Below are 235727 nucleotides of genomic sequence, written 5' to 3' on the forward strand. Positions count from 1 at the left end.
GAACGGCATGAAACTGGTGACAGAGATGGAGGGGACCCAATGAAACTGGGGGGGCAAATGAAGGGGAGGGGGGGAACGGCATGACACTGGGGAAGATGAAGGGGTGGGGAGAGAACGGCATGAAACTGGGGACAGAGATGGAGGGGGCCCAATGAAACTGAGGGGGCAAATGAAGGGGAGGGGGGAACAGCATGACACTGGGGCAGAGACGGGGAACATGAAACTTTGGGCAGATGAAGGGGGAGAACGTGATGAAACTGGGGACAGAGATGGAGGGGGGGACATGAAACTGGGGGCAGAGGAAGGGTGTATATGAAACTGGGGGAGAGATGGAGGGGGGGCCTATAATTTACGGGTGACTGTAGGAGGATTATACTGTGTGGGAGCACATGATAAATGAATGAGAATGGGTGGAATCAACATAAAAGTGGGTGGAGCCAAATTTGCCGTGGCCGCACATTTTGCCCCTCTTTCTACTCTTTAAAAATTGGGAGGTATGGCGTTGGTGACGCCACACTCCTGCATGACGTCACTCGCTTCATCTGCGACGCACAGTGTCTCGACACCCCCGCCTCCTTTACAAGGGGGCCCACTGAGGCTCTGTCGCCCAAGGGCCCATAAAAACCTGGAGCCAGCCCTGCTTCTAAGCCTCGGGCAGCCGACTGGGCATGCCAATTTTTTCTAGCTGAGATTCCCTGTTCCCTGGAGCTCACTTGTCAGCTTTGCCGTACAGATTGGGACTGAATGCGCAGAGACTCACTGTAACTGAAAGGCGATATATAGGCCACACCACTTTTCCTACTAAGCCACGCCCCTTGAAGCTTAGGAACGGCCTAAAACACTCAGTGAATGCTGTATAAGACACGTGCACCAGTTTTTGGCACATTTACAGTAGATAGTTGGCGTCTTACACAGCCGACTACTCACCAGATGGATCATCTGGCATGAAATGATGGCACTTGTAGTTCCTCATGGGGTAAAAGTCGGATTATGACTAGACATATCCTTATACAGAAGTGCTGACAGTCTGTCTGTATAGGATATTTTGGTATTTTTATCCTCACCTGACCTTCGGATCACGCAGTCGTCACCCCACGTGACCCCCGTCCCCACCACAGGCTCCGGCCAGTCAATGGCTTTCCGTCTGTTCATTGTTTGATTGGGTTTTACAGGCAGATTAGTGTCTAATAATCCTGACTAGGATCCCACGGCCCGTCCTCCAGCAGGACAATATTGGACATTATTGCGGAGCAGCTTTTATCTGTTTGGCAGAACATCAGTGATCTCTGTACAGAAACTGGCAATGTGACCGGCATGGTGGGTCAGAGCGAGGTCTGGAGAGACCCCGGGCAAAACACCGCACAGGGGCCCGAATACTGGAGGAATAGAACTGGAAAATAGCTCAGAAAAATTGTAAAGACAAAATATGACATAAAATCTCAATGGCTGTGACCAGAAATACTGTACCGCCATAAGGTATCCACATAATATTGTTATACAGTGCCTCCATAAATCACCATATGATGTCCAAAGAGTAATGCTATATAGTATCTCTATAAGGGGCCCCATATAAAAATTCCTCCCCAAATCAACGGCAGGTTCCACCCAGATTCAGATTTCAATGGGTAGCAGAGATCGCAGCAGGACACTGAAAAAAGCGTGTATACCCTAATAATACTGCCATATAGTGCGGCTATAATACCACAATGTGATGCCCTAATAATACTGTCATACAGTGCCTCTACATTAAGACATGATACTACCCTAATAATAATGTCATACAGTGCCTCTATATTAAGACATGATACCCTAATAATACCGCCATACAGTGCCTCCATAACACCAGAATATTATAACTACATAATACCGTCATAATTATACATGTCAAAATATATATTTCCACTTCTTTAACAATTCCCATATTTTTTATTGTCTTTGCTTATATTCATAGCCTGAGAGCTCCTGCTTATTACTACAAACAGCTGCAGTTTGTTACAATGTGTCAGTCTCAAGATAATAGAGTGTTGTCATAGGGGTGTAACTACAGGGGTGCAGGGGTAGAAGGTGCAGCCGGGCCCTTATGTGCCAAATAAGAAGGTAAAGGTATTATAAATGGTAACACTGCAGTCTAGACTGATACACTGTAACAAACCCTCAGCTGTAAGGACTAGGTGCGGATAGTATTTAGTATGTGAATGGGAACCATCAAGCAGGAGGAGACAAGCTGAATGAATGTACATCAGAGAACACTTCATCATACACATGAATGTAACCGCTACCATCTCGTACCACTTGGCGGTCTTCGCGGCGTCCGATATCCTTCCATATCTTTATATAGTCTTTACAACGCTTTTAACGGTTCTGAGTCTGACCCCTGCCGAAAGGTGAAATTTACAGGAACTAAGTTTAGAAACCCAATCTGCAGTAATCAAATTCCAATTTAATGCAAGAGCGAGACAATTACCGTCCGGGTGACCCCGGGGTGAGAGGTGACCGTGCGGCCATCGGTGACATTCACACAATCAGTCTCTGTCATTACCGCACAGCCGGCGCTGTCTCTATGGAGGATCCGTGTACACCACAGACACATTCATATGCAGGTAGTGGTACGGGGCCGACTTATAACCCAAAAACTGCTCCAGGAAGGAATCAAAAACTACATTGGTATATATTCTTAAAGGGGATGTCTGTATTCATACAAACCTTCTCCATATTAAGGACAGGGGCGTATACATAAACGATAAAGGTTAATAGCAAAATTAGGATTAGGGTTTTTGGTGTTTTATGTAATTTTTTGACTCAATAAATGATGTAAATGTGGTTGCCAGAAGGCGCCACTAGAGGGAGCTGATGCCTATGGATAGGACAGCACACAATGACAGCCAGAGGGATTTTACCATTAAAATCAAATTTTTCTCACTAACACGCAGGAATAGCCTTAAGAAAGACTATTCTTCTCCTACCTTTAGATGTCTTCTCCGCTCGGTAGAAATGAGGGTTTTCATCTGTATGCAAATGAGTTCTCTCGCAGCACTGGGGGAGGTCTTCGGCGCTCAAACAGCACTGGGGGTGTCCCCAATGCCGCAAGAGAACTCTCCAGCGCCGCCTCCATCTTCTTCAGGAACGGCCTCTTCACGTGTCTTCTTCCGGTGCTGGCAGTCAAACTTCTAGGCCTCAGGAAGCAGGGGTGAACCATGGCTTTCTGCCGCCTGAGGCGGACGTCAGAAAGAAAGAAGCTGAAGGGGGCGGGGCCACGCGGAGGGGGCGGGGCCGAGTGGAGCAAACTTCATTAGAAGGCAGAGAGCAGGCAGGGAGAGGACCTGCTCTCTGCCTGAACGTGAGGGGCGGCCAATGGAGCAGCGCTGCTCCAGCGGCCTCCCCAATCCACCACTCAGTGACCCTAAGCCAGTCCAGGACAGCTTGTCCTGGACTGGCTTAGGTCAGCAAAAATGCCGCCCTCCCCGTGGCCCTGGCATAGCGCCGCCTGAAGCGGTTGCTTCAGGTCGCCTCATGGGAGGTGCGGCGCTGTCGGGCAGAGCCGACAACGCATGGCTGCCGGCGACAAGAAAATGGCCACTTATTTACTGATGCCTATGGCCTCATGGCCATAGGCAGCAATAGTCTAGAGTCAACTCATTGAGATCTATTGGATAGTCCTCTAGACATGGTCAGTGCCGGGAGGGGGAGGAGATAAGCTGTGACATCATCGATTGTGACTATTGATGTAATCATAGCTCAGTGGTTTTATCTATAGAGGTGTTATCTTCTATTGTAATCCTGTCTGTGGTGTAAATGAAGTGACTGCTACAAAGAAAACCTTTGCAGAATTGGTAAGAGTTAGTGTATGATTAGGCTTAGTGGCCAGAATGAAAATTGGAACATGTGAAAAGAAAATTATACTAAATTTTTAAAAAATAAGTTTAGCATAGAAAGTAGGTCATTTCTTGCTGACACCTTTCCTTTAAGCAAGCGCTTCAGACCGGCCTTTGCTTTGCTTTATTCCGGGAGCGGCACGAAGGCAGCGAGGACATTGACGCTATATATAGTAAACGGCTACGGAGACCGGAAATTAAATAATTGGCCGCCATTTTGAAACCAAAATTCTCTTTGTATTCATCAAGAATAAAGAGGACGAAAAACACAAAGGCACAAAGACAGATTTGTCAACAATGAGTCTTAGGGGATGCTCGTAATATGGATGGAAATCCGGTCAGATTGGCGCTTTCTATATATAGCCGTGCAGCGAGCGTCTCGTTGTATACAGAGCTCATTAGCGCGATCCATTATTATTTCCCGTCCCGGCCGCTGTCTGGGTAAACGCGCGGCCCGCAACCATTTACTCTATTGTTGTAGACTGGGGAGCAAATGTCATTCCGAGAGACGGATAGAGGCGAGAAAAAAAAATCTAATTAGGGCGCAGACCCCCCCACCGGCCTTTCCGATCCCTCACAAGATCCCTCGTCTTATTCATCTCTCTAGAATCAAACTAACAAGCCGAGACTGGATAAGATGCCGCAGGGTTCTCAGTACGTTATAATGACTGCGGCACGCTACTTACGGACACGTACGGCCGCCATTGTAGGAGGATGATTAGGACCGGGCCCCTAATCTGGACGGCAGAAGGTTGTCACCTGACATGAAGCCAGCTCAGATGGTGTGGACTAGAGACGGGCAAACGGGCGAACGCACTCGCCTCATTATAGTCTGATGGAGGCGACAAAATAAAAAAACCTCCTTGCGTTAACTCTTTTGGGCCTCCTCGCGGTGTCCGGTGCTCTCCTGGTGATGTCATGGGCTCAGGGTCACCACTGAGGCCTGTGATTGGGCCTGAAGGAAAGTGTTATGATGTCATGATGTTTGTCGTACCCATGTCACCACGTGACATCACCAGTAGCAGTGGCGTAACTACCGGGGTAGCAGGGGTAGCTGGGCCCGGGACATTAGGGGCCCGGCAACAGCCGCTACCGCTGCGTTATTGTTTTTTCTTAATAGGCCGGTAATGGGCCCTATTTACTTAGCCATCCTGGCAGGGGCCGGGATCGGTAAGTGACGCCGCGGGCCCCACAAACACTATTATTATACTCGGCGGTCTGTTCAGACCCCCGAGTATAATAATCGGAGGCCCGGGAGAGGTGTTACTTACCTTTCCGCACTCCGGGCAGGCTTCAGGCCTAGTTGTGTGACGTCCCTGACGTCACACGATGACCGGGGCCTGTGTCCCAGGTCATGTGACGTCCCGGACGTCATTGAAGATGGCCGATACCACTGAGGACTGCAGCGGAGCTGGGGATAGGTAAGTTATTATACTCTGAAAAGACCCCAGAGTATAACAATTGTTGATGGGTGTCCACAGTGGGGCAGAGGCCACTATGGGGTGTAGAGCGCGCAGGAATGTGGGAGGGTGGCGGTCGAGGTCTTTGGCATCAGTCGGGAGGGGGGGGGCCATGTCAAAAGTTCGCAACGGGGCACCGCCATTCCTATTTACGCGACGGACCAGGAGAGCAATGGACACCGCGGAGAGGCCCAAAAGAAGGAAGGTGACATGTGGCAGATTAAGGAAGATTGGCGTAGTCAACGCCAGCCGGTACGCACAGGAACCCCTCTCCTCATAAATGAGGAAAGTGACAACTATACCGATCCCGTATCTGGCTCAGAAAACTGGTTGTCACTTTTCAACCTTACGTCGCTAACTGGTATAACACTGCCCCCTACGGAGAGAATGAAGGAACAACAGTAAAGATGAAGATCTTATAAGAGACTTGAAGGGTGATCAGTGATTGGCGATGGACTACCGCGCTCAATATCCTCTCGCCTTTGATCGTGTACTTGCCCCGGAGTGGTTATTACGGTTCCCGTTTCCTGCTGTCTTTATTCTGCGGGATTTTACAGTACATTTAGAGGATTATTACGACGTAATGTTTAGAGTTAAATCTTTACAAGAAGATCTGTTTTCTCCTACTCGCTGTCTTTACGTTGCGCCTAGGGCAGAGCGGCTTCTATGGAGGAGCTTAATAATCCGGCCCGTACATAAGCACTTTTATTGACTGCGATATAGATCCTCTCCGCAGCCGCTTCCTTATCAAGCGTAAGGAAAAGGGTATTTATGAATAAAAATGACTCTCGGCCGAACGCTCCAGTGCGCCTTCAGTTAGGGAAGTGGAAGCAGCAAAAATTTTAGATAGTAGATATTAAGCAACTTTCAGAACAAGGGCGGTTGTTATGTTTTTTTTACTCTTTTCGGGCCTATTATTACTCCTGTCTTCCTGTTTCGGCGACTAATCCAACTAAATATCTGCATTCTCCAGAAAAAACAAAATCTGCATTGTGTTGTTCCTCTTTTATCCTTCCTGGAAATATATGACTAAATTTAGGTTCAGCTTATCGGTAGGGTGCGTCCCTATATATTCTGCTGCGGGGGCTTGATCTATTGCTAATCGGAATGGCAACACCCAGTCGTTAAACATTTCCAGGAAGTGTAACAGAGGGACAACACGTCATAAAATTCCAAATTCCAGAATTCCGCACATCTTGGTGATCTGGCTGCCACCAATTTCTCCCCTGAGACAACCTCTTTACCCATTGAGTGCCTTACTCAGTCCTTCGTCTGTCTCCTTTCTATGATGCTCTCTTCCCTTGGCTTGTTGCTCTGGTCTGATTGTTCCTCTGGATTTAGTTCTGGCTGACTACGACTACACTTGTTGATTTTAGTAATCCAAATCCAATTTCTGGCTTCATTTCAATCCAGCGCTTTATCATGTCATCTATCCTAATGTTGTATCAGGAAAGCCACCACCAGAGGTCATTCAGGGACTGTAAGCTGGTGACTCCATCGAAGCAAAGCCCTGTCCATCATTTTTTTTTTGAGGAGGGGCAAAGGCAAAAAGCGAAGCATTTCCAGAAATTTTCTCTGATCTTCACCATGATATAGAGGTTCCATACCACATACTAAAATAACCATTTTCCATTCTTTGGTACCCTCATCTATTATCCAGAGTGGTGAGCAGCTACAAAGAGTGTCTCTCGCTCTGGAAGACCCAGCATAACCATATATTACATGAGCTCAATGGACACTGGGCAATGCTTTATCTCCCCTGTGGTGGCGCTGCAGGGTAATTGAACATACTCTACAAGGTCCCTCTATAATGTACAGCTGATCACCGAGGGGTCCAAAAGTAGAACACCCTCTGGTCAGGTTAACAACAAGAAGTTCTCAGTCTCAAGTGACCACTGGAGAGGAACATACGCCACCAATTTCTTGCCAGAAACCATTGATTTACCAGTCACTAGGGTTGAGCGATCGGGATCGGAAAAGATCGGATCCCGATCGGTGATCGAGCAAATTTCACGATTGGGGTCAGCTGGAAAATGATCGGAAATCGGATTTTAAAATCTCAAGATCGGCTCAACCCCAAAAGTGACTTTTCCCATAGAGAAGCATTGACTAAGGTTGAAAGATCAGGATCGGAAAAGATTAGATTCCGATCGGCGATCGAGCAAATTTCACAATCGGGATCGGCTGGAAAATGATCGGAAATCGGATTTTAAAATCCATCCTGAAATCTCAAGATTGGCTCAACCCCACCAGTCACATGAGGCCGAGGACTTCCGGCATCAATGCTCAGGCATGGGACCAAATGGACACTGGTGGCGGACAAGTGAGTAGGCTTTATTTTTTTTATTTTATACCTCCCCCGACCTCCACTGACGTTGCTCAAATTCTTGGACAGTCCCTTTAAGGAGCAATTTGAGAAAAGAAGGCGATGAGTATCTGTATATACAAAAACATAAAACTACGGTTGAGTGATCGTTCCGATCCCGATCTTTTCCGGCAGGATCGAGGTCGGAGGTTATTTCCCTCAATGCTTGGCTACTGGCCAATCATTGTGGGAAAAGCTAACATTAGGGTTGAGCGATCGGGAAAGATCGGATCCCGATCGGCGATTCGAGCAAATTTCACAATCGCGATCGGCTGGAAAATGATCGAAAATCGGATTTTAAAAACGATCCTGAAATCTCAAGATCGGCTCAACCCCACATAAAACATGAAGGCTATAGGATATACATTGATGGGCCATAGGTGGTGTGTCCAGACAAAAGTATGGTGGCCCAAGACCTTAAAGGGGTGTTCTGGTTACTAACGGTTATCCCTAAAAGTTATTCAAGAACTTGTCAGAGCAATTTTACGGGTTAATATTTTATATCCCCAGTATCGGGGAAGCACTCCCGTATTCTGACACAACAATCCATTATTTGTGAGATGTTGATCTGCCGCTAAGAGCGAGAGCGAATTAAGCCCATCCATCGCCGACTTTCTTATTTTTTTCCTGTCCGTCACTGCAGCGTTTTCACAACTTCTCACCTATCTCCATTTGTCGCCGCTCGGGATTACATATTATAAGATATTTACATACAAATTGTACTTTATCGCTGAATCTTAATGATGTTTTGTGGCCCCATCATTAGTCAGTATCCGTATACAGATATCTAAGCGTGATGGATACCTGCCTGTCAGTGACTCCCGATCCCCGCGTTTATAGACGCCACAGTAAGGATTTTATCCATAGACATCACTCAGAATCTCCATTATAAATCAACGCGTGGTGGGGGTGTCACCGCAGAGTCCAAATCTAAAGGGATGTTGCAATTCTGGGGCATTGAACATGGTGTCATTTAGAACTCAAGTATCTATAAGTACGTCATTATAATTCCGTAATTTCATGACATTGAATATTACTTTTTGCTACTATTTTCTGGAGCGTTCACTGTATGCATGGCACCGGAGTCCTCCCGCTGTCAGCGACACGTTTACGGACGGAATCTGCATTGCTCTCAAGCTGTGACGAGTGGAGATCCCGCAGATCTGTGAGAGCGGAGACTTCACCACCCACCAGTTTCTGTCCTACAATGACTTTCAAGTTGCAATTTTTGAGAATTTCGCCGTACAGAGAACCTTTCACTTGACCTAATCCATCTATGGGCAGAGTGGTGTGGAAACCTCCCGACATGTCTGACCAGATCACTCATACGTCAATTAGAAATGTACAATAACATCAATTCTCTCAAATTTTCCTCCTGCCGGGAAGAATCAAATAATGGAGGAGCCTGCTGGGTCCGGGAACAAAATCTGCATTAGTAAAATGTAAGAACTGGGCAGGACATTGAGCCGCAGCACAGGAAGGTTCAACGACCATTAGCAAGGAAAGACAAGTAGGAAAAAGTCACAGTAAATATCAAATGATCTATATGTAGATGTGCCCTTGCTTCTGTTCTCTTTTGGCTGGACATCATCAACCTCCAAGGAATCAGCCCTGGACCTTCCCACCAGCCAAAAAAATCTGCATAGGAACACACTACTAATCCATGTGCAAAAATTCCAGAGATGGAAACACCCCAAGTGGAGATGCCTGATACCTGGAGACAGCACAACATGAACCAGCTGTCTCCAGAGCACTATCCTGAGAAGTACAGGAGAAGACAGAATGCTGGATGAGGACATCATCAACAAAGCCCAGAAGATCCTACAACGCCAATATGAGGACTTCGATGGCCTCCATTCTACTCTTGCCAGGCTACAGCATACTAAAAAAAAGCGGTACAAATCCACTACGATGATGACAGGGTGCAATGGATGACCACCTGCTTCAGAGATGGCAAAATCCAAGTGGCTGACAGCATCAACACCAACAATCTGTCTCCATCAATCCGGGAGCAGATCATTAATATCTACAGTGACGTGGTCCACGAGCCCCTGAAGAACCTGAAATTTCTGAATGTGGGGTATTTGCTATAGCGTTTGCCTATGAGCTCCTGGCAGAAGATAGTGACCCCACAGTCATGTATGACCACAAGAAAATGAGAAACCATCTTATATCCTGCCTGCAGAATGGCAAGATAACAGGATTCCCCAGAATGGTCAATCAGTGACTCCATGTCAGACAACATGTAGAGTCCATGATGGGCCAAGTGATCGCCTTGACCTTCAGCGTGTTAAATATTTGGTATTTGCGGTGAAACTTGTGACCACATGTTGTGAGGCCTTATCGTGATAGGAGGAGTCAGCTTGTTATGGAAACATGTAGAGTTTAATTAAAATCTTGAAGAAAAACACAGGAACAGGGAAAATGTCCAAAATAACAGAAATATCAGTCAATGTCTCAATAGCTTACATCTTCAGAGAAGTTAAAGTTCTTCATCTGGATATCCTGTAGTTACAGCTTGGTTCATGCTTGTCATCTGGTTGGTGAGCTTGGGCTGGTCACGACGTCCTTCATGACTGACCACCTGCCAGGGTCACCCACTCTGGTCTTCCCAAAGAGACCTAGACATGTGTATTTCTTACTCATTTATATTCATGAGAGGGGGTGTAGCCTTCCATCTTGTTGCCATGTAAGAAGATTTCTAAAATTGTGTACTGTAACCGCACCCATGTACCCAGAATATAGAAGTGTGATGTCAGTAGAGTATTGACCCTTTGTGTGCTAGAGAATATTGTAATTTTATAATGTTTAACACAGCGGGATCTGAGAAAAGACCCGGATCCTCCCCAGAGCTGGGTCACTGCCGAACCCTGAGAATTGCTAGTGACTCTGGTACTGGACCACCGCCTAAAGACTTGTTGTCTCTGGTAAGTAACCATTGACTTATCTAAGTTGATTCCATTAATGTGTTGATTGTAATAAATGACGGGGAGGATCAATGTTATTTCTTTCAGAATGAATATAAAGCAAGTGTTGGTGTCGCTGTCTACACCATGGAGCCAAGTCGGTGTCCAGTGGTCACTGTTCTTCTAGAAGATCATCCTGGGGTTTTGGAGAACATTACAGTAGATTGGATCCTCCAGGTCACCAGAGGTCTGTAATAAAGAAACTGAGGTGCAGAGTCCAAAATCTCCTGATCCTACCAATGACCCCTACAAGAAAGGATTGGCCTTCAGCACCATGGACCAAGTATATAATCCAGGTACGAGGACTATAATGACCAGCAGTGACCGGGTATATATTGTATGTCACTTATATCTAATATTTTGCTGTTCCATGTTCAGTCATCTCTATTCCAGAGCGGGGGTCTCCATCTGTCCACCATAAATATAGGGCACAGCCAGAGGAGACCACTCTACCATCGGTCAATGACATGGTGACCACCTCCTCAGGATCACATGAGTGTCTCTCACTTCAGAGACATGTTCACTGGACTTGACCCTCACCAGACCTTCTGCAGTCAGACGCGTTCACTGAATAAGTGGATTTCCTGCTGCAGCATGAGACGGATTGCGGGCTCGGTCTCTGTTCTCAACTCAACAAATTGTTAGAGCTTGATGTCTGGCCCTAGACTCCATCCCAGGACCACACATTACATTCAGAGTCCTGTTTGCAGTAGAGAAGTGACCACATGAGACACATGACACATATCTGATATATACACAAGGGGAGCGCCTTCCCTTGGCTTGTTGCTCTGGTCTGATCGCTCCTCTGGATTTAGTTCTGGCTGACTACGACTACACTTGTTGATTTTAGTAATCCAAATCCAATTCCTGGCTTCATTTCAACCATTTCTCATATCTTATATATACACAAGGGGTGCGTCTACGTCAATCACAGGCCTCAGTGATGACCCTGGGGTGAGGGAGCGCCGGACGCTGGATGACCAGGAGAGGTGAGAGAAAGTGGGAAAATTAATGAATGTTCATTTTGTTTCCGCACCTCCCCTGGGCCTCCACCTATTATTCTTTGGGGTCTGAAGAGACCCCAGAGTATAACTTCACTTCCAGATTGTGGGTGAAAAACTTGGAAAAAATGATTCTATATTCTCTAATCACTAAGATTGCCAGTCCAAGACTGTACAACCACTGTCAACCCAATGGCCAGCCAGATGTCAAGCTTTGGCCATGAACGTGGAAGAACTCATTGCTTAGCTCATGCAAGATTAGTATAAAACGTGAATTTCCAAAACTATTTGACATGGTATGTAGGGGTTAGGGGTATGGGATGTAGCCTCATGGTATGTAAGGGTTAGGGTATGGGATGTAGCCTCATGGTATGTAAGGGTTAGGGTATAGGATGTAATCTCATGGTACGTAAGGGTTAGGGTATAGGATGTAGTTTTATGGTAGTAAGGGTTAGGGTATAGGATGTAGCCTCATGGTATGTAAGTATTAGGTTATAGGATGTAGTCTCATGGTAGTAAGGGTTAGGGTATGGGATGTAGTCTCATGGTAGTAAGGGTTAGGGTATGGGATGTAGTCTCATGGTATGTAAGGGTTAGGGTATAGGATGTAGCCTCATGGTATGTAGGGGTTAGGCTATAGGATGTAGTCTCATGGTAGTAAGGGTTAGGGTATGGGATGTAGTCTCATGATATGTAAGGGTTAGGGTATAGGATGTAGTCTCATGGTAGTAAGGGTTAGGGTATAGGTTGTAGTCTCATGGTAGTAAGGGTTAGGGTATAGGATGTAGCCTCATATGGTATGTAAGGGTTAGGGTATAGGGTGTAGTCTCATGGTAGTAAGGGTTAGGGTATAGGATGTAGCCTCATGGTATGTAAGGGTTAGGGTATAGGATGTAGTTCCATGGTATGTAAGGGTTAGGGTATAGGATGTAGCCTCATGGTATGTAAGGGTTAGGGTATAGGATGTAGTCTCATGGTATGTAAGGGTTAGGGTATAGGATGTAGTTCCATGGTATGTAAGGGTTAGGGTATAGGATGTAGCCTCATGGTATGTAAGGGTTAGGGTATAGGATGTAGTCTCATGGTATGTAAGGGTTAGGGTATAGGATGTAGCCTCATGGTATGTAAGGGTTAGGGTATAGGATGTAGTTCCATGGTATGTAAGGGTTTGGGTATAGGATGAAGTCTCATGGTGTGTAAGTATTAGGCTATAGGATGAAGTCTCGTGGTAGTAAGGGTTAGGATATAGGATGTACTGTAGTCTCATGATATATAAAGGTTAGGGTATAGGATGAAGTCTCAGTGGGTTAGCTGCTATGGACTTACTGATGGTTAATCTTCTGTAATGTACATTACTACGATAGTAGACTGTATCAGAGTTTCAAGCTTAAACACCACTGCCAAAAAAATCCAACTCGGGCGCTATTTGAGGCAGCAGTTTTCACAGAGTCTCCCCATCAGGAATAAAGTCATACCATGTGTCCATACCTATAAGGGATTTGTAGGATTTTGCATTAGTCTATCAGTAGGATGTACGAGTGTTGATGGTCCAACCTCAACAGATCTGGCAGAATGAAGGTGCCCATTGACCTGAAATCCTGGAAACCGACCAGGCCGCCATGTTAAGTGCCGGCCTCAGAGACATGCTCGTATACACCAGCAACGGGAAGCTGGTCCCCTATTGATTTTTCCTATGGAACTCAGTCTCCTGCAATGCACCGCCATGTAGTGAAATCGCTCTCGTCTTTCCATTTACAGGTTAAAATGATAGTTTGGCGTCCAGAATATATCTCATCCCTGTTAGGGGCTGACTGCTCTATTTCAGAGTTAATATGACACAGCAGGCAGCTGTAATGGAGACAGACACAAGCTGCAGGTAATATAATCAGCATTTGCCTGGCTTGCTCCTGGCCCTACATCAGTCCGGAACCAGACACTGATCCTTGCTCTCCTTTGACACTTTTGCTGCCTTCGGGCCCAGTGCCAGGTCTCGCTGGCAGCTAGGTCAGGAAGCCTTGCATGGGTACACAAATCTCAATACTTTAACCTTACTTTAAGCACAAGGCAGGAAGAGGAAATAAGGAACGGTGCAGGGAATATGTTCTGTCCGCGGGGTCTGTAAAGATAGTCCAGGCGCTGGCGGATTTCAAGGGTAGCAAAAGAAACAACAGTGCTGAAAATGGAAGCCACACATTTGCCAACAATGTTTGCCAGAGGGTTCAAAATGGGTCCAGTACCCTCTTACCAAAAATAGTAGTTATATGTCATACGTGTAACATGCAGAACTTATAGACGCCAACCGGGTTGTAGATAACTGGTGATGGTGGAATGGGAGTCCCTCTGTCCTTTCCCCTATCAATATGTCTTTGGATTGTGGAAGTACTTGGAGGAAACCCACGCAAACACGGGGAGAACATAAAAACTCCTTGCAGATGTTGTCCCTGGTTGGATTCGAACCCAGGACTTCAGTGCTGCAAAGCTAACCACTGAGCCACCGTGGCAAAGGGTTTGTAGAGGTGTTGTTTGGACTGTTCTCCTGTTGATGCCTCCATTGACCGGTCACTGGGACTCCTTGGGTCTGGATCGTTCTCTTACGGACTGTGCGCCAAAACCTGGGTCTTCAACCTCCTACGGTTCTGCTTTCCACGGTCTCCTGTATTTAATCAGCCGGGCATTTCAGTAGGACCATTGTCCTCGAAGGCACTTTGTCTTCACTCTCCACATAGACCCCACTATTAAACTGAACTTATTGTAGTATCCTGTACTGTTGCTATAGGTTGCAGTGGAGACATCACCTGATCACTTTGTTGTGTTTTTGTTCTGTTTTACAAATGAATCTAAGGCCTACTCCAGAGGCGTTACTGTTAGTGGGTACCATAGCGCCCCCTGTTCGTGTTTTTAGAGCATTTGTCAGATCGGTGACCTATCTTACTGTTATGCACCCTTTAAAGATAGCTTGTCACCCCAGCCCCACCTATAGATAGGTTAGGGTCACCTGAATCAAAGGGTGTTTTCCCCTTGTGAATCGCTGAGATATCACTCTTTTTTGTCAGTATGCAAATCAGTTCTTTGAGCAACGACAGTACCCTTGTTGCTCCAAACAGTCCATTTTACATATTAGCAAAAACGGTGAAACTTCGTCAAGGTTTCACAAGGGGAAACCAGTTTGAGTCAGGTGACCCTAACCTATCTATCTGCAGGGCTGGGGTGATATGCTGGTTCTGGTGACAGTAACCTATCTATCTGCAGGGCTGGGGTGATATACTGGGGTCTGGTGACACTAACCTATCTATCTGCAGGGCTGGGGTGATATACTGGTTCTGGTGAGACTAACCTATCTATCTGCAGGGCTGGGGTGATATGCTGGTTCTGGTGAGACTAACCTATCTATCTGCAGGGCTGGGGTGATATGCTGGTTTTGGTAACCTCTTAACCTACCTACCTGCAGTGCAGGGGTGATAGGCTGGGGTCTGCTAACACTCCCTTTAAAGTCTACCTACCTCCATCACTTCGTAGTTGTGTCCTCCAGCTTTCACCAGTGAGGAAATAGTTAACCCATCCTATGACCTGAAGCGTTATTGAGATCTATCGATTCCTCGGGAAGGATTTATCAGCTAGATATTTTCACTAATGGACGTTAGAAGGCTCAGCGCTATGTTTAAAGCGAGAGGGGCGATTCACGAGGCCGGCCATTTATTGATCTCATAAGCATCCATTCAGCTCCTCCGAAACGTCTGCCTGATTGCCTCTCCGCAATTGTTCTGGGAGAGACTTCACAAATAACAAGCGATTTGCTGGGTGCTTCAGCCCCATTAGACTCCAAGAAAACTGCTGAGACAGAACTCACAGAGAGAAATAAACACGGGGGCCGCGGAGGTGAGATTAAATGAGAATATTGTCATTTCTCCAAAGAGATTGCGCCGTCCCAAAGACCCATGAATCTTGTTTACAGCACGAGCAAGGACTCCATAATGGCTTTGTGCAGAAGATCTGCAATCTTATAGATATGTATATGTGCGTGTATATACATATATAACACGGGATCGGTAAGTGACGGCGCGGGCTCCACAAGCACCATTATACTCGGGGGTCTTTTCGGACCCCCGAGTATAATGATCGGAGGCCCAGGAGAGGTAACGGAACATAAAAAACAGTGTTACTTACCTCTCCGCGCATGCTTGGGGCCTACTTGTGTGACATCACATGACCCGGGCCCTTCGTCCTTATGCGTCCCGACGCAGGCTCCCCGGTCACATGACGTCCCGGCCGTCATTGAAAATGGCCAACAGTGGCAGAAAATGCAGGTATGGGTGAATTCACACTGAGTAAACGCTAGCTTATTCTGAACGTAAAACACGTTCAGAATAAGCGGCGTCTAAAGCAGCTCCATTCATTTCTATGGGAGCGGGGATACGAGCGCTCCCCATAGAAATGAATGGGCTGCTTCTTTCACTCCGTGCAGTCCCATTGAAGTGAATGGGGAGTGCCGGCGTGTACGCTCCGGCATGAGTAGAGCTTGCCGTATACGCCGGCACTCCCCATTCACTTCAATGGGACTGCACGGAGTGAAAGAAGCAGCCCATTCATTTCTATGGGGAGCGCTCGTATCCCCGCTCCCATAGAAATGAATGGAGCTGCTTTAGACGCCGCTTATTCTGAACGTGTTTTACGTTCAGAATAAGCTAGCGTTTACTCAGTGTGAATTCACCCTAAGGTAGGTAAGTAACAGTGGTTTTTTATGTTTTTATACCGCCTGGGTCTCCGATTATTATACTCTGGGGTAAGGGTCAATTCATCAAGATCTTTGGCGTCGGTCGGGGAGGGCCCATGTCAAAAGTTCGCCACGGGGCCCCGCCATTCCTAGTGACGCCACTGGCTGCCTGTGCTGTAAAGCATATCACTAAATGCTGTTAGCACATCAGACAACCGACCCTACACGGATCACCTCTTACGGTGTCCGATCCCTATACTATACAGTGTGCAGGACCAGTAGCAGATAGCTCTGTACACTGTATAGTGGCCAAGCACTGATCTTGCAGGTACCATTAACATCGCTATATAGGGCACAGAGCAACCCGCTTCTGGCACCGTGTACTGTGTAGTACACAAACCTGACGCACCTCTGAACTGCTGATCCATAAAACAAGCTCCTGGACAACCCCTTAAAGGGTATGTTCACACTGAGTTTTTGCAGGTAGATTTTGATGTGGAATCTGCCTCAAAATCCACCTTTAAAAACGGCTCCCATTGACTTCAATGGGAGTCGCTCGCTTTTTTTTCTGCTAGCTGGTGACCTATGTTGCCGTGAATTCCACAACTGAGTCAACCAAGGCGTCCGCAGCTTCAGACACGCTCCTGTTTAGGCCCATTCATTCGGGCCTAAACAGGAGCGGGATGCCAATGCTGCATCGGCATCCCTTCGCGGCTAGCCGCGTGAAATGTTCACAAGGCAGAGGTTTCCGCCACCTTTTCCGCCCTAAATCTCACATCTTACACCGTTCTTAACTAGCAAGATGTAGCAGAATACTAGATGCAGCTTTAGATGTGAACAGAGAATGAAACATCACAAGACTGTTACCGAGATTCCTGCTCAGACATTTCGAGACATCAATGACTTCACTTACGGAAAATCTTAAATATGACATTTAGCCCAAAGTAACGAAATTCAGCTCCCAGATAAAAACCCTCCAGACGCTCATTATCTTGTTACCTATGTCAGATGTCTCATAACGTCCACTTCAACCCGGCTCCTTCTGCCAAAAAGCGCAATCAACTCGAAAATAAACAGCTTCCGAAAACATCGCCAGGACGCGATCCCAGACGTTGCAAGCAAATAAAGTGTTGATGTTCTGTTTCGCAGAGTAAAACGCGGGTCGGCTCGTACACAAATAATTTTAATTGGAAAATAAAACAAAAAAAAAAAGATGAAAAATAAATTGGATTTTATCATCTTAGATCCTTAAAGGGGTGGTACCATGAACAGCCCTAATCTCTTGATGACAGGAATAGGAATTAAAGGGGTCCTTGGCGCATTTTTTATTAACCATTTCGTTCAGGTCCCATGGCGGATACCAATGACGGAATGCACAGTGCAATTGTCAACCTAGCCTATGGGGACGTTCGCACAAAGGAATTTGTCATGGATTTAGGGGCGTATTCCATATCCGAATCCTAGGCAGATTCCATCCAGATTCTGCCTCCCACGTTTTTCAACATGAGGCAGAGATCGCAGCAAGATCTGCGCGCCGCTCAATCTTGCCGCGGATTCTATGGATCAAGAATCCTTGCTGATTAAGCCCGTTCATTTGAACCTAGTCAGCAGGGGAAAGTCGCAACAGAACAAGGTTGTCCTGCATCAGACCACGGCCGAATTCGGTCTTTTCTCTGACCCCAGTGTAACTTTTAAACAGTGTAAATCTAGACTAGACAGTCTTGGGGTAGGTTCACACTGCCACAATTTAAAGGGATCCTATCATTTAAACTAGTTTTTTTTCTGCCTATCACGTAGGAATAGCCTTAAAGAGGACCTTTCACCACTTTTGGGCACATGCCCCGCTCCACAGTACAGCACGATTGGCGCCGCGAGGCATTAGGACGTCTCTGGCTAATGGTCAGAAACGCCCTTCTGACCATAGAGCACTACGGTACCGGCACCATAAGCTCTTTACACCGGGCACAGATCGGGAAAGCCGACAGTGCACTGAATTCAGCGCAGTCAGCTTTCCAGCAGTATATAACACTGCATGTGCCCAAAAGTGGTGAAAGGTCCTCTTTAAGAAAGGTTATTCTTCTCCTACCTTTAGATGTCTTCTCCGGACAGCCATTCGGTTAAAATCCCGTTTTTCGCCGGTATGCAAATGAGTTCTTTCGCAGCACTGGGGGCAGGCCCCAGCATTCAAACAGCACTGGGGACGTTCCCAATGCTGCGAGAGAACTCTCCAATGCCGCCTCCATCTTCTTCAGGAACAGGGTCTTCTTCCGGGGGTTGGCTTCAAACTTCTATACCTCGGGCCTAGGGCAAAGCCAACTGCGCATGCTCGCCGGCCTCAAGAAAATGGCCGCTTACACAGTATTGTAAGTGGCCATTTTCTTGTGGCCGGCGGGCATGTGCAGTCGTCTCCGCCCGAGGCCTAGAAGTGTGACTACCTGCGCCAGAAGAAGACGCGTGAAGAGGCCGTTCCTGAAGAAGATGGAGGCGGCGCTGGAGAGTTCTCTCGCAGCATTGGGAACGCCCCCAGTGCTGTTTGAGCGTTTGGGACCACCCCCAGCGCTGCAAAAGATCTCATCTGCAAATTGAAGAAAACCGGGATTTCTACCGAACGGCGGCGCGGAGAAGACATCTAAAGGTAGAAGAAGAATAGTCTTTCTTAAGGCTATTCCTACGTGTGATAGAGAGAAAGAAATCAAGTTTAAAGGCTAGGATCCCTTTAATGTCTGTTGCTCTTATCCATCGTAGGTAGATGATGCAGATGGCGCCCCCTGTGCCATGTAGTGATCTGCATTCAGCCCCATGTAAAAAACATGATAGAAGTTTTCTTATGTCATTTTTTTTACTTTTCTGATGGAAGGAAATTACAGAGAAGCGTCCGCCATGTTGGTTACATTGGAGTCAATGGGATAACAGCAACGCACATTAAGGCTGTATTCACACTGAGTAACGCTGGCGTTTTTTGTGCTTATTTTTGCACATAGCGCTGTGTTAACGCCGCGTGTATGCCGCGTTATTTTGCGGTGGCGTTGCCCCGCGTTAACGTGGCGCTATGTGCAAGAATAAGCACAAAAAACGCCAGCGTTACTCAGTGTGAATACAGCCTAACAACTGTGTGAACATAGCCTTAGACTATAATTTCAGTATAAAACCGGTGTTACTTGCCATAGTTTACACCAAAAAATGTGCTAAACTTTGGCGCACCCACTTTTTGAGACCCTGCCCCCCCTTTTTCGTACAAGTGTCTGGGAAAGACTCTGACGCAGGTGTGAACATCGCCTTAGGGGTCAGAGCTCCCCTTTAACATTGTGAACTACATTCCATGGCCTATAGGTGCCAGTGAAGCCTGTGTGTCGGTATCCATGTCTAGGGCTCATGGCAACCAATCAAAAGTCATATTTCATTTTTTCAACGCTGATTTGAAAATGAAAGCAGCGTGCTGATTGGTTGCTAGGGGCAACTGTGCGTCCGCTAGGTAGCAGGAGGCCGGCGCGTTCCTATACAGGGGGCAGCACTGAGCACACAGCCGGCTACATCACACGGCACGGCGCTGTGGACTGTGTGGGAGCTCAGTGCGCATGTCAGGCTCTCTCCTGGCCGTGTCACACTCACACTACGGGTGATCTGCTTCCAGAGGACGGGTACGATGAGTCCGGGGCTGCGGGGATACTGAATGGCTAGAGCGGTGCCCGGGCAGTGTGCGCCCCCCCGGAGAGGCCGGGCCGCCCCGGTACTACGGGACATGTGGCTGCTGTGTCTCGTGTTGGGCTCTGTAGGTGAGTAAACATTATATGGGGGGGAAAGGGGGGGGGGGCACTGACTTTTTGCGGCTCTCCCCTCCCACCTGTGTCACGTGCAAGGCCCCTCCTACACTGGAGACCCCACAACATCATGTTATTGTTCACTGTGGCCCTAAGTGTACCCGGGGCCCCTGCAGAGGGTTACATGGCATCTCTATGCCAATGGTGGGGGTCTGCGGAGGGGCTGCGCTGCCTGTGTTTACATCTCTGGATACTTGATCCTACAGGGATTTCGCTTTTCTGTCCGCTTCTATGTCTGTATTCCGGTGGGTGCTGGGGGGTCCTCTTGTCCCCAGGGCAGTTTTGGGGGTACGGGTATTGTAAGGTGTCTGGATCACCTGTGGGCTGTGTTTTGGGGTGTCTGGATCACCCACGGTCTGTGTTTTGGAGTACCTGGACCACCCACGGGCTGTGTTTTGGAGTACCTGGACCACCCATGGGCAATGTTTTGGGGTGTCTGGTTCACCCACGGTCTGTGTTTTGGAGTACCTGGACCACCCATGGGCAATGTTTTGGGGTGTCTGGATCACCCGTGGGCTGTGTTTTGGGGTGTCTGGATCATGCAAGGTTTGTATGTTTCGTGCAGCCTGCTGTACCCCAGCCTGAGCATGCTGGGAGTTGTAGTTTCACAACAGCTGGAGTCGTGTAGGTTCCAGATCTCTCCTATGGGGCATTCTCTGGGGTGTTTGTATCTTGCTCTCTAGCCCCAGTTGTCCTGCATTGGGTCTTATGGGTATATTTTGGGGTGTCTGTATCATTCAGGTACTTTTTATTGCAACCTGTTGTTCTTCAGCCTATAGCGTGCAGGGTGCTGACCCCTTGTAGTCAGGGATTGATTTGATGTTTGTAGGGCCCTAAGCAATGTTATGTCTAGTGGCACCCCTAAAATGTATTTGCATGGTGGGTAACACTGCCCTTGCTCATATAGCGCATATTTAGGGGTGTTTGCATGCTCTCTACTCCCTGTTGCACTGCTCTGAGTTACCTATCTGTACCATGCTCTGTATTTTGGGGTGCCTGTCTAATATAGGGTTTGTCATGTGACCTATTGAGCACGCTGGGGGTTGCAGTTCCACAACAGTCAAGGTTCTGCACTTTACTGACGCCTCACATAGGACATGTATTGGGTGTTGTGTTATTGCCCTGCATTGGGTTGTCTGTTTGCACAACGCTCTTTATTTTGGGGTGCCTGTCCTATGCGGCGTTTGTACGTTTTAGTGCAGCCTCTGGTGCTGTAGAATACAGACCCCTCATATGGTGCATATTTTGGGGTGTTTGCATCCTGACGTCTACCCCCTGTTATCTGTCTGCACCATGCTTTGTATTTTTGGGGTGTCTACTTTAGGATATTATAAAGAGGGTCCATGGTGCAGGGCTTATTAACACGACAAGGGGCTTATTCACACGTCCACGTTTTTCACGACTGTCAAAAAAAATCAGACTTACTGTATCAACATAAAAATCGGTGTGTATAGACCTGTGGGCATTATTTACTGTCGTGTGAATACGTCCATCAACGGACCGGCCCCGGACATTTGCTCTGTTAAAATCTGACCCTGACGTATGTATATAAGACCTTAGGCGAAGTTCACACGGAGGAGTTCGGATTTGATTTTCAGCTAAATTCCACCTCAATATCCCCTCTAAATTCCACCTGAAATCTGCCAGTGATGGACAAACCTTCCTGAGATCCGCCAAATGAAACTTGTGCTTGGCTTTCCCTCTTGTATAGGAGACTGATCCAATTGCAACCCTAAAGCTCGGCTTCCGTTTTCGGCCTATCGGGTCTCTCCTTTAGGATAGGGCTACACAATAATTTTGGCTGTGACCAATGATTGCCGGGTCGTCCCGCGACTCCTTCACTATAGTTACTGAATAGTCGCATCGCGGCCCTGACTTCTAGTTGCAAAAATGTTGAACGTTGCTCCACTTTTTTGTGACCCTGATAGAGTCTCAGGGGCGGCGCGATGTCCTTTGGCCGCATGACGGGAGTCTTTGCCAAAATCTTAGTGTAGCCCTAGCCTTGTTATTTTCAGTTCTTTGGGTGTCTGCTCCTTTTCCAGTCCTTACGTTGGGACGTCTGCTTTATAATATTTGGGGGCTGTCGTACCCTCATAGTACATTATACGCGTCTCCTTTATTATTTGGGATTTTTGTTTGCTCCATGATCTTACCCCCTACATTGGAGTGTCTGCTTTATAATATTTGGGGCTGTCGGACCCTCATACTACATTATATGCGTCTCCTTTATTATTTTGGATTGTCTGTTCGCTCCAAGGATCTCGATCCTGCTCTTTCCCAGGGCCCTACATTGGGGTGTCTTCTTGTCCCCCCCTCTGTGCATTAGTATATGAAGCCTGTCTCCATATAGTGAGGCCTTTGTACATCTCCCCCCTCCTCCCAGGTGGTGGTTGTCACCAGGACCCCTGTGTTATTAGATTATTAGCACATCTGGCCGGGGTGGGGTCCGGGCCTGGAGGAATCCTTTCATCTCCTATACAATCCATATCATATGGAAAGTTCCTTATACGTACAGGGAGGCGGCGGACGGTGACGGCAGCGGGGTGAAGCTTTATAAATGTCAGGCTATAATCTAATCAGCCTTTTGAATAACTTTATTAGGTATTTCTGCGTTGGGTACAAAACCATTTTGCAGGATACGCCGGCGGCATTGCCTGGACGCTCAGGACAAAAGAATAAAGAATTGCACAACTTATGCTGATGTCGGACTACAACTCCCAGCATGCAGTCTTTCTCCTCTGTTCTTGGAACGCACATAGAAGTGAATGGAGCTGGAGTGCTGACCCCTGATAATGGAATCCCATCCTAGAGAGATTTAAAGGTGGCGTCCCAAAATCTTACTTTATCACCTGTCCTTGGGTATCTGTTGATCTCCATGGACATGTCCTCCTTTGAATGGAGCAGTCGGATATACTCCGCTGTCGCCGAATGTTTGCTCCCTTCACATGGGACCCCCTCCTTCTACACAGTTGGGCCCCCGGCTATCGTGTGAGTAGGCGATATGTAAGGGTTAAGTCACACAGTGCAAACAATAGGCTCTCATTCACCCTGCCGCAGGAAAAACCACCCGAAACCTGTGGGTTGAAATCTGCAGCAGAGCCCAAATGCTGCTCACAGCTGATGGTTTGTTACAATTGCATCAGGCCAAGACAATCCTCCGATATACCTGCTCTTGCCACAAGGTACGAGTGCGGGTATCATTGTGAAATCCAGGCTTGTATAGATAGAATACATTGTAACAAACTCTCAGCTGTGAGAAGCATGTGTTCTGTCTAGGTATCCAGCTTCTGAATATAACATATAATCCTATACTTGGCCCCAGTTCAGGTTTCCATTCAGGGAGTCCACTTGGGGACCCCCGAACAGAAACCTATCCGCATAAAAAAAGTGGAAACCGGCGGACCCCATAGACTATAATGGGGTCCGTGTGGTTTCCGCAAGATAAGTGCTGCTTGCATTTCTTTTCTCTCCTTATATTTCATGCAGATAGGGGAACGCAACGGCCTGAACTTAGATGTGAACCGGGCCTGACTACTGTGTGTGCGCGACCATTTAGCCCAAAAAATCTGACGTGTGTGGATATACCCTGCATCCACCTCACTCTCCGATATCCCACCGATCCTCCGATGTCCCTCTAAATGTTCCCATTGCTTTGCATTACCTTGTATTACGGCAGCTACCTAGGCTTCATTCACTCCATGTTAATGGCGGACATTTTGGCGTATACGTTGGGAAAGCTTTAGTCGCCACATACGTAAAGCGGGTGAGGTACGGTGTCACTATTAGGAAATCCTCCTGTAGGTCGGGATTATCCGGGGCTGCCCTGTGACGCAGTTTGTGTTAATCCCGGAGATTATTTGCTGTTCCCTTCTGTCCTACAGATTCTCCTTCTGCTTTTTGTTGTCGTATTTTTTTTTTTATTTTTTAATATGGATTATCGATCAATCTGCAACCAAAGATCTATCCTCGCCCGATCCTCGAGACTCCGGGGTCGTGAGACGGTAAACCGCGTCTATTGATATCGGTGAGGAGCGGCCAGTCATAAAGACTCGCTTTTGCACCCTTTGCTTGGCTCTATTTTACTTGCTCCCCTGCAATAAGATGAAATCACAGGTAATAAATCACCCCCTTATCCTGAGATAAGATAAGATAATCCTTTAATCTTCCCATCATGGGGAAATTCAGCATCGGTAATACAGTAATTGTACAAGAAACAGAAAATACATCCAAAGCTCAGAATAGAAGATTAAAAAAGATACCAGGAATCATAATAAAGAAAAACTTCAGGATCATTTAGTTCTCTGTGATGTTACATTTTCTGGCTGAACTGCTCACGGGGAAGGGTAGTGAGCTTGCAAACGAAACGTCACAACTGAGGTCAATGCCCTCAGAGTAAATCAGATCAATGGAGCAGGATATATATTAGTGTTTTGTGTTGATGGATCGTGTTATTTAGCCCATATTTTTGGGATCACCCCTTTGTTTGTATTTGTAGTCCGTGGCCTGGTCTTTTATCATGTAACTTTTTTGAGTTTTTTTGTCTGCAGCGGCGCTCTTTCTTTAGGACCACTACCACCTCGGAGGCCATGTGATGGTCACATGGCCTGTTCACAGCTAAAGTGAATGGGGCTGAGCTGCAATACCAAGCACAGCCACTACGACAATGGGCGGCGATGTGCTTGGTTTTCGGTGAAGTGGCCTCAGAGGTTTTTTACATGATGCGGTCTCTTGGAACAGTTGTTTCCTATACACTTTGGCCATGGCACTACCATGTGGGTTCCCCCGCCCTCAGGAATAGGAAACTAGGGGGACCAAGTCTAAAAAGACCCCTCCTCATACCCGGTGCAGTTGGTTCCTCTCCATTGGCAATGTGGGAACCAGTCCTGGCAGTCCAGGTGACGATGTCAGTGCAAGCCCCAGGCCTCTAGGAGGGCCGCACTAGATCAGGGTCCTCGTGCCGCCTTTTGTGGTCTTCTCCACTCCACTAGTAGTGGCAGTCCGGGGTTCTTTCTCTACGTCCCAATGCTGTTGAACGTCGGAGTGTCGGACCCTGCCGATCTTCAATGGAGGCTCTATCCTAAGAAAACTCTTTTAGGCCGGGGCCCCAAGTAGCAAATCTAATCCTCGAAAGCTTCTATAGGATTGAGGGGGCATCCTGTTCCCGAAAACCTTTGTAAATGGAAGCTCCTCAGATGCCCACTGGGGGGCCGACTTCTCTCCCAGGACCCAGCACTGTCCTACGTCCTCACTGACCTACGTTATTGGGCTCCTCCCTGCGGTCGCTGCGGAATAAGGAAACCATGTCAGGACTAATGAGGTTGCGGCCTATGAGGCCTTATAGACGTGGAGCCGTAAATTGCTTTTTTATTTTTAGAATGAATTCATTTTTACTAAATTAAGAATGTGAGGAGGGTTAGACGTCCTGGCGATAAGACCAGGGAGAATGGCTTATGGAGCCGACATAATCTGCCGCGCAGTACAGGGACGATCACGGATAGCAGATCCTATTAACTCATGAATGGACGCCGAGATCTTGAAGACTTTATTTTGTATTCTGTAATGATTGAACTTTATTTACAAAATGATGGACAATCCCTTTAAGGAGGTTGTACCACCATCACAACCAGTCACTGGGGCCACACTTCGTGAGAATTGGGGTCCCCAGCACATGTCCCAGTCGGTCACATTGGCGTCCATAGGGTATGTTGTATTTCAAGTCTAAGTGCTAGAAACTAAACTGAAATGTGAACGCGACCCGACCAACCCATACCACTGACTACGAGGGCTTGTGACGTTTTGCATGAACATAAGTGACAACCAGTGAGAAGCGTCAGGTGTCAGATGTCTCGTGTTCAGACATTACTTTACCTGCCGGGTGACATTCAGCGCGTCAGGTTATTGGAAAAGCCTTAAAACGCCCCCCCCCCCCCGACAACCATAATCTTGCTGCATAGACTGTACTGTGACCAGCATAGAGACGGAGATGACCGCCTGCCGGATGAACAGGACGCACAGATTATTTTAGACATTACCTGGCGCCAGTTCTTCAGGCAATAAGCATTAGCATAGACATTAATAGCAAGTAAATCCCGGAAAGTGAAGAGGAGCAAAACATGGCCAACCCCAGCGACTACTGAGCACCCGGGACCGGGCCAGAGCTGGATTAGGGACATGGGTGCGGCAGAAACTGGTAGTGAGTGGTGTCTCTGTATGAAACCAGATATAGCAGCACTACATGTATGTACACAGTGACTGCACCAGCAGTGAGCGCAGCTCTGGAGTATAATACAGGATAAGTAATGTAATGTATGTACACAGTGACTGTACCAGCAGAATAGTGAGTGCAGCTCTGGAGTATAATACAGGATAAGTAATGTAATGTATGTACACAGTGACTGTACCAGCAGAATAGTGAGTGCAGCTCTGGAGTATAATACAGGATAAGTAATGTAATGTATGTACACAGTGACTGCACCAGCAGAATAGTGAGCGCAGCTCTGGAGTATAATACAGGATAAGTAATGTAATGTATGTACACAGTGACTGTACCAGCAGAATAGTGAGCGCAGCTCTGGAGTATAATACAGGATAAGTAATGTAATGTATGTACACAGTGACTGCACCAGCAGAATAGTGAGCGCAGCTCTGGAGTATAATACAGGATAAGTAATGTATGTACACAGTGACTGCACCATCAGAATAGTGAGCGCAGCTCTGGAGTATAATACAGGATAAGTAATGTAATGTATGTACACAGTGACTGTACCAGCAGAATAGTGAGTGCAGCTCTGGAGTATAATACAGGATAAGTAATGTAATGTATGTACACAGTGACTGTACCAGCAGAATAGTGAGCGCAGCTCTGGATTATAATACAGGATAAGTAATGTAATGTATGTACACAGTGACTGCACCAGCAGAATAGTGAGCGCAGCTCTGGAGTATAATACAGGATAAGTAATGTAATGTATGTACAAACTGACTGCACCAGCAGAATAGTGAGCGCAGCTCTGGAGTATAATACAGGATAAGTAATGTATGTACACAGTGACTGTACCAGCAGAATAGTGAGCGCAGCTCTGGAGTATAATACAGGATAAGTAATGTAATGTATGTACACAGTGACTGCACCAGCAGAATAGTGAGCGCAGCTCTGGAGTATAATACAGGATAAGTAATGTATGTACACAGTGACTGCACCATCAGAATAGTGAGCGCAGCTCTGGAGTATAATACAGGATAAGTAATGTAATGTATGTACACAGTGACTGTACCAGCAGAATAGTGAGTGCAGCTCTGGAGTATAATACAGGATAAGTAATGTATGTACACAGTGACTGTACCAGCAGAATAGTGAGCGCAGCTCTGGAGTATAATACAGGATAAGTAATGTAATGTATGTACACAGTGACTGCACCAGCAGAATAGTGAGCGCAGCTCTGGAGTATAATACAGGATAAGTAATGTAATGTATGTACAAACTGACTGCACCAGCAGAATAGTGAGCGCAGCTCTGGAGTATAATACAGGATAAGTAATGTATGTACACAGTGACTGCACCAGCAGAATAGTGAGCGCAGCTCTGGAGTATAATACAGGATAAATAATGTAATGTATGTACACAGTGACTGTACCAGCAGAATAGTGAGCGCAGCTCTGGAGTATAATACAGGATAAGTAATGTAATGTATGTACACAGTGACTGCACCAGCAGAATAGTGAGCGCAGCTCTGGAGTATAATACAGGATAAGTAATGTAATGTATGTACAAACTGACTGCACCAGCAGAATAGTGAGCGCAGCTCTGGAGTATAATACAGGATAAGTAATGTAATGTATGTACACAGTGACTGTACCAGCAGAATAGTGAGCGCAGCTCTGGAGTATAATACAGGATAAGTAATGTAATGTATGTACACAGTGACTTATACCCATTATGTACATATATATAGTGTATATAGTGCAGTTTGTATATGGTTTATGCGTCGTACGTATAAGATATAACTTTGTACCACAAGCTAGTTACAATATTTCTCTCCATCTGGCTGCCATGACAATGAACAGAGGTTGGGTTGCTTGCTGAGACTTGTAGTCCCTCACTCCCACTCTTTTGCGGTGCAGGGGTTTTCCATTGCTACAACAGTCTTTCCCTTGCCTTGTCCCAGTCTCTTCTTGCTGTCATGTCCTGACATGTTCTCTGTAATAACACTATAATAACTCTCCGGCATCTTCACTTCGAGTTCCCTTAGACTTTCCTGACATCCAGTCCATGAATAAGTTGTCTTCGCTGCAGTTCCGTTTCTTCCGTGTAACCTGATTCTCGCATGGAAACTCTGTCTGACTCCCGTCCCTGCTGGGCAGGAAATAGCGCCGCATGCCAGGCTGCGAACAAAGCATCCTTCAGATATTGTCTCTTACACACGGTGGAGGCGGCCATCTTGACGTCTGAACCGTATGGCTTGGTCTGGTGACGTCACGGGGTTGTGCGGATGAAAATGTCCTTGATTTGATTGAAGCTTTTCATTTCGTTTCCTATAATTATCATTTCCTATAATTCAGTTTTTCCACTTCTGACACCTGTGTGCAAGACGAAACCGCCAACTGCGCCTTCTATACGTTGCAGCTGGTAAATATTATATTGTCCTTGCCTTAGAGGGGGAAATTTTGGAGTTGGTTGGAGTCATCGGAACGTATATAGCGATAGTTACAATATAAAGGTTTGTTTTGGCGCAGAGATATCATACAGGCTCTGATAACTTAAAGGGGTTGTCCAGGATTATCCTTAAATATTAGATAGGCTGGGGTCCGACAGGTGACAATGTGATAAGCATCAGGACTTGACATGCCTCGGCCATGAAGGGGTGTAGGAATACGGCCCAGAACCGTCTCCGGTGTTTTATAGACGTCTCCGCGTTCCTCATCATGTCTCTGTGTTTGTCTCGTGCGATGCCTCATGTGCTCACATTTCACGGCCCCTCCGGCGTCTCACTAGTGTCATTTTAATTAAACTCCTACCTATCGGATAGATTCACCTACTTAAGTGGATACACGGGACGAGTCTGTATCTGTAGGTAGATTGTGTGCGCCGAGTGGCGGAATAATAACTGTTATAATGTGTCTGTATAATCTCAGCGCAGATCCCTGATCATTATGTGTAATGAATTTGTGTTACGTTAATGACAATCTCCGTGTCCTACATTCAGAAATAACTAAAGACCGGGACGTGTGAAGCGCGGTGGCGCATTATAGCGACATAGCCGTGCTGATGCGGGCGGTAAGAAATACTGTTCCTCGGGAGAAGTCAGTTCAAGGGAACCTGAAATGAAGAGGGCTAAGGAGAGTTCTATGTCTTGACTTGATGTGTATGTTAAAGGGATGCTACCATTAAAATCACATTCCCCCCCCCCCCTCAATCGCACGTAGGAATAGCCTTAAGAAAGACTATTTTTCTCCTACCTTTAGATGTCTTCTCCGTGCCACCGTTCGGTAGAAATCTGGGTTTTCTTCAGTATGCAAATGAGTTCTCTCGCAGCACTGGGGGCATTCCCAATGCTGCGAGAGAACTCTCCAGCGACACCGCCATCTTCTTCTGGAACGCCCTCTCCTTGTGTCTTCTTCCGTCCTGGATTTCAATCTTCTGTGCTTCTTGTGGCATGCCCCAGCCACAAGAAAAATGGCCACTTACTCAGTAAGCTGTGTAAGTGGCCACAAGAAAATGGCCGCTTACACAACTTACTGAGTAAGCTGCCATTTTCTTGTGGTCTCTCTCATGCGCAGTCGGCTCTGCCCGAAGCCTAGGAGATTGAAACCCAGGACGAAAGAAGACACAAGGAGAGGGCGTTCCAGAAGAAGATGGAGGCGTCACTGGAGAGTTCTCTGGCAGCATTGGTGACGCCCCCAGTGCTGCGAGAGAATTCTTTTGAATACAGATGAAAACCAGGATTTCTACTGAACGGCGGCGCAGAGAAGAAATCTAAAGGTAGGAGACAAATAGCCTTTCTTAAGGCTATTCCTACTTGTTAGTCAGGAAAAAAAGGGTATCCAGTGATAGCATCCCTTTAAGCAGACTCTGTGGCAGTTTCCAATGCAGGTGTGAATACAGCCTGAGTCGCATATAAAATATCCCATTCACTTCCATTGAGTTCAGATGTTAGCGAATGTGGTTTTAGGTGTGGCAACCGCGACTAAATCCTCATCCGAGGCTGAACGTGGCTTAAGGGTAAGGTCACACGTATCGGAATTTTTCCTGCGGCGATTCTGCATTATTTACCTGCACTCAATGGTCGGATACTGACTTCCCCGTGCAGAAGTTTTCCACTGTGTTACTGTAATCTGCGACGGATCTACGTTGCGAACCCTAGATAGTAAATTGACAACAAATGCACAAATTCTCAATCTGCTATGTATAAATGAAGCCACTCACCCACACACTGTAAACCAGGATTTTTACCTTCCCTGTTCCTGCTATTTCCATATCACGTATCGCACCGTGTTGTCCAATGTTTCTTCTCCGTACAAGCCGCTTATTGCTCTGGCCGTGTATTAATGGCGCATTACCAGAATACATGAGAGTACTTGACACGGGGAAAGATGCCAAGTCTCATAGTTGGGCCGAAATGACTGCCTGATATCATTCTATTAGCTGTAACTACCGGAATACTGCCCCCTACGGGCTGGAACGTGGACCTGAATCCTCCGCTCTCATTTTTTCATCTCATTTTCTGCGTAACGTGGATATTGGCAGAAAGGAGTCATAAATTGGTGGCCGGCGGCCGTCCTTCACTACTGCCGCACTTACCGATGTTCCGTCCTTGCTTCCTCATCACATTCACAAAATCCAGGGTTTACGGCACGAAAATCCCGCGGCCGCGTTTTATTCCTTTATTGCTACTTATAAAGAACAGATCCTTATTAAAGAATATGGGAGCAGGTTATATAAGAGTCCTGCGAGGCGCTGTGTGAACACGGCTACAAAAACCTGCAGAGAAGAGAGAACCGAAAGCGGATTATTCAATAAGTGCCGCTGCACCTCCTGACCTTCAGCGGGATGAAGAGCGAGAAATTCTTCAGCTTCTTGGGGGTCAGAGTCTCGCAATTACAGCGGTGAACTTGTTTGTGTCGGGGTCGCCAATATATACCGCCATTAGCCGCAGCACAGGACTCGCAGTTCATGGCTATACCGGTTGTTTATTTCCTCTCAGAGAACAAAGATATCTCCAGTTAAAGGAAAAATCCTCGTCTGAAAAGCTTACGACGTTCGCAGGTGGAATGGATCTGGAAGTATTGCAATGTCCTCTGAAGGTAGAATTTTGCTGGTTGCCCTTGGAAACAGACTACGGTTTGTCTGCAGGTAGTCAGGTGACCTAAAGTCTTTACTCCATCTATGAACTGCTAACGTGCATTGCAGGGATCTATTCAAATGTTGCAATCTTGTTTCGTTTCACTATGAAGGAGCCAGAAGTCACAGAGTTCTCCTCAAGTGGAAATGAGAGGGATCATCGTCACCAACAACACAATGCATTATATGGCGTCCCGGTGAGCTGCTAAGATACCAGAACAATCACAGGCACGGTGCGAGGAACAACTTCAGTACCAGGCCAGCTTAAACGCTGGACCATGCGGATCAGCGACACCAGCAACACGCTCATTATATGATGTCCCAGCGAACTGCTGCGATGCCGGAACAATCACAGGCACGGTCCGAGGAACAACTTCAGTGCCAGACCAGCTTGAGAGCTGCCGAAACGCCGGAGCAGGCGGATCATCAATGCCAACAGCACGCTCATTATATGGCTTCCCAGCCAGCTGCTGAGATGCCGGAACAATTACAGGCACAGCGCGAGGAACAAGTTTAATGGCAGGCCAGCTTGACATCTGTTGAAACGCCGGAGCAGGCAAACAATCGACGGCAGCAATTTTCGAATATAGGCGGATCATCGACGCCAACAACATGCATGTCGTGGGCAGAGGCTAGTAACTTAATAAATCTCTTGAAATCGACTTTTCTGCCACAAGCAGTCAGTCGGTAGCAATGCAAGAGTTGCCGTGTAAACTTTGCTGAAAGTTTTCTGTGACGGAGAAGAGTTGCTGCACCCTCTATCGCTATGTGGGTTCTTGTTCTCTCTCACTCGGTTCCTGTTCTCTTTTCCACCTCCCCTATAATTTGATTCCTCTGTGCGCGGACAGTCCGTCTTGAGAGACCAGGCAGGAGGTTGTCACATTAGAGGAGTTGGGTAGGTGGATGGAGGAAAAAAAGCCAGATCGAAAGGGAAAGAGACTTATTCTGAGCATAGGAGTCCAGTGGGCTGTCCTACTCGGTGGTTGACCTTAGTGTGACCACTCACTGGTCTCCAAAGCAGAGAAACGGTGGAGATTTTAAAAGGGTTATCTAGGATTAGAAAACAGGGCTGCTTTATTCTTCACAGGAAGTGACATCACACTGCCTTGTGATCAATGGACGTGATGTCACTTCCTGAGAAGAAGGCGGCAGCCATGTTTTCTTATCCTATAGAAATGAATAAATGACAAGTTATACTGAATCTTTGTCCCATGAAACGTTATATCAATCTGCTCGGCTCTTCCTGTTCTATAACATGCTGTATATACCTTTTCCATGTGACGGGTCCCTTTTAAAGGGATCCTATCATTGGATACCCTTTTTTTTTTTTTTCTCCCTAACACGTAGGAATAACCTTAAGAAAGTCTATTCTTCTCCTACCTTTAGATGTCATCTCTGCGCCGCCGTTTTTCTTCGGTATGGAAAAGAGTTTTCTCGCAGCACTGGGGGCGGTCCCAATGCTGCGAGAGAACTCTCCAGCAACTCCTCCATTTTCTTCTGGAACGGTCTCTCCCTGTGTCGTCTTCCATCCTGGGTTTCAATCTTCTAGGCCTCAGGCAGAGCCAACTGCGCATGCCCGGGCCACAAGAAAATGGCCGCTTACACCAGCTTACTGTGTAAGCGGCCACAAGAAAACAAGTATCAATATCTCTGTTCCTTAAATTTTCCTACAGGATAGAGCCCTTGCTTATACGTCCATCTAGTATGTATACATATAGTGCCCAGGTAGTACAGCTGCAGCGACCATAGCGGAGGGGCCTGCTTTTTGGGGCCCCCAGCCCTCCATATGAATGACACCCGCCTTGATCACCAGATCCATTGATATGTTCTTTCTTCTTCTACCCCCTACGCCATTGCTCCATATTACCCCGACTCCCAGGATTACATATTTTATAAGCGACATAAAGTCCCCGTCCTGAGCTCCTCTTCAAACGCGATTTTTATTTTAACCAAATTAAAAATTGATGCGATGTGTTTACCAAGTTAAATCGCGGCGTCTGCATCCATAATGCGCCGAGGCACAGCCGGCAGTATCGCCGTACGGAGCAGACATCTGTTGCACAAACTGCCCACATCTAAGAAATATGCCCTCCTCGTCTGTGACTTTTTTTTTTTTTTCGAGGATGAAAGTGCTGATTTTTTTTAATGTCCCCGCCTGATGGCAGAAGATCCTTTATAGTCCGAGGCCTGCGAGATAGGGAATGCGCGCCCCGTGATTTACAGCTGCGCTTAATGCTTTTTATTTGGCGATAAAAATATAACGTTGCAAATTAAAAAGAAGAGCGAAACAGCTAATGTTTTAAGAGCGTTCCAAAAACCCTCCAGGCCCGGAGAGGGGGGGGGGGGGGTTCGACTCTGAAATATTAACCAAATCTTTGTCTGAGGCAGGAACATGTGAACGGATGACTGTGTCTTTGTTATTGCTTTTTTGCTACTCTGCCTGGAGGGCTCCGTTCGTAGGAAGGGCACGTGGCTGAGAGCGCTGGCAGGCGACGGGTTAAATCAGGTTATTTCCCGGGATATTTCGGAGGCCGAAAGTTCATCCTTGAATTCCAAAATAACCGGGACGGCTGGATGACAACCGGTGTGGCCAACACTATAGCGCAGGCAAAATATACCACCCGACTTTTTTAGAATCCTGAGTGGGACATCTGTCCGGGTTAGCAGACCTCTCCTGTTTTAAAGAGGAGAAAAAATTTCGGCCCCCCTGTTTGAAAACGAGCCTGTGTGTAGTGTTACTGAATAGCTTAGTTATGTGCTCCCTTCTGGAGCGTTGGCCTCTTCTCTGCTCCTTTGATCCACACTGTGGGAGGAGTTTACTAAAGGGATTGTCGGGCAACTGAAGGTAATACTGATGACCTATCCATAGCATAGATTGGTCAGGGTCTGACGCTTGGACCATGTCCCGTTCGTGCGTTTCGGTCATCGGAAGCCATATCCTAGTTGTATACAGCAAGAAGCACAAAACAGGACCGTGTGCCAGAGATCTGCATCTACTTGCCTCCTGTGCATTAGAGCAGAGAAGTAGATCAGTGCTCCGGAGCGGTGCACATAACTTCACTATACTGCTGTTGGTAAGTTATTCCTTATTTTGAGGTAGTGCTTTTTGCTGTGGGGAAGAAGTTGTGCGGCAATTGCAAAAATCATGACACGGTCTGTATTTTTAGGATTGTTACAAGTCTCTGATGGCCTATTCCTTTTATGGCAACCCTGAAATAACGTAACGGTCGCTGTAACCACAGTTTTATCACAACCGAAAATCCTGGAGGAGTGCTAGTCTTAAAGGGGTTGTGTTCAGATTACTGATTATTACCTATATACAGGATGGGTGGCGGGCCCAATAAGGAGACTGGCCATCAGTCTATAGGGTCTGGTCTATATGGAGTGCGTTGTTGCTTCTTTCAACTCTATGGGGTCTGTTGAAAAGAAAACGAGAACTGAGTTAAATGGAGTTCTCCAGGAATCACGTGGGGTTGGCCAGGTTGGGTGTAAAACAGAAAAAGGCAAACGCAACTTTCCCCGATGCTCTGTTGTATAGTCCTGGTGCTCTTGAGGACCTGAGCCAACAGGTCCTCAGCAGTCATGTGGGCCTCTCCATGTCCAGCCCTGTGAGTCCTAGGATAGAAAAGGGACAGGGGATGTACAGCGGAGTGACAGGAATAGGTGAGGCTAGGTTCACACCTACGTTTGTGTTTCAATTCGTCGGGTCCGCTTGGGACCAACAGGTCCTCAGCAGTCCTGTGGGCCACTCCATGTCCGGCCCTGCGAGTCCTGGGATAGAAAAGGGACAGGGGATGTACATCGGAGTGATGGGGATAGGTGAGGCTAGGTTCACACCTGCGTTCAGGTTTCGATTCATTGGGGCCGCTTAGGACCAACGGGTCCGCTTGGGACCACCAGGTCCTCAGCAGTCATGTTGGCCTCTCCATGTCCAGCCCTGCGGGTCCTAGGATAGAATAGGGACAGGGGATGTACAGCAGAGTGACAGGGATAGGTGAGGCTAGGTTCACACCTACGTTCGTGTTTCAATTCGTCGGGTCCGCTTGGGACCAACAGGTCCTCAGCAGTCATGTGGGCCACTCCATGTCCGGCCCTGCAAGTCCTAGGATATTAAAGGGACAGGGGATGTACAGTGGAGTGACAGGGATAGGTGAGGCTAGGGTCACACCTGCGTTCGGGTTTCGATTCATCGGGGCTGCTTAGGACCAACGAGTCCGTTTGGGACCACCAGGTCCTCAGCAGTCATGTGGGCTTCTTCATATTCGGCCCTGCGAGCCCTGTGCTATTAAAGGGACGGGATGTATAACGGAGTGACAGGGATAGGTGAGGCTAGGTTCACACCTGCGTTTGGGTTCTGATTCGTCGGGTCCACTTGAGGGTAAAAAGCGATAACTCCCGAAAAAGTCAGGGAAATGCGCATTGCAAATTCCATTTTGAACCCCTTTACATGGAGTAGATGCGTGTCTTCATTGAGACGGGGATACATGGGACCCAAAGGCGCTTGTCACCAAAACCTTGCCATTCACACGCACGATTTTTGGCCACTGAAGATGAACCAATACGATGTGTACGGTATGGTGACTAACTCAGCTCTGCTACATCTTCATAGGATTTTTGTGACCCATTTCTAGGCTGCCAATGTCGACCTTGTTTTCAGCAAGCAGGGGGTTAACCCCCTTCCGAAGTGCAATTCCATAACTTATGCAGACGCCGAGGCTGAAGCGATCGCCTCAGGTAACGCGTCGAGCGCGCTGTCAGATTTAATAAACCCGCGATTCCTCCGGTGAACTGTATTGCAGTTCTGTCTATTAAAATATTAAACGTATATTCACGATCGCTCCAGACTCTGAGGGGACGCGGACGCCGACAGAAGTCTGATATAATGTTCCTCATACTGCGCAAATTAGCATTTGTCTGCCTGCTGAGCAACGCCTCGCAACGCTGTCTGCTCCGAAATATTTCTAGGAATTGGCTTCTAGATGAAGGGAGAGGAGGGGTAACATGGCTTCCAGGCAGCTAATGTTTACTACGATCTCTATAGAAGTCGGAAACTTCACCTGCCCGGAAGCCATTTTGGGCCCCGTGTGTGAAAACTGACCAATCCCTGTTCAGGTTTATGGATTCTCGGTCATGTTAGAAAATGAAAGCTTCGGTGTGATTGGTTGCTTTGGTCAACATGGCCGCTTTGTGTATAAGAGACTACTGGGGGGCAACAAGGCCCAAAGAAAATGGCTGTTCAGGGCATAATAACGTTATGTTGGTAAAACCGGGGCATTTACGTCCCTCCCCCAAACTGGCTAGTATGGGTACTGAAAATTCGGGGCAACCTCTGCAAATTTAGGACTGTATCGGCAGACCGCATTATAGCCAATGGTGTAACAGCTGTGTTTAGCGGACCCAAACGACGGGCGGAACATTTATGTAAAAATTTGCCAAATTTTCAGCGCCATAAAACCTCTGCCTGAAAAAAATGCCCTCAGTGACACAAAATCTACCACAGAAATCCGAGGATCGGCCATCGGCCTTGAATTTTTACCTCAGAAACACGAGTCGTGTCATCATAGACTGTTTCCTGACAAAATGGAGGCTGACCGATGCCACCAGAAAAAAACATTGAAATCAATGGAGAAGTTAACTTAAAAAATCGCAGTGGGTGGAGCCAGATCCTATTCTAGATAGGTCATACCAATATACACGTCACCTGCCTGGCAGCCATTTTGTGCTCATTTCACATATCCCCTCTCTACAAATATAGGATCCGTACCAAAAATTAAAGGATTGCTTGAAATTTTATGCCATTTCAGGTCACCGCGCCTCGTCGCGGACTCCTTGGCACGCCGCGCTCTGACTCGATGCCCAGTCCTGAGGTATTTTTGGCTCGATCGACTCAACAAAATTCAGAGATTTTCGGTACGGACCGAAGATTATGTGAGGCTATAATCGACGTAGGGTGAAAAGTACAATTTATAATGGGCGCAACGGGAAGTGAAAAAACCCCCCTAAAATCGCGTTAACGAGTAAATTATCCGCACTCAGTCATAGCCGAGATAAGATGGTTAGTGGCCAGGATTAAAGGCTTCGAGGGTTCACCGCCAGGAAGATTAAACGTTGGCTCGCAACAAAGGGAAATTATTATTTTGATGAATTATGCAAATTTTTTCCGGTGTGGAGCTGAATAAACAGGAAGATTTTTATTTTTTAATATTTTTTTTTTTTCTTTTTGGATGCTTAATTGGTTTCTATTCTAGAAAACGACACAAAATAAAAACAAATTGATGTATTGTGGGCGTGCTCAGTAAAAGGCATTTTTATTGTAATTAAAAATGGGGAAAAAAGTAATATTTAGGGTATTTTTAGGATTCCAGAGACTTCAAGAAAAATTTTAAAAAATTTGCAGATTTTGCTGCAAATCTGTGACCGATTCTACTATGAATCCATAGCAGCATCTGCAGAGGTTACCATTTGTCACGCGTCATGTTGCGGTTTTTGCAGTTCCATGCACCCTGGGGATTAAATTTTGCAGCCCGGGGTGTTTTTGTGCAAATTTTTTTGTTCCAATTTGGTACGAATGTAAATGCAAATTTTCAAGTTGCTCAAAAATCTGCAGTGTGTCCGTTCCAGGTGGGGATAGCTCTGAAGATCATGTCAATACTTGTATTCTCTGGGGTATCTTTTCTTAGAACTTTGCATTGTTTTGTTCCTCTGTTGTCCCTCCTGGAAATTGATGAATAAGTCGACAGCTTGGTGTTACAATTCTTCTTGTTAATGAGGCACTTCCCTACAAACATATAACCCAGTGGAACACAGCCTGTGGATGATGGGGGACGGTAAATGCCCAATTGTTGGTTTAGTTCTATTCCAGGAGGAATAACAGAGGAATGGTACGATGCAAAATTTCTAAGAATTGTTAATTTAAAAAAAAAAAAAGGAAAATACAGATATTTACTTAAAAAAAAAAAGTCAGGAGAGGAGACCTGTTCTCAGTGTGTGTCCCTCTGTTATTCTTCCTGGAAATGTATGTGTAAATTTACACCTGGGTATCACCAATCTATGGCAGTGTGGCATGTCCATACAGACATGTCCAATTGGTGCATTGGACACATGCTATGGATAATTTATTATTTTACAGGAGGAATAATAGAGGGACGGCACTATGTCGAGTTATAAGAAAAGATGCTCCAGAACTTTTATTTCACAGGGAATACAGAGATTTAGCAAAACAGACATGTCAGGAGATGAAACCGATTCTCTTTCTATGTCCCTCTGTTATTCTTCCTGGACATTTAGGAGTAGCTTGACAGCTACGGGTTATGATTTTCCTTGTCAGTGAGGTTTGTCCATACAGATACGCTCTATGGATGAAACGGGATGGTAATGCTCTGTTACCAATGTAGCTAAATTGCAGGAGGAATAACAGAGGAACGACACAATACAGATACGTGAAAAGATGCCCCAGAATTTCAAGGATTTAGTAGACATGTCAGGAGAGAAGATCAGTTCCCTTTAAGAAATGGTGAAGATAAAGATGTCTTCTGAACATGTACACCGAGTAAACCTTCAAAAACATTCCAGTGCGATAATCTTTAAGTTTCGGAAATTCAGATCAATGGAAATGTAAAGGTATTTTTTTTTTTTTTTTTTGCCTTTGCCTTGACGTGGAGTCTTCTGGGGGTTTAGACTGTGAACCCGCTGCGACCTCATTGATCGGGAAGCAAATCTGACTGTAAGAAGACGCCTCCAGGAGGAGGAACGGAGGAGCTCAATGTCACTGTTTCCTTGATGGTCTCGGTTACATCTTTGAAGTGAATTTAAAAAAAAAAATTTTTTGTTACTTTTCTAAGTTTATAAAGTTAAAGGGATCCTATCATTGGATACCCTTTTCTTCTGACTAACACCTAGGGATAGCCTTAAGAAAGGCTATTCTTCTCCTACCTTTTAGATGTCTTCTCCGTGCTGCTGTTCGGTAGAAATCTCGTTTTCTTTAGTATGCAAATGAGTTCTCTCGCAGCACTGGGGGAGGTCCTCGGCGCTCAAACAGCACTGGGGGCGTTCCCAATGCTGTGAGAGAACTCTCCAGCGCCGCTTCCATCTTCTTCAGGAACAGCCTCTGACTGCATCTTCTTCTGGCTTGGGTTTCAATCTTCTAGGCCTCAGGCAGAGCCAACTGCACATGGCCAGGCCACAAGAAAATGGACGCTTACACAGTACACTGGTGTAAGCGGCCATTTTCTTGTGGCCCGGGCATGCGTGGTTGGCTCTGCCTGAGGCCTTGAAGATTGAAACCCAGGACGGAAGAAGACACAGAGAGAGGCCGTGCCAGAAGAAGATGGAGGCGTCGCTGGAGAGTTCTCTCGCAGCATTGGGGACGCCCCCAGTGCTGTTTGAGTGCCGAGGACCTCCCCCAGTGCTGCGAGAGAACTAATTTGCATACCGATGAAAACCGGGATTTCTACCGAACGGCGCCCTGGAGAAGACTTCTAAAGGTAGGAGAAGAATAGACTTTCTTAAGGCTATCCCTACGTGTTAGTCAGAAAAAATTCCATTTTAATGATAGGATCCCTTTAATGGTGATAATGGGAAAGTTTTAGAGGGGGGAAGGACTGGGATAAGAGGGTATGAGGATGCCGCCCGAGAGGGTTTACAATCTACACGGGAGTGTATATGAGGGTAGGAGCTGGTGGTGGCAGGGTTAGTGTAGGATTCCCTAAGGGTGCATGCACACTACGTAACGCCGGGCGTGTATGAGAGCCGTACACGCCGGCATTACAGCAGACTGCCGAACACTTCCCATTCACTTCAATGGGAGCGCTCGTAACAGCGGCGTTTACGAGCGCTCCCATTGAAGTGAATGGGAAGTGTTCGGCAGCCCTACTGTAACGCCGGCGTGTACGGCTCTCATACACGCCCGGCGTTACGTAGTGTGCATGCACCCTAAGGCTGTATTCACACAACTGCACTGATCAGCACCAGTGGGGCAGAGGTTTTTTTGGTCACAGACTTGCGGATTGTTGGGTGTGGGGGAGGGGAGGGGCGGGGGCAGAATCTATCCATCTTCTTTACTGATTAGGATTTTCCGCACACTGTCAGACTATCTCTATAATTTCACTACACGGTATATACTTAGCGTATGTTATTACGTACTTGTATAAATAATGGCGGCGTTCCCCGTATTACGGTAAATTGATTTAGCTCGGAGAACGTTGCGATGTCTTTCTATGTGACAAGTCATTCTCGTAATTGGCCCTTATTAGTTTTCTGCAGGTTACGAACACGCTGGGAAAATATGATGTTTGCCTAAAGTATGAAATTGTCATATTACATTAAGTAGAAGGTAAGGAAGCAATAACCCCGCGATAATAACAGCGGTGCCGCGTACCTGGCGGATTTCTCCGAAAAGACGAGGATTCTAGAGATCTCAGCCTGTACAGAAGGAGCGGGAGAGGGGGGGCATGTTCTTAAAAAAATTCTGTCCAGCTGCTTGTAAGTCATATCTGCTCCTGGGGAAGCTTGGCGACAATATGACCACCATACCGCTCCCGTGGAGGATGTTGCCATGTTTTTCCGTACTCCCTCAATATGTTATATGTACCACACTAGACAGATGTGCTCTACAGGGTGAAAGGAAAGCTGGGTGAGGGGCATAACTAAAAGCTCCTGGGCCTGTTTTTCCTCCTTTATATAAAACTAAATTGACAAGTGGGTGTTGCCCAATTAACTAGGGAAGGGAAATGCCCTTTATTAGTCATACATTTCCAGGAGGAATAACAGAGGAACAGCACAGTGCTGACTTCTAAGGAAAAATACTCCAGCATTGTCATTGAGTTCAGGAGTGATGACTGAGGAGAACAGGAATTATATTTATGGGTTGTTATTTGTTTGGGCAGGAAGGGGTTAAGAGGATGTTGTTTTTTTTTGGGGGGAAGGGGGGTTGATATCTAACCTATAATGTCTGTTTCAGTAAATGCTTGTATTCCATGTGATAGTTTGGGAGCATCTTTTCGTGTGCTGTTCCTTTGTTACTCCTCCTGGAATTTTTGGAATACATTATCAATCGAGTGTCATCAGCTGGGGGGTGTCTGACACTGTCCAATCAGCACTGAGTAGGGACACGCCCCTTTGAGAGGCTTACCAATGTATTCATAAATTTCCAGGAGGGATAACAGAGGGGCAACAGAACTAGAGTTGTATTAAAGATGTTCCAGAATTGGTATTTTGTGGGGAAGTAAAAGAATTTACTAAAATAGGCGCTCCTGTTTGGATAGAGCTTACATGTCGCCTGATTGGCTAGGAGGGGGATCACATGACCATTAGTGGGTATGAGGACACCCACTACCCTCATACATGTCAACTCTTCCGAAACGTCCAGGAGGCTTCAGAAAAATGGGTGAGCTCCTGGAAGAGTTGGCAAATCTCTTTGGCTGCTGTATACGTGGTATGGCCACCTTATGTGCCAAAGTAATCGACTTATCATGTGCCCCAAATGAGCCGAGGTCATGACCTCCACAACACACCAGATGTCCGAGATGACAAAATTGACTGACTATAGCCCGGTATTCGGGACTTACACTGAGTAGGACAGTATGACCTACGTATTACTCCCATCTTTATGTGACGCTCTACCTGTGCTGTGTCCTCCTGATGGAGGCGCCGGCATTTGGATTGAGGCATTTCAAGCCGGTGTTTAGAGAAGTAATGGCGCCATTTATTTTAACTGAGCGCTTAATGGTTCCTCTGTGTGCGGAAGAATCACTAGAATGGAAGGGAAAGACGAGGAGAAGAAAGTTCACCACCTTCCGCTTACAATTTGCCGGCTGCCCCGTAGGTCACGTCTAACTCACCGGAGGGCCCACCGACTCTCTTCAAGCCTGGCAAGCGAAATTCAATTTGCTGTCTTATCTGATATCCTGGTGTTATTAATGTGCAGCGATAATGAGGCAATGAGGCGTGCACATCACCGTTTAAGCTTCATTTGCTTTCAATGTGTCATCCTTTCACTCGACTCCCTAGAAAAGCCAAGAAGAAAAAAAAAAAATCTTATTTCACCAAGAAGCCTTCTATTCTTGATGACAGTAAGTCTCGTATCCTGTGGACCATGAGGAATCTTTACTCTTATCGTTTTCGGAAAAGTTTCAAGAACTTTGCCTTGTATGGCTGCCAGACTCGAGAATCGGGGCAGCCGAGGGACCATTGTTCTCGGGGTGGGCATCGTTGTATGAAGTCTGCCGAGCCTGAGTTTTTGTAAACTTTATCCCTTGGGCAGTCAAGTTGGAAAGTGGTCAGGTCTTGGCAAGCGTTGTATCTCCTGGATGTAGTCGGAAACAGGTGAATGCCAAGAAGGTGCCAATGATGTAGCAAGTCCATCCAAGTGTAATGGGTTGACGGAGATGGCGCCCATACATCTCGAACAGATCTTTCCTCCCGATACCCTCATACATTCCAAGCGTGGTGTTGTCAGAAGGAATGGGGAAAAAGCCGACGGTGACGCCTATGACGACTTTCGTTGTCCCAACCAGTAGGCCGATTGAAGGGGCCTCTCCACTCAGGTGGGCATTGCAACTTTTCCATTTCTTATCATACATTGTGGCTGTTCCTTGGTATCTCCACTCAGTCCGATTCTCTTAAATGGGAGTGAGCTACAGTAGTCTGGTGTACATGACGTCAAGAAGAGGTTGCAGTCAAGTTCCGTCACTTCATTCATCGACTGGATGAGAATCAGAATACATCGAGAGTGGTTTTTTGGCTTCCAACCAGACCGAGCATTGGATACTGAATGGTGGATGGTGACCCATCTTCTGGTGGACTTTGAGATGTCTTCAATGGTCCACAGCAACTTCGTGGACACTGTTTGGCCATCCTACCGACCATGAGTATTGGTTAAGTTCACTCATCTTTGTTGTCCATAAATTCTATAGGAACAGAAACCCGAATTCGCGCATGTGGCCTCTAACAAGGTCACCACTCTCAAGCGTAGAGTAGTTGGAGCTACCAGCTGCCTGTATACGACAGAGACTGCCATTACCCAGCCTCGTCTGCAGTAATAAGAGCCTTTTAGTTCATTGATGGTTGCTGACATCATCACGGATCGAAGCACAAAGTGCACTTTACAAGGAGGGAGTCTGGTGACCTGAAACTTTGCCTTGCCCCGTGAGGAAATATAAATCCTAAGGAAGATAGTCTTTCAGGCTGGCTCCTAGCCCAAAATCTCACCCTGCGGTTTCAGAAATCCTGGAAGCGAATCAAACTCGATCGGCCAAGAGAGTCTGCATTCGTTTAATGGAAGGGGCCAGCAAAGACCGTTAATGGTCACTTTTTTGGAAAGGATCGGGAGATAAACCAGTGATATCTTACACACAGAGTAACATGGCATCGTAGGAAAGGTCTGAAGGCTGCCTAGAAACAAACAGTTTTTTCCAACTCAACCCAAAATTGGTCGAGACTCCACATTCCTACGAGAATATCAAAGATCCCATCGCAAATTTGGTTAATTTGCCCAACGAGGGAATTTTTTATTTTTTATTTTTTTTGGATAAATGGCTGAGTGGGTTAAAAAAAAAAAAGTCTTGCCCCGCCACTCCTGTTCTGATACTGGATCCTTTCCAGTCTCTACTTTTTGGTTTCCTCTCGAAACAGGAAATGCCTGCTCCGACAATCACAGACTTCAATGGAGACTTATCTTAGCATTTTGTTGCATTTTTTTGTGTGTAGATGGGACCACTTAGTAGAGACCAGCAGTGCCCTTCACTTTTTTTTTTTTTTTTTTTTGTCTTTTTAACCCATTCTGAGCCGGTTATAAAACTTTTTTTTTTTTCCCTCACTCGAAAGCCCCATGACCGTGAAGCCAAAGATTTTTTCCAAAGTAAGGCCAATCTACCAGAATTTTACTTGGGTTCTTGCGCTCTGAGGTTGTACTTGCGGCGCACTCATTGTCTCACGTGGACCATTTTGATAGTGGATTCTGCCTAGATATTACAGGACCGGGCCATGGCGTGTTTATTTGTGCATAAGAAAAGATGGAGGCAAAATATGGATGATTTTGGACTTACCGTTCGGAGGTTGTTGTTTTGGACAGCAACGTCATAAGTTGAAATGACAAGTGTACAAACACTCATTTGTTTGCCATGGTCTGTGGCCTGGTCTTGGCCTCCAATGAAGGACTGCGGACCAGTCATTTGGCATTAATGACCAAAAAAACCCAACATGGCAGATCAGCTCTTCGACACAGGTCTTTGCCATCGGTCAGCAACCGTCACGCTTGTTCTGCTAGTACTTGGAAGAAACTGGTCTAAGGCTAAGGGTACAGAACCACGGTGCACTGCGGGAAGCCCATTGTGGACATCCTGTAGTCAGTGGATCCAGCCATGGTTCTTGGTCACCATTCTCGGGAAGATTTCCCAGTCTTATAACTTAACACTGCCAACGTTGAAAAACTGGTCCAATCCCACAGCAATGTTTAAACATGTTGCGGGTTCGGAATCTGCAGTGGGGGGAAAAAAATGTCTGCAGTGTTTGGATGGGTCCCGGCCATAAATTGAACTTTGGGTCATCCATAACTTTAATGTATGGTCAGTTTAAGATGATGTGACACTAGATATGGTGTGAGTTGACCCTACCATCAATTTGACACCCATATGTTTCCATGTCCTTCATTGGTTTCATCGGGAAGATGGCCACACATTCATGTCCTCTCCGTTCCAGGGGGCTTCCAGTTCCCTGGTCTTATGGAAAAGCCTTGAGTTATGGTTTTCGATGTGTTCGGGTACGCTATTTTCACCCACCAGGGTAGTCTTCATGTGTTGCCTTATGATCAGTAATAGGTCCGTGTGCTCAGACAATGTGACTATACGATGTCCTACACCAGTTGGCATCTCTCTGGTTGGCGAGGACATTTATGGCGTTCTTCAGATGTGCGGAAGGTGCCAGCAGCTCACAGCGATCCAAGTTTACATAACACGACCTACTTACAAGGAGCCGCGTATCTGTCTGGTTGCATAGCCGCTCTTCTCTAGAAGTAGGTAAAAGCCTCGGGGAACTTTGTAGTAGGCCATCCTAGGACAGGAGCTGTCACTACGAAATTATTATGGAAATATGCCGTGTGAATCTGAGGGTCTGTTGTTGGCGATCATTGTATTGAGGTCATCGATCATTGATCATAAAGGATGGCCTTCCCTCTATGAAACATTTTATTAACAGCGCCCTCTACTGGTCGGAGTTGATAATAAGCCTATTGAGAGAGCTGCAGATTTTATAGGCTGGGTTGTATGGGATCCATTTTTATGAGTTAGATTCCAACTTTTTGCATTTTTCTTTAACCCCTTGTTGGGTCAGTGTTGTCTGTTGTGCTGGACATCGATATTGAAGGCTCTATTTGGGTCCCATAGAGCCCCGATCCCCTCCAGCGGGTCATGTGCTCTTAAGCGTCTGACCATGAAAGTCTTTGTAAGCGCTGCTTTCCCGGAAAGTCTGCTCCGCCACCAGATACAATCTGTGACAAGCCCTGAAGCAATTCGCCGACTTCTTCCGAAGGTTCCCAGGTCGCCAGAAGTGACGGGAAGATTCATTAACAATGTATAGTAATGAGCTCTGGAGAGCTGGTATAATGTCTGCTGGTGACAAAAGAGGAGAAGGTGCGATCCAGGCAATGTCTCAAGATCCAGGGGGTGTCCTCTAAGACACAAGGGGGTGTAGCCGTCATCTCGTGGTGTGTTGTTTAATTCTCTTGCAGCGCCACTGCTGGCAAAATTAAGCATTGCAAGTACCTATTGAAATAAATGGGCTGTCTGTCTGTAATGCACTGATGTGTTGGGTCTAGTTGGGTAGTTTTCTACAAAAATTTTACAAAATTTCCTTAAAGTGATGGATCCTTTTCTGGTGCCGGTGTCCGTCACAGCATGGTGGCCTGTTTAGTCATGACCTATCCGTATGAACAATGGAGTCTGACACCCAGGACCCCCACTGGGCACCACCCAGCACTTTGGCCTCTTCCATGGGCACCAAACACAGAGTCGGGCTTGATATTGCAGCTCAGCCCCATTCACTTGAATAGGACTGAGCTGCTGCTGTATCATGTAACTGATGAATGTGATGACACCAGCACCAAGCAGCTGATCATCAGGGGTCCCGGGTGTCAGACCACCACCAACCACATATTGATGAACTATCCTAAGATCCCAGAAAAGACAACAACACAGATGTGAACAGTGTCTAAGGCTTTCATGTTCAGATGGTCAGTTTGTTGCACCTTTGTTGTTTTGCCCCGAACCATTACAGAGGGCCACCATTAAAGCTCTTATTACAGATGTCATCCAGCTTTCCTAGACCTCTGACTGGCCAGTATACCTAGTTATTCAGTCATTCCAGCACGGTTTGCTCTGATCTCAGCTTCTCGCTGGTGACACACTTGTCTGATGCGTTTATCTCCCCTCTGGTCTTACAGAAGGACAGCTGATACCTGGGAGCAACGGAACAAGATGTAACATCCCCGGGAACTTCATGTGCAGCAGCGGGGACTGTATCCCGGGGAGCTGGCAGTGCGATGGCGTACCCGACTGCTACGACGAGAGCGATGAGAAAGAGTGTCGTAAGTTCTGCTGCCTTGTCTTTACTTTATTTCCACCAATTAGGAGATGATTTGTGGGGTCTATGTCAGCACAGTCCTTACGAGGCAACCACCCTGTAAGAGTATATACCATGAAGACTATATATACACAGTTTACCACTGTCTGGTGGGCGGTCCTGGGCTGGGGTTGATGACCTGGGACCACCCACCTGACAGCATGGAGCCTAATTAGCATATTTGATGGGAATCAACACTGATTACTCAGGAACGGCGAGGTCTAGAGAAAAAGTTCCAACTGCATCGGAATCATTGGAGGGGCACTTACTGAACGATGGGGTGAGGACAGGTCCTTTTTACATGAACTCCGCCACCAGGTCTCATGTGCTGTTCAGTAAGTGTTTTAGCGCTCCTCAATGTACTTTTTTTTTTTAACTTAAAGGGGTTGTACCAATACCTATTTAAAGGGGATAGTCTTGTTGAATGAATTCTGAATGGGACGTGATGATTGTATTCAATTCAAAGGGGAGATATATAAATGTGTATACAGAAAGCGCCCTCTAGTGGTGACAGCTGGCGGGAATATGTTTATTATTAAACTCTCAGACCTAATGTGGATATTCTGTATTGTCAGATCACCTTCATGTGAACCCTATGCCTAATCTTCAAGTACAATCACTGTGTTTGGAGTAATAGTAGCAAAGGGTTAATAGTATAACGTGTCCGTTCTCTCATCCACAATGGCGGCCACGGACGCTCTTAAAGTCCAGTAAGAAGGGGCAGATCATGCAGTTTGTGTTTTTTATGTCTTCTATCATCCTTAGACTACCAGGGGTAAAATCCAGACACCGCTTCTAGGTTTTTATCATAGAAGATCATTGCATTGATTATGTAATTCACTCTCCTTAAAGCACCATGCGGAGTGTGAACAGGGTCTAACTGCATAGCCGAGACCCGTGATATGAGACATCTCCAATTTCATTAGGCAGGTGCCAGAGAGGAAACCTGTTTTAGACTGGAAATCGTTCCACCTGGTAGAAGAAGAAATATTTCCATGGAGAGATTGCAAGACCCGGAGAGCAGAGGTGGCGTTACATTGTTATTAAACGTCACATTGTATCTGTGAAAATCACATCCTGTTGATGCGCCGTACGTTGTTCTGTACATAAGGGCAATGGAAGGGGAGATAATCCCGTTACTGGTGTCATTGGTGTACAGGAGCTTCAATTTACAGCCGCTTGGCAGGAAATATTTGGAAAAATTGCATAAATGACAGTCTCGGTAAGTATAATAGTATAATAGGGGCTTGTTTCTTAAAGTGTACCTCCGATAATAAAACCACTTTTTAGAAATGAATAGTGCAGGTGACTATAAGAAACTTTGTAATAGATCTTATTAAAGAAATCTGTTTCCTTCTCAATTTATCAGACTGAATTACTTTTTTTTTTACATAGACGTCTGTGGAGAGGTTGGGGGAGAAGGCTGCTGAAAAGACACACTAATAATTGCAGCTGTAATTCTGCTACACTGTGAGGGAGAGACCTCTGCTAACACTGCCATGTTTCAAGATATGGCGTTACCACTGCATAAAATGAGGTAATAAATCGATTAGTCCCCTCCTCTCCCTTCCCGTCTCCATAAACTTCTGTATGTCAGCTGAGAAATGTGTTTCCTTCACTTATTTTCACTCTGATTCTCTCAGAGATAATAGACTATCTCTGTACTCAGCCCACAACAGAAGTCTATGGAGAGAGGAGGAGGAGGCTGTTAATTGATTTGTTGCCTGTTTCTATGTATTGGCAGAGCTTTATCTTGAAATATAGCAGTGTCAGAAGAGCACTGTCACAGGGTAGCAGTTTTGCAGTTATTTGTGTCTTTTCCAGCAGCCTGCTCCTCCCCTCTCCATAGACTTCTATGTAGCAAAGTTACTCCACCTGATAAAATGAGAAGGAAACAGATTTCCTAAATAAGATATATTATATTCCTCTGTGCTATTCATTTATGAAAAGTGGTTTTATATTCGAGGGCACTTTAAGTAGTTCCCTGATGGCAAACTGGCCAATTTCTGCAGGATCATTGCTAATAGTAACATTGAGTGGAATGTTTGGTGCAAGAACCTTTCTTGCACCAAACATGCCACAAGCCCCAATTGCTTCCTTGCTTGCCACACTGTCCGAGTGAGGGCAAGCGGGGTGGGGATGGAGGTGAACGAGTTTTGCGGTGTGAGTTAAAAGGCAAATCTGCTGAAACGATACGCCAGTCTTAATAAATTTGCCACCTTATGTTTCATAAGATAAGATATTCCTTTAATAGTCCCACAATGGGGAAATTTCAGTGATACAGTTTCATAGATGGTACAGTAGTATATAACAAGAGAGAAACACATAGAAGCTCATGGCAGATAGAGAAATCCTAGGAATCATAACAACCAAGACAATACAAGTTTCCCATTCAAACACTTTAGTGTTGCTTTGTACATTTCTGAACTAAATCTGAGGGTTTTTTATTTTTCTACACTTCAGGTCAAAAATGGTCAAAAAACATCTTGTGAGCGTCTCCGCACCAAGCTCAAGTATTTAGAAATCCTTATCATGTGCCTTTGCTGCTTCTGCTGGTCAAGGGCGGTACTGCAGCCTTGTCCCCGGATTGCACATCCCATTGCTTTAAACCTTTGGTCCTATTAATGAACTAGAATACGTGTCAGTGTGTGCGTGTGGGGCCACCGCTGGCTTGGACTCTCCTCGGCAGAGGCTTCTAATCTCTTCTTTTATCATTTTATCTAAATCCCCGATGCAGTGTGTGCGATCCTGATAGACGGGGCCCAGAAGATGCTTCCTCGACGGCTCCTTTCACAAATAATATTTCTTGATGGCAAATAATCTGCTGCAGCTCGGGGACCTTGCATAATGACAGTTCTGTAGACAGACCTTGTTCTCTCCAGTCCCGAGCCTATTAAATAGATGGCGCTCTGGAAAATGGAGATTTTTTTACACCCAAAATTGTCAACTGGGGGCCGGCAGCAAAATCCTACATGGTTCAGTACAGCCCTATGATGAGCACAGGATTGGCTTGTGAGGCTGCACCTTACTAGTCAGGTAGGTTAAGGTGAAGCTCTGCGTATACACAGGCTGTGCTTCTATATGGTAATGGTTTCACTAAGTGTTAGTCTGTACGCTTCATTCCTCCATTGATTTCATATGGACCTTCACTTCTTTCATGTGGGTGTCCCTTCCACTATTACCTGCTGGATGTGAGATTGTGAGAATGTGATTGCCCCCTACCTACCCCTGCAGAGTCTGTTGTAGGTGTTCTCTTTTTTTTTTTTCTACACTGATCCACATCCTGTCTGATCTTTCCCTTCCCCTGCAGAGTCTGCTATAGCTTCTCTCTTCTCATCCTGTCTGATCTCTCCCTTCCCCTGCAGAGTCTGCTATAGGTTATGTTTTTACACTCATTCACATGCTACCTGATCTCTCCCTTCCCCGGAAGAGCCTGCTTTCCGTGCTTCCGAAGCAGCAGCACAGCCAGCTATCAACAGGAGATGAACAGACCCTACATGAAGGCTTATCACTCCCTTCACGCCGATCTCCCATTAAAACTCTCCTCTCCATCTCTGCAATTGTCTCTTATACTGAGAGAAGGGAGGAGAGACCAAAGAGCCAACAGCCAATATCCGAAACAGCAGCACAGCCAGCTATCAACAGAAGATGCAACGTCCCTACATCATTTCTTACCTTCATACTTACTGATCTCCCCTTTTAAAACTTCTCCCCCCTCCCTGCTATTATCTCTAACACAGAGAGAAGGGAGGGGGACAGGAAAAGAGCCAGGATCTGGATCAGAAGCAGCAGGACATCCAGTTATCAACAGTGGTTGCACAGATCCTACAGTAGAAAAATGACAGGAAAACCACCACCACGAACCACAAAAAAAAAACTGTTTGAGGTTTTGCAGTACTTGTATTTGTCATAGAATTACAGTTTTGGGACTCTTCCTCAAAATTGTGTTGTCATGCTCCTCTGCTACTCTTCCTGGAAATGTATACAAGAATCCATGGGCAAAGGAGAAATTAAGAAATCCAAAGGGATATTACCATCCCTCTTTTCAATAGCACCCGTGCAGACCCAATGTGACACCGTGAGCACTGATTGGATTGTATCCATTAGCAAGGTCGTGGCAACACCCAGCATTTCCAGGAGGAACAATAGAGGAACGTAGCAACAAAGTTCTAAGAAAAGCTGCTCCAGACTTGTTATTTCATAGAGCACTTTGTAAAACATGTCAGAAGAGGCGACACCTTCTCTGTAAAACCTGCGCCGCACCGAATCCAACCCCTGATATTATGATAGGCGTCAGTTTATTTTCCAAAAAATTTAGAGGTTTTTTTTTTTTTTTCCTTTTTCTAAAACTGCAGCGGAAATTCATCTCCAGTATAAATCGCTAGAAATGTTTTTCTTCCATTAGTAAGAGGTAAAACGTAGTAGCAATTTAGAGGGAATTATATACCTAGCCCTCCATATTCTCTGCACTCCGCATGTATCCAAGGGTTAGGATTTGTGACTCCCCGGTGGGCACGGCCATTGACTCTACATTACACATACCCACACCGCGCGCCTAATCTGACCGTACAATGTACTCGCTCCACAATTACCGGGAAATTGCCTTAGTGGGTCGATACGGAGACCAGTCCTATAAGCGGTATGTGATAATTGGGGGTCTTGCTACAGATTTCGCATTGGGGGGCCAAGAAACTGAGCATACATGTGCTTAGGGGTGGCGAGAGGAATAGCTGTTGACAGACCACTATGGTTAGCCATAGACATATGGCCTTGATGAAAGTCCTTCTGTTATTACCCAACTTTTCCAGATTCCTGAATGGTACGTTACATTGTGGTGGTGCCTGATATTACAGCTCAGTCCCATTCACTTGAATAGGACTGAACTGCGAACACTGGAGACTGTGGTGAAACTAAGGCCGTGTTTGCTCATTAAGGTTTTTGTTGTGATTTAGTCGCACATTTTGACGCTGAATCGTGACAGCATATACCACAGTAGTGCGACTCGAGTATATGTCCACATGACCGGGAAATGAGCATGCATATATATGCGTATGTGCGATACTTTCATTGTATTCCAGCGAATACTATGGCCAATCCGTGCTCTTTGGGGGGTTGTAGTTGTCGCAGCTGGAAGTCGCATATGACACGCCATCGTACGTCGGACGTATTCCGTAACGCCAATTGTAAGATGTTAATAGTCCTTGTCATCGCTGTGACTTGTTTCTCTGTCTCCTTCTTTTTCTTTCCCACTTTACATCAGACAAATACGTAAAACTAAGAAGACCTGCGTCCCTGCGGACAGGTAACTCGCCTCCCTGGATGTATACCTCACCTGCATGCCGTACATTCATCTGTAATTTGGTGTGATCACCGTAGGAGGCAGCCATTTTATCATGCGCACCATAAGTTCCGATCCTTTCATTTACAGAGCTATATTATACAAAAAGAAAATTGACTCCAACAAAATGGCTGTCTCTGAATGTGCCCTTCATGGCCTCCTGCCTGCACCCGTGACCTTATTGTCTTTGTGATTTGTGATATATGAGTTTCCCAAGTCCACACCATATTGAAGAAAGTCTGTGGGTCAAGAGGTTGTCCTGCTCTGGAGGATTTATTAGGGGGTTACATTTACTCTCAGGGGGGTCCTGTCTCAGGGGAGGTGATTTATGGCTGTTCCCAGACCTTGGTGGTGCTGAATAACATGACCCCCTTACCAACATGTCTGTGTTGTCCACGTCCTCGAGGGTTTAAATATAACTTTCGGCCTAGTAAGAAAGTTATATTTATCCCCTACTAAGACCATTGAAAAACGCATCTCATCCTGCTAAATACAAGCCCTTGTACAGGTTAGGACTGTGTGAATGAGAAGGGATCTGGTGGGTCTTGTTTTTTGTGGGGTGTTCTTATTTTATTTTATTTTTTGTAATCAAATTGCAAAAATTGGTCCAAGACCATCACTTTTTTGTGTTAATGCACCCACGATAACCTTCCAGCTCGCCTTCCCCCGATCGCTTTAAAAGAAAGTTAAAAAGTCGAAGTCTCCTAAGATTTTATTGGATTCAGACAAGTAAGTTCTCTGGGATGGAGTGCGGGCGCTCATCACATTTGTGAGATGCGCGCTCGGCACCCCTGTCATTCCTGATTCTCTTCACTGAGCGCCTTCCCCGCATTCGACCCGTTCCGTAACATGATGGGACTGACAGGTTAGGATTTGCCTCAGTAAGTGCGCTACCTTGTACTAGCGCAAATTATATCTAGAGAACAACCTGCAGGCGGTCGCCGGTTTCTTATTCATTGGTAATACCCTCTTGAAAATATTAAAGGAACTCAAAACCTGTAGTCAGATGCTTAGAGGAGCATACAAGATGATGACAAGCGCCAGGATCCCTCATACATATATGTATGGGAACGTTCTCAGAACTAGGAATACGTGCCGGAAAGTCGTGATTGTGGGGGCAGGGTAAAGAGTTGTACGGGATTGCAAAAAAAAAAGTCTTTTTTGACGAAACGGCGCCACCCCTCTCTACAGTTGGTGTGCGGTATTATAGATCAGCTCTGTTATGAATAGAGCTCGACTGCAATACCACACTTGACCTGTGGACAGGTGTGGCGCTGTTTTTTTTAAAGAAAGCAGCTATGGTTTTGCAATCCGGAACCTACATCCTATTCTTAAGATAGGTTATCAATATGCGATTGGTTGCATATTGTTTGAACATTACCAAACACAGAGCCGTATATTTTGGAGGGGTTGTGCCTGTTCACTTGAATGGGACTGAGCGGCTGCATGTGAACAACGAACATGACATTATCAGTACTGGGAAGGGGTGCTGCAACCTCTTCAAACATCTGATCGGCAGGGGTTCTTGGTGTTGGACCCCAACAATGGGATATTGATACCCATCCTAAGGATACATCATCAATACGTAAAACCCGTTAATGGAGGATAAGTGTCGTATGACTCAGGGCGAGGCGCTAGGACCCCATTCATCCCCAGATCAGGGGTCTGTGAGTCCCACTTATTGGGCACCAGTCTTGTGATTTCTGGGGGTCTTAGCAGTCGGACCCTCAGTGATCCCTTATACTGTGGGTAGGTTTTTAGGGTTTTTAGTGTCTAAACCCCCTGCCGAGACCCCTACAGCTTATGAGATCAGGTGTAGCTGTGAGTGGTAGTGAGCACGTCCATCTCTGCTGTGTTCACATGGAGCATTCAGCGCCTCCGGTTCTTGTATTGTGGCTGCGTCAAGGCTCGGTCTGTGCGATCTGTATCCAGTGACTGCCCTGTCTCTCTCCATTCCTCCCGTATACCCTGACATCTCCTGCTCTGACACATTGCTGTGCGGGGCTGAGGTCTGTGCCAGTTCCCCGGCTGTGCTTTTATGCGAGCAGTCAGTAACTCTCATCCCTTTATGACCCTCTATTGCCTCTTCTGATGACATTTCGGCTCTTTTTCAGGCTCCTGCTGTTTGTCGGGATCATTGTCCTTGTAAAGAGTAATGTCTGACGTTAGAGTTTATGATGTGAACGATCTGTAGGACGCGGGGAAAATCGACCGAGCCCGTTATGAGTTTATTTTTACTCTTTGGATTCTTAGTCTAGGGTTGTCACCCAGCTTTCCAAGCAGCCTGAGTGACCTTTTATATCTGCAACGTGATATGACTATATCCCTCTTGTGTCCTGCAGGCCGGACAGTTCTAGTGAAACAGGAGGAACTGGATGAACAATAGTTAAAGCCCCCACAGGGACTCAGATTAACTCTCATCTATATCCTGCTAACTGCTGGATTGCTGTTAAAGGGGTACTCCGATTGTAGGACAATTTGTGGCCATTCATGAGGTGTTCTCAGCAACTTCCTGCAGTGCCGGTACAGGAACAGGAAATAGACTGTCTGCAACAGGACCTGGGCAAGATGGCAACACCCATTACTTATTAATTGAGAGTCTGTCCTTTAGGATGGGGGTTTGACACCTAGAACCCCTGCTGATCAGTTATTTCAAGCAGCAGTCATGATCCCTCAATGTCGCTTCCATTTCACAGGCCACACGTAACAGTTTAGTCCCATACAAGTGTGATTTGTCCAATTTCTGGACAATCCCTTTAAAGATATTCTATCATTAAAATCACATTTTTTTATCGATCACACGTAGGAATAGCCTTAAGAAAGACTATTCTTCTCCTACCTTTAGATGTCTTCTCCGGTCCGCCGGTCGGTGGAAATCTGGGTTTCCGTCTGTATGCAAATGAGTTCTCTCGCAGCACTGGGGGCGGTCCTCCACGCTCAAACAGCACTGGGGGCGTCCCCAATGCTGCGGGAGAACTTTCCAGCCCCGCCTCCATCTTCTTAGGGAACGGCTTCTTCACGCGTCTTCTTCCGGAGCTGGGTTCAAACTTCTAGGCCTCGGGCAGAGCCGACTGCGCATGCCCACAGGCCACAAGAAAATGTCCGCTTACTTACTGTGTAAGCAGCCATTTTTCTTGTGGCCGCGGGCATGCACAGTCGGTTCTGCCCGAGGCCTAGAAGTTTGAACCCAGCTCCGGAAGAAGACGCGTGAAGAGGACGTTCCTGAAGAAGATGGAGGCGGGGCTGGAGATTTCTTTTGCAGCATTGGGGAAGCCTCCAGTGCTGTTTGAGCGTGGAGGACCGCCCCCAGTGCTGTGAGAACTCATTTGCATACAGACGGAAACCGGGATTTCTACCGAACGGTGGCGCGGAGAAGACATCTAAAGGAAGGAGAAGAATAGCCTTACTTAAGGCTATTCCTACGTATGATCGACAAAAAAAATTGATTTTAATGGTAGAATCCCTTTAATGGGGTTTCCTCAATATGGACATATAACTGCCTGGTCACTGGGGGTCCAACCTCTGGAACCCACAGCGATCAGAATGGGGTTCTGCAAGTTCTATGGATCAGTCCCTACACAAGCAGAGGTCTCCTACATGGTCATGGCCATGATGGCCGCCTCTCCTGCCCGGGCCATGTGTCTTCCGTTGGTCCCAGGACCTCGTCCTTGACTTTACCGCAGTGACCCGCTCATAACAATGCAGAGACATACATTAATTGACTTTCCGCTCTGACTACATTTTTGGTCTGCTTTACTAAGTCGGGATCAGTCGGCAGTCTATAATTCACAGAAGCCGGTGCGTATTATTCACCAGAGGAGCGATGACATTGAAATGGAGATATGATAATTCCTCTCGGCGCTCCTTCACTATTGTGCCATATAATTGCTCTTGTTTAATCTGCGAGCTTCGTCTTCCTCGCCACCGTCTTCCTTTCTGCTAGGTATAATAATTCAGACATTTTTCTCATGCTGACTTTAGCTTCTCATTTCCTTGAATTTATTCTGCATGCATTAAAGAAGTCCTCCTAATACCGTAATAACCCGCAGAAGATTATAATGTCGTAATTGCTGAATAATCACATCGCCCGACGCAATTATACTCGGATGGGGCGCCATTATGAAAATTGTATGTGGTTTAAATAGTTAAAGGGGGTACCGTAGCGTATAATAAATAAGGGTCACGTAGGGGGAAGAGACTGCTAAAACCACGGCGGGAGGAGGGGGTATACTACGTACTTGTGCGACGAATGGCGTCTTCTAAGAAGGAAGCGCACCTAGCTGTTGCCCATTGGATTTAAAGGGGTTTTCCACCCCCGAATGATTTTATTTTTTGACAGTATCCAGTTTCCATTGTCTTGATCTCACCAGTGTAAGTTGTCGATGACTTTATCCAACCAGATCTGTGCTTGTCCCCAAATAAGAGTCTGGTCCCATCGTTTCATGATCACATATTTGTCCTCCATTTTTTAGACCCAGTCAACATGATGTTCTCATATGGTCACCACAGCCATCGATGTTCCCATTGAGTAGTGATTTCTGTAAAATATTGTGATAACATGGATTATTAAAAAGCTGTTTAAAAATGTGAAAGTGGAACCAGACACATCGTAACGGTATTTTTTCCACCGTTTACTTCTAGTTTGGCATTCTATAGAATTTAGAAGAGGAAGCTGAATGTGTTCTCCTTTATTGTTACAGCTAAAGCCAAATCCAAATGTGGCCCAAAGTTCTTCCCCTGCGCTAGTGGGATCCACTGCATCATCGGCCGATTCCAGTGCAATGGGTTCGAGGACTGTCCTGATGGAAGCGACGAGGAGAATTGCAGTAAGTGATTCTGAGGTTACATGAAGTGATGGGCTATCAGGCCTTCTGTAATTCTGCCTATATACAAGAATAGAACTACTATAATACTGCTCCTATGTACAAGAATATAACTACTATAATACTACTCCTATGTACAAGAATATAACTGCTATAATACTGCCCCTATGTACAAGACTATATAACTACTATAATACTACCCCCTATGTACAAGAATATAACTCCTATAATACTACTTCTATGTACAAGAATATAACTACTATAATACTACCTCCTATGTACAAGAATATAATTACTATAATACTACTCCTGTGTACAAGAATATAACTACTATAATACTACCTCCTATGTACAAGAATATAACTACTATAATACTACTCCTATGTACAAGAATATAACTACTATAATACTACCTCCTATGTACAAGAATATAACTACTATAATACTACTCCTATGTACAAGAATATAACTACTATAATACTGCTCCTATGTACAAGAATATCGTATGTGGGTTTGTGTGTTTGGATGTTTGTTCCTCAATCACGCAAAACCTGCTCCACCGATTTGGCTGAAATTTTCCACAAACATAGTTACTACACTCGATTGCGCAATAGGCTACTTTTCGTCACAATAGCGCACATACGTTTTTCCCAGGACCCCCACAAAACCCAAACTCGCATCACTATCTCTGCAATCTCACACACTTTGGACCATAGCAAGCCACAAAATTCATATTACCCTCTACAGCAGAGGTCAGCAACCCCTGGCACACGTGCCAAGAGTGGCACTCCTGCCATGTTTCACTGGCACACCAGCAGCACAGGACCTGCAAGAGTTAAATGAAGTCCGAGGTCCCTTCAGTACTCTGCTAGAGCTGAGGCATACGGACACTCCCCTTTGAGAGGGGTGCAGGAAACCCAGGGGGTGGAGCTTAATCGCTCAGGTCTGTGCCTGCTATAGTGGTCTGCATCCTGCAAAAATTCCCCGAGGAGGAGAGGAAGCTGCTAGCAAAGTGAAACTGAAAAACACACAGGTACATAGGATTACTGTTCTCATTAATGTCAGGCATTTGGGGTTATTAGTTTAGTGTTAGTAACTCCATGTGCCTCACATTAATAGGAATAAACCCCATCATGTCCCTCATATTAACCCCTGTGTGCCTCATATAAAGGTTACTAATATGTGAGACATATGGAGGTACTAATAAAAGACCTCAATAATGAAGATACTTAATTATTACCTCCAAGTCTCTCACATATCAGTAACTCTTACACAAGGGTTAATGTGAGGGACATGATGGGGTTAATTGCTATTAATAAGAGGCGCATGGAGTTACTAAATTGTCATGCACAGGGACAGACTTTATGTTGCTTGCTCAAGAGTATCCTGTGCCCAAAACTTACATGTACTGGCGGAAAATAACAAATCATACAATGTTGTATATTCACTTGAAATACCACTGTCCCAAAGACACTATGTACAGTTTCTCAGAACACCGTATAGCAGCTGAAATACAAATTACATTCATCACAAAAGTCTCACGTATTCTCTGAATTACAGCAACAACAAGATACAGTTACATTTCATATCCCATACCTTATACACAGTACGAAAACCTTACCCGCACCTGTATATACCCACTTCTACAATCACCGCAGACAAAGTCGCGGGTACCAGCTAGTAACTGCTATAATATTACTCCTATGTACAAGAATATAACTACTATAATACTACTCCTATGTACAAGAATATAACTACTATAACACTACCTCCTATGTACAAGAATATAACTACTATAATACTACCTCCTATGTACAAGAATATAACTACTATAATACTGCTCCTATGTACAAGAATATAACTACTATAATACAGCTCCTATATACAAGAATATAACTACTATAATACTGCTCCTATGTACAAGAATATAACTACTATAATACTACTCCTATGTACAAGAATATAACTACTATAATACTGCTCCTATGTACAAGAATATAACTACTATAATACTACTCCTATGTACAAGAATATAACTACTATAATACTGCTCCTATGTACAAGAATATAACTACTATAATACTACTCCTATGTACAAGAATATAACTGCTATAATACTGCCCCTATGTACAAGACTATATAACTACTATAATACTACCCCCTATGTACAAGAATATAACTCCTATAATACTACTTCTATGTACAAGAATATAACTACTATAATACTACCTCCTATGTACAAGAATATAATTACTATAATACTACTCCTGTGTACAAGAATATAACTACTATAATACTACCTCCTATGTACAAGAATATAACTACTATAATACTACTCCTATGTACAAGAATATAACTACTATAATACTACCTCCTATGTACAAGAATATAACTACTATAATACTACTCCTATGTACAAGAATATAACTACTATAATACTGCTCCTATGTACAAGAATATCGTATGTGGGTTTGTGTGTTTGGATGTTTGTTCCTCAATCACGCAAAACCTGCTCCACCGATTTGGCTGAAATTTTCCACAAACATAGTTACTACACTCGATTGCGCAATAGGCTACTTTTCGTCACAATAGCGCACATACGTTTTTCCCAGGACCCCCACAAAACCCAAACTCGCATCACTATCTCTGCAATCTCACACACTTTGGACCATAGCAAGCCACAAAATTCATATTACCCTCTACAGCAGAGGTCAGCAACCCCTGGCACACGTGCCAAGAGTGGCACTCCTGCCATGTTTCACTGGCACACCAGCAGCACAGGACCTGCAAGAGTTAAATGAAGTCCGAGGTCCCTTCAGTACTCTGCTAGAGCTGAGGCATACGGACACTCCCCTTTGAGAGGGGTGCAGGAAACCCAGGGGGTGGAGCTTAATCGCTCAGGTCTGTGCCTGCTATAGTGGTCTGCATCCTGCAAAAATTCCCCGAGGAGGAGAGGAAGCTGCTAGCAAAGTGAAACTGAAAAACACACAGGTACATAGGATTACTGTTCTCATTAATGTCAGGCATTTGGGGTTATTAGTTTAGTGTTAGTAACTCCATGTGCCTCACATTAATAGGAATAAACCCCATCATGTCCCTCATATTAACCCCTGTGTGCCTCATATAAAGGTTACTAATATGTGAGACATATGGAGGTACTAATAAAAGACCTCAATAATGAAGATACTTAATTATTACCTCCAAGTCTCTCACATATCAGTAACTCTTACACAAGGGTTAATGTGAGGGACATGATGGGGTTAATTGCTATTAATAAGAGGCGCATGGAGTTACTAAATTGTCATGCACAGGGACAGACTTTATGTTGCTTGCTCAAGAGTATCCTGTGCCCAAAACTTACATGTACTGGCGGAAAATAACAAATCATACAATGTTGTATATTCACTTGAAATACCACTGTCCCAAAGACACTATGTACAGTTTCTCAGAACACCGTATAGCAGCTGAAATACAAATTACATTCATCACAAAAGTCTCACGTATTCTCTGAATTACAGCAACAACAAGATACAGTTACATTTCATATCCCATACCTTATACACAGTACGAAAACCTTACCCGCACCTGTATATACCCACTTCTACAATCACCGCAGACAAAGTCGCGGGTACCAGCTAGTAACTGCTATAATATTACTCCTATGTACAAGAATATAACTACTATAATACTACTCCTATGTACAAGAATATAACTACTATAACACTACCTCCTATGTACAAGAATATAACTACTATAATACTACCTCCTATGTACAAGAATATAACTACTATAATACTGCTCCTATGTACAAGAATATAACTACTATAATACAGCTCCTATATACAAGAATATAACTACTATAATACTGCTCCTATGTACAAGAATATAACTACTATAATACTACTCCTATGTACAAGAATATAACTACTATAATACTGCTCCTATGTACAAGAATATAACTACTATAATACTACTCCTATGTACAAGAATATAACTACTATAATACTGCTCCTATGTACAAGAATATAACTACTATAATACTACCTCCTACGTACAAGAATATAACTACTATAATACTACTCCTATGTACAAGAATATAACTACTATAATACTGCTCCTATGTACAAGAATATAACTACTATAATACTACTCCTATGTACAAGAATATAACTACTATAATACTGCTCCTATGTACAAGAATATAACTACTATAATACTGCTCCTATGTACAAGAATATAACTACTGTAATACTACCTCCTACGTACAAGAATATAACTACTATAATACTACTCCTATGTACAAGAATATAACTACTATAATACTGCTCCTATGTACAAGAATATAACTACTATAATACTGCTCCTATGTACAAGAATATAACTACTATAATACTGCTCCTATGTACAAGAATATAACTACTATAATACTGCTCCTATGTATAAGAATATAACTACTATAATACTACCTCCTACGTACAAGAATATAACTACTATAATACTACTCCTATGTACAAGAATATAACTACTATAATACTGCTCCTATGTACAAGAATATAACTACTATAATACTGCTCCTATGTACAAGAATATAACTACTGTAATACTACCTCCTATGTACAAGAATATAACTACTATAATACTGCTCCTATGTACAAGAATATAACTACTATAATACTACTCCTATGTACTAGAATATAACTACTATAATACTGCTCCTATGTACAAGAATATAACTACTATAATACTGCCCTATGTACAAGAATATAACTACTATAATACTACCTCCTATGTACAAGAATATAACTACTATAATACTACTCCTATGTACAAGAATATAACTACTATAATACTACTCCTATGTACAAGAATATAACTACTATAATACTACTCCTATGTACAAGAATATAACTACTATAATACTGCTCCTATGTACAAGAATATAACTACTATAATACTGCTCCTATGTACAAGAATATAACTACTATAATACTGCCCCTATGTACAAGAATATAACTACTATAATACTGCTCCTATGTACAAGAATATAACTACTATAATACTGCTCCTATGTACAAGAATATAACTACTATAATACTGCTCCTATGTACAAGAATATAACTACTATAATACTGCTCCTATGTACAAGAATATAACTACTATAATACTGCTCCTATGTACAAGAATATAACTACTATAATACTGCTCTTATACAGTTGAATGTGCTGTAAGTATTTTGCTATTTCTAGATGTTCTGATACATTTGTGGCGCTGACATTTCTGTTATTTCCGGCTGACTGTCCTCGCTCTTGTCTTTCAGCCGCTCACCCCTTGCTCTGCTCCGGTTCTCGCTTCCACTGTAATAACAAGATGTGCATAGACACAAGTTTTGTCTGCAACGGCAAGAACAACTGTCGAGACAACAGCGACGAGAAGCATTGCCCGAACTCACAAGGTAAAACGAACCGCCATCCATATTCCTTATCATAAGGATAGTTCTGTGTTCGGCCATGTGATACTGTGCAGTAGCAGGTGCACCGCCTGTAGCCACGCCCCTGTTTACTATAGTCATGGGGTCATATGCCAGGTGGTCATTGAAGGTGTTTGGATCCAATGGAGATCCCTTGGTATAAACTTCACAATCCTTGTACCTGCGCCTGGACCTCTGCCAGCTCCGGCACTGCCCCATACTGCACCGCGCAGCCGTCGGTCAGGGTTTTGCACCTGTTCATGTCAATAAGTTTACAGGAATATCTTATTTTTAGCACCGTTTATTGTAATTATCCATCTCGCAGGCTATTATAAGCCTATAACGTATAGCCGCCGAGCGCAGGGTAAGTGACAACATATCATTTGTACGCAGCGAAACATCTGATATAATGGGCAGATTAAGAAAGAATGAGAGGTTGCAGCCTACGTTCCGTCACAGCAAGGCAGCAATTGTGTCTCCCCGCTACCGCGCCACTTGGGATAATTCCCGATTTGTCAGAATCAGTCGACACCCCCCTCCCCCTCCTCCTCCTCAGTGCTTTGATATATCACTTTCTGAGGGCTTCGCTCCCCTGAGGATCTACCTTCCCTACTGCACCCCCACCCCCCCACCATGCCCCCAAGTCTCAGGAGTCTGACGGAGGACATGAAAGGATCAGGGTTGTGTTGTGCGTCTCCTTTCATAGACTCTGATCAGAAGCCGCTTGCTTTCTGCTAGTAAATAAGGGCCGCAAAGGGTTAAGAAGGAAGCGGACTCCATTTTTTTAACCCTTACAGTGCTGCAGTCATCACATCATCTCAGTCGTCACATCATTTTACACTGGGGTTGCTGCACCAATTGGGCCCAGGTACGGGTTTCATCACTACCCATTGCCGTTATCTGCCCATTTCTAGGGTCGTATTATAGGAAAGAAAATATAAAATTTTGTGCAGCCCCGGCTGTCCCTGACGCTGGGGGTCTTTGGCTCCTGAGACTCCTGGGCATCGCTGTAGTAAGTGTCCACTTAAAGGAGTGCTTCGGGGCTTACAAGTTCATGACCTGACTTGTGTGATCGCTAGGGCTGTTTGCAAGGCTTGGAGAGCAGTATGACCTCTTCAGTGATGTCTCAGTGATTGGTCACATGGTGCAGTAGCAGCTCAGTCCCATTCAAGTGCATGGACTGCACTTAACTGCAATACCAGACACAGCCACTATACAATGTATGGCGCTGTTCTTGGTATTCAATAAAGAGCCTGTGATTCTCACCAGAACACTGCAGTCTCTATGATCTACCGTATGACAGTTCCAGGTGTCTGTCCCACCCATCACCTATTGATAACTGGTCTTAAAGAGGACCTTTCACCACTTTGCAACCTGTGCAGCTTTCTGCCCCGTGTTATAGATGCAGCTGCATAGACTGTAGTGCACTTTGAATTACCTCCCTAGCCCCCCTCGTTTTGGAGCTGTGAGCCCCGTAAATTTTGGCGCCCTGTATGGTAATTAAGGCTTTAGTGTCAGAAGGGCGTTTCTGACGATAAAAAGAAAAGCTACGTCAGTCTGACACTGTCCAATTAGCAGTGGACAGTGTCGGCGCTGCTTCTCCTGCCTAATCTCGTGAGTTCTCGTGAGATCAGGCAAACGTCTCTTCACAGGGCTGCACAGAAGACCCGGAGAAGCGATCCAGGCTGAGCACTGAAGTGGATGAAGGAGAACTTCAGTGACATCTTCACAGGTAAGTGAAGAAACCCCTAAGCAATGAGCATAACTGCCCTGTACACCCTGTGGTCCTAGGTCTAGCCCCTATACAACGAGCATTAACCCCTATAGCCCCTATACAACGAGCATTAACCCCTATAGCCCCTATACAACGAGCATTAACCCCTATAGCCCCTATACAACGAGCATTAACCCCTATAGCCCCCTAGGCAATGAGCATTAACCCCTATAGCCCCCTAGCAATGAGCATTAACCCCTATAGCCCCTAGGCAATGAGCATTAACCCCTATAGCCCCCTAGGGGTTAATACTCATTGCCTAGGGGCTATAGGGGTTAATGCTCATTGCCTAGGGGCTATAGGGGTTAATGCTCATTGCCTAGGGGCTATAGGGGTTAATGCTCGTTGTATAGGGGCTATAGGGGTTAATGCTCATTGCCTAGGGGCTATAGGGGTTAATGCTCATTGCTAGGGGGCTATAGGGGTTAATGCTCATTGCCTAGGGGGCTATAGGGGTTAATGCTCGTTGTATAGGGGCTAGACCTAGGACCACAGGGTGTACAGGGCAGTTATGCTCATTGCTTAGGGGTTTCTTCACTTACCTGTGAAGATGTCACTGAAGTTCTCCTTCATCCACTTCAGTGCTCAGCCTGGATCGCTTCTCCGGGTCTTCTGTGCAGCCCTGTGAAGAGACGTTTGCCTGATCTCACGAGAACTCACGAGATTAGGCAGGAGAAGCAGCGCCGACACTGTCCACTGCTAATTGGACAGTGTCAGACTGACGTAGCTTTTCTTTTTATCGTCAGAAACGCCCTTCTGACACTAAAGCCTTAATTACCATACAGGGCGCCAAAATTTACGGGGCTCACAGCTCCAAAACGAGGGGGGCTAGGGAGGTAATTCAAAGTGCACTACAGTCTATGCAGCTGCATCTATAACACGGGGCAGAAAGCTGCACAGGTTGCAAAGTGGTGAAAGGTCCTCTTTAAGGGTAGTCTTTCAATCCCTGTCAACCCCTTTAATGGACAGTCCATGGAAGACATTGTAGAAAGTGCTGAGAATACAGGGTAAAGTCACACACGTATTGCATGCAGATTGTGTCACAGAATTTGGTGTACCAAAGGCATTGCAAAGGGGTGAAACCCCTGTCAAAATCTGCATCTTATTCGATACATGTGAACATGCCCTTACAGCTATGGCGGCCTCAGACTGGGGTTTAGCATTACGGCAAATTTCAACCTTTTATCACGTGTCGTTTTTAGGTCTCGCCTTGTGTTTGCTGATTTTTTTTTTTTTTAATGGGGTTGTCCAGGATCTGAAGGGATATATAGAGAATACAGCACTGATATCAATACACAGTATACAGTGAGCTCCCCCTAGTGGTGGCTGCAGGTAGGATGAAATATATTCTCTCACTCTACATGTATGCATTTAGAATTGTGTAATGAGGAAGAAAACCCAAAACCCAAAACACTATAACTGATCAAACCCCACCCGATACAGAGCACATAGAGTGAGATGACATAATGCAGTCTGCCTGCTGTCACCACTAGGGGGAGCTCACTGTATATTGAGTTCAATACATTACTCTCTATAGCTCCCTCTTGTGGTGACCATTTTTTTTATTTATGTGTCTATATGGGCGATTTGACAAAACATGATATCCTTCACACTCGAGGAAGGGGTGTTACAATACATCGGGCCTGGACTATAACCGAAGTCCGTTCTATAAAGTCACCCGTTCCGATTGCCATCATCTTTTGCGATGCCACCCACAGTGCCAGTCTCCAGTGCGGCACGTGCTATGTCGTCCCTCTGTACCTTTGCGAGCGCTTTATACGGTAGCCCGTCCTCCCATTTCCATATCTGACACACGGGGCCGCGTTCCCGGCCACAGAGAGCCTTTTCTACTCCGCTGGATCGTTTCCAAATTGCCCTCGTTGCTATGGAAATGAAATTTTGCAGCTTGTGTGAAGTCAGGCTCTTTTCATCGGGTCTCCTTTCATATCGCCAGGTCGTCCTATAAAAGCCGCAGGACCGCGTCGCTTTGAAAAAGGAACCCAAAGCCGCCAAAATCGATCGCGGTGTAGCCAGCGCTGCAGCGACCCTTCGCTTCAATTCAGAAGCCGCAGATTCGCGGGGTGGATTCTGCAGCACAAGTCTACACTCACCGGCCACTTTATTAGGTACACCATGCTAGTAACGGGTTGGACCCCCTTTTGCCTTCAGAACTGCCTCAATTCTTCGTGGCATAGATACAACAAGGTGCTGGAAGCATTCCTCAGAGATTTTGCTCCATATTGACATGATGGCATCACACAGTTGCCGCAGATTTGTCGGCTGCACATCCATGATGCGAATCTCCCGTTCCACCACATCCCAAAGATGCTCCTCTATTGGATTGAGATCTGGTGACTGTGGAGGCCATTGGAGTACAGTGAACTCATTGTCATGTTCAAGAAACCAGTCTGAGATGATTCCAGCTTTATGACATGGCATTGCATTATCCTGCTGAAAGTAGCCATCAGATGTTGGGTACATTGTGGTCATAAAGGGATGGACATGGTCAGCAACAATACTCAGGTAGGCTTTGGCGTTGCAACGATGCTCAATTGGTACCAAGGGGCCCAAAGAGTGCCAAGAAAATATTCCCCACACCATGACACCACCACCACCAGCCTGAACCGTTACCGATACAAGGCAGGATGGATCCATGCTTTCATGTTGTTGACGCCAAATTCTGACCCTACCATCCGAATGTCGCAGCAGAAACCGAGACTCATCAGACCAGGCAACGTTTTTCCAATCTTCAATTGTCCAATTTTGATGAGCTTGTGCAAATTGTAGCCTCAGTTTCCTGTTCTTAGCTGAAAGGAGTGGCACCCGGTGTGGTCTTCTGCTGCTGTAGCCCATCTGCCTCAAAGTTCGACGTACTGTGCGGCGTTCAGAGATGTTCTTCTGGCTACCTTGGTTGTAACGGGTGGCTATTTGAGTCACTGTTGCCTTTCTATCAGCTCGAACCAGTCTGGCCATTCTCCTCTGACCTCTGGCATCAACAACGCATTTCCGCCCACAGAACTGCCGCTCACTGGATGTTTTTTCTTTTTCGGACCATTCTCTGTAAACCCTAGAGATGGTTGTGCGTGAAAATCCCAGTAGATCAGCAGTTTCTGAAATACTCAGACCAGCCCTTCTGGCACCAACAACCATGCCACGTTCAAAGGCACTCAAATCACCTTTCTTCCCCATACTGATGCTCGGTTTGAACTGCAGGAGATTGTCTTGACCATGTCTACATGCCTAAATGCACTGAGTTGCCGCCATGTGATTGGCTGATTAGAAATTAAGTGTTAACGAGCAGTTGGACAGGTGTACCTAATAAAGTGGCCGATGAGTGTACATTGAGACAATATCCATAAGAATCATTTGTTCTATCCGGCCCCTTTAAGACGGAGTAGGTCGTTTTTTTTTCCGTGCGACAGGAGTCCACACAATGTAAGGTTTCATCGCCGCCCAGCGAATCCCCCCCCGCGGTGCGAATCTATTTTATTTCGACCCTAATGGACTCTTCCTAAGCGTTCCGTAAACAATCGCCGATCTCTCATCGAAATACATTTTATCCGTCGTGTCCCGTAGAGTTAAAAGCCTTTCAGGTCCGGTTTTAGCGAAGGACTTCGGCGAGCGGCGGCTCCGGATAGGTGGTCTCCGCTCTCGAGCCAAACCAGACAGCGAGCATGCTGGGGATACGGAAGATATTAAAAGGATTAATCATTGCGCAGCCACTCTCTACTCCCTGGCGGCCGGAGGAAAAATCGCCGGGAGGTATTAATGCATTTGCGCTAATTGTATGGTTTCCCGCCGTCCGTATTAAAATGATTTTAAAAAATTGTAATTTTTATTAGGCGCGCGCGGGGAATAATCAAAATATGGCCGAATTAAGTAAACAAAAAATTTAATTAAAAAATTATTTTTTTTGCCAATTTTTTTGGGGGTTTCGTTTTAAAGCGACGTGACCCAAGCATTAGTTAATGAGGGTCTCGGAGGAAGTGCCCCCTCCCCTTCCCCCCTTCCTCATTTCCCAGAAAGCAATTAATCACATGCGAGCCCGGATGACAGCAGCCGATTGTTTATTATGTGACCACGAGACCGAAATGTAATTTGGTTGAAACGGTTGTGAATCCTCCACGGATGTTTCTGGAAACCTTAGAGTCCTGATCTCCCCCAGGACCAGATCTCCTGGACAAGGAGTTAGGATAATTTGGCTTGTTCACGGGGGTGCCTGCACTTATTGAGGAGAGTCCTGTACAGGCAATGCTTCATGGGAATCACTGTATGCAAATGAAGTCATGAGGATCCGCCTCTGGACTGGTGAAGAGCTAGGACACCATAACGGTGACATCTAGACGTGGGTTTGGTTGATATGAGGCAATTGGCACGTTTTTCCCATGAAGCATTACCTGGAGATAGGTCTCTGTACACCACAGGGTGAGCTCTGGTTAAAGGGATTCTTAAAGGACGGTTTAAACCCACTTCTAGATGAGCTGAACTTTTCTGGGCCGGTTCCGACCCTGGGTCACGTGATCAGAAGCGGCAGCCCCAATTGCCCCTCCTCCTCTCCGATGTTCACAGATATTACTTGTACTATACAGACTGGCTTACTTTAATAACCTAGTGTACCAGATCCCTAGAGGAGGGGAAAGCGGATCGATTCAGATGCTGGTACCAGTCACATGACCCAGGATCGAAACCAACCCAGAAACCCGAGGTTCAGCAGAACTAGAAATGAGTTTTAAGCAGTCCCTGGAGAACCCTTGTAAGGCATGTCACTTAATATGGTTGCTTTCTTCCATTAACAGCACCACTCTTGTGTTCAGGCTGTGTGTGGTATTGCGGCCTACCTCAATATTTAAAGATCATGACCCGTCCACTGGTAAGGGTGAGTTCATATCTGCGCCCGATCTCCGCTTTGTGGGTTTCCATCTTCTGCCCGAGATTGGACAGGAGATTGGACAGGAGACGGGACCCCGGCATCAGTGTCCGCCTGTGAGCGTCTTCTGGTCTCCGCGGCGAAACAGGTTTTTTTTTTTTTCTTTTTTTTCTTTTTAAACTGGACACACAATCCTGCATGTCCGACTTTGTATCCGGTTAAAAAAATCCGGTTTCGCCGCAGACACGGGCGGACACTGATGCCGGGTTTCCGTCTCTTGTCCAGTTTTTCGGGCAGAAGACGGAAACGCACAAAGCGAAGACCGGTGCGCAGGTGCGAATCCGCCCTAACCTTGCTACAAGGTGACTCCGTATTGTCTATCGTGATGGGGTTGTCCACGTTTAGAAGAACATGGCTGCTCTTTTCAAAAAAAAATGGCGCCACACCTAGACTAAACTGAAGGGGATACTCCATAGACACTGCCAAGGCTAAGCAACACTGTGTACATCACCTAGTGCCGATTTCCTCCTCACGTTTCGCAACGTATTGGGTCATGTACAGCAGACTCCCGCCTCCTCCTCATGTCATGTACATGTGTACGGAAAGCTCTGGAACATTTCGTCACCGTTGACCTGTTCTTACTAGGCGATGTCACCTATTACCGACTCCCCGCGGTTGTGTAAGCGGCCGCACGCGCTGATTTTTTATTTTTTCGTCTCCCCTATCATTTGTAAACGTTGCGTTTCGTCCCAGTCAGCGCTATGTGGCGGCAGAACAAACAGCGGGCAGGCGTCTCCGGCAATGTGATCATTTTTAATCACACCATTCATCACTGATTGCTCCGCACAGCTCGCCATTGAGGGAAGCGGAAAGACATTTCCATTGCAGGCACAATCTATAATTACAATACACGCGGGGTCAATCCGATCGCATTTGGATGAAACGTTTCCGCCAAGGACGGTCGCGTGTTTGATTAATTTGGCTTCCGATATGAAATTCGATAGGGATAAACGATCGGCGGGGTAGGACGTGAACCAGCTGTCCCGGAGAGAAGTCACCTGTGTATCAAAGCAGTGTTGTGCGGGTAGAGGGACAGGTTTATCAAAGGGGTTGCCCAACTTCCTGACACTGCCTGGGTCCTACACCAATCTCTGTCAAGGACCACACTCAGCCAATCGGTGGGTGACGTATAATCCCTGTGGCCAACAAGTGGTGTTTCGGGTGTATCAAGAGGGGCAGGAAGCAGAAAACGGTTGCGATCAGCAGATCGATTTGCAATAGGGGTGTGAGGATTGTACTACGCACCCCCTGTCCATATTAGTCTATGATCAGAACGAAGAGCCTAGAGGGTGACCACTATTAGGGTAAGTTCACACTGGGTTTTTTGGACCGGAATCTGAGGCAGAGGCCGCCTCAGGTTCCGGTCCAAAATACGGGTAGCTGTGACTGAATGCAGCGGCATCGAGTCGCGCACCCCTCTCCGGATTAGGCCCAATGAATGGGCCTAGTCGGGAGGAGGGAGTGTCTTCAGGCCGAATCGCGAGGTGAATCGTCTGAAGAATGAGCATGTCACTTCTTCGGTTTGTCCGGCTCCCGGAAAAAAAACTGACTGGCTCCCATTGAGATCAGGCTTCAAAATCCTGATCAAAAAACCCCGTGTGACCTTGCCCTGTCATGTTTACACAGAGTTCTTTGGAGGGAATTTTGACGCGGAATCTGCCTCCAAAAATGGTTCCCATTCAATTCAATGGGAGCCGCTCACTTCTTTTTACCGCTAGCTAGTAGCGGAAAACAGAAGCGAGCTGCCCTATCTTGCCACGGTTTCCGCGGCTGACTCAAGGACTTGTGATGCTAGACCTGGGCCTTAGATACTACACTCAGCTCTGCTACATCTCTACACCTAGTTCTGATCTGTTATTGGTGACCCTTAAAGGGATTCTATCACTAAAATCACACTTTTTTCTCAATCACAAGTAGGAATAGCCTTAAGAAAGGCTATTCTTCTCCTACCTTTAGATGTCTTCTCCGCGCCGCTGTTTGGTAGAAATCCCAGTTTTCGCCGGTATGCAAATGAGTTCTCTCGCAGCACTGGGGGCGTTCCCAGAGCTCAAACAGCACTGGGGGCGGCCCCAATGCTATGAGAGAACTTTCCAGCACCGCCTCCATTTTTCTTCACGCATCTTCTTCCGGAGCTGGGTTCAAACTTCTAGGCCTCGGGCAGAGCCAACTGCACGTGTAAGCGGCCATTTTCTTGTGGCCTGTGGCTCTGCCTGAGGCCTAGAAGATTGAACCCAGCTCCGGAAGAAGATGCGTGAAGAGCCCGTTCCTGAAGAAGATGGAGACGGCGCTGGAGAGTTCTCTCGCAGCATTGGGGATGCCCCCAGTGCTGTTTGGATGCTAGGGACTGCCCCCAGTGCTGCGAGAGAACTCATTTGCATACCGACGACAACCGGGATTTCTACTGAACGGCGATGCAGAGAAGACATCTAAAGGTAGGAGAAGAATAGTCTTCCTTAAGGCTATTCCTATGTGTGATCGAGGAATAAAATGTGATTTTAATGATAGAATCCCTTTAAGCATCCCCTTTTAGTGAACGATCCCGCCGCTTATGCCGCACATCACTATGAGGTTTCATCTGGATTCAGCTGACAGGGTGAAGATTTCACGCCGCACATGGATAACATAGGCGCTGAGCTGCCGCCCACACGCGTCCTATTATCTCCATCTCAATAGTCAAATGTTGGGATTTTTTCTCCTCTCTTGTTTGCTTGGTGTAATTTAGGCCGCGATACAGGATTTTCAATAAGGCTCGGATGATGGAGGATGAAGCCTCGCAACGTGGTGAGATATGGAAGACGACATGATTAAAAGGGGCCGCGCCTGTAAATCTAAGGTGGGGGAGGGTAATAATACAACAGTTTTTTTCCCCCCTTTTTTTGTCATTTCTAATTATGGCGGCTGCGGACGCTTAATATTTTATGAGCTCAATGAGACACATCCTCATGGCAAGTAATTGCACCTTGCCCCATGTGACGGCGCCACGCTTTGTGTCTCGTAACGCGCTCGAGCTGATGTGATTACTCAGGCGTAATTACACATCGCTGCAAACGGGTCACGTCTCCAGCGATCCCCGCGAGGATTCACATTTGCACGCAACCGTTGCTGCTGCGGCTTCTGCCCTGTGACTTATTAATGGCGGCGTTTCCGCCACCCGATCCCCCTGCTATAAAGACTGTCAACAAACTGTCTCCCAAGCAATATTATATTGTGTATCATGTCAGCATCTCCCTAACCAGATAATAAGATGTGCTCGTGCATCTCATCTCCTGTGTGTGCAGGGCTTTATTTAGTGAAGGAGCGGTTTGTACTTCAGAGCTGCGCTCCCCACAAGGCATTGCACCCGTAGTCAGTCCGTATGCAGTTTTGGAAGCCTGACAAAAATACTAAACCCTCCTCTCCTCGCACATCTCTGTAATGTTAGCGCCCATTGGGTGTACTATCTCTCCCAGCAGACACCGATGCAGTTTCTGCTCCTACATATTGCCATGTACTTAATTCTGCTATAGCTGAGTATGCCTATAGTGCGGACGCACCCTTCATCCACGAAATTTAAAGGACTGACTAGTGCACAGCATTGATCCTTCCCTAGCCAGTTTGTTGGCCTGACTGTAAGAGGTCTGCTTCACCCATCACACCATGCCTGAGCAATATAGGTTCACAGTGTTGGGTTTTCAATTCCATATTTTCATGCTCAACCTGATCTTCCTGAAGCCAGACAGATATTGGCATACTTGTCTGCTCATCCTGATCTACCTGATACCTTTTATTGTCTATATCCTGTCCTGATTTCGTACCTCTCTGCTCATCCTGATCTACCTGATACCTTTTATTGTCTATATCCTGTCCTGATTTCGTACCTCTCTGCTCATCCTGATCTGCCTGATACCCGTTACTGACTTTGCTTTATCCTGACTCTGCACATCCTGATCTACCTTCTCCTAGGTCTGTATATAACCACGTATCACCCGACTCTTTTGTTCTCCTCGACATCGATCTAGTCACTGACCAGCTGCCATCTATACTAGGACCTGTCCTGGACGAAACGACCTGATAAGAGTCCACGCGGCGAAGTCCAGATTCAGTTTCCAATTTTTATAATCCGCTTCTTGTCGATTTTGTACAGTAGATGTTTTGCAAAAGTAAGAGACGCCGGGTAGCTCGATGCAATTAAAAAAAGAAAAAAAGCAACAACAAAAATACCTTTTATAGTGTTTTGTACCGAAGAATGACTGCCTGCAATATACTAAAAATCCATCTAAACTGTTCTGTAAATTTCCATCAGTTGATTTTTTTATTTTCCTTCCATATTACCTTTGATGTCTGTATTGATAGTAATATAGGGGCCTAATACCACAGTGACACCTGCTGGCCCAAAGATGGAACTGCACCTTGTCTAAAGAGATTGTTCTGGGTCGTTTTACCCCCCTTAAACCTTGGCCATTCTCTAATAATTGACCCAGATCTACTATATTAGTATACTGTTGACCCATAAAGAGAGACAACATGGTGGCGTCATATTTAAAGGGAACTTGTAACCAGGTTTGTAGCCCCTGACCTGCCAGAATGTCCTTATACTGCTTTGTTTTGGGGCCCCAAACCTGGCCCGGCCCTCTGTTGATGAGATTAAGGTGCCTTCAGAAGAAATGTAAATTTTCTCAGCAAGCACAGCGCCATCCGTTGTATAGTGGCTGTGCTTGGTATTGCAGCTCAGCCCTATTCATTTGTACAGTTTATGTGCCCAATGGACGTGACGTGATTGGCCTGTGACCTCGAAACAGAGCTCACCGAAAATCTGATCTGTGGGAGTCCTGGGTGTCAGGCCCAATGCTGATCTGATTATACTGACGGAAAACCTCTTTAATAAGTTAGTGGTCTTCCACTAGCTCCAGAAATGAGTCCCGGACCCCTAATTTATTAATCTCTTTAATGGCCCTATGGTTGTGGCCCATTCTGAGGATATTGTGATGGTTTAGGGGCCCAAACCCAGTGTCAGGTTCCCTTGAAAGTGGTCGTCCTGGACTATACTATTGAGTCCACTTCTTCTCGAGCCAGTGACATCCCGACCATCAACCTTGCTATAGTTTAGTACAATATAAATGTATGGGGCCAAGCTACAATACCAAGGACAGCCACTATATGATATACAGCGCTGTGTTTGGGAAGTAGTGAAGAGGTTACAGTAGTCAACGTCATAGTCCTGGAAACCCATTTAGGGCCGGGCCGCACACTGCATGTTCACAGCGGGTTAGCTACTAGCAGAATTGCCGGTCGCTGCGCCGCTTCCAATTACATTAGCAGCAAAGTGGACAGGATTTCAATGAATCCCATTCACAGACTGAAAAAAACCCCCAAAAAAGACCTTTGTGTACCAAATCCAACTCGTTTCATCCTTTAACTGATGCCTTTCCACTGATCCCGGAACAGTTGGAATTTCTTTTCTAGCCCCCACCATTACTGAGCAATCATTGCAGTTAGTTTTGGTGACCAATATCCTAACTAGACTCTCTAATGTCCAGTGGGTGACATCAGAGAAGGGGCGTGACTAATAACTGATACTGTCTGCCCCTGATTGGAGATCTGAGCCGCGCCCCCTTCCCGACACCACCCACTTGTTATTAGAGAGTCTAGTTAGGATATCGGACACCAAAAGTAACTGCACTGATTACTCAGGAGGGGTGGGGGCTAGAGAAAAAATTCCAACTGTGCTGGAATCAGTGGGGAGGAGCCTATTAAAGGATGAAAAGAGGTGGAGGTGGTGAAAATTCCTCTTTAAACCTTCAGCCAACGTCCGTAGCCTAAGCGGAGGATACGCCATCACATTGGCAGCTCATTACAAGCGCTACAAGAAACGCGCAAATAGTTTTCGTAAGCTGTCAGCACCCCCGTGAATTCATTCTCGCACACATAGATATCCGCATGAGGCCTAAATCGAAGCGTGCTGCGTCTTGCAGGGGTGTTCTCGCGACCCGTATGTTTATTCTTCCTCGGAGCCTTAACATTTACATATAAACATTTCCTCGGAATGACATCTACATGGTAAAATAAAGGCGTCCCCTCCATCTTTGTATCAGCAATCAAACCGCATTGAGGTTGTTAGCGCAGCATCAGCGGGGATAAAGGAGGAAGAATGGCGGTAATGAACCGTGATGGAAATAAACTTCCTCCGTACACTTCAGGCTCCAGATCTGGGTGATTTTTTTCACATTCGGCTTTCTCCTTGGAAGTGATTGCTAAATGACAAGCCGGAGCGTGTTTAATGCCGGGAGCCGGCTGATTGCCGAGATGTGACATTCTGTCTATCGAAAGACAAACGCTCCGGGTCCGCAGGTGGAGGGATTCATAAATCCATTATTTGCATTCAGAACAACTTGACTCTACAATCCCGGCCTGTTTATGTGTCTGGGTTCTTCTACTTGCACGCGCTGCATTGATTTATGTGAGAATATCAAGTGAAGCCTGCCAAAGGAAATCTTGCTGGGCGGTAGGATTCCCAGGCGCACTTAAAGGGACACGCTGCAGCATTGTTCCACGAAGTGACTACCTTAAAGGGAGTGTACTGCCTCCCCCAAAACATACTCCATTGTCACCACTATGTTACAGCGTGATGCAAATGAGGCAGTGGGTGCACTGGGGGCGGGTCTATGGTTTCCTAAATCACTGCCCTTCCCATTCAGACCCCTACTATCTCTTGCCCGCACCACCCTGCGTTTTAGGAGTTGATCCTCCTGTTATAACATCACTCTTCCTATTTGAGCAGCAGGGACAGTGCTCAGGGGAGCTGAAGCCCCGCCCCAAGTGCACCAATTCTCTCATTTGCATAAGACTTCAAACTCTTCTCCCCAATTTTACAAAAATGGTATACATAACAAAGGTATACTGTTTATCAATGTAATGTGCTCTGTAACATGGTGGCAGTAGCTCAGTATGGCGCCACCTGGTGTTCAAAGTTTTTACCAATATGCATGTCCACTGAGTGAGCTGAGTGCTGGTGTACGCACATGCTCAGTTGCTCCTCACAGCCAGGTCTCTCCAGTGCTCAGTGCAGGGCAACCAAATGTATTCCCTATCCCATCCGTGCAAATCCCTTTAATATGTCTAGTACTAGAGGGTCTTTATGTGCCAATCTACTGGCCCTGGCCTTGAGTCAGTATATGACGATCTGCATTAAACCCCCCGCCATATATTCCGCAATATTGTGCTCCTCACATTCCTACCTGCGAGATTTAATATTCTTCTTGATTTCCTTACAAAATGCAGGAAATTAAATGCGATAACAGATCTATGAAATTGATGAGTAGGATGCGGCGCGGTTCTTAATCTGGTGACGGGGCCTCTTCTTACAAAGAAGAGACTGCTGAGAATGCGGAATAAGGGTAGGGGTTATGTCAGCGAGAATATCCATTATCCTGTATTTATACGGCACCGGTCTAGTCTGCAGCGCTCGGGGCACGCACTGAGGACCCTGCTAATAGTAATGCAGAATCCTGAGATGACGACACATTCGGGAAACTTCTCCAATATTTGTCGTACAGTTTTCACCATTCTATGTTAGCTGTTAGTAAATCGAAACAGGTCGTTGTGCACATTTGGAGATCCTAAACTAGTGTACGATTGTAGGAAGGGATCCTAAACTAGTGTACGATTGTAGGAAGGGATCCTAAACTAGTGTACGATTGTAGGTTCTGGGGATATTCTCACTCCTTAAGGAGAGATCACCTTCACAGGCGTATGGAGACTTAAAAAAGCGTTTTTGACTCCACTGGGGGAATTATGGGAAAAATATGCAAATCTGTTTCCTAGGATTGTACGATTGTAGGAAGGGATTCTAAACTACTGTACGGTTGTCGGAAGAAATCCTAAACTAGTATACAATTGTAGGCAGGGATCTTTAAATTAGTGTACGAGTGTAGGAAGGGATCCTAAACTAGTATATGATTGTAGGAAGAGATCCTAAACTAGTATTTGATTGTAGACGGAGATCCTAAACTAGTGTATGATTGTTGGCGGACATTCTAAACTGGTATATGTTTGTAGGAAGGATCCTAAACTAGTATATGATTGTAGGCGGAGATTCTAAACCAGTATACGATTGTAGGAAGGGATCCTAAACTAATGTACGATTGCAGGCGGAGATCCTAAACCAGTGTATGATTGTAGGAAGAGACCCTAAACTAGTGTATGATTGTAGGAAGAGATCCTAAACTAATGTACGTTTGTAGGAAGAGATCCTAAACTAGTGTACGATTGTAGGATGGGATCCTAAACCAGTGTATGATTGTAGGAAGAGATCCTAAACTAGTGTATGATTGTAGGAAGAGACCCTAAACTAGTGTACGATTGTAGGAAGAGATCCTAAACTAGTGTACGGTTGTAGGAAGAGATCCTAAACTAGTGTATGATTGTAGGATGGGATCCTAAACCAGTGTATGATTGTAGGAAGAGACCCTAAACTAGTGTACGATTGTAGGAAGAGATCCTAAACTAGTGTACAATTGTAGGAAGAGACCCTAAACTAGTGTACGATTGTAGGAAGAGATCCTAAACTAGTGTACGATTGTAGGATGGGATCCTAAACTAGTGTACGATTGTAGGAAGAGATCCTAAACTAGTATATTATTTTAGGCGGAGATTCTAAACCAGTGTACGATTGTAGGAAGAGATCCTAATCTAGTCTACGATTGTAGGAAGAGATCCTAAACTAGTGTACAATTGTAGGAAGGGATCCTAAACTAGTGTACGATTGTAGGAAGAGATCCTAAACTAGTGTACAATTGTAGGATGGGATCCTAAACTAGTGTACGATTGTAGGAAGGGATCCTAAACTAGTGTACAATTGTAGGAAGAGACCCTAAACTAGTGTACGATTGTAGGAAGAGACCCTAAACTAGTGTACGATTGTAGGATGGGATCCTAAACTAGTGTACGATTGTAGGAAGGGATCCTAAACTAGTGTACAATTGTAGGAAGAGACCCTAAACTAGTGTACGATTGTAGGAAGAGACCCTAAACTAGTGTACGATTGTAGGAAGAGATCCTAAACTAGTGTACGATTGTAGGAAGGGATCCTAAACTAGTGTACGATTGTAGGTCGAGCTTATAAACCAGTGTACGATTGTAGGAGGAGATCCTAAACTAGTGTACGATTGTAGGAGGAGATCCTAAACTAGTGTACGATTGTAGGAAGAGATCCTAAACTAGTGTATGATTGTAGGATGGGATCCTAAACCAGTGTATGATTGTAGGAAGAGACCCTAAACTAGTGTACGATTGTAGGAAGAGATCCTAAACTAGTGTACGATTGTAGGAAGAGATCCTAAACTAGTGTACAATTGTAGGATGGGATCCTAAACTAGTGTACGATTGTAGGAAGAGATCCTAAACTAGTATATTATTTTAGGCGGAGATTCTAAACCAGTGTACGATTGTAGGAAGAGATCCTAATCTAGTCTACGATTGTAGGAAGAGATCCTAAACTAGTGTACAATTGTAGGAAGAGATCCTAAACTAGTGTACGATTGTAGGATGGGATCCTAAACTAGTGTACAATTGTAGGATGGGATCCTAAACTAGTGTACGATTGTAGGAAGAGATCCTAAACTAGTGTACAATTGTAGGATGGGATCCTAAACTAGTGTACGATTGTAGGAAGGGATCCTAAACTAGTGTACAATTGTAGGAAGAGACCCTAAACTAGTGTACGATTGTAGGAAGAGACCCTAAACTAGTGTACGATTGTAGGAAGAGATCCTAAACTAGTGTACGATTGTAGGAAGAGATCCTAAACTAGTGTACGATTGTAGGATGGGATCCTAAACTAGTGTACGATTGTAGGAAGAGATCCTAAACTAGTATATTATTTTAGGCGGAGATTCTAAACCAGTGTACGATTGTAGGAAGAGATCCTAATCTAGTCTACGATTGTAGGAAGAGATCCTAAACTAGTGTACAATTGTAGGAAGGGATCCTAAACTAGTGTACGATTGTAGGAAGAGATCCTAAACTAGTGTACAATTGTAGGAAGAGACCCTAAACTAGTGTACGATTGTAGGAAGAGATCCTAAACTAGTGTACGATTGTAGGAAGGGATCCTAAACTAGTGTACGATTGTAGGAAGAGACCCTAAACTAGTGTACGATTGTAGGAAGAGATCCTAAACTAGTGTACGATTGTAGGTCGAGCTTATAAACCAGTGTACGATTGTAGGAGGAGATTGTAATCTGCTATACCATTGTAGGAGGAGAGCGTAAACCAGTAAGCAATTGTAGTCAGAGTGTAAACCTTTACATAATTGTAAGAGGAATGTGTAAACCAGTGTACGACTGTAGGAGGAGCGTGTGTACCAGTGTATGACTGTAGTAGTACCGTCCCACAAGGTCTGCCATCTTGCATGCTATGACCTTAGTCTTCCACAATTCGTCCTTCTCACAGTCTCTCTTGTTTATTTTTCCAGCTTTGAACACTTGACCTTCGAGTACTGACTGTTCATTTTCTGCCTAGTATATCCCACCCCTGAGGGGCGCCATTGTCCTGTTGTCACCAGATAATGTGTTCTTCCCTTTAACATTATCATTTCTGTAAATGTCAATTCTGTAAAACCTACGAGAATTTTCTTCAACATCCAGATTTGCATTTTACTTGTGCGTTTTTTGTGTATCGTATATTGAGATCCTTTACTGATCTGCTTTCTATAATGACTCGGGTACGTGACGCTTGCAGACGTTCCCCTGACCGCACCGAACAGTTTTGTCTTTGTTGTGTTAAACAAATTCCTAAACCTTCAGGATCCCGACAGTCTTCAAAGCCATTACTCTTCTTCATCGTTCGCGATTTTGCCCATTAATTTCACAATATTTTCCTTCTAAATCCACATTGTTCTGTTTGCCGAACAGCAGGAGATTTCACTGAATATCCGAGCTCCATGTAATGTACCCAATAAATTAGCCGCTAGTTATGTCCAAAGACATCTGCCGGCAACGCGAGCGAAGAGACCTCCGACGGATGCAAAGAATTCTTCCACCAAACCTCGAGACGCAAGAACGCATGTGGTTGTATTGTATAAATTATCTTTATAGATGCGGGTGGTCTGAAATTCATTAGTGTGGAGTGAGGGGTTCCAAAGGGTTAATGGGTATGTTCACCGGTTTCGTTTTATTTATGGACATGAATGGGAAAGAAAAGTTGAGCGGTTTTGCTAATACGCAGCGTCGTGGTCTAGACCGCTGAATTCACAATCTGCTGGAGGTTTAGCAGAGGTTCCTCGGCATCCCCTACTTGTTTAGTATCTATCCATGAAGTATAGGAAACCATCGAAATGTATGCAAATTGGCTTACATTGGCCAAAACGGAGGCTCCTCCGAAAAATGACTGACCCATCTGTAGACAGCTGTTTTGAGGATACTGGATAAGATCCCATTAGGCACAGTGTCTATAACCAATGCCCTGCTTGTTCAGTATCTGTACAGAGAATGTATTCTGGGAATTATAGACACAAACATATGCAAATTAGTTAGTCTCCCAAAGCAGAGACGTCTCCAAAAGTAACAGTGACCCATCTGTAGACGGCTGTTTTGGGGATACTGGATAAGATCCCATTAGGCACAGTGTCTGTAACCAGTGTCTGAACCCGAAACAGCGGTCAACAAACTGGTTGCTCTTCCATTTGGATGAGTCTCTGGTTTGGCTGACATGTACTCATTTGCATACTTTTCCTATGAACCCTTGCCTAAAGATAAGTTTCCAAACTCCCATTGAGCTTCTTCAATGAGCCCCAGTACCCCTCTAGATCAGTCCAAAGATGTTCTTCTGGATACAGATGTATCTCCAGTCTTGGAAACCTTAAGTATGTTCTCATCGATCTCTTGAAGGACACTCTCGGGATAGACTAGTGCCGTTCTGGCAGATTCAGTCCTTACCTTTACATTTCAGATGCAAGGTGGGTGAAGTACACAATAAATCTTTGATTTCCTTCAGGGGGTTAAAGTTACATTTTATAGTTTTTCTACTTTTTGCAGTCGGTTGTGCTGCGTTCAGCACTTCTGCGCGGGAATAGACAACGGGAAAGATTCAGAGATTGGGGAATAATAAGTTCTAGGTAATGACCACAATTATTCATGAGGAATAAGAGGGCTTTGGAATGACGAATACCTGTGGCCGCTCCCTACAGGGCGCCGCTACGTGTACACAAGGCAATATAGGGGTTCTCCCTGTGGCTGTTCTTCAGTGTCAGTGTTGCAGTGTGGATAGTCTTTTTGTGCAATGTATGTGATACCTGGTGGTATGTAGGGAGAGATCTGTCTATCAGCCAAGCAGGGCGGAGAGAAGCTGCACCGCAGACTCCTCTCCCCAGTCCTGGTCCGTAAAGTGAAACCTAGACCTTTGGCATGAAATCACTATAGGCGTCACCATGAAATCACAATAGGCTTCGCTCAATTTCAGGCAGTGTGATCCTAATAACAGGTCTCCTTTTAACCTACTTTCAAGAACCTCCAACATCAGAGAGTGGACCTGGTGAAGTTCAACATGTCCACTCCTTCACCAACATCTGTCATCAGAGAGTCTGACGCCTCCATACACATTACATAGTCATCTGGTCATGTTAAATTCACCCAATATTAAAAGGGTTGTCCAGGGAGTTTTGCTTAACTTGCCTCCTCCTGGATTTATTCAGTCTAGACCTGGGGGTTCCAACCCAGGGTTACGTGATCTGAGCTAGCAACGCTTCCCCCCTCTCCTGCTTTTACAAGTAGTTACCCCCATAGCACGGGTAACTGGTGGTGAAACCTGGAGAGGAAAGAAGGGCAGAGCAACCGAGGGTCAGGTGCTGGTTGCAATCACGTGACTTGAGGTTGGACCAAGGAGTTTCATCAGAGTCTTGCTGCCGATACCTGTGAATTGTTCAGTGAAGACAGGGGAGTACAGCTTCACATCATAAGCCATGGCGCATGCGCACTGAAGCTAAGCTAGATTGCTCCAACTACGGTGAAGAATAGGGTTGAGCGATCGAGATTGGGAAAGATCGGATCCCGATTGGCGATCCAGAAAATTTCGCATTTGGGATTGGCTGGAAATTTATCGAAAATCTGATTTTAAAAACGATCCTGAAATCTCAAGATCGTCTCAACCCCAAAAGTGACTTTTTTCCCATAGAGAAGCATTGACTATGGTTGAGCGATTGGGAAAGATCAGATCCCGATTGGCGATTGAGCAAATTTCACGATCGGGATCGGCTGGAAAATGATCGAAAATCAGATTTTAAAAACAATTCTGAAATTTCAAGATCGGTTCAACCAGGGGTGAACCATGGCTTTCTGCTGCCTGAGGCGGAGGAGGGGGCAGAGCGGAGGGGGCGGGGCCGAGTGGAGGAAGCAGGACCGAGCGTCTTTAGCAGACTGAGAGCAGGCAGGGAGAGGACCTGCTCTCTGCCTGAGTGTGAGGGGCGGCCGCTGGAGCAGCGCTGCTCCAGCGGCCTCCCCAATCCACCGCTCAGTGACGGTGACCCTAAGCCAGTCCAGGACAGCTTGTCCTGGACTGGCTTAGGTCAGCAAAAATGCCGCCCTCCCCGTGGCCCTGGCATAGCGCCGCCTGAAGCGGTCGCTTCAGGTCGCCTCATGGGAGGTGCGGCGCTGGGCTCAACCCTACTGAAGAACTGTGCCAAACAAGTCTGGCGGGTAGAAGATGCACCACATGAACCACAGTGGCTCAGACGGTGTAGTAAATTTGGGGCATCTTACTTCATTAGGCCACTTCTTGGTTGGCTTATTTTAGACCAAAATTTTGGCCAAATTTGACATATTAAGCCACATCCCTTCTCTGCACCTTCTAAAACCATCTCTCAAGGTGCAACAAGTATCTAAAACGCATAATAAATCTGGTGCAAGGCGTGTACGACAGTCTTTGGTGCAAATTGGGTCATAATTCCGGCACAGTTAGCTTAGTAAATTTCCTTCTAATGTCTGTAAGAGGACGTGTACTTTAATCTTGTGGGCAGTCAGCAGTAATAAGGAAATACAAGGGAGTGACATATTTCACGGTCCTTTTATGTGCACAAAAAAACTAAAATTTCCATGGATTATGAGACGCCAGCAATGCTGAGTACATCGTAGCCACGCGCTCGCTGCGCCCGGTAGGAGGTATTTTAATTAAGACAGTTTGTTCAAAGAAAACGCGGTTTGACTCTCGGCTGTCACCCAGGTGTAAGAACCTCGAGCTGGAAGAGAGATGTTCTTGAGCTCCCAGCACGGGTCCAGGCACACTGGGAAATCACTCATCTGTTAGAACAGTATATGTTGGCGAACGGGAGGGTATTCATGGGAAACAAAACACATATCTCATGGGGGAGACCATTCTGCAGCTGTCAGGCTCCTAAATAAGAAGCCACGGAGGAGATTTCAAGGAAAATTAAAACCAGGAGAACGTTTCGGTACAGGCAGTTTGTATGGAAACAGACAATTCCATCCCAAATGGCTGCACAGTTTAAAGCGTACCTAAAACTTTACACAAATTTTGCATAAATCAGTAGGGCAGTGTGTGCACGTGGGGGAATAACACTATATATGGCCATTATGTGACTTGGATTCTGTATTATTTTGCAGTTTTCCCTTCTGCCGGCTCTATTTTTTTATTTTCAGTTCTCCCTGAGCTGGCGGTTGGAGTCTGGCTACGATGATGTCTCCCATACGTTGCACACAGAAAGTAGAGAGCGTTCTGTTCCATGTCTAATACATGTGAAACCCATCTCTAAAATCTGCATCTACTGTATCTCTATAGTTTGCCCCTCTGCAGGTGTCCTCTCTTATTTTCAGTTCTCCCTGAACTGGTGGGAAGAGATTAACTGACTGCTATGGTGACTCCCATGCTCGGCACACAGAATATGGCCATTATATGGCTTTTATTTTGAAATATTTCAGTTTTCCCCTCTGCAGGTGCCCTCTGTTATTCTCAGTTTTCCCTGAACTGGTAGGCAAAGATAAGCTGCTATGAAATATGGGCACAATACCACTTGTATTCTGCATTATTAGCAGTTTTCCCCTCTGCAGGCTCTTTCTCTAGCCATGTTTTTTCTAATTTTGAAAAACCCCTTTAACTACTTTTTTCTTTTAAAGGGGATGTTGTCCTTTTAAATTAGTCCTTTTCCAAAAACAGAGATACTCTCCTCCTCTTCTCCATGATCTTTCATTGGTATTACTACTGGAAGAATATGCAAATCTGTCTTCCATGATGTAATTAGGAAGTCAGCTGCTGCTGCCTCAGTGTTGCAAACCAATAGAGGGCGCTCACTGGAATGTGCAAGCCTGTCTTCCCTGATGTAGTTAGGAAGACAGAACTCCAGTGAAATAACCCAATAAAGGCTGCTCCCTTTCGCCTTTATTGGGTTATTTCACTGGAGTTCTGTCTTCCTAACTACATCAGGGAAGACAGGCTTGCACATTCCAGTGAGCGCCCTCTATTGGTTTGCAACAGAGGCAGCAGCTGACTTCCTAATTACATCATGGAAGACAGATTTGCATATTCTTCCCATGGTCCTTTGCGAAGTGGAGTGCTAAAGGCTTAATAAGTCTCCACACACCTATATGGTGGTCTCTCCCTAAGGAGTGACAATATCCCCTTAACCCTGGTATTACTACTTAAACCTTTTCACTTTAATGCCGATGAGCTGCAATACCAAACACAACCTATGGGCAGTAGAGGTGCTGTTTTTTGAGGGGGGATGAGGAGCTTGCTTTCATTGGGACTTGGTCGGTTTTCAATCTTTGCATCGCGACTACGACACAAACCTCCAGCCTTAATCTCACTAACACCAGTGAGAAATTTTATCAACCTTCCTAACACGTAACCCTGTCTCCTCCAGACATTATCACAATAATATCGGTACAGAATAAGCCAAAATTTCCATTCTACCCTCCCTGGTCAATCCGTGATCGTCACGTGTTGCCCGTTGCCTGCCGTGCCACAAGTCTTTGTCAGTTTTATTATAACACAGCGGAAGTCAATGTTTTCATTTCATATCGGTGTTCACTTTTTGATCCTTCCAAGAGCTGCTAACTACGACATGACCCGGGCAGACAGCCAGCGCTCGGCTTCTCACAGCTCTGCATTCAGTATAATTGTCGAGAATGTAAAAGGTGTATGCGGCAAGATCCCCCCGGGCTGAACCCGTCTTTCACACATCACTCTGTTTGAGTTGTGTTGTTGCGTGGGCGCTGACTAATGAATACTCCGTTTGCCACCACTCGCTTTGTCTTTCAAAGATTCAGCCGGGAAGAGTGGGTAAGGTCCGGGTTCATTCCTCTCCACTGTCGCCCGCATTCTCCACCAATTTGTTTTGTAGCAACAAAGACAGATAGACGCCCGTATCACTCTGCTTTGTGCTTAAACAATGTCCTCTGCGGGATCGGGTGCATGGATATTTTTTGAAAGGACCTTCTAAGAACTTCGGATTCCCTGCCACCGAGATTATCTCTCTTTCATTATCATGCAAGTGACATTTGAGGTTGGTGACTGCAGCACAGAACCATTTATCTCTTGGTAACCAGCCTTCAATGCCCTCTTTATGTGGGAAATCTTACAAATGGACCTGTGTTGTGCATCGCGAACTCCGGCACACCATGGCGAGCAATTAGAATGACGAGCCAAAGAGCTATTCCTGGAAGACCTCATATGTTGCAGCTATAGATTCTGCATCACTTTCCCATGATAAGTGCAGCTTTTAGATGTTCGGTGTGTTTGTCAAAGTGAAATTACAGAAAATGAGGAAAATCGAGAACATTTTGACACTTGCAAATGGAGGAACAAAAGATATATTCATTCAACTTTTAAACACATGTTGCAAGCTGTTTACAGACTAAGGCTGACTGAGTATGGGCTTCGGATTCTTTAAAGAAGACCTTTCACCTCCTCCAACTCTGTCTCATTCAATAGGCGCTGCTCCATTGATTCCAACACAATTGGAATTTTTCCTGTGGCCCCCACCATTCCTGAGCAATCAGCATTGTTCGTTATAATACCCATTATACTAACTTGGCTCCTTACTGTCAAGTGGCTAGTGTTTGACTGCCTCGGACCACCCACGTGACAGTAGAGAACCTAACTAGAATATCGGGTGCAGAAATTACCAGCACTCTTTGCCCAGGAATGGCGGGGGCTAGACAAAAAATTCTAATTGCGTTGGAAAGGAATTGATAAAGCTGCACCTATTAAAGGATGCAAAGTGGAGGTAGTGAAAGGTCTACTTTAAGGATACCTGCCTATACTCCTTGAATGTATGGATATAGGGTTCAAGGTCGGTTTTAAAAGGGGTTCTCCGCTTTGAACATTCCCGATTCGGACCCATTCAGGCGGCCAATTCATAAATCATCTTTGGTGTCTTTTGCTGATGTGGGGCCGATATTTCGGACTCTACATTGACTGTCCTTTTTGGATCTGGTAAAAACTGGACATTACCAGGGCTAAGAATCTACGAGAAAAAACTGTGTATATGGCTGCATTTATTCAATCGTGCTAGTGTCCACTCTGTTAGATTCAGAAAACACAGGGACTGTTGCATTTGGGAGACTGTGTTATCTGAATGGGTTCCATGCCAAAAAACTGACCCCAAAACATCTCCTGGCTGGGACCTTCAGTGATCAGCCTTAAGGAAACCTGGCAATAAGAGTCTATTTCCCTGCAGCGCCTCCACAGGGAAATCAAAGTATTGCACAATGTCCATTCAAATCAGTGTGTTGTCCGTGTAGTGCAGAACAGGTCGGGTCCTCCAGAAAGAGATCCATTATAATAGTATCGGAGGAGAATCAAAAATGTGATGCTTTGTGCCACCCTACTTTTAAGGACCCTTCTCAATAAAACTTTTTAAAAATTCAAGCTCCTTTTTTTTTCTTGTTTTTCCCGTCCTCTGCCCGAATTAGAACACGTAATATGTGCCAAGAGCTCTTTTCTTGCCCTTAGCAAATGTCAGAGTCTTCTATAATTGGCAAGAAAGATTATTTGGATAAAGCGGGAAAAGGTTGAATTAACCCTTGGTGAGACGTTCTCCTTAGACTCCCATTTGGGATGTTCCACCTTCGACAGGGGTATTAATTATTGCGGCGCCGCATTGTTTCCTGGACAGAAGATTTATGGTATGGATCTGGATATAGAGGTCGGCAATGCAAATCTGAATGTAATTGTTCCCCTGGAATAGACAAAGAGATTTGCCTTTTGTATCGCTTCCCCCAGAAACAGCGTTGCCATTAAGTGCTGTGCGTAATACCGCAATTCTGCTCCATTTGAGTGAATGGAGGTGCACCCTGCAATTTTCTTACTGGCTGCTTTATTGCTGAGATACCAGCTGTGTTCAGGTCCTTTGTTGCATCACATGACTTACACTCAGATCCTACAGTTTTGGCTGCAAAGTGACTTCCTTACCAGCTTTAAAGGGTTTTTTTCCAATAAATTTCTGATAGATGCTGAACCTATCCCTCGACTGCCACTGGACAGCCAAATCCAGTCTACCAGCCATGGTTGGGTTATGGAATCCATTGAACTCGCTGTTCCGTGTTGTTCCCGTAGAACAACACTCTTTCCTGGGCAAGTACCCTATACTTAACAATTTTCTAGAATATCCAGGAGGCTCCCAAAACGTGGAGTGGCGACCTAGAGTCCGAGAAGAGTGGGCAATAGGGTTGAGCCGATCTTGAGATTTCAGGATCGTTTTTAAAATCTGATTTTCGATCATTTTCCGTCCAATCCCGATCGCTGATCGGGATCCGATCTTTCACGATCCCGAACGCTCAACCCTAGTTACTTTATGTTTATGGTGTAGGGTTGAGCTGATCTTGAGATTTCAGGATCGTTTTTAAAATCTGATTTTTGATCATTTTCCAGCCGATCGTGAAATTTGCTCGATTGCCGATTGGGATCCGATCTTTCCCGATCGCTCAACCCTAATGGGTAACTCTGAGCCCAGCAGAATGTTCCTACATTGGCCAAAAAAGGGAGCTTGGCCAGCACATTGTCTTGCTCGTGACATAAATCCAAATTTTGGCAAGTATGAGCCATCTCCATGGTAGAAGCCAAAATTGGAAGAGATCTTTTTATTTTATAACCTTCGATAGAAGAGAGTTCTTACAGTCTGGATGAATTTCTTCCATCAACGACTGAGCCCTCCCCATCATTCTCCTTCCATGATGGTTGACACATTTTTGAAGGCCAGGTGATGGCAGAAGACGACTGACTTCCTACGTTGCAATCTCCATGATTGTTTTTCTGATCCTTAATTCTTCTTTGCACAAAAGCCAAACATTTTTGCCGACAACTACCCGTGTTGACCGACCAGATTGTACCCTATGTGGTAGGCATCACCATACCACCGACATGTGCTTAAGTAGGCCAAGCAATCTGTTTTCCTCTTCGAATAACAGAAGACATAGCAAAGCAAACAAGTCTGGGATCCCAGCCAAAGATTCCTGATTAAGAAGAGGCTTGGGGCAGCGTCACCGCTTAATTATAGCAGTGCCCGATCCAGAGCAAGGAGCTCACCGGGATGTCACCGGCACAATTAAGGACTTTGTCAATATTGAGGGACGGCGTGACTACAGGGGAGATTTCTAGTCAGAGTTCAAGAACGGTGACAGTGGGTTTATGCAGAGGTATAATGGACCTGTCATTAACACATTAGCCACAATGTTGTCACCGAGCACAGATGGGGCCCCTATGAATGTACCGTAAGTTCGCATAGACGGGAACGGCAGCCATAACCTTTCTGTGTAGCGGGATCTGCGGTAATGGGGCTGTATTCTTACGATTGTAATTATCTGCTGTTCTCTTCTAATTGCACAGAATACCACCGCCATTAGGTAGGAATAAATGAGACTGTCTTGAATAGATGGCAACCTGAGGTGGCTTCATTATAAATCAGAAAGGTTACGGCCAACCTGTCCCCAAAATAATGACTTAATTACACGGTGCTTTCTTAGCTGTGCAGTTAATCAAAAAAGCTAAAAAGATTTTGTCAGCGGGACCCTGGAGTGAAGCGCCTGCATTGTAGTCTGCGAACAGTGCCCTCTCCTGGACGACACATCTCCAGCTAGTAGATGAAGTTAAAACGGCCCTCTGAATAACCCAAAAAGTTTATAATTGTGTAATGTAAAGTACAATACCTGGGGACTCCTTTATAAAGCAACACTCCGGGTGTACCAGACCATAGTAGTCGAGGGTTAAGCCAAGAGCAGAGTTGGCATAGTGTTCAAGGGCCAAGCCAAAAACAATGAAGTGTTATCTTTCCTTCTAGAAAACCTGTTTAGAACAGTTAGTGCAAACTCCTATTACAGTTACTGCTGATGGTTAGACAGTTTCCCGTCACACAGTTATAATGAAGGAAATGACCAAGATATACTTATGATCTCTCAGAGTATGTAGGAGAATATAGAAGGAAGGACAATTACACTACCCTCCACCCCAGCAGGCAAAGATGGTACTGACTTTAGCTGAACATGAGGTATTGTGGGTTTGAAAGCATAGCACGGGGAAAGCTGTTGGGGAATTGAACATTTTCAACAGCTAGGGGTCCCCGCAACAGGGCATTTATTGTCATCAGAGCCATCTATCAAAAGAGACCACATTAATTGTGTATGACTAACTGTAGTCAGAACATTTGACTGGTATGGCCACCACCTTGGTCCACACTCAAGTACCGAAGAAGTTTTTCCTGGTAGGATCTAGAACTTCCCTCTGGTAGAAGGGCTTAGACTCATATCTGGTACGACTTCTGCCCATATGTAGAACCGGCGTGTGGTACAGTACAACACTGAGTAAAGCCAAGGAGATTGTCTAAGATGATGGGTTGTCCAAGTCCTCAATGTCTCCCCAGGGGTCACCATATCATCCACCAGATCTTCTTGTTTGATAAATTTGCATGGACCGTTAAACAGAGGTTCACTACAGGGAAGGGACACAAACTCCTACCACAGTTTTTGCGGATGATTTGACGGGCTCGTGTCACACCGTTACAAAAAAGGAGATCGCATTGCAGCCCCCAGACTATATACTTCTGATGCCACTGTGTATACACTGACTGGTCCATGTGATCATTTTCTTCCATGTAGGGGCTTATTCTTGGCCCATGGGTCACCATATCACTCACCAGATCTTCTTGTATGGGCCGTTCCACAGAAGTTCTCAAGAAGGAAAGGACACAATCTCCTATCACAGTTACTGCTGATGATAAGACAGGCTCCGGCCACTTAGATATAATGAGGAAGATGAGTAACACTTTGTATACTTTAGGTGGTCCGAACTCTCGCTATCTCAACATTTAGGGGGTTATTCTTGGCTCATGTCTCTTTGTTCTCCCCAGGGGTCACCATATCAGTCACCGTATGTTCCTGTACAATGATATCCCATGGGAAAAAAGTTCTGTACAGGCAAGGGACACAAACTCCTACTACAGTTACTGCCGATGACTAGACAGGCTCCCGTCACACAGTTATAAGGAGGAAGATGACTAACACGGTGTATACTTTGTGTGACCCCATTTGGGGCCTTATTCTTGGTCATGCCATCCAGTCCAGGAAAGAAGAGTCATGCAAGACCATCTTGACCATAATGACATTTTCTAGTAGCTGAAGACGCCGGAGCGCATTGTCACACTGTTCACAACACCGCATATCCTCGAGTGATGGAGGAACGGCGCCCGTTTCAGATTGCGTCAGGAATATTTGCTTTCTAAATTACAGGGAGGTAAAGAAAACGTCTCCTGGGTCACGCCGACCGCACAGACTTGAAACATTGTCACCTTCTTTTCAGTCTCGGAAATTGCAGTGCGTGACTTTTCGTGACATTGTTAAGCTTTTAAAAATAGCAGCGACGCAGCAGGGGATGCGTGTTATCAGACCGGCAGCTGGATACGGCACGGTGGGAAGGAGAAATAATTCAGCCTTTAACCAGTGCTCGGCTACACTGTTACGTATGGCGTGTTTATCGGGATGCAAAAAAGATTTAGCCACTGGTTTGTTCCTGACTGCGGGAGGCCCTTAGGTGCCAGGGCGTTAATGCCGGTGACTTCAGGCATCTGAAAGCCTTCTGTATCACGTCTCGTAATTGAAGGGGGGGGGGGGGTTGTCTGCGTGCCTGTAGGGATGCAAGGCTCGATCTGTCACCTTTCCTGACATCCCCCAGGTCATTGACTTCTATGGGAGAGTGTTGTGGGCATGCTCTGTGACCCAATGGTTGCGACGTGAGCATTTTTTATTTTAATGCATTGTGCATTTCCTCCTGTTATTCCTCCTGGCAATGTACGTATATGTTGACCATTTGATTTTACTGTTCCCCAATCCAATGAGTCTATCCATTGAGTGACCTCCATACAGTAGGGACACCCCTTAACAAGGAGAAAGGTCATTTATAATGTAGTGTAGTCTTCCATTTCCAGGAGGAGTAACAGAGGAAAGGAACAATGCAAAGTTCTAAGAAAACGTGTGTGTTTAATGCAAGTATTTGCCAGTACCTCCATAATGGGCATAGCCACACCATCCCCATATAGGCGGCCCAAGTGTCCTTGACAAAACTAGGAGACATACAGTGGGTCTGCCTACCTGTATCTTCAGATGTGCCCCCCCCCCCTAACTAGTTAAAAGGGTAAGCGCGTTTGGATGAGCGCCGTATATTGTAATGTGGCCGTGCTTGGTAATGCACATCAGCCCATTCACTTGAATGAGACTGAGCTGAGAACAACCAAGGATAAGTTACCAATGAACAAGGCTCGGACAACCCCTTTAAAAACCTCAGTTCGTTATTAATTCAATACCGTACAATATAGCAACTTACTAGCAGCCCCCCCTATAGGCTGCAGCTCACATCACACCCATTGGGTCACCGAGCACGCCCACAACACTCTCCCATAGAAGTCAACAAGCTATTTCCAGTGACTGCCATAAAGCAATTCTTTGGACAGGTAAGATGGCCGCCCCCTATAATCAAGTGCAGAAATTATAATAAGTATATAAAATTAAAATGAGACGAGAGATGTTCCCTTTAAGGTTCATATTTGCACATTTATTTTTTAAATATTTTTTTTAGCATTTTTACTTGTTTTTTTTTAATGACCGTGTATCATAATGATAATGACGGGGCGCCGCGCAGTGATGTGTAAACCTCGTGGCTTTGTATTTCCCATTAATGAGTAGTTTATTAGCTCGCAGATAAATTTGTTATATTTAATGTATTTTTTTTTTTTTATTTTCGGTGGCCTTAGCGGTTCCTTCCGGATCGCTCCTTAGTCCTCGCCTCGCCTTGCAGCGCTCCATAGTCCTCGCCTCGCTCCGTAGCGCTCCGTGCTTTACACCTTCCCGCCAATGCTCTGCAGACGTGTAAGTTGTTATTTCCCCTTTGTGCCCTGCAGAGCTCAATACACAGAATTTTTGCTTGTTTTTGCTCGGCGGAGTCCTGCAGACAGATTGTTGCCTTTTTAATGCTCTGCAAAGCTCAGTACATTAATTTTATTGCCATGCAAAGCTCAATATACCAATTATTTCCCGTTCTGCTCGGCAAAGCTTAGTGCACTTACCCCGACCGTCCATTGTCATGTTCTGCAAACACGGATTTATGTTTTTTTTTTTTTTTTTTTCTTCCCTTGCCCAGCAGTGCTTACTCCATTTATTCTTACATATTACACTCCGCGCACTCCGGACCACTGAGGTGTACGGGTAATGCTCCAAGCAAGGCAGCTTTCACGTCTATTTTTTCGCAAGTCATTTTATGCACGAAGCGCTCGGTGGTTTTGTCTTGGTGTCTCTATCCATAGTGAGCAGCGTAATACGGGTTTATTATCCACAGTGCTCTGCCCTCCTTATGTCACATTGTTTTCTGCAAAAGTTCTTCAAATATCTTCGCCGTAATCCAACTTTTTTTTAAAAATTGATGACCTGTCCTTAAAGGGAGTGTCCCCAAACCCCAGCAAGATATCAACCCCGTCCTGCAGATAGATAGGTTAGGGCCGTGATGGCAAAGCGATGGCCCGGGTGCCAGAGGTGGCACTCAGAGCCCTCTCTTTGGGCACCCATCCGTGGAACAGATTATACTGTGTGGGGGCCACTGTGCCGCAGATTATACTGTGTGGGGGCCATGTGGAGCAGATTATACTGTGTGGGGGCCATTGTGTAGCAGATTATACTGTGGGGGGGCCATTGTGGAGCAGATTATACTGTGTGGGGACCACTGTGGAGCAGATTATACTGTGTGGGGACCACTGTGGAGCAGATTATACTGTGTGGGGACCACTGTGGAGCAGATTATACTGTGTGGGGACCACTGTGGAGCAGATTATACTGTGTGGGAGGCATTGACATAGTAAAGGGGGGCCCTTCATTTTGTCAACAACGCAATGAGTGTTAATCATAAGTCACAGAAGTTCTAAAAAGGCGATTGCATTGGGACAACTTCTGTGTCCTGCTCAACCACCATCAGATACATGAACATCAGGATGTGGGAAGGAACTCTTCTTACGACATAAATACATATTATAATGTGGGAAGAGGCTTAAAGGGGTTGTCTTATGCCTACTGATGTGCCACAGCTACATGGCACAAGGATCCGCTCTGGTATTTTGTTTAAAGGAGACCTTTCACCTCCACCATCAATTTCCTCCTTCCATTGGCGCCTCTTCACTGTTTTCGGTGCAGTTGGAATTTTTTCTCTAGCCCCCACCATTCCCAAGTAATCAGTGCTGCTAGTTTCAGCACCTGATATACTAATTAGGGCGGTCCTAGGATGGAGCAGGTAGTCGGGGACCGCCCACATTATAGTATAGAACCTAAGTAGTACCTTGGGTGCTGAAACTTAATAAAGGATTGCACAAGAATGGATAGAGAAAAAATTCCAACTGTGCCGGAATCAGCAGAGCGGAGACTATTGAAGGGTGTGAAAAGTTTGAGGTGGTGAAGAGTCCTTTTTAAACCTTGTACAATACTCTGCCCTCCCAAGAGTTAGAATTTACAATTTCCATGTGCTGTAGAGCACTGCAGAGGTTACATAATGTCCCTCACATCACAACGGCCTCCACTTTCGGTTCAAGATTGCTCTAAATACTGCTAGCTAGATACTAAATGGCAAGCTAAGCCAGCTTGTCCTGCAAAGACCTATCTGTTTTGTATGCTTCATCATGTCTCTCTCCTCATGTTGGTCCCTTTCTGATGTTCTTCAAAAGCTTGGCTTCTCTACCACAAATATCTGCAGAGCTGGCGTCTCCTCGTGCTCTCGATGCTTTCTCGCTTCTCCATTTACTATGCTCTTTGGAGATGCCATACTGTGCCTGGCACGGAGGTGCCACTAGCTAACATTTGCTTTGCAGTATCACCCGGAGAGGGCTGTTTTTTATGAGGCGTGGTGGGATCTGCGCTCTACACAGAAAGCCTCTCCGAGATAATTAATAGTGTAATTAAATACAGCCGTAAAAGCAGGGGAGCTGTTTGGAGCCGCCGCGTTCTCGACAGGCTTAATTTCCATTGTCTGACGTTCCGCGGTTTCTGGGTAGAAGACGCCGTGTAACTCCTTCGTCTCCTCCAGAGTCGAGGCCATCTCGCGCTCTGGGCTCCTCTTCCCATTGTCACATTGGAGAAGGACGTTCGGTGGCGGTCTACGCTCGAAGAATTTCAACGATCCTTTTAAAACCAATTAGGTAAATTATAGTGTCAAGAGTTCGCCACCGAAAGCGAATCCGGCTGACCTCCTAATGGTAATCCAGGGAAGGCGCGAAAGTTTTTGACACCGGGGCTTCGCTTAATTTAGAAATACGATCAATTTATGAGACAGATTTAGAAAAATGGAATACTATGGTTTTGACTGGTTTATAAACGGAGGTCATCGCGGCCTTATCGGCTCATTCACTGGATGAGTATATTGATATAGATTTGTAGTTGGAGCACGTCTGTCGCTGTGCAAGGAACGCGCCTTGTTATGTGCGCTGTGCCTTTCCCATGTCGCTTACGGTACTTTTATTTTCTCCCTTAAAATTACTTCCAGGACCAGACCCAAAGACTTAAGCCCTGGTGCAAAAACTTAGCTTGGGTTCCCCTGCACAACTTCTTCTCACACCCATCATTCGCGTCTCATTTGTACATTTTAGCTGCATTTTCATCTCCGTTCGGCCCAGACCTCCATCACGACTTCTCCCCACATAGTAACCATACCCTGTTTTGTGCTACAGAATCCCTTTTCGTCTATATGTTGCTGATTCACTGCTATTTTTCACACAAAATACTCCTTTTCTCCTTTCTGAGGCTGAAGGCTGTGTATCGGGTCAGGGGGAATACATTTACGATGCACAGACGACCATAAAGACTATTAAAGGGGATCAGAAAGTAGATCAAAGAAGTTTGTCCAGCCCTAGTCTGGTGAGCGGGACCTGCGTGCAATGTGTTTTTAGGGAAAGGAAACTGAGCAAGAGTTAGAGCAACTTTACTTCTATTTGTGAGAAATTAAAGCGTGGCGTGGAGAATTTTCTAGAGTATTAGATGCCGGCGAATGTAATTACCGCCTTGATGGAGCTGACGGTGGCGCTGCAGTGTGGGGGGGCCGTGCAAATGAGCCCATTAAAAAAGATAATTGGCTTCATGAAATTACATTGTGCTCCTTCGCTCGCTCCCCCCCCAGCCCTCCCGTGTACTCGTGCGCTTGCCTCCCCCGCAGCCCTCTCGTGTTCTCCTGTGCTCGCTTCCCCCCAGCCATCCCATGTGTTCCTGTGCTCGCTTCCCCCCAGCCCTCCCGTGTGCTCCTGTGCTCGCTTCCCCCCAGCCCTCCCGTGTTCTCCTGTGCTCGTTTTCCCCAGCCCTCCCGTGTTGTCCTGTGCTCGCTTCCCCCCCAGCCCTCCCGTGTTGTCCTGTGCTCGCTTCCCCCCCAGCCCTCCCGTGTTGTCTTGTGCTCGCTTCCCCCCAGCCCTCCCGTGTTCTCCTGTGCTCAATTCCCCCAGCCCTCCCGTGTTCTCCTGTGCTCGCTTCCCCCCAGCCCTCCCGTGTTCTCCTGTGCTCGCTTCCCCCCCAGCCCTCCCGTGTTGTTCTGTGCTCGCTTCCCCCAGCCCTCCCGTGTGCTCCTGTGCTCGCTTCCCCCCAGCCCTCCCGTGTTCTCCTGTGCTCGTTTTCCCCAGCCCTCCCGTGTTGTCCTGTGCTCGCTTCCCCCCCAGCCCTCCCGTGTTGTCCTGTGCTCGCTTCCCCCCCAGCCCTCCCGTGTTCTCCTGTGCTCGCTTCCCCCCAGCCCTCTCGTGTTCTCCTGTGCTCAATTCCCCCAGCCCTCCCGTGTTCTCCTGTGCTCGCTTCCCCCCAGCCCTCCCGTGTTCTCCTGTGCTCGCTTCCCCCCCAGCCCTCCCGTGTTGTTCTGTGCTCGCTTCCCCCAGCCCTCCCGTGTTCTCCTGTGCTCAATTCCCCCAGCCCTCCCGTGTTCTCCTGTGCTCGCTTCCCCCCAGCCATCCCGTGTGCTCCTTTGCTCAATTCCCCCAGCCCTCCCGTGTTCTCCTGTGCTCGCTTCCCCCCAGACCTCCCGTGTTCTCCTGTGCTCGCTTCCCCCCAGCCATCCCGTGTGCTCCTTTGCTCAATTCCCCCAGCCCTCCCGTGTTCTCCTGTGCTCGCTTCCCCCCCAGCCCTCCCGTGTTGTCCTGTGCTCGCTTCCCCCCCAGCCCTCCCGTGTTCTCCTGTGCTCGCTTCCCCCCAGCCCTCTCGTGTTCTCCTGTGCTCAATTCCCCCAGCCCTCCCGTGTTCTCCTGTGCTCGCTTCCCCCCAGCCCTCCCGTGTTCTCCTGTGCTCGCTTCCCCCCCAGCCCTCCCGTGTTGTTCTGTGCTCGCTTCCCCCAGCCCTCCCGTGTTCTCCTGTGCTCAATTCCCCCAGCCCTCCCGTGTTCTCCTGTGCTCGCTTCCCCCCAGCCATCCCGTGTGCTCCTTTGCTCAATTCCCCCAGCCCTCCCGTGTTCTCCTGTGCTCGCTTCCCCCCAGCCCTCCCGTGTTCTCCTGTGCTCGCTTCCCCCCAGCCATCCCGTGTGCTCCTTTGCTCAATTCCCCCAGCCCTCCCGTGTTCTCCTGTGCTCGCTTCCCCCCAGACCTCCCGTGTTCTCCTGTGCTCGCTTTCCCCCAGCCCTCCCGTGTTCTCCTGTGCTCGCTTCCCCCCAGCCCTCCCGTGTTCTCCTGTGCTCAATTCCCCCAGCCCTCCCGTGTTCTCCTGTGCTCGCTTCCCCCCAGCCATCCCGTGTGCTCCTTTGCTCAATTCCCCCAGCCCTCCCGTGTTCTCCTGTGCTCGCTTCCCCCCAGACCTCCCGTGTTCTCCTGTGCTCGCTTCCCCCAGCCCTCCCGTGTTCTCCTGTGCTCAATTCCCCCAGCCCTCCCGTGTTCTCCTGTGCTCGCTTCCCCCAGCCCTCCCGTGTTCTCCTGTGCTCAATTCCCCCAGCCCTCCCGTGTTCTCCTGTGCTCGCTTCCCCCCAGCCATCCCGTGTGCTCCTTTGCTCAATTCCCCCAGCCCTCCCGTGTTCTCCTGTGCTCGCTTCCCCCCAGACCTCCCGTGTTCTCCTGTGCTCGCTTTCCCCCAGCCCTCCCGTGTTCTCCTGTGCTCGCTTCCCCCCAGCCCTCCCGTGTTCTCCTGTGCTTGCTTCCCCCCAGCCCTCCCGTGTTGTCCTGTGCTCGCTTCCCCCCATCCCTCCCGTGTTCTTCTGTGCTTGCTTCCCCCCAGCCCTCCCGTGTTCTCCTGTGCTCCCTCCCCCCAGCCACCCTATGTGCTCCTGTGCTCGCTCCCCCCAGCCCCCCTATATGCTCATGTGCTCGCTTCCCCCCAGCCCCCCCATGTGCTCCTGTGCTCACTCCCCCCAGCCCTCCCGTGTTCTCCTGTGCTCGCTTCCCCCCAGCCCTCCCGTGTTCTCCTGTGCTCGCTTCCCCCCCAGCCCTCCCGTGTTCTCCTGTGCTCGCTTCCCCCCCAGCCCTCCCGTGTTCTCCTGTGCTCGCTTCCCCCCAGCCCTCCCATGTTCTCCTGTGCTCGCTTCCCCCAGCCCCCCTATGTGCTCCTGTGCTCGCTTCCCCCAGCCCCCCTATGTACTCCTGTGCTCGCTTCCCCCACCCCCCCTATATGCTCCTATGCTCGCTCCCCCCAGCCCCCCTATATGCTCCTGCGCTCACTTCCCTCCAGCCCCCCCATGTGCAGCCTCCGCCTTGTCCCATTTTACATGAACTTAAACCATTGTTTTCTGAAATATAAGTGCAGTTTATTAGAGCTGCAGATTAATATTTGATGTAGATTCCCGCATGATGGAGCACGTCTATATCCGGCCGCCATATTTATAACTGTGCAAAAAGTTCATTCGGTTTTTTTACATTTTTACAAGCAAATATATCTTATACATAAGGGCAAGTAGTTTTTCTTTACTGGCCTGGGGTTGTGCTGTGACATATACTTTAGTCACCGCTAGAGCTGAAATCTGAATTCTTCTGGCTGCTTCTTAAATGGATTGTCTGGCAAATGGGTCCTCTGTTCTGGCGTTGGATTACTTGTTTCATCCTATACAGGGATTGCCTGGGCTGGAAGTGAAGTCACAGGTCTCGGTGGTCACAAGTCTGGTGATACATTAGCGGTGATGTCATCAGTACACAACATGTGACGGCCGAGGTCAGTGATTGGTCACAGTGGTCACCTGAGCTCCTTCACTCTCGACATAGCCAGTCCCCGCAAAACATAAAATGGTGGAACCCGAAACCGGACCCTTTTCCAGTTTACCTGAACTCGATCATGCTGAAAGTTTTAGCTGTTGACAATGTCAAGACGACAACCTTCACCGACCAATCATCATCGACAAATTGCATAAGATATGGCGCCAGACATCCCTACTGTGTGGCAAGCTTTATATCATCGTACCTGCGGTCCCAGCATCCTATACCCCCCCGTGAGCAGCACCTATTAGCTTATTTCTCTGGCGCACCCTGCTCCAAGCAGGCTTGCTCTCCTCTGCTGCTTCTGGCGTCCATGCATGCACAAGTCCTCTGCCTCTTAAATGGCGAGCACACCCACAATTCAATCCCCAGCTAATCACTACTGGACTGTTGCGATATAAGTGCGCACAGCCTCTCACCCCACACCTGAGAAATAAGGTTCCTAGCTATCTAGACCCGTGGTAAGGTGTTCCTTTTTCTTATCTGTTTTGATCTGTGGTCTGACCCTTGCCTTGTTCCTGATCTTTCACCACTCTGAAGCACCAGCCCTGCCTCTAAGCAGTGATCTGACTCTTGGCTTGTTCCTGATCTTGCACCAGCCTGCCATACCACTCAGCTTATGATCTGTGACCTGACTTTTGGCTTGTTATAAAACCTCTGAACTTTGCCCTGCCCTGACGACAAGTTTGGCCCTGACCTGTGAGTTTTGCTGCCAGCCACGATTACTTGCCTGTACCTGACCATCCTATTACCTGACCTCTGGTGCTTAGCACTGACATCTCTTGCTTCTCTTAGCTAGCTGGTACCAGCATCGGGACCACCTCCGGAGGTAGTAACCTGACGGCTTCCCTGCTTAACACTGGCGTCACTTAGTCCTTTTGGCTAGCTGCTACCAGCATCAGGACCACCTCCGGAGGTAGTAACCTGATGGCTTCCCTGCTTAACACTGGCGTCACTTAGTCCTTTTGGCTAGCTGCTACCAGCATCAGGACCACCTCCGGAGGTAGTAACCTGACGGCTTTCCTGTCTCAAAGTCCACATTTCTGTACTGAAGTTAAAGGCTTAGGTCGTATCCGTAGAGGAGGCCTAGAATCAAACCATTTTGGTATTACAGTGGATCCACAACCCACTGACCATGATAATCCCATAGAGGTGTAGAGCATGCTAGGCTGATGGAGGAACCCATAAAAAAATCTACTTTTTGGGATCTCCTACATCTATCCAGTCCTTACTGTTAAAGCAACCAGGAGCCAAGAGGAAACGCTACCCTAACAACTAGAGTAGCAAACAGCACCACTCCTGTTTTCAGGATATGTCTGGTATTGCAGCTCAGCGATGTTCAAGGTGCAATACCAGCCTATGAACAAAGGTGGCACTGTTACAAGGGAAAAAAATAAATGAAATAAAAAAGTTTGCAACCAATTTCACTATCTGGGAGATATTGTACTGACTCCATGGCCGGGAACCATTCCCGCTGTCAGCAGCATCAAGCGATAACAGAATTACGAGTCGCTTCTTCGTGTTATTTTAATTAAGTCGCCTTCTTCACGACAAAGCGGGTGCAAGGCGTATCAGTGTTGGTTGTTTTCAGTCTTGTGTTTTTTTGTTTTTTTTCCTTTCATGACACACAATTTCCAATTACCAAGAACGCCGCGCTCTCTGGAGTGGACATTAATGGCTGAAATGTTACGTTTCGCCTCAGACGGGGGAGGAGGACACCTATCCGACGTGGAATAAAGGCAGATGGATTAGTTCCTGTGATAATAACGCTCTCGGCTTACAGGCTGACATCACACATCGTGCAGAATAATCGTACTAGTCATACGGGGGAGAGTTCTGTTCTTCCGGAAATTGAGGGGCTCAATATCTGACCACGTCCCGTTGCCTGCCTATTTCATTATGTGTCATGGCCGAGGCGGTTTGTGTCTGGTCGGCAGGACATCAATACGGTTTTATAGTGCTGTCTTCACCCTGCCAGGCATTAAGATGAAGCACGATGTTATATTCGCTCTTCTCATCGCCGCACGGATAGGAACAGATATTTTTTTTCACTTTTGATTGTGAGGATTGACAGGATCTCTATGAACGTGAGGGCTGAGCTTCAATCACCTATCAAGGGTTACACGACGCTCCTGTAATGCTGACTTTTAAGGATGAGTAGGAAAACACGGTAGAATTATCTGACAGATTTTTCATTTTTCTGCCTCTGTATATTACAGCCATGCCGGCTTTGGCTTGTATAGCACCGAGAAACTAATGGTTTTTATTTGTGTGACGCGTCCGACATCAGGCCCGGACACTTCTGTATTCTGTAGACAGAAATCTTTCCTATATATCATTCCTACAAGAATATATCTATTATAATACTGCTCCTATGTGCAAGAATATAACTACTACAATACTATTCCTATGTACAAGATTATAACTACTATAATACTGCTCCTATGTACAAGAATATAACTACGATAATACTACCCCCTATGTACAAGAATATAACTACTATAATACTGCTCCTATGTACAAGAATATAACTACTATAATACTACCTCCTATGTACAAGAATATAACTACTATAATACTACTCCTATGTACAAGAATATAACTACTATAATACTGCTCCTATGTACAAGAATATAACTACTATAATACTATTCCTATGTACAAGATTATAACTACTATAATACTGCTCCTATGTACAAGAATATAACTACTATAATACTACTCCTATGTGCAAGAATATAACTACTATAATACTACTCCTATGTACAAGATTATAACTACTATAATACTGCTCCTATGTACAAGAATATAACTACTATAATACTACTCCTATGTACAAGATTATAACTACTATAATACTGCTCCTATGTACAAGAATATAACTACTATAATACTGCCTCCTATGTACAAGAATATAACTACTATAATACTGCCCCCTATGTACAAGAATATAACTACTATAATACTGCTCCTATGTACAAGAATATAACTACTACTATAATACTACTATGTACAAGAATATAACTACTATAATACTGCCTCCTATGTACAAGAATATAACTACTGTAATACTGCTCCTATGTACAAGAATATAACTACTATAATACTGCCTCCTATGTACAAGAATATAACTACTATAATACTGCCCCCTATGTACAAGAATATAACTACTATAATACTACTCCTATGTACAAGAATATAACTACTATAATACTGCTCCATATATACATAAATATAACTACTATAATACTGCTCCTATGTACAAGAATATAACTACTATAATACTACTCCTATGTGCAAGAATATTACTACTATAATACTATTCCTATGTACAAGATTATAACTACTATAATACTGCTCCTATGTACAAGAATATAACTACGATAATACTACCCCCTATGTACAAGAATATAACTACTATAATACTGCTCCTATGTACAAGAATATAACTACTACAATACTATTCCTATGTACAAGATTATAACTACTATAATACTACTCCTATGTACAAGAATATAACTACTATAATACTGCTCCTATGTACAAGAATATAACTACTATAATACTGCCCCCTATGTACAAGAATATAACTACTATAATACTACTCCTATGTACAAGAATATAACTACTATAATACTGCTGCTATGTACAAGAATATAACTACTATAATACTACTCCTATGTACAAGAATATAACTACTATAATACTGCTGCTATGTACAAGAATATAACTACTATAATACTGCCTCCTATGTACAAGAATATAACTACTATAATACTGCCCCCTATGTACAAGAATATGACTACTATAATACTGCTCCATATATACATAAATATAACTACTATAATACCGCCACCTATGTAACTGTACCCCTAGTACATAGTGGGATTTTCCCTACAATTTCTTATTTGCCTTCTGGGTGTAACAATACTTTTATTAGGACATTCATGATGGGGAATGAAACGTAGAAACCCAAAGACAACGTTTTTTCCGCGTCTCTGCTGAGATCCTTAATACCGGCTTAGTGACGGCGTATACCACCCATACGTGGAGAGACTTTCCGGCGTGTAAGATTTTCTTCATTTGGAACAATAATCCTTAAGTGCTTATCTGAAGAACATCGATAAACAAACGCTTTGTGAAATGTTGCATGAAGGCAGGAAAATGTACAAGCGTTCCCGAGCGGCTTCATCTCTTGGCGGTGCTTGGCAGCCATATCTATTGGGCAGTCTTCTGAGTGGTGTTGTGTAGACGCCTGCCTATGTGGATTGCTGCAAACTGAATAATCTTAAGAAGATTTGTGTTACATCGCTGCCGTCTAGATCAACCTCATCTTTTATTTAGGCGAAGCTTTATGTCGGAAGTATTCTCCAATTCATCCTTTTGGCAGAAGACTACGATAGATGCTACAATACGGGACCCCTGACACCTATATATGGTCTACCGGTGTCCTAATCCCATGGCAAAGGGAACGCTAGTCACTAGAACAATGGAACGAGAAGTCAAGTAGGGATCGCCAAGTGCCAGGGGTAATGCCTGTGTGTTGTCAAAGGGTCATGCTTTAATTCCACCATGTTCTTGGTGTTTTGTGGAGCTACTGGTCCTCATATCAGGCTCCACTTTTTTTTTTACGTGCTCAGATGACCGTTTGCATGACCGTTGTCATTGTCCGTCATTGTCTGGTGCACATGCTACTATACCACCGTCTACTATATGGGTCAGATACAAGATTTACTATAACACAGTTTCCAGTGCACATACAACTGTGGGTTATATGACCTTTTAAAAGATGGTTGAGACCTGAGTTTAGAAGTAGGTTCTCCCTGGTGTGTTATGGATCCAGTAGGGGGCGCTGCCTTGGCTATGGGAGTGTTAGTTGTCTGGTAGGTTCCTCCTTCTCGGCTGCAACGCCCTCATCTCATCATTTTTTGTTGCAGCCTGATCGGGGTAGAAACTAAATGTACCTGTCCTAAATGAAACTGTAATCTGCTCGGTTTGATGTGGACATGGGGTGGTGCCTAATGCTAAATCACATCAACAAGGTGGGGATGGGGGCTGGTGCCTAATACTAAGCCACATCAACAAGGTGGACACGGGGGCTGGTGCCTAATACTAAGCCACATCAACAAGGTGGACACGGGGGCTGGTGCCTAATACTAAGCCACATCAATAAGCTGGACACGGGGGCTGGTGCCTAATACTAAGCCACATCAACAAGGTGGACACGGGGGCTGGTGCCTAATACTAAGCCACATCAACAAGGTGGACACGGGGGGGTGGTACCTAATACTAAGCCACATCAACAAGGTGGACACGGAGTCTGGTGCCTAATACTAAGCCACATCAGCAAGGTGGACGCGGGGGCTGGTGCCTAATACTAAGCCACATCAGCAAGGTGGACGCGGGGGCTGGTGCCTAATACTAAGCCACATCAGCAAGGTGGACGCGGGGGCTGGTGCCTAATACTAAGCCACATCAGCAAGGTGGACGCGGGGGCTGGTGCCTAATACTAAGCCACATCAGCAAGGTGGACGCGGGGGCTGGTGCCTAATACTAAGCCACATCAGCAAGGTGGACGCGGGGGCTGGTGCCTAATACTAAGCCACATCAACAAGGTGGACACGGGGGCTGGTTCCTAATACTAAGCCACATCAACAAGGTGGACACGGGGGCTGGTTCCTAATACTAAGCCACATCAACAAGATGGACGCGGGGGGTGGTACCTAATACTAAGCCACATCAGCAAGGTGGACGCGGGGGCTGGTGCCTAATACTAAGCCACATCAGCAAGGTGGACGCGGGGGCTGGTGCCTAATACTAAGCCACATCAGCAAGGTGGACGCGGGGGCTGGTGCCTAATACTAAGCCACATCAACAAGGTGGACACGGGGGCTGGTTCCTAATACTAAGCCACATCAACAAGGTGGACACGGGGGCTGGTTCCTAATACTAAGCCACATCAACAAGATGGACACGGGGGGTGGTACCTAATACTAAGCCACATCAACAAGGTGGACGCGGGGGCTGGTTCCTAATACTAAGCCACATCAACAAGGTGGACACGGGGGCTGGTGCCTAATACTAAGCCACATCAATAAGGTGGACACAGGGCGGTGCCCAATACTAACAGCCACAGAAGGTTTTGTAGGCACTGGAGCCGAGACAGCATCACCTAATGGATCCAGGCCTCACTCCATTCCAGTATCTACCATGACATGTCCATGGCTGAAGGTTCTCTCCAGAATTTAGTATCCACTGAGCATGCTCCAAACCCGCCCTCTCGCTTATTACAAACCATGTGTTTTATGGTTTCTCTTGTGCACGCTACAGGCAGTGGGTTGAGGGGATGCGTACTGGAAAAAGTGAGCGCACACTCAGCCGTGGACATGTCACTTGATGGGTTTCTGATCCCACAGGGCTTGAATCGTATGGACAGGAGGTAGCAAATGAGAAGTGCGAAGAAGACTGTTTATGGGTGTCGCGGCGCCAGGATATGGCAGAACGCCAGCTACACTTAGGCGTATTAGCAAGTGTAATTACTTTATATTCTATCTTTAATTAAATACATTTATGCCAACCACTTTAAAGGAAACCACAGGGCAAGTGTGAACAGGGTGTAGCCCTGGAACATCCATCTCTAAATCTGGATTAGGCGTCCTCGTGTATTCAGATTAGCAGACAAACATCTGTATTTAAGAAAATGACTAGTAGCAATACCTAAAATGGCCTGTAAAAAAGAGTGGCGCTGTTTCAGAAAAAAAAAAAAATCACCCTTTAACTTTCCAGTTCCCCATCTTGTTCCCTCTGCGCTGTCCAAATCCATTGTACACATATCAAGCCAAGTGAGCTAAAATTTTAATGAAGCCCAATTACTTGCAGTGTCCTGCCCGCCTCATGAATATTCATCGTCATTATGCGAGTCCCGGTAATTACCCCGCGCTTACGCCGATCCCTGCGCCGACGGAGCTTTTAGACAATTACCATTGAAATTAATTGAAGTTGTTTTTGTTTTGTTACCTTTTATTATGCGCTTTATTTTTTTGGGGGGATGGGGGGGCAGTTTTCTCCTTCAAGAACAATTTAACCCATTCATCTCGGAGTTCTAAAATTTGGATGGAGGCGATATCCACAGGCTTATAGAAGAAAGTATATATTGCAAGGACATTTTAGAAGGCAGTTGTAGACCGATATAAAAATTCAGAACCATAGGGGGGCAGTATAGAACATAAGAGCCTATAAGAGCCTCATTTAGCAGTAGTACTAACCTGTGTGCGTGTGAATAAAGCACCTGTGGTGAAAGAAAACTTACTAGTAGCTGCAGCACCATGTCTGTGCGGGTCTCTGCTTCCTTCATTCAACTGCTTTTTACCCCCCTCCCCATTAATATTATGTACTCATGTAATTTGATGCTAACAGTCCGTCTTGGAAGGCCAAGACAAATTCAGCAGAGGAGAAATGGAGTCTGATAAGTGGAGAAGGAAGCATTTTTCTCTTATATAAAATAGCAAAATTTTATATTGACTTGTAGTGTCCTTAGGATAGGTCATCAAGTGAAGATTGTCTGTCCGATTCCTGAGACCTCCGCAGATCAGTTGTTTGATGCAGCAGCTGCACCACCCGAGTGCTGCTTACACTTTACAGGCCATATGACGTCTCCTTTGTCAGTCACATGACCTGTTAGTGGCTCAGTCCAATTCAAGTGATACCAAACACAACCTGTATGGTGGACATTGTGCGGCACTATATGTGGTAAGTAGTGAAGAGACTGTAGCCCTGTACCCAAACACTGCAGGTTCTTCATACTGCTGATCGGCCGAGGTCCTGGGCATCAGCACCCATGATAGAACCTAAAGCATTGGGTGGATTATACCACCTTGTACTCGCTGCAGCATAGATGTCCCTGGTATGGCAACACTACAAGCTCTTTATACAGCTGATCGGCCAGGGTCCTGGGTGTCTAAGCATTGGGTGGATTGTACCACCTTGTGCTCACTGCAGCATGGATGCCCCTGGTATGGCGACACTATATAGCCTGAAGCTAGCCATAGTTTGCCACTGTGAATGATTGAAGTCTTGTCGAACATTTTGACAATTGGTCAACTTTGGAGTCGATTTTGGCATCACAATGTAAAAAGTCCCCCCCCCCCCCCCCCCTACAACGCCTGACCCCGCACAAACAAATCTCCCGGAGACTTTACAGTCGACATTGTCAGCCCCAAACAAGCGGTTTATTCTCTCCCTCTTCTTTTGATAACTAATCTCGCATTCTCCACCGCCGACATTTCCCGCAGCTTCAGAGCCGACAGAAAAACATCCAAGGCACAAAGTGCTGAGCTCGCGGTTCTGCGTTCTACAATTACAGAATCGGCATTGTGCGCGGGGCTTAGCGCCGGCTCGCCAGCTATAGACAAATCACTGCGCTGCAGAAAACATGCGCTCATTGTTCTATATATATTTGGTTTTTTCCTTATTGCTCGCGTTCTGCCTCGAGCATCCCAAATGCAGATTACTGAAGTTCTCCGAATGCTGATGTTCACCATTTCATCGCCGGCGGTGGCCTAGACGTCTGCTGATAGATCGCACATCACTAATATAAAAGCCTCTCCAAAACTGTCCCCAATAATGAACATTTATCCCTGCAGCAGAACACGTTGTGGACTGATCCACAGATTGTGACATCCCTGCAGGCCTCAAGGGGCAGGAGTACACGTGGAAACCAATGGGGTGCAAGACTAACTCTGAGTTTCGGAGATGACCATCAAATCAGAGGACCTCTGTCGGGAGTTCTGTGTGCCCTATATCTCCTTGGCTGACCCTTCTTAGTTATAGGTTCATCTCCCGGTCTTACCCGACTGCACCTTACAAATGCATCTCAGCTAAGGGGTGCATGTGTACTGAACTTGCAGAGGGGAGACGGCCATTACCAGACACCTCTTGGCCTCTAATACATATGGGTGGGATTCAGCAGGTTCTGCAGGGGAAGGTAAGGGGATAAATCATGCTGCAAATTTTTTTTTTAGGCCGCACAACCTTTAATACAGAGCGGTGCCCCCTATTGAGCCCCCCCGTTCCATCTCTCCCCTACATTGTTCCTCTTGGATAATATGTTTGCCCTTTTATAATAATAATAATCCCCCACTGCCCCTCCTAATGTCCACTTATGCCCTCTGATGCCCCCTATATTATTATTCACCCCAGTGCCCATTGATGCCCTCTTTAATGTCCTATATTATTATTCTCCAGTATCCTCTGGTACCCCACAATGTCCCCAATCCACCTCATCTAAAGCCCACTGGTGCTCCTCCATACTGTTATTCCCCTCATTTTCCTCTGAACCCCCCTGTGTACCCTGATGCTCCCTCTTATATTCATATTGTCCCCTAATAGCAGAAAATTAAAAATTATACTCTTATCTCCAATTTCCTGCAGCTCACATGGATCAGTAATGTGGTAGAGCAGGAAGCCATGGCTTTCTGCTCTACCCAGGGTCCAGGATTAGGTTGGGGCTCCCCCTCTCCTTGGCAGTATTTTTAACAACTGGGTCAGCAGAAGTGGGGAGAACCCGCTGTAGCTTCACCACACTGGAATGGCCCCCCATTGGTGGTTAGTTTGAATAGTCCACAATGTCATGTGATACAAATAGGTGGGGCTTATCTAGCACTGGTTATAACTAAGCAGAATCGATTGTACACAAATCTGTGAAGACAGTTGAGGTGATGGGTAAGATCGGCGGATGCAGTTTTTCCCTAAATTGACGAATCTTTTGTACTCTGGTAACACGCCGTTTTGGCAGACAGAAGGCTGTAATTAGCAGAGAACGTTCCCCGGAGACCGCCCTAGCAACGCAGATGACAGAAAAGAGATATCGGAAAGTAGATCACATCGTACTCCGCACTCTCCACGGTCTCTGCTAGCACCAATGTATATGGAAAGAAGAAGGTGCCTCTCCCTGCATTGCAATACCTTAGACAGCCTGTGGAGGCGCCACGTTCTTACATTGGTCACCTGTCAGTAAATATAACCATTTGGGAATTTACTTTGCTATTACAATTGAAGTTTCTGCTGTTTACAGTTGTATTTCCTTCCTCCGCGGCGTACTACAAGCGACTCTGCTCTATCGTCAGATTATATTCGCCTGCACCAATTGCACTAATGGATGATAAAACTTTTATGTGCGCTGACGGCGGAGAACGCTCCTTTTATAAATCATGTTCCTCTGTAATTATGGAGATGTATCCCGGGGATTTGTTTTTGGCTGGCTATAGTAGTTGACACACATAGATAAATATATCCTCTGTCCCCTCTAGATCTCTCTGTCTTCCTTCCAGATCCCCTTGTCTCCCTTTCAGATTCCCTTTGTCTCCTTTCCAGATCCCCCCTCTCTCCCTTCTAGATCCCCTGTTCGCTCTTTGTCCCCTGCCAGATCCCCTGGTCGCTCTTTGTCCCCTTTCAGATCCCCGGTCACTCTGTGTCCCCTGCCAGATCCCCTGATCCCTCTTTGTCCCCTTTCAGATCCCCGGTCGCTCTTTGTCCCCTGCCAGATCCCCGGTCGCTCTTTGTCCCCTGCCAGATCCCCTGGTCGCTCTTTGTCCCCTTTCAGATCCCCTGGTCGCTCTTTGTCCCCTTTCAGATCCCCTGGTCGCTCTTTATTCCCTGCCAGATTCCCGGTCGCTCTCTGTCCCCTGCCAGATCCCCAGTCGCTCTTTGTCCTCTGCCAGATCTCCTGGTCGCTCTTTGTCCCCTGCCAGATCCCCTGGTCGCTCTTTGTCCCCTGCTAGATCCCTTGATGATTCTCTATCCCCTGCCAGATCACTTGGTCACTCTCTCTCTTCTACCAGATCTGCTGGTCGCTCCCTGTCCTCTTTCAGATCTCCCTGTCTTTCTCTCCCCTTCCAGATCTCTTGCATCCCTGCCTATCCCCTTCCATACACCCCTGCTCGCAGCTCATCTTACCTGTGAACAAACAGAAATCAAACATGCCCAACTCTTAGAGAATTAGGAGACCCCTTACACATTGGGTGGCCGACAGGCTTGGCCTACATTTGTCTTGCGAGCTTTAGCGTCATATAGACCAGATCCTGCTCTCCTCCCGCCCTACACCATTGACTGTAGAATTCAGGCCAACAAATGTTGGACTTCTTGAGATTGCCAGGTTTTTTTTTGTTGTTGTTGTTGTTGTCGTCTTCTGAGGAGTCTTTCAAGAGCGGTGGCAGATGCTGCATGCCGGTATCGGAGCACAATGACAGCAGTCTTATCTGTCCACACAAGTCCCTCAATGTTGCGGTTTTATCTCGCAATGCAGTTGAGATCCAGCTGTTTCCTGCGCGGCTCGCCACTGACACCGCCACGCTCCCATTCTCCACAGAGCACAGGCGTCGTGTTTGTTTACGGCGACGTCTCTTTCTCACTTCATATTGCAGGCGGCACAATGGAAGGAGCCGTTCTGCCGTAATTCCTTTCCCAAAAAGAAAAGGATTGAGCATCTGCCGCCGGTTTCTTTCACAGGAAATTAGAACGATGAAACAGACGCTTGTTATTGGCGGCAAATTGACATTCTGTCTGGTGGGCGCAGACGATTAAACAAATGTAATCTCACTTTAATTAGTGGAAAGAATCATATTTATTTACAGCCCCGATCCTGCGGAGATTTAAAGGGAACCATCACCCAAAGAAGGGGGCTGGGGAAACGAAGTGAGGCCAATTTATTCTATTTCCTGTCCATGATTATGGGGGCGGCCATCTTGCCTGAGCTTCTCCTCTGGTACTAATGTGATGATCTATGGAAGTGATGACAATGTCACAGCCAAAGGAGAAGGTTAATGGGGAAACTGTACAATTGGGCGGAGGCTCTAGGACCTTGTTAGCACCTCTAGCCTGGATACAAGATGAAATATGGCAAGACGTAGGGATATACAGGTTCTATCCTGCAGTATATTTTACCCACAAATGTAGATCCTGCACACTCGTAGATTGGTGATGTAAGGATGGGGAGACATTCCTGGGGAACCCTTGTGTGTTTGGGTGCGCACTATCGTACTGGTACCAGTTGGCCACTCTGCCATGAAAGACAACACTTGGCAGTGGCACGATGTCCTGTATATATCACTGAGCTGTTAGGACAGTTGGACACCCCTGGTAGTGATACACGGACACTATATGATGGCTCCCACATAATCACACCAACAGGGGGCAGTGTGTTGCTCCATAGCAAAGGGAGGATTTAAGCCCTTGCCATGTGGTCTCCATACTCCAACTTGACTGTCATTGGATCCCAAACAGATCCTGACTATCGTTATCCAGTCTGTACAGTCCAGGTTTTTCGTTTGCCACACCAATGCAAATTAACAGGAATGACCTAAATTGGGCTCTGTGACACCAAATTCCCTTTGGTGCCCCCTATGTCCGGATGGTGGACAAGGAAACTGTGGGACTTGTGCTTGTCAATGGATCAAAGTATCCTCTCTACTGGTGATCTGTCTGGGCCGCCGGATCCTGTTCACCGTGTGTGTGCACGGGATCTATCCCTAAGAGGTACACTACCCAAAAGTAGCCTCTGAGAGCCTTGTTATAGGGCAGTACGTGAAGCAGTTTTGTGCCCTCTTGTGGCAAAACCTAGTATGTCATCAAGACCGCACCTATACTCATGTACATATCTTCCTGAGACAGAACTATAGGACCAGTATTACACCAATCCAACATTTCTATCTGGTGGCGGTATCTTTTTTTTGTCATTGAGCGTATATCAACTTTCTGCCGCTCCTCATCTTCGCCTTTCCATATTATTTTCTTTTGTTTTGGAAGCCCAGATGTTATAAAATCCAGCAATTCTCTCATGAAAGCAATAAAGATTCATTATCGGCTGCGGTTATTGTCGTCTTGTGGCGCTGCTTTAAGTACAACTTACAAGCTGTGATTAAGCAGATGCATGGAGATGGCGGTGTAAATATATTGCGCGTCGTTGGAATGATTGCAGCCGTGAAGACCCATCAGGTGTCGGTAACTTCCCAGAAGAGCGAGCATGGGCGTCGCGTCCTAACCGCGACACATGTGACTAGTCAGGGGAGGCCGATGGCGGGATTACTACCTGTCAGGGAGAAAATAATCGGAGTAAATTGCAAGAAAGGTACAATGATAGAAAATGGCATAAATGGAGGTTTTGTGTCACTGCGACCCCTTTATACGGGAGCATGCGCCTTGTCGCTCTGACATAAGAAAATGCATAAACCGTAAGGACGTATTCACACATAGCAGTAAAGGTGCAGCTAAAGTCGCATAAAAACTGTATGGGAAAAAATGCATGTAGTTTGGCTGAGTGATTGTACAGGGGACACGTGTTTAATGAATGTTTCATCTGCAAAAACTGCAACCGTAGACTGCAGTTTTTACACCCCCTAAACTGCTATGTATGAATAAGTCCTAACACATGACGTTGTATAAAGCAGCGGTTCCCAAAGTTTGTGAAAGTGGGGGTGACCTTTTGGGAGAGACTTTGATTCAGAACCCCTATTATTGACATACTTAGTCCCTACTGGCTCTACTCTGCTTCTTTCTCTTTCACAAATGACTAGTCCATACACAAAGCTCTGCCACCTGCACACTGCTCTACCTCAACATGCACACTGCTCTGCCACCTGCACATGCACACTGCTCTGCCTCAACATGCACACTGCTCTGCCACCTGCACATGCACACTGCTCTGCCTCAACATGCACACTGCTCTGCCACCTCCACATGCACACAGCTCTGCCACCTGCAACCGAACACTGCTCTGAGAACTGCACACTGCTCTGCCATCTGCACCCGCACACCGCTCTGCCAGCTGCACATGCACACCGCTCTGCCCACCTCCACATGCACACAGCTCTGCCACCTGCAACCGAACACTGCTCTGAGAACTGCACACTGCTCTGCCATCTGCACCCGCACACCGCTCTGCCAGCTGCACACGCACACCGCTCTGCCACCTGCACATGCACACAGCTCTGCCACCTGCAACTGCTGTGACAACTGCACCCTGCTCTGCCACCTGCACCCACACACTGCTCTGCCACCTGCACGCTGCTCTGCCACCTGCACCCCGCTCTGCCGCCTGCACATGCACACCGCTCTGCCACCTGCACACGCACACCGCTCTGCCACCTGCACACGCACACAGCTCTGCCACCTCTACACGCACACAGCTCTGCCCCCTGCACACGCACATGCTCTTCCACCAGCACATGCACACAGCTCAGCTACCTCCATATTTCCTCCCTGCTAACTACATACTCCCTCTATACACTCAGATCTGCTGCCTTCATGTCCCCTCCACAGCTCTACTACCTCCACATTTCCCCATCTTATTCAACCACATTCGCACAGGCACCCCCATATACACACACTCGGAGGGCTCTGAGACTTCATAGCAGATGAGGTTGGATAACACAGGTCCATCAAGTCCAACCTATAATCCTACAGTGTTGATCCAGAGGAAAGCAAGAATCCCCATGTACCTGGTGCCATTGCCCCATGTTAAGGGAAACCTCTGGCAATTCAGATATAGGTTTGGTTAATCTGTAGCAGGGCTGTGTTTTTGCCGGGATACAGCAACATTTGTAACTCCAGAGCTGCATTCATAGCTCTGCTATTTGTTGTTGGAAACGGAGTACAAGCTTGTTGACGGGCACAACAACCCTAACCCCTGAGCCAAGCGTAAAGAGTTAAACACATTGGTCTTGTAAATGTTGGTGAATTTGTGAGGATCGGTCACTGTCATGGTCATGGACATTTCGTAAATCTGATAATTGCAAGATTCCTTGCATCGTTTCTTTGGTTGCGAATATTAGGAGCGCAGCGCCGCACGTTGAAGCCTTTTTTTTTTTTTTTTTTTTTTCTGAAGTCCTGGGTAAGCATACAACAAATCCAATTGTCAGCGTCAATATTCCGGCGTAAAGCAGCATTTTATTAGGTGACAGGAATTAGACACCTCTCTAATCTCTTTAATCATCGCCGCCTCATTCTCCGTGTCATTCAAAGGAAGGGCATAGTCTGGATGTAATGAATCCCGACATCGCCCCCTGCCCCAACGGTGCAATGCCTAGTTGCTTTAGGAACCATCAAAGCGTGGTTTTTAACTTTCACCGGGGAGCGAACCGGTTGCCTGCAGCCTTCAGTCAGCTGATCCAAATCTAGAGGGAAGATGAATAGAATTCAATTACTGCCGTTATCGAAGGGACCGGCTCTTATTTCCTCTCGCACGCTCATCATCACAGTCTTAAAGAGAAAATATACCTTGTTGAGAAAAAGCAATTATTGTGTTTTAGAAGAATATGAGACTGAAGGGAAAGGTATCATCTATGAATTACACATCACTTAAATTGGGTTTTTATTACGCTTTTTTTTTCCGTATGTTTCTTTTTAATGTGACTCTCCATATAACAAATCTTGAAATATTCCAGTTTATACAGCAGTTATTGGAAAATGACTGAAGCTGATGTCATCCATTTCCTGCAGCTGCTATTTCAGCTTTGCTGTATACACTGGGACAAGATCAGCAGAGTCCTTTCATTACCATTACATTGTGGGGGATTTAGTAGTAGATGATAGGCTATCCATACAGGAAAAGCTTGAAATATTTCAGTTTTCACGCTTCGCTGCTATTGTAACCTGTCTCCTGAAGTTTATTTTTCAGTTGTGCAGTGTAGAATGGGACAGAGCAGCAGAGTCATTTCATTCAATAAGCTGTAGGGAATTTAACGGCAGGTGATAGCAGATTTCAAGATTTTTTTTTTTTTATTATTATATATATATATATGGGTAGGCTATTAATACAAGCCAGAGGCTGTAATAATCTATCTCCGGCAACTCACATTTCAGCTTTACTGTATAGGCTAAGACCAAATCAGCCATTGCATTACCATTGGATTGGGGGGGGATGGGATTTAATGGCAGGTAATAGACTATTAAGATAAGGAATCTTGAAATATTTCAGTTTTCACGCTTCGCTGCTATTATAACCTGTCTCCTGAAGCTTACTTTTCAGTTGTGCAGTGTAGAATGGGACAAACGCAGCAGAGTCATTTCATTCAATGGCATTAACAGCAGGTGATAGCAGATTTCAAGATTTGTTTAATGGATAGTCTATTAATACAAGCCAGAGGCTGAAATAACTTGTCTCCTGCAGCTCACATTTCAGCTTTACTGTATAGGCTAAGACCGAATCAGCCATTGCATTACCATTGGATTGGGGGGGATTTAATGGCAGGTAGTAGACTATTAATATTAATTTAATTTTAATAAATATATATTAATATTAATCTTGAAATATTTCAGTTTTCACACTGGTGCCTCAGGCATATGCTTTCTCCTGCAGCTTAAATTATAGCTTTGCTGTACAGCCTGGGACAAGGTCAGAGTCATTTCATTACATTACACTAGACATCTCATTCACATTAGACTGTGGGAGACTTAAAGGGGATGTCCAAGAATTGGAGAAACTCATGGGCAGCAAGGGCTAGGTTAAAAATGTGAAAAAAACAAACATATCCCATCAGTACCCAGCACTCCATTGTCCGCTGCCGGTGTCCGTATAGGGGTTTCCTACTGCAACAATTTATCACCTATGTAACTCCCATTTTTTGCAGCAGCCATAAAGCAAACCTACCTTGCTTTTGGTGCAAAAATTCTGAAGTATTTTGGACTTGCATACCGTGACTATATCACGCCAAGCTGAGGTTTGTTAGAGAATTGTAGGTTGTTGAGTTGGAGCGGAGACTAGTAATAATGGGTATAGATAGAAAAGCTCTTATCTCATATAGCGGCCCCGTTGCACAGCGTCCACCTCATCTATTCATTATGTTCCCGGCTCTCCAATCATCACATCTGTCTTCATCTTGATTACTGCTCTGCAGAACTGTCTGAGGTCCTAGTCATCCTTGTCAGGGCTCCATCACACACAGCGTTTTTTGTGAATTTTTTTGGAATGCATTTTTTTGACAACCAGAACAAAGATCGAATCCAAAAGGGAAGTTTTTTTTTACTTTCTATGATTCGTGCGTTCGTGATATATTGTGGTATTCGGTGGCAAAAAAAATGTGACTGTTGCAGTAACTTGTCAATGAAAGGAGTCAGGTGACTTGTCCCTGTAGACCTCTGGGTGGTGGTGGGGAGAACGTTTCATCCTGCAGAATCCAACTACTGACCTAGGGAACTTTACATGAAAAGGGGCAAGTGCCTGATCACTGGGGGGTCACACTGCTAGGACCCTGACTAATCAGGGGACAAGTGTATAACTTCTGAGGGTCGCACTACTGTGATTTCGACCAATATCAGGGGGACAAGTATATAATTTCTGGAGTTTGCTCAACTGGGATTCTGACCAATCAGGGATAAGTGTCTGACTGCTTGGGGCCGCACTGCTTCGACCCCGACCAATCACTGGATAATTGTCTGACTGATGGGTGTTGCACCACTGGTATCCCAACAAGTCAGGGGACAAGTGTATAATTTCTGGGGGTTGCGCTGCTGTGATTTCGACCAATATCAGAGGGACAAGTATATAATTTCTGGGGTTTGCTCAACTGGGATTCTGACCAATCAGGGATAAGTGTCTGACTGCTTGGGACCGCACTGCTTCGACCCTGACCAATCACTGGATAAGTGTCTGACTGATGGGTTTGCACCACTGGTATCCCAACAAGTCGGGGGACAAGTGTATAATTTCTGGGGGTTGCATTACTGTGATTCTGACCAATCAGGGAACAATTGTCCAATTTCTGGGGGTCACACTGCTAGGATCCCAACCAATCACAGGATAAGTGTCTGACTAATAGGGAATGCACCACTGGCATCCCGACAAGTCACGGGACAAGTGTATAATTTCCAGGGTCACACTGCTAGGATCCCAACCAATCACAGATAAGTTTTACCCATTGATTGTCCATTTCTTGGCCACTATTTGGAGTTTTGCCCTAATACTGGATGCAGACGCACAAATCATTTGCACGCGGAGGACCTCACACACTTCCCTGAACTAGTTTTACGTTGCAGGTTCTTGTCCCTTTAAGCCCAATTCTTCGTGGGAAGCCGGCTGCACGGTCTAAGCTCTGGCTACAGCAGGAATCTCCCGAAATCTCTTTTTACGCAGTGATTTTTATCTCTCCCCTCTGCCGCTGTGTGCTTTGTCTTTACCGCTCTTTTATTGGAGCCGGAGATCTGCAGGAGCAGAGAGCGGCGCCGTTCCAAGCCCTTGCTGAGCTTCACAGGCAGAGGATGGCGACGTTCCTGCGAGGAGGAGCGGGCCACCCGTTCACCTTCATTATATCTGTGTTTACACTTTCCCCAGAAGGCATTATCCTCCCAGACGCTGAGATTTTGGCAGATCCGATGTAGTTATTCAATTCCAAAGCCGTAATATTAAAGTCGTTCTCCTCTGCCGGTGCCGAGCTGCGCCAAGGAACGTGGGAGCGGGTGTCGGACGTCGGGCCATGCATCTCTTTAGTCTGCCGGGCACCTTACCAGACGCTTGTTAAAAAGCTTTCCTTGCTAAATCCGGAGGAGAAAAGTTTTATTAGTTTTACGTGTTTTATCCCCTTCTGGGAAAGCTGGGTGATATCCAGTATGGCACCATGGTAGGGCTAGCATAGACAAACTGCTAGCGATGCGGCAATATAGGAGCAGGGGGCAGAGCGACACATAATGCCTTATAGAAGAGTGACAGCGGCTAATAGCGGCCATGTTGGTTGTTACTCAGCTCTCTCAGGAACAGATCCATCTCAAAGATTGTCCATTGTGATATGTCCAGCGGTAGAGATTCTTCAGCGAGCGCTTAACTCATCATGGATTAGGAAACCCCTCTCACCGCGGTGCCCTTGTTCATGGGCATGAATCCACAACAGCCCCGAAGTTGCTACATCCATTGCTATCATCGATGCCATCGTCAGAAAAGCGGTGGAGCAAAAATGGCTTTAGTTGCAAATCACTAATTTTACACCACAAAGGTGACATAAGATATTTGATACATTTCCACCCAAAATCCCCCGGCCAAACTCTAGGCAAGGATTGTACTTGGTTATATTTGAGCCCCAGACCCCAGCAGTCTAGAAAAAACGTTCTAACCGCTGGCTAAGTGATCCACCGACTGTGCTAACTATTGAGCAACTGACAGTACTAACCACTGAGCCACTGTTGATTGATGAGTTGTTAGAACTAACTATTGAGCCACTGACAGTGCTAAACACTGAGCCGCCACTGACTGTGCTAACCACTGAGCCGCCACTGACCGTGCTAACCACTGAGCCGCCACTGACCGTGCTAACCACTGAACTGCCACCGACCGTGCTAACCACTGAGCCGCCACCGACCGCGCTAACCACTGAGCCGCCACCGACCGTCCTAACCACTGAGCCACCACCGACTGTCCTAACCACTGAGCTGCCACCGACCGCGCTAACCACTGAGCCGCCACCGACTGTACTAACCACTGAGCCGCCACCGACCGTCCTAACCACTGAGCCGCCACCGACCATATGCATCTTAAAGTGTTCCTCAGCTGTATGGACCAGGATGCACAACATGTTTATCACTTTAGCGTGTGAGAGCACATGGTATTCCTTAGAAATATCAGATATACTGATCTCATAGCTTGCAGCTATTCAGGATATGTAGTTCCACATTACATAGATGGTGCATCTACAAGGTGGCGAATGTCAATTCATGATTTGGACTTGGTAGTTCTCATGGCAGTGTTATCTGGATTTTTGTCTCCTCTTCCTCTGATCTCTCTCTTACCCCTTGTGAGTCGCTCTTCTGGGATCAGTGAATATTAGAAGTAAAACATTGTGGGTTCGCTTGCACAGAACATATTTTAGAATTTTGGTCTCTTGCTTTTGTGAAAATAATTTGGATGACAGTTGAGATATTGGCAGGAGGTTGAGCAGTGCGCCTCAGTCTGGCACGCCACTAATCATACAACTGGGAAAGCGATAGCGTTATTGATTCTCACTTCACAAAAGATCTGCTCAGATGTCAACACAGAGAATACAATCCAAGCAGTGAGGCAGTGATGGAGGAAAATGGGTCATTTCTGAGTTACCGTTCACAATACAGCTAAATTGGCTCCTCTACTGCTCTTCTTTCTCCTAGACAGTTCCTCAGGGGTGGAGCTTCCTGGTAATGCTTTGTTCCTATGCTAACCAGGTGGGGCGGAGTTTGTGTTTTTCTCATGTTTTTGTCAGTTAAATCTTATGAAAAATGTACATTGGCTCCACTACTGCTCTACTCCCTGAGCAGATCCTCGGGGGTGGGGCTTACTGGTAATGCTTCGTTCCTATGCATTAGCTAACCAGGTGGGGGCAGAGCATGTGTTTCTCTCATGTTTTCATCAGTTAAATCTTATTAAAAATGTACATTAAATTGGCTCCTCTACTGCTCTTCTGTCTTTTGGACAGTTCCTCGGGGGTGGAGCTTCCTGGTAATGCTTTATTCTAGTTCATAAAATGGGGGCAGTGCTTGCGTTTTTCACATGTTTTCGGCAGTTAAATCTTATGAAAAATATAGGGATTAAAGGTTTATGGGTTACCCAGCCAAATTTGGATTTGGGGTTTGATGATGTCATGAGACGCTAGACAAAACTGATGCAGGGGGAGAGCATAAATCTCCTTCCCATTCTTCTCTGCCCCCTTTGGGCCCACGTTTGACACTGAGTGCCAGCTTTCCCCGGAGTTTTCCTTTAATAATCTCTTAAAGGGACATTTAGTTGTTTCTTGTTTTCGGCCTCCACTAGTTCCCCCAGTAATTGTGACCGATTCTTCTAAAGCCGCATTTCATTGTCCGCCGTGTCGCGCTGTCACACCGCTCACCCATGTAAAGTCGTGTATGCCGCACCGGGACATGAAGATCTTCATTTTAATTTATGTTTTATTGCTTTGCAAATTTGGGACTACAAATCAGACCTCCGGAATTGCTGCAAAATGTCAGCAAGCAGATGGCAGGCACTCTACAGAGGAAACTTCAGAGCAGCATTTTTAAGTGACTGTCATGTCTGCCGCGGAGGAAGAATCATGGGACAGATATAAAAGAACAGACTGTCACCTTGTTTCGGGGGCTAAAACTTCCTCCTTAGTCCGGGATGAGGCCTTATATATACTTCAGAGCTGTATGCGGAGTGTATGTGCAGAGGAGGATTCCCTAATACGACGAGGCTGTATGCATTGTGTAGGCCGCCATATGGGGCACCTATATTGTACCGCGCTTATATTACGCCTTTATCTGTCTAGTTTTTTCTATTGGGCTTCATATGAACTTTTTTGTGATGGCCAAGGATTGGCGAACCTCTAAAGATTTGTTTCAGGTTCAGATCGTTCAGTCCAAATATTCGTTTCGGGTCAAAGAAGTTCAGATAGAACCAGAAGTGACATTATGATAGTCTTGGGTCTCCGAGTATAATAGGTGGAGGCCCAGAGGAGATGACAAAAATAAGTTGTACTCCCTTTCCCTCACCTCTTCTAGGTCTCCTCGCGGTGTCCTCGGTTCTCTCCAGGTCCTGCTGGGTGAAGTCGTATGCCCAGGCTCACCGCTAAGGTCCATGTGATCACCAAGACCTTTGCGATCTACAAAGCCAATAGGCTGATTAGTAGGCTGCAGCTCTTATTATGGAAACCGCCCACTTAACCTGTCTCTGTTTTGTCCACAGAGGGCACCAGCGAGCAGGAGTACGTCTCTTCTGAGATCCAGCTTCTCTATTACCCCAGTATTACATACACCATCATCGGCAGCTCGGTCATCTTCGTGTTGGTGGTGGCCCTTTTGGCCCTCGTCCTGCACCACCAGAGGAAACGTACAAACCTCATGAGTCTTCCCGTACATCGGCTTCAGCACCCACTGCTACTCTCCAGACTGGTGGTCCTGGACCACCCCCACAACTGCAGAGTCACCTACAACGTCAACAACGGGGTCCATTACGTGTCTAGTGAGGGCTATCAGCCGCCGGTGAACATCGAGTCTCCGCCATCTTATACCGAGGCAGTGCTGGACGACAAGTGAGTGTCTTTGCTTGTTATTAGCTGTGGTAGCAGAGTTGTGTAGCATCTCTAGGAGTAATCGTCCAATCTCTGTCTTCAGCTAGGACAAATTTATGTATGTTTGGCGGCCTCCATTTTATTTTTATTGTCTGTCCCAGGTCTCAAACCGAGGACATTGTGTAAGAGAGGCAGGCACCCTAATAGTTAGGCCCCAGACTCAACTATTGGCAGAACTGGGCAAGGAGGTTGTCCCCGCCGCCATCTTAGAAAACTAAGCACAGATCTCCTGTAGATGTAGGCTTGCTCCAATCCGTCTGTCTCTTCATGTCATCCCAGACAGACTGGATGATGTTGAGATTAGGTCCATATTATCACTTTCAGGACTCCTCCTCCAAAGGGCAAAGGTCACACCAAATATTGATGGGATTTACATTCATTAACAACCGTAAACTATTAACCCTTCCCAGTAGGATTCATGTAACTTACGGCTGCCATTATACAACAGCGGTGATAACGTCTCCTCCTCTTACAGCTCGTGTCCACCTTGGTTCTCCCTGCCGCCGCCACCTTACTCTTCAGACGTGGAAACTTCCAGCCAGACAGAACTTCCTCCGTACCGCTCTCGAACAGGCAGCGCCACAAGCATGGGTTCTACGGGCAACACCCTGGACACACCCAGCAGCTCCTGGGACTCGGCCAGCCCCTCGGACGCCCCAGAAATGGTGTCGTCCCCCAGCGATTCCCAGTTAAACAACCTGCCCTGGAGGTCTGAAGGCCAGGAGTCCCACCCGGAGTGAAGAAGGTTCTACAAGACACCTCTTTGAGGGGGGAACAAAAAGACAAAAAAAAAAAAAAAAGTTTCATGGGTTGGTCTGTGGCGTCTTGTTACCAGCAAATGTTCCTTCTATTTTTCTAGAGTGCAGAGGTATATTTTTTTAGATGTTTTTCTCTCCTTCCATTTGTATTGTTTAATGTTTTTTTTTTTCTTCTACGTCACCCTCTAAAAGCAATAAGGCACTCGTACCGGAGCGCGTTGTATATCCTGGGGTTGGTAAAGAGGTTTCCTCCTACAGAACCGAAACGACGATATTTGGGAAAACCCATTATCTCAAAAATGAGTCTTCTCCAAAATACACCTGTCCCTGTCAAACCATGAAGAAGCCATTTTGTAGGTAGAACCAATCTTAAAGGGAGTGTCACCAGATTCCAGCATATCACTCCAACCCCACAGATGGATAGATTAGGGTCACCTGAATCAAATGGTGTTTCCCCCTTGCGAATCGCTGCCCCCGTTTCTGAGATATCGCTGTCTTGTCAATAATGGCGGCGCCCTTGTTGCTCCATAGAGCTCATTTGCATATGAACAAAAACAGCGATATCTCAGCAATTGGAGGCTGCAAGGGGGAAACACCATCGGATTCAGATGACCCTAACTTATCTATCTGCAGGGATGGGATGATGCATAGGGTTCTGGTGACACTCCCTTTAAGGGGGTTTGTACAGGATAAGACAAAAAAACATGGCACCACACCTGACCACAGGTTATGTTTGGTACTGCAGCTTAGGCAATTCCACTTGAATAGATCAGAGCTGCAGCACCAGCCTGTGGCCAGATGTGGCGCTGTTTCTTCTAATCCTGTTATCGGTAATTAGTCGATAGTCTTACAAGGCACAGGGAAGGAGTCTTCCTATACAAAGGTTCTTTTAGAATGAATGAAAGGATCAGGCAGATTAATTCCAGCAGCCCAATCCTTATCTTCACCGACATCTACTGCCCATATAGGCTAATGTGGGCAACGTTTCTTGTTTTTTTTTTTTTGTTTTTTTTTTTATTATTGATTACGATTATATAAAAATGTTAAATTTGATGTCAAATTTCCTTCAAGTGCACCAGAGATTGAGTCAGCAGCCTTAAAGGGGTCATCTGAGGAAGGGGTTGGATGGCTAGTAAAGCCTTGCATAGCATACCCTGCACTGGTTGAGCTTTCTTACTATATACGCCCTGGAGCACCAAAGTTACTTTTAAGGAGGGCAGTTGGGGAGGCCGACACTCTTGTTTCTCTGCCTTCCCTGCAGCCTTTCACACTCTCGCTGACTAACCTCTGCACGGGCCGTAGACTTGTTTTGTGGAGAGTAGTCCGTTGCTCAACCGAAAGATGGAACCTAAGCAGGTCAGGCCGAAGAACAAGAGTTGTGGCCTCCATTGCTGCCCTCTTTAATGGGAACTTTGGGGCTCCAAGGGCCTGGGCTGTATAGCTTTCAGGTAAGCTTTATCACCCCCAGATGACCCTCTTTTGTTTAAAGGGCATCTTCTTAGTTGGTCAGTCTTCCTACATGTAGCAGTGGCGGTGCAGGGTATTGCAGTTTCACCTGACTCAAATGTATTGGATGAAGCTGTAATACCCTGCCCGGCCCTACCAACAAGCCTGGGTAAATAAAGAAGAGGCCACAGCATGCCCACCAATTTTTTTAAATTAAATTAAATTAAAGAATGGGTTATAAAATAAGATATTGCTTACTTCACCAATCCCGGGCCCCACTGGTCTCTACTTCCTGGTCTTTCTTGCCACACAGGAAGTGCCTGGAAATGCCTATTCAGCCAATCACTGCTCACTTCCTGTGTGGCAAGAAAGTCCAGCAGACACCCCGGGAAGCATTAAAATGGGCGTCGTGGGGGTTTGGTGAGGTATTACTTCTTCAATATTTTTAAGCCCTTCTGACCCCTTTGTCAAATTTTCCCCATCAGACAACCCCTTTAACGTAACCTTACATAGGATAACTCCTATGATGAGCCAGGTCTGGTGTCACTTATTTTACGAGAAACCAAGGATTGGCCAATCCAGTAGATCCTTGTGTTCCTCACCAGAAGATGTCAGGATCCATTGCTGGTGCATCTTCTCGCCTACAATGGTCTTTGTTTTTATAGCCGGGTTTGGAGTTGTGTAAAAGTATGGCAGCAGAAATGAATCTCGTACATCAAAAATGACCATACAACCCACCAAAGTCTTGGCTCTACATTGTCGTTGAGTCTGGAAGCCCCTTCCTCAACAACGTTCTGATAACTGAGGTGGATTGGCCACATCTACAAAAATGTCTTCCTTCTCTACCAAGGAGCCCGGCATCTTCTACCACCTCAGAACATTGCTTAGATTGCGCCGCCAGGAGATAAAGTTGCCGACAACCTGGAGAAATTTTTTTTTGTATTATCTCCGTTTTCTTCTGAAGCTTTAGACAGGCAATTATTTCGATAGAGACTCGAGCAGTGGAAATTATCATACAGGCAAAAACCTAAAGCGGCTTCGAGGAAAAAAAAAAACGTTACGATCGGAGGGGGGAAAAGAAAGCCAAATTAATATTAACGTCTCCGGCGCCATCACGCTGCATGAACAAATACAAATGTCAGCGCCTTGGAGCGTGGAGAACAATGGCAGACGCACAACGAGGCACCAAGCCTCATCTACTGCCCCCACTGCGTGGAAGCATCAGTAGATCTTCCCGTGATCCTCCGGGGCCGCGTCTTCAGTAACGACATAATGGAGACTTCATGAATAATTTATCGGGATGTATAAACTAGATACCGCTCCTGTATTGCCAGACAATCTCCGGACACGTTACGTTGTGTCGGAAAACCAGCACTGAACATGGATCTTCCCAGACGTGACCAAAGCAAGGGGTAGTCCAATGGTCTATAACAGTGGGGGTCTGGGTCGGCCATTCCCATCGGAGCCTTGACTGAATGGTTCCAGTACTGGGGTCAAGAGAAGGATGACCAGGAATGGACACAACGCTCTCTACTGAAGAGTAGACACCACCGGTGGACAATCATCCCAGACCCTCTCCGAATACCCCAACGTGAGCCCATGATGTCGTAGTAGCAGAATACCTCTGTTTGCACACCGTGCCTTTTGTAACTAATAAAGTTTGCCATGTTGTGGGCTGATGTCACCCCCAGTTTAGTGACATCATAAAGTTAAAGGGGCATTAAATCGAAAACTGAATCCTAAAATCCCCACATCGGAATGGAAAGGTGTAAGATAAACGTGGTGCTCATTGGCCGGAGAGTGTTTTTGGATTTTCTGTTGGTCATCCCATGAAGGAGGATTACAGTCACCCTCAAAATGGCCGATCATAGGGAACTGATTGTTAAATTTAAAGGGAATGTGTCATCAGAACATGGTCAAATTTTTTAAAATATTTACGAATTTTTAAATTTTCTATGACAATTTATTTAAAGAATGCTCCAATTTCCACTCTGGCCACTAAGTCTAGTGATATTGGTACAATTGCCAAAGCTGCAGGGGTTTTCTTTGCAGCAGTCACCTCATTTACATCACAGACAGAATTACAATAGAAGATAACACCTCCCATAGACCTCATTGAATCGGCTCCAGTCTATTACTGGCTATGTCCATGAGCTGTAAAGCAGGTCACTAAATGCTGTTAACAGAGAAGAGGAGAAGCTCAGGCAAGATGGCCGCCCCATAATCATGTGCAGGAAACGGTGACACATTCCTTTTATCAGTATAGCCAATGGAGATGATACAATTTTCAATTTGGTGGCCCTTTAAAGCCCAGGCAGCCATTTTGTACTCTTGAATATTTTCCTATACCTGTAACCCTCACCCCAGATTTGGAGGACTGTTCAGACACAGCCTGACCAGATGATGGCGCCACTTTCCTACAGACTACGGCGCCTCGCTCTGCCCACTTTTGGAGTATGGTAGACGGCTCGCCAACGGCGGCCATCGTGTCTGGTAACAAGCGGCTCAGGCCAACCTGTGCGAGAGATCTTGGTGCATTCTGGCACTGCTATTTACCGAAATTCGCAAGGACCTCCCAGCCGAGCAATATCTAGATTTTCCTTTAATTTGCTACTCTGCTCCTCTGACTTATCCTGCTGATGCTACTGGCCGTGACGGTCTCTCCATGTCAGTCTGGACAAGACCTTCCAAGATGGAGAGCGCCCCCTGTAGCTAACAAGCCTATGCAGTATTGAATTGCTGCCTCCATGTGAACTGGGCTCTATGTATCCGCTCCTGCTCACTCCTATTCTATACGCTTCATATTATGTCATTTCTTAGGCAGATGGAGGTGACGGATGTCTATTGTAAGCAGGAAATTAAGACATTTGTGCTATTGCCCGAGCGTGTATGTTCTTTCTATAGGGTGGCCTATATGGGGAGGGATTGCCTATGGCAGCTCAGGTTGGTACCATGCCCTTAACCCTTTCAGGGTGGGGTGAACTTATGCAGGACTGCACCATTCCTTTTCCTGTTTCCTATCCTAAAAACTGGCGATCGCCATGTCCCAGTATGGAGGGTAGAAAATGGTGGGATCCCTTTATTCATGTCAGCTCTGAGTGACTGTGGCCCCTGATGCTTCGGGCCCTGGCACCTGCCCAGGTTTGTGGACAGTCCTGTCTTCCCTCATATCTCAGTAATAATATGTACTGAAATATTGTGCCTTGATACATTGAAGGACGATCGTAATGGACCAGAAGTCTTGTGAAAAGAACCTTTTATTGCTATGGTGTTCGCATAAGTGTACATATAGATGGATGTATAGATGTAGTGGTGGAGAGCGGGGGAGGGGGAGAAATGGTGAGCGGCCCGAATATTATAAATAATGTAAAATAATAAAGATAATTTCCTCCTGAAGTCCTAAAATCATTTATTTCTCCTGTCAACTCTTTTAATATTCTATTCTTATCTACATGAGTAACGGGAATGGTTAACCTGAAATATTACACCACGGAGGTATCAGCCAGAAGAAAAATATGGCTAATATAACACTGCACAATATGTACAAGAATATAACTACCATAATACCGCTCCTATGTACAAGAATATAACTACCATAATACCGCTCCTATGTACAAGAATATAACTACCATAATACCGCTCCTATGTACAAGAATATAACTACCATAATACTACTCCTATGTACAAGACTATAACTACTATAATACTACCTCCTATGTACAAGAATATTACTACTATAATACTACCTCCTATGTACAAGAATATAACTACTATAATACTGCCCCTATGTACAGGAATATAACTACTATAATACTGCCTCCTATGTACAAGAATATAACTACTATAATACTGCCTCCTATGTACAAGAATATAACTACTATAATACTACCTCCTATGTACAAGAATATAACTACTATAATACTACTCCTATGTACAAGAATATAACTACTATAATACTACCTCCTATGTACAAGAATATAACTACTATAATACTGTCCCTATGTACAAGAATATAACTACTATAATACTGCTCCCATGTACAAGAATATAACTACTATAATACTGCTCCCATGTACAAGAATATAACTACTATAATACTACTCCCATGTACAAGAATATAACTACTATAATACTACTCCTATGTACAAGAATATAACTACTATAGTACTGCCCCTATGTACAAGAATATAACTACTATAATACTACTCCTATGTACAAGAATATAACTACTATAATACTGCCCCTATGTACAAGAATATAACTACTATAATACTACTCCCATGTACAAGAATATAACTACTATAATACTACCTCCTATGTACAGGAATATAACTACTATAATACTGACCCTATGTACAAGAATATAACTACTATAATACTGCTCCCATGTACAAGAATATAACTACTATAATACTACTCCTATGTACAAGAATATAACTACTATAATACTACTCCTATGTACAAGAATATAACTACTATAGTACTGCCCCATATGTACAAGAATATAACTACTATAGTACTGCCCCTATGTACAAGAATATAACTACTATAATACTACCTCCTATGTACAAGAATATAACTACTATAATACTACCTCCTATGTACAAGAATATAACTACTATAATACTGCCCCTATGTACAAGAATATAACTACTATAATACTACTCCCATGTACAAGAATATAACTACTATAATACTACCTCCTATGTACAAGAATATAACTACTATAATACTACTCCTATGTACAAGAATATAACTACTATAATACTGCCTCCTATGTACAAGAATATAACTACTATAATACTGCCTCCTATGTACAAGAATATAACTACTATAATACTGCCTCCTATGTACAAGAATATAACTACTATAATACTGCTCCAATGTACAAGAATATAACTACTATAATACTACCTATGTACAAGAATATAACTACTATAATACTACTATGTACAAGAATATAACTACTATAATACTACCTCCTATGTACAAGAATATAACTACTATAATACTGCTCCAATGTACAAGAATATAACTACTATAATACTGCTCCTATGTACAAGAATATAACTACTATAACACTACTCCTATGTACAAGAATATAACTACTATAATACTGCTCCTATGTACAAGAATATAACTACTATAATACTGCCACTATGTACAAGAATATAACTACTATAATACTGCTCCTATGTACAAGAATATAACTACTATAATACTACTCCTATGTACAAGAATATAACTACTATAATACTGCCCCTATGTACAAGAATATAACTACTATAATACTACCTCCTATGTACAAGAATATAACTACTATAATACTGCCTCCTATGTACAAGAATATAACTACTATAATACTGCCTCCTATGTACAAGAATATAACTACTATAATACTGCTCCTATGTACAAGAATATAACTACTATAATACTACTCCTATGTACAAGAATATAACTACTATAATACTGTCCCCTATGTACAAGAATATAACTACTATAATACTGTCCCTATGTACAAGAATATAACTACTATAATACTGCTCCCATGTACAAGAATATAACTACTATAATACTACTCCCATGTACAAGAATATAACTACTATAATACTACTCCTATGTACAAGAATATTACTACTATAGTACTGCCCCTATGTACAAGAATATAACTACTATAATACTACTCCTATGTACAAGAATATAACTACTATAATACTGCCCCTATGTACAAGAATATAACTACTATAATACCGCTCCTATGTACAAGAATATAACTACCATAATACCGCTCCTATGTACAAGAATATAACTACCATAATACCGCTCCTATGTACAAGAATATAACTACCATAATACTACTCCTATGTACAAGAATATAACTACTATAATACTACCTCCTATGTACAAGAATATTACTACTATAATACTACCTCCTATGTACAAGAATATAACTACTATAATACTGCCCCTATGTACAGGAATATAACTACTATAATACTGCCTCCTATGTACAAGAATATAACTACTATAATACTGCCTCCTATGTACAAGAATATAACTACTATAATACTACCTCCTATGTACAAGAATATAACTACTATAATACTACTCCTATGTACAAGAATATAACTACTATAATACTACCTCCTATGTACAAGAATATAACTACTATAATACTGTCCCTATGCACAAGAATATAACTACTATAATACTGCTCCCATGTACAAGAATATAACTACTATAATACTGCTCCCATGTACAAGAATATAACTACTATAATACTACTCCTATGTACAAGAATATAACTACTATAGTACTGCCCCTATGTACAAGAATATAACTACTATAATACTACTCCCATGTACAAGAACATAACTACTATAATACTACCTCCTATGTACAGGAATATAACTACTATAATACTGACCCTATGTACAAGAATATAACTACTATAATACTGCTCCCATGTACAAGAATATAACTACTATAATACTACTCCTATGTACAAGAATATAACTACTATAATACTGCCCCTATGTACAAGAATATAACTACTATAATACTACTCCCATGTACAAGAATATAACTACTATAATACTACCTCCTATGTACAGGAATATAACTACTATAATACTGACCCTATGTACAAGAATATAACTACTATAATACTGCTCCCATGTACAAGAATATAACTACTATAATACTACTCCTATGTACAAGAATATAACTACTATAATACTACTCCTATGTACAAGAATATAACTACTATAATACTGCCCCTATGTACAAGAATATAACTACTATAATACTACTCCCATGTACAAGAATATAACTACTATAATACTACCTCCTATGTACAAGAATATAACTACTATAATACTACTCCTATGTACAAGAATATAACTACTATAATACTGCCTCCTATGTACAAGAATATAACTACTATAATACTGCCTCCTATGTACAAGAATATAACTACTATAATACTGCTCCAATGTACAAGAATATAACTACTATAATACTACCTATGTACAAGAATATAACTACTATAATACTACTATGTACAAGAATATAACTACTATAATACTGCTCCCATGTACAAGAATATAACTACTATAATACTACTCCTATGTACAAGAATATAACTACTATAGTACTGCCCCTATGTACAAGAATATAACTACTATAATACTACTCCTATGTACAAGAATATAACTACTATAATACTGCCCCTATGTACAAGAATATAACTACTATAGTACTGCCCCATATGTACAAGAATATAACTACTATAGTACTGCCCCTATGTACAAGAATATAACTACTATAATACTACCTCCTATGTACAAGAATATAACTACTATAATACTACCTCCTATGTACAAGAATATAACTACTATAATACTGCCCCTATGTACAAGAATATAACTACTATAATACTACTCCCATGTACAAGAATATAACTACTATAATACTACCTCCTATGTACAAGAATATAACTACTATAATACTACTCCTATGTACAAGAATATAACTACTATAATACTGCCTCCTATGTACAAGAATATAACTACTATAATACTGCCTCCTATGTACAAGAATATAACTACTATAATACTGCTCCAATGTACAAGAATATAACTACTATAATACTACCTATGTACAAGAATATAACTACTATAATACTACTATGTACAAGAATATAACTACTATAATACTGCTCCCATGTACAAGAATATAACTACTATAATACTACTCCTATGTACAAGAATATAACTACTATAGTACTGCCCCTATGTACAAGAATATAACTACTATAATACTACTCCTATGTACAAGAATATAACTACTATAATACTGCCCCTATGTACAAGAATATAACTACTATAATACTACTCCCATGTACAAGAATATAACTACTATAATACTACCTCCTATGTACAGGAATATAACTACTATAATACTGACCCTATGTACAAGAATATAACTACTATAATACTGCTCCCATGTACAAGAATATAACTACTATAATACTACTCCTATGTACAAGAATATAACTACTATAATACTACTCCTATGTACAAGAATATAACTACTATAGTACTGCCCCATATGTACAAGAATATAACTACTATAGTACTGCCCCTATGTACAAGAATATAACTACTATAATACTGCCTCCTATGTACAAGAATATAACTACTATAATACTGCCTCCTATGTACAAGAATATAACTACTATAATACTGCTCCAATGTACAAGAATATAACTACTATAATACTACCTATGTACAAGAATATAACTACTATAATACTACTATGTACAAGAATATAACTACTATAATACTACCTCCTATGTACAAGAATATAACTACTATAATACTGCTCCAATGTACAAGAATATAACTACTATAATACTGCTCCTATGTACAAGAATATAACTACTATAACACTACTCCTATGTACAAGAATATAACTACTATAATACTGCTCCTATGTACAAGAATATAACTACTATAATACTGCCACTATGTACAAGAATATAACTACTATAATACTGCTCCTATGTACAAGAATATAACTACTATAATACTACTCCTATGTACAAGAATATAACTACTATAATACTGCCCCTATGTACAAGAATATAACTACTATAATACTACCTCCTATGTACAAGAATATAACTACTATAATACTGCCTCCTATGTACAAGAATATAACTACTATAATACTGCCTCCTATGTACAAGAATATAACTACTATAATACTGCTCCTATGTACAAGAATATAACTACTATAATACTACTCCTATGTACAAGAATATAACTACTATAATACTGTCCCCTATGTACAAGAATATAACTACTATAATACTACTCCCATGTACAAGAATATAACTACTATAATACTACCTCCTATGTACAAGAATATAACTACTATAATACTGACCCTATGTACAAGAATATAACTACTATAATACTGCTCCAATGTACAAGAATATAACTACTATAATACTACGATGTACAAGAATATAACTACTATAATACTACCTCCTATGTACAAGAATATAACTACTATAATACTACTCCTATGTACAAGAATATAACTACTATAATACTACCTCCTATGTACAGGAATATAACTACTATAATACTACCTCCTATGTACAGGAATATAACTACTATAATACTACCTCCTATGTACAAGAATATAACTACTATAATACTGCCCCTATGTACAAGAATATAACTACTATAATACTACTCCCATGTACAAGAATATAACTACTATAATACTACTCCCATGTACAAGAATATAACTACTATAATACTACCTCCTATGTACAAGAATATAACTACTATAATACTGCCTCCTATGTACAAGAATATAACTACTATAATACTGCCTCCTATGTACAAGAATATAACTACTATAATACTGCTCCTATGTACAAGAATATAACTACTATAATACTGCTCCAATGTACAAGAATATAACTACTATAATACTACCTCCTATGTACAAGAATATAACTACTATAATACTACTATGTACAAGAATATAACTACTATAATACTACCTCCTATGTACAAGAATATAACTACTATAATACTGCTCCAATGTACAAGAATATAACTACTATAATACTACTCCTATGTACAAGAATATAACTACTATAATACTGCCTCCTATGTACAAGAATATAACTACTATAATACTGCTCCTATGTACAAGAATATAACTACTATAATACTGCTCCTATGTACAAGAATATAACTACTATAATACTGCTCCTATGTACAAGAATATAACTACTATAATACTACTCCTATGTACAAGAATATAACTACTATAATACTACCTCCTATGTACAAGAATATAACTACTATAATACTACTCCTATGTACAAGAATATAACTACTATAATACTGCTCCTATGTATAAGAATATAACTACTATAATACTACCTCCTATGTACAAGAATATAACTACTATAATACTGCTCCTATGTACAAGAATATAACTACTATAATACTGCTATTATATACAAGAATATAACTACTATAATACTACTCCTATGTACAAGAATATAACTACTATAATACTGCTATTATATACAAGAATATAACTACTATAATACTGCCCCTATGTACAAGAATATAACTACTATAATACTGCTCCTATGTACAAGAATATAACTACTATAATACTGCTATTATATACAAGAATATAACTACTATAATACTACTCCTATGTACAAGAATATAACTACTATAATACTGCTATTATATACAAGAATATAACTACTATAATACTGCCCCTATGTACAAGAATATAACTACTATAATACTGCTCCTATGTACAAGAATATAACTACTATAATACTGCTATTATATACAAGAATATAACTACTATAATACTGTCCGCTACGGTTAGGAATATACTTTACAGGCGGCGTACTCCTCATGTTGTAGTATACATATATATATATATACATATATATGAGTTGCGGTACAATCACACGTATATCTCACATATTACACCCGCTCTGCAGTTATAATTATGGAGTGTTACAGGTGACTGGCGTAGGGAAAAAAAAAATATATATTTGCAAATCCATAACTAATTTTTGCACTGAGTCCCCTGAATGTGTTCAGTGTTTCGGTCTTTAAGCTGATATCTGAGCACATGGTGGCGGTGACGGAACGCATTATTAGCAGATGGGAGAAGCTTAATTTTCTTCCTTGAATGGAGATCGGCCTCATTCTGGGCATAAAAGGAAATCTTCCACACTCTTCTTATAATTGGTTCCCTTGAAACAGTAAATTGAGTCTCCGGTCTTGCGCTCCCCATATTATGTATATTTCTTATAAGAGCGCGAGCTTCAGGGGAGAAACTGCTCCAAGTCCTGGACCCACTTCCCCTATCGCACAGGCGCAGAACTGGGACTCATTGTAAGAGGACTCAGGTCATGTGGACAAAAGGCGAAATATCACATTCCTTTATGTGATTGATACTTAAATGATTCCCTGCAGCGCTTCAAGAGGAGAAATAAGGTATTACACAATGCACTTTAAAATCAATAGGCTGTCCAGGTAATGTATGTAGATGTTGGGTCCTCCAAAGCAGAAACTCCTCACTATGGACACTGTTAGATAGATAGATAGATAGATAGATAGATAGATAGATAGATAGATAGATAGATAGATAGATAGATAGGAGATAGATAGATAGATAGATAGATAGATATATAGATAGAAGGATAGATAGACAGATAGATAGATAGATAGATAGATAGATAGATAGATAGATAGATAGATAGATAGGAGAGAGAGAGAGAGATAGATAGGAGATAGATAGATAGATAGATAGATAGATAGATATGACAGATTTGTATTACTATAGATGGATAAGATGATGAATTTGTCGCCCGCTCTATAGATCTGAGCAGATACAGACAGATGATATATTTGCGGTTATTATATACATTATCTATATGGCAGGTTTTCTCTCAGCAGTTTTGCAGCAGTGACGGCTCAGTGGGGGGTCCAGGGTGGGGGGGTTTTGCCGCTACCTGGCAGATTGAACGCCTATGGTATTGGGTACACAATGGCGCGCGGTGTGAATAAGCTGCGGGCATATTTACTTCTGCATATTTTAGTGTGGAGAATTGTCGGCAGGTGCTGAGCGGAGATTAAAATATGCACAAATTAATGTGCTTTACTGCGGAATGAAAACCGAAAAATTAAACCCCCTCCGCAGAGGGCCCCTGTATGGGCCGGGGCGCGCCGCCTGATTAATTCGTTCCAGCCGATACCACGCGTGACCTGACCGATTACATGCGCAGCCCATCCACCCCCCTCCCCCACACGCACCTCCAGCTGTCAGGTACATCTTATAATGGGTATAGTCAGCTCAGAGGGGACAATAACCCCCATCATCTTCTCCACCAGCTGAACATCACTACCTATAGGTGATATCACTCCGCCATAGCGGTCACATGGCATACAAAGTGTCATGACATTATGATGTTCCGTGTGACCGCTGTGATCCAATCACAGCCCTCAGTGGTGACCCCAACACATGAGGTCACCAAGTGTGTGTGGGGGGGTGTCACTTCTATGAAGAGTCCACAGAGTATTATAATTTATTACAGTGCAGGTCATGGCCGCCATTTTAGTTCATCTGAGATGAATCCCCAAGTGTTCAGGATATTCAGGTCGAATCTGTCTCGTGCCGACGCAATTCGTCCATTTCTAGTAGAATCCATTGTGTCACCTAGTAATCCTGTGTAATGACTGATATGGGTCGCGGTTTCCTTTTAACCTCACAGTCAGACACCAATCCCACGACCATGACAGCAAGGAGAGATACTGAAAACTGTGAGGAACAAATCCACAATCTTCTAATATACTTTTTGTTAATCATTGTGCCACCACTAGGGGGAGCTCAGTGCGTAGGAATCAATACAGCTATCATGGAAGCTGTAAAAATCTCCCTCTAGTGGCAGCTACAGGAAAATGCAGTGAATTAGTGTGCAGGAGCAGAAGCCTATAACCATCGCCAGGCCCCCCTTCACCCACAGGGCCCACAGCAGATACCTATTCTGGCTCCACTGAATGAGTGTTACCATTGGCTGACAGCAAGCAGAGATCTTCTAAAGCAGAAGGCCTATTGCAACTATGTATAACAAAGATAATAGACTATTCCTTTAATTTTTGGTTTTCTTCCCGTACCGTCTCGAGACCCTTGTTTTCTCTTTCTCAATATACAGGAGTGCGGCGCCGTCCTCCCCTCTCGCACCGCGCCGGTTTTGATAAAGAAACAAAGAGGCAGATGTGAGAATCACCGGCGAGACTCTCTCAATCCTCGCATTTAATCAGAAGGCGAGCGGATGAGCGCGGCCCAGGGCGCGGGGCCTGGCTGCACACACTAACGCATTGTGGCCGCCGAGGCGCCTGCAAAATCATTTACATTTCAATTCTTGGCAGACAAAGAGAACGTTCTTGTAGAAGTCGCCATCGCTTGGAAATTCACCACCTGAGTCTATACAATGAGGACGATTGTTGGCGCGGAGATGCCGAAATTAGATTTCAGGACGGAGAATATGCAGATGAAAGTCGGATTCTGAGGGGCGCGCTTCGGGCGTGCGCCGTCCAGATGACGATTATTCGCATGTTCTGCAAATAGGACAAGTACCAAGAGGTCACATCCTAAAATGAAAGGGGGCAAGCTATGGCCTTGGATCTGCACCAGAGCTAATCTGGAAGAGCTGCAGTGTAAAGCATGGCGGAGACGGAAGGACAAGTGGCAGATTTAAGTCTACATAAGCATCTACGTTGTAGTCACCTCCCCTCAAGGGCTCAAACTAAAAAGTTGCAACAATGTGACAAGGCTTTGTATACCATAGAGGGAGCCCATGTATCTGATACAGGGCCCCTGGAGAAGTGGGGGGCCAACGACAGGTGCAGGTAATGAGCCTCTATGTGGCCCCCTATGTAGCAATATATAAATATAAACACATGGCTGTACAGCTGCATGCTGATGTTGTGTCAGTCTTCACTGCAGTTTCTATGATTCTATTCATATACTTCTGGATGAAATGATACATGATTATTATTTTTGCCTCTGTTCAGCCATCCCTGAATAATTGTCGTTCTTTATATTTATTCATCTATCTGGAATATTACGGTTTTTCTCAACTTTTTTTTTTTGCACAAAAATAAAAATTTTCCCTTTCTCACCTGAACATCATTAAAAGTAAAAAAAAAAAAAAAAAAAAAAACCCCTAAATGCTTCCATTTACATTTATCTCAATTACAGAAGGCGCCATTTATCCAGCTGTGCCGGCTCCATTCATCTATCTGAATAATCATCGTATTACTCAGCATGTGCGGCGTTGGCAGCGTACTGGAAACGGAACTCAACAAAACCGCGCAACGTGAAAGAAAAGACATCGGAACTACATAGAAGTCCTTGAGCTGTTCTCTATTTGTCACAAACTATGCGTCACCCGGCTTTCCCGGATTCCTGAAAGGCAGAACTGCAGTGATTTACCCTCCTGCTCCGTATGTAAGGGTGGCCATATTAGTGGTCACCCTGCTTTCCCAGGAACAGATATAACAACCATAGCATACCCTCATGAGAATGTCTGTAGTATGGCTGCAAGACCCAGTCCTGTGAAACCAAATTCACATTTGGCATAGACGTAGCAGAGGAGTAGACATAGCAGAGCCATAGATATAGCGGAGGAGTAGACGTCGCGGAGGAGCAGACGTAGCGGAGGACTAGATGTAGTGGAGTAGACGTGGCGGAGGAGCAGACGTAGCAGGGCCGTAGAAGTAGCGGAGGAGCAGACGTAGCAGAGCCATAGATGTAGCGGAGGAGCAGACGTTGCGGAGGAATAGACGTAGCAGGGCCATAGAGGTAGCGGAGGAGTAGACGTAGCAAAGGAGTAGACGTTGCGGAGGAATAGACGTAGCGGAGGAGTAGACGTAGCAGGGCCATAGAGGTAGCGGAGGAGTAGACGTAGCAAAGAAGTAGACGTAGCAAAGAAGTTGACGTAGCGGAGTAGACGTAGCGGAGGAGTAGACTTAGCAAAGGAGTAGACGTAGCAGGGCCGTAGACGTAACAAAGGAGTAGACGTTGCGGAGGAATAGACGTAGCGGAGGAGTAGACGTAGCAGGGCCATAGAGGTAGCGGAGGAGTAGACATAGCAGAGGAGTAGACGTAGCAAAGAAGTAGACGTAGCGGAGGAGTAGACGTAGCAGGGCCGTAGACGTAACAAAGGAGCAGACGTTGCGGAGGAATAGACGTAGCGGAGGAGTAGACGTAGCAGGGCCATAGAGGTAGCGGAGGAGTAGACATAGCAGAGGAGTAGACGTAGCAGGACCATAGACGTAGCGGAGGAGTAGACGTAGCAAAGAAGTAGACGTAGCGGAGGAGTAGACGTAGCGGGGCCGTAGACTTAGCAAAGGAGTAGACGTAGCAGGGCCGTAGACGTAACAAAGGAGCAGACGTTGCGGAGGAATAGACGTAGCGGAGGAGTAGACGTAGCAGGGCCATAGAGGTAGCGGAGGAGTAGACATAGCAGAGGAGTAGACGTAGCAGGACCATAGACGTAGCGGAGGAGTAGACGTAGCAAAGAAGTAGACGTAGCGGAGGAGTAGACGTAGCGGAGGAGTAGACGTAGCGGGGCCGTAGACTTAGCAAAGGAGTAGACGTAGCGGAGGTTTAGACGTAGCGGGGCCGTAGAGGTAGCGGAGGAGTAGACGTAGCGGAGGAGCAGACGTAGCAAGACCGTAGACGTAGCAGAGGAGTAGACGTAGCAGGGCCGTAGACGTAACAAAGGAGTAGACGTTGCGGAGGAATAGACGTAGCGGAGGAGTAGACGTAGCGGAGGAGTAGACGTAGCGGAGGAGTAGACGTAGCGGAGGAGTAGACGTAGCGGAGGAGTAGACGTAGCAGGGCCGTAGAGGTAGCGGAGGAGCAGACCTAGTGGAGGAGCAGATGTAGCGGAGGAGCAGACCTAGTGGAGGAGCAGATGTAGCGGAGGAGCAGACCTAGCAGAGGAGCAGATGTAGCGGAGGAGTAGACGCAGCGGAGGGCGGGGTTGTTGTTCTGCAGAGCACAGAAGTGACTGTCACACTCTTCACAGATCTGGAGAGGAGCTTCATGTACTAAGTAAATAACTCCCGAGCCTTAGGGGATCGCAACCGTTTTCTTCTTTTTTTTTTTTGCTGTTGTAAAGCAACGGTGCAGGAAATAAGCTGACACCGCCGCGCCGAACCGGAGACAATTACAGGAGACAATTACCTTCCCGCACCGACCTGATGTCACCGCTCATGCCGCAGACCAGACCCCAAATAATAGACATTGGGGGCAGATCCAATATCGGATACTAATAATATTTAATGGGCATGTCACCTCTGATGTTATCAGATGGAAACCATCAGCAAGCAGGCCGAAATTAGGAGTTTTTCTGACTCATGATACATTTGGCGCATCTTTAGCTCTTTATAGGTCTTGCAACGAGCCACAATTTTCCCAAAATTTTAGGTTAGACCGTAAGGCGACATAATAGGGCAAACGCCCTCTTTATATAGCCGGGCATCGGTAACAGGCTGTATGGATAACTGTACCCGTTACCGCAGCAGATTGGCGCCGTGCACACACGTACATAAATTACTCGCCCCTGGGGATTCGAGAAGACAGAATCCGCGCTCAGAGAAGAACAGTAAATGCAGAGCGAGATAAAAACAGAGTGGGTGCTCGTAACACAAAGCACTTACCCGCCGCTGCCGCGACCAAGACGTGAAATCTTCTACATCAGCCGTCACTTCATCTAACAACTCCGCAGGAACTTCACTGGAGACTGCCAGTCCTCAGGTGACCCCGCAGAAAGCCAAAAAATACCCCTACACCTGCCCCAGCATCACAAGGCCTGGAGGCGGCTCCCGAAACTTCCTAATATACTTTGTATTTCCATTCTCCAGACCTCGACTTGCTGAAGAATAAAGCCCAAGACTTCTCACAGGGAGACTTCGCTACAATTGTATCCCCTGTTATGAAGGTTTGATACAATGTATTAATATTTAAAGGGGAAGTCCACAGGTCATTTCCTGGGTGTCAAGATCGGACTAGGAATTAGATAGCATGGTCCTTCTGAATCTGTTAATATTAGGAACCACCACCTGTGTCTAGGCCTCGCCTCTCTACTGGACTTTTTGGATTAGGCACCGCCCCATATCCACACCCTGACTTGTGACTGTTAGTATACTGTAAGGCACCGCCCCCTGTATTCACGCCCTCACCTGTGACTGTTATTAAGCACCGCCCCCTGTGACCACACCCCTCATGTGTTAGTATTAGGCACCACCTCCTGTGACCACACCCCCTCATGTGTTAGTATTAGGCACCACCCCCTGTGACCACACCCCCTCATGTTAGTATTAGGCACCACCCCCTGTGACCACACCCCCTCATGTTAGTATTAGGCACCACCCCCTGTGACCACACCCCCTCATGTGTCCCCAGAGTACATGCAGAGGTTGTTATGAAAGAGCAAAATTTTGACTGGCCCCACTTCCTCAGTATAATGCCCTCTTTACCGATTCCCCCACAGTATATTGACCCTTTATCAGGCCCCATACAATATACTGTCCCTGTTGCAGACCCCAATACAATAAGGGCCCCCTTGACTGCCCCCCCCCCCCAACGATAACGATACTTTAGGACAGTACCTATTGGATTACTCCAGCAATTAACGCCAGATTTCCCCTTACCCATCCCCACAACCTCCTCAGCTTAGCCCTCCAGGGGGCGACACATATTACATCATGCCACTGAACAGCATCAGGGACGAGGAGTGATGAAAATATTCATCGCCCCCTGGAGGTCTAAGCGGTGGATGTGGAAGAGAGCGGGTATGGGTAAGTGCAAGTCTTGCAAGTAAAGGTCTATAAGGTGGCAGGCCCCATATCCAGTTGCAGGAGGTATCACACTCCCTCCCCTGAGAAGACGCAGGAGCTATCACACCCCCTCCCCTGAGAAGACGCAGGAGCTATCACACCCCCTTCCCTGAGAAGACGCAGGAGCTATCACACCCCCTCCCCTCAGAAGACTCAGGAGCTATCACACCCCCTCCCCTGAGAAGACTCAGGAGCTATCACACCCCCTCCCCTCAGAAGACTCAGGAGCTATCACACCCCCTCCCCTCTGTAAGTGACTATCTACTCGCACAGAGGTTCCTGCCTGGCCACGTATCCTCCGTCCGTCTATTCTTCTGGCTCTCATCATTTTTCTATTACATCTGTTGTATTTTTGGGCCCAAATCATCCGGATGCTGTGAAATGAGGTGGTGAGAAGCGTGACATGTGACAAGTATCAGTCCGCTTCCTGTCCCCGGCTGTATTATTTGTCAGGTAAGGCTCCATTGATTCTTCGTGTTTACCAATTTCACAGGTCAACAGCGGCGGCGACTTCTGAGTCCCGGGAGACTGGAGAGCAGCCATTGAATTACACGCACTGGTATACAGGTAAGAGCTAATCCAGCTCTAAAGGCCTGGGATTATAACTGTGGGTATACAGCGGCGAGGACCTAATGTATCGTAATTGGGGAGATCATATATATGGAGATTATTGCAGGAGTGCCTCCATATAATCTGTGCACTCTATGCAGGATTTGGGAAGGGTTAAAGAGTCCCCATCAACAATCTGAACAGGCCGTTGCACTCACTAGTGTGGCGGCCTCTTCCTTGTGCCAGTGACATCACATTTCTTGATCACATTTTGTGTCACTTTAATAACCACTTTATGGAATTGCATGATAAGCAATTGTCCCATACGTAACTTTTTTTTTTAATATCAACTCCTCTCTTGATAAGTTTTCCTTACTTCAGTCCAGTTGCAATCAAACCATAAACTGGAATTAATCCAACAACAGGTATTAGGCAAATACTCGTAATGCAGTTCCTTAAAGGGGGACCTTTCATCACCTCAAACAACTCCTGTTCTTTGTATTTTCTATAGGCTCCACTCCACTGATTCTGGGGCAGTTGGAATTTTTTCTCTAGCCTCAACCATTCCTGAGAAATCAGTGCAGACAGTTTCAACTGTTGGGTGGGCGTGTCTCAGACTACCTGCTGCAGCTGAGAACCGCCCACCTGACCCTAATTAGCCAATTGAGTGTTGAAACTAACAACATTGATAGTTCAAGAACGGTAGGGGCTAGAGAAAAAATTCCAACTGCACCGGAATCAGCCGAGCGGCGCCTATTGAAGGAAGCAGAGTTGGAGTAGGTAAAAAGTCTTCTTTAATCTAGTAAATGAATAGTCTTCTTCCTAAAGCTTAAATCTAAGAATCTATCCATAATAGGAGCATCAAAGGGGCTTAGAGCAGAAAATAACCCTTTCCTCCCCAGGTCAAGAGCTGTCTTTGTTGTTGGTTTAGAAATAAGAAGCTGGCGCCGAAAACTGTCGAAAATGGTCATTAAGCAAGAAACGGAGCAAACCTGACACACAGAGAAAGTACATGAAAGGGAGCGGATAATCCTCTGGAACATGTTTAGACACCGGATGCTTTTGACATCCATATGATCTGATGTCACGGAGACCCCAGTGACCCCGCAAGGTCAAAGACATCAATCTGCCCTGGGAAGAAGCCGGCTGTCACCAGAGGAGACAACTATCAAAGGCGACCGCTCCTGCTCAGGATGTGAATACATTCTGTGACAAGGCCCTGACTCAGCGCACATGGCAGCCATTGTATCAGTCTCGGCAGGTTGGCGCTCCGGTGCAGGTCATCCCTTTGAATAGACTCTCCGCACAAATCTAATGGCACCGGTTGTATTTACTGTCAATTATTTTCAGATTCAAGCTGAGCTGCGGCGGCCGAGGAGAACGTCCGATTCCTCAATTTTCTCTCTGAGACAAAACGGTTTTTATCTTTTAGTTTCTGCCTTGAAGAGCGGAGCAAAACTGAAAACGTGAATGGCGTTCAGCCAGCTGACAATACACAATGGCTGCGGAGAAGGAACCGGGAGAGGGACTGGAAGACTGTCAGCCATATTAGGTCGGATAGGGACAGGCCTCCCACCCAAGTACTTTAATTCCTGAACAATCCCTTTAAGTCTACATCTATTCACTTGAATGGGGCTGAGCTGCAATACCAGACACTGTCCATGCACAAGAGTGGCGCTGTTTCTGGGATCAAAATTAGACTATTATTATTTCTCTGTTACAATCATACTACCCCTTTAAGAGGAAGGTCTAGTTCAGACACCCCATTAGGGAATTTGGAGTTAGTCCTTGACCTGGGAACAAGACCCACACCTGATAGGTGGTGACCAGGCTGCAGGCCCTGACCTGGCAATGAGACCCAAACCTGACAGGTGCCGACCCCGACCTGGCAACGAGACCCAGACCTGACATGGCTTGACATACAATGTTACAATAAACACATTAATGGCCGCCATTAGTTATTAGACTGTTGCACCCCAAGGCTTGTTGAGTATGTTATATCACGCAACATTCACACTATGATGCCCCCTTGTGGACTGTATAAACATGTATAGTAACGCTGTGCCCTCTCATGCCCATACAAGTCTTACAGTAATTTTTTCCCCCCTATACAGCGCCATTGACAAAACTATCCCTTTAAATCACAGCTCGTTGCGATAGCGCCAGCGAAGGGTCAGACTCCCCGGCATTACTGACATTCCTTCTCACTTGCTGGGCCGGTCGCAGACGCCACCTGTGTCCCCCGAGTTGAGCGCGTGCACCAAAACACAGACAGGGGATTAGGGAGAGGATCAGTAAGCAGCTGACAGTCTCCGCCACCACCGTAGGGAGGGTAACTCTATCCAGCCACGAGCCCAGGCCTGTTCTGCAGCAGGATCTGTCTGTCCCCGCCTCGTGCATTGATTGTGACACCTTCTATAAAGCAGACCATCAATGCCGGGATTAATCAGCCGCCGTCGCTGCCGCCGCGCACTACAAAGCTTCGCCGTTTTACACACTGGCAGATTTGCATTTTTAACATTGACGAATAAATCAGAGGGAAAAAAAAGGAAAGACAATAAGAAAACAAGGCGGCTATTTATAGAAGGGCTTTGAAGTTCTGAATCATCTGCAGAAACTGCGATGGCGTCGGAACAAAACACGAAGATTAGGAGAGCTCCTGTATAACGGAGACCGGGGGCGACACCGACAAGGTCAAATGTCAAGGGGCAGGAGAGGACGGGAATATGAAGCAGATAGGGACCACCCCAGTCCTCAGAGGGGACACGTACTTGGTGGAAAGTGGGGTTCATGTGTGCGGTCAGTGGTTGAGCCAAGTGTGCATGTGTATGAGGTAGTCGGGCGAATGGCCACGAAAGGAATGTGAACTATATGGGAAGTTCGTCGCCCCTTCTTCTGGTTTTGGCTCAAAAAAAAAGCAGCAAAATCTGCAACAAACAAGTTGCATTTCGGCAAGCACATGCTTTATGGCTGTAATAGACAGTGACTGCGGCAGCCAGAGCAAAGAGCGACTCACATAATGGAATACTACTGTACAATATGGCGGCTCAGCCCCAATCATGCAGAGTAATGCATCACAAATGGGTCTTGTAGCTTACAACTCCACCATTGCTGCCAGGAGGTGTAACAGAGTAGTCAAGGCTCATTTCTAGACACTGCTTCTCGGTAAGGGGAAATTTGCTCTTGTAAAGCCTGTGCGCGAGTGATGTGGACAATGTGGCCTCTTCTAGCAGGGCCGCTCCACCTGCAGATAACTAGGGCTGCGAAACTCCAGAGAATTGTGGAGCCGGGATAGACGGCATTAAAGGAATGTTCACAGCTGGGTGGATCGCTGAAGCTGCACAAAGCACTTTCCTGACCCCATTGTCCTCAGAGACCAAACTCTTCCACTGAGAGAATGAAGCCAGCTGTCACCGCAGGCTGCACTACTGAAAGAATGACAGCACCACCTGCTGGAGGGAAGCGGGGTGGCATGTGCAGCACAATGTAGTGACAACCATCGTGTGTATTACTTATAGGAGACAACCTGGGACAGACTCACCTGCTCCAAGAACGGCCTAGATACATGAGACGCAGGTCGTGAGACCAGGGCTGCGTCATGACATGGAGGCGTCCCCTGCAATTTTGATAAACATCTAAATAGATCTAATCCGCTACACTATGGACGACCCGTACCTGACAGTGGCAGCACTGCTACATCGGTGGCGTAGTGATCCTAGACTGCAACTTATCTGTTGGTCTAAGCTGTAAAGAGAGTCTAAAGTGGTAAAACAAGTCTCCTGTCTCATAAATTCATCCTGGTCTTCTATCTCTCCTCCATGCTTTATACTGCAGCACAGTATAAACTATAATATAGATAAGGCTTTGGTGGAGAAGAGCCTCAAATACAGCCATAAAGGGGACGTGGCTATTGGTTGCTGAGGCCTCTTCACTATTTACCAAGCACAGCGCTGTACATTGTATTGAGGCCGTACCTGGTATTGCAGCTCAGCCTCATTCATTTGAAGGGGGACTGAGCTGCAGCATGGCCATGTGACTAATGTATGTGTGGGGGAAGTGCAGCTCAATATCATTGTCCCAGCAAACCCCTATGAAGCGGTTGTCCAAGGCCCTTGTGAAATAGGTCATCAGTATTACATTGGTGGGGATATGACACCCGGAACCCGCGCTGATCAGCTGATCTGGCAGCCAGAAGCTGTATACTAGGTATATGGATGAAAGTGAATGGGAACAGAGTTGCAATTCCCTGGTGCCACCACTACAATGTACGTCTCTCTACACTGTATACAGCTTTTGGCTCTGTATACTGTGGCGGTGGCAATGGGGTACTGCAGTTGTGGTTGTCTGACCCCTACCGATCCTGTAGATATCACATCTGTCCCCTTCCTCTTAAGAAGATCTGCTGCTTAGGGGTCTAGGAAAGCTGGGTGACAACTCAATGCCAGGAGAGGGCGCTCCAGCTCTTGTACTGACAGGAGATACACGGCCACTACAATAAGGAGTCCGCAGCCACGCAACGCTTTATAAAGTGTAATACTGGAAAAAAATATTTACAGGAAATGCAGTTTTATCGCCTGTGACGTCTGCAGCGATGGGCGGAACGTTCCGGACGTATCTCGTGGGGGTCATTCGCTACTTGTTGGCCACAGCAGACAGCTGGTCCCGTATCCGGCCCAGTCCATCCAACATGGTGTCCAGGGTTTCTTTACTTAGCTCCATGGTCAGGGTGGATGTTGCTGGTTCCAGTTCACACAGACCAGGGTCCTCCTGGATCTGGGGAATAAGTCGCACATATATAATGTCAGGCGCCAAAAAAACGGACAAACAATAAAAATTCTTCTATCTACGCAGCTCTGGATTTCTGTTGCCGCCACTTATATATAAAGCAGCTTCAGCCTGTCCTTCCTGCCGCGACTTCTTCATGGTCAGCTCTTACAAGCAGGAGGCATGGAAGTGAAATGTGATGCAGAATCTCATAGGATACACAGGAGATTCTGCACACAGAACACACAGCAAGTGCAAGGCTGTGTCCACACTGTTTTTTTTTTTTTTTTTTCAACACACTGTGGAACCCGCAGCACAAAACCAGAGGTGCTTTCTGATTCGTTTGTCAACGCTGATCAATCTCTTCTATACGGACGGCTCTCATAATCAGCTCCAAAAAACAGTGTGGACTCAACTGAAGTCACAAGCTGTATGACAGAGGATACACTGTAGATTCTGCACACGGTACACACAAATCATATAGATAGGCAGTGTGAGTCGTGGAGAGCTGTTTAAAGCTTATGGGATACACTGGAGTTTCTGCACACAGCAACCATAGATAGTACAGACAGGGGAATTTTAGAAATTTGCACCTAGTAAAGAACTGCCCTCCTGCTCCATAGATAAGGTACAAATAATGAGGAGGGGTCTGAGATCACAAGAAGATCTACACGAAGGAGAGGCTGACAACCCGGCTACACAGAAGGACAAGCTCTGGCCTGGTAGTCAGGCTGGAGGTCACATGACAAAACGACTTATAGTAAATGGAGATGTAACATCCATAGAGATCAGCTATTGAATCGTCCACTCACCTTCATCTTCAGCAGACAGGTAGGTACCGCCATTCTTGTGACAGAGTCTGATGAGGTCTTGATGTCCACTCTCCAGTCCATATCTACCAGGCGCGGCAAGGAGACTACAAGAGAGAGAAACGTCGGTATACGGAGTATATATACTGTATATGCTACATGCTCAGCAGCGCCAATACCAGTCATGTGGTGAGTCTGACTAATTACACCACTTGTCACAAGGCCTGGCTCTATAGAGGTTTCCTGCAGTGGCCTCTACAGGGGAAATTTAGTATTACATGATGACCAGCGTATCCACATGCAACGGCCACTTACTTACCCCCTCGTTCCTCTGATGTGATCTGGTATATTGTGAATTTTTTTGTTTTGCTATCAGTAGGGCTGAATACAATCTAGTGTTCCCTGTTATCAGCCAGTTTTCCTGGAATGGCAAGGAATAGTTTCACGGCAGCCATGTATACTTACTGCTTGTGTTCTGGGCGTCACTTCTCCAGGCAGATCTGCAGAGACACATACGGTAGAATTTACGAGCAGGTTATGGCCTCTGTTTATAGCATTGCTTAAAATAATGGATCATAAATGTCACCGCCCTACAGCGCCGTCAGCCATAGCTATGTGGCCGGGATCAATACTACTAAGAGGGATCTTTTAATGGCCTCTGACCTGGTGTAAAACCCTTCCATTTCACCTAAATATTAGAAACGTTCTGCAGCGCCCCCTACAGGAAGTCACAAAACTGCATCCGTTGTAACTCAATCAAATGTATAATATCAGATTTTGATACCTTTTTTGCTGTCACTGAATAGGAATCAGGACAGACATGTTCACGGCTGAGGGTGAATTTTGGGAAGGGGGGCAAAGCTGCTGCCAGTTGGGGAGGGGGTGTTGCTGTTCACAGAGTATATTAGCAGGTTGCAGAATCGGCCATAGAGCAGACACAAGGTCGGCGACTCACACATTCTCCAGGATGATTTTGGTCAGGAGATTCTTCAGGTTCTGGTGAAAGTCGTCTGGGAAGACGGCAAGAATCTGCTCCGCAGAGGTCAGGCCTTTGTATACCACATGGCGGGCGAGGGAGTGCAGCGCGTGTATCACCTATCACACAGGAGGAGAGATCAGGGGCTGCCACCGGCTTATCACACAGAATACACATCAGTAAGGGATTGTTCACACCAGGAATCTGCAAGGAACTTGACAGAGAGAAATCTGAACCAAATCAGCTCAGCTTTATCTTACAGATTTCAGTGATGGATCCCTTTAAATTTTTATATCCACCGACCTGCGCGGCCTCCTCTGCGGTGACGGACAGGTGGGAGGACACGCTGTCTATCAGCTGGATGGAGTCGGGGGCCGAGCGTGGGAAAGAGTCTCTGCAGAGCTTCTGGACCACGTCCTTGGAGGAGGCCTAAGAAAGTACAAGAGAGAGAAAGGATAAAAGTGTAACAAACCCTCAGCTGTGAAAAAAAGGGTTGGGTGTAATGACTCTCGGTGCATGCTGCGACTTGTAGTCCTCCTGCATGCAACATACAGGCTTTCCCTGTGTGCTGGTACTTGTAGTCCATCTCCCTGTAACACAGGCTGTCCCTACCTATTGGTACTTGTAGTCCTCCCCCTATAACACACGGGATTGCACTGCTTGCTGGTACTTGTAGTCCTCCCCCTATAACACACAGGATTGCACTGCTTGCTGGTACTTGTAGTCCTCCCCTATAACACACAGGATTGCATTGCTTGCTGGTACTTGTAGTCCTCCCCCTATAACACACAGGTTTGCACTGCTTGCTGGTACTTGTAGTCCTCCCCCTATAACACACAGGATTGCACTGCTTGCTGGTACTTGTAGTCCTCCCCCTATAACACACAGGATTGCACTGCTTGCTGGTACTTGTAGTCCTCCCCCTATAACACACAGGATTGCACTGCTTGCTGGTACTTGTAGTCCTCCCCCTATAACACACGGGATTGCACTGCTTGCTGGTACTTGTAGTCCTCCCCTATAACACACAGGATTGCACTGCTTGCTGGTACTTGTAGTCCTCCCCTATAACACACAGGATTGCACTGCTTGCTGGTACTTGTAGTCCTCCCCTATAACACACAGGATTGCACTGCTTGCTGGTACTTGTAGTCCTCCCCTATAACACACAGGATTGCACTGCTTGCTGGTACTTGTAGTCCTCCCCCTATAACACACAGGATTGCACTGCTTGCTGGTACTTGTAGTCCTCCCCCTATAACACACAGGTTTGCACTGCTTGCTGGTACTTGTAGTCCTCCCCTATAACACACAGGATTGCACTGCTTGCTGGTACTTGTAGTCCTCCCCCTATAACACACAGGATTGCACTGCTTGCTGGTACTTGTAGTCCTCCCCCTATAACACACGGGATTGCACTGCTTGCTGGTACTTGTAGTCCTCCCCCTATAACACACAGGATTGCACTGCTTGCTGGTACTTGTAGTCCTCCCCCTATAACACACAGGTTTGCACTGCTTGCTGGTACTTGTAGTCCTCCCCTATAACACACAGGATTGCACTGCTTGCTGGTACCTGTAGTCTTCCCCCTATAACACACAGGATTGCACTGCTTGCTGGTACTTGTAGTCCTCCCCTATAACACACAGGTTTGCACTGCTTGCTGGTACTTGTAGTCTTCCCCCTATAACACACAGGATTGCACTGCTTGCTGGTACTTGTAGTCCTCCCCCTATAACACACAGGTTTGCACTGCTTGCTGGTACTTGTAGTCCTCCCCTATAACACACAGGATTGCACTGCTTGCTGGTACCTGTAGTCTTCCCCCTATAACACACAGGATTGCACTGCTTGCTGGTACTTGTAGTCCTCCCCCTATAACACACAGGATTGCACTGCTTGCTGGTACTTGTAGTCCTCCCCCTATAACACACAGGATTGCACTGCTTGCTGGTACTTGTAGTCCTCCCCCTATAACACACAGGTTTGCACTGCTTGCTGGTACTTGTAGTCCTCCCCTATAACACACAGGATTGCACTGCTTGCTGGTACCTGTAGTCTTCCCCCTATAACACACAGGATTGCACTGCTTGCTGGTACTTGTAGTCCTCCCCTATAACACACAGGTTTGCACTGCTTGCTGGTACTTGTAGTCCTCCCCCTATAACACACAGGATTGCACTGCTTGCTGGTACTTGTAGTCCTCCCCCTATAACACACAGGTTTGCACTGCTTGCTGGTACTTGTAGTCCTCCCCTATAACACACAGGATTGCACTGCTTGCTGGTACTTGTAGTCCTCCCCCTATAACACACAGGATTGCACTGCTTGCTGGTACTTGTAGTCCTCCCCCTATAACACACAGGTTTGCACTGCTTGCTGGTACTTGTAGTCCTCCCCTATAACACACAGGATTGCACTGCTTGCTGGTACTTGTAGTCCTCCCCCTATAACACACAGGATTGCACTGCTTGCTGGTACCTGTAGTCTTCCCCCTATAACACACAGGATTGCACTGCTTGCTGGTACTTGTAGTCCTCCCCTATAACACACAGGTTTGCACTGCTTGCTGGTACTTGTAGTCCTCCCCTATAACACACAGGATTGCACTGCTTGCTGGTACTTGTAGTCCTCCCCCTATAACACACGGGATTGCACTGCTTGCTGGTACTTGTAGTCCTCCCCCTATAACACACAGGATTGCACTGCTTGCTGGTACTTGTAGTCCTCCCCCTATAACACACAGGATTGCACTGCTTGCTGGTACTTGTAGTCCTCCCCTATAACACACAGGATTGCACTGCTTGCTGGTACTTGTAGTCCTCCCCCTATAACACACGGGATTGCACTGCTTGCTGGTACTTGTAGTCCTCCCCTATAACACACAGGATTGCACTGCTTGCTGGTACTTGTAGTCCTCCCCCTATAACACACGGGATTGCACTGCTTGCTGGTACTTGTAGTCCTCCCCTATAACACACAGGTTTGCACTGCTTGCTGGTACTTGTAGTCCTCCCCTATAACACACAGGATTGCACTGCTTGCTGGTACTTGTAGTCCTCCCCCTATAACACACAGGATTGCACTGCTTGCTGGTACTTGTAGTCCTCCCCTATAACACACAGGATTGCACTGCTTGCTGGTACTTGTAGTCCTCCCCCTATAACACACAGGATTGCACTGCTTGCTGGTACTTGTAGTCCTCCCCCTATAACACACAGGATTGCACTGCTTGCTGGTACTTGTAGTCCTCCCCCTATAACACACAGGTTTGCACTGCTTGCTGGTACTTGTAGTCCTCCCCCTATAACACACAGGTTTGCACTGCTTGCTGGTACTTGTAGTCCTCCCCTATAACACACAGGATTGCACTGCTTGCTGGTACTTGTAGTCCTCCCCTATAACACACAGGATTGCACTGCTTGCTGGTACTTGTAGTCCTCCCCCTATAACACACAGGATTGCACTGCTTGCTGGTACTTGTAGTCCTCCCCTATAACACACAGGATTGCACTGCTTGCTGGTACTTGTAGTCCTCCCCCTATAACACACGGGATTGCACTGCTTGCTGGTACTTGTAGTCCTCCCCCTATAACACACAGGATTGCACTGCTTGCTGGTACTTGTAGTCCTCCCCCTATAACACACGGGATTGCACTGCTTGCTGGTACTTGTAGTCCTCCCCCTATAACACACGGGATTGCACTGCTTGCTGGTACTTGTAGTCCTCCCCCTATAACACACAGGATTGCACTGCTTGCTGGTACTTGTAGTCCTCCCCTATAACACACGGGATTGCACTGCTTGCTGGTACTTGTAGTCCTCCCCCTATAACACACAGGATTGCACTGCTTGCTGGTACTTGTAGTCCTCCCCCTATAACACACGGGATTGCACTGCTTGCTGGTACTTGTAGTCCTCCCCCTATAACACACAGGATTGCACTGCTTGCTGGTACTTGTAGTCCTCCCCCTATAACACACAGGATTGCACTGCTTGCTGGTACTTGTAGTCCTCCCCCTATAACACACGGGATTGCACTGCTTGCTGGTACTTGTAGTCCTCCCCCTATAACACACAGGATTGCACTGCTTGCTGGTACTTGTAGTCCTCCCCCTATAACACACAGGATTGCACTGCTTGCTGGTACTTGTAGTCCTCCCCCTATAACACACAGGTTTGCACTGCTTGCTGGTACTTGTAGTCCTCCCCCTATAACACACAGGATTGCACTGCTTGCTGGTACTTGTAGTCCTCCCCTATAACACACAGGATTGCACTGCTTGCTGGTACTTGTAGTCCTCCCCCTATAACACACAGGATTGCACTGCTTGCTGGTACTTGTAGTCCCCTCCATGTAACACCCAGGCTGTATTCACCTGATATACTGGACCTCTTCCCTCACACAACACCTCGCCGGCTCTTCTCTCACCTTTAGCAGGAGCTGCAGGCTTGGAAACACAGTCTCCGGCAGAGCCGCCATCTCTCCGGTCATGTGACTCTCATCACGTGTCCCTGTCAGGGCGAGTCCCGGCCGCGAAGCCTTCTGGGAGTTGTAGTTCTTCTCATCAGCACATCCGATGCCGGAGCCCTGCGGTGTACGGACAGGGTAAACCAATCACATCACTGCTTTCATGTTACCACAAAATAGAAGCTGTTACTTGATTGGTCGTTAAGGTTTGACTGGTTCCTCCCCATATCTTTACAGCAGCCAATCAGCTTCTAGGTCATCTACAGCAGTGAGGGCTGTGGTTGCTATGGCCAAAATAATGTGCGCGTTTTTTTTCATTGCGGTTTTGATGCCTTTTGTTCCGCAACGTGTAGACTTAGGGCTAGTTCACACAGGGCTAGTGACCGCGTATTTTGGTCCTGATTTTGGGCGGGAAGTCGCGTCAGAATAAAACCAAAGTGCGACTGTTACAGCTTCCAGTTCCGGAGTAGGCGCAAATGAGAATAGGCCTAGTCCGGAGGGGGCTGTCGCGAGGTGGACGCCGCGGCTAAATCAGGGGAAGCTTGCTTCTTTTTTTGCGCGAGCGAGAACACACCATAACGCAAAAAAGAACACGGTCTACATAGACTTCTATTGGGAGGGGGGCGGATTTTGAGGTGGATTCGGCGTCAAAATCCGCGTCCCTATGCTTAAACGCCGTCAGACACAGCGCCCCCTATTACTGACGCCAGACACTGAGGTACAAGGTCAGACGTGCAGATTGTCAGTGCATTCTCCATACACCTAACATCCATGAAAAATGGCGGTGTCCGTCCATCGAGGCCCTCTGAAGGGGCTTATTCACACGACAGTATATGACAGCCCTGTGTCCTGACTATTTTTCCAACAGCCATCACAGGACTGTTTTATAACCCATTGATATCTACGGCTCTGTTCACATGGCTATCCTTATGCGTTATTTTGACGCCCATGTGATGCCATTTTTTTAATATCCGTCACTCATCTGCATTAAAGGGATTGTCTAAGAATTACAGTTCGGGGCCTGGAACCCGGGAAAGTGAATCTTTTTAAAAAAAACACGTATTTTCCTGTCCCCAGCGCTCCAGTATCACCCGCCGTAGTCCGGTCTAGCGGTGTCTGTGTCTCGTTCAAGCAGAAGTCCTCACCACTCGTGACCCCTGAGGCCAATCATAGGAAAGGTCCCGGATGTCACTCACATGTGTCACTGGTGGTGTCCGGGGTCCTTTCCTTGTCCATTGATTGGCGTCTACGGTCACATGCGGTGAGGACTTACGGTACATCGGAACAAGTCCCCGGGTGTCGCTGGACCAGACCACGACAGTGTATAGATATGAGCGAGTACTGTTGGGATCAGCCGATCCGAACAGCACGCTCGCATAGAAATGAATGGACGTAGCCGGCACGCGGGGGGTTAAGCGGCCGGCCGCCGTCAAAGCGGAAGTACCAGGTGCATCCATTCATTTCTATGGAGCGTGCTGTTCGGATCGGCTGATCCCAACAGTACTCGCTCATCTCTAACAGCGTACACTGGACTACCAGCGACAGGTATGTATGGGATTTTTTTGATCTTCCACCTTCCCACGCCTCCTGGTCCAGAGCTGTAATTCCTGGACAAGCCCTTTAAATTCACTGTATGTGGTTGGGGGCTATTCACATTATAGTCTATGGGGTCCACGGGTTTCCACTTTTTAAGCGGATTGGGCTTCTATTTTTCGGGTCCCGAAGAACGTAAACCCAAGTGCAGGTGTGAACCTTGAGTTACTTGCAGATTGTTCGGACCATATTCATAACAATATGAAAAACAGCCGTCACGTGACCATTTTCGAAACAGGTTATTCACATGTAAGCGCTCCATAAGAAACAGCACATGTCCGTTTTTCATTGATCCCTTATCCCGTGGGTGATTCACCCATCACCCATGAAATCTGACTGCTTCATCCATTTGTTGCAGCTTGTGGTGTGACTATAGCCTTACGATCCTATCAATCAAGACACAGACATGGGTGTGATGTGATAGCTGGCGATCGCGCACATCCTCATCTGTAGTTCCACTTCCATCATCTTATATGTTGCAAAACTGAAGATGAACCCATCCATGAAGTGTTAGTAATGCAAATGTTCTGACTCATGAGGGTAAGACGTCAGCCATTCTCCGAGCTGACTGTAGGGGATACGTGCGGAGGGTTTCGCTCTGTGTATAGGATCATGTGATGGAGTCTTCTCATTCTCACTGACTCTCTCTCTCTGATTTTTGTAGGATTCGCTTCGCTCTACCCCTGGCGATCCGGCACAATTCACCGCTTATCTCTCCTACCCCTCATGACAGCGACTGCTCCGTACCTGATATTACCACATTATAAATCCGACGGCGCCGCTCATCGGGATCCAACGTGGTATGTTTGTAACAGGTGAGTGCTTTATAGATAGAGACAATGTGAAAAATTGGGCCATAAAACCGATACTGGGCATCGAAAGGTAAAAAAGTCACTAGCCACGGCTAGCAATGTGGAGCAGCTCCTTGTGGAACTCTGTGAATTAAAGGGGTTTTGTGGCCCAAAATCAGTGATCAGTGGTGGCCCACCACCCAGATACAGCACATTAATGTTCCCATAAGGATTATATAAAAAAAAATGTGTGTATATATATATATATGTATATATGAGTAGATAGATAGATAGACTGACAGACAGATTTATATTCCTCTCTCTGCATTATTCTACAGTAAGAGGCTTACACTATATATGATGCATTGCCATATGCCTACCTATAATTCCCAGGCACATTTTCTTTCTATTGGATTTGTACTGGAATTATTTCCTCATCAAAAAGAGAATAAAAGTAATGGTAATGTAATGACTAATTATATCCACCGGGTGGCAGCAAAGTAGAATGCAACTTTTTTTTTTTTTCTTAAATGAGATCCAAAAATGACAATCGCCTTGTCTCCCGCCGGCCTAGGGATTCATGGGCATGTCTTTGGCTGGGGGAACCATACATACATAGAGGCAGACAGCGGAGCTGCTCTGGGGCCCTGGAGGGGAGGGGCCCAGACCACCAGGATGGTTGATTTTTATTTGTATTGGTTGGTAAGAACTTTTACAGGACTCCCCTCGCTAGAGGATCATTAGGAAGTAAGTAAGGGGGTGGGAAAGGGGCCAGGAGGGAAAAACAAAAACTTCTATGGGACCCTTTTCCTCCCATGCACATCACTGCACATGGGGGCTGTCTTATGTCAGATGTGTCCGGTGCGATCCTTTCTGTTGGTGCCTCAATTATAATGTATGGTCATATAGTGGAGAAGTAAGACATCCATGTAGGTGAGGAAGCGGCCTGATTGTAATACTAAGGTGGGCACTCAGTGATGCCCCCTCCTGCTCATGGAGTGCCACACAAAAGAAATCGGGCGATTGGGAGTATACATGTAAGTGGAACTGGAGATATGTGGAGAGGCCGTTCCTGAAGAAGATGGAGGCGTCGCTAGAGAGTTCTCTCGCAGCATTGGGGACGCCCCCAGTGCTGTTTAACGCTGGGGCCCGCCCCCAGTGCTGCGAGAGAACTTATTTGCATACCGACGAAAACCGGGATTTCTACCGAACGGCGGTGCGGAGAAGACATCTAAAGGTAAGAGAAGAATAGTCTTTCTTAAAGCTATTCCTACGTGTCAACGACAAAAAAAATGATTTTAATGGTAGAATCCCTTTAAGAGGAGGGGTTTTCTCACACCATGTGACACGTAGTAAATACCACCAAATAGCGACCAAATATAAAGTCTAAGAACACCGAAATGATCGGCATTAGGATTTCTGATGGTTCCAGGTCTTGAGTGCCAGGCCACATCAGACGCCCCCTTCAGCAGGAGCAGCTGATTCCTCCTCTGCAGTTTCAATGATTAGGGAACCACAAGGGACCAGATGAATTTTTGGTATGGCGCCCTATGAAACTACAACCCCCAGCATGCCCTTGCAGCGTGCAGACTGTTCCTATCTCTGGAGGTCTTATAACCGGTGAGAAATGGATGTGCAGGGATATTAGGAAGCTGCAGAACTTTCCGCAGTAAGTAATGTCATGTAGCAGAGGTCGTGCCCTCCCATGTATGAAATAACCCCCATTTTGCAACATAGGAAGAAGATGTCAACGTGAAGAGGTGAATGTGACAGGAGATGAGGAAACATCTGCCGCCCCCTCCTCATCTTCTCCTGGAGAAATCACTGATTCATCTCTTTCCAGTCATCCACTCCCCCCCCCCCCATGCCCCTGGCACGTACAAGGTAGCGTGCACCCCCACCACCACCATCCGTCTGTCAGGGACTCAGGAGGGAAGACGGCGCTTCCTTCCTGAGGGGAAACAAACGCTAAAAACCTTCTTGGTCCCCAATAAACCTAGCACTGTTAACCCTTCCCCTGCTGTACGGGCTTCAAATACACCGCTGTGGCCTTTAGCAGTGCCAAGAGTCCGACATTTTCCACTTACCAGGGTAAGCCTGGTACGTGGCATCCCTCTAGGTCTAGGAGGTCCATTCTGCATTTTGGCAGAAAGGTTGACAACAACCCCTTTAAACCGGTTGCAGTTTTCATTTTCTCCTATAGGTGGCGCTGTTGTTATAGCTGACTATGGATCGGCCTTGGCCCTTCCGATCTCTGTTGGAAACTGCACAAGATTTCCGTCTGAACAGAATGAATTAAGGGAAAGTTTACGAGACGTTCCCGCTGCTGGGAATGTCGCCGGTGTATTTATGGAAATGGCAGTGATGCGGATCTTCGGTGATCAGATGATCGTCGCTGCGGGTACAACGTATATAATATAGTGTATAGTCTCCATGTACTAGAGAAATGGGATTGAGTCTTGGGCTGTGAATCTATGTAAGAGTCACCACAGGAGCTGTGTAGCTACAGAATAGCCTGCCAAAGGAAATGATTCTTTACTGTAATATGAGGAATAGTCACACCAGGAGATGGTTCTTTACTGTAAGAGCAGTAAGTCTATGTTATGCCCGGTTCACATCTTTGTTCGGGTTTCCAAACAACAAGCGAACTTCACGAAAGGATACCTGAACGCAGATGTGAATGGGGTCTAAGAGTCACCACAGGAGCTGTGGATCTATGAAATAACTTGCTGCAAGAGCTGATTCTTTGCTGTAAGAGTTGTAAATATGGGGAATTGTTACCCTAGGAACTGATTCTTTACGGTAGGAGCTGTGAATCCTATGAAAGAGTTACCACCGGAGCAGTGAATCTATGGAATACCTATACCAATATTCTTTGCTGTAAGACCTGTGATTAGGGGCAATAGCGGGAACTCAGGAGCTGGTTCTTTACTGTAAGACGTGCGAATCCTATGTAAAAGCTACCAAGGGAGCCGTGAACCTATGGAATACCGGGCGGAAGGAGCTGATTCTTTGCTGTAAGAGTCATAAATAAGGGGAATATTTACCCTAGGAAGAGTCCCCTGAGGAGCTGGTTCTTTACTGTAAGAGCTGTGAATCCTATGTAAAAGCTACTTTGGGAGCCGTGAATCTATGGAATACATATACCAATATTCTTTGCTGTAAGAGCTGTGAATATGGGAAATAGCGGGAACTCAGGAGCTGGTTCTTTACTGCAAGAGCTGATTCTTTGCTGTAAGAGTTGTAAATATGGGGAATCGTTACCCTAGGAGCTGGTTCTTTACGGTAGGAGCTATGAACCCTATGTAAAAGCTACTTCAGGAGCCGTGAATCTATGGAATACCTATACCAATATTCTTTGCTGTAAGAGCTGTGAGTATGGGAAATAGTGGGAACTCAGGAGCTGGTTCTTTACTGTAAGAGCTGTGAATATGAGGAATAGTTACCCTAGGAGCTGCTTCTTTATGGTAGGAGCTTTGAATCTATGGAAGAGTCCCCTGAGGAGTTGGTTCTTTACTGTAAGAGCAGTAAATAAGGGGAATAGTTACCCTAGGAGCTGGTTCTTCACTCTAAGAGCTGTGAATCCTACCGTATGTAAAAGCTACAATGGGAGCCGTGAATCTATGGAATACCTATACCAATATTCTTTGCTGTAAGAGCTGTGAATATGGGAAATAGCGGGAACTCAGGAGCTGGTTCTTTACTGTAAGAGCTGTGAATCCTATGTAGGAGTCACCCCTGAGCTGTGAATCTATGCAGTAGCCGGCGGCAGGAGCTGGTTCTTTACTGTAAAAGCTCTAAGTCTAAGAATCCGCACAGAATCCGGTCGCCTGGCACCTTCACAAACCTAGCATACCGAATAACATTAACTCTTGTGTTACTGCATGGATTTCTTGTTTCCTTTCCGCAGTATCACATCCCATAGATTATTCTATAGTTGTATGTGATGCACATATGTACTGTACCCTATAGGTTAGTATGAAGAGTTAGTGCTATGGCCTCATGCCTGGGTGTTGTGTATTAGCCATATCCTTCCTGTGACTACGAGCCCCGTGTCCTCTCTGTATGTGACATGAGATTTATCAGACACTTCCCTAATAAGATAAGGTCCTCAGGTATGCTATATATAACCGCGGCTCTCCCACTAATCCTACAAGCAGCTTTCCCAGGTACCTGGGGTTGCGGATTAGTCTGGTAGTCAGTCGCTGCGTCTTACAATGTGTCGGTACTTTACATATTTCAGCATTAAGTGCCTCTCGATTCCAAAACAGATGAAAACATATTTAACACATGTCCTGCCAAGTCGAAAACCACCTGACCGAATCCTGGCGGCACTTGTGAGAAATGGGATCTGATGATGCCACCCGTCTGCCCACTTGTGCTCCAAACATATACTTAGGCTGATTATACTTGGCAGAAACCGCTGCCACAGCACAAGTCGGAGTAAATCACAACACTTGGAAAAGTTCAAGCGTCTCCTGTATGTTTCGGGGTTACTAAGAGAGTGGGTATGATAGGGATGGAGCCCTACAGAGAAAATGGGGCCCTCTTCTTGTGGTTGGTCATAAAGAGGTGCAGCCAACCATGGCCAGTGTTGGCACGTGGGGCACACGGGCAAGTACTGGGGCCCAATGAGCATCTGCAATAATCCCCTCTGCGCATGCCCGTGGCCACAAGAGAAATGGCCACTGACACAGTAAGTAAGCGGCCATTTTCTTGTGGCCTGTGGGCATTCGCAGTCTGCTCTGCCCGAGGCCGGCGGCCTAGAAGTTTGAACCCAGACGTGCAGTGAGGCCGTTCCTGAAGAAGATGGAGGCGGCGCTGGAGAGTTCTCTCGCAGCATTGGGGATGCCCCCAGTGCTGTTTGAGTGCTGGGGCCCGCCCCCAGTGCTGTGAGAGAACTCATTTGCATACAGACGAAAACCGGGATTTCTACCGAACGGTGGTGCGGAGAAGACATCTAAAGGTAGGAGAAGAATAGCCTTTCTTAAGGCTATTCCTACGTGTGATCGACAAAAAAATGTGATTTTAATGGTAGAATCCCTTTAAGGGTAAATACATGCCCTAATAAACTAATTAAAGTGGATTTTTACCAATAACTTCAAAAATTTCCATATCTTAGCAGATCAAAAGTTGGAGCATTAGCGAAAATTTGGTCCTTATATTTTGTTTACTTACAGAGGTATTGGCATTTTTCTCTTTTGTCACGGCAGCCATTTTGCAAAAGTTCCAACAGGAAGTGCGGCCATATTTGTTTTCAACCTAACATTTGATGGTAAATCTACTCATTTGTTATGGTAACAGAATGACAGTGTATTATCAGCTTTTGAGAACTTAATTCAAAGGTAACACCTCCAATATGGCTGCACTTCCTGTTGGAACTTTTGCAAAATGGCTGCCGCAATAAAACCTAAAAAACGCCCATATCTCTTAAAGTAAACCACATATCAATATCAAACTTCGGCAGCTGCTCTAACTTCTCTCTTATTAATATATGGCACGGTTAAAGTTTTGGGTGAAGATCCACTTTAAGGAAGTGGAATTTTACCACCTCCAGGAATTGGAATAAAATTCGGGCGTTAATTATTGTGGCACCTTGAGATTCCCTTCCAATCTCCAGAACCTACAGCTGACTTTTAATGAGGGATTTTACATACAGGAGTGTAAAATAACTTGCCCCGAGGGTTTATGTTGATCAGGGTGACAGCGGGCACGGGGGGAGTCATAAACTTGGCTGCGCTGCCCGGTCACACACTGAGAACTCTGCTATGTTTGGCAGGGTCACCGAGGTGAACACAAACTCTGGTTTCCCAATAATTGCACAATGCCCATTTCTTGCAAATTTGTTTAAAACAGACTCTGGGCATTTCAATGTCGAAATGCCAATAATAGCCGTTGCCAATGAAGAATTCAGTCTTGTCTCATCTCACTCGTGACTACTATTTTTGGATATTTTTGTGGGTTATGTGACTCTCCGGTGCCCCCTGACACAGATCACCGACTGACCCGACTGTAATCAGATTCAGAGGGTTAAAGGGATTCTATCATTAAAATCACATTTTTTTTTTTTTTTTGATCACACGTAGGAATAGCCTTAAGAAATGCTAGTCTTCTCCATGTCGCCGTTCGGTAGAAATCTCGATTTCCGTCAGTATGCAAATGAGTTCTCTCGCAGCACTGGGGGCGTCCCCAATGCTGCGAGAGAACTCTCCAGCGCTGCCTCCATCTTCAGGAATGGCCTCTCTGCGCGTCTTCTTCCGGAGCTGGGTTTCAATCTTCTAGGCCTCGGGCACAGCAGACTGTGCATGCCCACAGGCCACAAGAAAATGGCCGCTTACACCAGCTTACTGTGTACACAGCCACAAGAAAATGGCCACTTACACAGCTTACTGTGTAAGCGGCCATTTTTGTTGTTGTCGTGGACATGCGCAGTCCTCTCTGCCCGAGGCCTAGAAGTTTGAACCCAGCTCTGGAAGAAGGCCTCATCCATCTGTTTCCCAAATGTGTAAACATGTCACACAAAATGTGCACAAGGTTATGGAAAGGAAAAGGGCTCAACATCTTGTAACTCACAACCACCAGCCAGAAGACCCAAAAGGGTCATGGAAAATTGACCACTAGTGGTGGACTAACCTCACAAGATTCGTTTCATGGACAGGACGTATGGACAGAGTACATGCAAGGAACCATCAAAACCTCCAGTTGTTGCATTGAAGAGACCCCAAAGTATAATAAATTGTGGTGGATTCCTCAGAGGTGAACCCCAAAATTTAAGGTTTGGCCTAACCCCAACTTTTTGGTTCACACATCTCTATTGGCCATTCCGCGATGACACTTAAAGGAGTTGTCCAAGACGTAGATTGATGGTGACGCAACACCTGGCACCCCCACCAAGGTATAGAGCCGGAAGCAGACAGCTCTTTACACTGCCTAGTGGCCATGTCATGTTATTACAGCTCAGCCCCTGGGTCCTAATGCTATACTGATCAGTCACCGTACATAGAAATCTTCTTATAGTCCCCCAGACCCAGCTGTAGCCATCCCCAGGTTGAGTCTAGGACCACCCAATCCATCATGACTCCCATCATTAACTCCTTCCAAGGCTAATACCAAGCTCAATCCACACTGCTTCAGCTATCTCAGGCCTATAAAGCGGCATCCATTCTGTCAAGCAGGTCACCCATCCCTAAGTCGATAGGCTATTGGCAAGTCTGCCAGGCGCCTCATTTGAATTGCCTTATAATAACTCCTGTCTGATAGGTGGCGTAATGTCAGTGGCAGGCAATAGTGACACAATGGGGCAGCACCAACAAGTACCATGGCCCTGAAGGTGACCAATGCACAGGTGACATCATCACAGTGTATATATATCCTTACATCGCATGTATGGGGCATTTACAACAAGGCCATAAAGCAACTTCTTAAAGTGAAACCCACAGTCTTACATCTCCTACGCCTTCCCTCCCTCTACCTCGGCAGGTCACAGTTATACAACATGTTGCATCACTAGCTGTATACTGTATTTATATTGTTGGGAGTTGCTGTTTAGGAAACAAGGCAACAATATCATTAGGAATCAATTAGATTGTAGACAGACGACACAAGAGTGACTTTTCTCAGCTTAGATGATAACAAATCACATATGTAGGTGAGAAGGGAGCCAAATGCCCGCTGGCCATAAAGGGTAAGTCCTTCAAAAATTGGATCAAAGGATCACAGCATGTAACAATGGAGACACATAGGTCAGCGTGAGAGCTGTGTACACAAAACAGCCAAGTGTATGAAATACTGTGTAATGTATCGGAGCAAAAAATGGTTGTAAAGGTGGAGGTGACACTCAGTATATCTATAGGGGGTATGGTGTAGTAACTATATAGGCTGGTGTTCACGTAGCTGCACTTCATAGCTATCTATCTATCTATCTATCTATCTATCTATCTATCCGTCTCTTATCTATCTATCTATCCGTCTCTTATCTATCTATCTATCTATCTATCTATCTATCTACCCGTCTCCTATCTATCTATCTCCTATCTATCTATCTATCTATCTATCATCTATCTATCTATCTATCTATCTCCTATCTATCTATCTATCTATCTATCTATCTATCTATCATCTATCTATCTATCTATCTATCTATCTATCTATCTCCTATCTATCTCCTATCTATCTATCTATCTATCTATCTATCTATCTATCTATCTCCTATCTATCTATCTATCTATCTATCTATCTATCTATCTATCTATCTATCTATCTCCTATCTATCTACCCGTCTCCTATCTATCTATCTATCTATCTATCTATCTATCTATCTATCTATCTCCTATCTATCTATCTATCTATCTATCTATCTATCTATCTATCTATCTATCTATCATCTATCTCCTATCTATCTATCTCCTATCTATCTATCTCCTATCTATCTATCTATCTATCTATCTATCTATCTATCTATCTATCTATCTATCTATATATCTATCTATCTCCTATCTATCTATCTCCTATCTATCTATCTATCTATCTATCTATCTATCTATCTCCTATCTATCTATCTATCTATCTATCTATCTATCTATCTATCTATCTATCTAGCTATCTATAAACATTCCGCCATTTAAAGACACAGTAACATAATTACACACAACCTCAGCAGACAGTATAGACACTTATATGACATATGTCCCGGGCACATGAGATATTATCACCCCCTTGTGATCAGGGAAGGGGTGTGTGGCACATATTTGGCCCTGGCACTTTAACCCTTGTAACCTATGCCATTCCTGTGACTTTTCCCTCTGATGACATCATCTCCTCCTCCTTACTTTACTACTAAGACGTGAAAATCAAGTTCCGCAGCGAGATAAAATCAGGATCCTCCGGGTCTACAAGGAGGAACCCAAATACAGCCCCGCCAGAAGCTCTTTCTTCAAGGGGGGCTCCTGAACTCTTGGCCCACCTATGACCCAGGGGCACAAGCTATTTTAGGATTGGTGCCAGGTGTTTGCTGGGAAACAATATCTCCTGGAGAGTCTGTGTCATTCCACAGTAGAAGATGGATTGTTTGCCCTCCAGTCCTGGAGACAAAAATGTAAGAAAAACCGTATGGCGTGTCTGACGTAGAGCATAAATTCCATAATATCATGTTATCAGCGTGGCCAGGCCCGCCAGATACAAGGAAAACTGGGGACCATTGGTGGTTAGACCGAAATAGAAGATCCTACTTTTTTTTTTTTTTTTTTTAGCTAAAAGAGGTTCTGCAGCAGCGAAGGGTTGTATGAATGGATCCCTATGATAGATTATTAGAAGTCACCTGCCTCACTATTGCCACCTATTGGACGTAGCAAGCCCAAGTCAATGTCCGGCACCTTTAATAGGCCTTGCCATGGATATACCATTGTGTTGTATATTATATAATATTAATAACTGTGTGATATTATCAGGGGCGTAACTATCGGGGTAGCAGCGGGCCCTGCCACAGGGCCCGGGACATTAGGGGGCCCGCCAACATATGCTACCACTGCGTTACCGGCGTCAGTCGGGGAGGGGGGCATGTCAAAAGTTCGCCATTCCTAGTTACGCCACCGGATATTATTTACAATAGTTAAAGGGGTTTCCATACTGATGGGTATAGACAGGATATATCCTCAGTATGTCATCTGTGGAAGTCCGACACGTGGACCCCACGCAGATCAGCAGGAAGCTATAGCAAGAAATAAGAACGGCACCGATGCTCCATCGACTACATAGCGGCAGCGGTCCTATTACTTTTGCCGCAACGTTCCCCGTCCACTGCTGTAATATCCGACACCCCCAGATACTGCCGAAACAGCTGATCTGTGTCGGACCCTGATGGATCACATCTATGAATAGATCATCAGTATTTGGTCGATAAAGGTTGAAAGGAAGTCGATAACTTTGTCCCCGACTCTGACTACGACTACGTATCTCTGGTTTGAGGCAGAAGATTTAATAAGAATGTTCTTCCCTCTACATTCCCAGGATGGCGCCGGCATACCCCAGCTTTCAGCAACGCCGCCGTGATGAATAAAACATGGCAGCCATGTGAGCTACACAGATAATACAAGACTCTGCCATGCATCATTCATGCCCCTTGTTCAGGTCGGTGCCCCCCACGGCCATGCCCAAGAGGATGGCGACACTTCTAGCGAGCGCAGGGCACATCCTCATGAAGGAAGGTCACCAGATGTAAACTTCCTGAGATAGCTACAAAGTGAGCAGATGAGAGGGAGTTAATAGTCACAGACAGGGGGGCGGAGAGATGTGCTCAGGGGGGTGGAGAAGAGGAGATCACACAGGACTAGAGCTGGGGCTGCACTAAAGTGTGAAATTCCTGCAGGGAGGCTGATGAGAAGCGCAGACCCCCTGGCAGGGCAGAGTCAGGGGTCTCCATGAGCATCTGCTCAGGGTGGGGGCAGGAGGCGGCAGCAGCAGCTCTGGGTGAGTACTGAGGCATCATGGTGCCTCCTAAATAATACAATGTTACTTTATAATAAATCCTAATCCTAGCAGTGATGTTTACTCATGTAGCAGAGCTGGCGGGGTAGCAGCGGTGAGGTGTAGTGGTCAGGGGATTGTCAGTATTGGGGAGCTCCGTTTGCAAGCTGTTGTCATGTGGCACGCTCATTGTCATACGTGCTGCCTGTAAGTATTACATAGGACTGCAGGATAACTTAGAACTGAGTGCACAAGGGGTTAAATGACCAATCCAGCTCTGCTACACCTGTGCAGTCACTTCGCTTGGCTTTATGTCCTGCAAACAGATCCATGTTACGTGTTTAGGTGAGGTTCACGTAAATGAATTTGCAGCTGACTTATAGGGTTGAGCGATCGGGATCGGCGATCGAGCAAATTTCGGAATCGGCTGGAAAATGATCGAAATTCGGATTTTAAAAATGATCCTGAAATCTCAAGATCGGCTCAACCCTACCGATTTAGGCGACGTCGGCCGCGACTCCTCGCGCAACCCAAAATCACTGGAACCCCCTTCGTCTCCTTCACTAATGGTAGTCAATGGCGTCGCTTTGAGATCACCACTGCGCTAAAATTTCGAGCAATGTTTGACTTGAAGTTGCGCAGTGCGACTTCTTTCACGATCTTTAGCGAAGGATTGACACCGAGCAGCCTTCAAGGTGGATTCCATCTCAATATCTGCTCCGAATCCTGTCCGATATCTGACTCTTATTCAGTTGAATATAAGATCTTCAGAATCCACAGCATGAGGCTCCTGCTGATCAGCCTCATTGGCGCCAGTTGGCGAGCAAAGCCATGGAAGGAGACGAATCCAAGGAGGAAACCGACTCAGATTCCTCTCCATGGGACCAAGCTTTAGGGGTTAATGATGGGTTTTATATAATTTTTGTGCCCCTTTTTTGGGGTTCTGCCCCCATTTTTACAATAAACTGTATCTTGCAGCCTAAAAGGTTTGTTGCACCTTCTTATATATATTAAGAATTGCGCTCTAAGTAATTCCCCAATATCCTGATCTGAGCCGGCGGGACTTTCATACCCAGAACTGGTTCGGATAGTATATAGCATGCACGACTGCAAGAGCGGCGAGCGCCTTGTCCTCTGGTCCTAAGCTCGATCACAACTCTTATGCCTCTCGCGTCTTGCAGATGTCGTCTCCATCTCCCTCACATGATGTGTAGGGTTGAGCGATCCGGATCGGAAAATATCGGATCCCATCGGCGAACAAGCAAATTTCACGATCGGGATCGGCTGGAAAAATGATCGAAAATCGGATTTTAAAAATCATCCTGAAATCTCAAGATCAGCTCAACCCCAATGATGTGTGATTTCTAAGACCGAAATTGTGGTCCATATGTTGTCACAGATCCCTAATAGGGTTATGGTATTCGGACCCATTCACTTCTTTGGCCTCATACACCCCTCCATGGTTTTTATGGATCTGTATGGGGATTGTGGGGCAGAGCCGTAAAGCGCGGCGCAGGTCCCATCCATGTCCGTTTTTGCTGCTTGGTCCGTCTACTCTGATCGCTGTCGCCATCCGTTCCATTTTTCACCGACCCCATGTTCATGTCCAGGAAGCCTCAGTCATGGGATAATCCTATAACATTATTCACACTGTGGTTGACCCCCAATTTCCTTCTCTCCACCGTAGGGAGTATATTAGTACAGATATGTTCCACTTCAGGGCGATGTATTGGGCAGTGCGGCTTTAGGCATTTGCCCCATCATCATAGGGTATAGACCAGACCCCCAAGTGTGGGTTTAGTCTACATTATTGCTAATCTTATAAGGCTGGGATCACGTATGTGGCGGAGACCCTGTCACAGTGTTCCTTGCAAGCCTGACTGTTTCGACTCAATGGACCCCATTAGTGTCTGTGTCTGCCACATTGCCAGCCAGTGATCTATAACAGTGGTCGACACTTCGTCCCCATAGCAGAGTCCAACAGAGTGCCCCCATAGCACTGACCCTATAACATTGCCCCATAACATCAGTCAGAGAACTCCGCCCTTGTTCCAGGAGTCTTTGGGACATGTATGACACACGTGATATGTAGGACGCCCGATAATCAGTGGCAAAACTGCAACTTCTACTCCAAGGTCCCCGATCCTCGCAGGTCACATGTCTGTGACAATTCTCCTTGTTTGCTGTCACCTCCTCCTGTGTTTTCTAGGTGTTACAAGTATTTACTGGACTTTACGGGTGAGTAATTTCACACGGGAACCTCAGAAAGAGGAAGAGCGGGACGAAAACAGGTAATAATAGAGAGTTATTGTAGGCGATAATAATCGGGGCGGGCGACATCGCACCCAATGTATAGTGAAGGCAGCAGGCAATAGTCTTAAAGGGCCCTTACCCCCCTCCAAAATAAATAAAAATCCACCAGTAACGAAAAGGATAACACAATACTGTATGTTATTGCTATGAAGGCATTGCGGTCACTTTTATGGGTGCACCATGTCTGGTGGTATTAGAGGCCCATGGTGGTGTCATTGTTATGGGGGCCCCATGTCTGGTGGTATTAGAGGCCCATGGTGGTGTCATTGTTATGGGGGCCCCATGGCTGGCAGTATTAGACATCCATGGTGGTGTCATTGTTATGGGGGCCCTATGGCTGGCAGTATTAGAGGTCCATGGTGGTGTCATTGTTATGGGGGCCCATGGCTGGCAGTATTAGAGGTCCATGGTGGTGTCATTGTTATGGGGGCCCATGGCTGGCAGTATTAGAGGCCCATGGTGGTGTCATTGTTATAGGGGCTCCATGGCTGGCGGTATTAGACGTCCATGGTGGTGTCATTGTTATGGGGGACCCATGGCTGGCAGTATTAGACATCCATGGTGGTGTCATTGTTATGGGGACACTGGATGGCAGTATTAGGCATCCATGGTGGTGTCATTGTTATGGGGACACTGGATGGCAGTATTAGGCATCCATGGTGGTGTCATTGTTATGGGGGACCCATGGCTGGCAGTATTAGGCATCCATGGTGGTGTCATTGTTATGGGGACACTGGATGGCAGTATTAGGCATCCATGGTGGTGTCATTGTTATGGGGGACCCATGGCTGGCAGTATTAGACATCCATGGTGGTGTCATTGTTATGGGGACACTGGATGGCAGTATTAGGCATCCATGGTGGTGTCATTGTTATGGGGGCCCATGGCTGGCAGTATTAGACGTCCATGGTGGTGTCATTGTTATGGGGGACCCATGGCTGGCAGTATTAGACATCCATGGTGGTGTCATTGTTATGGGGACACTGGATGGCAGTATTAGGCATCCATGGTGGTGTCATTGTTATGGGGACACTGGATGGCAGTATTAGGCATCCATGGTGGTGTCATTGTTATGGGGGACCCATGGCTGGCAGTATTAGGCATCCATGGTGGTGTCATTGTTATGGGGACACTGGATGGCAGTATTAGGCATCCATGGTGGTGTCATTGTTATGGGGGACCCATGGCTGGCAGTATTAGACATCCATGGTGGTGTCATTGTTATGGGGACACTGGATGGCAGTATTAGGCATCCATGGTGGTGTCATTGTTATGGGGGCCCATGGCTGGCAGTATTAGACGTCCATGGTGGTGTCATTGTTATGGGGGCCCATGGCTGGCAGTATTAGACGTCCATGGTGGTGTCATTGTTATGGGGGACCCATGGCTGGCAGTATTAGACATCCATGGTGGTGTCATTGTTATGGGGACACTGGATGGCAGTATTAGGCATCCATGGTGGTGTCATTGTTATGGGGACACTGGATGGCAGTATTAGGCATCCATGGTGGTGTCATTGTTATGGGGGACCCATGGCTGGCAGTATTAGGCATCCATGGTGGTGTCATTGTTATGGGGACACTGGATGGCAGTATTAGGCATCCATGGTGGTGTCATTGTTATGGGGGCCCATGGCTGGCAGTATTAGGCATCCATGGTGGTGTCATTGTTATGGGGACACTGGATGGCAGTATTAGGCATCCATGGTGGTGTCATTGTTATGGGGGCCCATGGCTGGCAGTATTAGACGTCCATGGTGGTGTCATTGTTATGGGGGACCCATGGCTGGCAGTATTAGACATCCATGGTGGTGTCATTGTTATGGGGACACTGGATGGCAGTATTAGGCATCCATGGTGGTGTCATTGTTATGGGGGACCCATGGCTGGCAGTATTAGGCATCCATGGTGGTGTCATTGTTATGGGGACACTGGATGGCAGTATTAGGCATCCATGGTGGTGTCATTGTTATGGGGGCCCATGGCTGGCAGTATTAGGCATCCATGGTGGTGTCATTGTTATGGGGACACTGGATGGCAGTATTAGGCATCCATGGTGGTGTCATTGTTATGGGGGCCCATGGCTGGCAGTATTAGACGTCCATGGTGGTGTCATTGTTATGGGGGACCCATGGCTGGCAGTATTAGACATCCATGGTGGTGTCATTGTTATGGGGACACTGGATGGCAGTATTAGGCATCCATGGTGGTGTCATTGTTATGGGGACACTGGATGGCAGTATTAGGCATCCATGGTGGTGTCATTGTTATGGGGGACCCATGGCTGGCAGTATTAGGCATCCATGGTGGTGTCATTGTTATGGGGACACTGGATGGCAGTATTAGGCATCCATGGTGGTGTCATTGTTATGGGGGCCCATGGCTGGCAGTATTAGACGTCCATGGTGGTGTCATTGTTATGGGGGCCCATGGCTGGCAGTATTAGACGTCCATGGTGGTGTCATTGTTATGGGGGACCCATGGCTGGCAGTATTAGACATCCATGGTGGTGTCATTGTTATGGGGACACTGGATGGCAGTATTAGGCATCCATGGTGGTGTCATTGTTATGGGGACACTGGATGGCAGTATTAGGCATCCATGGTGGTGTCATTGTTATGGGGGACCCATGGCTGGCAGTATTAGGCATCCATGGTGGTGTCATTGTTATGGGGACACTGGATGGCAGTATTAGGCATCCATGGTGGTGTCATTGTTATGGGGGACCCATGGCTGGCAGTATTAGACATCCATGGTGGTGTCATTGTTATGGGGACACTGGATGGCAGTATTAGGCATCCATGGTGGTGTCATTGTTATGGGGGCCCATGGCTGGCAGTATTAGACGTCCATGGTGGTGTCATTGTTATGGGGGCCCATGGCTGGCAGTATTAGATATACATGGTGGTGTCATTGTTATGGGGACACTGGATGGCAGTATTAGAGGCCCATGGTGGTGTCATTGTTATGGGGGCCTATGGCTGGCAGTATTAGACATCCATGGTGGTGTCATTGTTATGGGGGCCCTATGGCTGGCAGTATTAGACATCCATGGTGGTGTCATTGTTATGGGGACACTGGATGGCACTATGATGGGGCACTGCTGCTGTTGCAGTGTTAGTCATCCTATGGCAGTCACTTTTATGGATGCCAGTGGCGGGCAGTGCCATGTGGCCCCCTATAGTATCACTATTATGGGGGCACTCTGCCAGTCTTTTACATCTGCACCACGGCTCTCAATGTTATGGGGGGGGGACAGTAAAATCCGTAAAAATTTGTCCCGATTCAGTAAATTACTTCTATTATTTTCACAATGACTGGCTATGGCTGTTCTATTGAATTTGTGGGGGTCTCGTGGTGCCCGTACCTATCTGGGCCACACTTTTCACTTTCACTTGTAGTCTATTGCTCTCTGTTATCAGCCATGTGGATTTTGGGGTCTTATAACGATGCACGCGCTCGCCCCTTACGTGATTTCCAGCTGTATGCGAGTCCTGTCTCGAACAATCGTCCCTCTTTGATGTCACATATAACGTTAACTCCCGAGACATTGACATGTGACTTTAATGTATAGCGTGTAGAATACCATACATATCTTCTGGTATATTATAGCGGTGGAGTACGACCGTGTAGGGTGTAGAAATGAACGACCGCATAATCTGTGTGTACCCTATGGCGGCACATGGATGCAGTATATGGTAGCACACAGTGTCTAAGGTAAGTAGGCTCTGTATGACTCCATTAGGATACCCGTGATGTCACTGATGACATCACAAGTCTCTGCCATAATCCTGAATCCAGGTTGCTGCTAGTTGCCATTAACCTGCCATGCCGCACCTTGACTCACGTGACCCGTGTAGCCTTGTACACATGTATGGGGTGTATATACATTTTGGCGGTAGACCGGCACATGGCGACACGCTGGGACCTTTGGCTCTGTAATAGTTGGCAGACTCCTAGGCCTCAGTATGTAGGTCAGTGTGACAGAGGCCGCTATGGTATTTCTCAAACTAGAGAGGGGAGAGGGGATACTTTAAGGTTACCAGCTCTGACCCTAATTGTTAGGCTTCCTACACCCCTCCCCCAACCCTTGCAGGATCCTATTGCGACCTATTTGTTAACCCTTGAAGGTTTTTGCCGGGACATAGATACTGTTCACGTAGTCCTAGGATAGGTCATCCATGGGGTCAGTGGGGTCCGACACCTGAGACCCCACAAATCAGCATTTAGGTGATCGCTGCAGCCTCTTCACTGTATACCAAGCACAGCGCCGTACTTTGTATAGTGGTCGTGCTTGGCATTGCAGCTCAGTCCCATTCACTTGAACCAGATTGATCTGATGCCGCATCACGTGATTAATGACTATGACATCATAGGTTTATCAGCCTCTTAAAACAGCTGGTCAGTGGGGGTCCCGGGTGTCGGACCCCCATCCATCACATCTATATTGAAGAAATCCCTTTAAAGAGAACTTGTCCGCCCTCCATAGCAATAACTATAATTGGTCCCCTGACCGTTCATTCTATGGCAGCCAATGGTCTTAAAGGGACACAACTTGTCACCACCCCATGTGTTGTAGGAGAGCAGGCATGACTCTGGTGCCGTCACCTGTTGGGCCGTGGGAAAAGCCCACCTTTTTAGGGGACCCATAGCAGCTGGATGGACTGACTCTATAGTATATACGCCCTTGTGTGTGTGAACTTAAACCGCCCTCCGAATCCTAAATCCCCATAACTAAGTGAGGCCTCCTACAAGTCTCCTGGTGGTCACCCTGCGTGGGCCTCATGGACTCTCTAAGTCTTAGTTCTCTGTCTTGGGTCCATGAATGAGACCTAATGCTTAGAAACGTAGGTGGCCAAAATCATTATCGTCAAGGAGCCCGAGCGTAATCCTTTACTGGGCCAGACTATGGCCGCCATTGTTTCTGGCCGCCATATTGTATACAGAGCTGAAAATTGTCCCAGAGCCAAGACCAATAAAATCGTAAGGTCGTCTTGGTAGAGTACAATGTCTTATGAGGGTGAAGCTCTAGGATGACGACCTTCTTACATCTAGCAGAGGTGAGTTTCTTACTTAAAGGGGGTTTCTGGGATTAGTATATCAATGACCTAGTCTTAGGATCAGTATCAGATCGTGGGCAGCCGGGTACCTGATACACTCACAGATCAGCCAGAACGGCACAGTATACAGAGCCAGGAGAGGACTGCTCCATACACCATGTAGTGGCCATACCAGGTTACTGCAACTCAACTCCTAGTCTCTTAAAGGGACTAGAAAATTACTTTTTTTTTTTTTTTTTTTTTTTTTTAGAATTTTTGAGATATGATATATATATATATGTATATGTAAGTTTATATTATATAACTTTTTTTTATTTTCCAAAAAATTACTATACCCTGCAACTTTTTTGAATTTTTTTGAAAAAAAAAAAATTCATTGCGGCCTCTGCGCTGCATAACCCCTGAGGCACGGAGCGATCATGACATAATACGTTATATATTCTGCCCCGTACAGTAGCTGCCGCGATGGGTTTATGTCTGACCCCTGACCTTCTGCTATTGTTATAACCGGAGCGATTTATGGATTTCGCCCGTCACCGCGGTTAATGATTCACGGGCATAAAAGCTAATCAATAACTCCAAATTCTTCTTAAATGTGCAATGATGACAATCTGCGAGCGTTTATACGTCCTTGGGATTTTATATGTGGAGGTGTTATCTCGCCCCGTACGGCGTCTGCAAAGCTATAACTCCCAGCGTACGGGGTAGAGGCGAGTAATTTTGCAACAGCTATAGACATCAGGCATGTTTGTTATGTCTTAATGGACAAGGCTAATTCAGTAGGGGGGATAAGCGGCTACGGTATAAACTTGTTGCCGCTTATCCATAGAAAATAATGTTGAAAGTCTAACTGATCTGACTCCTATCATTGGCTTATGTGCGGCCAAATTAAAGGGATTGTCCAGGGTTTAGACATACTCTCCTATCCCCAGGACTTTGTTTCCAGGTCCATTTCCTTTTCCCTCCGGTATAGAGACTTGCCGGCTCGGAGCAGAGAGCCTCACATGATGCGGAGACCAATCATTGTCCTCCGAGGTCTCTGGAGAGGGATCGATGACATCACTCAAATATGTCATTGGTTCCGTACCAGCGACTGCTGAGGTCACTGCTTGGTTTCGGTGATCATGTGAGCCCCTCTACTCCTAGTATGGATGGGAAAGGGGACCAATGGCGTACTGGGCATGGGTGAGATGTCTTTCAAAGAGCCAATCATTTTGCTGTAAAACAGCATGTCAAATATGCCCCTCCCTCCTCTGTACCCAGAAGAGTCACATGACTCTCACCCCTGACTCCTGAAGAAGAGTCCTCATTTCTCCTGGTTCCCCAGTTGACCCTTAGGGGTATGGGTTTAGGAGGAATAATTGCACCCAGAATACAGACTCTGTAATCTTAAAGGATCCTGTCCTGGTTACAAATTCCCTTTAAGGCAGATTTTGGCACTTACGAGGCGGAAGTCTAAGCACACGCACTTCCATACATATGGCGTATACAGATAGGTATATAGGGTTTCACAAGTCTTTATGAGAAATTTTTCGCCTGGGTTGATGTAACTTGTAAAAGTTGCAGTATGGTGCGGTGTTTCCAAACCCTCGACTGCAGGCGCCCCATAGTGGGACACGAGCACTGTGAAAAAGCACTCCCAAATTTTGCAATCCTAATGCTGCCCTTGTATCATTCTATAGAATGTATGGCATATGTAGTTGCAGGGAAACTGTCAGCAAGCAGGTCATCTGCTTCTGATGGATCTTATTATGACCCTTTTAATAAACCATCGGCGGGACAGAATTTTGACCCCTTCGCAGTACAGACACAATTAGAACATAAGATCAGTCGACAGCAGATTGCTGACTGTTTCCTTCCAGCCACAAGATACTAATACTAAAAATAAATGCAAATACTAAAGGAAAAAAAAGATCAAAAAGACGTATCACAAAGGTGCAGGAATTTTTGGAACTTCACTTTCTCTCGTCGTGACTCACTTGTGGCCCATGAATAGAGCTGCATTGTGTTTTTGCGGAATAGCGTTACCCTGAAGGGTTAATTGTAGTCAACCTGTGACTAAAGGAAGTAATGAACAAAGACCAAAGTGACATCTGAAGTTCTCCAAAAACATCTCGTAGCGCGCCGCGCGCAGATCAGCCCGTAGACCACGCGGGTATTAGGAAATGTCTCCTCTAGAGCGACACTCTGCAAAGGTCAAGACCGTCTCACAAAAAGGGGAAGAAATTGGAGGGTAAAATGTTATTTATGGGAGGTTTACCAAAAATATCCGACCGGTAAGGGAGGAGGAGCTTGTCATCACAGCCAATCAGGTTACAGCTCCTTATTATTTTTAAAGTTGACCATAGACTTTTAGGTGTACACATGGGTTTTATCAGGATGGGCATCTTGTATGAATGGTGGCATAATAGTGTTGGGTGCACTACTAGAGTTCAACTATATCAGGACATGCTTGTAGTCTGTAACGCACTGGAGACGCACAAGTCTATTATACATGGCTCTGCTGTGTGATGCCCACGTCAGCAGCTGCCGCCACGCAGTCTCGTCCTGCGCCCCTCCGCTGCCGCGTCATGTGCCCCTCCTCCTCCACGCAGCCTCGTCATGTGCCCCTCCGCCGCTGCGCAGCCTCGTCCTGCGCCCCTCCGCTGCCGCGTCATGTGCCCCTCCTCCTCCACGCAGCCTCGTCATGTGCCCCTCCGCTGCCGCGCAGCCTCGTCATGTGCCCCTCCGCTGCCGCGTCATGTGCCCCTCCTCCTCCACGCAGCCTCGTCATGTGCCCCTCCGCCGCTGCGCAGCCTCGTCCTGTGCCCCTCCGCTGCCGCGTCATGTGCCCCTCCTCCTCCACGCAGCCTCGTCATGTGCCCCTCCTCCTCCACGCAGCCTCGTCATGTGCCCCTCCGCTGCCGCGCAGCCTCGTCATGTGCCCCTCCGCTGCCGCGCAGCCTCGTCATGTGTCCCTCCGCTGCCGCGCAGCCTCTCACTGCCGCGCCGCCTCATATCGCACACCTCTGCCGCTGAACGTTTTTAATGATAATTATGATGTTAATATATTTTTATTTTCTTTCCACAGTTTTATCTTTTCCTTCACCCTCTTCCCGCCATCCCTTTCACCACGTGCATCATAGACCAGGCCAGATCTGGCATTCACCCTCCCGCCCGCATGACTGGGAGTCAGACCCTCCTGCCGTACTTCACGGTGCAGTTCAACAAGATGGGGTCATTCCGGCGTCCTCGCCCTCGCTTCATGAGCTCCCCGGCGCTCAGCGACTTACCGCGGTTCTATGCCGGCAGACAGGCTGTGCAGCTCAACTCCAGTGCCATGTGGAACAGGTACCGTGTCATATATACCGTATATTACTGTTTCTGCTGATTGCTACCTAGACAGACATGGCTGTTACAGTTCCTCCAGCGGTTGTCATTCAGCTTTTCTAGAATCCTGCATGACAATGCTGCCTATAGTTATGATGGCCCATCTGTCTCGCCCATACTTACACAAGCGTAGGCATATTTCCTGTTGGGAAAGTTGGGTCACAATCAATATGGCTGCCACTACAGCTCATAATAATGTTCTAACCCAGCTTTCCCAAGCTCTTGATTGACACACCAGGCTATCTTTACAGGGTCCCATCCTTTTACTCCTATATTGCTGAAGTTTGCAGATGGCGGTACCCCCAAGTGATGGCTATAATGGCTGCCGCCATGCTGGCTGCCATCCAGCTTTCCCAGAATCGGATATACTGTGTGTTGCTATTACTATCTCCTCCTGCCAGCAGGTTCCCACGTTGTCCCTGTTTTATATTTGGGGCACTAGATCTAAGCTGTAATCCCGCATTAATCCTATAACTGACCTCGAAAGATCGCTTTCTTTTTTTAGCGAGATAAAGCCATAAAAGACAATGATGTGTTTCTGCCGAGTATCTGTGTAACACCCCGGGGTGTAGAGGTGACCGCCACACCCGCGCCCTGTGCCCGAGGGGGCTCGATGGCCTTAGTCACATAAGACGACCCATTGTCCATCTACATACAGACGGGGGGCTTGTGTTTCACCCTTCCTGCCCTTCAGATTGGCCTCTCCCCTTTTTGCTATTGTTATGGGGTCTTTGTAAAGATGAAGCCACTTGGGCTCGTCCCAGTGTAACAATGACAATGGATATATGGGGTGCCCACCTCGCTGCACCGCTCAGGTCCTCTCTTCCCCACGTATGATGCAACGCAGATTTAACACTCAGGTGGAAACGCTTTTTGACACATGACAATATAAAAGCCTGTTAACCTATCACTGACTTGGCTGCCCTGCAAATTTCTTAATAATATCTGGTTTTGGAACAGCTGGGTGACGAGCTATATAACCATTGCTCCATCTCCAACCAAGACCAGCTTGTCCATGCATTACCCTACAGCCCTGCTGTGTAATTCTTCATGTACCCTGTGGAGGCACTGCAGAAAAATTGAACACTTGTTTCCAGATTGAACTGCAATACTAGACACCGCCCATGGACAAAAACAGCGCTGTTTCTGGCATAAATATGCTCAGCGCCGCGTTTGGCCATGGCTGCTTGGTGCGCAGTCTCTTGTGTGGGTTTTGTCGCTTGTTTCTGTGTCACTCGGCTGTTCTGGGACAGATGTCACGTACTGAATATCTAGTGGTTTCCTTCCTCAGCGTGCAGAACGCCGTCATCAACGTGTTCAAAGGAGGAGGCCTGCAAGCCAACGAGCTGTATACCCTCAACGAGAACGTCAGGTACGGGACAGGGGAAGAGCGCAGCTGTCAGCAAGGTCACCAACGTGACCACAACATCGCACAGCCCACGTCTCTTACACCTTCACTATTCTCACACTGAACTGTTACATCACCCAGAACACCAGCATATCAAGGGTTAAGCTTTTCCTAATAATGTAGATTGATTTTAATTTTTTTATGGCTCCTTTTAATAGAGCAGATCAGTCATCAGCATCTTGCTGATTCTCTCCATTTCTTCAGCATAACGGAGAGATCAGTCAGAAGCTACTTGCTGATGATCTCCAGCTCTTTAGCATCAAAGCGGATCAGTCCTCAGCAATTTGCTAACTTTATTCGGGTTTTTCTTTTTCTATAGAACTATTCAGTCACAAAAGTTAGATCAGTCATCAGGAACTTGTTGATGGTCTCCAGACCTGGAAAAAAACGGTTGCTAATTTAGGTAGATCTATTTAATTTTTATATATATATATATATATATATATATATATATATATATATATATATATAATCTCCTTTAACTATCACAGATCAGTCATCAGCATCTTGGCGATTCTCTCCAGTTTTTCAGCACAATAGACAGATCAGTCAACAACAACTTAATGACGCTCTCCAGTTCTTTAGCATAAAAGGCAGTCAACAGCAATTTGCCAATGTTCTTTTTTTTTTTTTTTTTTTTTTTTTTTTTTTTTTTAATAAATTGCTCCTTTTAATAGAACGGAACAGTCAGCATCAACTTGTTGATGGTCTCCATTAGTGCAAAACAGGAAGCTTTTGCGAATTTAGGCTGCGCTTTTTTTTTCTCTCTTTTAAGGTTTCGCTCAGATCAATTTTGACATCCAGATGCAAACAGATGGCCATCCATTTCCTTAAAAAAATAAAAATAAAATAAAATAATAATAAAAAAAATTCTATAAAAATGTGGCTTTAAAATTAGGCTGTTTTTGGTGTCCCATTCCTTTTAAAGACTGCTTTGTTTTCAGGCCATGTCTACATTGCACCCTCTGTTCCATAGTAGCACAGCAATGCCTCACTTTACAGCACTGCATTGTAATGGCCACCATGTGACTATTCCAGAAATGTTTTTTTTTTATTTTAATTTTTAATATTAAAAATGCATTTCTAAGAAGCTCACTATCGTTCTGGTATCGAAAGTTGTTATTTGTTAAGAGTCTCAGGATCGCTATGACTGTCCCGGGTTAGAAATGAGCAAGACTGAAAGTAGGTGGGGAAAGTGCGGGCGGACAGAAGGTAAAAAAACCCAAAACTGCAATATACAATGTATACAAGGGGTTGAATCTCTATGTCAATGTGTGCAGTAGACTATACGGGAAGGAAAAGACAAAGCCTTAAAGGGGAACTCCATCCGAATGTATGCCGTAGCCATTTTTACTTGTGATCAGGAGTTCATAGATCCGGGAGAGGGACAAGACAATCTCGGAGACTAAACCAGATCTTGGGAGGGGGCATTTCATGTTTTGGGGTCGGCCGGCCTATAACTCATTGTTTCCTCTTAGACGCCGGCTATTTGACTAATACTTTGCCTTCGCGTTGAGCTCGCAGCTGGCTCAGCCCCCGTCCCGGCAGTCTGTGCAAAATCTGGACCTGTCTGAACGGGTTCAATCATCTTCAGACTCTCGGCCAAGTAAGATTATCTCCAGCAGACAGAATGCGATTGTGAAGCCCCGAGCTCGGTGCACCTGTCACCACGACTTAAAGTGCAACTCCCGCTGCAGACTGACTCTTGCTAAACAACATCCCCCTTATATAACGGTAATTAATTAGTTTTAATTAGACGTCTTATTATACACAGGACCTCAAGTGAAAAGGAAAGGCATCAGAACAAAAAAATAATAATACTAACTGTGACGTTAGGAGACATGGATGTAGGTGCGGGGCATAATACTAAGTGACAGAAGGAGGCATGGACATAGGGGCGGGGCATAATACTAACAGTGACAGAAGGAGGCATGGACATAGGGGCGGGGCATAATACTAACGGTGACAGGCGGAGGCATGGACATAGGGGCGGGGCATAATACTAACAGTGACAGAAGGAGGCATGGACATAGGGGCGGGGCATAATACTAACAGTGACAGAAGGAGGCATGGACATAGGGGCGGGGCATAATACTAACAGTGACAGAAGGAGGCATGGACATAGGGGCGGGGCATAATACTAACAGTGACAGAAGGAGGCATGGACATAGGGGCGGGGCATAATACTAACAGTGACAGGAGGAGGCATGGACATAGGGGCGGGGCATAATACTAACAGTGACAGGAGGAGGCATGGACATAGGGGCGGGGCATAATACTAACAGTAACAGGAGGAGGCATGTTCATGGGGTGGTGCATAATATTTTATTTTTTTTTGCCCCACTCCCTCCCCCATAGTCTAAGATTAGCATTATCGTTTATATATTCTTATATATTGACTCCCTGCTATTTTTGTCTTAGGGCTAGTTCACACGGGGGCAATGAGGTGGATTTTGACCGCGGATTTCGCCTCAAAACCCGCCTCCATACAATGGTGGTCTATGGAGACCGCTAGCGTTCGTCTTTCTGCTGGAATTTTTTTGCCGCTAGCAGAAAAAAGAAGCGACATGACCTTTCTTTAGGCGGATTCCACCTGAGGAAACCAATAGAAGTGAATGGAATGCGAAAACCGCGTTGCTTTTTTTGCAAAAAGAACGCAACGCGGTTTTTTATGGTCCATTCATTTTAGGGGAGGGGAAAACCGCCTGGCGTTTTCTGAAGCGGTTTTTGCCAGAAAATGCTCCAAAAAACGCGTCAAGGTCCAAAAACAGCTTCCTAATTTTTCCTGACCAAATTAAACCACACTTAATTTACATGTGAACTATGCCCTATAGGAGGTGTATTTTTCTTTTTTTTTTTTTTTTTTTTAAGGTGGAATTTCCTTGGGGGGGGGGGGGGGGGCAGGCAGTCGCCCCCAGGCAGTCGCCCCCAGGCAGTCGCCCCCATTAATCTTGTTATTTTTCTGCCTGACATGACGTATCCTATTCCTAGATACCGGAGATATTGGTTAATGGTGAAATCTTATTTCCTGTGGTCAGAGCCGGCAGCGCTGGGTCTCTATGCAAAGCGGAGAGATAACAAGGGAGGAAGATGGAAGGGACAATGAGACTTTGTTTCCTCTCAAAGAAAACATTGAGAATTTGGAAGCAGAATAGCATGGGACGGCTGCACGGGGCTAAAATCCTTAAAGGGACATGGCCCAGTGTGGCCTATAGATCTCCTTCATTAGCCAGGCAGAGAAGAGTGTCTGGAGGACCCGACATGTCCATGACTTCTATGGTCCTCCCATTGATTTCAGTGGAAACTGTGTAATGCTTCTTTTCTCCTGTGATGGCGCTACAGAAGAACTGACGCTTGTTAGAAATGGACGAAGTTTAGTTTTGTTCGCCACCAACCCTCTCTCCTCTTCTGGGCATGCTCACAGCGTTTGGTGCTCCCTCGGCCTCCTGGGTGATGTCACACTCCTCATGGAAGCACTGTGGCCTGTGATTGGACCTCAGTGCTCACATGGCGCCCACTGACCTCCCAATGTGCCATGTGACCTCTGAGGCCCAATCATTGGCCTCAGGAGTCTCTTGCCACATATGATGTCACCCAGGAGGCCGGAAGAGGACCCAGAGGGAGCACCGGGTTCCGAAGTCAGGGGACTATAACTGTTTCCGCATTTGTCCTGGGGTCTGGAGAAACCCCAAAATATAATTGTGTCTTGTGGGTGACGAAACCCCCAAGATTTGAGGTTCAAATCGGGCCCAAAATTTTTGGAAAATTTTTGTGAAATCCGCTTTAATCCCATCTCTACTGCTGATCTAAGAACGGGACATGTGATCCGCCGATTATCTGGGAACCCATCTAACAAAACGTAATTGCAGACCTAAGCCACTAAATTTGTGGGGGGAGGGGACCTTTACAAGCCACGCCCACAAAACCATAGACCTGGCGATCATAGATGCCCTATTTACTGCGCTCAAAGTATTGCCTGCACCGTTTTTTTTTTTTTTTTTTTTTCATGTAAATGATGTTTTTTTTTTCCTCTTGTTTTCCAGACATTTGCTAAAAAGTGAACTTGGCTCGTTCATCACGGACTACTTTCAGGTAAGTCATGAGATTGTCGAGTCCCCTGCTGGGGTTTTCCCTGACATTTCACAGCATCTTGCGTCTGTATACCGCCTGCTGTGAGTCACATGGAGAGACGAACACGTGTCTCGATTTCACGGTTACTCGAGATGCTAAACCTAAAGTCAGCAATATCTCCAAATGTGGCTTATGCATATCAGTCACATCTATGTGTTTGTGTCTGTACACCCTCAAAAGCCATCAGCCGAATGATCCTTCCCATCGCCTTACTCAGCATTTCCTCTAAATTAGTTCTAAAAGTAAAGTTCTATGTCCTGCAATTTACACTCTAACTACTAAGCCTAATAATAGCCTCACACCTGCCAATTCTATAGAGGTTTTCTTTTCCGCAGTCGTCTCCTTTACATCACAGTTAGCATTACAAAAGAAGATAACACCGCTAAGTCATCATAACATCACTACTGACGATGATGATGTCATAGCTTATCTCCTCCCCCTTATTGTACAGAACATGTCCCATAGACCTCAATGAGTTCACTCCAGGCGGGGTGACTACTGGATCCGTGAGTTCTACATGGTGCTGCGAAACGATTGGTAATTTGTGTATATTTTTATCTGTCCCTGAGAAAGTTGAGTGACAACCAAAGCAGCTTCCTAGACTCCCAGGCTTATCACAGCCAGGAAAAGTTGGGTGCAGCTGTAATTCCAGCCATATTGTCACCCAGCTTTCCAAGAAACAAGTTCCATTTGTTTTGTTTTTATGTAAAAAAAATGTCCGAATCGGACGCTGACGCCTAAACTGTCCTTTGTGTTTGCAGAACCAGCTGCTGTCTAAGGGATTAGCCTTCATGGAGGAGAAAGTCAAACTGTATGAAGGTGAGGGGTAGTGATACCACCAGGAGGGAGGGGGCGCTGTGAGGGGGCGGGAGGGCGTTCATACTGACATCTGCTCTGCCGCACCATGACCTGCAGGACCAGGGGGTCTAACGCTTACATTCTGGAAGGTTATATCTGCTGCAGTCAGTATATACTGTATATGGCACAGTATATATGAATAGATCAGCACAGACTGGGGATAGTATATACCACTGGGTCACCCTGTATTGATGATGGTATATACTTAGCTTACCTGGCACTCAGTATGGTATATGCTACTTCTATAACTTGAATTAAGTACAGTATATACTACAGAGGGTGTATGGATTGGGTACAGTATATACCACTGGGTCTCCAGGTGTTACAGCATACAGGTTAAGTACAGTGCAGTATATAACAATTGGACCAGGAATTACTTACAGTATACATCAGGTAAGGTACAGTATATACCACTGGGTCCAAAGACTGCTTACAGTATATACTACGGAGTGAGTATACATTGGGTACAGTATATACTAGTGGTTTTCTATGACCGTATAGGCTAGGTATATAACTCTAGATACTGTATATACATCTATGTTGCCATGATTGGATACGGCATATGTATACACCTATATAATGTGTGTGAATGTAGCAGAGCTGGGATGTTTAGAGGAGTAGAGTGGAGTTTGTCATATAGTTGGATACAGTATATACCACATCTTGGACCCTTGATATGTTTTTCTGCAGGTGAGAACCGCGTCTTGATTCTTTCCGAATTATGGGATCATTTCTTCACTGAGATCCTGCCGACGCTCCAGGCTATATTTTACCCGGTGCAGGTAAGGTAGTATGGGTTGTATAATAATCTATCCTATAGGCTCCCACATTAACCTATTACTGCCCTCACTGCAGGCGTCCTGGCTATTCATTAACATTCATCCTAATCCTCCTCATGGCTGCGCTCCTGTCCTCTAAAGAGTTAATGATTAGTTCCGCCATATACAGAAGCCGTATACTGCTGTAGCCCCAGTCATCGATGTCAAGACCCCAAATGAAAATATTCTGATCTGGCTGCTTCCTGTGTTGCAGGGCCAAGAACTTACCATCCGTCAGATTGCTCTCCTTGGTTTTAGGGACTCTGTTCTATTAAAGGTGAACCTGGACAGAACGTTACCCCTGCTGAAGTCTCCGATTCCACCTCCCATCTTACAGATGCTGCTGATCCTTCAGGTAGGACAAGGGCAGGAATTGTCTTTCTTGCCATATGGAGGGAGAAATGTCCTCATTGGATTCATGTATGGTGTGACTCTTGTGTATACAGCACCTATGTTTCTGTCCGCATAGGAGCTGTAGGTACAAAATTATAGAATTTTTTTGTTTTAATTTTTGCTTAATTACTTTAAATACCCTGGAGCAAGAATTGGGTGTAAAGGTATACACACCTCATATCTACCAGCATTGTATAGAGGGCCAGAGGAGTGTACTCGCCCAGTACAATACCTGCAGGGTATAATAGCCCCTGTCTGTAGGCAAATCCATCAACAAGCCATATAGAGCTTACTAAAACTTTCCAGCTGGATATCAGCAGTGATTCAACAGGATAAAAAAAAATGACCCACTGAGATCACCGCAGGTCCTGAGACAGACGTCTGCGTGCCTAGAATTCCAAATATGCCCCAATTAATGGTGCTTGTAAAATATTGTATATTCTGTCCTGAGTTACATCCTGTATTATACTCCAGAGCTGCGCTCACTATTCTGCTGGTGCAGTCACTGTGTATATACATTACATTACTTATCCTGTATTATACTCCAGAGCTGCGCTCACTATTCTGCTGGTACAGTCACTGTGTACATACATTACATTACTTATCCTGTATTATACTCCAGAGCTGCGCTCACTATTCTGCTGGTACAATCACTGTGTACATACATTACATTACTTATCCTGTATTATACTCCAGAGCTGCGCTCACTATTCTGCTGGTACAATCACTGTGTACATACATTACATTACTTATCCTGTATTACACTCCAGAGCTGCGCTCACTATTCTGCTGGTACAGTCACTGTGTATATACATTACATTACTTATCCTGTATTATACTCCAGAGCTGCGCTCACTATTCTGCTGGTGCAGTCACTGTGTACATACATTACATTACTTATCCTGTATTATACTCCAGAGCTGCGCTCACTATTCTGCTGGTGCAGTCACTGTGTACATACATTACATTACTTATCCTGTATTATACTCCAGAGCTGCGCTCACTATTCTGCTGGTGCAGTCACTGTGTACATACATTACATTACTTATCCTGTATTATACTCCAGAGCTGCGCTCACTATTCTGCTGGTGCAGTCACTGTGTACATACATTACATTACTTATCCTGTATTATACTCCAGAGCTGCGCTCACTATTCTGCTGGTGCAGTCACTGTGTACATACATTACATTACTTATCCTGTATTATACTCCAGAGCTGCGCTCACTATTCTGCTGGTGCAGTCACTGTGTACATACATTACATTACTTATCCTGTATTATACTCCAGAGCTGCGCTCACTATTCTGCTGGTGCAGTCACTGTGTACATACATTACATTACTTATCCTGTATTATACTCCAGAGCTGCGCTCACTATTCTGCTGGTACAGTCACTGTGTACATACATTACATTACTTATCCTGTACTATACTCCAGAGCTGCGCTCACTATTCTGCTGGTGCAGTCACTGTGTACATACATTACATTACTTATCCTGTATTATACTCCAGAGCTGCGCTCACTATTCTGCTGGTACAGTCACTGTGTACATACATTACATTACTTATCCTGTATTATACTCCAGAGCTGCGCTCACTATTCTGCTGGTGCAGTCACTGTGTACATACATTACATTACTTATCCTGTATTATACTCCAGAGCTGCGCTCACTATTCTGCTGGTACAGTCACTGTGTACATACATTACATTACTTATCCTGTATTATACTCCAGAGCTGCACTCACTATTCTGCTGGTACAGTCACTGTGTACATACATTACTGGCTTACATTCTTACATAACCTGTATCTTTGATCATATATCAGGGCTTTTCCATTCTTAGGTCTTTGTATCTTACTGACTTTTCATTTCTTCCTTTGATATTGATGAACTTGTAATTGTAGTTTTCTGTGTCGCTGATGTCACTTGGCTGCGGTTCGGTTGTCTTCTTGTTGTTACTGCTATGGATACGATTGTGTCTAGATCGCTCTGATATTAGTCACTGACTACGATATCAACAATATTTTTCTGTGGCATTTTAATAAACCTCTTATAAAATATCTACAATTTTAATCTTGTGATCTCTTCAGGTCACTAAAGGGTGTGTAAACTTTTGCAATCATTTTGTTGTATTGCTTTAGATGAAAATCCCAGTTAAGAGTTGTCCAGGATTAGAAAAACATGGCTGCTTTCTTTCCACAACACTGCCACGTCTGCCTACAGGTTGTATGTGGTATTGCAATTCCTCTCTGTGTCAGAACAGCCCCATTAAATTCATGTGTGGCACTGAATTAGTAGGTATAGGAGTCATGTTTTTCTAATCCTGGATAATCCCTTTTAAAAGGGGAGAACGGCATGACACTGGGGCAAATGAATGGGGGGGGAGAACAGCATGACACTGGGGTAGAGACGGGGGGACATGAAACTGGAGACAGAGATGGGGGGACATGAAACTAGAGGCAGATGAAGGGTGTATATGAAACTGGGGGAGAGATGGAGTGGGGACATAATTTTCGGGTGACTGTAGGAGGATTATACTTTGTGGGAGCACATGAAAAATGAATGAGAATGGGCGGAGTCACCATAAAAGTGGGTGGAGCCAAATTTGCCATGCACACTGCGCGCGCCGCACATTTTGTCCCTCTTTCTACTTTTCAAAAGTTGGGAGGTATGAGTAAACCTAAAAATATTTGACCAACAAAAAAAAGCAATATTTTTCCTAAAATTAAACAATCCAATGGGGAAATAGGATGCCAATCTCTTCCTCCTCGTCGCCATCTTTGACTGGGCCATAACTGAGAGGGTGGGGCTTAATAGGAGGGTTGGATTTAATCTGTCTGTGAAGAAACCGGGCAGCAAGTGTTTGATTGTTCTCTAGCACTCCCACAGGAGAAATTAAGTATTACACAACTCCCATTGAAACCAATGCTGTCCATGCAATATCTGGATACTCTGAGTCCTCCAGTGTGGCTGACCTGTTAGTGTGTTAATAGAGGGGTAAAGCCCATTTAGGATCCTAATCGGGTTAAATATCTCAGTATAAGCCTTATCAGCGGGATTGTAGCCGTGACCCCCTGGCCTGGTCACCTGTGGTCTATTTATAGGCCCGCACTTGGTTACCCATTAGTGGTGTATAACAGAATTGTTTGGTTTTCTGGGTCATGTAAATGCGTTGCTCAATCCTGTGATAGAAATTACATAAAGGGTCATAAGAAGCCGGAACGAATGAAGGCGACGCGGCGGGGCGGGAATAAAAGGCTCACTACAAGAACATCACAGCAGATCACAATGACAAAGAACCAGGCTCAAAAATAACGTATTATACGCAGTCTGTTCCCTTCTTGGCCTGGGAGCTGATAGACCGGTGCTTTATCTTTAGTTTACTGCCATATTATTTAAAGGGAACCCGTCCAAATCGCCAGATTACTGGAGCCGGACTAGTCGGTGCAATGGCATCAATTCAGTTCTAGCCCCCCACCCCTGTGCTGTGCGGCATTGGTATTACTAGGACCATCCATGACCTGGATGCAATGTCTACTTCTGTACCCCTATAGCATTTTGGGTTAAAAATCCTTTAAATCAAAGACCACCCTCCCAGTCATGTGACACTTTCCTGCCTCTTTGACCCCATAGTGACAAGGTCTAGGAGCCTACAATACATATACTTTGTTCGCAAGCCCCAATGGAACTTTTTATATAATTCCTCTAAGGAGGCCTCCATCTTGGAAATCCCCCCTCCCCTTCCACGAAGCAAGAATATCCAATAATGGTTCTAATCACATGACCCAGGGTCGGAACCAGCACATATAGAACCCCAGAAGAAGTAAGTGTTTCTTGGATTATCCCTTTAAGTCCATGGCCCTCTACCAGTCTCTCAGTGAAGATCGAGCTGAGAGGGTATTGACTCCTGTGCACAGGTCTTGCAAAATCTGTACCAGGGCGCCAACCCATACGAGGCTATTGAGAATTTTGGTGAATACTTCTTATGTGGCAGAGGGGACTTTGGCCCCATTAGGCACCAATACAAATACCTTTACAACCCCTAAAAGTACAAGTATCCTTGGAGGAGATCAAAGGTGAACTTGAGGTTCCGGATATTAATATGTGATATTGGTCTTTTTAGGGTATCCACGAGGCATCGGGACCCAGTGAAGGTTACCTGAAACTGGAAGAGCTGGTAAAAATGGCGGTATCTCCATATCTGGCGGCCTATGGGAACAGGAGCTACAACCATGGTAATGCTCCTTATATACATGGTAAGATCAGTGGTTCAGTCAGTCGGGCATGACCTCAAGAGTAGATGAAAATTCATGTGACGTAGTCTAGTCCATCATGGTGGACTCAAACCAATGGTCTCCAACCCATCGATCTCCACTTGTTGCAATGCTGTGTCCATCATGGTGGGTCTCAGAACAATGGTCTCCAACCCATCGATCTCCACTTGTTGCGATGCTGTGTCCATCATGGTGGACCTCAAACCAATGGTCTCCAACCCATCGATCTCCACTTGTTGCGATGCTGTGTCCATCATGGTGGATCTCAAACCAATGGTCTCCAACCCATTGATCTCCACTTGTTGCAATGCTGTGTCCATCATGGTGGGTCTCAGAACAATGGTCTCCAACCCATCGATCTCCACTTGTTGCAATGCTGTGTCCATCATGGTGGACCTCAAACCAATGGTCTCCAACCCATCGATCTCCACTTGTTGCAATGCTGTGTCCATCATGGTGGACCTCAAACCAATGGTCTCCAACCCATCGATCTCCACTTGTTGCAATGCTGTGTCCATCATGGTGGGTCTCAGAACAATGGTCTCCAAACCATCGATCTCCACTTGTTACAATGCTGTGTCCATCATGGTGGGTCTCAGAACAATGGTCTCCAAACCATCGATCTCCACTTGTTGCAATGCTGTGTCCATCATGGTGGGTCTCAGAACAATGGTCTCCAAACCATCGATCTCCACTTGTTGCAATGCTGTGTCCATCATGGTGGGTCTCAGAACAATGGTCTCCAACCCATCGATCTCCACTTGTTACAATGCTGTGTCCATCATGGTGGGTCTCAGAACAATGGTCTCCAACCCATCGATCTCCACTTGTTGCAGTGCTGTAACTCCTAGCATCTGCTTAGAACTGTAGGGTGTTGGGTATGCTGGGAGTTGTAGTTTCCGAACAGTTTGGAGGCAACGGTCTTAAAGGACCTTGAGATTATGGCATTAGCCTATTTTCTCAAGTTGCGATTATACTTGTTGCCTATAGTGGACATTTGATGCTTGAGGGGCTTTGAGGCAGACGTCTAAAAGAGGACATTAATGGGGTTGTCCCTCTGAGGGCAACCTCTGTTCATATGTCAAGTTAGGACCTATAGATAAATGGCCACCAAGCAATACCATATTTCTGGCCAGACCGTATTCTTTGGCTGCTAGCCAGGAGTTGATGAGACCATCCCTTTAAGTGCCACGTTGAAGAACTGACCCCCGGGAGTAATTTCTATATCCACCTCAACCACTAAACCAAATACAGGTGACTAATAATATTCCGAAACCTCAGAGATCTTTGAGCTTTGTGATCAGCTCGGAATAACCTCAGGCCATGTGTTGTGTTCTCAGCCTCCAGAGTGTGGGAATAAAGCCGTCTGGGTGACTTATGTTTCGCTAATGACCCCGTTTGCATACTAACATGTTTATGTTGCGGTATAATTGGTAATCCAAACCATTTAAGACGGGAACCCTAGTCACATATTAATTCCACATCCCCCGTCACGTCGGCTAGATAAGATCGGAGTGGTTCTGGATTTATAGAATTTCAAGGCCAAATCCACCTGAAAAAATGGAAGATCAGCTCAATGTCAATGGAGATTATGGACACGTGTAGGTAGTCTACCCTAGAAGCAACGCTTAGGAAGTGTCTGCTAGACGCCGCACGTACAGAGATATTCTACCCTAGAAGTGACACTTCTGTTGGCTGCTGTATGTACGGAGGTATTTTCCCCTTAAAGGGATCCTATCATTGGATCCCGGTTTTTTCTGACCAACATGCAGGAATAGCCTTAAGAAAGGTTAGTCTTCTCCTACCTTTAGATGTCTTCTCCGTGCCGCCGTTTGGTAGAAATCTGGGTTTTCTTCGGTATGCAAATGAGTTCTCTCGCAGCACTGGGGGCGTCCCCATTGCTGCCAGAGAACTCTCCAGCGCCGCCTCCATCTTCTTGTGGAACGGGCTCTATCTGTGTCTTTTTCCGTCCTGGCTTTCAATCTTCTAGGCAAACACATACCCATGACCACAAGAAAATGGCCGCTTACACAGTAAGACTGCGCATGCCTAGAAGAGTGAAACCCAGGACAGAAGACACAGGAAGATGGAGGCGGCACTGGAGAGTTCTCTCGCAGCATTGGGGGCGTCCCCAGTGCTGCAAAAGAACTCATTTGCATACTGAAGAAAACCCGGATTTCTACCGAACGGTGGGGCAGAGAAGACATCTAAAGGTAGGAGAAGAATAGTCAGAAAAAAAGGGTATCCAATGATAGGATCCCTTTAAATCAACTTTATGAATTCTCCATTCGATGTCGTATAGATGGCGGTATTCTACCCTAGAGGAAATGCTTACTGTATATACTGTGCCAACTGGGCCCATACAACAGCACATGGAGGCTGGGCAGCTCTATGTCAGAGAACTAGTCACAAAAATGGCTCCAAATCTACAATTTAAAGGGGTTTTACTGGACTTAAATTTTGATAATTTATCTTTGTCGTCATGATCAGATCGGTGGGGTCCGGCATCTGGCTCCTCCACCATTCAGTTGAGCGCCGCAGCCTCTTTATAGGTTATGAAGCACAGTGCCATACACTTTATAGTGGCTGTACCTGGTATTGCAGCTCAGTTAAATGGGACTGAGCTACGATCTGAGGAACTTCACCTCAATGGACTGACTAGCTCAGAATGACTGGCTTGTTGGCCTCCGTTCAGCCTCACGTAGACGTACAATGTTCTCTTTGGCTTCCGGCCTGCTGCGTTCCGTGAAGTGTTCGGAGCCGCGGCCGCACTGAATAGACACATGAAATTCATTGCAGCTGCTTGTATCCCCCGTGCCAAAAAAGTGACTCGAACACTAGACGCCATGGTCAAAGTATTCAGATGAGGTGCGAGGGGCTGCGGGGATCCCATTTGTTTGGTGGGTTTTCCCAGAATCCTTTGAGGTATTATTTCAGCCCACTCTTCTGGACAGCTGTGGAAACAAGTCACATGGGGTGAATAACAACGAGCTGCCATCACCAACACATCGGGGGGGGGGGGGGGGGGAACTCAACGCAGAAGGATCAGCGAATTTCACCATCATTATACCTTATGACTATGTAGAAGGATCTGGGCCTTGGCGATGCCTTAAAGGGACAGTGACCCCACAGTCCTCGTCACTCCATGGACTGTGCAATGATATACAGACTATATACCCTACAGCAATGATATACAGACTATATACTCTTAAAGGGGTTGCTGCAAAATTTCTAGAGCTTGACAAAGCTGTGGGGTCCTCCAAAGAGCTGACTTCTAGTAAGTCCAGAAACCCCCTGCCCCCATGACACGTCGCCAATCTCCAGTTCTGAGAACCTCTAGAATCGCTATACGGGTTATAATGTGTGAAGGTTTTAGGAGTTTACCACAACTGGGGATTTTTTTAGATAAAGCTGTGGGTTTTTTTGAAGAAGGGGGTTTGGGTGCGGACAAATGTTTTTTGTACACACAGCAGACTTCCTGCATTTTTTTTTTTGTTATCATTATTAGAGAGCTATGAAAATGCATTGAAAAAATCACAATTCAGGGCAAATTCTGTAAAAACTTAAAAAAAAGCTTGCCACTTAACCACCATGGGGTTACTTCACTCCTGTGTCTCAGTCCCCAAATATATAGTTACAATTAAATCAATAATGAAAAAAATCCAGAACATTGATTTTATGAACCACAGTGTAATACTTCATTTCTCCTGCGGTGGTGCTGTAGGGAAACTGAACACCTACTATTAGGTCCCTCCTGCCGATTGTAAATGATCGCTGGGGATCTCATCAATAGGACATTTTGTGATTAGTGGCTCATTGCAAAAACCCTTTAAGTCCCACCCTTTAGCTAAGCCCCACCCCAATAGTCACCCCCAGATGTAACTGGGAGAAGACAAATACTGGTTCAGAAGCTAGTCATGTAGACTTCAGTCTGAGAGGTCCATGCCACCCCTCTCCATTGTAGTACTGTATACAAAGAGAGTATGGTGGCCATTGACTGGTAAATGGGGGGGGGGGGGGGGTCACTAGACTCCCATTCTTCGGAGAGATGGAGGTCCCAGATTTGGTATTTATTGCATGTTCTTGGAATCTCCTGGTAGATGTTAAGTATTCGTGGAAGGTCTTCAAGACTGGTCCAGACACCAGTAAAAATGGCCACACATGGTAGAAAGCAGTTGACCGAACCCTTCCCTGGCTGACAGCTATTCCTCCCAAACTGTCATACACATGCACTCTGGGCTGAGTGTTCATGTTTTACTTCTGGTGGAAACTCTTCTACCATGAGAACGAAAGATCGAGCAAGTTAGACATCCAACATCTCCGGCCTTCTTAGACATAGACATTTGATGGTTGGACCAGTCTTTCCGGAATCGGCAGGTTTGGCTGATGTTTATGGACCCCTTGTGACATACCACTAAATTCATGCCTCACCCTCCGCCATCTCATGTCCATCTCATGGAGATGTCCATTGTCCTTGAAGTTGAGGTCTCCCGTAGCAGATGGTCTTCACATCATGTCCTTCCTTTTACTATCCCCGTATCCGAACACAACTTCCCACAGGCTCAACGTTGCGTTGAACAGTTCAGCAAGTTTAGAGATTTTGGTGCTCGGATGTCACAACAAGTCAGAACACGGCTCCGCCCAAGTGTCAGTTCTTGCATATCTTCCAGAGAGTCCCAAAAATGGGCCTTCTGAAACTTCTAGTGAACAGTATGAGCTTCTACTCTACTGGGACTGTAGTCATATGGCTAGCTAACTCCCGGCATGCCCCGACAATCGGGTGGAGCCGATCTTGAGATTTCAGGATCGATTTGAAAATCTGATCATTTTCCAGCCGATCTTGATCGTGAAATTTGCTTGATCGCCGATCGGAATCCGATCTTTTCCAATCCCAATTGCTCAACCCTAGTCAATGCTTCTCTATGGGAAAAGTCACTTTTAGGGTTGAGATTTCAAAATCTGATTTCCGATCATTTTCCAACCGATCCCGATCATGATATTTGATCGTTCGCCGATCGGAATCCGATCTTTTCCGATCTCTCAACCCTACTTGACAACTGTAGGTTAAATAAACTGTCACTTAGAAAACCCCTTGTCATATATTCTGAGTTATTAGACAGTCTTCTGCCTAAGTTCAGGTTCCTCCTCTTTTGGCCGGCGAGAAGAGCCGTTACGAATAGCACCTCTCTCTCTGGAGGACCTGTCCTGTCCTGTACTACACAGATAACCTATTCATCTGAATGGGTATAGTGTAATACCTCACTTCTCCTGTGGTGGTGCTACAAGGAAATCGAACTCAAAGAGCACCTCTCTCTCTCTGGAGGACCTGTTTTGTCTTGATCTGAATGGACACTGTGTAATGCTTCATTTCCCCTGTGGTGGCGCTGCAAGGAAAGTAAACCATTGCTACCAATTTTGATTGCAGAATAGAGTTGATCTCAGGAGATCGCAGCGGGCGACACTTGGTCATTTTTGGTCAAGATTTCCAGTTTTGCCACAGATGAGACCTCAAATATAACAAGAACTTGCAGACTTAATATGACAGGGAGGATAAACCCTTGTGATTGACTAGATTGATTCTTTTTAAAAGGATCCTATCATTAAAACTCAATTTTTTTCTGCCTTCTAGGCCTCGGGCAGCCGACTGTGCATGCCTGCTGGCCACAAGAAAATGGCTGCTTACAATACTATGTAAGCGGCCATTTTCTTGTGGCAGCGGGCATGCGCAGTCGGCTTTGCCCTAGTCCCGAGGCCTACAAGTTTGAAGCCAATGCCGGAAGAAGACTTGTTCCTGAAGAAGATGGAGGCGGCGCTGGAGAGTTCTTTCGCAGCATTGGGGACACCCCCAGTGCTGCGAGAGAACTCATTTGCATACCGACGAAAACCAGGTTATATACCGAACGGTGGCATGGAGAAGATATCTAAAGGTAGGAGAAGAATAGGCTTACATGGTAGGCAGAAAAAAATTAGTTTTAATGATAGAATCCTTTAAAGGTGAGATCTCAGTATTTTTGGATGTATAATAGTAGCTTTGGGGTCAAAAGCAAAATAGTGGCATCTACTGGCCATGAGGGGGACTACAGTCCTTACATTAAAACGTTCAGCTCGTAGCTTTTGCAAGTAGATAGTCCTGACAAAGACGACGTGATCCTTACTAAATTTTTCTATACTTTTTATCTCTGCAGAACACCGATTCCCTAAATGTCACCTCCGATCCGACGCCGTACCCTACATGCCACACAGTGGGACTTCCCTTCCGGCCGAGCGCTGCCTTTCCCCACTCACAGAGCAGGAGGGGGAGGCCTATTTGGAAAAATGTGGAAGCATCAGAAGGCACACCGTCGCCAACGCCCACACGGACATCCAACTATTGGCCATGGCATCCATCATGCACCCCCGATCCGAAGAGGCGGAGCTTTCCACCCAGTGTCTCCTGCTCCAGCCCAGTTTCACCCAGCGCCAGTTTAGCAGCGAGCCAAACATTGTGGACAATCCGTCAGAGCTGCTCAGCGCCGACCTCCATGACGGCTCCGAACACAGCTGCCCATCCCCCAGCTGACACACCCCAAAAACTTTGCTATAAGAATATTTTTGGATCCCTGTGAAGACCCCATCGACGTCTCGTCTGTGGGGCGACGGCCGACTAATCACGACATGTCTTACCAAGAGCCTAACACAATACGAAGGTAGAAATCGCTTTTTTACGGTACTCTAACTTTTTCACGGTAGATATTTTTGATAAGGTACAATTTTTTTTGGGACTTTTTTTGTATGTGGACCCTTCACCTCTCTGTCTCATTGGACGGGTGGAAACAGAAACGTCGTCAACCAGCCAGCGGCAAGGGACTGGACGGTTTTCGGCAGGACTACGCCCACGGACCCTGCCTAGAATGGTGCTTCCTAAAAAATTTTTGCAAAACTTGAAACCGTTTTTAGAGTTTTTCGCTCTTCCTGAAGTGCTTTTGGAATTGGGAGTCGCAGAAAGTGAAAGTAACTGGAAATAAATTATTTATTTTTAAAAAAAATTAATCTCCGCTGGTATTTTTTTGTAATTTTTTGAAACAAAATTGGTTTATGGAGGATTGGTCAACCGTATCAGGACCGTGGGGGGGAGGGTCTGGCACCAATCGGCCTCTGTATTGCGGCCATGTTGGAGCGTTCCAACTCTGCCCCTAGTGACTCGAAAATCCTGTGAGCTCCTTATGACAGCACACGTTATTGTAAACAAGCAGCGACGGCGCAGGCGGCGTGCGACCGTACGGGATCTGCCGGTTATACGACCTGTCACAGGAGTCTACGCTTTTAATAGACGGATTTAAGTGATTGACGTGTTGTTTGGGTTATTAAAGCGGTCGAGCAGATTGTGGGCGGGGCTTCCATTCATGTAAAGATCTAAAGGCGATCGCGACTGATCCGGCCGCTTCCCGTTTAGGAAAACCTGAAATTTTCTTTTCATCAGGAAAATAAAAAAAAAGCCGAAGCCATTAAGGCCGAGTCTGAGGGTGAGAATGTTGCGAGAGATGAAAGGCGAGACGTGCGCGCACATTTATGGATTCTCGGAAGATGCTCGCTGGGGTTTTCACTTGTTTGATCTCACAACACATCGTGCCTGGTTCTGGGAAGCCTCCGAGGTGCGGACTATTGGGGGTAGTGTACGAGGGTTTCGCCGCCTCCGGACACTGCGACACTTTACTAGTCCTATATGGTCGTCTTTGGTTGCATAGTTCTCCATAGCATGGCCGCCACCATGTGCTTGACTGTCCGGCCACACACCAAGAAGACCGCCATATCTAATGCTGGACCTCCCCTTCCCCTATACATGGCTACATGTATGTTCACATGACTGTCCGGCCACACACCAAGAAGACCGCCATATCTAATGCTGTGTGTTGGACCTCCCCTTCCCCTATACATGGCTACGTGTATGTTCATGTCACTGAAATATCGGACTGACCCTCATGAGGATCCGTAGCATGTCTAAGTAACAACTCCTTGTAAATTGTAAGACCAGCATGGTTGAACATACCCTTAAATTGCTGATCTTGGGTTAGGTTTGTGCCCTCTGGGCTCCCGTACTTGATTTTTTTTTTCTCTATTTTTGGCCTTTTCTGACATCCTTCTGACCTAGATAGCAGACTACAAGATATGTATTGTGACTGGTGACTTCTTGCTCCGTTGTTTTTTTTTTAATCCACTATTATGACAGAATTTTTAAGAATTTTTTTTTCCTGCAATTTTCACTCTGACAACTAAGCCAAATAATAAACACTTGCCAATTCTGCCTGGGCCTTCGTTATAGCAATTGCCTCATTTACGTCAGAAATGGGATTATAATAGAAGATAACACCTCTATAGATAACACCACTGACCCAACATGACATCACTACTGACAATAGATGATGTCACGGTTTATCTCCTCCCCCTACCTGTACATAGCATGTCTAGAAAACTTCATGATTCGGCTCCAGACTTGCAGCCTATGGCCATGACTGTGCAGTAAAGCATATCGCTAAATGCTGTTACAGGAGAAGCTCAGACAAGATGGCCGCCCCCATAAACATGGACATAAAATAGAATTAAAGAGAGGAATTTGTGAACAATACTGTATGTAGTGTTGTAGTGAGGATGCAGGTCTTCTGGAATAACTCCACTATGAGATGGTTACTCTTGTAGATCAGAACACTTTATTCCATGCTCCATCATGGCTCCCTGTCTAACAACTCCTCCCCCTAAGCTCAGCTCCTCCTCCATTACTACCTCACTGTTGCTAGGCAGACAAAGCAGAATAAGTAAGCAGAACAGAACACACAGAACTTACTTATAACAACATCACATCTCTCCCCTTCTTATAAAAAAATAAATAAAATGAAATGCAAACATTATAAATGAACAATAAATAAAAGGTCCGAACTGAAAAGAAAATTTTACTGCAGAACATAGTCCCTGAGGTGCGTTGGTGGCCTTCGACTCATCCTTGTCGGGTAGCGTTGAGACATCTCGTTATCAGAAACAGTCTGTGAATTTTCTGAGGTATCTCTTGTTGGTGTTGCTGAACCAGTTGTACCTGGTGAAATTTCCTCATCATCTGTCTCCTCTGCACTTGCTCCTGGGTTGTAGTCACGAAGCTTTTTAAAATGGGAGACATTTTGTGTCACTTGATGACCCTGGCGTTGAGCAGTAACCATGGTACCTTTGATGTGTGTGACTTGAAAGGGTTCTGGATGATAAGGGGATGATAACTTGTCACTGGGTCTCAGCCTTTTAACAAGGACCCAGTCTCCCACATCCAGCTGTTTGAAGCAACAACTTCTCTTATCTGCATATCTTTTCATCCTGCCTTTGGCAAGGGAATCATTGAGGACCAATGGAGTCTGGACGTGAACTACTGGGATGTTTGGAAGCTTAATGCGCAAAGGCCTGCTGAAAAGCGCAGTCGCTGGCGGAGTTCCTGTAGTAGAGTGCGGGGTGGCTCTGTACTGTCTAAGGAATCTGTACAATTCTTGCTGCAAATCCTTGTGTTCCATGGTAGCAATCCGAAGAGTTTTGTTGATTGATTGCATGAAGCGCTCCACTTCACCATTGGCTTGAGGCCAGTAAGGAGTTATTTTCCTGTGGTTAAAACCAAGATAAGTTGCAAAAGACTGAAAATCTGCACTATTGAAAGGTGGCCCATTGTCAGTCTTCACTGTTTTAGGTATGCCATATGCAGAGAAGATTTTGTCCAGTTTTGGTATGACAGCTCTTGCAGAGGTGGTGGAAATGGGTTCAATGACTGGAAACCTAGAAAAATCATCTATGACAACCAGTAAATAGGAATGATCTGGCAAAGTGCAGAAATCAACACTCACAGCAGTCCATGGATTGTCTGGCAGAGGTGTCATTTGTACTGGTGCTCGGCTATGGTCCACCGTAGTTGCTTGGCAAGGTATACATGTGGCAATAAGTGCTTCCACTTGTTTATCTAGTCCAGGAAACCATACTTTCTCCCTAAGTAATTGCTTTGTTTTAACTATACCTTGATGGGCCTCATGGGCCAGATCGATCACTCTACTCTGAAGTTTCTGAGGAATGACCAGGCGGTTGTCACGTAGTAGTATGTTTGAGTCAGATACAGAAAGAGAGTGTCTTGCATTAAAGAAGGCCTGCAAATATGCTGTTTGGCCCTGCGGTTGAAGACGAGTGTCAGCTAGAAAAGAGTTCCAGTTCTTAGACCGAACAGTGTCAATTACCAACTGAAGTTGGGGATCAGAATCCACCGCATGTTTAATTTCTTCGAGGGTCATTGCTCTTGGCACAGAGTGTGTAACAATGAAATTCACATGCTCCTCAGCTAAGACAGTGGCAGGCAAGTCATCTTTGGTAGACTGTGGTAAAGGGTGTCTTGAAAAATAGTCTGCAGGGTTCCCAGCTCCTGCCTCATATCTCAAGTGAAAGCGATAGTTCTGCAGGCGGAGTAGCCAGCGTTCAAGTCGTGGGGGTGGCTTTGATGAATGTTTATTGAAGATTGGAATGAGTGGTTTATGATCACTGACCACTGTGAATGGACAACCAAAGAGGTAAAGATGAAAATGAAGGCATCCCCATACAACTGCGAGAGCTTCCCTCTCAGTTTGAGAATAGCGCTGTTCCGTTTCTGTTAAAGCCTTGCTCGCATAGGAGACTGTGGAGATACTGCCAGTTTTGGACACCTGAGTTAAAATTGCACCAAGGCCTACAGGACTGGCATCCACAATGAGCTCAGTAGACTTTAGTGGGTCAAAATAGGCCATGACCGTGTCACTAGAAAGACTGGACTTTAGTGTGTCAAATGCTGATTGATGTTCAACTGTCCATGACCAAGGAGTATCCTTTTTAGTGAGTTGTCGTAGGGGTTCAGAAACAGTAGCCAGATCAGGTATGAATCGTCCACAGTATGTGACCAGACCAAGAAAACTTCGAACATCTGAGACATTTTGTGGCTGGCTAGCAGAGGTTATGGCTGCTACTTTCTCAGGGTCTGCAGAAACACCATTTTCAGAAAAAATGTAGCCAAAAAAATTCAATGACGTCTTGTTGAACTCGCATTTTGATGGATTAACAGTTAAATTGCAGGTTTGCAGTCTCTGAAAGACTTGTTCTAGGTGATTGTCATGTTCCTCTTGGGTTGTGCCAAAGATAAGGATGTCATCACTAACATTGAGGACTCCAGGTATTCCTGAAAGAACCTGCCTGATAACATTCTGAAAGATTTCTGCAGCCGATGAAATGCCAAAATTCAGCCTCTTGAACCTTCTTAGACCGACATGAGTGCTAAAAGTTGTGATATATCTGGAGTCTGGATGCAATTCAAGCTGATGATAACCAGATTTTAGATCAATTTTTGAGAATACTTTTGCACCATTTAGATCTGTGAGAATATCATCAATGGTAGGCGTAATGTGCCTTTCTCTTTGAATGGCTCGATTGGCATGTCGCATATCCACACATAACCTGATTTTACCAGGCTGCTTAGGTTTAGGCGCAACAACAATTGGTGAGACCCAGGGAGTTGGGCCCTCCACACGTTCAATAACATCATCTGTCTCAAGGTCTTGTAGCTCTTTCTCCACTAGCTTGCGGACATGGAATGGGATGCGCCTGTGAGGTTGAACTGACGGCTGGACTGACTGGTCAATGTGTAATTTCACTTGAAAGTCTTTCAGCTTTCCTATGCCTTGAAAGAGTTGAGGATATTTCTGCATAACATTTTGGACAGAAGAGTGTGTTACGCTGTTTGCCAGTTTCACTAGGCCCAGAGATACCGCACTATTGCAGCTAAGAAGAGTGTCTGCAGAACACTCCACTACATAGAAAGTGTCCGTGATGGATTTCCCTTCAGCCGTTAGTAATGCCTGAAATTTGCCACATAGGGGTAATGCAGTAGCTGAACCATAAGGATATATCTTCAGGTTAGTACATTGCAAAGCAGGTTTGTTCTTTAGCTGGTTATAAGTGGCATGACTAATAACATTGACAGACGCCCCTGTATCTACCAGTGTCTCCACCGGATTGCCATGTATTAAGATGACTTGTTTGGGATTAGACATTGCATGCACATTGCGAGACCCCTCAGTCACTGAGAATAAGTAGGTGCTACTGGGCTCATCCGCAGGGGACACTGACTGCACTGCCTGAACTTTCTGTGGCAAGGCTTGTTTAGCAGAGAGAGAAGATTGTGATTTTGATCTGCAGACTTTTGCAAAGTGATTTTGTTTCCCACAGTTATGACAAGTTACTCCATTTGCTGGGCATGGTTTCTGATGAGGATAAGGACCTCCACAGTTGTAGCAGGCTGCAGCCTGTGTGTGATGCACATGTGGCTTCTGAGTGAGCTTTGCTACAGAAGATGGCTGCTCTGGTATACAGTCTGTGTTCTCTATAAGTTTAGCTTGATTCTCTGCTGCATCATGAATACGTGCAATGTCCAGTAGCTTTGTTAAAGTCATGGTGGGATCTCTGAGTGCTTGTCTCCTTAACTTAGAGGACACACAACCTTGTATGATTTGCATCAGAATTTCCTTGTCTATATCTGCAAATTCACAGTAAGCTGCAAGTTGTCTTAAGCGGACATGATATTCATCAATGGTTTCTGTTGCTGACTGTTTTGACTGTCTAAACTTGAAAATTTCAAAAGCTGCATTTATGTATGGAGAGAAATGCTTAGTTAGTGCTGCTTTGCTTAGCTCATAGTCACTGCCCTCCCCTGTATTGGGCAGAGTTGTGAAGATATCATAGACTTGCTCCCCTGCATAGTGTAATAACATGGCTTTCTTTCTTGCATTGTCAGTAATGTTCATTGCTTGCAGGAATATCTCAAAGCGTTTCAGCCATTTATTCCAGCATGCTGCTAAGTTTGCTTGGGGCTGGTGCACATCAAATACAGCAAAGGAGGGTAAGCAGGCCATGGCTGGTGCTGGGATTGCAGTCTTGCAAACAGTTTTCTGTAGCAGTGAAATACCTTTAGCTGATGATTCTTAATCCTCGTCGCCAATTGTAGTGTTGTAGTGAGGATGCAGGTCTTCTGGAATAAGTCCACTATGAGATGGTTACTCTTGTAGATCAGAACACTTTATTCCAGGCTCCATCATGGCTCCCTGTCTAACAACTCCTCCCCCTAAGCTCAGCTCCTCCTCCATTACTACCTCACTGTTGCTAGGCAGACAAAGCAGAATAAGTAAGAAGAACAGAACATACAGAACTTACTTATAACAACATCACACTGTACAGTAAATGTTGGGTTTCGTGTCCAGTGCCCATAGCTATTAGGAGAGGGTCTTTTGCTTAAAACCGCCGGACATCAGTATAAAAAACTCGGCATATAATCTGTATAACAAGGGATTAGCGATGCCAAACACTAAAGTGCTTTATAAAGCAGGAATTTAACAGCTGGAGGAGGCGGCGGCCATGATGGCTCATACAATACAGACCGCTCGGCCTAATAATTTTCCCTCTGTTATGCGCACATCTGTCACCAGCCACGTCCTGACCTGACGTCCTACATTCTAAAAACCTCTTCTGTTCTGTCCTAGACATGTCAGCTCTGTAATACTGAGGTGTCAAATCTCTGGAACGACCCAATGTGCTGTAAGACACTTAAAGGGGATGTCTACTTGGTGTTAAAATTGATCACAGCTTGTTGTACGGTTAGACTCTCCAGTAATTGGCTGTATTTGCTGGAGTTCACTGGGTAGAAGTGTTCCCTACACTGCCCCCGCAGGGCAAATGAAGTACTGCACAGCTCTCATTGAAATATATGGCCTCTCCATGTAATGTATGGACACGTGGAGTCCTCCAGAGTAAGACTTTCTTTGTAGCTGCTCTCCATTGTGTTCGCTCACTATTGAAGGTGTGCACCAATTTTAGTAGAGGATACCTTCATGATCCGTGGTGGTCCGACTGCTGGGACCCCCGACGATCCTGAGAATAGAAGTCTCGTTCCTCCATCTTGGTAATGCTGGTGATAGCGGAGTACAGTGTTGGTTCTATAGTGAGTGAATAGTGGCGGGGTGCATGCTCGGCCAGACCCTCCATCAGGACGGGAGGACCGGACCCCGTTCTCATGGCAGTCTCAGAGGTCGGACCCTTACTAATCTGCCCCATAAGTCTCTCTCACCCTAGCTTTAGCAGGATCATATAAGACATTGCAGAAAATCACTGACTTGTATTGATTGTGAATAAAGAACTTGGGGTGAGATAGAAAACCTACCCTTAGCTGCAGCACCATGTTTGTATGTGTTCTGCTTCTCTCTCTCCATAGACTTCTATTAGTACATGTAATTTGATCCTTTAGTGAGCTGACAGTACGTCTTGGGAGGCCCAGGGGAGGTGACTATTCACAAGACCGGGGAACTGATTATGGCTCCATTTCGACTCCGTCCAGACCTGTCACCCAGCTTTCCCAGCGCTCAGAATGGTAAACAATCGCATGTATATACGTCTATAGATGCCCCGCTGGTAAAACCACAGCAGATTCTTCCGTTGTATAACAGGCTGGAGAGTTTCTTACGATTTTCTTTGTTCGTTCTGATTCCTTATAAGAGGCAGAATAATGGGAGAGCCCAGCAGGGGGGAATCTCTAGTTCTGCCTGGCAGTAAAATGCTACAGAGTTCCTCCCGGCAGGAGGCCGGCACATGAATCGGCGTTATGTAGCCGCCCTCCAGATTCGGCTTCTGATCTGCAACGTCGGCTGCTGTTTATATTTGTCATCAAAAATACTTTCCAAAAATCATTTTTTTCTTGGCGGAATGTTTGGAAAAATAACAATCTGAGCCAGAAATATACTGCGCTATAATGTATAGTACCCAGCAGAGGGCGGCGGTGAGCATGGGAGAAAGCTCCTCCCACAGGGAAGAGCATATGACAGTGATGGCGAACCGAGTGCCCAAACTGCAACCCAAAACCCAATAATCACAAAGTGCCAACACGGCAATTTAACCTTAATAATGTGCAGATCCACAACTGCACACAATTACAGACCTGCAAAATATGGTCATATGAATGGGACTTTATAGAGCTTTCTGCTTCACAGTGACCCCCACACAGTATAATCTGCTCCACAGTGGCCCCCACACAGTCCAATCTGCTGCACAGTGACCCCCACACAGTATAATCTGCTGCACAGTGGTCCCCACACAGTATAATCCGCTGCACAGTGACCCCCACACAGTATAATCTGCTGCACAGTGGTCCCCACACAGTATAATCCGCTGCACAGTGGTCCCCACACAGTATACTCTGCTCCACAGTGGCCCCCACACAGTATAATCTGCTGAACAGTGACTCCCACACAGTATAATCTGCTGCACAGTGGTCCCCACACAGTATAATCCGCTGCACAGTGGTCCCCACACAGTATACTCTGCTCCACAGTGGCCCCCACACTGTCCAATCTGCTTCACAGTGACTCCCACACAGTATAATCTGCGGCACAGTGGTCCCCACACAGTATAATCCGCTGCACAGTGGTCCCCACACAGTATAATCTGCTGCACAGTAGCCCCCACACAGTATAATCTGCTGCACAGTGGTCCCCACACAGTATAATCCGCTGCACAGTGGTCCCCACACAATATAATCCGCTCCACGGATGAGTGCCCAAAGCGCTCTGAGTGCCACCTCTGGCACCCGTGCCATAGGTTCGCCATCACAGGCATATGAGATCCCTGATCCTTCCTGAGGCATGATGGGAGTGATGGTCAGAGTAGAAAAAAAAAACGTATTTGGCAAAAAAAAAAAAAATCCTGTTCCAGGTAAGTCAATGAGGTTTATTGTACCAGGCGTGTTAATATGAAGAATGGATAGAATTGTATTTTAACCCTTGCAAACCCTTAAAAATGTCGCCTGTTTAGCAGCTGTCCGGTACGACATAGCAAGGACCTGGCTGCAGTGCCTGTGATCAGTGCGGTCTCTTCACCTCTTAGATGCTGCAATCAGATGCAGCTGCAGCATCTAAGAGGTTAACATATATATATTTCCAGATATTATCACGTCAGAATAGGACGACAAAATTTTTACTTTTTTAGAAATTTTTCCCGTTCTGATTCCCCCCCCCCATCTTGTCATTACATCATATCTTATAAATGGGGCCATTGGGAAATACGATTTGTCCTGCAAAAATCAAGCCCTCAGATTTTTCACCTCTTTTTAGGGGGATTTTGGGGCATTTTCTAAGAAATTTTTTACAAAAATCCGACTAATTGTATGTTTAATAATTTGTGTAGCCGGCAGCGAGCCGTCTGGTCTCGCATCCGCCCGTTCTACTTTGTATATGTGCCAGGGAGGAAGCCGGAGACTCCCTTATCTGATGCTGCATATACTGGGCACCGCAGAAGACTTCCTGTTATTAACCCCTTCTAATAACATTCTATTAGGATGGCCCTATAGACTCGAAATCGGGCCCCGGGTAGGTGGGGCCAATAGGTTGCCCTTCATTATAAAATCCTGGAAATTTCTGCTACTTATCCAAAGATGAAGATAATGGAAAGGTCTAAATTTATGGCAGTGATCAAACGTTGCCCTAATAAGGAGATCATAGGGTGTTCTTAGATAGGCACCCAACTTTCCCAGGTTACAGAATGGTATCCATAGATAACCCAACAGAGAAGTCACAGCCGATGGAGACATTATGGAACCGATCAGCTGCAATCACTCAGTAATGGTTCACTTTCCCTGCAGTGCCCCCGCAGGAGACCTGTGGTATTACACCATTGCCATTAACGGAATCAGGTTGGCCATATAATATAGAGACACACTGGGTCCTCCAAGGCGGAACTCACTGCCCGGGCTCGGAAGGTAACGCCCTTTATTAACCCTTTCTCGTAGGGGATTTCATAGCAGTTTTTTTAAACAAAACTTTATTGTCGATTTTGTAAATTTATTAAAACCACTTACTTGTAATCGATTATTCCTCTCTGATTGTAGATTTATTTCATTCTATTTTCTGTCCATGAATATGGGGGCGGCCATCTTGCCTGAGCTTGTCTGCGATACAGGACAGTCCTGACCATAGGCGGCCAACTTGTTGAGGTCTGTGGGAGAATCTAGTCATGCTCAGTGCAGAGAGGGGGAGGAGACAAGGTGTGACATCATCTATTGTCACTAGTGATGTCATGAGGAGTCAGTGGTGTTCTCTATAGAGGTGTTATCTTCTATTGTAATCCTGTCTGTGATGTAAATGAGACAACTTCTACAAAGAAAACCCCTTGAACTGGTGTCTGTCTATAATTCGGCTTAGTAGTCAGAGTGGACATTGTATGATAGTGACCTGGAAAATCAAAAATTTTATTTTTTAACATACACAATAGGCCGCTTTTGGCGACACATTCCCTTTAAGTAAACCTGATTCAGATGCTATGTAGCATGGCGTCGTTAACCCCTTGTGCCGGCCCTTGTGTCACGTTCCCTGTATTGTATGTGCAGTTATATTAGCGCCCATAAATTATTTATGGGGCGATATGTGAAACCTGGTGTCTGGTGACCCTATAAACCGTACACCACTGACTCAGCAGGATTGTTGGCCCGGGCGCGGACTCTCCGACTCAGCAAAGTGCAGCAGACTTGTCCTCATAAAGGCAGGTACCCTAGATGTGAGACTTACGGCAGATGTAGCAGAGCTGAACGCGTCGTGTAACCCTTTCTGGCCGTGAGTGTTCAGATCAGGAGTGCGGTTACCCTGCAGTCCCATGTAAACTCCTAAGGGGTCCAGATTCTGTGACGGAATATCCGGGGCTCAGATGGCAGCAGGCGGAAGAGTTTTACTGCTGCGTGTGGCTTTACCTTACACCATTTGTAGTCTATATCCTACTGCAAGTCCTCATATACCCCACAGCTGCTGCAGAACCTCTTTTTGCTGAACAATCATTTCCTCCAGGTCAATCATTACACAATTCTTCAAAAAAAAGAAGTCCGCAGCAGCTGCAGTATTATAGATCTGGTTTAGATGTCCCTACCGATACGTTTTTTGGGCACATGAACCCGTCTGTCTATATACTGCGCAGTGTAATACCAGGGAGATACAGACGGCTTATTGTCTACAGTCCCTGGATTGTGAGGCTCTGCTGCCACCTGCTGGACAGTTGTGGGATTGCAGTGTATCTAGATAATGTGCAGCTTCTGTCAAGAGGGTGAAGGAAATGCCCCTTAGACCTTAGTACGTTACCTATCGGGGTCCAACCCCCAGACCCTGCACCGATCAGCTGTTCCGGAAGACTCCAGAATACAGAACATACATGTAATAGGTGCTGCAAGTCCTTGGAACCACCACTATACAGAGGAGGGGGCTGCTGAGCTGCTCTTCCAGTGTCCGGTTGTCAGACCCTACAGGTGACCGACTGATGATCTATTTGGGATCGGTAAACCCCTTTAGACACAGATATTATACTGCACCAGTCTTAACAACTTTGCTGCACTTCACTCCAACATGGCCGCTCATTAAATACCGCACACCTCATCAGAAGTTTGGCATATCGCATACACCAGAAATGGAAATCTATGGCAGCTCGAGGCGGACAGACATCTTGTACTTTATTTGCAACGGTAAATTTGTTGGGGCGCCGATCCCTGCCCCCCACCTTTTACGAAATGTGTCAAGTATGGCGCAAACGGGGGAAAGCTGCATTTTTATGGCTACTATTTGACATGCCTTGTATGAATTTAAGATCAGACAACTGCTACAGTGATAAAGATCGTGTATAGAGCTGATAAATCACCACTAGGGGGAGCTCAGAGCATAGGAATGAATACAGACAAAATCTCCTTTCACAGTGCGCCACCTGGTGTTAGCTGCAGGAAACTGCAATGGATTAGGGTCGGGAAGCAGAGATCAGAGCTGGGCCCCTCTACCCACTGGCCCAATAACTGTTGCATAAATGTTAGGCACGCTTAATCTGAACGGTGTCTGCACCAGGCTCCCTTAGTGGCCCCCACATAAGATTATGTTGCCCGCTCGCACCTTATGATGCTCCCTTAGTGGCCCCCAAGTGGTCTTCTTCAATGGCCGATGTCACGCTAGCAAGAGATGCGGCCTTTTTCCCTCCAGCTTGTTGCGGCTCGCCGGGGGAGAATCGCTGCTCTAGTTACAAAACTTGTTAAAGCGGTCAGACCAGAAACGCGCGGCGCTGATATAAGATCTCACCGGATAACTTCTATCATACAGGGAGGACAAGGGGGCTTTTATGCCGCCGGCACTTCATGGATTCTTTCCACCTCTAGATCTACGGAACAGGAAACTCCACATTGCTGCGAAAGCGATAAACGCCGATGAAATACGAATTTGGAAAGTTTTTGTCTGCAGAGGGGAAAGAAATTCACACATAAAGTCAACAATGGGTTAAAGGGGTTGTCCAGGGACTTTTACTTACTTCCTGCAGACATTAGTCCAAGCCGGGTCAGAGCAGAGGTCACGTGATTAGAATCAGCCCCCGAGCGATATAGGGGGGGGGGGGGGGGGGGTTCCGATCACATGACCTGAGCTGGACCACAACCCTCTGAACCAACTTGATCAAAGGCCCAATGGAAGTTCAGGACCCCAGACTATTTTTTTTTTTAACCAGTGGTCGTACCAACCTGGAGCCCACGGGACGGCACGTGCTCTACTTGGGTGGAGCTCAGGGCGTCCGTCATACTAAAGGCACATTATATTATGGGAGGAGCTTGTGATTCAACCAATGGCTTCCAGGTTTGCTCCTCCCAGTGCACCAGACTTCTGTCATGGCCGCTGCACCCCTAACCGTGGGGGCTGTAAGGAGTCCAACAGCACCAATCTGGAAACACCCTTCTGGTGCAATTATCTTCAGTCTTGCCAGGGGGCCACCAACTCCAGACCCCTCTAGATTCACCCACAATGGCCGCCAGCTTCTCACACTGCAAGCCGCTCCTGCATGGCGGACATTACCATCCCCGGGAACAGGTGGAAGGGTCTCAGACTAGCAGAACAAGGATGCGAGCGGCCATTGCAGGGGCCTGAAAAATCGGGGAGTCCTTAAGTTATGTTGCAGTGTTATGTAAAGCTGGAGGATCCCTTTAAGGGCTCATATGTGCAAACAAGGAGGCAGATATTGATTAATATAGTATGGTTTCCCTTTAAAAGGGGATTTTCAGGACTTGCAGCTGTAGGGTAGGTCATCAAATATGTGATCAGTGGGGTCCGATGTCTGGGACCCTCACAAATAGGCGCAGCAATTCTCACGAGTGCCGCAGTCTCTGCTCTGCGCTGATGACATCACGTGGTACAGAAACAGCGCAGTCTCATACAAGTGAATGTGGCTGAGCTGCAATACCAAGAACAGCCACTAGACTATGTACAGCGCTGTGCTTGGTATTCAGCAAAGAGACTGCAGTGCTCACCCAAAAACTGCAGCAGGACCCACCAATCATCAATAAGCAAGTCCCGGAGAACCCCTTTAAGGTCAATGGTTAGAGCGATGGTCTCCAACCAGTGCATGATGGGAGTTGTAGTTTTCATCAGGTTAGAGGTCACTGATCATAAGCGAAGACCATACTGTCCCAAAATAATGAAATCACAAAATCAGTCACCCCCACGAAGACATGGTATGGTCCAGACAGTGGCTGGATTTTATTCATAGCTGGAAGATTAATAATCGGTGCTGTAATTTTTTTTTTTAATTCCCCATAAACAAACAATCCAGTGTAAATGTCAGAAAACCGGTCAGACCAGGTAAAAAATAATTACTATGAATTCTCGTCACCGACAGTTCTCCAAACTCCAGTTCGGAAACTTTGCATTGTCTTAACGCCAAGACCATGAGCGGCCACCCATGAGTATTACTGAGAACATTCAACCAAGAACCAAAGCGTCCTCCTCCCCTCCAACAATGGACTATAGCGTTGCCCCGTCGCTGCTGCGGGGTTGGAATCCCTCCCGGCGGGGGCTGTTCAGTTCCCCTTGGGTGGTGACGATGCAACGCACCAGCAACGTGTCGTTCTTTATGAACATTCTCTGCTTTAAGGCCTGGATGGGCATAAAAGCGATAAAACCAAAGCCCTTAGGGTTGCGGTCAGTGGTGGGCCTCTGGAAGGCCAACAAGTCTGGTTTAGTGTCCATAACTTCTTCCTGGTCCTGAATGTTAGAGCCTTCAGACTGGTCCAAGATGGAGAGGCGGATGGTCCCCTGAAAGGGCCAGTGAAGGAGGTTGTCGTATTCGCCCTTCATGGTGTGCACGAAGAGGGAGATGCAGTTGGCGCAGCGAGGGGCGCTGGCCAACTGCAGGTGCACGCGGAGGCAGAGCTTGTAGCCCGGCTTCCCGGTGTAAAATGCAGGACTGTAGAGGACCACCGGCTTGTCCTCCTCCTGCTTCCTCAGGAGAGCGCTAAAGTGATTGATCTTCCATACAAAGACGCCATTGTATTGCTGCACTTCTACCTCCTCCAGCCTGTCTGACAAGTCACGGACTGTTTGCCTCAAGTCTGTCACCACGGCAGTCTGGGTTTCCATTTTGGCTATGAGCTCACGGATCTGATGGTCCTGAATGACCAGGCGGGCCTCCAGCTGTTCAATGGTCTCCTTCATGCTCTGGATTTGTTGGCTGGAGTCATGAGGGGAGGACATTAAAGAGGACGGCACGGCAAAGGAGGAAGGGGCAGGCTCAAACTGGTTGGGGTCAAGTGACACGCTGCCCATATTGGAGCTCGGTGTGAGGGAACTGCTAACACTTCTCAGGGTTTGTGCCATCATACGCATGTGAGCCTGAGTGAACTCCTGCAAGTGCCGCGCGAGATTGTTCCTCTGCATCTGCGGGAAGGAGAAGTACAAGAATATAACTGCAGTAATACTGCTCCTATGTACAAGAATATAACTACTATAACACTGCTCCTATGTACAAGAATATAACTACTATAATACTGCTCCTATGTACAAGAATATAACTACTATAATACTGCTCCAATGTACAAGAATATAACTACTATAATACTACTCCTATGTACAAGAATATAACTACTATAATACTACTCCTATGTACAAGAATATAACTACTATAATACTACTCCTATGTACAAGAATATAACTACTATAATACTACTCCTATGTACAAGAATATAACTACTATAATACTACTCCTATGTACAAGAATATAACTACTATAATACTACCTCCTATGTACAAGAATATAACTACTATAATACTACTCCTATGTACAAGAATATAACTACTATAATACTACTCCTATGTACAAGAATATAACTACTATAATACTACCTCCTATGTACAAGAATATAACTACTATAATACTACTCCTATGTACAAGAATATAACTACTATAATACTACCTCCTATGTACAAGAATATAACTACTATAATACTACTCCTATGTACAAGAATATAACTACTATAATACTACTCCTATGTACAAGAATATAACTACTATAATACTACTCCTATGTACAAGAATATAACTACTATAATACTGCTCCTATGTACAAGAATATAACTACTATAATACTACTCCTATGTACAAGAATATAACTACTATAATACTGCCCCATATGTACAAGAATATAACTACTATAATACTACTCCTATGTACAAGAATATAACTACTATAATACTACTCCTATGTACAACAATATAACTACTATAATACTGCTCCTATGTACAAGAATATAACTACTATAATACTACTCCTATGTACAAGAATATAACTACTATAATACTGCCCCATATGTACAAGAATATAACTACTATAATACTACTCCTATGTACAAGAATATAACTACTATAATACTACCTCCTATGTACAAGAATATAACTACTATAATACTACTCCTATGTACAAGAATATAACTACTATAATACTACTCCTATGTACAAGAATATAACTACTATAATACTGCCCCATATGTACAAGAATATAACTACTATAATACTACTCCTATGTACAAGAATATAACTACTATAATACTACCTCCTATGTACAAGAATATAACTACTATAATACTACTCCTATGTACAAGAATATAACTACTATAATACTACCTCCTATGTACAAGAATATAACTACTATAATACTACTCCTATGTACAAGAATATAACTACTATAATACTACTCCTATGTACAAGAATATAACTACTATAATACTACTCTTATGTACAAGAATATAACTACTATAATACTACTCCTATGTACAAGAATATAACTACTATAATACTACTCCTATGTACAAGAATATAACTACTATAATACTGCCCCATATGTACAAGAATATAACTACTATAATACTACTCCTATGTACAAGAATATAACTACTATTATACTACCGCATATGTACAAGAATATAACTACTATAATACAGCTCCTATATACAAGGATATAACTACTATAATCCTGCTCCTATGTACAAGAATATAACTACTATAATACTACTCCTATGTACAAGAATATAACTACTATAATACTGCTCCTATGTACAAGAATATAACTACTATTATACTACCGCATATGTACAAGAATATAACTACTATAATACTACTCCTATGTACAAGAATATAACTACTATAATACTACTCCTATGTACAAGAATATAACTACTATAATACTACTCCTTTGTACAAGAATATAACTACTATAATACTACTCCTATGTACAAGAATATAACTACTATAATACTGCTCCTATGTACAAGAATATAACTACTATTATACTACCGCATATGTACAAGAATATAACTACTATAATACTACTCCTATGTACAAGAATATAACTACTATAATACTACTCCTATGTACAAGAATATAACTACTATAATACTACTCCTATGTACAAGAATATAACTACTATAATACTACTCCTATGTACAAGAATATAACTACTATAATACTACTCCTATGTACAAGAATATAACTACTATAATACTACTCCTATGTACAAGAATATAACTACTATAATACTGCTCCTATGTACAAGAATATAACTACTATAATACTACCTCCTATGTACAAGAATATAACTACTATAATACTGCTCCTATGTACAAGAATATAACTACTATAATACTACCTCCTATGTACAAGAATATAACTACTATAATACTGCTCCTATGTACAAGAATATAACTACTATAATACTACTCCTATGTACAAGAATATAACTACTATAATACTGCTCCTATGTACAAGAATATAACTACTGTAATACTGCCCCCTATGTACAAGAATATAACTACTATAATACTGCTCCTATGTACAAGAATATAACTACTATAATACTACTCCTATGTACAAGAATATAACTACTATAATACTGCTCCTATGTACAAGAATATAACTACTATAATACTGCTACTATGTACAAGAATATAACTACTATAATACTGCTCCTATGTACAAGAATATAACTACTATAATACTACTCCTATGTACAAGAATATAACTACTATAATACTGCTCCTACGTACAAGAATATAACTACTATAATACTACCCCCTATGTACAAGAATATAACTACAATAATACTGCCCCTATGTACAAGAATATAACTACTATAATACTACTCCTATGTACAAGAATATAACTGCTGTAATACTGCTCCTATGTACAAGAATATAACTACTGTAATACTGCTCCTATGTACAAGAATATAACTACTATAATACTGCTCCTATGTACAAGAATATAACTACTATAATCCTGCTCCTATGTACAAGAATATAACTACTATAATACTGCTCCTATGTACAAGAATATAACTACTATAATACTACTCCTATGTACAAGAATATAACTACTATAATACTACCTCCTATGTACAAGAATATAACTACTATAATACTACTCCTATGTACAAGAATATAACTACTATAATACTACCTCCTATGTACAAGAATATAACTACTATAATACTACTCCTATGTACAAGAATATAACTACTATAATACTACTCCTATGTACAAGAATATAACTACTATAATACTACTCCTATGTACAAGAATATAACTACTATAATACTACTCCTATGTACAAGAATAAAACTACTATAATACTACTCCTATGTACAAGAATATAACTACTATAATACTGCCCCATATGTACAAGAATATAACTACTATAATACTACTCCTATGTACAAGAATATAACTACTATTATACTACCGCATATGTACAAGAATATAACTACTATAATACAGCTCCTATATACAAGGATATAACTACTATAATCCTGCTCCTATGTACAAGAATATAACTACTATAATACTACTCCTATGTACAAGAATATAACTACTATAATACTACTCCTATGTACAAGAATATAACTACTATAATACTACTCCTATGTACAAGAATATAACTACTATAATACTACTCCTATGTACAAGAATATAACTACTATAATACTGCTCCTATGTACAAGAATATAACTACTATTATACTACCGCATATGTACAAGAATATAACTACTATAATACTACTCCTATGTACAAGAATATAACTACTATAATACTACTCCTATGTACAAGAATATAACTACTATAATACTACTCCTATGTACAAGAATATAACTACTATAATACTACTCCTATGTACAAGAATATAACTACTATAATACTGCTCCTATGTACAAGAATATAACTACTATTATACTACCGCATATGTACAAGAATATAACTACTATAATACTACTCCTATGTACAAGAATATAACTACTATAATACTACTCCTATGTACAAGAATATAACTACTATAATACTACTCCTATGTACAAGAATATAACTACTATAATACTACTCCTATGTACAAGAATATAACTACTATAATACTACTCCTATGTACAAGAATATAACTACTATAATACTACTCCTATGTACAAGAATATAACTACTATAATACTGCTCCTATGTACAAGAATATAACTACTATAATACTACCTCCTATGTACAAGAATATAACTACTATAATACTGCTCCTATGTACAAGAATATAACTACTATAATACTACCTCCTATGTACAAGAATATAACTACTATAATACTGCTCCTATGTACAAGAATATAACTACTATAATACTACTCCTATGTACAAGAATATAACTACTATAATACTGCTCCTATGTACAAGAATATAACTACTGTAATACTGCCCCCTATGTACAAGAATATAACTACTATAATACTGCTCCTATGTACAAGAATATAACTACTATAATACTACTCCTATGTACAAGAATATAACTACTATAATACTGCTCCTATGTACAAGAATATAACTACTATAATACTGCTACTATGTACAAGAATATAACTACTATAATACTGCTCCTATGTACAAGAATATAACTACTATAATACTACTCCTATGTACAAGAATATAACTACTATAATACTGCTCCTATGTACAAGAATATAACTACTATAATACTACCCCCTATGTACAAGAATATAACTACAATAATACTGCCCCTATGTACAAGAATATAACTACTATAATACTACTCCTATGTACAAGAATATAACTGCTGTAATACTGCTCCTATGTACAAGAATATAACTACTGTAATACTGCTCCTATGTACAAGAATATAACTACTATAATACTGCTCCTATGTACAAGAATATAACTACTATAATCCTGCTCCTATGTACAAGAATATAACTACTATAATACTGCTCCTATGTACAAGAATATAACTACTATAATACTACTCCTTTGTACAAGAATATAACTACTGTAATACTGCTCCTATGTACAAGAATATAACTACTATAATACTGCTCCTATGTACAAGAATATAACTACTATAATACTACTCCTATGTACAAGAATATAACTACTATAATACTACTCCTATGTACAAGAATATAACTACTATAATACTACTCCTATGTACAAGAATATAACTACTATAATACTACTCCTATGTACAAGAATATAACTACTATAATACTACTCCTATGTACAAGAATATAACTACTATAATACTGCTCCTATGTACAAGAATATAACTACTATAATACTACCTCCTATGTACAAGAATATAACTACTATAATACTGCTCCTATGTACAAGAATATAACTACTATAATACTACCTCCTATGTACAAGAATATAACTACTATAATACTGCTCCTATGTACAAGAATATAACTACTATAATACTGCTCCTATGTACAAGAATATAACTACTATAATACTGCTCCTATGTACAAGAATATAACTACTGTAATACTGCCCCCTATGTACAAGAATATAACTACTATAATACTGCTCCTATGTACAAGAATATAACTACTATAATACTACTCCTATGTACAAGAATATAACTACTATAATACTGCTCCTATGTACAAGAATATAACTACTATAATACTGCTACTATGTACAAGAATATAACTACTATAATACTGCTCCTATGTACAAGAATATAACTACTATAATACTACTCCTATGTACAAGAATATAACTACTATAATACTGCTCCTACGTACAAGAATATAACTACTATAATACTACCCCCTATGTACAAGAATATAACTACAATAATACTGCCCCTATGTACAAGAATATAACTACTATAATACTACTCCTATGTACAAGAATATAACTGCTGTAATACTGCTCCTATGTACAAGAATATAACTACTGTAATACTGCTCCTATGTACAAGAATATAACTACTATAATCCTGCTCCTATGTACAAGAATATAACTACTATAATCCTGCTCCTATGTACAAGAATATAACTACTATAATACTGCTCCTATGTACAAGAATATAACTACTATAATACTACTCCTATGTACAAGAATATAACTACTATAATACTACCTCCTATGTACAAGAATATAACTACTATAATACTACTCCTATGTACAAGAATATAACTACTATAATACTACCTCCTATGTACAAGAATATAACTACTATAATACTACTCCTATGTACAAGAATATAACTACTATAATACTACTCCTATGTACAAGAATATAACTACTATAATACTACTCCTATGTACAAGAATATAACTACTATAATACTACTCCTATGTACAAGAATATAACTACTATAATACTACTCCTATGTACAAGAATATAACTACTATAATACTACTCCTATGTACAAGAATATAACTACTATAATACTACTCCTATGTACAAGAATATAACTACTATAATACTGCTCCTATGTACAAGAATATAACTACTATAATACTACCTCCTATGTACAAGAATATAACTACTATAATACTGCTCCTATGTACAAGAATATAACTACTATAATACTACCTCCTATGTACAAGAATATAACTACTATAATACTGCTCCTATGTACAAGAATATAACTACTATAATACTACTCCTATGTACAAGAATATAACTACTATAATACTGCTCCTATGTACAAGAATATAACTACTGTAATACTGCCCCCTATGTACAAGAATATAACTACTATAATACTGCTCCTATGTACAAGAATATAACTACTATAATACTACTCCTATGTACAAGAATATAACTACTATAATACTGCTCCTATGTACAAGAATATAACTACTATAATACTGCTACTATGTACAAGAATATAACTACTATAATACTGCTCCTATGTACAAGAATATAACTACTATAATACTACTCCTATGTACAAGAATATAACTACTATAATACTGCTCCTATGTACAAGAATATAACTACTATAATACTACCCCCTATGTACAAGAATATAACTACAATAATACTGCCCCTATGTACAAGAATATAACTACTATAATACTACTCCTATGTACAAGAATATAACTGCTGTAATACTGCTCCTATGTACAAGAATATAACTACTGTAATACTGCTCCTATGTACAAGAATATAACTACTATAATACTGCTCCTATGTACAAGAATATAACTACTATAATCCTGCTCCTATGTACAAGAATATAACTACTATAATACTGCTCCTATGTACAAGAATATAACTACTATAATACTACTCCTTTGTACAAGAATATAACTACTGTAATACTGCTCCTATGTACAAGAATATAACTACTATAATACTGCTCCTATGTACAAGAATATAACTACTATAATACTACCCCCTATGTACAAGAATATAACTACAATAATACTGCCCCTATGTACAAGAATACAACTACTATAATACTACTCCTATGTACAAGAATATAACTACTATAATACTACTCCTATGTACAAGAATATAACTACTATAATACTACTCCTATGTACAAGAATATAACTACTATAATACTACTCCTATGTACAAGAATATAACTACTATAATACTACTCCTATGTACAAGAATATAACTACTATAATACTACTCCTATGTACAAGAATATAACTACTATAATACTGCCCCATATGTACAAGAATATAACTACTATAATACTACTCCTATGTACAAGAATATAACTACTATAATACTACCTCCTATGTACAAGAATATAACTACTATAATACTACTCCTATGTACAAGAATATAACTACTATAATACTACTCCTATGTACAAGAATATAACTACTATAATACTGCCCCATATGTACAAGAATATAACTACTATAATACTACTCCTATGTACAAGAATATAACTACTATTATACTACCGCATATGTACAAGAATATAACTACTATAATACAGCTCCTATATACAAGGATATAACTACTATAATCCTGCTCCTATGTACAAGAATATAACTACTATAATACTACTCCTATGTACAAGAATATAACTACTATAATACTGCTCCTATGTACAAGAATATAACTACTATTATACTACCGCATATGTACAAGAATATAACTACTATAATCCTGCTCCTATGTACAAGAATATAACTACTGTAATACTGCCCCCTATGTACAAGAATATAACTACTATAATACTACTCCTATGTACAAGAATACAACTACTATAATACTGCTCCTATGTACAAGAATATAACTACTGTAATACTGCTCCTATGTACAAGAATATAACTACTATAATACTGCTCCTATGTACAAGAATATAACTACTATAATACTGCTCCTATGTACAAGAATATAACTACTATAATACTACCTCCTATGTACAAGAATATAACTACTATAATACTACTCCTATGTACAAGAATATAACTACTATAATACTGCTCCTATGTACAAGAATATAACTACTATAATACTACCTCCTATGTACAAGAATATAACTACTATAATACTACTCCTATGTACAAGAATATAACTACTATAATACTGCTCCTATGTACAAGAATATAACTACTATTATACTACCGCATATGTACAAGAATATAACTACTATAATCCTGCTCCTATGTACAAGAATATAACTACTGTAATACTGCCCCCTATGTACAAGAATATAACTACTATAATACTACTCCTATGTACAAGAATACAACTACTATAATACTGCTCCTATGTACAAGAATATAACTACTGTAATACTGCTCCTATGTACAAGAATATAACTACTATAATACTGCTCCTATGTACAAGAATATAACTACTATAATACTACCCCCTATGTACAAGAATATAACTACAATAATACTGCCCCTATGTACAAGAATATAACTACTATAATACTACTCCTATGTACAAGAATACAACTACTATAATACTGCTCCTATGTACAAGAATATAACTACTGTAATACTGCTCCTATGTACAAGAATATAACTACTATAATACTGCTCCTATGTACAAGAATATAACTACTGTAATACTGCCCCCTATGTACAAGAATATAACTACTATAATACTACTCCTATGTACAAGAATACAACTACTATAATACTGCTCCTATGTACAAGAATATAACTACTATAATACTACTCCTATGTACAAGAATATAACTACTATAATACTACTCCTATGTACAAGAATATAACTACTATAATACTGCTCCTATGTACAAGAATATAACTACTATAATACTGCTCCTATGTACAAGAATATAACTACTATAATACTGCTCCTATGTACAAGAATATAACTACTATAATACTGCTCCTATGTACAAGAATATAACTACTATAATACTGCTCCTATGTACAAGAATATAACTACTATAATACTGCTCCTATGTACAAGAATATAACTACTATAATACTGCTCCTATGTACAAGAATATAACTACTGTAATACTGCTCCTATGTACAAGGATATAACTACTATAATACTACTCCTATGTACAAGAATATAACTACTATAATACTGCTCCTATATACAAGAATATAACTACTATAATACTACCTCCTATGTACAAGAATATAACTACTATAATACTACCACCTATGTACAAGAATATAACTACTATAATACTACTCCTATGTACAAGAATATAACTACTATAATACTGCTCCTATGTACAAGAATATAACTACTATAATACTGCTCCTATGTACAAGAATATAACTACTATAATACTGCTCCTATGTACAAGAATATAACTACTATAATACTACTACTATGTACAAGAATATAACTACTATAATACTGCTCCTATGTACAAGAATATAACTACTATAATACTACTACTATGTACAAGAATATAACTACTATAATACTGCTCCTATGTACAAGAATATAACTACTATAATACTGCTCCTATGTACAAGAATATAACTACTGTAATACTGCCCCCTATGTACAAGAATATAACTACTATAATACTACTCCTATGTACAAGAATACAACTACTATAATACTGCTCCTATGTACAAGAATACAACTACTATAATACTGCTCCTATGTACAAGAATATAACTACTATAATACTACTCCTATGTACAAGAATATAACTACTATAATACTACTCCTATGTACAAGAATATAACTACTATAATACTGCTCCTATGTACAAGAATATAACTACTATAATACTGCTCCTATGTACAAGAATATAACTACTATAATACTGCTCCTATGTACAAGAATATAACTACTATAATACTGCTCCTATGTACAAGAATATAACTACTATAATACTGCTCCTATGTACAAGAATATAACTACTATAATACTGCTCCTATGTACAAGAATATAACTACTGTAATACTGCTCCTATGTACAAGGATATAACTACTATAATACTACTCCTATGTACAAGAATATAACTACTATAATACTACCTCCTATGTACAAGAATATAACTACTATAATACTACCACCTATGTACAAGAATATAACTACTATAATACTACTCCTATGTACAAGAATATAACTACTATAATACTGCTCCTATGTACAAGAATATAACTACTATAATACTGCTCCTATGTACAAGAATATAACTACTATAATACTGCTCCTATGTACAAGAATATAACTACTGTAATACTACTCCTATGTACAAGGATATAACTACTATATTACTACTCCTATGTACAAGAATATAACTACTATAATACTACTCCTATGTACAAGAATATAACTACTATAATACTGCTCCTATATACAAGAATATAACTACTATAATACTACCTCCTATGTACAAGAATATAACTACTATAATACTACCACCTATGTACAAGAATATAACTACTATAATACTGCCCCTATGTACAAGAATATAACTACTATAATACTACTCCTATGTACAAGAATATAACTACTATAACACTACTCCTATGTACAAGAATATAACTACTATAATACTGCTCCTATGTACAAGAATATAACTACTATAACACTACTCCTATGTACAAGAATATAACTACTATAATACTGCCCCCTATGTACAAGAATATAACTACTATAATACTGCTCCTATGTACAAGAATATAACTACTATAATACTACTCCTATGTACAAGAATATAACTACTATAATACTACTACTATGTACAAGAATATAACTACTATAATACTGCTCCTATGTACAAGAATTTCCTACTAATATTATGTGAAAGTTTGTGTGTTTGGATGTTTGTTCCTTAACGCAAAAATGGCTGAATGAATTTGAATGAAATTCGGCACATAGATAGTTTGTAACCTGGAGTAACACATAGGCTACTTTTTATCCATGTAAATGATATGGCTTCACGACTGTTATGAATTTATGTTCACATACCATATTATACTGCTCTTGCAGCAGTTTATCTCAGCCAGAGCTGTTATCTCTCTGTATAAACAAACACGCTAACCCTATGTAGATTGTCTACATACATTTGCATATTATCTGATCTGCTCCAGGCAGTACAGACAAACTGACATGGGCAAACACCATTAATTCAAATTGGCAGTTTGTCAATTTTGAACATGCCGGGAAAAAGAAAATCTAATTTGTCGCAAACAACGAGAGCTATGAAGGTAACCAGAAGTCAACAGAGTTCTCCTCAAGTGGAGCTGAGGGGGATCATCAACGTCAACAACACATACATTATATAGCGAGCTGCCGAGATGCCAGAACAATCACGGGCACAGCGCAAGGAACGCGTTCAGCGACAGGCCAGCTTGACAGCTGTCGAAATACCGGAGCAGGTGGATCACCAATACTAACAACACACATTATATGGCGTCCGAGTGAGCTTTTTTTACCTTTTCTTTACATCCAAAGTGACTATAGGTACACGGGATCGGAGCCTTGTAGCAGTCCATGTCGTAGTGATCGGACATCTGAAAAGAAGGAAACCAGTCATGTATGCGGTATAATAACTCCGACTCTATGATCTTTGTAAGGGCGGGGTCACTCCTGCGCCCGATCTCTGTTTTGAGGTTTCTGGAAAAAGGGTAGAAATTAAAAAAAAAAAAAAAAATACGCAACTCGCTAAAGAATTGGACAAGTCTTTCGTACCTGTTTGCGGGCGAGGGTGGTCTGGCAGTATTCGCAGGTCACATAGGCCAGGGGGCAGGTCTGTTCGTGTCCCTGTAGTGGAGATGGCAGAAATGAGCAGTGAGGATGTATGGCAGGTCAGGGCTTTTTGGGGGTGCTAAGCCGCTAGCGTCCGGGGGATTAGGGGCCCAGACTACTGTATCATACCGCCATTCCTGAAACCAAACCTGAAGATGTCTGGTGTCTGCTGAGAGACATTGGCGCATGCGCACTGAAATGAAGCATGCTCACTGCACAATGCGCATGCGCCAGACACCAAACGGGAATCCGGACCCGAAGCGAAGGATACAGAGGTTTGGGACCATAAATCCTGACACACTGGAGGCTTAATGGTCCATAACAGCCTGAGAGGTTCCCAATAAATAAGAGGGCCATGTACATAATGACTGTAGGGGACACAACATATGTACCGCCCCCAGCTAGCAGACATTTCGAGCTCTCCTCTCACCATCCTCTCCTCGTAGGGCAGCTCCATCACGCAGTTCTCACATGACACCAGACGTCGGGGGCACTCCGCCTCCATGTGCCGCTGGAGCTGTTTTTTCTGAAACTGCTGCTGGCACAGGCCGCAGTCCACGCTGGCAAACTCGCAGACCGTCAGGTGATGCTGCAAAGAAAGAAACGGCACGTGGCCTGTAAGCCCCACATAGGGAGGAACCGGGGAAGGGTTAATAAGTGACAGCTCACTGTATTAAAGGGGTTGTCCGGGACTTAAAGGTAATGGATACCGATGATACAGAGCGGTCGGAGTCCAACACCCAGACCATACACCAATCGGCTGATCCTGAAAGCTGTGTATAAGGTATACGGATGGACTCAGGCCTGCTCCTATTGCTGTGACCTCCATTACAGATCCCTGTACACTGTATATATGTATTCCGGGCTGTATACTGTACTGCAGCCCACCGTCATTCACTTGAATAGGAGCATATACCTAATACACAGCGTCCAGTAGCCGAAACGTGATCAGGAGGGGGTCAGACCCCGGCTAGTCCCATACTCATGACCTATCCTGTGAATGTGTTAAGTTTTGGACATCCCCTTTAACGGAGTCACAGGTCACACTTGTCACAAGTGCTAGGAGATCCAGGCGTGAGGCTAAGGTCCTGTTTTGCGACTTCTTGCAGCCACCACTAGTGGGAGCTCCATGTATACTTGAAAGCTCCCTCTACTGGTGGCTGAAGGAAGTGAGAACATTACAGGCCCAAAGCCTGAGGCTTCACTACTGAGAGATTCTGATCTTCATTCACTCCCGGGACAAGCAGACGTGTGATCTGTAGGCTAGACTATGGGATCCACTAACCTCCAGGTTCCTCAGCTCCATCTTGGTCACGCAGTCCTGACTGGGACATTTCACGGTGAGGGAAAGAATCTCTCTTTTGGCAAAGTTATCGGGGAAGAGCTGGTTCTCCAGGAGGAGGTCATTGTCCACCGGGCACTTGGGTCCGGCATCCCTGGCGGGCAAAGCAAATGGAGAGAATGAGATTATAGCATTGACAGTAAACTGGGCACGTGCAGAGACCTCGCCGCGCTGGCTCCATACAGGTAGTGCTGCAGGGAAACAGTCAGCAAGCAGGTTTACTTGAGAGGAGGGATGAATTGCTGCAACACCCTGCGCCCTACATTTATGGCGCCGGGCCGAGGTCCTCGCCACACGTCCAAAATAAGACAGACATCCTCTAGTAGGGAATATCGACCTGAGACCCCCATCAGACCCTTAGGTCGTGCACAAGTTATGTTTATGTTACACCCCCTTTAAGACGAGGTCCCCGAATGACCCATCCGGGTGGTTTAGAAACTTGCAGGGGAAAATCAATGTAAAAAGGCGGCAGAGATTTCGACCAGCGCCCCCTCCCCTGTATTTCCTCCCCAACACGTCTGACCGCTGATCACATCTCTGCAGCCGACACGTGATGGGCCGTAAACAGGACGCCGGGGGTGAAAGTTGACAACTGTTTGGGAGGACGATGACTTATGGTGGTAGAGGAAGGACAATCCGCTCATGGAAATAGCCGGGGGCGCTGACACGTGGGGGCGCGGGTTTATTCACCTGCTTCCTCCAGCTGAGGGGGTGTAGAGGTTTATCGGAGTTCAGAGTCGGCCCATTTCCTATTCGACTTCCTGCAGTATCCCTGCTGATTGTAATACCGCACCCACAGAAGAAGGCGGCGGTGACGAGAGGAGGCGAGCGGCGCGGCGCAGACCGGGGACTGTGGTCTCGGCTTATTTGCCTTAAATGCTAAGAAGTCTCCGCCGAGCGACAAGAGCTGAACAGGGGGGAAATGGCGCAAACGCTTCAGGACGGTCACACCAGGGAGGGGGGAACTGCTGAGAACTGAAAAGGGGGGTTATCTGGAACTAAAACACTGATGATTTTCATTGGTCACATGGTGTTCTTGCAGCTCAGTCCAATCCAACTGAATGGGGCTGAGCTGCAATACCAGGCACAGCCACTATATAATGTACGGCGCTGTGATTGGCAAGTAGTGAAGAGGGTGCCGGGTCTTGGGCCACCACCGATCCGGAGTATAGGCTCTCAATATTGGGGAAATTGGTGTGGATTTTATTGCGGATTCTGGGACAACCCCTTTAAGGGACCGCTCATCTGAGCCTAAAAAGTGACTGAAAGCAGAAGTGGAGGAAATGGAGACAGAACTGATGCTTATAGTTTTGGAAAACCCTTTAAGGCTGAGTTCACACGGGGTATGTTGGTCACGATTTTGAGGCCGTATCCGCCTCAAAATTCTGACCAAAAAGTCGCCTCTCATTGAAATCAATCAGTTCTTTTTTTCCGGTTTTTGGTTTGTTTCGGCTTCCGGAAAAAGAAGCGACATGCTCATTCTTCAGGCCGCTTCGTCTCGCAATTCCATCTGAAGACACTCCCTATTCATTTGGGCCTAATCCAGAGCGGAGGGCGCGACTCGATACCAGTGCACTGAACCAGCATCCAGTCGTGGCTACCCGTATTTTGGACCGGAACCTGAGCCGGCCTCCGCCCAAACCAACAAACCCCGTGTGACCCGGCCTAAAGGGGATAAATCCTAAATATCAGATCAGGGGGAAGCGGAGGGTCCACAACACTTGGCACTCCCACCAGTCAGCTGACCACAAGAACCGCGGCCACCATCTAGCACAGAATATGGAACCGGAAATGGACCGCTCTATTAACCGTGTAATGTCCGCTCAAAATTACAGGGGGAACAAGGAGCACGTCTGCCTCTGGTGCCGTACAGTGTGCTTACCTGTGGTGGTCCCGGGTGTCAGACCCCACTGGTCTGCTATCATTACTGATGCCAGGGGTGGGTCACCAATGTCTAAATTTCGGAAGTCCCCTTTAGCTTAGAGACGTGATGAGCGAAAGTGCTGCGACACTGCCATCCATACGCTGTAAACCCAAGCATATCATGGCTGCTTCAACTTCACAATGGGAGCCAAGCCACGTGCGGGTCTGCCGCCCACAAAAAACACCCAAAATCAGGTGGGTTTTTTTTCCCCCCACACTTTGCAGTAGAAAACGCTCCGCAACGTCCCTCTGGGCATTCAGCTGTGCGTGACCTCACCCTTAAGGGGGCTCCTTCATTCACAGTTTCCATAGGGTCAGTGATTGTTCTCAAGATCAGTCCAAGATGTGGACATGCCATAATGGTCTGTGATGGAATAAGGGACCTTTCCCCACCCCCATCACTTTGTATCCTTCAATAGGCTCCGCTCCACTGATTCTGGCACAGTTGGAATTTTTTCTCTAGCCCCCACCGTTCCTGAGCAATACTGCTGTTCGTTTCCGCACAGTTAAGCTCTCTACTGCCAGGTGGGCGTGTCCCAGACTACCTGCTCCAGATCAGGACCGCCCACCGGACAGGAGAGAACCTAATGGTGTTGAAAGTAACAAATGATTGCTCAGGAACGGTGGGGGCTAGAGAAAAAATTCCAACTGTGCCAGAATCAGTGGAGGGGAGTCTATGGAAGGATGCAAAGAGTTGGCACTGTTGAGGGGTCCCCTTTAAAATGAGGGCAGGGTATAACTAACACAGCCACTCACAGAAAAACACCCAGAAACTTTGTATTTGCTAAAGCAGAAGTTTTTGTTCTTCCTCCCTACTGAGTCTCAAACGTGGAGCGTCTGAACACGTACGGTCAGAATGGAAATATGAGGCTGTGGTGAGTGTGAGGTCACGTACCACGAGCCCGGAAAATTATCTGAATCTCACCGCTCGCGGAAACAGTCAGGGTCGTATCGGTGAGGACAGCGAACCTACCTGATAGACTTGAGGATGCAGGCCTTACAGAAGCGGTGCCCGCACGGCGTCTGCAGCGGCTCCCTCAATGCCATGAGGCAGATGGGACACTCGTACTTGCTCTCTAGCGGGGGGTCAAACTCCACATCGTATCCTTGCGTCTCCTCGATGCCTAGGCTGGAGGGGGTCCCCCCGGGGGTCTCCACGGAGGGGCTGGTGACATCTTCCTTGGCGTTCACCGAGCAGACACTGGCCATAGCTCCGCAACAAGCGTCGTCCGAATCCCACATGTCGAAGCTGCCGGAGTTCACGAGACTCATAGTAACGCGGCGTCCGGAGGTCTCTGAACCATCTAATAGGGGAAACAGATCAGATAAGTCAGGTTCTTATTCCTTCCTATCCTGCTAAAACTCCAATCAGTTCCTAGCTCTCGTGATGAGTGAGGGTCACAGCTCTCGGACCCCTCACCACCCCATTAAAGGGCATGTCGTATCATCCGATGGCCTTTAACGGGACAAGCCGACTTCACACAGCTGAGAGTTTGTTACAATGTTACCAATACAATCCTTGTTTGACTCCGGATCGATCTGTTTTCCCTGCACTGATACAAAGTAGCAAACTATCAGCACAAGAGACTCTGTTCACACTGCTGCCATCATGACGAACCTCAACTAAGTTGTTGCAGTCGGTCAGGATTCGTTGGGATCTAATAAGAGAGCAAACCATGCTGATGTGTGAACAGAGCCATAGACCACCTACGCTGATACACTGTAACAGGCGCCTTTACAAATACAGCTGCAGCGGAACTACAAGTCCCAGAATGCTATGGGGCAGGCTGTCTCGGCACGCTGGGACTTGTAGTTGCATAAGTAGAATAAGCATGACCTCATGAAATTCCACGACTGCTTTCCATTTCCATCCCGACATTCCAGCGGCAGCGGCCAGGCGGGAGTTAATCAGTCACTACCATCACCCATGGCCCATATCTACAGACCGACCCGCCATCTGGGACGTGTCAGACGAGGGCGCAAAACGCTTTATGGAGGAAGGACGGTAAATTCCTGCTCGCCATAAAACTGGGAGATAAAAACCGCCAAAGATGGACGCCCAGAATCTAATCAGTGCAGCAATGTAAGGGTTAATTAATGGAGTGCACCACGCCCCTGTCATGGGGGGGGGGGGGCAGCACCATAAGGGAAAATAATGCAGATTTTTGTGCAGAAACGTTCAACTTTTTCATGCCTTGTAACCCAAGGAGCAGCCCTGTGACCGACCTCCCACGTTGCGATCTAAACACTGCCGTTTCTGACGTCCCCACCGCTCCCAATCCTATACGGGGGCATCGCTGTGGGATTCAGCCTCGGCCCCCCTGACTGTTTAACCCCTTAGATGATGACTCGCGAAACGGTTAAGCCCTCTCTCCCCATGTGATCATCCAACAGGACTTGGATAAGGATAGGGTTAAACGGCGACACCTGTCATGCTACCCAAAAGCGTTGCCCTGCGAACCCGCCGATCTTCATTTGCACGATGGGAGTTGCGTCCAAAGTTGCCAGTTAACACTGCACTGATGTTCGTGCAGAAAAAAACCCAAGGCCGGTGATGTCACATGACCATAATTTTGATGGAATCTGCAATGGAGGCTCCTAATACAAATGTGAATGAAGCCCAAGATTTACCAAAACTACAGGAAAAGCAGAGCTGTTGCCCATAGCACCAATCAGAACACTCCTTATGGAAGACCCGGCGAAAGAGCTGGAATAGGATTGGTTGTTATGGATAACGGCTCCGCATTTCCACTCGGATTAGTTTCCGTGCGTCATCCCTTGGCGCTAATTCTTAGAAATGAGCACATCAAAGTAAGGTCCCTAGTCACACTGTACAATTGCTTTATACTGCCAGAAGTGGGACATGTTCATCGTGATAAAAAACACTAGAGATTATGGGAAAGCCTCCGATCATTATAACAGCATGTGCGCAAAAGTATGGCTTCCTTAAAGGGGTTGTACAGAGACGCAACTGTCATGGCACAGACCTTTATTGACCCGCTCAGACCCCCCTGGTCCAGATATAGGAGGATCCACAATCCCCATCCAAAGTTACAGCCATGTGAAGATCACTCAGCTCCGTCCCATAACACGGGTGACAACTTCTATGGTGGGAGCGGGCTGGACCACTCACAGGCTCACTCAGGGGTGTCCCAGGACTGAACCATTATGAGTTCTAAACGTCCGTACACCACTATCAGACGTCTAGAACACCTTTAACGACTCCGTCGTTACTTTACGGTCGTGTTGTTGTTGTGACTCTACAAGTAGTTTCACAGCAGTGACCGGCAGGGCGAGCTGTCATTCTATTACACTAGGCCTGTCACAGTCCTCGGTGTCCCCCCCGGTCACTTACCTGCTCTGCCTCCGTCCCTCTCCCGGTTTCGCTCTCGGCTGACACTTCCTTCTCTCAGTAGTAACTCCCAGGCTGACGTGCCGCCCCACGTGACGGAGAGCACGTGACCAGTCCGGGAGCAGGGGAGGAAAGTAGTCATGTGACCTCAGGGATCACGTGACGTAGACTAGAGGCGGGGGCGAGAGGGGTTACTGGTGACCGGAGAGACCGGGGAGAGATAGAAAATCTAGTGATAATCGCCCAATTGCCTGTAGTAACCAATCAGGTTGCTGCTTTCATTTTCCGAAGGGCTTCTCATAATTGAGAGCGTGAAGATGATTGGTTGCTTTAGGTAACGGCCTCTGATGAATGAGAGCTGGACTCTGATTGGATGCTATTGGAGACCACCTCATAAAAAAAAAAATGCAAGCTGGAATCTGATTGGTTGATAGCGTCTGATAAATGATAATATGAAGCTGATTGGTTGCTATTGGGTACAATCACATATAAATGAGAGGAGGCTCCTGCAAAAAAATGGCGACCCCCAAGATTGGTCAGATCTCCCGGGCTGCTGATGTCAGCACTTTATGGATCGATCATCGATAGCCGATTATGGGGGCTCCACCGATCAGCTGGATAAACCGGCCACAGCAGTCAGATGAGCGCCGCGGCCTCTTCACTGAATACCAAGCACAGCGCCAGACATTGTATTGTGGCCGTGCTTGGTATTGCAACAGTGCCACATCCACTTGAGTGAGACTGAGCTGCTGCTGAGCCATGTGACTGAAGAACATGGGGAGTGAGGGGAGTCGGACCCCCATCAATCACACATAGGTGAAGAATTATCTTAAAGGGATTCTACCATTAAAACTTTTTTATGTGGATAAGACGTCGGAGTATCCTTTAGAAAGGCTATTCGTCTCTTACCTTTAGACGTGGTCTCCGCCGCGCCGTTCCTTAGAAGTACTGGTTTTTACCGGTATGCAAATGAGTTCTCCCGCAGCGATGGGGGCGGGCCCCAGCACTCAAACAGCGATGAGTGCTTTCCGCCCACTGCCAAAGAGGTGCCTCCAAGCACCGCCTCCTTCTTCGTCCGCCGCGTCATCTTCAATGTCTTCCGGTGCAGGCTCGTAACTTCTAGCAGAGCAGAGTACACAGGTGCACAGGTCACGGGAAAATGGCCGCTTGCACAGTATTGTTAGCGCCCATTTTTCCGTGGCCTGTGCGCCTGCGCAGTCTGCTCTGCTAGGTTACAAGCCTGCGGCGGAAGAAGACATTGAAGATGACGCGGCGGACGAAGAAAGAGGCGGCACTTGGAGACACTTCTCTGGCAGCGGTGGGGATGCCCTCATCGCTGTTTGAGCGCTGCGGCCTGCCCCCATCGCTGCAGAAGAACTCATTTGACGAATAACCTTTCTAAAGGCTACTCCGATGTCTTATCCACAAAAAAAAAAAAAAATTATGGTAGAATCCCTTTAAAGGGATTCTACCACTAAAACACATTTTTTTCTAGTTACCACGTCGGAATAGCCTTTAAAAAGGCTATTTGTCTCTAACCTGTGGAAGTGATCTCCGCCGCGCCGTTCGTTCAAAATACCGGTTTGTACCGGTATGCTAATTAGTTCTCTCGCAGCGATGGGGGCGTCCCCATTGCAGCTCGAAAACCGACCGCAGCGCCGCCTCTCTGGTCTTCTGTATCCTCCCCTTGCCTCTTCAGCGTCTGTCGGACACCTGCGCAGTATGCTCTCTGTTCGGCGAAGATTGCCGAACGTACTGCGCATGCGCGAAAATGCGGTGCCCGCACTATGGCTGGGACCACAATTTCGCGCATGCGCAGTACGTTCGGCAATCTTCGCCGAACAGAGCGTACTGCGCAGGCGTCCGACAGTACGCTGAAGAAGCAAGGGGAGGATACAGAAGACTTGAGAGGCGGCGCTGCGGTCGGTTTTCGAGCTGCAATGGGGACGCCCCCATCGCTACGAGAGAACTAATTAGCATACCGGGTATTTTGAACGAACGGCGCGGCGGAGAGCACTTCCACAGGTAAGAGACGAATAGCCTTTTTAAAGGCTATTCCGACGTGGTAACTAGAAAAAAATGTGTTTTAGTGGTAGAATCCCTTTAAGCACAGACTATCAATATATAAGTTCTAGAAATCTCCTTTAGGCCCCCGTGGTCTGCCCGCTGACCATTCAGTGAATGGGACCCCCAAGGAGTCGGCACATAACCTGTCAGAAATAGGACATGTCCTGAGTTTTGCGGCCCCGACTGTCGGCCTGCACACGGGACCGTGTAATAAAAATGGATGGGTCAGTGCAGGGGGCTTAAAGGGGAGATCTGCTCGGGACTGCCAGGAAGAGTAACCCCAGCTCTGGCGGAGTCAGCATGACTTAGGCTATAGAATTGTACATGGGTTTGGGTCTGTTTTTTTGTTTTTATTTTTTTAAATAAAGTTCCATAATTCCAATAAATAACATTTTAAATGCTGTAATCGTTTGAAAGCTGCTAGCGCCCTCTAGTGTGGAGAATAATGAATGCAATGCGAATGTCATAGCTAAAGATGTTTTGTGCAAAAGTAGTAAAACATAAAAAATTTTTATTCCCAGTGACGGTCCGATCGGTCTCTACGGCAGACAGGACTAGAGCGCTACAGACTGGAGTGGAGGGGCAGTGCACATGCTCACATCATGCTCCATTCAATAGGGGGACATGGGACCCCCTTTCTTAAGATCAGTGGGAGTCCCAGAAATGACCAGACACTTGTCACCGCTTTAACCCATTGCTTACTGGATTATTTTTATATTCTTTGTGAATTCCTGGGCTGTAGTCGCCGCTGTCTTGTAAAATGGTAAAGGTGCTATTTGCAGAGTTGCCTCTTGGGGGCAGTATCAGCATGATAATAAGTGGCAGGGACAGTGTAGATGTGAATGTCTCCTGTTCTGTACTTGTCACAGGTCACACACAGCAGCTTGCATTTTCGTTAGTCACATCGGTGCAGGAAATGTTCTCCTTATGGGATACGGGGGCAGGGGTTCGACTAAGACAACCCTTACCCTATTACGGCATGTGGACATCATGGAATAGGGGACCCCCCACTCTAATGTCCTTGTGTCAAAGGGAAGAGCCTTTTATCATCAGCTCCCCCTCTGATGGATCTATATTGATCAGCTTATTGACAGGTCAATTAAAGGGGATGTTTCTTGAGACTATCCCTTAAAATGTAACTTGAAACATCTGTAGCGTCACATTAGAAAGTCTGTTCTGTGACTGTATAAGCCTCCATACCTGATGTCCAATCCGGTTTTCTGCTGATAATAACCTCACGCTGTGGGCGTGTACAATTAGAAGCGGTGTGCCCCTCCCCTATCCATTACTATTAGTACTGGTCTTACGTGCAATTATGCCAGGAGTAACTGTACAATAGCAAACAAATAGCTGAGAAAAGCCCAAGTGACCATAATATATGAGATCCAGGAACTTGTTGGACCCCCACAGATCACTTACTGAGGAACTATCTTGTGGACAGGTCATCAGTATGAAAATTCAATATGGGGCTAGGAAACCCCTTTAAGGGGTTAAGTGACGGTGCATTGCCAGGATATGGCGTCACTTTATAATCCGTGGGGGTCCGACTTTGCCATGTAATGAGAACTGTGAAGAGAACGCGGCAGAGCAGTCCATTCATTCTCAGAATCGATGGAAGTCTCAAAGGATAGAGCCCACTTATCACAAAGTGCTGACCCTCCTGCCCCTTCTTAAAGGGAATGTGTCACCAGACCCCATGATATCAACCCAGCCCTGCTGGGATGAAGATCAGGGGTGGTCTGTAGTGATCATTGAGGCTGTCAGTCACTAACTAGGACCCACCCACTGGACTCCTCAGTCTCTTTACAGGACCCGCCCACTTGACTCCTCAGCATATAACGAAGAAAATGCAAGTTATACTGAATCTACAATATTATATATCAATCAGCTCAATCAGACACTGTGTATAATGTCATAGAGTGCAAGCTCTTGTGTAGGACAGCGTGCCGCCAGCCCATGGTCAGCCCTGAACTGGATTTGCACTTTTGCAGTATTTCTTGCATTATGCAATGGTGTGAATAGCGCACATATCGTGTACAGCTGGAGGGCGCCTCTCTGGCAGTCTCAGGGATGTTTAATATTTCATATGGAGGAGAATTCAGCAAAGCCGACCTGATAGAGATCTCCAGACTTCAATTAAAACATGAGCAGGAACCGCGGCGATCCGTCTATAGACAAGACTGTGACGTATTATAGGAGTATTATTAGATATGATCAGTGTGCGATCTGTAACTGAGGAGGAAAAGATGTCATTCCTGCTCTCAGATGTTACCTGTACATTAGAGGATATGTATACCGTATAGACAATACTGAGTAGGCGGTCATACAGAAAACTGCCACTGTATACAGTATAACTATTACTATATAGAGCAACTGTAATGTAATATATACATGATCTCACCTTGTACATAGGGTTAGATGTACACAGTACTATAGTAGTTATATTCTTGTATATAGGAGCAGTATTATAGTAGTTATATTCTTGTATATAGGAGTAGTATTATAGTAGTTATATTCTTGTATATAGGAGTAGTATTATAGTAGTTATATTCTTGTACATAGGAGGTAGTATTATAGTAGTTATATTCTTGTACATAGGAGTTTTATTATAGTAGTTATATTCTTGTATATAGGAGGTAGTATTATAGTAGTTATATTCTTGTACATAGGAGCAGTATTATAGTAGTTATATTCTTGTATATAGGAGGTAGTATTATAGTAGTTATATTCTTGTACATAGGAGCAGTATTATAGTAGTTATATTCTTGTACATAGGAGCAGTATTATAGTAGTTATATTCTTGTATATAGGAGTAGTATTATAGTAGTTATATTCTTGTACATAGGAGGTAGTATTATAGTAGTTACATTCTTGTACATAGGGGGCAGTATTATAGTAGTTATATTCTTGTACATAGGAGTAGTATTACAGTAGTTATATTCTTGTATATAGGAGTAGTATTATAGTAGTTATATTCTTGTACATAGGAGGTAGTATTATAGTAGTTATATTCTTGTACATAGGAGTAGTATTATAGTAGTTATATTCTTGTACATAGGAGCAGTATTATAGTAGTTATATTCTTGTACATAGGAGCAGTATTATAGTAGTTATATTCTTGTACATAGGAGTAGTATTATAGTAGTTATATTCTTGTACATAGGGGCAGTACTATAGTAGTTATATTCTTGTACATAGGAGCAGTATTATAGTAGTTATATTCTTGTATATAGGAGGTAGTATTATAGTAGTTATATTCTTGTACATAGGAGCAGTATTATAGTAGTTATATTCTTGTACATAGGAGCAGTATTATAGTAGTTATATTCTTGTACATAGGAGGTAGTATTATAGTAGTTATATTCTTGTACATAGGAGTAGTATTATAATAGTTATATTCTTGTACATAGGAGCAGTATTATAGTAGTTATATTCTTGTACATAGAAGTAGTATTATAGTAGTTATATTCTTGTACATAGGAGGTAGTATTATAGTAGTTATATTCTTGTACATAGGGGCAGTATTATAGTAGTTATATTCTTGTACATAGGGGCAGTATTATAGTAGTTATACTCTTGTACATAGGAGCAGTATTATAGTAGTTATATTCTTGTACATAGGAGTAGTATTATAGTAGTTATATTCTTGTACATAGGAGGTAGTATTATAGTAGTTATATTCTTGTACATAGGGGCAGTATTATAGTAGTTATATTCTTGTACATAGGAGGTAGTATTATAGTAGTTATATTCTTGTATATAGGAGTAGTATTATAGTAGTTATATTCTTGTACATAGGAGCAGTATTATAGTAGTTATATTCTTGTACATAGGAGCAGTATTATAGCAGTTATATTCTTGTACATAGGAGTAGTATTATAGTAGTTGTATTCTTGTACATAGGAGTAGTATTATAGTAGTTATATTCTTGTACATAGGAGGTAGTATTATAGTAGTTATATTCTTGTACATAGGAGTAGTATTATAGTAGTTATATTCTTGTACATAGGGGCAGTATTATAGTAGTTATATTCTTGTACATACGAGGCAGTATTATAGTAGTTATATTCTTGTACATACGAGGCAGTATTATAGTAGTTATATTCTTGTACATAGGAGTAGTATTGTAGTAGTTATATTCTTGTACATAGGGGGCAGTATTATAGTAGTTATATTCTTGTACATAGGAGCAGTATTATAGTAGTTATATTCTTGTACATACGAGGCAGTATTATAGTAGTTATATTCTTGTACATAGGAGGTAGTATTATAGTAGTTATATTCTTGTACATAGGGGGCAGTATTATAGTAGTTATATTCTTGTACATAGGGGCAGTATTATAGTAGTTACATTCTTGTACATAGGAGCAGTATTATAGTAGTTATATTCTTGTACATAGGGGCAGTATTATTGTAGTTATATTCTTGTACATAGGAGGTAGTATTATAGTAGTTATATTCTTGTACATAGGAGTAGTATTATAGTAGTTATATCCTTGTACATAGGAGCAGTATTATAGTAGTTATATTCTTGTACATAGGAGGTAGTATTATAGTAGTTATATTCTTGTACATAGGAGTAGTATTATAGTAGTTATATTCTTGTACATAGGAGTAGTATTATAGTAGTTATATTCTTGTACATAGGAGCAGTATTATAGTAGTTATATTCTTGTACATAGGAGCAGTATTATAGTAGTTATATTCTTGTACATAGGAGGTAGTATTATAGTAGTTATATTCTTGTACATAGGGGGCAGTATTATAGTAGTTATAATCTTGTACTGTTACACCGTCTAGAGATTTCTGTAGGTGATATCAGGTATACAATATAGTAAGTTTTCTGGATTCTCAGTAGTACATGGAGCATATCATTGCTTTTATGGTTTTTTTTTTATTTCCGTATAATTTTTTTGGGGACTTTTCAGCACAGAATCTCTCTATAAAAGTGACTTGTTATACTTTCCCTATGGGACGCAGGTTAGTGACATCTGGATTGGTGCCGGTCTATACCGTGACACGTATTTACTTGATGCCAGCAGCTTTCCCCTGTTTGTCCCGATATGCTGTTGACTGAACGTTTGACCCACAAAAACAGAAAACACAGAAGTGTTTTTTGAAGTGGCGTCGAATAACACAGCTGTGCCAGTCATGCTCTGCCTGCCTCCAGCCGCCAACAAGCCCCCTATGAGAACCGGGCTCTGTAAAACCTCTGTGGCTAAACCACTGAGATCCTTCAAAACAGGGGCATCCCAGGTGCAGCGAGGAGGGCCGGGCCGGGGCCCAGCTGTGGTAAAGGGGGTCAGCCGGCTTCTCTTCTTAT

General features: G+C 44.9%; 4 protein-coding genes across 9 annotated transcripts; 2 read left to right on the forward strand and 2 right to left on the reverse strand.

The window, feature by feature from the left end:
* The first annotated feature begins 19846 nt into the window (after window positions 1–19846).
* Window positions 19847–138269, forward strand: LDLRAD3 (low density lipoprotein receptor class A domain containing 3). 3 transcript variants are annotated; one of them, XR_012717218.1, is made up of 8 exons: window positions 19847–20148; window positions 46965–47108; window positions 52404–52445; window positions 57182–57307; window positions 62622–62756; window positions 120784–121129; window positions 121644–126670; window positions 138251–138269. XR_012717218.1 is itself a non-coding variant. In XM_075281064.1 (7 exons), the coding sequence occupies exons 1-7, from the start codon at window positions 20046–20048 to the stop codon at window positions 121906–121908; spliced, it is 1161 nt and encodes a 386-aa protein (XP_075137165.1). In that variant the 5' UTR covers window positions 19847–20045; the 3' UTR covers window positions 121909–126716. The 3 variants fall into 3 exon arrangements, 2 of the variants coding, with proteins under 2 accessions (XP_075137165.1, XP_075137166.1); XM_075281064.1 differs by lacking the exon at window positions 138251–138269 and having other exon boundaries at window positions 121644–126716; XM_075281065.1 differs by lacking the exons at window positions 52404–52445; window positions 138251–138269 and having other exon boundaries at window positions 121644–126716.
* Window positions 138270–145919: 7650 nt separating this feature from the next.
* COMMD9 (COMM domain containing 9) lies at window positions 145920–152500 on the reverse strand. Its single transcript, XM_075283643.1, has 6 exons — window positions 152377–152500; window positions 148248–148373; window positions 147924–148063; window positions 147434–147468; window positions 146972–147075; window positions 145920–146168 (listed from the first exon to the last, which is right to left on the reverse strand). Exons 1-6 carry the CDS (start codon window positions 152437–152439, stop codon window positions 146028–146030), a joined length of 609 nt encoding a protein of 202 aa, XP_075139744.1. The 5' UTR covers window positions 152440–152500; the 3' UTR covers window positions 145920–146027.
* A 2261-nt stretch (window positions 152501–154761) lies between these two features.
* Window positions 154762–194871, forward strand: PRR5L (proline rich 5 like). Of its 4 annotated transcripts, none has more exons than XM_075281067.1 (9): window positions 154762–154823; window positions 175703–175962; window positions 177293–177373; window positions 181453–181501; window positions 182302–182359; window positions 183089–183180; window positions 183431–183571; window positions 187731–187863; window positions 194067–194871. In XM_075281067.1, exons 2-9 carry the CDS (start codon window positions 175793–175795, stop codon window positions 194438–194440), a joined length of 1098 nt encoding a protein of 365 aa, XP_075137168.1. In that variant the 5' UTR covers window positions 154762–154823; window positions 175703–175792; the 3' UTR covers window positions 194441–194871. The 4 variants fall into 4 exon arrangements, with proteins under 4 accessions (XP_075137168.1, XP_075137170.1, XP_075137167.1 ...); XM_075281069.1 differs by lacking the exon at window positions 154762–154823 and adding an exon at window positions 165115–165263 and having other exon boundaries at window positions 177277–177373; XM_075281066.1 differs by lacking the exon at window positions 154762–154823 and adding an exon at window positions 165115–165263.
* A 13570-nt stretch (window positions 194872–208441) lies between these two features.
* On the reverse strand, window positions 208442–228433 carry TRAF6 (TNF receptor associated factor 6). The gene is made up of 7 exons (XM_075281051.1): window positions 228341–228433; window positions 225959–226289; window positions 223006–223156; window positions 222151–222309; window positions 221664–221735; window positions 221408–221485; window positions 208442–209648 (listed from the first exon to the last, which is right to left on the reverse strand). Exons 2-7 carry the CDS (start codon window positions 226255–226257, stop codon window positions 208737–208739), a joined length of 1671 nt encoding a protein of 556 aa, XP_075137152.1. The 5' UTR covers window positions 226258–226289; window positions 228341–228433; the 3' UTR covers window positions 208442–208736.
* Between the last annotated feature and the right edge of the window lie 7294 nt (window positions 228434–235727).

This window comes from Leptodactylus fuscus, chromosome 7 (genome assembly GCF_031893055.1).
Source record: "Leptodactylus fuscus isolate aLepFus1 chromosome 7, aLepFus1.hap2, whole genome shotgun sequence".
Taxonomy (NCBI): Eukaryota; Metazoa; Chordata; class Amphibia; order Anura; family Leptodactylidae; genus Leptodactylus; species Leptodactylus fuscus.

Coding starts and splice junctions, on each gene's coding strand:
- LDLRAD3 (XM_075281064.1), top strand. CDS start 20,046: ATGGCTAGAGCGGTGCCCGGGCAGTGTGCGCCCCCCCGGAGAGGCCGG. Junction 20,149..46,964: donor TCTCGTGTTGGGCTCTGTAG/GTGAGTAAACAT, acceptor CTGGTCTTACAG/AAGGACAGCTGATACCTGGG. Junction 52,446..57,181: donor ACCTGCGTCCCTGCGGACAG/GTAACTCGCCTC, acceptor TTATTGTTACAG/CTAAAGCCAAATCCAAATGT.
- COMMD9 (XM_075283643.1), bottom strand. CDS start 152,439: ATGACCGGAGAGATGGCGGCTCTGCCGGAGACTGTGTTTCCAAGCCTG. Junction 147,076..147,433: donor TGACGCCCAGAACACAAGCA/GTAAGTATACAT, acceptor TCTCTCTTGTAG/TCTCCTTGCCGCGCCTGGTA. Junction 146,169..146,971: donor CCTGTCTGCTGAAGATGAAG/GTGAGTGGACGA, acceptor CTTATTCCCCAG/ATCCAGGAGGACCCTGGTCT.
- PRR5L (XM_075281067.1), top strand. CDS start 175,793: ATGACTGGGAGTCAGACCCTCCTGCCGTACTTCACGGTGCAGTTCAAC. Junction 182,360..183,088: donor GAAAGTCAAACTGTATGAAG/GTGAGGGGTAGT, acceptor GTTTTTCTGCAG/GTGAGAACCGCGTCTTGATT. Junction 183,181..183,430: donor CTATATTTTACCCGGTGCAG/GTAAGGTAGTAT, acceptor CCTGTGTTGCAG/GGCCAAGAACTTACCATCCG.
- TRAF6 (XM_075281051.1), bottom strand. CDS start 226,257: ATGAGTCTCGTGAACTCCGGCAGCTTCGACATGTGGGATTCGGACGAC. Junction 221,736..222,150: donor TGCCCTACGAGGAGAGGATG/GTGAGAGGAGAG, acceptor TCTCCACTACAG/GGACACGAACAGACCTGCCC. Junction 209,649..221,407: donor ACTTTGGATGTAAAGAAAAG/GTAAAAAAAGCT, acceptor TCCTTCCCGCAG/ATGCAGAGGAACAATCTCGC.